This window comes from Cyprinus carpio, chromosome A23 (genome assembly GCF_018340385.1).
Source record: "Cyprinus carpio isolate SPL01 chromosome A23, ASM1834038v1, whole genome shotgun sequence".
Lineage (NCBI taxonomy): Eukaryota > Metazoa > Chordata > Actinopteri > Cypriniformes > Cyprinidae > Cyprinus > Cyprinus carpio.
The window spans coordinates 13098773-13312467 of NC_056594.1; the positions used below are offsets into that span (position 1 = coordinate 13098773).

The 213695-nt window shown below is 36.7% G+C and overlaps 13 protein-coding genes and 1 long non-coding RNA gene across 22 annotated transcripts in view; 8 read left to right on the plus strand and 6 right to left on the minus strand.

Annotated features, from left to right (window-relative positions):
* Positions 1 to 2103: 2103 nt before the first annotated feature.
* Positions 2104 to 3926, minus strand: LOC122135157. The gene is made up of 2 exons (XM_042713808.1): positions 3344 to 3926; positions 2104 to 3262 (listed from the first exon to the last, which is right to left on the minus strand). The coding sequence occupies exon 2, from the start codon at positions 3216 to 3218 to the stop codon at positions 2214 to 2216; it is 1005 nt and encodes a 334-aa protein (XP_042569742.1). The 5' UTR covers positions 3219 to 3262; positions 3344 to 3926; the 3' UTR covers positions 2104 to 2213.
* A 1288-nt stretch (positions 3927 to 5214) lies between these two features.
* Positions 5215 to 14202, plus strand: LOC109054128 (alpha-tocopherol transfer protein-like). The gene is made up of 5 exons (XM_042713810.1): positions 5215 to 5364; positions 11659 to 11770; positions 12400 to 12593; positions 12677 to 12787; positions 12875 to 14202. Exons 1-5 carry the CDS (start codon positions 5248 to 5250, stop codon positions 13151 to 13153), a joined length of 813 nt encoding a protein of 270 aa, XP_042569744.1. The 5' UTR covers positions 5215 to 5247; the 3' UTR covers positions 13154 to 14202.
* Positions 13984 to 14893, minus strand: LOC122135159. The gene is made up of 2 exons (XR_006153375.1): positions 14578 to 14893; positions 13984 to 14320 (listed from the first exon to the last, which is right to left on the minus strand). It is a non-coding gene; the product is annotated as an uncharacterized LOC122135159 (long non-coding RNA).
* A 4252-nt stretch (positions 14894 to 19145) lies between these two features.
* LOC109054129 (cAMP-dependent protein kinase inhibitor gamma-like) lies at positions 19146 to 36386 on the plus strand. The gene is made up of 3 exons (XM_019071440.2): positions 19146 to 19408; positions 34839 to 35017; positions 35603 to 36386. Exons 2-3 carry the CDS (start codon positions 34867 to 34869, stop codon positions 35683 to 35685), a joined length of 234 nt encoding a protein of 77 aa, XP_018926985.1. The 5' UTR covers positions 19146 to 19408; positions 34839 to 34866; the 3' UTR covers positions 35686 to 36386.
* Positions 36387 to 36544: 158 nt separating this feature from the next.
* LOC109054141 (adenosine deaminase) lies at positions 36545 to 55072 on the minus strand. Its single transcript, XM_042713802.1, has 11 exons — positions 54560 to 55072; positions 50554 to 50615; positions 49824 to 49946; positions 41740 to 41883; positions 41474 to 41589; positions 40582 to 40706; positions 39876 to 39947; positions 39430 to 39531; positions 38602 to 38669; positions 37849 to 37978; positions 36545 to 37746 (listed from the first exon to the last, which is right to left on the minus strand). The coding sequence occupies exons 1-11, from the start codon at positions 54599 to 54601 to the stop codon at positions 37642 to 37644; spliced, it is 1089 nt and encodes a 362-aa protein (XP_042569736.1). The 5' UTR covers positions 54602 to 55072; the 3' UTR covers positions 36545 to 37641.
* Positions 55073 to 61401: 6329 nt separating this feature from the next.
* Positions 61402 to 65563, plus strand: LOC109066788 (CCN family member 5-like). Its single transcript, XM_019083807.2, has 5 exons — positions 61402 to 61671; positions 62355 to 62571; positions 63593 to 63841; positions 64961 to 65181; positions 65264 to 65563. Exons 1-5 carry the CDS (start codon positions 61600 to 61602, stop codon positions 65561 to 65563), a joined length of 1059 nt encoding a protein of 352 aa, XP_018939352.2. The 5' UTR covers positions 61402 to 61599.
* A 2362-nt stretch (positions 65564 to 67925) lies between these two features.
* LOC109045247 (P2Y purinoceptor 1-like) lies at positions 67926 to 69112 on the plus strand. The gene has a single exon (XM_042713809.1). It carries the CDS (start codon positions 68018 to 68020, stop codon positions 69005 to 69007), a length of 990 nt encoding a protein of 329 aa, XP_042569743.1. The 5' UTR covers positions 67926 to 68017; the 3' UTR covers positions 69008 to 69112.
* A 1705-nt stretch (positions 69113 to 70817) lies between these two features.
* On the plus strand, positions 70818 to 99668 carry pfkfb1 (6-phosphofructo-2-kinase/fructose-2,6-biphosphatase 1). 5 transcript variants are annotated; one of them, XM_042713792.1, is made up of 14 exons: positions 70818 to 70965; positions 93105 to 93230; positions 93488 to 93584; positions 93708 to 93774; positions 93978 to 94052; positions 94835 to 94891; positions 95004 to 95125; positions 95208 to 95415; positions 95780 to 95926; positions 96014 to 96118; positions 96674 to 96803; positions 96910 to 96972; positions 97231 to 97295; positions 97375 to 99668. In XM_042713792.1, exons 1-14 carry the CDS (start codon positions 70914 to 70916, stop codon positions 97432 to 97434), a joined length of 1374 nt encoding a protein of 457 aa, XP_042569726.1. In that variant the 5' UTR covers positions 70818 to 70913; the 3' UTR covers positions 97435 to 99668. The 5 variants fall into 5 exon arrangements, with proteins under 5 accessions (XP_042569726.1, XP_042569725.1, XP_042569727.1 ...); XM_042713791.1 differs by lacking the exon at positions 70818 to 70965 and adding an exon at positions 92256 to 92470; XM_042713793.1 differs by lacking the exon at positions 70818 to 70965 and adding an exon at positions 92257 to 92480.
* On the plus strand, positions 98628 to 110157 carry LOC109048059 (inter-alpha-trypsin inhibitor heavy chain H6-like). Of its 2 annotated transcripts, none has more exons than XM_042713774.1 (18): positions 98628 to 98758; positions 99846 to 99881; positions 100619 to 100773; positions 103238 to 103348; positions 103675 to 103922; positions 104015 to 104184; positions 104283 to 104399; positions 104487 to 104658; positions 104899 to 105182; positions 105974 to 107159; positions 107331 to 107363; positions 108084 to 108101; positions 108221 to 108274; positions 108363 to 108383; positions 108515 to 108565; positions 108704 to 108817; positions 108946 to 109326; positions 109422 to 110157. In XM_042713774.1, the coding sequence occupies exons 1-18, from the start codon at positions 98654 to 98656 to the stop codon at positions 109685 to 109687; spliced, it is 3522 nt and encodes a 1173-aa protein (XP_042569708.1). In that variant the 5' UTR covers positions 98628 to 98653; the 3' UTR covers positions 109688 to 110157. The 2 variants fall into 2 exon arrangements, with proteins under 2 accessions (XP_042569708.1, XP_042569709.1); XM_042713775.1 differs by having other exon boundaries at positions 104018 to 104184.
* Positions 110158 to 110471: 314 nt separating this feature from the next.
* On the minus strand, positions 110472 to 118066 carry LOC109048056 (rab GDP dissociation inhibitor alpha). The gene is made up of 11 exons (XM_042713817.1): positions 117783 to 118066; positions 116367 to 116475; positions 116019 to 116117; positions 115741 to 115875; positions 115437 to 115635; positions 114626 to 114757; positions 114439 to 114538; positions 114021 to 114192; positions 113663 to 113807; positions 113096 to 113150; positions 110472 to 112650 (listed from the first exon to the last, which is right to left on the minus strand). The coding sequence occupies exons 1-11, from the start codon at positions 117825 to 117827 to the stop codon at positions 112498 to 112500; spliced, it is 1344 nt and encodes a 447-aa protein (XP_042569751.1). The 5' UTR covers positions 117828 to 118066; the 3' UTR covers positions 110472 to 112497.
* A 1138-nt stretch (positions 118067 to 119204) lies between these two features.
* Positions 119205 to 125558, plus strand: LOC109048058 (V-type proton ATPase subunit S1-like). Its single transcript, XM_042713797.1, has 10 exons — positions 119205 to 119359; positions 119599 to 119725; positions 120959 to 121033; positions 121136 to 121329; positions 122234 to 122265; positions 122431 to 122516; positions 122593 to 122834; positions 122924 to 122974; positions 124075 to 124312; positions 124430 to 125558. The coding sequence occupies exons 1-10, from the start codon at positions 119205 to 119207 to the stop codon at positions 124637 to 124639; spliced, it is 1410 nt and encodes a 469-aa protein (XP_042569731.1). The 3' UTR covers positions 124640 to 125558.
* Positions 125559 to 130481: 4923 nt separating this feature from the next.
* LOC109092490 (membrane cofactor protein-like) lies at positions 130482 to 148422 on the minus strand. The gene is made up of 11 exons (XM_042713801.1): positions 148272 to 148422; positions 143507 to 143590; positions 137150 to 137344; positions 136826 to 136922; positions 136621 to 136697; positions 136308 to 136490; positions 136009 to 136182; positions 135129 to 135209; positions 131999 to 132095; positions 131794 to 131870; positions 130482 to 130733 (listed from the first exon to the last, which is right to left on the minus strand). Exons 2-11 carry the CDS (start codon positions 143574 to 143576, stop codon positions 130519 to 130521), a joined length of 1266 nt encoding a protein of 421 aa, XP_042569735.1. The 5' UTR covers positions 143577 to 143590; positions 148272 to 148422; the 3' UTR covers positions 130482 to 130518.
* Positions 148423 to 197575: 49153 nt separating this feature from the next.
* Positions 197576 to 198492, plus strand: LOC109079762 (V-type proton ATPase subunit S1-like). The gene is made up of 2 exons (XM_042713973.1): positions 197576 to 197860; positions 198276 to 198492. Exons 1-2 carry the CDS (start codon positions 197576 to 197578, stop codon positions 198483 to 198485), a joined length of 495 nt encoding a protein of 164 aa, XP_042569907.1. The 3' UTR covers positions 198486 to 198492.
* A 2313-nt stretch (positions 198493 to 200805) lies between these two features.
* LOC109085386 (membrane cofactor protein-like) overlaps positions 200806 to 213695 on the minus strand; it is a 16027-nt gene continuing 3137 nt past the window's right edge. Inside the window, exons 3-13 of one of the 4 annotated variants that reach the window (XM_042713803.1) lie at positions 212265 to 212456; positions 211891 to 211987; positions 211686 to 211762; positions 211370 to 211552; positions 211061 to 211234; positions 210167 to 210247; positions 208753 to 208824; positions 204914 to 204961; positions 203597 to 203630; positions 202416 to 202489; positions 200806 to 201948 (exon numbers count right to left, since the gene is read on the minus strand). In XM_042713803.1, the coding sequence (XP_042569737.1) occupies positions 202432 to 202489; positions 203597 to 203630; positions 204914 to 204961; positions 208753 to 208824; positions 210167 to 210247; positions 211061 to 211234; positions 211370 to 211552; positions 211686 to 211762; positions 211891 to 211987; positions 212265 to 212456 (1016 nt within the window). In that variant the 3' untranslated portion in view covers positions 200806 to 201948; positions 202416 to 202431. Of the gene's footprint in view, positions 201949 to 202415; positions 202490 to 203596; positions 204544 to 204913; positions 204962 to 208752; positions 208825 to 210166; positions 210248 to 211060; positions 211235 to 211369; positions 211553 to 211685; positions 211763 to 211890; positions 211988 to 212264; positions 212457 to 213695 lie in introns of those variants that run through there. The other 3 variants (XM_042713804.1, XM_042713805.1, XM_042713806.1) reach the window with 3 other exon arrangements.

Below are 213695 nucleotides of genomic sequence, written 5' to 3' on the forward strand. Positions count from 1 at the left end.
ACCAATACCTAACACAATAAAACAGAAACATTGTTCCAATAAAATAAGTAAACATCATGAAACAAATTGTCTGATATATTACTGAACTGCAGCCAAAGTAAGTTGTTGTTATCAACAGATCTTCCACTCACAACGGCTGAATGACACACCACTCAAGCCCTGGGTCATCATCAGCTTATCAGGTGCCATAACTTCTGGTCACTGCACATGTATGGCAGGAATAGCCGAAACATGCACACATGTTGCAGCTTTGCTCTTCAAGTTGGAAGCAGTGGTTCAGATGCAGAGAGACAACAACAGTTACTGGCCAACCTGCATACTGGATGATACCAAGTAACATTACAAAAGGTGAGAGCGGAGGTAGGACACAGAATAGACTTTACTTCTGCAAAAGCAAAAAGAAAGTGTCTTAATAATCTCCTGGATGGTGAGGTAGCAAGCATACCTGCTTTAAGGACTTCATCGAACATGTGTAGGTTCAATACTGCAACACAGGAGCAGTGGGAATCATATCTTGCACAACTGCAGAAAGTATCTCCAAAAGCTGCAATTCTGTCAACTTTGCCTGTTTATTGTGATGCTTTTACAGACCCAGTACAGCCGTTCTCAGCACCAGATTCACTGCGAAGTCTACGCAATAAAAAAATGGATGGCAGTGAACTGTCTGTCTTGCGCCAGTACTGCAAAACCATTGCAAGTAAGGTAAATGTTACACCTGAGCAGGCTGAGTTCATTGAAAGACAGACCAGAAAGCAGCACAAATGCTCATCTTGGTTTCACTTGCGCACTGGAAGAATTACTGCATCCAAAAATGCATTCAGTCTTTGTGTCTGACTTTGACAACCCTGCGCTGTCTACAGTGAGAGCAGAAAATGTTACCCCAACAGTAGTTCTACAAACCAGTGTCCTGCTACTGCATGGGGAAGACAAAATGAGGAAAATGGGAGGACACAGTATAAACTGCAAACCATGAAACATCACTGTGACATGCAAGTTAGTGAGTGTGGTTTCATCATAAACCCCAAGTTTCCTCAGGTTGGAGCATCGCCAGATGGATTGGTGCAGTGTACCTGCTGTGGAAAAGGCTGCATCGAGATAAAGTGCCCGTATAAGTACCGTAACAGCACTGTGGAGGAAGCATGCAGCAGCTGTGACAAAGACTTCTGTTTATAAGTTGTGAGTGGTGAGCTAAAGCTAAAGGAGGGTAGTCCATACTACAAGCAAGTCCAGACACAAATTTTTGTGGCTGATGCAGAGTACTGCGATTTTATTTTGTGGACTTTAAAAGACTGCACTGTGTTGCGTGTTGCACCTGACCCACAGCTCTGGAATAATGTTCTTAAAAAGGCACAGCAATTTTTTGAGTTTGTGTGTCTCCCTGAACTTGTAAGTTGTTACTTCACTCAGATGCCACAAACAAATTCCTGTTCCAGATGGGGAGAAAACTCAAGAGACCTCTAAAATAGTACAGAAGAAGGGCAGGACCAGCAGAAGTGTTGAGAAGTTGTGGTGCATTTGCCGTGGGCCAGAAAGCAAGGACGACATGGTAGCCTGTGACAACCAAAACTGCACAATTGTGTGGTTTCATCTCACTTGTGTGGGGCTACAACATGCACCTGCCAAAGAAGACATTTGGATCTGTTCTCGTTGTTCCACATAAGCCCAAGCTGCTGTCTCGCATGTTAGATGTTTTCCTTCAAGCAAACACACTCAGATTTTTGTCAAAGTATTACTAGACACTTCTAGTAATAATAACTGTTCCCCTCTTGTTGACACAGTTCAGGTTACAAACACATTTTATCAAAAACACATTTACAAACACACAGGTTATCAAAAACGTGTGTTGTAGAACATAAAATGCTACAAAAAGGCATGACCTAAAGTGAGTGTCTGCACTTTAATGTTTAAAGTTTAAAAGTTAATTAATGTTAATTCATGTAATGATTACTTGCATTCACAAATATATAAAACTATATAATAAATATATAATATTCTGTTCATGTGCATCACTGATTTGCAGTTATCAATATTGTAATTGTCAGAATATGCAAGTATTGTTTTCATACTTCAATTAGCTGTAAAAGTGAATAACATAAAAACAAATTTATGAAAAATGTTGTCATACATGTTTTATTGTTAATGCATGGCTGGTCAAGCAGGATCAAGCATCAGCACATTGCAATAGATTGGAAAAAGGGTTGAAAAACACTGTACTACACTACAGTTGGACATTGGTTTGTCAGCGCACAACAGACAGTGACAATCTTATCTAAAAATGTGATATCCTCACCTTCACATGGGAGGATCATGTTGATGGGAATGGTTCCTGTTAAAATGTTATATTTTTGACAGATATTTCCAATCACTCTTTCAACATGGATTCTTAGGTGAGCTACTTTTCGTGTCTCCTCTACATCTCTTGCAGCTAGCTGACAGTAACCCTTTGTAAAGGCTGGGAGTTTGACCTCTGCACACAACATGCCAACACTTTCCTTTATATCAAAACCTCTATCAGCCAATACAATGTCCCCTGGCAACAATTTTTCAAGAAAACCACTATTTTCTGTAATGTGTTTGTCACTTGTACGGCCACCCCACCCTTTGGATATAAAACAAATAGATCCCTTGGGTGTAATACCTATCAAATACTTCATAGTGTGGTTGTGCTTGTAGCTGGAAAACATTTGAGCACGTGCTTTTAGATTTGATGGTTTCTCTGTGAAAATCTCAAAACAGTCAATGATCACCGCTACTCTGCGTCCAAAGGACTCCACAAATTGGTGAGGCATAATTTTTTGTAAAGTGTCTCTATCTGGCCATATGATGGAACAGCTCAGGTTTGCATACATAAATGACACAATTTCCTGAAATGTTCTGTATACTGTCTTTGGGGAAACACGAAAGAGATGGGCTAGATGTTGTGCAGGCAGATCCAGTCTGAGGCGCATAAAGGTTAAGAGAAGCATTTGAAATGGACTAAGAACTTTCCTCTTTTGGTCTGACATGAGAGGCACCAAAAAACTTAGCAAGGCCATAAAGGTTCCCATGTTTGGCAGCCCTGTGTAGTACTTTACTTTATCATCATTGTCTCCAAAAAAACTATCAGACATCCTGTGCTCATCAAGTTCACGTCGCAGCTGTCTGTTTTCTTCCAACAGGCGGTTTACTTCTGCACCTCTGTGCACACATAAGTTGCATTCTGTTTGTGTCACTGCCATCCCCTGAGTGTTGTGGGTCTCTTCCTCAGTGTGTCGCTCACCATCTCCAGTCGCTTGTCTCTCCTCAGCATATGGCACAGCATCTTCATCAGCCTTGTGTGTCTCCTCAGTGTGTCGCTCACCACCTCCATTCGCTTGTGTCTCCTCAGCATGTGGCACAGCATCTTCATCAGCCTTGTGTGTCTCCTCAGTGTGTCGCTCACCACCTCCTTCAGCTGGCTGCAGTGTGTTTTTTCTTTGCTCCCTCTTACTTCGTCTTGCAGAGCGTGTAGTGTTGGTGTGAGAGATTTCTGTGTGACCCAGATGGAGGGAGGGTGCCCAGTCTCCATCATCTCATATGCAGGGTGACCTGCAATAACATGAAAAAGGTTTTAACTTCATTACATGGGAAGAAAAGTGTTAACAATAATCTTAGATTATACTTAAGTATTAGTACAGACACTGAGCATAAGTAATTTAGCTAAAATGTAGAAAAATAATTAAAACAGTGCTGTACTTTTTTTAGACTGCAAGTCACACCGAAGTGAAATTAAATTTTTGTGCAAAAACACAGCAAGTAACTTTCAAGTCTTATAAATTGTAAAATTAACTTTTTTCCATTCTAAATAATGTATTTAGTTGAAATTGCAGTTGAGTAAATTAACGTTACAAAGTAAAGTACAAACCCCAAAAATAATAAAATGCTGTAGTGAAGTAAAATAATTATTTTATAGACTTGTATAAGACGATTGCATAACATTTTTACAGTATAAACAAATAAAATTGAGTAATGTTAACCCGTTTCTCCCATGATCGCGGTTACATCCGTGCGTTGTCTTGGAGCTATCTGTGCCAGAGAATTCATCCAAAACGACTCGTGGATAAAATGTTATATACTTCAAATTTGTCTTACCTTTATGAAAATGTCGAGAGCAGACATACATAAACGGAAATATTCCAAAAAAGATGTTTTTGCGTCGCACAGCTCCAACCCAGGCCATCCGACGCCTCTTTGTTACGTCCACTACAAGCTGTCCATGTCCTTTTTTTAAACAGGGAAAACTCTACTAAAAACCTTACCCCCGCTGTTCAGTTTTGTGACCCGTTCTGTCATGAGACTTACTATTGCATCGCCTATCACACAACAAGAAGCGTACCATTTTATACCACATTTAAGTGACCAAACCAAGCCTCCCAATTGAACACACTAGCAGTGATACCTTACAAATGGCGGCTATAAACCCATAATGCATTTCGTTTCCACGAGACGGTGTGACGTCACCTGACAATGAGCGATTGTCATAGGGCCCAAGTGGTTTTACATTTTACGGTAAATCAACTACAGGTGTATTATTTATAAATTGCACTGCATATTAAGTCGGGATATCTCTATAATTTTCTTTCGAAAAAATAACCACCCTTCAGCTTTAAGGTGAAACGCGCGGATTAAACGTGGTCCTCGCGTCATACCATCACATGATACAGAGTGACCAATGGTAGAAGGAATTGTAATCACTGTACACGGAACAGTACAAAACTTACCTGATGGCAGGTTGGTTATGTTCCGTTTGATTTCTGTTCATACTGTACATAAAGGCGCATCAACTTTTAAAACGTTTAAATATTGTAATCATTCATCATTTTTTAAAGTACCATGGCCTGGCTTCATAATAGTTTTAATTAACGAGTATTTCATGAACCCACAGTAGCGCCAGGAAGAATATGAGTCCTTTTACAGTTGTTCTTCATAAAAGATCCTTGCTGTATGTAGAAAATACTGTAGAAAATAATACTCATCATTACTTTCATTTAATAGTCATCGGGAAGCAGTGGACATTGTCATTGTATAAATATGACACATGATATCTGCACAAATCCAAATTTTTTCAACAAAACATTGATTTTCAACACTAGCTGCAGCAATTGAAACGTCATAGAAAATGAAAAATTAAAAATCTGAATCCAGATAATACAAAAATCAAAAAATAGTAAACTTAAATTTAAGGAGAAGCCCGAATGGAGGCTCCGGGATGTCCAGGCACTACGAGATATGATACTAAAAGACCACCCTAATCTGAGGACGCGGTTAGACGATGCATTTCTTCATCATGACCGGGCACTTCATCTGCTCTTGAATTATCATGCCAGCAGGAAAGCCTGGCCTGAGGTGTTTCAGGACCTGAAGCCCTCCACAGTGAAGCACGTCCTAGATCTGGACTGAAACAACCCGATTACAAAATAGAAGTAATATAGAATAAATAAACTAATATAACACTTATCTAACTATCTAGATAATAATTAACCTATAAGTTCAATAATACCTCGCAAACCTGGAGAAAAACAAGAAGAAGATTGAGAAAAGGCCACCGAAAAACTCAATAAAGATGCCCGGGACCGTTATTTTGGAGAAATGGTCATCCATTCATAACATAGATCCAAATAGCTGACTGCATTAGTTGAGTCTGGACCACCCCGCATTGCTAACCTTCATCCTCATACTTAGACCATTGTAAATTATCTTGGTTATGTAAGCGCATATCCAGTGAAACTTTAAAAACTATAATCGCTGGATGCCCCTGACTTCACCATGGCTGGGTACAGGATTTATTTACATCCGACCGAGGACTCGACAAGCACAGTAGTACGCAAAAGTATTTTGCCTGTAATGAGAGGATGATGATGTCATGTTCACTGTTTATGACTGAGTACGGATGGTTTGTTTAGTTTTAGTTTTGAAACGTGTCACTAAATTTTTGGGGTTACAATCAAATTGTTTAATAATACTATACTCTCTTTCTGAATTTTTTTTCCTTATTGTATAAATTACCAAACCAATCCTACCCAATAAAACAGAAACATTGTTCCATAATAAGTAACATCATGAAACCAAAGTTGTCTGATAGATTACTTAACTGCAGCCAAGTAAGTTGTTGGTCTCAACAGATTCTTGCACTCACAACGGCTGAATTACCACCATACACACGGCAAGGCCTTGGTCATCATAGCTTACTCAGGTGCCAAACTTCTGGTCACAGTGCACATGTATGGCAGGATACCGAAACTGTGCACCATGTTGCAGCTGTTGCTCTTCAAAGTTGGAAGCAGTGGTCATGATGCAGATAGACAACAACAAGTTACTGCCAACCTGCATACTGGATGATACCAAGTACATGTACAAAAGTGAGAGCGGAGGTAGGACACAGAATAGACTTTACTTCTGCAAAAGCAAAAAGAAAGTGTCTTATAATCTCCTGGATGGTGAGGTAGCAAGCATACCTGCTTTAAGGACTTTCATCGAACAATGTGTAGGTTCAATACTGCAACACGGGAGCAGTGGGGGAATCATATCTTTGCACAACGCAGAAAGTATTCTCCAAAAGGCTGCATTCTGTCACCTTTGCCTGTTTATTTGATGCTTTTTACAGACCCAGTACAGCCGTTCTCAGCACCATTTTTTGATTCAATTGCGAAAGTTTCTACGGCAATAAAAAAATGGATGGCAGTGAACTGCGGTCTGTCTTGCGCCAGTAACTGCAAAACCATTGCAAGTAAGGTAAATGTTACATTCCCTGAGCAGCTGGAGTTCATTGAAAGACTCGACCAGAAAATTAAAAACAGCACAAAATGCTGTCATCTTGGTTTCACTTGCGCAACTGGAAAATTACTGCATCCAAATGGAGCATTCACAGTCTTTGTGTCTGCTTTGCCAACCCTGCGCTGTCTACAGTGAGAGCGTTTTGTTACCCCAACAGTAGTTACTACAAACCAGTGTCCTGCTACTGCATGGGGAAGACAAAATGAGGAAAATGGCGCAGGACACAGTTAGTGTAACTGCTAAACCATGAAACATCACTGTGACATGCAAGTTAGTGAGTGTGGTTTCATCATAAAACCCCAAGTTTAAGCTCATTTGGAAGCATCGCCAGATGGATTGGTTGCAGTGTACCTGCGTGTGGAAAGGCTGGCTCGAGATAAAGTGCCCGGTATAAAGTACCGTAACAGCACTGTGGAGGAAGCATGCAGCAGCTGTGACACAAAGACTTCTGTTTAGAAGTTGTGAGTGGTGAGCTAAAGCTAAAGGAGGGTAGTCCATACCTACAAGCAAGTCCAAGACACAAATTTTTGTGGCTGATGCAAGAGGTACTGCGACTTTTATTTTTGGGACTTTAAAAGACTGCACACTGTGTGCGTGTTCCTGTGCACACCTGACCCACAGCGCTGGAATAATGTTCTTAAAAAGGCACAGCAACCTTTTTGAGTTTGTGTGTTCTCCTGAACTTGTAAAGGTTGTTACTTTCACATCAGATGCCACTTAAACAAATTCCTGTTCCAGATGGGGAGAAAGGTGATGTAAAAATCTCACGTGAGACCTCTAAAATATTAGGACAGAAGAAGGGCAGGACCAGCAGAAGTGGTTGAGAAGTTGTGGTGCATTTGCCGTGGGCCCAGAAAGCAAGGACGACATGGTACCTGTGACACCCAAAACTGCACCATTGTGTGGTTTCAAATCTCACTTTGTGTGGGGCTACAACATGCACCTGCCAAGCGAGGACATTTGGATCTGTTGTTACCTCGTTGTTCCACTATAAGCCCAAGCGTGCTGTCTCGCATGTTAGATGTTTTCCTTCAAGCAAACACACTCAGATTTTTGTCAAAGTATTACTAGGACACTATCTCCTTATGTAATCATAACTGTTCCCCTCTTGTTGGACAACAGTCAGGTTACAAACACATTTTAGCAAAACACATTTACCCAAACACACACAGGTTCATCAAAACGTGTGTTGTAGAACATAAATGCTTACAAAAATGTCATGACCTAAAAGTGAGTGTCTGCACTTTAATGTTTAAAGTTTAAACGGTAATTAATGTTAATTCATGTAATGATTACTTGCATTCCACAATATATAACTATAATAATAAATATATAAGATTCTGTTCATGTGCATCACTGATTTGCAGTTATCAATATGTAATTGTCAGAATATGCAAGTATTGTTTTCAATACTTACAAATTAGCTGTAAAGGAATAACTAAAACAAATTTTATGAAAACATGTTGGTCATACATGTTTTATTGTTAATGCATGGCTGTCAAGCAGGATCAAGCATCAAGCACATTGCAATAGATTGGAAAAAGGGTTGAAAAACACCTGTCACTAACACTTACAGTTGGACATTAGGTTTGTCCAGCGCCACAACAAGACAGTGACAATCTATCTAAAAATGTGATATCCTCACCTTCACAATGGGAGGATCATTTGATGGGAATGGTTCCCTGTTAAAATGTTATATTTTTGACAAATATTTCCAATCACTCTTTTCAACATGGATTCTTATGGTGAGCTACTTTTCGGTGTCTCCTCTACATCTCTTGCAGCTAGATGACAGTAACCCTTTGTAAAGGCTGGGGAGTTTGACCTCTGCAACACAACACTGCAACAAACTTTCCTTTATATCAAACCGCTATCAGCCAATACAATGTCCCCCCTGGCAACAATTTTTTCAAGAAAAAAACCACTATTTTCTGTAATGTGTTTGTCACTTGTACGGCCACCCCCAAACCCTTTGGATATAAAAAACAAATAGATCCCTTGGGTGTAAATACCTATTCAAATACTTCATAGTGTGGTTGTGCTTGTAGCTGGAAACATTTGAGCACGTTCTTTTGATTTGCTGGTTTCTCTGTGAAAATCTTCAAAACAGTCATGATCACCGCTACTCTGCGTCCAAGGACCTCCACAAAATTGGTGAGGCATAATTTTTTGTAAAGTGTCTCTATCGGGCCATATGGATGAAAAAATGGAACGGACTCAGGTTTGCATACATAAATGACACAATTGTCCTCGAAATGTTCTGTAACTGTCTTGGGAAACACGAAGACAGGTAGATTTTTTGGGCTAGATAAAGGTTAAGAGAATGCATTTGAAATGGACTAAGAACTTTCACTCTTTTGGTCCTGACATGAGAGGCACCAAAAACTTAGCAAGGCCATAAAGGTCCCCTGTTGGCATGCCCTGTGTGTATTACGTTAACTTTATCATCATTGTCTCCAAAAAAATTATCAGACAATCCTGTGCTCATCAAGTTCCCGTCGCAGCTGTCTGTTTTCCTTCCAACAGGCGGTTTACTTCTGCACACCTCTGTGCACACATAAGTTTGCATTCTGTTTGTGTCACTTACACTGCCATCCCCTGAGTGTTGGGGGGTCCTCTTCCTCAGTGTGTTGCGCTCACCATCTCCAGTCGCCTTGTGTCTCCTCATGCATTTATGGCACATCTGTCATCAGCCTCGTGTGTCTCCTCAGTGTGTCGCTCCACCATCTCCTGTCGCTTGTGTCTCCTCAGCATGTGGCATCAGCATCTTCAGATCAGCCTTGTGTGTCTCCGCAGTGTCGCTCACCACCTCCTTCGCTGGCTGCAGTGTGTTTTTTCTTTGCTCCCTCTTTACTTCGTCTTGCAGAGCGTGTGTAGTGGTTGGTGTGAGAGATTTCTGGGTGACCCAGATGGAGGGAGGGTGCCCAGTCTGGGGTCAGTCCTCCATCATCTCATATGCAGGGGTACCTGCATAAACATGAAAAAACGGTTTTAACTTTCATTACATGGGAAGAAAGTGTTAACAATAAATCTTAGATTATACTTTAAGTATTAGTACAGACACTGAGCATAAGTATTTAGCTAAAAATGTAGAAAAAATAATTAAAACATGTTGCACAAAGTACTTTTTTTAGACTGCAAGTCACACCTAAGTGAAAGAGGAGGTATTCCCCACCATACATTTTTTGTGCAAACACAGCAAGTAACTTTCAAGCCTTATAAATTGTAAAATATAACTTTTTTCTCCATTCTACATAGTAATGTGAATTTAGTTGAAATTGCCCCAAAAAAGTTGAGTAAAGTAACGTTACAAAGTAAAGTACAAACCCCAACAAAATAATAAAAATGCTGTAGTGAAGTAAAATAATTATTTTATAGACTGGTAATAAGACGATTGCATAACATTTTTACAGTATAAACAATAAAAGAGTAATGTTTTAACCCCGTTTCTCCCATGATCGCGGTTACATCCGTGCGTTGTTTGGAGCTATCTGTGCCAGAGAATTCATCCAAAACGACTCGTGGATAAAATGTTATTATACTTCAAATTGTCTTACCTTTATGAAAATGTCGAGAGGCAGACATACTAAACACGGAGATATGTTTCCAAAGGTGATGTTTTTTTTGCGTCGCACAGCTCCAACCCAGGCCCATCCGACGCCTCTTTGTTATACGTCCACTACAAGCTGTCCATGTCCCTTTTTTTTAAACAGGGAAAAACTAAAAAACCTTACCCCCCGCTGTTCAGTTTGTGACCCGTTCTGTCATGAGACTTACTATTGCAGCCTATCACACAACAAGAACGTACCATTTTACCACATTTAAGACCAACACAATCCCTCCCAATCTGAACACACTAGCATTGATACCTTACAAATGGCGGCTATACCCATAATGCATTTCGTGTTCCACGAGTGTGACGTCACCTGACAATGAGCGATTGTCATAGGGCCCAAGTGTTAACATTTCACGGTAAATCAGACTACAGGTTTATTATTTATAATTGCACCTGCATATTAAGTCGGGATATCTCTATATTTTCTTTCGAAAAAATAACACACTTCAGCTTTAAGTGAAACAGGCGGATTAAACGTGTCCCGCGTCATACATCACATGATACAGAGTGACCAATGGTAGAACGGCTTGTAATCACTGTACACGGAACTGATGGCAGGTTGGTTATGTTCCGTTTGATTTCTGTTCAACTGTACATAAAGGGCATCAACTTTTAAACGTTTAAATATTGTAATCATTCAGCATTTTAAAGTACCATGCCTGGCTTCATATATTTAATTACAGTATTTCATGAACACCACAGTAGCGCCAGGAAGAATATGAGTCCTTTTACAGTTGTTCTTCATAAAAGATCTTGCTGTATGTAGAAAATACTGTAGAAAATAATACCATCATTACTTTCATTTAATAGTCATCGGGAAGATGGACATTGTTATTGTATAAATATGAACATGATATCTGCAAAATCCACATTTTTTCAACAAAACATTGATTTTCACACTAGCTGCACCAATTGAACGGCATAGAAAATAGTTCTGAAATACCTTATGAGCTAATACAGGTTCCAAAAAGTAGTAAACTTAGAATTAAGGAGAAGCCCGAATGGAGGCTCCGGGATGTCCAGGCACTACGAGATATGATTCTAAAAGACCACCCTAATCTGCTCTATGTTGTCCATTGTACATGATTTTATAGAGGACGTGGTTAGACGATGCATTCCCTGCTGCTGCGCTTTCCTCAGGGCCAGAAAGTTTGATTATGAGGGCTCAAAGCCTGGCCTGAGGTGTTTCAGGACCTGAAGCCCTCCACAGTGAAGCACGTCATAATGCCAGCCGGAAAGCCTGGCCTGAGGTGTTTCAGGACCTGAAGCCCTCCACAGTGAAGCACGTCCTAGATCTGGGTTTTCTCACTGTCCAGCCCAGACCAGACCCTCATGGACGCTACATACTGTGTTTACGACCAGGTAATGCTTCTTATTGTCTTAACAAGACCTTAATCAGACACGAAACCTAAATCTTTGGGTAAGATTAATGAATAATAAAAAAATTAACTATGTAAAACCTGACATAAGAAATAATAGTAAAAAAAAAATAGAATCTTTTGAAAAGGAACAGTTTATAGGCTCGTATAGTATGATATAGTGATAATATGGAGCTCACACTCGAGAAGAAAAAAAAAACTCAATGTTATTCAGAGGCCCAAACTGGACAAAAATACTGTATGCAATTTGGTGCAGCTGATATTTACATGGCCAAAAAGTAATATGAAATTCTGTTAACTTGTAAATCAATGAGATCTTTATAACAGTATAACAGACTTACATAAAGTGCATATATACACTGACTGCCATTCAAAAGTTAATGTTTTTTAAGGAAGTCTCTTCTGCTCATCAAGGCTGTATTCATTTGATCAGAAATACAGAAAAAACTGTACCATTGTGAAATATTATTGCAGTTTAAAACAATATTATAATTGAGATGAAAAGATGATCACAGTTTCTCTTTCTTAATGATTTGATATCTATATTGTCCAAGTGTTACTGTTAACAATAAAGACAAAAAAACACAAAAAAATGTGTCTATTTTTTCCTAGGTAAATGGAAGCCTAATGATTACCCATTTGTGGACAACATTCGGGCAATTTATTTGACATTAGAGAAGCTGATTCAGCCTGAAGAAACCCAAGTGAATGGAATTGTAATCCTGGTGGATTATACAGGAGTTGGCTTCTCTCAAGCCTCTAATCCAGGACCGCTTTTGGCAAAGAAAGTTGTTGGTATCCTTCAGGTAAGACACTGCAACTGTAGCCCAGTGATTCATTACGATGAAGTCATCGATTTTTAGTACTGACCGTTGCTTTTGTGTTTCAGGATGGTTTTCCAATCAGAATAAAGGCTGTAAACATTATAAACGAGCCACGTATCTTCAAGGGTATTTTTGCAATAATTAAGCCATTTCTGAAAGAGAAAATGGCAGAGAGGGTAAGTAACTAGCTACTTACCCTGGTATTTACTCACAGACATTTCTAACACAATAATACTTGATACAAGTCTGTCTTCTCCCAACAGTATGTCCTGCATGGCTCAGACTTGGCCTCTCTCCATCGAGTCGTTCCTCATTCTGTACTGCCTCAAGAGTATGGAGGAGTGGCTGGAAGACTTGACATGTCTGCCTGGTCCAGAACGCTGCTGGAGGCTGAGGAAGAGTTCGTGGTGGAGTTCTGTCAGCCTGATCCTCTGGAGGGCGTCATTCTGCCAGATTCCATGCTGTTTGAGGGAGAGCAAGCTGGCGCACATGGAGAGGACTCCTTCAGACATCTACGTTCCCAGCTTTATTATTGTTACTGACCTCCTGGCAACATGCAACTGCTTCATTTGAAACATTTGTTTAGCTATGACTAACTATGTATCCACAGGTCACTGGAAGAGTCTTACTGTTTAAAATATGTAGTACAGACAGCCATTTAGATGCTGGATATTTACTTATTGCTTTGGCTTAATCTGGTTACCAAGTGTTATAAAAACTTGATTAAAAATAATTTTCAGAATACTCATAGCCATTCAAAAAACATTCTTTTAAGAAGGAGTCTAGGGTTTTAATCAGTGTCTGTATTTGTTACAATGAGTTTTTAAATGTCTAAAATAGATTTCAGCACTACTAATCATTCTGATTTTATCATTCTGTAAGATCTCAAATAATGCTTGCCTTAATTTACAGTGAAGGGAAAATTAGATATTTAGAAATATTAATTAAATAGAAGATTTAGATTAGCACATTGGAGATAGTGGCCCATGTCAGTTTAATCCAAAGCAATAACAATGTGCATTTTTAAATTGAATAGCCTCAGTACAGAGGATTATTTTATCCTGCAGAGAATTAAATAATGACCATGTTTCTTTCTGATTTGTGGACAGAACATCTCTAAAATATTTTGTTTTCCTTATCTATGTCTTTGACTGTTCACGAGTGTGTTACATTTTTGTTACATGATAAGCTTTAGAAATTGTTCGACATCAAGTAGTGGTACATTTACAGCATATTAAGCTGAGAAGAGTTAACTCAGCATACTTTACATCTGGACTACATAATATTTTTTAAAGTTAAGTGGACAATATAAAGTTCACGATTTGGGTTTGTATATTGTCATTTGCCAAAATAGTTTAGATGGACGTTAACATTTAATGTTGTATACATCTTGTATAGATAACTTTTTTTTTTCAAGTATTAAGGGATGTAATTACATTTTTGTCTTACTGAGCACATTTGTGCCTTATTTTCAAGCCTTCTGTTTATGTCAGAATGTGTCAGTATTGTAGCCATATCTTATTATTTAAATACTGTATTATTTCTGTTTGTGAAAACAGTCAATAAAGAGTATAATTTTTTAAATGTAAAAGATTCTGTTTGTGGCTGGCTGAAGAAGTGTTGTGTAGTGTGCAGTTCACCAGAAGATGGAGACATACACCATCTGACAGAAACTTTCATCTACTAGCACACTTCCTGTCTTCCTGCATCTGGAAAAAGGAATCAGTTCACAGGCACCACATACAATAAGATAAAATCCATACTTACAACCAATACAGTAAAACACCGTACGTTAATATCTTTAAAGTATAAAGCTTTCCGAAGTCATCATGCATAATTTGCTTGTTTTTACTGACAGTGGTGGGCAAGTTACCACAGTTTCATAATAAAAACAATCAGTCTAGGTTGGTATTTTGGCGGAAACTGTGGTTGCCATGGTAATTTTGTAAGGGTATTCAGCACTCACCTACATACTCCAGTCTGGAAACTTGCTTCCTTTTCATAAATCTCCCTTAAAACAAACATTTCAAGATGTTCAAGAACAGTACATTGTTATTGTTCAGCGCACGATTTTATCACGCAAGCAGCTCCGCGTGAACAAAGCGAAGTGCTGTTATTGGTAAGAAACAGACGGAGTGTGATTGGCTGTGGGATCACTCCATTTTGGAAACAGCTGTTTAAAGCCTTATCCCTCTTGGCTCTTTTTCATTGTGTTCAATAGACTGTCAGGGGGGCGTTGGAATTGACCAGGAATCTCTCAACAGATCAATTAAAATCAATTGAATCGGTGTATCGAATTCAGTAATAGCTAATGAAAATGAATCCCAACCAAGACAGAAAGTTAAATGCCTAAGTAACAATAACAAGAAAAAAAAAAGTAAAGAAGATAAAGCTTAGTTACTGTTTACAGTGATGATGGTTGATCACAGCCGGTATGGTTTCTGTAGTAAAACAACAGGCGTTACAAATGTAACAAAAACACATTGGCGCTTACTTTTTATGCTGAAAATATGCATATAGTTTGTGGTTACATTTTTACACGATGATTCGTGACGCTTCTTTGTATTAGACTTTGAGGAGTAGTGATGATGTAGGGCTTGTTTTGTTTTATTCGTGCTATTGTACGTCTGCAGAATATTCGAAATAAATTTAAATTCCCCTTAATCTAAATGTGTAGTTGGTATTGGTTTTATAAAATGGTCTGGATTGTTTATCCTAACTTGGCCACTGTTTACTAGTAGATTTCCCAACGTTAGCCAATGTATGTTCAGGAACCTTTAAGGGACAGTTCGCCCTAAAATTAAAATTTAGTTACCCTCGTTTTGTTCCAGCCCTGTTTGACTTTATTCTGTGGATCAAGGAGATGTTTGGTGAAATGCAAGGAATGGACAACCTCAGTCACCCTTTCAATGACTCCTTTTCCATATAATGCAAGTGAATGGTGACTGGGATTGTCCTTCTGCCTGACAACATGAAGATTAGTGAAAAATGACAGAATATTTTTATGGCCTTTATATACTATATAGAGGAGGGGATGTGAGTGCTCCCTTTACAAGTTTAGACATGCATGAAGATATTAAAGGGATACTCCACCCCAAAATGAAAATTTTGTCATTTATCACTTACCCCCATGTAATTCCAAACCCGTTAAAGCTTCGTTCGTCTTCGGAACACAATTTAAGATATTTTTGATGAAAACCGGGAGGCCTGTGACTATCACGTATGCTGTGTATGCTCTTCTGTGTCATCCGTGCCACAAGGATGCGCTGTTTTCTTTCAAATCAAAGCTAAATACACATAGAAACAGTGCATCCTTGTGGCACGGATGACACAGAAGAGAACACACAGCATACAGTGATATGGAGAGACCCAGAGGAGACCGTTGACAAAGTAATTATTGAATAAAGTCATTATTTTTGTTTTTGTCGCTTACAAAAAGTGTTCCCGTCACTTCATATAACCCAGATTGCACGTCTGATGGCAGATGGAGTATTCGGACAATGACTTTCATACCTTTTTTGGACCTTGACACTGTTATTTACTTGGCAGTCTATGGGACAGTCACAGGCCTCCAGGTTTTCATCCAAAATATCTTAAATTGTGTTCTGAAGACGAACAAAGCTTTTACGGGTTTGGAACGACATGGGGGTAAGTGATTAATGACAAAATTATCATTTTGGGGTGGAGTATCCCTTTAAGTTCAACCAAAAATTCTGTCATTATTTACTCTCACCCTCATGTTCTTCCAAATCCATACAACTTTAATTCTTCTTAGCAACACAAATTAAGATATATTTACTATTCTCTCATCAGTTTTATCTATCCATTTAAAGAACATCCAACCAAAATGTTCTCATCTAAGCAAGCACTTTTGACCTTCCATTGGCTATTTTTGATGTGTGTGTTGATCATATGAAGTAATCATATCTCTTCAGAACACTTTGATTAAACTGGAAAAATTCATAGGAATTTCTGTCTATTTGTACTTTTTGAAGAGTGCAAATTATGTTCCATCTCTTAATGGAAGGGTAAAAAATAGAGAGAGGATATTAAACATATTTTCTTTAGTTCCAAATGGTTTTGGAACTGCATTTTTGCTCTGAACTGTAACTTTAAGAGTATTTTCCATAAGTTCAACAGTAATGTAGTAACAATAAAGACATCAGCCATGCCACTTACAGTGGTTCAATCATGTATGGACATTTTTATTGTGAGGGAGTGCTCTGGCGACGCAATCCTGAAGATGTGCCAAAGACATTACAGAAATCAAATGTAGTCACTTTAAGTGTATGTGCGTGCGTGCAGGTGACCTGTTTGCTCTGATATGCATATTTAATATACAACATGGTCTGTTTTTAGTTCTTTCACTTGTGAGGAGTCAGTTGTTTAGGTCACTACATTCATGGGACTCTTGAGCTCAAAGACATCATGGACTTGATTCGCTGAAGCGTTTTGATGAGTTGCACATCAACAATGAACAAGCCGAAGAAGCGAAACGATCTCGAACAGTCAGTTCATTGTCGTCGGCTTTTTAGGTTTTCATAGTCACGTGAGCTGTGTAAATGTATCTAGACTATTTGTCTGAAGCTAATGCTGAAGCTATTTGTCTAAAGCTAGTGGATGTTAATATTTGATGTTACAATTGCCATATTAAACCGATCGATTGGTGTTGTAATGAACTTTATGATATGTGACTTAAACTGTCTGTCAGTTTGTTCTGGACAGCTGGTGTCTTTTGCTCTCATGAGCTTGGTTGCCCTACTTTCTATCTATGGCCCAACAACGTCTCTAGCAACTGCTGTTTTGGACCTCAGAGTCAAAAGATATTATTCCCGCAAGTCATCATCCACTAGGCTTTTTCTGCTATAGTAAGTTGATGAAATGGCAGGTAGTGGTACTCGATGTATTGTGACTATTATCATTTATAATAGTGATGTAGCAGAAGCATTATCCTCTGCTGGCAGCAGTTGCTTTGGTAAGTGCTCTCAGAATCTTTGCTTTAAGTGAAAAGTTCATTTGCATGACACATCCAGAGTTTTGCATCAGTGCTTGAGCCATTATCAAGCCACAGTATCCATTGAGGGCTTTGGTGGTTGTTTTTGTTTCGATTTGTTTTCCTCTATTTTTATAAAGGTTTTGCTAGTTTGTGCAGTGAATAGGCTACTTAACACTCTCGCATTTTGTTAATGCATGAATTTAAATTTATAAGTCACTCTGCTCAAAACAGAGGCTATTTGTGGGGTCTCCTACTGAGTGGTTTAGCTGGGAGCTTTTGACCTGTAAGCTTCACAAAATCATATTTGTTTTCCCAAAATAATTTTGTGTGCACGAATGCTTTGATTGAGTTTCAGTGCTACAGTGTCTTGAGGGCCTCATCAACACAGCTGTTGATATTATAATGTTATTGCAGGGAAGAAATTCTCCACTCCACTATAGCCTGCAAGGAGAGCTGTTCAGATTATTATTATAATTATTATTGCACATGATAATTGCAGCTTTATAGTATCGATAGAAATGCATATATACAACTCAATATATCTTAGTGAATTAGGCTTTGACATTTTCTCATATTCAACTTTTTTATCTATGTCCACAGGTATATACCAACCTATTGGTATATTTTCCACATGAAATAATATTTCACTTGAGGTCCATATCAGTCTTATATTAGTATTATATATATATATATACTATTAAAGTTTTATTCATATTGGGAAGTAGCTTTTATTTTTATGTTTTAATATTTATTTTAGTTTAATTGTTATGTGTGTTTATCTTTTTGTCAGTTTTTTTTTTTTTTTTAAATCTCACTATTTAGGTTGAAGTCATTTTTATTTCAGTTTTAGTTTTATTTATTATTTATATTTTAGTGCTTTTAACTGTTTGCCATATTTTACCCTTTGTTCTGAAAAACCTTTGTTTCCTGTATAAATGTAATCAGCATATTCGGAATAAATTTAAATTAAATGCATGCTCTTTTCTCAATATTGACTGTGCAGAATTAGTAAAAATAAGATGAAAATTTAAACTCATTCATTCTCATTCATGTCCTCAACAACAGCACAGAAGAGTGTATTGAATTGCAAAATGTCAGTGAAGAGACTCTTACAATGTTTTTGCCTGTATATTTATTCATTTATTTTAATGTATGAATAAAAGAATCAGTCTATATTCATATGCTCGCAATAATAATAATACTTGTTGTTGTTGTTGTTGTTATTATTATAAGCTCATTTATTTATTTAGTCAAGTTGCATTACACTTGATTTAAAAACTTGCATGGTGGTTCTGACTGGATTATTGACTAATTAACCTGTTTACATGGCACTTACATCATTGACATATGACAACAATCTGATATTATTCAGAATTTTCATGTCCATGTAAACATGGTCAGTGTGACTTTCATGCCCTTATGTAGGTTATGGCTAAAGCCATTGGTCAGATTCATTCAGGCTGTCATTCAAGATTTGAAAGCTTCTCTCAGGATATGTTTGGCTTTTTTTCCTCTCTTCACAACTCGGAGCAAATCAAATCACTTTTACGCCCACATCCTCCCTGATCTGTGGGAGAGAGGCGTGCTGCAGCTGTGTGGGATCTGTTTGCTGCGGAGAGAGACGGGAAGGAGAAAGAGAGAGGCAGACAGAAAGAAAGAGAATGAGAGGAGGCTCTCTCATAAACGCTCAGATCAGAGGATGCCGCTTTCTGTTTCTTGTGTGGACTAAAATAAAACTGTCTTTATTCAGGTCCTCAGAGAGCTTTGTAGCACCATGTCATTAGCGTTTGGAGTGCGTTTGGTAAGTGATTGAAGCTGTGTACTGTGACTATAAGTTTGGATAATGGTTGTTAGCTTGAAGTATTGATTACTGGAAGTGAGAAAAGGGTTAAGGATGGGGCAGCAAAAAGAGGAAATGTACAGTGACAGGTGGTCTTTAGGACTTAACAGCTGTTCAGCTTCGTTTGCTTGTCCAGGACATTTCTTTTTAATTGCTGTCTGGGTTTGTTGGCTGTGGGAACTGGGTGGAAAATCTCGCCTATATATGACTAAATCAGAAAACTGTCATAGATTAATATGCATTATAGCTAGAGGTGTTTTTACCACAAAGATGTTCAATATTTCTTGTTTAAGTTTATCTCCTATTATTTTGTTGGGCCTACATACAGTTTTGCCATACAGCTGTACTTTGTTTAAAGGGTATTTTCTGGCTCCATTTATGTTATTTAAGCTGTCAATGAGGACAAAACCTCCCACAAACCATGAGGTTGACTGCTCAATGAACAGTTGTGTCAGTGGTATTCAGGAGCTGTTAAGTTATGTGTCAAGTTCTCGTTCAAAAACCATTCTGTGTTCTGTAGATGGATATTAAAGAGAGAGTTCACTCAAAAATGAAAATATCATCATTTACTCACCCTCATGTCATTCCAAAAGCGTAGGACCTTCTATCCTGTGTGAAAACAATAGAAGATATTTTGAAGAATCGTTTTTGTTCAGGCAGTGAAAGTCATTGGGGTCCAAAACAACATTTTTTGGGGTGAACTTTCACTTTAAGCATAATAAATATGTCTGTATTCCATTTTTTTTCTGTCTGCACACCAGATGCTCACTGGTACAGTGTTTCTGGTTCTGTGTATCCTCCTCTCTCTCTCTCTCACAGTCAGACCTCGGGTGCAGGAGAAGGACATAAATGACAAGGACAGACGCCCCCACCTGCTTCCTGTTAAGGCCATGTGTTGTTTAATGCAAGAGCAGAACTGGATGTGTGTAACAAGGTTCTGTTAAAGAGACAATATTCTGCCCTTTAGTTCAGCCAAAAATGAACTTTCTGTCATTATTTTCTCTCCCTCATGTCATTCCAGTCCAGTATGTGCCTTTTACCATATACATTATGAGTGTTTTAAAAGATTTTCACATCTTTTTATTAAAATAACATTTCATACTGATAAGCGTAAGAAACCCTCCTGCAGCTGTCAAATCAAAAGTGACCAACGTCATAACGTCAAATTTGAGCCAAAAGAAATTCGAGACGTTTGACGTAAGATTTTATGATGTGAAACACTATTTGATTTGAGAGCTACAGCGGAAAAGATTTTCAGTGACTTATATTTTAGTTTGTTCCTCAAGCAAAGTTATATTATTTTGCTTTAGAAGTCTTGAAATATGTTACTTTTATTGTGTCCAGTATATGGAAAAGACTGTGTAAATTAATTGAAAATTGTATCTTTTATTGCTCTCATTATTTTATTGTAAAAATAATGTAATGGGTTTGAAACTACATGTTGGTGAGTAAATAGTGACAGAACATATAGATTTTTGTGTGAACTCTTCCTTTCCTGGTCCACTTTCTCACAACTTTGGTCTTGCTAGAAAAATGATTTGTTTGTTTCTTTACATTTGAGGATTTTGTTTATCGTTTACATTGTCTGTATGCCACTGTTTGTGCAGTATGTAATAGCAGGGTGCAGATGATGGTGAGCATATTTCAGTGTGTGACATTTGGCTTGGATAGGTACTGTAATTTGTGTGCAAACCATTCATTTTCCAAGCAGAATGATTATTTTCGGGAGGCATGTGACATTTTGACTGTTTGTAGGCAAAGAGTTTGCATGTGCATAAAAATGCTGTTAACCTCCGGTCATTAAACTTTTTGGGACCATTTTACAGGCATTAGTCTTGTATAGTGTTGTGCCTCACCTGTTCATTACAGTAGCCCACTACTGCACTATATTCCAAGCCTGCTGAAGACATGCTGTAGCATTGCTTGAAACAAACAGACTGAAATTAAGGCACTGAAAGTCTTCCCCTCTGCTATAGCAATTAAATCTTACTCATTTAAATAAATTTAAAGTTTGAATATGCATGAATATTCCAATCACAATTGGTCAGGAAATTCAATGAAAATGAAATCAGATCCTCTGGAGATTAAGGGAGTCTCACAAAGATCTGTGTTGGGACCATTATTATTCAGTATATATCTAAGCTGCCTTGATTTTAATATCGACAATGTAAGGTTACATTTTTATGCAGATGATACAATCGTTTATTGTCGAGCCCTCGCTAAACAACAATTTGTGGCTTTTTTTACAGTCTGCTTTTGATATTATCCAAAATAGGTTCTGTGCTTTGAAGCTGGTTTTAAATATTGAAAAAACTAAATGCATGTTATTTTCAAATTCTAAAACTTCTCCAGAAAATTCTATTGTTCTTTGGACTTCCCAGGGGAGCCAGGTTACTTCAGTGTCAAGAGTACAAATACCTGGGTATTATTATCGATAACACATTATGTTTTGGTTCACATAATAAGAATTTGAGACAAAAATGAAAGAAAAAGTTAGGGTTTTATTTTAGTAATAAGTCGTGCTTTTCGTTCAGTGTGAGGAAGAAATTGGTCTCCGCTACTTTTTTACTGGTTCTCGATTATAGGGATGTAGTGTATCAGCATGCTCCCATTACCTTCTTGCCTTCTTGGATGCTGTGTACCATGGTGCTCTGAGATTTATAACTGTTTTAGAATTTGTAAATTTTCAACACACCATTGTGAACAATACAAATAGTTGCAGGGCCTTCATTGAGTATTCGGAGAAAAATGCATTGATGCAGTATATAAAACCATATTGAGTTATTTGCCATTTTATCTCTGCCGATTCATTCAAAGGACTTTGTCTCTCATTACATTCTCAATCAAATTATAATCTTTGTGTGCCCCTTGTCAGAACTGAGTTTGGTAAAACTTCCTTAAACTATTCAGATTAGTATCTTCTCCAAAACGAGATGAAGTTACAAGACTTGGTGTCTCATATAATGATTTTAAAACTTTAGTACACAATCTAGAGAGAGAATTAATGGTGTGTAATTGTTTTTAGTTGGTTATTATAACATACAATTCTAAAACTGACATAAAAACATATAATCAATATGTTTTTATGTCAATTTAAGTATTATATGTTGTAACTTTTTGTTTATTTGTATATGCAAACTCGACTGCCTATCTTGGCCAGGACACTCCTGTAACAAAGATTTTTAATCTCAGTGAGTCTTTTTCCTGGTTAAATAAAGGTAATAAATAAAAAAAATTACTCATAGATCTTAAACTTAGTGTAACAGGTCTTGATAATTGGTAAATGACTTAAAATCCATTATTTAATTCACAAAGCTATTGAATGGTTTCAGAAGAAATTAAATATAACACGAGTCACTTTTATGATGTTTTTTGGAGCCTGAACTATGTTTTCCTTCATTTGTTTTATTCACAGAAGAAAGAGATCTAATTGACATGAGAATGAGTATATAATGAAAGAATTTTTAGGAGAACTTTTAATTTTTAATCCTTTTCCAACATTCCCAGTCAAATAAACTCCCGCTGTCTTCATCTGAACGACACCACCTGTTCATGACTCAGCAAAGATTCCTCCCCTCAGTCACTGTTGTCAGAGTCTGATGTGTGATGCATGGGGAAATCCTAAACTCTTTTAGCACGCTCCATCTCTCTCGCCTCCATGCTGTGAATTTAATTGGGGAAAGAGCCACATAAAAACAAAAAGTGGTAATTATGCCTCCAGATAAACAATGGATTGATTCAGACATCTGATACTCTTGGCTCAGACAGATATTTGAACTCTCTCACTCTCTCAGCAAACACTCATTTTCTGGACGGATGATTGAATGTGACGGGTGATTGCAAACTTCATCTTGTGGGCTTGCATGTCATCATAACTGTAGAAAAAATATATGCCATCTTGCAGTGACACATAGGAGTTTTGCTTCCTCTTTAGCAGACAGACCTTTTCTTTTTTTGCCTTCAGAAGTAAACATTTCAAAGTAAAACTCTTCTGTGTTTCATTAGGGAAAATAGATCTCTTCTTTTAACCTTGTGCATTTTCAGATGAGTTCAAGTTGGTATCCCTGCTTTTTATAGATATTAATTGTATTTGAAGTAGGAAGGAAGGAAGGCAAACCACAAGCTCTTTGCTCTTTATCTTTATGAAGTCTATCTAAGCTGCCGAGTTTGGTGTTTCTTTCATATAATAAGGCAAATATGATGAGGCGTCCACCCAGTGCCAGGCAAATAATGTTGAGTCCGTGTTGGATGTTGGTGCTGTGGAATTATTAAAGATGGATTTGTGTCTTTGTGTGTCAGCTCTGAAGTTCAGCAGGCTCGAACTGCCCTAACATTTGACTCGTTCTCCCTGCAGTGTCCTCATTATTATTTAATATTTGTTCTGATATCAAAAGGGCTGATAGGCCACACAGGGAAATGAAGCCCATCAACTCCTGCATTAGTAAAGAGGTGCGGTCGCACACCTTCATCTCCCCGAGCCTTTTTAAATGCTAACACTTTGTTTCATGAAATAACACCAAATACATGCCCTGTGAACTAAAAGCCTTCCGACATCAGTGCGAGAAAATGGCTTTAATCTCGATTCAGCTATCGCCTCCAAATCTTCAGTTAATTGCTTCTTAGTGGCTTTGAAAATCCTTCGATTATAAAGTAGCAGCTCAGCGCCCAGGGAGCTGAAAGGATCTCAGTGGCATGAGAATAACTTCCTCTTTCGCCTGACCGCAAACGGACTGCATTAGCTTTGCAATTCTCATGTTGATCCTCTGTAAAATCCTCATGGATGGAGTGGCTCCGGTCCAGTTAGGCATTAGAGGAGGACGAATGAGAGTGAGTCACGTGGGGGTGACACCATAATCTCATCCACAAGTAGCATGACTGCAGGCCTGGCAGATTCTCTTCGTGCTCTCCACAGTGTACATGCCACCTCCATGACCAATATGCCTATCACACATTTCAGAGCTATTTTGTTTTACATGCAATCTGTGTTTGGCATTAAAAAGGTGCTTATAGGACTTATCTGATCTATGCAAAGTTCCCTTGCGGTGGGCTTATAACCTTTTCCAGAAGATGCTGAATGTGGGCCGTAAAATGTTACAGTATGTTGATAAGCTGAAGTGCTTGAGGGACCGTATAGTTGGCATTTAAAAAGTCATGATAGCACGATATGCTTGGTTGGTGAAGAAGTTGACCATTTTTGGTCCTGAATAATATCACCAGTGTGGAAATTCATGCAGTGGCTCTTTTGATGTTACTTGAGAAAAATAGATGTGGACACACAAAGCAAGGCTCTTCAAAAATATGAAGGACAACAACAAAAAAACCAAAAAAACTTAGATTTCTTTTTTTTTAACCAGTGCCAAAAAAAACAATGCCTGCTTGATGGTCGTTTGGGTGTTTTTTCCCCATTCTTGAATGACCGGTCACTTATGTCATGTGAACACAAAGTGTGTGTTGGTTCAGTTGAGCTGTGGCTCATCTGAGTAAATAGGGCAGTGCCGGAGCTGGTGCACTTATCTAAAGAGCAGCTAAATGTGCTTGCTTCTTTAGACAAGCTGGAGTCTGATCAACTTGATTAGATGCAGCTCCACTGCGTCCAGAAATTAGTCCCTGATAAAGACAAAATGTGGGGTATTTTTCAAGCTTAAAACTTCATTTCTTGGGAGCTATTATATAAATTTTGTTCTCTTGCCCAAAACTGGAGCTTTAAATGTAGTATCAGCAGACTCCTTCCTCTTAAATTCCATTTTAAAAGGGCAGAAATTCCTGCAGTCAGCAGAGTGTGCATGTCTGTTGAATGAAAATATGAAAAGGAGGTTGTGTCATTTCTATGCATAAGCTTGTCCCATTTGGGTTTTCCTTGGATATTTTTTACACATAATAAACAAACAAATGCTAGCAGTAATATTTCAGTCTGGTTGTCGCATTTGTATCACAGATTGAGATGTACATTTTGTGGTGGTATATGATTCAACAGGGTGTCAAGAAAAAGCTTTTGAGAGGTACAGTATTACTGTAATCTCATTTTGTTTGTTTGTTTCATTATTGATTTCTTCAGTTGTTTTCATTTTTTGTGCTTTTATTTGTGAATTGAACTTATTGAACTTTTTTTTAACTAATTAGTTTGTTTGATCATTTATTTGTGCTTTCCTTTTTGTTCATTTGTTTCAGTAATTTATTCATGTGAGATTGTTTGTTTGTATTTGTTCATTCATTTGTTTACTCAGTAGCTCTATTCATTCATTCATTCATTCATTAGTTTATTTATTCATTTGTTAGGTCATTGGTTTGTTGAAGTGTTTGTTTTTGTTTATTCATTTGTTTTCTCCATTTATTTAGTCTTTCATGTTCATTTGTCTGTTTATTTGCTTTTTTCATTCAATTGTTTATTTGTTACTTTTTTTTCATTTGTTTGTTCATTCATTTGCTTGTTGGTTCATTCAGTAGTTTAACTTTATTACTTAATTTTTTTTAGTTTATTCACTTGTTCATTTATGTATTTGTTTGACAAAAGCCCTAATCACATTGACATTTATAGATTAGTTTTGTTTAGTTTTTTTGGTTAATTCATTCATTATCTTATTTGCTCATCCAGAATCTAAATGTTTGTTTTTGTTAGTTTATATACACTGTAGGGTCAAATAGTCTGAGCTCACATCGAAAACATTTTGATGGTTTCAAGGTTTACAACTGAACTTAAAACAGTAATCTAAACAAATAATGACATTAATTTGTGCTTATGAAGGGCTTATTGGCAGATTCTGCTGCTTTTTATGCAGGTTTATTCCTTTAGTAAATGTTAAATTACTTCATTAAGGCCACTGTTTGTGTGGGCATATTGCGTCCACCACCAGATAATATGTTTTCATTATGCTCAGAGGCACTGAGGGTCCCAGTAGAATTGTAGCAGTAGACTTGTATCCTTCTCTGGGCCACCGGGCCTTTGTTCATAATATCAGTAAGAGCTCCCATTACACTCTGTTGAGAAGATCCCCCAGTCATCGTTCGACAGCCACAAGGATGGATGACTAAAGGTGAAACCTGTTTGCTTTGCAGGTGTACGGATTCACACTGCATTCATAGCCACAAAAATAAGCTCCAACAACTGCACTCTGCCATTATATGATTAGAGCATCACAGTGACAGAGAACATTTTCATCCTCTCTGAGACTGTTATTGACCGTGCTCATGTTACAGCAGGTTTAATGAGATTAGTTTGATGCAATAGATGAAAACGGGATCCATTGGCGGCCTTTCAGTCCACAGCTGATTGGGGTGAAGATCAAGTGTCTAGAGTGAACTTTGAGTCTCTTGCTTTTACGGTTCATCTCCTCCTGCTGAGGTCAGATCTTCCTTTTCCAGTTCCGGCCTATACAGAAGAGGCTCTTTATTGACTGAACAGTTTGCTTAGAGTGGCCACTGGCCACATGCACTTTCAATCCAGGGTCTGATGGAGCAAGTCAAGCAGTTATGAGCAAAAATGTTTAAACCATGCATGTAATTGCTTAGCCTTAGGCAACACTGTGACCAGGTTTGATGGACTGGAGTGCCGGAGACTCACTCAATTTGTATTCATGTTGGTTTGTTTCTTGGAAGCCACAGGCATATTGGAGATAAGCATATTTGTCCATAGAACATATTAGCTTGTGGTGTGGTGTAATGATATTAACCTCAGAGCCATTTTATTTCCTTTAGAGTGTGCATTCCTGAGCTGCACCGCTGTCTCTCTGTCTGAGCACTTTGCTTTTCATGGAAGGGTCTTTCTCTCCTGAGGTTGTTGAATTGTGCCATTTGTGGTCTAGAATATCTTTCCATCACAGGCATAACGTTGATAATTAAGACAGATAATTTTACCTAAGGACCATATATGGTGTGGTTTAAATTTTTCTGGATTCTGGGAACAAGGCGGTGTGATGCAGGCTTCATAAACTGAGGGAAGTGACATCATTTCTGACGCACCTTTACAGAATTAAAGCTGGTAAAGGGATCATATTTGACTCTTTCAGGTGTTGTTTGACACTATTGTAAATTATTTGATGATGTTTGGACTGGGCAAACCTTTACCTTCATGTGCTGGAGTAGTTGTGCATGGACCATGTTGCTGAATACAGAAAATGTCTGCATTGCTCTTGGTTGTCATGTTAAAACCATGACAGGTGCTGAATGAGCCATTTTGATGGTTTTCATGATTGATCTGACTGGCCTAGGGAACCAGGAAAAAAACATAACTGATGTGTCCATTTTTCAAAGATTAGTTCACTCAAAAATGAACAGCTTATAAATGAATGACAAATTGAAAGTGAAAGTTTAGGGTTTATGAACTAGATCAGCCAATGAAATTTTTTTAAAAGATCTGACTCAAAAGAAGTTTTGTTAATTTTTATTTCCCTCATGAACTCCCATTAATAGGGCACTTGTTTTAACATTTCTCGACTCCTTTTTAATAGTTAAATTAAAAACAAAAATTTTCTGGATTCTGTTTTAACATTTCTCGACTCCTTTTTAATAGTTAAATTAAAGTTTATTAATCAAAAAGCATGTCTAATTAATTAAAACCATAAAACGTATACATTTTCACATCAATTTAATAAGTTTAACAAAAAATTACATGTTTAGGGCCCTATGAAATGTTTTATTTTTTTCTCACCATATTTTTTATTGTCACCAAGTTCTGTGTTTTAGCATGTCTAATTATTTGAATCCATAAAACAACTTAATTTATTCTTTATTTCTTCTTTTTCTTAAAGTAGACTTATGATCCCCCCCCCTTTTAAATTTTTCTGGTTATCAGATGAAGGCATAAAACATTACTTTCATTTATACTTAAATTATTGAAAATTAAGCAAACTTTATTTTTTGGCTTTTAGTAGTAGTAATATGGCAAACAAAGGGATTTACTATTAAAATGAAAAACTAATAGGCTATGTACATTCTACTGAAAAATAGACTTCAAATCAATCTTTTATTTTAGTAGTAGTAATAGGCTATGTACATTCTACTGAAAAATAGACTTCAAATCAATCTTTTATTTTGACGGGTTGCTGTGAATACCTTTACAGTTCTGTGTGTGATATGATGCTAGTTTTACTGAAATCAAATGGTCAAATGCTCATGAAGTGACTCTCAGAGCAGTTCTGGAGATGTTCTTCATGTGTTTACGTCCTCATTTAGTGAGAAAGCAAACGTGAAATCACCACGAGCGTCACGCTTGCTTCAGTATATGTATAGTAAATGAAACCGCGCGTCTGTGCCATTCATTAAAAGAGACACGCAGAATATGCAGGATTCATATCTAAATAGACTTTTGTGGTTTAATAGTTACAGATACTAGTCCATATCGTGATTTTGATTTAAGTGTAATGACCTACTTTTGATTAATTCATTCAAAATTTGACAAATTCTGTGACATTCCGCATTAAACTGTGAATTCCATTTTTATGACTGGATTCCATCTGCGTTTTCTGCATCACGGAAATCATAGGGCCCTTCATTAATGTGCCAAAGAGTTGGGGTAGATGTCAAGATTTAACTTAAATTTGATGAAAAAGTTGATGATACTTCACCATTTTTATGATATTTTAGTGGTGCTTTTGTTATTTCAGAGTTTGACATCCTCTAATGCTCATTCATCTTTATTACATTGAAAAAAAGAGACCAAGATATTCGTAAATTCATAAACATGAATTTGGCACAACATGTGGTTGAGTAAATAATGACAGATTTTTCATTTTTGAGAGAACTATCCCTTAATTGTCAAGAGATCAGTGACTGACTCTCATTTTGAGTAAAGATCTAGTCGGCTGGCCTTCATTCTCATGATGGGGCCTAATATCTCACGATTTGTCCAAATATGGACATGAGCAATGAGTTTATGTACCCAGTGGGCTGTCCGACTGTTTAGACACTGGACATATCCAGACATCTGCTGAGAGTGGAAGCAAGACTCCTTGGACTGGTTTGCTGTTTTTTTTGTTTTGTTTTTTTTTAATTAAAGGTTAAACCTGAGTTTGTCATTTGTTTAGGCCTGCTGGCGAAACAGAATGCATGCAAATGATGAATACGTCAGCACTCAAGTTGGTGTTTTTGTAAGGCCATCGCTCTTGGTCCCATGAGGACTGCATGCTAAGGGCAAGCTAGGCTGTTTTCCCTCTGGTATGTGAGATGTTTTGATGATATTGTGCGCACACCTGTGCCGTTTGTCCTCTGACGCTGCCTACAACTGCTGTTGACTCCCACTTCCTCCTACTTGTGACGCCATCAGCAAATAAAATATTTGTTTTAGTAAGATGGGCCATATTGAAAATATATCAAATAACCATTGGTCAGCCATAGTGTAACTTTATTGTAATGAAATTTGGGAGAGTAAATGGAAAGTAACCGAACACTGTACATTTGAGCCAAGCAAAGCAACAGCCCCCTGTTGCCTCAGATAAACTCACTAAAAATAGAAACTTTTACTTCAGGATTCCCAGGCTGGAGCGCTTTATATTGGCCACTTGATAACGGAGAAATGAAAAGGGATGGTACATAATCTAACTCATTGTTTTCCAACCTTATTTTAGCCACGGCACAGTTTTAATCAATAAAAAAAAAACCACGGCACACCACTAAGCACTGAAATATAGCAAAATTGCATGCTTATTACATAAATAACAACTTATTTACATATCATCACTCTCAGGTGGAAACCTTGTATGTCTAAATGCACTACCACTTTCAGGAAATGTAAAAACAAACAAAAAAAGTAGTTATTTTCCCAATAATTTAACACTGAGTCGTCCGAGTTGGTATTGTGGCTTTGTATATGAACAGACACTTGCTTGTGCCATTATAATATTAACATTTTATGAAAATCAAGCTCAAATGGAGTTTTTGACCAGCGAATGACCACAATGTGTTTTGTCTGTCATTAGAACAGCCACATCTGAGTGCATCGCATTAGGTTTTCATCAACTTACAGGTTCTAAAGCTTATTGTAGCAAAATGGGTGCTCAGTTTTTTGTTGAATACTTTTGGCCAAAACAATATAAAACAGTTACTAGACAGTAAATGCTAACACTCCTCTCCACTCTTCAAACACACGAAAACCATTAGCCTTATAGACATAGTGTTTCTTCAGTAAAGAAAATGCTGTACTTATTCAGACATCAGTTCTTTATTTACCCTTGCATTATAAACAAGCAGAGATTTATCTCCAGACTGCGTGTGGCACTTCATTCTGAATGGAGGCAGGGGCAGAGTTATGAGGTTCCACTGACAGTTTAAGGATCCAGTGGCATTACGAGGTTTAGTCACAAGCACTTTTAAATGCTTTTCATTGGTTAAATATTTGTAAAACCCACTAACAGACGTAAAGATGACCAATAGCAGTGATTTCAAATTATAATAATAATGAAATAAAATAGAGAAAGAAAGCTTTGATAATTTTCCAAGGCACATCTGACAACATATCACGGCATACTAGTGTTCCTTGTGCTATTGCACAGTGGTTGGGAAACACTGATCTAACATACTAACTATACTATTAAAAATATCTAATATATTAAATAATTTAAAAGATACATACATATACATACATACACACTACTGTTCAAAAGTTTGAGGTTGTTTTTTACAGAAGTCTCTGTAATTTAAAGTAACTGGTTTCCATGTTAAAATATTTTAAAATGTAATGTATTTCTGTGATGCAAAGCAGAATTTTCAGCAGCCTTTAATCCAATCTTCAGTGTCACATAATCCATGTCACATGATCTAATATGCTGATTTGGTGCTAAAAAAACATTTCTTATTATTGCACAATATATTGAAATGTTGAAAAAAGTTGTGCTGCTTGATAATTTTGTAAAAAACTAAAGAGAATTTTTTTTTTCATGATTTTCTGATGAATAAAAAGTTTAAAGGAAAAGCATTTGTTTTAAAAAGAATCATTACAAATGTTATTTACTGTCAATTGAAAAATGTAATGTGTCCTTGCGGAATAAAAATATTCATTTCTTTCTTTAAAAAAAAAAAAAACTTAACTGACCGCAAACTTTTGAATGATTGTGTGTGTGTGTGTGTGTGTGTGTTCTCATGCTTTTGGCCAAAACAAGTTTGTAAGGGTGGGGTGATATGCAAACTTATGCAATCCAGTTTGTCTCTCCGTAGCACAGAAGTTAAACACTGTGTTGTCAGAAATCAGCTTGGGATGTTAAGCTTTTTTTTTTTGTGCAAGCAAGACAGTATGTGCACTTTTCAATAGAGCACAGCTTGTGTTTTTTTGGCGGAAGAGTCTCTTAAAAGCCTTGTGCATTTTGTATGACACTTTCTTCACTTTGTGTCTTCTCTGGGAAGATGAGCTCTCCACAGGCCACTGTTCCAAATCTTCATCAGCCGCTGTGACCTGAGCCTGATGTTTGATGACTTGGGTCTCAGCAATAGAAAATAACCTCTCTGCCTGCATTACAGAGGACATGGGAGAACTAGTAATTAGATTCTGCGGAAACAGGTTGATATTTGGAGAACACGTCAGCAAAGTTTGCATGTAAGTGAAATTGGCTCACACTTCTCAAGGTCCTGGCCGACAATGAGGTTGGGCATATCGGGTAACTGACATGCTGGTGCTGGCAGACATAGTGTGTAATAAATACAACCTGATAAAACACAGTGGCCAGTGTTGAATGTGCAAGGCTGTGAGATGATAGCAGACAGCTGAGGAAAACACTGCAGATCCTCTTCAGTGTGATGCTAAATAATGTACTGTAAACCAATGCCATGTGGAGCTTCCTTGAATGTTGCTGAGTGCCTTGGGGTTTATGCTAAATTTCTGGATGCATCAGAATAGGGCTGCATATTTGAATAAACTGACATTGTGATATTTTGTTTTTCAGCTATATATATTATAAAAAGATACAGGAATTTTCTCTAGATGACTTGAAATAGCTATAGTCGTTCGTTCGTGAGTTGCATTTCTGAGATGCATTTCTTTCTTTATTTGTGTGAGTGCATCTGCATAAAAAACATTTTTAAAAAGCTGAAATATTGCTTTTTACCTTCCTTGTGAAAATAGTGGTAGTAATTATAATAACAAAATAACATTGTAATTCTACAGTAATAACAATAACGTATTTTTTTTCAAACAGTAAACCATCAGGCCTTTATTTTGACAGGTTGCCTTCAAATGAAAACATGCACTACTTGTTTTGAAATGAAGTGCAGCTGTAAACTGTAACTGAATGACGGGTAACAGAAAACAGTTTGCACACATATTTATTTAATTCGCAGCCTGCATGATTTGAGATTCACACTAAGCAATATTGCATTATTGATTTTATTTCAATATATTGTGCAGTCCTACATCATTACTTTTGAATGATTATCAGCGGAGAAATATGAAGGAATACTTTTTGGAACCAGATAATGTAGTTACATGTACTACTATGGAGTAGTACGTACTGTGTTTGAAAGCAAAACTAATTAAATTATATTAAAAAAGTCTTCTTAAGGCAGTTTTAACTACAAAAATAAAGTAAATTTGTACTCTGTACATGATGAAAACTGCACAAAGAAAAGCAAAGATTTACTAGCATTGCAGTTTTATCAATTTATTTTTGCAATCAAAACTGTCTTAAGAAGACTTTTTTTTTTTTAAATTACAACTAAGTTTTGCTCTCAATGACAGTGTTTATTTGATTAAAAAAGACACAAAAGTAACTCCACAATCTACTAGCACAGGCTTATTGAACCAGCCAAACTTTGACCCCTTGATTTGCAAGAATGATGTGTCCAAAATTAACCTCTGTCAGAACACATTCTAACATAGGCATCTATGGCTCTTGGAGATTGTTTGCAGAAATCTCTGCCCACATTTTGGGAGATAATCAGTACTATTCCAGTCAAATGCCCCTCCCACTTTCCAGATTGTTCTTACACCCCTGATTTGCTCTGCACTACTGGAGCGTTTGAAAATAATGGAAAGGAAGAGAGAACTATATAAAGGAGGAGAAAAAAAGAGGAGGGTTGGACAGAGAAAAGAGAAATACAGGGATGAAGAAAGGTGATATGAGGGGAAGGAGAGATGCAGATAGGAGGGATGAGCAGTGAAGACCAGCACTATGATTTATACCCTGTAATTTTCTCCCTCACTACCTCCCCCTCTGCTTCCAACACATAACATCACATTTATTTGTGTTTGCCTTCTTTCCCTTGCCCTCCCACATTCCTCTGGAACATCCCTTCTTCTTCTCTTCAGACGGACCAGCTGAACATATTCAGAGTGGCATTTAAGAGTCACAACTCACATAAAGTCAACACTTGCATTTGCAGCCCAATGTGACGCATCTCTACATGCATCACAATTCTGCATTAAGATGAAAATGAAAGATGGAACTTGATTTTATCCATCATGAAATGATTGAACTGACTAGTGATATCAGGCGAAAATAAATGACATTTCAGTGATAGAATTAATTGATACTATTTTATGAAAGACTTTGAGTAATATGCACTAAAAAATAAAACTGAGACCTGTTAACTAAGAACCCTGTTTTAAAATATTGCAACACTGAATTAGTTGTTTTTTTTTTTACCAGTTTTCAACACTGGTAATATTAAGAAATGTTTCTTGACCACCAATGCAAACTAAATTTCATAAGGATCATGTGACCCTGAAGACTCAGGAATAAATTACATTTTAAAATATATTCAAATAAAAAATAGTTATCTTTATGGTTATATTCTTAAGTAGTTATTTGAAAAGTATTTGGGATATTATGGTGTAAGAAGTAATATGAGCGTGTTACTTGAGACGTTATAGCCAGCATGGGTTAAAGTAAGTGGAGTTTTCATGTTGACTTAGGAGACACTTTGTGAGTGAGCAGCTAATGTGTTTTGGATGCGTTCTCTGGGAGGATTCCTCTCTCAGCATAATGCCCACCCATGACTCTTCTTCCTGAAAGCAGTTTGATGAGCTCCAAAAAGTGTCTAATCGATCGCTTTGGGTTTTATCTCTTCTTTTCATGCCAAGAAGACTCCATTTGCAAGCTTGCACTGATACTCATAAGAAACCCAGAGTGTAAACAAGCATGAAAAGAATGACGGATGCATCCAGAGTTGGATGAACGCGTTTGGATCTCTTATATAATTAGGCCATGAAATGAGTTCAGCGGCTGAATCTATTAACTTTAGCATTGAAATAGAGCCCCTGAAGTAATAATTACTCCAATTCATCAGACGGCATGTTCTGTCATGGGCATTACTGAACAGAGATTCACAGGTTTTCTGTGTGTTAGGATTTTCTTTTTAGAGCTCATTATATGGAGTTTTTCTAAAGAGATTTTAGTCAAACTGTTGGCTTGGTTTCTTTCTTAACAGAGAGTAAATGTTCTAGCTTTTTGTCTTCTTTTGTTTCTTTCAGGTGTAATGAGAGGGCAGTTTGTGAGCAGATGATGGACGTTGAGACGTCATATACAGAGTTCATAAACTGTGATCGTACAGGTCGCAGGAACGCAGTGCCAGACATTCAAGGAGAGGCAGTAGCGAAGGGGACCAGTGAACTAACCAAAGACATGGCTCAGATGGACCTGAAAGCTGCAGGTACGACACACGCCGCTTTCCAGTTCTTCTTGCAAGCCAGCACCTGTATTGATATTTCTCCCACATTCTCTTCTTCTCCTTCAGAGTTCTCCTCCTCCTCTTGCCCTCTTCCTTTCTTTATCATCTTCTTCTGCTTCTCCTCCTCCTTTCTTCATCTTCTTCTCTTCCTCCTTGTCCCTCCTCTGTTTTCCTCCACCTTCAAATACCCCTTAAAACATTTTGTGAATAACTTTATCCAGGACACGGCTCTGTAAGGTCAGTGTCCACACTGAACACAAATATCATCTACCCTCTCACCAATAACTGCTTCCTTGACCGTTTCCTCTATCTACCCTGGGAATAACTGCTTCCTCCTGAGACTTTCCCATGACCATGTGAACTCTTTCCTACTGAAATAAGAGCAGCATCTGTCTCTATTTGACCCAGTTTCCTTAGTTCACATTCTTGGCACCATTTTATCTCTGAAATAACCTGAGACTTTCCCATGACCATGTGGACTCTGTTAAGAATGTTTAGCTGGAGAATATACCGGGGCATGTGCGAATTTAATGTGGAAAAAAGGTTTGTCATATCTGTGTCTTATAGAGGGAGATGCTTCTGGATCTCCTGCCCCTGAAGCAGAGGCATCTGGGAGCCAGGATAAACAGGGGACAGAGGGACCGTCATAAAGATCAAGAATGACCTGGAGGAGAGAGGAAAGCTGGGGAGTGCTCTCCTTTTCTCATTAAAATTCTCCTCATCTTTGCTCATCAGGCAGCAGTGAAGAGCCCCTTTCATAGACTGCCATTAAGGTGGACGTCCACCCATTGCATGCTGTCGAGTGCCTAAGAGACAGATGGAGAAGACACTGCCTTTGCAAACACCACTAAATGGGACGAATCTGTCAAGGACTGTATTCATTCACAGCGCTGAGTGAGGGAAAAGATTGTTTTTTGTCTAACAGAGGTCGAACAGAAGCACAGGCGTTTTGATATTTTTCCATCCTAAACTTAAACTAAGCAGTTCAATCTTGTGTTGAGCTACTGTAAACTATAAAGTACCAAATATAGCCTTTTTGTTACAGCCTATGACAAGGATGGCTCAGTAGAATTTTTATTTTTTTTTTTAAACAATGACCACTACAGTTGAAGGATGTCTGATTATAGAACAGAATTCCCAGATATTGCCTGAGGTCAGAAAAGATTTGTTTCTACACTTCATTATATACTATTACACAAATGTAACATAATTAACCATATTTATGTAGTATCTGAGTTACTGTTTTCTGCTCCTGGCACTGTTTTGTGGTTTTTGTCAGATTCTCAGAAACACTGCATTTATATTGTGACCTATAAATATAAGTACCTCAAAATAAACAGGAATGACATTATTGCTTTCAATGTCTTTTTTATTTATTTATTTTTAAGTTGGGTGTTGATGCATTTAAATGAAAATATGTTCTGAGAGATGCTGCAAAAGACAAAGAGAACGGAACGGTGAAAGATGTCTATCTAGCATGCTTTTTTTTTTTTTAAAAATTAAACAAAACTACAATTAAAAATTTTAACGCAAGATGGCGACAGTTGCATTTGTATGTATGTATTTTCAGTTATGCGAATGAGCAGACAAAATTTGTACATCAGGTCGCAGAGTTCCACGATTGACCAATTTAAACCCTATCAATTAAAACATTAAAAACAGTTTTGTCATAAACAGGCCAAGAACCACAACCATTCTGATGCAAATTCATTTGTATTAATAGTTTATACAGTGACAAAGCTCTCAGGCCCTTCCTTCCCACATTTATAGTCCGTATGTTTTCCTATGCAGTTCACATGATACATCACAAAATGTAAAACCTGATAATTATTTTTCACTAGGCTGATTAACTCCATACCTGAGTTACAAGAATAGTCTTTTGGTAAGTGCCCTCTGGTGTTAGAACAAAGAAACGAAAATTTAAAGGGGTTTTGCACAAGATTTCATCATCAAACATCTAATAATAACTTTAATAGCAACAGACAACTGTTACCTAAAGGTTTGTATATTGCATATAATATATACATTAGATGAACACCAGACATAAGATCATATTCTGGTTTAATGTTTTGGATTTATATATTATTGTTATCATAAAATTGTAGAATCCAGCTGAGGTACCATTTAATTTCATTCTCATAGCACCATTCACATGTTACACAGCTTCATATAAAGACTTTTTTCTTTAACATTGCGGTCATATTCTGTGCGTATACTGAGAAGAGCATGACGTATAGTGACTTGAGTAAATATGAAATAAGACCAATATTTAATGTTTAGGCTACAGATACTTGTAATAAAAATGATGATGTAGATGAAAGGCAACAGCATTTGGTCAAAACCAGTATGCCGTAACAGCGGTTAATGAAATGACAAAAAATGACATTTGTAACATTTATTTTGATGAATGGCATGTAAGCTTCTAAAGTTGAATCTTTGTTGGAGATGTTTATATATGATCTTTATTATTTTTGTGTAAATATTTTGCTGAGAAACGTGTTTATGAGTTCTCCGGTTTCAAGGAATCAGGATCAGGATCGCGTGTGAAAAGGCAAATGTCCTGAAAGGCTGTGCTCGCTGCATACTCGTTTCTAACAGTGCTGGGCTCAAAAGCCTGTGCTGTTCAGCATGCCATAGGCCTTATAGAGTTGTGCAAGAAGCTCCTCTTTCTCCTTTGCGGGAAGGAAGCAGGACTTAGCTGCATTTATATTCTGTGAAAATAGAAGCAGACAGGATAATTCAGGTCACTTTTTGCCATGATATGATCTTATCACAGTCCATTCGAGAGCCTGTTTTGGCAAATTGTGTCTCACCAGACTCTTGAATTCCTCTTCAGTGAAGTCCATATATTTCTGCACCACCTGATAGTCCGAGTTCAAGGTGGAGTCAAAGATGGTAGGGTCATCTGTGTTTAAGGAGTAGTTAGCTTTGTCCTTCTTGAATCTGAAACACACAACAAGACTTTTCAAACTTGAACTAGTTAATTCTGGATCATTTTAAACCCCGGCTAAACTGAATTCTAGGTTATATTCTTTAACTCTCCCTGTGATTTTAGCCACCTTTGCCACCTATACTGCCAAAATGGCCAGAAACCGCACTGCTGCGGTTAACCATTAATCCTGGGTATTCATAAACTTACGTTTCAAACTGTACATTGCCAAAACCAGTTCTTATTTGCATATTTGCATTGTTTTGCCAGTGACACTGATTGGACAAATGGTGCTAACCCCACTTCAGGGGTTAAAAGCGGGTTTTAGACGAATGCTAACCCCGGGGTTAAGTGCAGTGTGAAAAGCCCTGTGTGAATTATCCAGTTTAATTCTGTAATGTACCATATTTCTGTGTGAAACATGATAGGCACACAATCGTACCTAATGCATTAGATGGTGAAATGCAACAGAAATGGAGTCAGAATGGGAGTTTGCTAAAGCAGTGCCAAAATTTGGCCACTTGTTAACATTATCGAATAGCCTAACTGTTGTTAATGAAAAAGTGGAATAACATTTACCAACAAATTGTTCACAATAATAAAAACTAAACATTAGAGTAAATAAAGCTATTCTCACGTGATGAGAGGATGTTTGGTGAAGTCTGGGTCACAGGCTCCTGTAAATCTGCTAGAGACAGGACACATCTAGAGAAACACACACACCATCAGGATCATAGTGACACGTAAATATCTCATAAATATTCTGGTAACAAAAATCTAAATATTAGTACACTGAGAGACTGTCCGGTGACACCATTTATAAACAGACATTTAAATAATGTCCACTAGAGGGCAGTGTGAGATTACAGTTTTATAAAATCCTGTCTCTCAGTCTTGTTTCTGGCTCAAATTCTGTGTCTCATTCTGACACAAGTCAAGTTCAGGTCATGGAGCACACACTTAATGAACTAATGAGCTGTTACATAAGAAAGATATCAATAATGTATGCAATAAGGTCTGGTTATCTGTGACAAATATTTTTAAAGATAATGTAAGTGTATATATATTTATATATATATTGAAAAGAGTTTTTTACTTTTTAAAAAAAGTATTTTACTTACTATTTTAAATATTTTTGAATCTTCATCCATTGACTAAATAACATCTTGAGACAAAAGTTGGTTAAAAGCCATTAAAAATGGCTCAGATAATTCAAATTAGTTCTAATAAAGCTCTATCGTTGTTTGCAGATGCACATTTTTTTTATTGACCCTAATATTGGGTTGTTACTGTATGTGAGCACTTTGACCAAGAATGGAGTCTGGTGCAATATGCAGATATGCATGATGCATTGTTAACTTATGCACAATAATGGCATTTTTATCAGACTAATGATGTAAATGTATGTGGGTGTGTATCTTAAATTGATTTCTGTAACTGTCAGGAAGCTGCCATCTAGTCTTACCTCAAAATGCATGTTTTGTTGGAGCAGTTGTTTATACAGAGCTTGATCTTCAAGTGTGTGGTATCCATGTCCAATGCGTTCTGCTTTCAGGACTTCCACAGCCTGCAAAGGGAACACACATTATGGGAAGAGCTAGCACATAGTTTCAGATCTGAGTATGTTTTCTTGTGTAGTGACATTTTGAAAACTGAGCTGAGCGGTAGTGGTGATTTCTGCAACATCTGTCTTTTTTGATTTAGTACTTGAGAAGGAAATGTACTTTCCAGACAGAATAACTGTAAAGCTGATAGTTAAGAACAGTCTCAGCACTGTTACACAATTTTCCATCTGTACAGCAGATAGCAGATGGCAATCATTCTGTTTTCATGAGAAGCACATTTTGAGTGGTCATTGTATTCTTGCTGAATACATTATAATAAATGCTGAGCAAAAGAGGAAACTCATACCTCCCTCACCACATCGGCACAGCCCACTTCTCCTGCGTGCACTGTTCTGTGCACCTCACTTCTGACTGCTTCCTGTCGAAAACAAAACTGTTTGAACTCACAGAACCAGCAAGATCTGTTTTTCTGCAGATGGGATAAAAGCACCAAGCAGCATCACAGCATCTGTAGTATGTACTCTGTTATTCTTGCCTCATTAGACAAAAGATATTGCTTTCAAACAGTTTTTGTTTTGGATCACGGGATGGAAAGGAACTTGTTTTGTTTCCTGAACATCTCCGCTGTGGCTCTTAGTACGTGAATGGTCTAAACAGATGTCTCTGTGTTATCTAAATTATGGATTATATAAGAGTTTCCAAGCCAACAAAGTACAATTAAATCTCTTAAAAGCTTTAAATACATCAACTAATCAAAGGTTTACTGTGATGTTAGACTTGTACATGTAAAGCACTTTGTATAGGCAAAGTGATTTGTTTTTGCTAGGAAGGGAACTCAAGGAAAAAGAAGACCTTGACAAAATGATATGTTGATAAGACATGCGATTATCATGTATGTTTGGTCAAATTCTGAGAATCCTGTGAAGGCAGTTTCGTAACAGACCTAATAAAGATAAATGTAATCTCTCACTAGATGATCCACTGAGAAAAATGCAATCAGAGACGTTTTTCAGGTTTCTTGCGGCTCAAATGAAGGATGTGTGGTTTCTTACCTCAAATGCTCTCTTGTGTCCTGGGTACGACTTGCAGTCCAGCGATTCATCTCCTGCTAGGTCTATTGCCACAACTCCATCTTTACTATACTTCTTGCACAGCTCGACCACTTCCATAGACCAATCTACAGCAGCAATAAACATTCGATTATAACAGTCAATGATTTGGGTGTGTTATCATTTCCTCATATATGCTGCATATATAAGCTGATAATTGCATGATTTGGACGATGCATTAATTCTATAATATGATTTAGAATATTATAGATTTATAGTGCACACAATAAATAATAATAATTAGGAATTATTAATAAATGCATATATAGAGAGAGAGAGAGAGAGAGAGAGAGAGATTTCTAAAGGATCATGTGACACTGAAGACTGGAGTAATGGCTGCTGAAAATTCAGCTATCATAGAAATAAATTACAAATTAAAAATTTTACATTTTAAAATATATTCAAAATATAAAATGGTTAATATTTTCACTGTATTTTTGATTAAATGATATAAATGCAGCCTTGGTGTGCAAAAGCTACTTCTTTCAAAAACACAACAAATCTTACAACCTCAAATTTTTTAACAGCAGTGTAGAAGACAAACCTCTTCAGTTTCAAGTGTTACATGAATTGTGGCTCTATTTACAAAACACATTGCACATGAATCACCAAGGCTTTCAAATTCACTAAAGCTAAAGAGTCCATCTTGACTGAATTTAAGAGGGGAACAAAGAAAAATCTGAGCCAGTCTGCAGGAGGTTCGGCCAGTGCTGTGATGATTAAACACCACTGGGCAATGAGTAGGGATGAATGGGTTTTAGATGAAGGGTGACAGTGAGATAACACCTCTCAAACACACAGAACACTGGGTGGGGAAGAGGTGAGAGTGTATTACTTGGCATGTGACGCATGCAGCACAGAATGGACCTGACTTTGGTTTTGAAGGCCTTCTCTCCCTCTTTGAACCCCTGGTTCACCAGGTCCACCACATCAGCGGGAGTGATGTCTCCTCTGGGAGGAAGAGGAGAGGACAGGCAAGAACAAAGACAAGAACAGGGTTATTGCGCAAGAGACAATGTAAACCACCATGATGTAACATAAGAACAATAAACAATACATGCTGTCAACAGCTTTTGATTAGAGCAAATATGGTACACATACGGTTTTTGGTTCCAAGGTAGAGGATCCACTCCCTTGTTGGCCAGCAGATGAGGGCTGTATCTGGCTTCAGCATAGATCACTCCCTCTTTGGCCTTTGTCTCTACAAACTCATAAGCTATTCTCTTGATGGCCTCTCTGTCCCCTCTGCAGATGAAAAATAAAACTGATAAGATACCATGACAACCCCAGCCCCTACCCTCGCTACCTTCAAGACCTACAGAGTTCCTCACTACCTTCAACAAACGTGTGTGTGTGTGTGTTTGTGTGTGTATGTGTATATATATATTAATACAGTCATGACCAAACTTTTGGCAGTGACAAATTTTTTGTTTTGCAAAGGTTACTGCTTCAGTATTCATAGATTGTATGGTTTTGTTCACCCTCAGCTGGGGGTGGGTGATATGAGAAAAAAGTCATGATTTTTATTTAGAAATATCATGATTTTATCACGATTCTTTGTCATGTTGGTTTTTCTATTTTACAAGCTGTTTGAGCAATACAGCCAAACTAATTTCCCTATTATAACGACAAAGCCTTTTAAGGTAACAAAATATGAAAAAGTATGACATATATTTAGGCCAAAGATACACATTACAAATACACATAATATACAAATAAAATAAGCAGTGTTTTATTTTCTGGTAGGTGTATTTAGCACGAGCATTCAAAAAGAATCGAATGAACAAATATAAAAATAAAACACTATATACAATGATTCCTATTAAAGCAATTGTATTAAAGTTTTTCAGTCAATAGTATTGAGTGATTTTTCTCTTTGTGTTTTATTAACATTAAAGGAATAGCCTAATTCACCCAAAAATTTAAATAATCATGTACTCACTCAAAAGTTGTTTTAAACCTGAATGAGTTTCCTTCTTCTGCTAAACGTAAATGCTATTTAGAAGAAGATGGAAAGCCAAACAGTTGCTGGTCCACAGTGACTTCCATAGTATTTAAAGTCAATGTGGACCAGCAACCGTTTGGTTATCATGATTCTTCAAAATATCTTCGTTTGTGTTCAGCACAAAAAAAGAAATTAATATAGGTTTGGGACAACTTGTGAGTGAATAAACAATGACAGAAATTAAATTTTAGGGTGAACTATCCCTTTAATTATAGTCGGCAGAATGTTTACTTTCATTTTAGACACAACCAACTGGGTCTATACATAAACCTTGTGTGTTTCGACAGTATTAGCACAAAGCATAACTTAGTTCAGTAATCAGGCACAGTTTCAACGTCTTTTTCATTTTCGTGCGCGCGCTTTGAGTGTGCTCAGAAAACTGCACGTCAGAACAGCACACAACTGAAACGTTTAAATAACCAGTAAGGCTTTAAAGCAGATGCAAAAAAATTACTTTTGTGAATAAGTGCAGTGTCCCGTGAGTCTAACTTTACCGCTGAGTAAACACTGATGTTAATGTGTATCGCAGTAAATTGATTCCGCGGCGCCAGAACTGCAGCTGACAGAATGTGCGCTTGTAGCACAATACAACGATATTTGTTTCGCCACAAAAGCGTTCAGCTTTTCTTCTCCGAACAATCAATTTTTCAAATGTCCCAAAGTCGGGAAGGGAGCTTCATCAGAGAAAATAACTTTGCACCAGTCTTATGCTGTCCAATCCTTGTACTTCCTGCAGAATTTTAGTCCTTGATGTGTTTCTTGGAGAGAAGTGGCTTCTTTGCTGCACTTCTTGACACCAGGCCGTTGTCCAAAAGTCTTGGCCTCACTATGCGTGCAGATGCTCTCACACCAACCTGCTGCCATCCCTGAGCAAGTTCTGCACTGCTGCTGACACGATTCCGTAGCTGACTCCTTAGGAGGAGACAGTCCTGGCACTTACTGGACACTCTGGGACGTCCTGAAGACTTCCTCACTGCAGTCAAACCTCTCTCCTTGAAGTTCTTGATGATCCGGTAAATGGTTCTTTCATGTGCAATATTCTTTGTAGCAATTTCCTTGCATGTGAGGCCATTTTGATGCAAAGCGGTGGAGGTAACCATTGCTAAGAAAAACACAATGATTGGAAGCACTTTTTCCCTCCTTTTATAGCAATCAGTATGCTCTTACAATCTAATTAGTATGACAGTGATGTTACCTGACTAGTACTCATTCACACTTTCACATAAACAACAGTTATATAAAATGCATCTGATCACTCTACACAATAATCTAGAAACAATGTGAATGAACACCACAACAGCTTAAGCAAAAACTTCAAAAAACAAAAAATATTACACCACCAAAAAAACTTTTCGACATTGACTGTATATATATTGTAGCTTATACTTTTTTTGAGAAATGTTGTAATGTGCGACACTTTTCATGTTACTGCTTCATTTGAATTGCTTTGTAAAAAAACAACAACTTATTTTAAATGAATAAATGTAAATGTAATGAGGCTATCAGACAACTCATTTTGTGTATATACACACTTGTTTGTGTGTGTGTGTGTGTGTGTGTGTGTGTGTGTGTGTGTGTGTGTGTGTGTGTGTGTGTGTAAAAAAACTTACATTAAAGCACTTCTGTTCCTAAACAAGAAATGAATTAATTCATGTGTTATTAATTAGAAGATGGTATTTTAATGTGTTATGTAGAAATACAAATCTTCTGTAACATATTAAATCTTTGAATTAATAACACATGAATAAATTAATTTCTTTTTTTAGGAACAGAAGTGCTTTTATGTATGTTTTTACACATACATACATAACACACACACACACACATAGTGGCCCAAATCCCAAATTACAACATCATCTAAAAATGTTCAAACAGATTGAAGCATAAATGCTGATGACATTTATGATGTCAAAAAATTATAGCATTTATGACTTCTTCATTTATAGATAGCATATCTTTAGAGATATCTTATGTGAATGATTGAATTAACTGAATGAACTAGATGTTACTTTCACTAACACACTCATAAAATCCATCTTTATTGCATAAGCATGCACTTGTTCCAAGAACACCCACTATTGGAGCAAGATACCAAAGGCCATAATCATTTTTACAACTCAGTTACACTTATGATACTTATTTTAAACGGCTCACTTGAACAGTTATTGCATTTTTATTAGATTTTTTTAATTCCCTCTCTGAGACACATTATGCTTGAAAGTGCTAAATAAAAAGGCTATTTGATTGCGGTAACAAAGCATGTTTTCAGGTTATACCACATGACATGCACTGAGCCTGTCTACAGCACTGGACAATAAAGAGCCCAGTGGGTGCCAAAAACAGCCAGTGAGTTCCCTATGTTGTTGTGGGGGAGGCGCATGCTGTAAACAAGGCCCTTTTAAAGCCTCTGAGGACTAGAGGTTCATTTTCAATGAAGCATGTCAGCTGACGGCCCACAAAACTACCGGCTGCACTGTCTTCATGTCAAAACATCTACCTCTCATGTTCGTAAATCTGAGTGGAAACATGTAGAAACTGCCACATTATCTGACTCTCGTTTAAAGGACTAAGTGCAAGGCAAAAGAAAAGCCTCTGAGGTTATATGTCTGTTGCTATAGTGACACATAGTGAAAGTGTGACATGAGCTGCATGTAAAGATGTCTGATGCAGGACATCAGAAAGGCTACCATGCCTTTGACGGTGTATCCACCACTAGCGATATAGTAAGGCTACTTATTAACCGCTTGAGCAATGCTTCAGATCTGTGTCAATAATTGAATTAACATCCAGGGAATTCATTATTTACTTTCATGTGGTGAAATTCATTATTTACTTTCATGTGTGTTACTTTCATCTCGATGGCGCCGCAGACGGCTGCTTCAGTGCTTGGCTCTCCAGTGTTTGTACTGTTTTTGTTCGTTTTTCCTGTTTTTTGTTTAACAAACACGATCAGTTTCACCAGAGAAGAACTGCTGAACATTCGGCAGAACACACCACAAGATCTTTTACCGGATTTCAATTATTCAGACGTTTTACTGAACGTTGTTGTCGGCGGAGCAGCGGCGCTGAACAAACGCTTCAGGACGCGCAAACGGGGGAAGCGAGCTGGTGCGCTCGTTAGACTCAGGAAGCGCGGATTTCGAACGCCGTTGCCTAGCATCCATCTGGCAAATCTCCGCTCTCTACCCAACAAAACGGACGAAATCCTTCTGCTCTCTCGGACAAATAAGGATTTCTCACACTCTGCTGCTCTGTGTTTCACGGAAACCTGGCTCAATAACGCCATACCGGACAGCGCGCTCCATCTACCGGGCTTTCAGCTGTTCAGAGCGGATCGCGACGCAGAATCAACGGGGAAATCGCGCGGCGGCGGGACATGCTTTTACATCAATGAACGGTGGTGTACAGATGTAACTTTGTTAAAGAAGATGTGCTGCTCAGATCTCGAAACACTCTTCATTAACTGCAAGCCATTCTATTCGCCGCGGGAGTTTCACTCGTTCATTCTGGTGAGTGTTTATATCCCTCCGCAAGCGCACGTAAGTCCGGCTTTACAGAAACTCGCTGACCAGATCACAGAGACAGAACAACAACACCCGGACTCTGTTTTAATCATTCTTGGGGACTTTAATAAAGCCAATCTCTCCCGTGAACTGCCAAAATACAGACAGCATGTTACATGTCCCACCAGAGACAGCAATATATTGGATCACTGTTACACCACTATAAAGGATGCATATCACCCTGTCCCACGAGCAGCTCTGGGATTGTCTGATCACTGTCTGGTCCATCTTATACCAACCTACAGGCAGAAACTTAAAATCTGCTAAACCTGTAGTAAAGACTGTAAAGAGATGGACCAACGAAACAGAGCAGGATTTACAAGCCTGTTTTGACCTCACTGATTGGAGGTGTTTTTGAAGCTGCTACCACCGATCTGGACGAACTCACAGAGACCGTAACATCATATATTAGTTTTTGTGAGGATATATGCATTCCTACCAGGACTTATTTAACATTCAACAATGATAAGCCATGGTTTTTACAGCAAAACTCAGACATCTTCGTCAGGCCAAAGAGGATGCCTACAGAAATGGGGACAGAGTCTTGTACAATCAGGCCAGGAACACACTGAACAAAGAGATTAGAGCGGCTAAAAAGACCTACGCTAAAAAGTTGGAAGACCAGCTTACTTCCAACGACTCAACTTCAGTGTGGAGTGGACTGAGAGCCATCACTAATTACAAGACACCATCCTCCTGCACTGAGGCTAATCAACGACTTGTTAACGACCTGAATGAGTTTTATTGTAGATTTGAAACCCCCAACACCCATTCTGACCATCTCTCTACACAACCGTTAACACCTCCTGCAATCCCCCTCTCCACACCTCCTGCTCTTCAAATCTGTGAAGATGATGTGCGCCAGGTCTTCAGGAAGAACAAAAGAAGAAAAGCACCAGGCCCAGATGGCGTTACACCAGCCTGTTTGAAAACCTGTGCTGACCAGCTGGCCCCCATCTTTTCACAGATCTTCAACAGATCTCTGGAGTTGTGTGAAGTGCCTCCCTGCTTCAAACGCTCCACCATCATCCCCATTCCAAAGAAACCCAAGATTACAGGACTTAACGACTACAGACCTGTGGCTCTAACATCTGTCGTCATGAAGTCGTTTGAAAAAAACTGGTTCTGGCTTATCTGAAGGACATCACTGGACCCTTACTGGACCCCCTGCAGTTTGCTTACCGAGCAAACAGGTCTGTGGATGATGCAATCAACATGGGATTGCACTTCATCCTGCAACATCTGGACAAAACAGGGACTTATGTGAGGATCCTGTTTGTGGACTTCAGTTCGGCTTTCAACACCATCATCCCAACAGTCCTCCAGACCAAACTGACCCAGCTCTCTGTTCCTAGTTCTATCTGTCAGTGGATCACCAGCTTTCTGACAGATAGGCAACAGCTAGTGAGACTGGGGAAATTCATGTCCAACAGCTGCTCCACCAACACTGGTGCCCCTCAGGGATGTGTTCTCTCCCCCCTGCTCTTCTCGCTGTACACCAACGACTGCACCTCAAAAGACCCCTTTGTCAAGCTCCTGAAGTTTGCAGACGACACCACACTCATCGGTCTCATCCAGGACGGTGACGAGTCTGCTTACAGACAAGAGGTTTAGCAGCTGGCTGTCTTGTGCAGTTTTAACAACCTGGAGCTGAACACGCTCAAAACAGTGGAGATGATCGTGGACTTCAGAAGAAACCCCCCTGCACTCCCTCCACTCACCATCATGAACAGCACTGTGGCTGCAGTGGAGTCATTCAGATTCCTGGGAACCACCATCTCTCAGGACCTGAAGTGGGACAATCACATTGACTCCATTGTTAAAAAGGCCCAACAAAGGCTGTACTTCCTTCGCCAGCTGAGGAAGTTTAACCTGCCACAGGAGCTGCTGAAACAGTTCTACTCAGCCGTCATTGAGTCTGTCCTGTGCACTTCAATAACTGTGTGGTTTGGTTCAGCTACAAAATCAGACATCAGAAAACTACAGAGAACGGTTAGGACTGCTGAAAGGATTATTGGTGCTCCCCTGCCCACCCTTCAAGAACCGTATACATCCAGAGTGAGGAAAAGGGCTCAGAAAATCACTCTGGATCCCTCACACCCAAGTTACCCCATCTTTGAACTCTTGCCATCTGGCCGGCGCTTCAGAGCCGCAAATACCAGGACAGTCAGGCACAAGAACAGTTTCTTCCCCCAGGCAATCTACCTCATGAACAGTTAAATGTTCCCCCACTTATGCAATATCTTATGCATAAAAATGTGCAATATCCTTATATTTATTTGTTACCCCTCCATCCTAGTACATCTCTGCATCTTACTCAATCCAATTCAATTATCATTTATAGCACAATTGTTTATACACTTATTTATCAGCAAAGGTTATTTATATTTTTTTTATTTATTTATTTATTTTTGACTGTGTGTTGTCGTCTTTTGTGTACTGGAAGCTTATGTCACTAAAACAAATTCCTTGTATGCGCAAGCATACTTGGCAATAAAGCTCTTTCTGATCTTCTGATCTTCTGATTCTGATTCTGATTCTGATTCTGATATGGTGGCCTTGAATCATTTGATTCATGAGGAATCAAATTTTCCCAGATCTAAAGGGGTTAATATACTATGAAATCATAAACTTTAAGTAAAAAGAATTTAAAAAAAAAAGCTGTGACTGGGCAGTATCTTTTTAAAAAGGTATACTAAGTATCATATTTAACCCTAAGAGGTGCATAATAGCACCTTAAAGGTACATATTATTTCCTAAAGTGTACGTATTAGTACCTAAATGGTACATTTTAGTATGAAATATTGGTAGCACTTTATTTTACAGTCCTGTTCCTCATGTACATACCATGTACTTATTATAGTAATTACAATAATGTAATAACTAGGTACTAATCCTGAACCTACCCCTAAACCTAACCCTACCCCATGTAGTTACCTTGTATTACCAGAACTTTCTTAGATAAATACACTGCAAGTACACTATAAGTACATGTAAGTACACGTACTGTAAAATAAAATGCAACCGAAATATTTGAAAGGGTACTGTTCCATTGACAACTTTTATAACTTTTTTTTTTTAAAGTGTAGTGTTACTTTTAAAACTCCTCTCCTGGAAAAAAGTAACAGTGTTAGCAGGTGACAACTTATTATGAATTCATACCATATCATTTGTACAAAAACATATGATTTTTAGAAAAACAATACACATGAAGGTCCACACATGAACCTAATGGTCAATGGCAGATTATATGAAAAGGTAAAAATGAGCCAACAGTTCGCCAAAAATAGTTGCAAACTGCCACAAGATTGTGTTGCAAAATCACCTCAATCTGAAAACCAGCATCTTTGTGATGATCGTGCACAATTACTTTGCTGTTCAGAAGCCTTTTTTGTCTGGGAAGGGAGAATAGTCCTGAGAAACTAAAATGTACTGTAACTGTTGTTGGTGTAACATATTCAGGGAAAATTGTAATAATGTCATAAAATCATTAGAAAAAACATCATATTTTGTTTCTTCATGCAGTTTCAATGACAAGGCTTCCATGCAATCTTCAAGCAAATCAGCAACACAATTTATTTAGAGCCAGCAGACCTTTTCTCGGCACAACTACTTACGCAATGACATGCATGTAGTGATTGAACTTGCCAAGGAATTCTGTGAGTGTGCCCGGCTCATGCATTACGCACAGGTTTCTCATTTCATCCTCGCTGCTTGCAGGTAGATTGATTCCCCGCCGCCTGAGACACAGTTACACCCAGAGGTCAGTGGTTAGAGCTTTGAAAGTTTTGATGGAATGATGACAGAATTGTCAAGAATTAGATCTTATCTGTTTACCTAAGAACATATGGTGCTGTTGATTCATTATAAACAAACATAAAAAAATATATTTGATGCTTATCTGATAACTTGGAATAGCCTAAGCATAACAAAATATTTAATTTTCAGCCAAAAACAGCCTTAAGCAGATCACAACATTATTACTGACCATTGGTTGTCAAGATAAAAAAATAAATCATTGTATAAATATATAAAATCATTTATAATAAGTAGTTATAGTAATATCATTTATTATAGTTATAGTATATTTGATTTGCAGTGAAAATGAGCTTAGGATTTAAAATCGACTTAAATTTTGGATGGTTCCTTTGGCCTCAGAACGCTTGAAATATACCACGCAAAATGCAATTAAAATAAAATTAATAATAGACACAATAATTATACTCAATATTATAAATGTTAATATAAATAATTACTAAGTATATAAATAATTATTAAAATAGTCTTTTCCATAGAAAATATATAAAGTAAATATCACGATATGTAATTGAAATACATGTTACTTACTTTGCTACTTCTATAATGGTCTTTATTCGAATAGCACCATCAAGATGCACATGTAGCTCAATCTGCAAAGATAAAAGAGCAGCGATAAAGTACATCTGCAAATCAACGGCCACATTTGCGCACACTGAACCACATGACAAATTCTGAAAGAGACACTTGTTGATGATGGCACAGAGCAAAACCACATCCGTCAAAACTCTGAGCTTAGCTTTCAGCCTGTTGTATTCAGATAGTTAGAAGAGTCTCCTTCCCATGTAGCTGTGAAATGCTCCTTGTGGAGTGCATCTAGAATGCGGAATGCACGACTGGGTGAAACGAGTTCAGTGGAAAGGCGAGGAATGCCAGGGAGGGCTGTGAGAGAAGTGAATGTAATGGCACCGTCTACTGAGATGTACTGAGAGTTGTCCTGACAGATGACTAAATTAAATTATGACCCCACTACACCAGCAGCTGTGAAACAAACAGCAAGGAGGACAGAGACAAAAACCCTCCATGTGACATCAACTGTTCTCATACTATGTTTAATCAGTGGCTAAAGAATTTGGTATGTGCCTTCTTTTTCACGTTGTATTATTTGGGTACAAGAGTTGTACATTTGCTTGTTGTCATACCACCGTGAGTAATATACTCTTCTAAAAATAAAATTTTTACCACTAGTTAGAAGAATGCACAGAAAAGATGCCAACTGATCTGTTTCGTAAGTATTTTATTGTGTTTATATGGTGACTGAAAGTTGTGATTCATTTCGGTTTATTTAAATTAACTTCTTTTTATGCCTTTGCATACTTCTGAAATGAAACTTTGACTTAGAATAGCTTGCAAGAGCATGAATATAAACACTGTGTACTAGTGAGTAGATAAGATTTCTTGTTTGGCATGAAGATATTTGACGTCTCCAACAACCTTATTAGTCCAATTTAGCTACTTGTTAGGAACTGCATTTTTCAAGACAAGTAAAATGTTTTTACAAAATCACAAGTTGGTATTACTGATGTATTTATGTCGCAGAATAAATTGTGAAAATATACTGAGTTTGTGTCAAACAATGAACTTAACCAAACCAAAAATCTATTTAAAAAGCCCATTGACTTCACAAAATGGTAAATGCTAAAATGACTTGTTTCCATGATACAATAACATAACACGATAATGAAGTGTGAGCATACAAATATTAAAACTATGTCATCATCATTAGCTCTTCACTTCAATCTTGCTGAAAATGTTTTTAACCGAAGAGTGTTTCATCAACTATAGTGAAGACAAAAATTCACACCTTGACAATAGCTTAATATGCTTTTAATTAAAATACTGTTAATAAAAATATGATGGGAAAAAGCTAAATATTGTAAATTTTCTAATGTTGTGAATACACTCTTTCAATAACAAGTCAAAACACAGACATAAACCATAAAGAATTCACAACATTGTATTACAGTAGTGTTCTAATTACAATGCTATTTCAGGAGATTCGATTTTTTTTCTTGTGTAACCAGAGACCAATTCTGGGAAATTCTTAGGCAAAAAAAAGGGTTCCAGGATCATTGTGCATGTGTGCTAACAGCTGTACCACATCTTTGACACAACCTAAGTAATGGCTGTTCAGTGGATCGTATTTCCTCTAAGCTCTCATATACAGTTAACACAGAAGATAAAGACGCTTTCAAACAAAACTGACCCTCGTGAGTATGATAGGAACCAGATACTGAAAGAAGTCAACACTGATTATGCAGTGTGATCTCCAGAGACCAGCCAGACACGAGAAAGGACACTGCAGAGTATTAAGTCCCTTCCCCCACCCCCAGAGGAAAATGTGCAAGCAGTCTTTTATATCAAATGATATCAATCCCTTCAGCACAGTTCAATGACGGAAATGCACACGCTTTGTAAAGGCTTTACTTGAGGCGCCTGGTAAATCTACACAATCAGAAAGCACTCAAATGAAACTGGCGTTGATACAGGACAAATAAAACTATTCTTTACATTCTTCTGCAGTACAAAAAACAAATGTGAAGCACACTCTTCTCATTATAAAAAGACTAAAGTGAGGCTTTGGGGTCTAAAAACATTTAAAACATACATATCTAATGTTTCAATACAATTTAATATCAAACATTAATGAATAATTTAATCAATTTTCAGGATTATTCAGTGTCTTTGGCAGAACTAAACAAGGATGATGTCATCTCTAGTACTTTCAATTCATTGGTCTTTAGCTCTCAGTTACTCGGATCAGGTTAACAGAGCATGAGGCCCAATGACACTACTGTCCTCAAGCACTCTCTGCATGGCTCTTCTTGCAGTCTATTTAATTACTAAATTAAACAACTCACTGAATATAAAAGTTCTGAAAATGATGCATTTATAATGCAAAAGCATTCTGTATGTACAATATTATGATGAATAGGTTCACATGCTCTACCACCGTTGTTTTCCTTGCCATGCATGTCAATGTGCTCATATATCGAAAGGAAGATGTTCAAGTGCAAAACTGTCTTGTCTGTACAAGCCTAGGCTGCCTTCCTCTTCATGCTTGAATAGGTTCATATGTGCATTATGAACGACTACTGTAGTTGGTCTAATATTAATGTTACTAGATAAGAGGGTGCGGTTGAATATACATGTCATTTAAATATTAATTATGTTGACTTACTTGCAACTGCTCACATTATTGAATCAAATGACTCTTAAAAGCTGCAAAGTTTGTTATGAAAATACTGCATTGCTGTTAAAGTGTTTTGTGTATAGATTGTGATCCATTGTTGTTCTTGCATTACAACTAAAGCTATATCCTAGAATGTCACTGGATTTACTGGATTGTCAGTCGGCAAACAAAAAACAAGCTATGTGACCTTTCTGTATTGTTTCACTGTGAATATCATGTTATCATGAGGTGTGGAACAAAGTCCCGGGCAGCTGATAAAATATGGAAGTTACTGCCTATTAAGTGTCACTTAATCTATTGAATTTCTGATATAGCAAATTTTATAAAGGGTGTGATTTAGTCAAGGAATGGTAAATTGTTTAACGCCTATAATGATTGTAGCTCTTTGTTAGATCTATTACAAATACACCACTAATTTGCTCTCTTAAACACAAATTAAACAGCAGAGTAAGGCCTTTTGAATGAGTGTTTACAATGAGGAATCCAAAGAGAATGTTGTACTGTGAGGGCAGCCTCTCACACTATACTGCTGCTAACAATGGTGTAGAATCACACTGTAATTATTATTCAGTTCTCAACGAAACATTGAGAAGGGTATTGCATAAGTATGAATATGCTGAATGCTACTTTCAGTGATGCTGATGTCAGTCCACCACCTGCAAATGGTCAGTGTAATACAAGAGGAGTACTGGAGAGAGATTGTGTCGACTCTCATATTGGTTATTGACACTTCCACAAATGATTTGCTTATCGGCATTTTTTCTGGTATCAGTTCTTCAAGCTGACTTCTGCTCGCTGAGTCAGTACAATAACTCCAAAGGGCAGATACAATGCCCTGTATCTCCCTGCAATGCCAAGAAGTATGAATATGATCCTGGAGTGTTATCTCCTTCATCGCTACTGTGTCACTGTATGGGGCCAGCACATTATGTGCCATAAGTTAACATGCATCATAAATATTAAATTAACTATGAACATAAATCAACATATTCCATTTGAATCACTGGTAGAATACTGATGCATCAGTTGCAATCACCAAAATGTCTTTAGCTTAAAAATGTGTATTTTTTATGTTTCAATTATATTATGATAATGATCATGTTTCTTCTCCTTATTTAACTTAAAACATTTTTTACACTGAAAATACTTTTAACATTAAGTCTCCTCCTCCTTATTAAGCATCGGATTTAAGATGGCTTTAGGTCTTAAGCCTTTATATCTACATTAATCATGAAATTTTAATATGTGCTGAGTATGCTGTATTATCACTTTATTAAAACAGCATTCCACTTGAATGTATGTCTGTATGTTAAGAAGATGATGAACAACAACAACACTACTAACCTTAGGTTGATCAAATTCTGGTTTTCCATTCTTTTCTGCCATTGTCTTGACTCGAAGTGTATATCTGTCGTGATAACTTGAACACGCGCTCACCGGAAAACCTGTCAGCTTAAGCAGCGAAGTTCAGCTTCCTCATGCGCGTTACTATTATACACTCGGACAAAGAACACGCCTTATGAACAGATATGAGCGATGAACCCCGCCTCAACATCAGCGTGCAATAAGCCAACTAAATAACAGTTGAACACATTCAACAGAGTGACAACAATAACAGAGCAAACTAAACTGAGCTGATCTACGAGATTAAACCGGAATCCTATTAGAAGCTTTTTAGAAACACAGTAATGTCCCATCTACACTACTATAGACTCTACGCGAGATCGTCGAATGCTGCTGTCAGCACTGCAGGCGAGTGTGTCGGGAGCGTTCTATTTGCGTCGCGCTTTGAAGATAGATTTAGGCAAAAGTTTACTTTTAAAAAGGCTTACTTTCTATTAACTACACGAGGTTCGGCTTAAGGTTAGTTTATTGTCAGTTTGTGACATAAGTCTGGTTAGTTTCATGACTTGCGGTTTCTGTTTCTTAAAGAACGAGACCGGAAGTTACTTTTTAAAGGATTGTGAAACTCAGCATGCATTCTTAATGTTTGAATACAACGTTAAATACTACAATAGGACCTAAAAATCCGTGACAAAATTAATGTTGATACACACTGTTATGTGTGTGAGATCGCATTGCTCTGATCTTTCCAGTGGGACTGAATCAACCTGCCATCGAGCAGTTCGGACTTTCGGGCAATTAGCTGAAAACACTCTATGAGTGACAGGTGGAGCTAAAAGTGAATAGAAGAAAATCAGAAAAGTTACAAACTGAACATATGCTTACGTTTCGAGTGTATGGTAATTTGTCAACGATATATGAACGGAATATTAAGTGAATCATGCCTAGCTTCAACAAACTGAACTAGGCCAATTAAATTACAATATTAATCCTTCAAAATAATACTTTTAGAACATGCCAAATGACAATGCCCCACTCGATGACATAATTGACGCATAATTGTTTTTCTTAAACTAGTTTTTTTAAAAATAATTAAATCGATTCGCAGAAAATGATTCGCACTTCCCATCGCCCTCTCGTGTGGATCAGTGCAATTCAATAGGCCTACTTCTAAACAGACAAACGTTTAAGATATTTTGGATTTAGAACCGTGATTTTATTTAAGAAATAATTTTCTATGACTGTGATTTGTTGTTAAAGATGATTTATTTCCTTACTTGGACGGAAATTTTAGACATGTAAACTGCGTAGTTTACAGTAGTTGGCCACTAGATGTCAGCAGAACGTCATAAGTGTATTCATTTCTGTGGCGGTGGACGGTGAGCCGTGAAAATTTTTCACCAAGTTCAACAGGTTCCTGGATCAACATCCTTGTTGATCCTGGAACAACATTCCAATCAACCAGTCAGAACTGAGGGATACATTTTCAGAAAATATCTGTTTTAGGCTTATGATCAAGTTAGGTGCTTCTACACCCTTGTTATTCATCATTTCACACTGATTTCAGGAATAAATTATGGGTAGGGTTAGGTTTTGGGGTAGGGATTGGATTAAGTCAACAATTAACAACACTAACTTTGCAAAATCACAGCAACCGGAGGGGGACTGCACCTGTATGCAGAAATATGCATCACCTGAATACAGAAAAATTCATTAAGAGAAAAAAAAAAAATTTCACATACACAGCAAAAAAAAAAGAAGTACATACGCTGCCGGAAGGAACACGGAGCCTAGGATAATCAAACTAGTCTTTATTAATCCAACACGGTGTAAATCCAGACTGAAGAACAGGAGGACAACACACACATGGAACTAGTAGACCCGGTAGAAATGAGCTGAAAGGACTGGGGCTTATAAAGACAGGATAATGAGGGAACTAAGGAGACACACCTGGGAACTAATCAACAATCAAGGAGAGACAGAAACTGGGTCACAGGGGGAAAAAACACACAGACAAGTCCATAGTTCTGACAATATATATATATGTGTGTGTGTGTGTGTGTGTGTGTGTGTGTGTGTGTGTGTGTTTGTTGTTTTTTTTTTACCAAAACCCGACATGTCTAGTATATCGTGTTTAGCAAATGGCAACTGCATACAGTATGCACATCTCTCATCAAACTAAGAATGTTTGTGTGTTTATCTATGTTGAATATTTGAATGCACTGACAATTTTCTTGCTTCGTGTTTGTACTTGAATAGAACACATCATAAACCATGTACAAAATTAATTGCTAAATAAGAGACATTGCAAGTAGTAGGCAACATAACTGTTACTGCATGCCTAAAACATTACATTTTAACACAGTTCTTTCTATACCCCTGCTGTTAGAACAGTTCCTAAACAACAACCCTTATTTAACTTGGCCTAATCCTGCAACTCTAACCCTGCGTGGAGCCACATGGACCTTATTCTGTTTCAGCAAAAACATCCCATTAAATGTGTCATACATAAGTCTGCTGGAACAGTGCTTAGGAATGTGGTAGCACCACACTTTCTATAAACCCCTCAGTGTTTTCTATGCTATTAAGACATGGATAGAGATGTAAAGCTTTTGAGCAGATGTCAAAACATTATTTTTTTCCATTTACCATTTATTTGCGTCTCTTTCCAGTCATTTGCGGTTCCTTACATGACACCCTTGTGTAACAGAATAAAGCACCACTGTCTGTTGTTCATGCATCTGTGACGTCTTATTAAGCCAACCATTTTCTATCACTCTAAACTGTCATCAGATATGACAGATATGCTGACCAAATATGGTTTACACATGTTGTTAGATCACAACACTGTTAGATTCTGTTAGAATGTTGGAAGTTGTGGAGATCTTGTCCTAGCTAAAGAGCAGAATATCTGTTAAAAATATTGACTCTGCTGGCCACATGTTAGGAAGTACTGTAGCTACTACAGTGAATCTTTCCTTTGTCCTGTATTTATTTGCTCTTGCTTATTTTAAGGCATGAACTTAAAAAGTACTGGAAAATGGTCATCAATTTTTGTGTATTTTATTTAATTATTTATTTTTTTGACTATGGGGATGCTTTAAGTATTTAAATTCAGCTAATATTATATCATTCAAATTTTGATAAAGTAACACCCATATTCCCAAATAATGACTTGGGATTTTCATGAGCTGTGATGGTAACTTGATAATCATTAGCACATATGCATCGATCAACATTTGTGTAATGTAACTGGATATGGTAAAATGTGTTCATTGAGCTAAGAGAACTACATTTTTACTGACAGCTAAATGCAGTGTGAACTTTTTCAACTTATATTCAAGAAATGTGATGTTTTGTGTTTTGTGAATGATGGTATATTAAAAATAAAGGTTCCAAGAGATTTTTTAAATTTTTTTATTTTTTTTTGGTCGATGTCTTAGAAAATAAAAACATTTTGGGATCTCCAAAGAACCTTTCTGTGATCAGTTCTTAAAGGGATACTTCACCACAAAATGAAAATTAATCACTTACCCCCATGTCATTACAAATGTTTGATGGCAGATGGAGTATTCTGACGACGACTTTCATACCTTTTATGGACCTTGACACTGTTATTTACTTGGCAGTCTATGGGACAGTCACAGGCCTCCCAGTTTTCATCCAAAATATCTTAAATTGTGTTCTGAAGATGAACAGAGATTATACAGGTTTAGAACGAGTGTAAGTGATTAATAACATTTTCTTTTTGGTGTGGAGTATCCCTTTAAAAGAACATTTTTTTTCTTAGTGTGCTGAACATGATTTCTACCGAGGGAGGTCCCACCAGCACTTCCCCTTTCAGTACATCAGTACATCACTGTTCGGCAGAATGCCTCATCTTTCATACTGTAAATTTTAATATGACTTCTGAAGTTTACATTGAAAGATTTCACAGATTCAGTTGAAATATTTATAATATTCCCTTCTAGACAGTAACTGGGCTCTTCCCATAAAGCTGTTACTGCATGTGGTTGAGTGTGTTGTCTGACATCTTTCCTGTGACTGTCAGATTTGCTTTCTCTCAAACATCATTACTTGACCCTTGCTTATCAGAAATCAAAGGCTTTTTCTGTTTCGACTCATGCAGTTTCACACATCTAGTTAGAATGCTTGGAACTTAGGTATCATTTCCTCCCCTCAAAAACAGTTAGTCAGATTCAGGTTCTTCTTTTTAGAGGATGATTCATCTACATCGCTGCACATTTGGGCTGCAGCTGCGATTAATGTGTAAGAGGTCGGTTCAAATAACAAGAAAAAAAAGCAACCTGGAAATTTTTATGATTAACTTTGCATGCTATGATTTTGATGGTGGACGAACAAAACACTGATAACATCAAGAGAATATAAAAATGATAAGTCAGTCTGTCCTGACAAATTAATAATTTGTTACACGGCTCTCAAGAATCATCTGTTTTGATTGTTCAATCTGGCTAATCAGTGATTTTAGTGGTAGTGTTAATATACTATACGAGTAATTTTTAGCTAATATAAATATTTCATGTATTTATTTATTTTGTGACTAGCCCTGTAAATATCTGCTCTGCCTCTGGGATTTTAACCGACAATGACTGGCTGGCTGTACATTATCCCTATTATTTAGATGTTTTTGTTAGTAAAAAATTTTTGGTCTCAGTGTCAGGTTAGATTTAAGATTCATATGAAAGGAAATGAAATATTGTCAAGGGAAAAAAAGGTTTCCAGTTTTCAAATTATTAGCTATGCCTCCAACTGCTTAACTATGACACATATTGCAGTTGGGGCCAAAGTCTTCAAACCTCAAAGGCAAATCAAAGACTTTTTAACATTAAGACAATAAATGTTAGAATTATGTTTGGTTTGTCTGGTCAAGCATATTGATTCATCAAGTATTTTTTATTCCTGGGTGTGCAGTAACTGAGGGGCTAACAGGAAGAATATCACATGTGCACTGAATATCACATGTGCAGTGCACAGGAATTGATGTGAATGAAGAACACAAAAACAGCCTATTTCCATTACCTAAAGCATAATGAGGTCCGGAGAATATTTCTTGAATGAAACCAATTACACCACACTGAGAGAGGTTACCTGTTAGGGCTGTTGTACGTACATTGATTCTAGAATTGCACTGCACTGTTATTTAGTATTCAGGGTTTTACTCTGCTGTACCAAAACAGGTGTTAAATGAAAGCACTCCTGCCCACAGCTTAGTGTATGAATATGAGCCTGCCTTTCCAATATCCTGTATTCCTGGGAACTTAAGTAAGTTCCTGGGCACTCAGCAAGCGAAGTTCAATGTGTGTACTTCATTTTAAGTGAAAACTTTTCCATGAGACATTATTGGACTAGTTTTTAACCACAACTGGCTGTATTTTAGACATGAAAGAGGGAGTCTTTGTCCCACATCTGCTTTTCTTGCTCAGTTAATCTCTAAATATTTAAACAATATTTTTGTGGATCATCCTTCCAGAACAAATTTACACATTCCTGACACCCTATAACATGTTTCCACTGGACTTTGAATGTTTATTTAATACCATTTATAGGATAATAATATTTAGATTACTCTATCCTCCACTGTTAAACTGAATCAAAATCATTCAAGAATAAGACAATATTTTTCATTCTGAATACTATACTGTCTTTTGCATGAAGAGATGTGTGCCCTGTACCCTTTACGGTGATTTTGTACATTCCAATCATTTGTGATTTTTGGAAAGGATGTCAAAATAAATATAAGAGTGGCTGGACAGAATTTTTAGACAGAACTAATATCCACTTCACTTTTGCTGTATCTGGCAGGCCACATGTGTTCCAGCTGAATTATCAAGAGCTGTGGTATTTGTAAAAGTGAATTTCCCGTCTAGGTCTATATTTAAACCGTCATTCCCAGTGGGTCATCCTGCATTTCAATAGGATTGTTTTGTCTGAGCACTTGACATGAAAAATTTATAATCCCCTTTTGAAGGCTAAAAGAAGCAAAAAACTCTTTTTCGGTGCCACCCACAGTTTAAATGGAAGCAAATTCTCTATTTTAAATGCTATTACAATTCAAAGATCAATTAGTTCCGGTCCTCGAACTTGGCAACTGCGCAAGGTTTCAAAAATTCTGATCACTGAGGCTTTTCACTGTTTGTATTACTTGCCAAACAAACTGTCAGTATGTATTAGTAATGGGGATTTTCAATGATTCTTTCTACAAGATACACTGTTACGCATAGTGACGATCTTTAGGAGTGAGTCATTGAATCATTTACTCAACCAATTAATTTAAATCATTCAGGAACTAAATGAAGACTGCATCCAAAATCATATACTTCCCTACTACATAATAGGGAAAACAAACAAACAAACAAAAAAAGAATAGTGTTATACAACTGGTTGTGATAATCACACAAAGATGAAGGTACACGCAAACAGTCAATTCAGCACTACTCATACATTCATGATCACCATGACTGTGTGTTTCTTGAAGATTCTATTCTATTTTATTCAATTCTGTTTTTACTTCATGTGGAATTATGGGCGGATCAAAAATACACAAAGTTAGTGGCAATTGTGTCTAATATGTAAGTTATACAATATAAACTGTTTGTTTTCCTGAACTAATATGCAATATCATACTCCCAACCATGCTTATCAGTCTGTTTTAATATTCAAATATATTTGTTGTGGCAATTTAATAAACAACAGCTATTAGACATTAGATGTAAACAGAAAAATTGGATGTGGTCAAGAGCAAGCCTTTATATGCTGTCTTCTCTTCCAAAAGTCCATGTTTCACCTCTGCACACCAGAGTAGACGAGCAGAGGGAGAAAATAATTCCTGGTTGTGGAAATGGGCAACGGAGATGTGGAATTTGAAACATTTCTGATCCAGGTCCAGCCACTGTTTACCCTGCAGTCAGGCTATGACATCAGAGCAAGGACTTTATAAAAGTGCATGTGCACAGAGCCAGGCAGTGAGAAAACAGTAACACAAGTAGAAAATCTCATTGTGGTGGAACACATAGCAGAACATGATGGACAAGGTACAGAGAGACAGAAACAGCCTGATGGCATGGGCACTGCTGTTTTACCTAGGATCACAGGTGAGAATCACACACTTTATTTGCTTGCATGGATTTTGCCAGTGGAACTATTTCTGATGTGTGTGTTCAGCTTTGTGTGCAACAGATGTGAGATTAGATCTGGTTACTTTTGTAAACTATCATGCTCAGAGTTTAGGGGAAGAGGTTACATTAGTGTTTTTTATCAGGGACTTTTTGAGGGACGATTTGTTGTCTCTGAGAACTCATTATTAAACAGGGTTTTCCAGTATAAACTGAATGCAATGGAGAATTAAAGCTTAATTAAAGTGTCAATGTTCTGTACAAATGGATGATTTCATTTTAAGCTTATTGGCTCTAACACTAGCTTATAATTGAAAGCATGTTTTATGAATTCAAAGCCTGGGAATACTTACCGTCAGTGATTCGCATGAGGGATTTCTTCTTTCCCTTTTGCTTCTCCATATGCATATTATCAATTTTTTAACAAAGCTGCATGTTTTAAAAACCAGCAGTGATATTATTAGAGGCATTCATGAAAAATAAAGCATTAATGTAAAACTTGAAAGGAATGCAATGTATATTACAGTAATGTTTGATTATTGAAACTGCATTCAAGCATTGGACACATGGTATTTTTGAGCAGATGTACAGATTTTGTGTAGATTTTACCCAAACTCTGATGCTCTGTTGCATTTATTAAGTCTTCCTGTATCCTGTCTTAGGTGTGCTGTCAGCAGTGTGGCATCCCTTGTCAGTGCCAAAGCTCTGTACCAGACTGCCCAGAAGGCATTCCTCTCATTCTCGATGGGTGTCAGTGCTGTCAGGTGTGTGCGCGTCAGCAGGGTGAGGCCTGCAGTAAGCTGTTTCCGTGTGACATTCAGCGCGGCCTGCAATGTGACTATAGCGCCAGCTTCCCTGGAGACCCAGGAGAGTGTGTCAGTGAGTTTCAACCACCAAATACACAGCATTACCACTATAAAACATGGTTACTACCATAAGCTCCGCCCATAGCTCTTGACTGACACGACTCACATGGTGAGTTCAGTTATTATCATAATTTTGGGATGACATTTAATTCGTCATTTGTGAAGTTGGTTTGAGAATTTGATTTATCTTTTGAGATGTCATTTGAGTATTTCATCATTTGACTATCAAATTAAAATTTTAATTTTGCCAGGGTTGTACTGAATTTATAATGAAATGAAATATCAAACACAAATTGTATATATAATAATATATTAAATATGATATTAATTATATTTGTTTCTACAGTTTATGCTACTTCAGATATTTGAGAATTTGATTTATCAGGTTTGATTTACCAGGGTTGTACTGGATTTATAATGAAAATATATTTTCTTTTCATTATCAATTTTAAAAATATCTAGTTATAAATCAAAATCTCAAATGCAATTTCATTTCCTCACAAATTATATATAATGGAAAAAAAATTAATTCATCAAACAGAAATTCTCTATATAATAATATAATATATATATTATATAAATATTTATAGTTCATGACTACATACAATTGTATGTGTGTTTTGGTTTATCATTTGAGCAGCTATTTTGAGAATTTGATTTATCATGCTATCATTTGAAAATTTGATTAATAATTAAAAATTGTAATTTTAATATGAACAATTTCAATAAAACCTTAATTTATAATCTAAATAAATAAGTGATATAATTATGGCAGAATTAAAGTAACTACAACCTACAATTTTAACCTGACATTCATTTAAAATATTAAAATTAATTAATTCAACTCATGAACTCAAAAAGTTTTAAGACAATATTTTTAACAGTGAGGGCACATGAAATACAAAGCCAGTAAGGCCTGTCTAGCAGAGTTTACAGCTTCTGTGCTAAACCTTTAACAGTCACAATAAACCTTTATGAGAACAGTTAGACCTTCTGAATTGCATCAGTGTAATCTTCTGAACCACTGTTTTTAGGTCAGAAGGAGCTGGGCTGTGAACATAATGGAGTCTCTTACCAGGAAGGCCAGGTATTTCAGCCCTCCTGTGCTCTTCATTGTCGTTGTTCGGGTGGAGGGGTGACCTGTGTGCCCCGGTGCAGTGAAGATGTTCTCCTGCCCACCCCAGACTGCCCTCATCCTCGAAGGGTTCAACAACCAGGAAAATGCTGTAAAGAGTGGGTGTGTGAAAATATGGACAACACAGTGCTTCAGGACGCTCACATAGGTACTTTCTTAACAGTTTTTGTGTCCAGCAAACAAATCAAGCCATAAAACTGACACAAAGGCTGTTGTTGTTCATGTAATAGTAGGCCTACTCCATGAGCTGGAATGAAAACCGTGTCTCTTCTTTTGGGATTTTGCATAAATCTTTTTACATGTTTCTTATTCGAATCCCTATCTGAGAACTCTCAATTACATTCCCGTCTGTGGGATTTTGACCATTTAATTGAAAATGTCTTGCCAAGATGGAACCCAAAAGCACAAATTCTAGCTTCTTCCCAGAGCCAACTTTCCATGATTCATAACAGGACTCATGTCTGTGTAATGCAACAATTAAATTTCAAAAAGCCAGACAGAGCATGGAACTCAGGTCAGGAGGGTGTTCAAAAGCACTGCCACCCAAGTTAAATCACCTGGAATGGTACATTTTGTTCCGAATGTGTTAACAGTGAAGACGTAAACAGATCCATGCACACAAAACACTGCCAATAAATGGCTGATTATCATCTCATAGGGATAGAAGTATTCGGTATTGCTTCTTTTCTTTAACAATTATTGTAAGATGATAAGAGCTGATTACAAATTAATACAGCTCTATAAGGTTTATTGAGATTAGAATTAATATTTTAAATTCAACATGAAATCAAAATTGATACTATGAACTGTACTTTCTAAATGCACATTTCATGACGTCTTGTGAACATTTCTTTGTGTTATTTTAACCCTTGTACTTTCAAAAATGAGTCAGTCAAAGATGACCATTGCTTGTAAATCTGCCATTATGCTATATTATCACCAAATATTGGACTCAATCTTTTTGTTAACATGTTTTCTTTCGATTAGCATAGATTTTATATTTCTTTTTGGAACTGATTGGTCAAAGGCCTCATTCATCTGAGCTTATGCACCTCAGTTTCTGAGTGAAAAAAAGGAATAATTTGTGGTTAATTTTGGCAATGTTCACTCAGAAACAGTGCATAAGCTCAGATCAATTAATCAGTTCCAACCAGTTCTAAAAGAGAAATACAAAACCTGTGCTAATTGAAAGAATGTTGATAAAAAGATTGAACCTAATATTTGGTATTAATATAGCATAACAAGAGATTTGTTTTTGGGATGGCAGCTTCAGGAAGTGAACAGACATTGCTTGCAGACTCTGCATACCAAACCAGACCTGGTTCAAACTGCATAGACCAGAGCTCAGAGTGGAGTGCTTGCTCACACATCTGCGGGCCTGGAATATCTACACGGGTTTCCAATCAAAACCCGGCCTGTCGCCTGGAGATGCAGATGCGCTTGTGTATGATACGACCCTGTCAGCCTGTACTCCAGAGAAACCCACAGGTATGTCTCCGATCTGCTATAGGATGCTTCAGTTTTGACCATTCAAAACATTCTCTAATCAGTCCCTACTTCTGTGTTTCAGTGGTCAAGGAGGAAATGTCAACCCTCTTACAGGTCAGTAACCCCGGTGCGGCTTTTCCACCAGGGCTGCTATAGTACGCAGTTCTACAGGCCCCGTTATTGTGGCTCATGTAAAGACAACCGTTGTTGCACTCCTTACCACACTGGCACGGCACTGGTCACTTTCCGCTGCCCTGGAGGAAGACTGCTTAATCATGCTGTCATGACCATCAACTCCTGCATCTGCCATTACAACTGCCCCTATTCATCTAGAGGGGCATATAGAGGGACTCCCTTCTCTTATAAAACAACTACCCTTTAAAAGCCTAACTTTGAACCAATAATTTCAAAATTGAGGACGATCTGAGTTTTACATGTCTTTTTGCGTGTTAGTTACATAGACTCAAGATTTGAGGTTTCATTTTACTGACTGACAAAAACCCTCTTCGACTTAAAGTGCTAAAGAGCACATAAGTCATTTGAGATGTGACTTTTTTTTTCAGGACAATGTCTTAAGACGACAGGTGGTGTAATTCAAATAGTTTATTAGCTTAAGATGTGCCAGAAATGTTTTATTTTCTTTTTTTTTTTTTTTTTTTACCAATTTGGTTTACACAGTGACAGTTGTTTTAGCTCACAATAGATGAAAATTATGTAAATGTAAATGAGATCAAATGTTTTCTCCTCTTCAAGAAACAGGACCTAAGCAAAGAAATTTTGTTTTCAGTTAAATTGAAACAGGGGTAGCTACAGGTCGGAGCAATGTGAGTGGCAAAAGGTGGCGTGCTGAAAGGTGAATGCTACATCAGAAACTAACCCCTAACTCTAACCAATTAGAAAACCCTTTATCCACACCCCCTACCTTTCCGCAAGCCCCAATCTTTCACCTCACCCACTGCTCCCGCCTGCAGTTATCCCTACTTGGTTAAATGTGGCCTCTTCACCTGTATTTACTGCAGGATTTTATTTGAAGACTGACACTAGCCATACTTTAGTGTTTACAAAGTTCTTGCAAGAAGATTGACTGTGTATATATGTAAATACTTGTTTATGTCTGTATGTTTCTTTCATTAGTACTAGAACCTTTAACATTTGTGTTCATTTAGAATATTTCAAGTTTCATTGCACTTGTCATTTGTCACCTCACAACCTTGCAGTCAAAAGTTAACAGCATTTGTCAGACCTTATGCAAACTATTTTTTTATTATTATTATTATTATTTTTTTAATCTCATCATAAATTCTCAATAATAAATGTTTTGTGCTGTGTGCCTGTCTCCTTTTCTTGGGGTTTCTTGGAGAAACTTGTTCATGCCTTTCTAGTGGCTCTATTTACTTTTGACATTCACTTATCGAAAGGAAATTGTACTTTATTGATCTGTTCTTCTATTTGCTAAATTTAGCATACATAAACGTAAATACAGGGGAAATAAACCTTTTATGTTTATTTTTTAAAGGGGAAGTTCAACAACACCTAAAACAATGTTAAGGTAATCAAATCAAATCTAGTAACTTCATATAGAATCCCATCATGAGTCCTCTCACTCTACAGTTTAGAGTTTAGTTTCAGTAGCCATGTCAAAGCAGCAACTAAATCAGCATACTAAAAAAAATATTGCAAGAATTAGATGTTTTGTTTCCAACTGGCTCTTGGAGAAACTTGTTCATGCCTTTATCACCAGCAGGGTGGACTAGAAACCAGAAAATCTGAGCATATCACACCAGTCCTCAGGTCCTTACACTGGCTTCCAGTTATATTTAGAATTGATTTTTAAAGTACTTTTACTCGTTTATAAATCACTCAATGGCCTAGGACTTAAATACATAGCAGATATGCTCACTGAATATAAACCTGACAGACCACTCAGATCATTAGGATCGAGTCAGTTAGAAATACCAAGGGTTCACACAAAACAAGGGGAGTCTGCTTTTAGTTATTATGCCGTCGGCAGTTGGAATCAGCTTCCAGAAGAGGTCTGATGTGCTAAAACAATAGTCACATTTAATCTGTTTAGCTGTGCATTTATTGAATGAGCACTGTGCAATGTCCGAACTAATTGCACTATATTTTATGTATAATCATTATCTATTCTTAACTGTTTTAAACTCATTTTAAACCTCTTAAATCATTTTCAGTTTTTAAATTCCTTGGTTTATTGTTGTGATTATGTTTTTATTATTGTTATTTTCTTTCCTTTATTGTAAAGCACTTTGAATTACCATTGTGTATGAAATGTGCTATAAATAAACTTCCCTTACCTTGCCTTTGAGCGCTTCAGAAGTGTAAGGCTGCCCTCTCTTGTTTTTACGAGGAAAGGCAAGCAAGAATTAGATGCTCTAATTTGCATTTGGTGGAATTTGTGCCATTTTGTAATGGATTACTGTATGTACAAGAATGGAAAATACAATAGAAATAAAGAGGATATTAAGTGGAATGATAATGAGTGAGTTTTTTTTTTTTTTTTTTTTTATTACATGGACCCCGGGTATAAATAAATAACGATATATAGGCTATATATAATATTATATAATATTATTTAATTATATAATATAATTATTTTATTATGTATAAATGCATATAATTTATAAATGCTGGTTTTCTACAAATTAGTTCAAGCTCATAGTTCAGAGTTCGAAGGTTTTTTTTACGCACATGTGCCTTTCTCAGTCAAGACATCTCAACGTGCTCACACTTCCTGTGACATATTTTCATGTGCGGGAATGTCAAGCATCTCCATCCTCCAGCAAGAAAGTCTGATGATCGTTTTTAATGAACGATGGAGTCCAATTCAACCTGTAAATTAGTCAATTTTGATTTTACTCACAAATTTTTGCCCTCGGTCTACGTGACTGTTTTCATTCTTGGAGTAATTGGCAACTGTTTGGGGCTGAAATCTATGTATGATAACTGGAAGAAAATTGGTAATGTAAATATCTTTGTGCTCAACCTTTGCCTGGCGGACATTTTATATCTTTTAACCTTACCCTGTTTGGTGGTTTACTACGCTTCCAAAAGCAATTGGACATTTGGAGATGTTTTCTGCAAGCTTTTAAGATTGTGTTTCTGCATCAACCTGTACGGCAGCATTGGGTTCCTCACATGCATCAGCGTTTACAGGTATCTCGGCATCGTTCACACTTTGAGAGTTAAAGGCAGAATTGCAGCGAGACACTCTGTGGTGATTGTTACGCTGGTTTGGTTTTTAGTGTTTCTTCAGTGTCTGCCTGATATGTTCTTTGACAAAACCTCAAACAACGAAACATCATGTTTTGATACAACTTCGGACAACTACATCAGGGAATACCTGAAGTACAGCATCGGAAGGACGGTTCTTGGATTTGGGATCCCGTTGTTAATATTGTTATGCTGCTACGGACATGTGGCGTTTTTTCTGATGACAAAGAAAGACATCGATGTCATCTTGAAGCTGAGGTGTCTCAGGCTGGTTGCCATCCTGACCCTGCTCTTCTCTGTTTGTTTTATTCCTTACCACATTTTTAGAAATTTAAACCTGGCAACTCGAGTGTCCAAACTGGACGGCACGTGTCAGAAATGGTATTCTGATGTGTACATTGCAAACCAAGTTGGTAATGGATTGGCATGCATGAATAGTGCGATCAACCCACTGGTTTACCTCTTTAACAGTGATGAATTGCTGATGAAGTGTTTTATAAAGTGCGGACGAGCCCGCCAGTCTGCTGCCGTTTCTCTTGCGGAGGACACTCCCTTACAGGAGCAAACTCCCGGCAGCGTGGTCAAGAAATAGAGATGAATGGAGATTCTTTGTTGTGTGGTGACTTCTTCTCGCCCTGAGAACGTTTCTGTTCATCGAGAGTATGCACATTGAATGAAACTATTCTTATCTCATCAATCTTGATGTTACTGTGGTTATTTGGGGCCCCACTCTATATAAATCTTGTGACAGGATGTTCTCATGCTGCACTGTATTCTGAAAAACAGAACTGATTTTGGTTCCACTTTCAAGGTCATCTTTAAGGGATAATCTTTGCTAAATGTGTTGTCTTGCAATGCTTTACACACTGAGTGATTGAAAATACATTTTTGCTTTTTATGTTTGCAAACAAATCTTTAGGTATAGCCTAAATTTAGAAGTATTTCAAAACAGATTTTTGAGTTGTGTAATGTAGGCCTACATTCACCACTATCACAGTAATGCTGTAGTTTCTAAGCAATAGAACACTACTGCTGCTACTGAAACAAACACAAAGTGATCTATTTTGAGTTTTTATTACATAGGCTAGTGCAGATGAACAGTGTTATAATGTCCACATTAAGATATGACACACAGCAAACAATCTTATATGACTGCCATGTGGCAAAGTAAAAGCAAAACTGAAGGTTCTGAAATTTCCTCAAGGTTGACCAGACAGACAGACAGACAGACAGATAGATAGATAGATAGATAGATAGATAGACAGACAGATAGACAGATAGATAGATAGATAGATAGATAGACAGACAGACAGGCCGATGGATAGATAGATAGATAGATAGATAGATAGATAGATAGATAGATAGACAGATAGACTTGCATCCAAACACATGAACAAAATTATGCAAGGTAAAGATATATTAAATATAAAAATATTGGTTCTCATCAACAAAATTTAAATATATACAATTTTAAAGAAAATTCACCTTTGTATGATTAACAATTTTGTTATTGTGTTGTGTCACCACATCCAACATAAAAACTGCACTATTTTATAAGTAATTCTTTATTATCCCCATTACTTTAACACAGATTGTAAATATATGTTGTGTTTTGTATATTTTTGTTTATATTCTTTTTTTTTTGTTTAAACATTGATCATTGATAATCTAAGATCAAGTTAATTGTCAAAGCAATAAATATTGAGGAAATGCTCATTGTTGTCACTGTTGTTGTTTACTTATGAAGAAACAATTTTAACAGTTCTCAATGATGTTCATGACTATCAGTTACATCTTGCTTTAGAGGGTTTTAGCAGATACTATTGTCAGGCTGTTGAGCTGATAATAAAATTCACTATGCTGTCAATATATATAAAAAAAAAAATATATATATATATATATATATATATATATATATATATATATATATATATATATAATCTTTATGAAAATGGTGGAAATATACACAATTAAATATTCAGTTTTTGCTGGTATATATCCAGTATGAACAGATACCAATAAAAAAATGAGTTATGGCAGTGATATATTATGCATCCCTAGTCCTGCTGGCTAACTCTGGATTTTCTAACCATTAATAAGTTATTGTTCTTATTAAAATAACTCGAGATCGAACCTAACAATATCTAATATTGATAAACCTAACCATGAAATTGACATAGGCTATTGGTTGATACTGCATGAAAGCTAAATGTCTTTGGTTAGTGGAAAGCATAAAGGTTAAAAGTCAGAAACATAACCTTTGCTGCTGCTGTGAGTAGCCTGTGCTTGCTGAGCATGTAAACCCTTGGTCTGGCAGACATTAAAGGACAAGGCCAGGCGGCACAGATCATATGTCTACGTGTCATCAGGGTGGGGGATGATAGGGGAGAGAACGCACAAGCTTCTCTCGTTTAGTTACATTAAAATGAGCATCTGAAATACATCACACCGCACAAGTTAGGGATCGATATTTACAGTTATCTGTGTTTTCCCTGAAGATGGACACATTTCCGAAGGAGTTCCACAGACGAACACGCTGTGACAGTGCCGGTGAGTTCAAAGTGTGACAACCAGGGATTGAAATGAACATTTTCACTCACCAGCCAATTTGGCTTCTAAATTTTTTTAAATTACCGGCAATTCATAAATTCTATTAGCCAAAAAAAAAAAAAAAATGTGTCAGTACTAGGGGTGTGTGATATTGACAAAAATATCTCAATATTTTCTGGAATTTCATCGATAAAGATAATTAGAGTGTTATTGTGCTGATATCTTAAGGACTACAGTGGACAGCTGACTCCTAAAGGTTTTGATATTCTTCATATTCTGTGTGGTCAGTCAAAGACTAGCCTATAGAATACCCTTATTCTTAAGGGAACTTTGGGTCAGTTCACAGCAGCAGTGATAGAAATTCATATTTTCCAATAAGTTTAAATTGATTTCTACTTTTTATGGGCATTTTTTACCTTTATAAAGCCATTTTTTCTAAAAGTCTGCATCATCTTTTGAGTCAAATTCTTACATTTAATCAATCAATTATAATAATAATACATTCAGGCTGTTACTAAACCAATGAATCACAAATCAGTATCAACAAAATTAATTAATTTTTGCAGAAGTTGCATATATCATTCAGATGTATGTTAATGCAGCTTAGAGGGACATGAAATGCTTTAACCTGCAGTTACAAATGCAAAATAATGTTTTGATATTTTAAACATGAAATGTTGAATAGCCTACTGATATTTGAAATTATTTAAAAAATGAAAAGATACTTTAAATGCAAAATTAAAACAATTAAAACCGCCAGTAGGTGACAGCAAGTTACTGTTAAGTGAGTCATTGCGACTGAACCGAATCATTTAAATGGTTGATTCATTCAGGAACGAAACACCATCATGTTGCTCAGAGACGGAAAACAGCGTTGTGGCTGTTTGGAATTGTTTTTTTTGTTTTTGTTTTTTTGGCGAAATAGAGCAATTTGGCTATTATGAGCTATTATGGTATCTGAAACGTAAGTCTCTTGATATTAACTTATTGTTTATTGTTGTATAAAATCAATATTACATTTGTAACCATGCTGATTTAAAAAAACAGCAAAAAAAAAAAAAATCGTCACTCTTCGTGTGATATTAACTATATGAAATGATATAAATATATAGCCTACATTTTCTGCCCCCTTATCTTGAATTATGTGAACATTCATAATGCATATTAATAGATTGAATCATGCAGTGAAAGAACGCACTCTAACTGTGCGTTCACACCAGACGCGACTTGCGCGAATAAATCGCGCTATTCGCGCGTAGTTGGACGCTTGAACATTTTGAGTTCATTCGCTTCATTCGCGCGTGAAATACTCTCCACACTCGCGCGAAAAACTCTCCACACTCGCGCGAAAAAAAAACAACAACAACAGACGCGAATTCGCGTCATGGGAGGGACTTCTGCCAGTTGAGTTCACGCAGCATTGTGATTTCAACCACCATTTTTATTCGGATAGTTTTCAAAATATTATTGTTATCGTGTCATGAAAATTAGTTTTAAAAAGTATTTCAGGCGAGAATGTAGTTGTTTTAAACTCAAATATGCGGTTTATTTATAAAAACAGCGTCCATTTAAAAAATGTGTTTCGCCGATTTCGGAGACGAGCTCCATGCGATCAGCGGGAGCTCCAGTGATCATGTATCCGCCTAGAGCAGTCTCAACTCGGCTAGTCCTTCTGACATTTGCCGCTGGCTCTGATGTCTCTTTACTGGTTCAAGATAAAATATAATTCACTTTCTTCCAAGCAAGATCCTTTTTATTCCTGTTTCTGTAGAAGTATGAAGAAGTATCATATAGCTCCGGGTATCCACATACAGCGATGATGACTTTGTCCTCCATTGTTGTTTCGGATTTTCCCTCCGCTCGCTACGTCGTATCACGTCACTACTAGAGCAAGCTCCTGATTGGTTAACACGCGGCGCGAAATTTCGCCAAAGTTCAGATTTTTCAACTAGCGCGTTTCGCGCGAATCGCGAGAATCGCACCTCAGTATGTCTTATCACGTCTTTACCTCACTATTCATTATCACGAATCTCGTCATTCGCGCCGCCTCATTCGCGCGAAACGCGCCGCAGGTTGTCTATTCGCGTCTTTGCATTGACTTAACATTGAAATCACTCGCGCCAGACGCTCATTTCGCGTCTGGTGTGAACGCACCATAATGCTGCGTTCACACCAAACGCGAATAGAGCGTCTGGCGCGAATGATTTCAATGTTAAGTCAATGTAAAGACGCGTTTACGCGCGTCTGGAGGTCTCGCGGCGCGAATGAGGCGTTTAGCGCGGCGCGGTAGACGCGAATTCGCCTCATTCGTGCATCAAGTTCGCGCGAATGGCGCGAATTGAGCGTCTGGTGCGATACGCGCGTTACGCGCGAATGGTGCTTTTGTGCATTTATGTGTTTGACGCGAATTCGCGTCTGCCGCCCGAGTTGAAAAATTTGAACTTTGGCGTCAATTCGCGCCGCGTTAACCAATCAGGAGCCTGCTCAGGAGTCATTCAACATGGAGGAACGACTGATGTTGTCAGTGAGCAGTCACCCGGAGCTATATGACAAAAGTTCATATTTCTATAGAGACAGGAATAAAAATGACCTATATATATATATATATATATATATATATAAAACATATTAATAGATTAATTGAATAAAGGCCAAAGATAAGATTTACCCCAAACGAATTATATTTTATCTTGAAACACTGAAGAGACATCAGAGCCAGCGGCAAATGTCAGAAGGTCTAGCCGAGGTGAGGCTGCTCTCGGCGGATACATGATCACTGAGCTCCCGCTGATCGCATGGAGCTCGTCTCCGAAAATCGGCGAAACACATTTTTAAATAGACGCTGTCTTTATAAATAAACCGCATATTTCAGTTTAAAACAACTACATTCTCGCCTGAAATACTTTTAAAACTACATTTCATGACACGATAACAGTAATATTTTGAAAATTATCCGAATAAAAATGGTGGTTGAAAATGCTGCGTGAAGCCCCCCCATGACGCGAATTCGCGTCTGTTGTGAAGTTAATTTCACGCGCGAATGAAGCGCATTTCACGCGCGAATGAAGCGAATGGTCTCAAAATGTTCAAGCGGCAAACTAGACGCGGTAGACGCGAATTTGACGCTCTATTCGCGTTTGGTGTGAACACAGCATAAATGCGTATCTTACGCGCACTAAGTTAGTGTAGTCGATTATGCGTGCACTCCGTAGGTAGGTGTGTTTTGTTTGGTTTTTGCAATATATTCGATAATGTCTCACGAGTTCAGTTTTTGCGCTAAGTCTGCGCTGATTTGGCTTGCATGAACTTCCCCCAGAAATTAATGAGTGAACATAACTTACGAAAAAGTAACCCGCCAAATTGGCTCGTGATTTGACAGCGTTACTCGCCGCAGCTGATTTTTGGTGTTGTGGCGATGGATGAGCTTGAAACAGGCAACAGATAGATAGCTACTGAGATTACACGCGGCATAAGCTGTCAGAATCAGGCAAAGCTTTTTTAATGTTGATGATTTGTATTTTGGCTGGTGTATTAGAGCCATTTGGTTTAACAGTTTGCCATGTGGAGCTAAAATTTGCAATAGAACCAGGAGATAAAAATGATTAACTTGTTTATTTTAGTTCATATGATGCACAAACAGTACATGTGTGGTGTGTGACATCCAGGAAGTTTTAGGGCGAGACTGTCTGACATAATATTCACAGAGGAACAGCAGTGAGTGCACACTACACGTGTTTGCTTGTACGAAAACTTCCTGATTACTGTTTGAACTATTCTTAGCAAGAAACACACAAAACAGAACATGAAGACCTTTAATCTTTCTACAAAGAAAAATAAATACGTGAAAACGTCAAAGTACACTTTATACAAAAATATAAAAAATAAGTTTTAATGACAAAACAACAGATATTTTGCTCACCGTTAAGCTATAGATGGTGCAGTTGCACCTGTTCGCCTCTACATAGTTACTTTAAATATATCTGTGACTGTGTGAACTTAAGGGGAACTGACTTCATATAAGAAATGACTGACAAAAGATGCTTAAAAAAAGAATTCTGAGAAAAGTTCTAGTAGGCTATTATTTGCTTGCAGATGCGCCACCTTCTTTAATATATCTCATGCAACAACATTGAGGCTTTTAAAAAAAATTAAATAAAAAATTATACATTTTTGTGAGTCTTCGCATTTATTGTGACATATAAGTTTAACTAACCCGCTAGCGCTTAGAAATAAAAGTGCATGCGTCTCGCGGAAGAACATTGTTTTGGTTGTGCTTCGTCTGTGCTTGTCTGCGCGGATGAACGTGGTCACACGCACACAAATCCGCCGCAAACTCTATGGGCGCCGCCATCTTGCCTGCCGCCATTACTGCGTGCCTGCGAGGTGTGACCTTTACTGTCTATGGGTGTGACGGTGTGACACTTGCCGGTGCCCTCTAATGACATTTCAATGAAAGCGGATCCTGCTCATTAAAGAAAATGTCTGGTGAAAGGGAAAATTGGGTAGATGATGTCAGGCAGTGGCCAAAACTTACTGATAAAGGTATATATTGACAACATAATGTAATAATGTATAAATATGTAATGTATTGTAATTAAGAAGTGTATTAATTGATGACAACAAAAATAAAACCGAACGCTGTCATTACTAGCTGTGTTGTTAATATGTTCACAAGCTTCACAAGTTTCAAATAACTATTAGGCCATCCTTAAAAATATTCTTGTTTGCCATAACTGACCGACCCTGTCAGTTTGGACTGACCCAATTAATTATTTTTTTCCCCTTTTTTGTCCGACCGACTTGCCGATTGTAATTGCGTTAAGACCCACAGATTTTTTTTTACTCTTCAAACTAATACAAATGCAATAAAATGTGAGACACGCAATTGACGCTTTTCACACGCTCTCACGCCACACATCCATTTTCTCACGCACAGAAAAATCGCGAAGCAAAGAGGACACGGACAAAGATAATCTCAGCTCTCAGATTCTGTCAATTTTATTATGAAATTCAAACAATGAATACCGTTTTGGTGCTTGTAAACGTGACGCGACAGATCCCTAGCGGCACCTGAACTGATCATCTCTAGCTAATAGTAAAGAACTCTGTGTAATCCGTATGGCCGTAAACATGGGCAGTCAATGTGCAACAAAGGTTCGTGGATTTCACAAACGGGTTTATTCCATGCCTGTAGTTTTGTGCTGTTGTTAAAACAGCCAACCACACACAACGCTCTTCCCGGCAATCACTGGACAGCATATGTACTAAAAAAAAAACTAAATAAAAATAACTTTTCGTACAGCTATATTCTGCTACAGCCGCCTACGGGACTAACGCTACTTCTGCTACTTCCTTAGCAGCAAGGCACGCAGTAATGGCGGCGCTGCTTTACTTCCGTGTTTCGCCGGATAGACATCTTATCAGAGCAGTTGTTTTTACAAAGGGCGATTTCCCGATATCAATAATCTGTTTTATTCTTTTATTTGGAAAAATAAATCTCAAAGACTGAAGAAAAGGGTTCTTACTAATAAGAAAGCTGAAGGGGGTCTGGAAATACTTTTATTTTGAAGACGTTAATAGAACTTTTAAAACCAATTGGATTAAAAAATGTTTGATTAATCTTTACTCCCTTTGGAACCACATCCCACACAGTCTCTTTAACCAAATAGGTGGTTTAGAATTTTCTGTTAATTTGTGACTTTAATATTTCTAAACTCCCTCTTAAATTGTCAAAAAATTCCACCAGCAAGTGCTTTTAGCTTGGAAAATTTGCTAATTCACACAATTTCTCTCCTCACACTGCCTTCATTTGGAATAATAGCAATATAACAATTGCCAATAGATCTTTATTTTTAAGGAATTGGTTTAACAGGGATATTAATCATCTTATGAATATGTTTGATAATTCTGGGAATCTTTTAACTTATGAATTTCCCTGTGCATTTTAAGGAATTTAATTTGGTCATTAAAGCTATTCCTCCTACTCTTGTTCATCTGGTTAAAAAGTCATATTCACTACAACTCTATAGTAATGACAAAACCAAAATTAATTTTAAACGGTCTTGAACTGATTGGTAAAAAATGCAATAACAAACATATTTATACTGTTTTTCCAAAAAACAAAATAAAATAACACCTAGAGGAAAATTCTTTTTGGAACTCTATTATTGATAATATTATTTGGAAGACTGCTTGGTTAATCCCTTTTTAAATATTGTATCAATAACAAAACTAAAGAAATACATTTTAAAATTTTGCATACCATCTACCCTGTTAAATCAATAATTTCAAGATACTCTGATATTGATGATTTATGTACTTTTTGTAAAAATGAGAAAGAGGTGTTAACACATTTGTTTTTTGATTGTAAAATTACCCAAAAATTTTGGAAGGAATTGGCAGATTTCATTTTTTCTCTTGTAAAGGATAAATACTGTTTTTCTTTAAAGGATATTATTGTGTACTATGAAATAATGTTAACAAAGGGTCTTGAATACATTGTTAATTTATTCATATTGCTGTCAAAATTTTATATACATAAACAAAAAATGTTTAAACTCATCCCCAATATTTAAAGTATTTTTAGTTGAATTTGATTGTTTTTATATCTTCATTGAAATTGATAAAAACACAAAAAGTCATTAACCTGTTTAAAATATATGAGATTATTTTTAGATCCCTGTTACTAATTATGTCACATTTTATATTACACTGACTGTCTTATGCTGTGCTCTGTATGTTATTTGTTCTGTGTTCAATAAAAAAAAAAAAAAAAAAAAAAAAAAAAAAAAAAAAAAAAAAAAAAAAAAAAAAAAAAAAAAAAAAAAAAAAAAAAAAGGGCGATTTCCCAGTCAGGGTTTTGCCGTTTTGAATGATCCACGGTAAATTTCTCTTGGTTTGATTTGGGATTTTTCTCTTGGCTTAATTTGAGTTCAACTTGGAATGAGAATTCCCAGTTTTTTTATTTATTTATTTATTTTTTTTTTTAATTCACTTTGGTACTATTTTCACAAGTAAGGTGTACATTTTCAAAATTACAGTACAATAATTACAGTAGCACAAACTACAGATGATACATCAGAAAACAGATAACTATTTAACTAAAATCTTTTTGTATGTAATAATAGCAATGCACAGTGAGAGAATTACTTCTATAAATAATTGCAAAAACATTTTGATATTAAAATTCTAATATTTTTCTATTAATATTAGTCTGCATTTACATTTCATAATTCACATGCTCTGACAAATTATATTTTTCTCCTGTCCATTGCTATAGTTATTACGTCACTCACTTCACTTCATCGCAATCTCAACAAGTTCCGTTAAAATCGACAAAGCTCTCTACACAATGTATCTCTTATTTACATTGTGTCTACCATTCATTACAATAAGAGGATTCGCAAGCGTGCAGAAAAAGTGTGGTGTGAGAATGGTTTCAATTGCATGTGTCTCAAACTTACTGCTTGCAGCTGGCAGCCCTGCAACATCTATTGTGCATGCTGCACCGAATTATGATATCACTACATCACAGCGCTCCATCTTAAACCATGTGCACTATTCCCCTCTAGCAACTGTACAGCACAGGCCTTCTACAGAGGATATGTTAGATTATTAAGGCCGTGATATCAAATGACACCTGGATCAGGGAGCAATCTGAAATTCAGCACATGCAGAATCAGACAGTACGTAAGTCTGTCTGCAGTCTTGCTAATCTTATTTACAATCCTGATCAAGCTGCTTTTGAACTTGGCCTCATTGTGCTCTAATACACCACATTTGTGGGATGCTAAATGGGTCATGAACCTCAATACTGTTTTTTTCCCTGTTGATCTGAAGATAATCTGAGTTTATTTACTGTATAGGGTCTCCAACCCTGCTCCTGAGAGCTTCCTTCCTGCAGTCTTCAGTTCAGACCCTGCTTCAACACACCTGTCGGTTATTTTCAAGTAATCCTTAAGACCCTGATTAGCTGGTTCAGGTGTGTTTGATTAGAACTGGGGCTGAACTCTGCTGGATGGTAGGAGCATGGCTGGAGACCCCTGTTGTAGGGGGTGTTTACACAACACCATTTTTAGCTAAAAAATGAAAATTTTAAAAGCATGTTGGGTGCATATTTACAGTGTTGGGAAGGTTACTTTGGAAATGTAATAGGTTACAGATTACAAGTTACCCTATTTAAAATGCAATAAGTAGTGAAACTATTTCAATTACTTTATTCATGTAATTGATTACATTTGATTACTTTTCTAAATTTCATGAATGTTTTTAAAATGTTAATCATTTTGAAACATTTAAAGCAGGCAGTGTTAACCTTACAGTAGGACTCAACACTGATTACTGTCAACTTGGGTAAAGTTGGTTTTATATTCAGACATTCGGACTTCCGCGATCAATAACTTTGTTAACATGCACTTAAAAAAGCCACTTTCGGTCAATTTATCATTACCGACCATGATGAGCACAATCAGAACACATTATTATGTCGAACTCGACGTTTTAAAGAAGTGATAACACACGCTTACATCTATGGAGTTTTCGTGACGCTCATCGCTTATCTGAGGGACTATCTACAAATTACGTGTTTCTATAAAAATAAATAAAAACACAACTGTTTTTCATTTATTTGCCTCCAGATGAAACAAGAACTGTGTTGACTTGTCGGTTTTAAACAATGACATGATTTATTTCAATAGGTTTTTTGAAAGCATGGGCCAACTTCTCTGCAGCAAGTGGAGCCATGTAGTCGAGTGACCCTACAGAACATACTACAGCCCTCTGTCTTGCTGGTTTTATTCCCTGATGTTTTCTGATTTTCTGAGTAGATATCAATAAAGAGACTAACAGTGTAACAGTGTTCTTAGGTGTTGAATGAAAAGAGTATGGCTAAAAACTATCTTTTATGGTTTTCTGTTTATGTGTCATCTTTGTTTAACATTAAACACAATTCATGTGCATTGATTTGTTACATTCCTGCAGAAATACACTTGAGCATGGTACTGAATCTATCAGATTAGTGACAACGTACTCAGAACTCATGACAGCAAACACAATGTTGATTTTGGGTGAACATTTCTAAAAACTATGGCAAAACTTTCTCAAGATGGTTTATAAATAAGAATTGTGCTTCAAATATATATTAAATTGTACCATCATCTGTTTTTATGGTTACCGCAATGACTTTTCCACAATCCACTTCCACAGCTTTTTGAAAGAAGGAACCTAATGCTAAGTTGGCAAAATATTTATTTGACCATAACTGACATACATCAAGTGTTTAATGTACAAGTATTAGTGTTAAAGATGTTCAAAATTACAGTACCAATCACGGTATTCAATTTGTCTATTTGACACACCTTCAGTTATAACTTTTTAAAAGAGTCTCACAACAAAACAAGTTGCTAAATAATTATCTGACCCGCGTCATTCAATCAGGAGTACTGAAAGTACAAGCTATTGCTCTAAAAGATACATTTGCAGCATCCCTGTATTATACTGTATGTTTTTTTTTTCATAGAGACACACCCCTTCAGTTCAATACTTTTTAAAAAAAAGGCTCACACTGTTCCAAAACATAAATCATTATAAATATCTATCCTCTATAACATATCAGAAGTCTTGAAATTACAAAGTATTTGCGCTAAAAGATACATTTAAAGCATCTGTATTATACAGGTGCATCAATAAATTATAATTTTGTGGGAAAAGTTCATTATTTCAGTAATTCAACTCAAATAAATTCAATGCACATAGACTAAAAGCAAGTCTTTGGTTCTTTTAATTGTGTATGATTTTGGCTCACATTAACAAAAACCCACCAATTTACTATCGCAACAAATTAGAATACTTCATAAGATCAATAAAAATAAATAAATTAAAAACGTTTTTAGGAATTGTTGGCCTTCTGGAAAGTATGTTCATTTAATGAACATGTAATCATACTGGTAGGGGGCTCCTTTTGCTTTAAATTACTGCCTCAATTCGGCGTGGGCATGTGAGGTGATCAGTTTGTGGCACTGCTGAGGTGATATGGAAGCCCAGGTTTCTTTGACAGTGGCCTTCAGCTCATCTGCAATATATGGTGTCTTGTTTCATCTCAACAAATTAGAATATGGTGGACATGCCAATTATTTTAGTCTAAGAATTCTAAATTTGTTGAGATGAATTGGTGGGTTTTTTTGTTAAATGTTTTCCACAACATTCTAATTTATTGAGATGCACCTGCATGTTTTTTCTTCATAGAGACACCTTACAGTTCAATAACTTTTTACAAGAGGCTTTACACCATTACAAAACAAGTTGCTAAATAATTATGTGACCTTGTAGAACATATCAGAAGTGTTGCAATACAAGTATTGGCCATAAAACATTGATTTTCAGCATCCCTGTGTTCTTCATAGACACACCATAACTTCACTTCAAGTTCAATACCTTTCCATAGAAGGCTCACACGGTTACAAAACAAGCTGCTAAATAATCATGTGACCTTGTAGAAACATATCAGAAGTTCTTGAAATCAAGTATTTGCACTAAATTATATTATCATTTATAGCCATCCCTGTATTCAATGGGTTTTCTTCATAGAGACATCTTCCAGTTCAATAACTTTCCAAAGGAGGCTCACACAAAAGTTACAAAACAAACTGCTAAATAATTATCTGACCCTCTACATCATATCAGAAGTCTTGAAATACAAGTATTGGCCATAAAACATACATTTGCAGCATCCCTGTATTTCTTCATAGACACACCATAACTTCACTTCCAGTTCAATACCTTTCCAAAGAAGGTCCAGGCTCACACGGTACAAAAACAAGCTGCTAAATAATCATGTGACCTTGTAGAACATATCAGAAGTGTTGAAATACAAGTATTTGGCCATAAACATTATTTTTCAGCATTCCCTGTGTTTCTTCATAGACACACCTAACTTCACTTCAAGTTCAATACCTTTCCATAGAAGGCTCACACCGGTTACAAAAAACAAGCTGCTAAATAATCATGTGACCTTGTAGAAAACATATCAGAAGTGTTAAAAAGTACAAGTATTGTGCCCCTAAATTATACATTTACAGCATATCTTTATTCTATTGGTTTCTTCATAGAGACACCTTCCAGTTTAATAAAAACTTTCCAAAGGAGGCTCCACACCGTTACAAAACAAATTGCTAAATAATGTATCTGACCCTCTACATCATATCAGAAGTCTTGAAATACAAGTATTGGCCATAAAACATACATTTGCGCATCCCCTGTATTTCTCTCATAGACCACCACCATAACTTCAACTTCCAGTTCAATACCTTGATTCCAAAGAAAGGAGCTCACACGGTTACAAACAAGCTGCTAAATCATGTGACCTTGTAGAACATATCAGAAGTGTTGAAATACAAGTATTGGCCATAAAACATTCATTTTCAGCATCCCTGTGTTTCTTCATCAGAACACCATACTTCACTTCAAGTTCAATACCTTTCCATAGAAGGCTCACACGGGTTACAAAACAAGCTGCTAAATAATCATGTGACCTTGTAGAACATATCAGAAGTGTTAAAAGTACAAGTATTTGCCCGAAATTATACATTTACAGCATATCTTTATTCTATTGGTTTCTTCATAGAGACACCTTCCAGTTTAATAACTTTCCAATGGAGGCTCACAACGTTACAAAACAAGTTGCTAAATAATTATCTGACCCTCTACATCATATCAGAAGTCTTGAAATACAAGTATTTGCTATAAAAGATACATTTACAACATGCATGTATTATATATAGAAACCCGATTCCAAAAAAGTTGGGACACTGTACAAATTGTGAGTAAAAAAGGAATGGAATAATTACAAATCTCATAAACTTATATTTTTATTCACAATAGAATATAGATAACATATCAAATGTTTGAAAGTGAGACATTTTGAAATGTCATGCCAAATATTGGCTCATTTTGGATTTCATGAGAGCTACACATTCCAAAAAAGTTGGGACAGGTAACAATAAGAGGCCGGAAAAGTTAAATGTACATATAAGGAACAGCTGGAGGACCATTTTGCAACTTATTAGGTCAATTGGCAACCATGATTGGGTATAAAAAGAGCCTATCAGAGTGGCAGTGTCTCTCAGAAGTCAAGATGGGCAGAGGATCACCAATTCCCCCAATGCTGCGGCCAAAAATAGTGGAGCAATATCAGAAAGGAGTTTTCTCAGAGAAAAACTGGCAAAGATTTTGAAGTTATCATCATCTACAGTGCATATATCATCCAAAGATTCAGAAAAATCTGGAACAATCTCAGTGGGCGTAAGGGTCAAGACCGGAAAACCATACTGGATGCCCCTGATCTTCGGGCCTTTAGACGGCACTGCATCACATACAGGAATGCTACAGTAATGGAAATCACAACCATGGGCTCAGGAATACTTCCAGAAAACATTGTCGGTGAAAAACAAATCCCACCGTGCCATTTAGCCGTTGCTGGCCTAAAACTCTATAGGTCAAAAAAAGAAGCCATATCTAACACATGATCCAGAAGCACAGGCGTTTTCTCTGGGCCAAGGCTCATTTAAAAATGGACACTGTGGCAAAGTGGAAAAACTGTTCTGTGGTCAGACAAATCACAATTTGAAAGTTCTGTTTGGAAAACTGGGACACCATGTCATCCGGACTAAAGAGGACAAGGACAAACCCAAGTTGTTATCAGCGCTCAGTTCAGAAGCCTGCATCTCTGATGTATGGGGGTTTCATGAGTGCGTGTGGCATGGGCAGCACATCTGGAAGGGCACCATCCAATGCTGAAAGGTATATCCAAGTTCTAGAACAACATATGCTCCCATCCAGACATTGTCTCTTTCAGGGAAGATCTTGCATTTTCCAACATGACAATGCCAGACCACATACTGCATCAATTACAACATCATGGCTGCGTAGAAGAAGGATCTGGGTACTGAAATGGCCAAGCTGCAGTCCAGATCTTTCACCCATAGAAAAACATTTGGCGCATCATAAAGAGGAAGATGCGACAAAGAAGACCTAAGACAGTTGAGCAAACTAGAAGCCTGTATTACACACAGAATGGGACAACATTCCTATTCCTAAACTTGAGCAACTTGTCTCCTCAGTCCCCCAGACTTTGCAGACTGTTATAAAAAGAAGAGGGAATGCCACACAGTGGTAAACATGGGCTTGTCCCAACTTTTTTTGATATGTGTTGATGCCATGAAATTTAAAATCAACCTTATTTTCCCCTTAAAATTATACATTTGCTAGTTTCTCAGTTTAAACCATTTGATATGTCATCTATTTTGTATTCTGAATAAAAATATGAAATTTGAAACTTCCACATCATTGCATTCTGTTTTTATTCACAATTTGTACAGTGTCCCAACTTTTTTGGAATCGGGTTTGTATATATATATTTATATATATATATATATAGATAGATAGATAGATAGGTAATATTATATTTATGAACCGTACAGAATATTGTACTAAGCATTAAACCTGAAATGAACTTGGAATTTTTTAATTTCAAAGGAAAACTAGGCTATGTTTGTATTTCATGGCACTGTCCAGTGGTCCTGAGGTTACCTGCACCTTAACATTTCATAATTTTTCAGTGTCAAATGTCTTTGGCCAAACTTTTCCAGTAGTAGTGGCACATCATCTCCGTGCAATACAGGACACACATACAGTACACATACACTCACTGGCCACTTTATGAGGTGCACCTTGCTAGAGGGCTGGACCCCCTTTTGTCTTCAGAACTGCCTTAATTCTTTGTTGCATAGATTCAAAAAAGGTGTTGGAAACATTCCTCAGAGATTTTGGTCCCATATGACATGACAGCATCATGCAGTTGCTGCAGATTTTGCTGGCCATCAGGTATAAAGCACTTTGAACAAACAGTTTTTATTTTCCATGTTAGACACACAGAGATTACTTATAATCCCATCTACATTCTAATAACTGCAGTGTCAAAACAGGTGTACTGCTCTGTATGTGGAAAATCAGAAAAAGGCCAAACAGAGGACCAAAGCACCTGGGTATTCACTATGCCATTTCTGCCTGTTGACTACATATATGTAAATTGAAAACAAGCGTTTTCACACACTACTTTTTAACTATTTCTACAATTTCTAAATATATCTAACAACATGTCATATTTCTCTTCCAGATTCAATGTGATTGGAAGTGTTTTCATGTTCGGTGCCTCAACAGTAATGTGCCACCAGAAGAACAAGCATGGATTTGTGATTTTTGTTGGTAAGCTCTTATAGGAGCTTATGCTGAAAGTGTGTTTAAACAGCAAGAAACTGTGTCTTGCGTATTTGATATGTTATGGAATTACTTTTGTAGTGTTTGGTTTATGTTTGATATGGGTCTATTGGTGTATGAAAATTTCCAATGTGCTTATGTGTTGTTCCTTTTTCATATTCATTAATACAACATATTCCTTTAGGCAGTACAGTATAATAATTCCAAGTCATTTTTTTTATATGTATTTTTTTTGTTGTTGCACATTGTATTCATATTACTGATAATTGTTGTTAATACATTTTAGGGAAAGACTTTGTCTGCCTGGATCTCTCTCTGCATCACATATTGTTGTAGTGCATGATGTCTTCTGCTGGCCTTTTAAGTGAATGCAGTTTGTAAGAACTTACGTGCATTTGTGAAGGAGAAATTATTGTGACATTACATATGTTGATAGTTCACTCTTTATTCATTATCTACAAAATACTTAAAACACCTAAATGTTTTAGGTCTTTATTTTTTATTTTTTTTGTGTTAGCTTTATGTATAGCTGCTTTTCAAGTCAACTAAATGTAATAAATGAGCCAATCCCCATGGTGTAGTCTGCCCTTTGGAGTGTGCTTAATAACAAAGTGATTTGGGGTTAACTTGGGGCAAACACTGAAAAAGTATGGCAATGTTAAGGTGCAGGTAGCATCAGGACCACGGACAGTGCCATATATATATAATATGATACATGGATGTTGTAAATGTATCTTTTAGAGCAAATACTTGTACTTTCAAGACTTCTGATATGATGTAGAGGGTCACATAATTTATGTAGCAGCTTGTTTTGCAACATTGTGAGCCTCTTTTAAAATGTTATTGAACTGGAAGTAAAGGTAGGTGTCTCTATGAAGAAATACAGAGATGCTGTAAATGTATAATTTAGAGCAATTACTTGTACTTTCAAGACTTCTGATATGATGTAGAGGGTCAGATAATTATTTAGCAACTTGTTTTGTAACGGGGTGTGAGCCTCCTTTGGAAAGTTATTGAACTGGAAGATGTCTCTATGAAGAAACCCCATTGAATACAGGGATGCTATAAATGTATGTGTAATTTAGTGCAAATACTTGTATTTCAAGACTTCTGATATGTTCTACAAGGTCACATGATTATTTAGCAGCTTGTTCTGTAACCGTGTGAGCCTCCTTTGGAAAGTTATTAAACTGGAAGGAGTATCTATGAAGAAACCAATAGAATAAAGATATGCTGTAAATGTATAATTTCGGGCAAATACTTGTACTTTTAACACTTCTGATATGTTCTACAAGGTCACATGATTATTTAGCAGCTTGTTTTGTAACCGTGTGAGCCTTCTATGGAAAGGTATTGAACTTGAAGTGAAGTTAAGGTGTGTCTATGAAGAAACACAGGGATGCTGAAAATGAATGTTTTATGGCCAATACTTGTATTTCAAGACTTCTGATATGTTCTACAAGGTCACATGATTATTTAGCAGCTTGTTCTGTAATGGTGTGAGCCTCCTTTGGAAAGTTATTAAACTGGAAGGTGTCTCTATGAAGAAACCCATAGAAAAAAGAGATGCTATAAATGTATAACTTAGGGCAAATACTTGTACTTTTAAGACTTCTGATATGTTCTACAAGGTCACATGATTATTTAGCGGCTGGTTTTGTAACCGTGTGAGCCTTCTATGGAAAGGTATTGAACTGGAAGTGAAGTTATGGTGTGTCTATGAAGAAATACAGGGATGCTGCAAATGTATGTTTTATGGCCAATACTTGTATTTCAAGACTTCTGATATGATGTAGTGGGTCAGATAATTATTTAGCAACTTGTTCTGTAACGGTGTGAGCCTCCTTTGGAAAGTTATTAAACTGGAAGATGTCTCTATTAAAAGGTTGAAACTATGAAGAAACCCATAGAATAAAGAGATGCTTTAAATGTATAACTCATGGCAAATACTTTGTACTTTTAAGACTTCTGATATGTTCTACAAGGTCACATAATTATTTAGCCAGCTTGTTTTGTAACGGTGTGAGCCTCTTTTAAAAAGGTATTGAACTGGAAGTGAAGTTATGGTGTGTCTATGAAGAAACTCTGGGATGCTGCAAATGAATGTTTTATGGCCAATACTTGTATTTCAATACTTCTGATATGCTCTACAAGGTCACATAATTATTTAGCAGCTTGTTTTGTAACCGTGTGAGCCTCTTGTAAAAAGGTATTGAACTGGAAGTGAAGTCATGGTGTGTCTATGAAGAAATACAGGGATGCCGCAAATGTCTGTTTTATGGCCGATACTCATATTTCAGGGCTTCTGATCTGTTCTGCAAGGTCACACAAACATGTCGAAACTTGTTTTGTAGCGGTCTGTGCCACTTGTAAAAAGCTATTGAACTGGAAGCGCAGTCATGGTGTGTCTATGAAGAAACTTTGGGATGCTGCAGATGTCTGTTTGATGGCCGATACTCGTATTTCAGGACTTCTGATCTGTTCTACAAGGTCACATGATTATGTAGCAGCTTGTTCTGTAACCGTGTGAGCCTCTTGTAAAAAGCTATTGAACTGGAAGCGCAGTCATGGTGTGTCTATGAAGATACTGTGGGATGCTGCAAATGTCTGTTTTACGGCCGATACTCGTATTTCAGGGCTTCTGATCTGTTCTGCAAGGTCACATAAACATGTTGACACTTGTTTTGTAGCGGTGTGAGCCTCTTTTAAAAAAGCTATTGAACTGGAAGCGCAGTCATGATGTGTCTATGAAGAAATACAGGGATGCCGCAAATGTCTGTTTTATGGCCGATACTCATATTTCAGGGCTTCTGATCTGTTCTGCAAGGTCACATAAACATGTCGACACTTGTTTTGTAGCGGTCTGTGCCACTTGTAAAAAGGTATTGAACTGGAAGCGCAGTCATGGTGTGTCTATGAAGAAACTTTGGGATGCTGCAGATGTCTGTTTGACGGCCGATACTCGTATTTCAGGGCTTCTGATCTGTTCTGCAAGGTCACATAAACATGTTGACACTTATTTTGTAGCGGTGTGAGCCTCTTTTAAAAAGCTATTGAACTGGAAGCGCAGTCATGGTGTGTCTATGAAGAAATACAGGGATGCTGCAGATGTCTGTCTGATGGCCGATACTCGTACTTCAGGGCTTCTGATCTGTTCTGCAAGCTCACATAAACATGTCGTCACTGTTTTTGTAGCGGTGTGTGCCACTTGTGAAATGGTATTGAACTGGGAGCCCCGTAATGGTGTGTCTATGAAGCAACTTTGGGATGCTGCAGATGTCTGTTTGACGGCCCGATACTCATATTTCAGGACTTCTGATCTGTTCTACAAGGTCACATGATTATGTAGCAGCTTGTTCTGTAACCGTGTGAGCCTCTTTTAAAAAGCTATTGAACTGGAAACGCAGTCATGGTGTGTCTATGAAGAAACTCTGGGATGCTGCAAATGTCTGTTTTACGGCCGATACTCATATTTCAGGACTTCTGATCTGTTCTACAAGGTCACATAATTATTTAGCAGATTGTTTTGTAATCGTGTGAGCCTCTTTTAAAAAGGTATTGAACTGGAAGTGAAGTTATGTTGTGTCTATGAAGAAATACAGGGATGCTGCAGATGTCTGTTTGAAGGCCGATACTCATATTTCAGGACTTCTGCTCTGTTCTGCAAGGTCACCTAATTATTTAGCAGCTTGTTTTGCTACAATATGAGACTATTTTGAAAAGTTATTGCACTGGAATTTGTGTCAATGGACAAATACATAGTGATGGTTCTTTTTGAACATCTACACTAAATACTTGTACATTACAGACTTGATGTATGTTATTTTTTGTCAGATACATATATTGCTACTTAGTACCTGTTCCCTTCTTTCAAAAGCTACTAAAGTGGATGACGTGACATTGAGGAATCCCATAAAATCAGTGATGGTCCAAATTAAATATATATGTGAGGCACAAAATTCTTTATAAACCATCTTAAAGACAGTTTTGCCATAGTTTTCTAAATGTTCACCCAAAAATGAACATCCTGTTTTGCTGTCAGGAGTTCTGAGTACTTGTCAATAATCTGATGGATTCAGTACCATGCAAAGCGATATTTTTGCAGGACTGCAAACATTAATCAATGCACGTGAATTGTGAGAGTTTCATGTTAAACAAAGATGTCATACAATAGAAAACCATAAAAGATAGTTTAGACATTATTTTTATTCAACACCTGGAGACCACTGTTAAGTCTTTATTATACCTAAAATCAGAAAGGAGAAAAAAAAGTGAATAAAACAAGATGTGGGTTGTAGTATGTTCTGTAGGGTCCAGACAAGATTTTCCAACTTGCTTCAGAGAAGGTAAGCCATGCTTTCAAAACCTATTGAAATAAATCATATGTCATTGTTACAAGCAATACATCAACACAGTTCTTGTTCATTTTGAGGGCAAATACATAAATAAAAAAGTTGTTTTAACTGTCATTAACTATGTTCAGGAGATTACACGTGATTTCCCACTTGTCTGAATTGTTACTACATTACAGTTCATTCTTCTTAAATTCCTAAACATCTTTTCAAACACCATCATTATAATGCCATTTTTATTGTGGCTAAAATAAATTCTACAGCATTACAAGTAAGTAAGTGTAAGTGATAACAATGTAAGTGATACTTGCTGGTACATCTGTAGTTGGCTACAGAATACTTGTCTGTTCGCACACAATGAAAAAAACTCGAAATTTTTTAGACGGTCCCTAACGAATTTCCAGCACTACATTGGACATTCAGCAGACATTCGCTTCTAAATATGCCATACAAAACAATATTTGGCCATTTTGATCGATTTTGAAACCAATGAATTTGGTTCACAATGATGTCGCTGATTAGAATATGCCAAAAAAACCTTTATTGCACATATAATTTTAAAGTTATTGAACGCGGAAATGTGGGAAAAGTTGCGAATGTGCGAATATAAAACCAACTTTACCCAAGTATTACTGTCAGACTTTCAGAGTCCTTCATCATTTGAATTAAGATTATAATTTATTTTTAAAGCACATCCACCTTTTAGAGCAGTCACTGCTATTTGGGAAAGAAATCAATTCAATCTGTGTGTGTGTGTGTGTGTGTGTGTGTGTGTGTGTGTGTGTGTGTGTGTGTGTGTGTGTGTGTGTGAAAATATTCAGATGTAACCTCCTTTGTAATCTTTAACATTTTCATAAGTAACATGTAATTTAATTACACATTTATTCTCAGTAACTGTAACTGATTACAGTTACATTTATTTTATAAAGAAATATTAGTAATTCCGTTACATGTAACTAGTTATTCCCTAAAACTGTTCATTTACATGTCAACAGTGTTTTAGTGGGCCTGAAAATAGTGCAAGTTTTTTAAAACGATTCTGTTATTTTCACCGTGTTATCTACAAAATCTGTAGACATCTGCTGACATCATACACGTGCATATTAAGACTTACCCTGCGTCTCAATGTTCATCCGTCCTAAATAGTATGTGAGATTAGAATAAGTGTGTCCCAAAGCATAGTATGTTGAAAAGAAGTCCCCGGATGGTCTACTATTTCAGGTCGATTTTTGAAGTGTGGATCCATGCACAATCCATTGCGCTTTGGCGAAGGATTCGGTCCAGAACTACAAACACCAATAAAACACGTTAGAAAAACTACAAATGTGGCGGATGCGCGCGATCGACAGTTAGGTAGAGAGGTTTACAAAAAGGGGTTTGAGTTACTAATAATCAACATTTAACCTGGTAAAAAAAAATATTTATTGTTATCCGTCTTATATTTCATCTGCAACAGCAATGTAAACTTTTATAAACATCCATTTGGTCGTTAACTTTTAAATGCATCATTATACAGAAAATATGAGCAGAGTTCTCGCATGAAAGACCCGCCACTGGCAGATCAACGAGCTACTTCTTTTCTCTCCAGTACGGTAGGAAGTTAAATTAAATGAAATGTGGAGGATGTTAACTGTGACGAAATGATTGACAGGACAGTTTACAGTGACAGGGTGCGTGTAACAGGTGCGACAGAGTGGTCCTTTAAAAACACAATTGTGTGAAGTGATAATATGTCCCAAAGCTTGCCTACTCTTTTATACACACTCAAAGTCTGTACTTTTTTTTTTCACCAAAAGAGTACATACTTTAAGGGCGTAGTATAAGTAGGCACATTGAGACGCAGGGGATGTCTATACATGTGCAGACTACACTGTTTCTTTACAAAGTGACATGCCGACTACTGGCCTGGAATGTTTTATTTACAAAAAAAAAAAAAATTGTTTCAGTTTTTCTAATTCAAAATATCATGTTTAATTCAAAGTTTTATTTGCTGTTTAATTTTAATTTGCTTATTTGTGAAAATTATTCCTACACCAAAGTTTTTAGTGCATAAATAATAACTATTAGCATGTAACACATGATAATATTCTGTTTATTATATGTGCATTCTGCAGTCATGTCGTCTGACACTCTAGCTCTTCACAGTCTGGTGGATTTTGATTGACTGTCAATATTTGTTTCGTTTAGCTTGAAAAAATTGTTCTGAAAGTGATTTATATGACAACGTTCCTCTGTGTGCTTATCGTTATTGCTGTGGTTTGGACTTAACTATTTTCATATAATTATATAGGCTAGTTATCGTCTTTGCTGTAAGTAGAACAGAATAAATACTGTAGATCAAAACCAGTATAAAGTGAGCTAGTTGCAAAAAAAAGAAAGAAAGAAAGAAAAAAATTCTATAAAATGTATAGGCCAATTTAAAAAATCTATTTCATTGTATTTTACAAATTTGCAAATAAACACACTTTGTACAATCTAATTAGGATGCTGCTTGTCTAAAATATATACATGAAGTAACATATTTGTACATAATGTTTTAAATGTTTTCTTTTTGTATAAGAAATGGTATAGTTTTGAGATGAAGCCACAATGAAGCTCAAGCCTCCAAAGGGTTAACTAAGTCAATTACCCATTGGCAGCCTCGATAATTTCTCTCCACCAACCCTGTCTCTCCTCCCAACTCTTCCCGCCTCAGTCAGGTGACCTGAGCAGGAACAGGGTTGATGGGATCCCAGCCATGTGTTCTCAGTTCCTAAACACACAATCAGCCGTGCAGGCAGGGTCTAACGACATGTCCACAGAGCAGAAGGAGCTCACACAGACACCACTGCTCAAGATATGGGTGCCAGGAATGGGCAGTTCTCTAGGCCAGAGGAGAGGCTGTAAGTGAGGGTATAACTTAATTCACCTGCATTTCCTTTCTCTATATTTGCTTATTCCCTCTCCTCTAAAATTCTTGGTGCATTAGGAGGGTTAATCTCTTGTAGATGATCAACCCGGGTGTTGTGAACTCCAGCCCTGCCTGCTTCTTTTGTCTACATTTCATTGCCTCTTGAAGTTGCACCAATTTGTGTTTTTGAGAGTTTTGTTTCTTCAGTTGTGGCAACGGAATGATCAAGAATATTAAGTGCTGGAGTTGGCTTCAAGACTCTTGTGATTCTTTGGTTACTGTGGGATGTTCTTTCAGTAGTTTTCATACTCTTTGCAATCCAAGTCATTTGAGTAACCCTGCTGTCTCATTAGAATTCAGTATAGAATGAATAACAGACTGATGATAAAGATGTGCTGTTTTCAGTGCAGAAGTCAGTGGGTTCCTGTATGTTCTTAGAAGTTAATCCGGCAGCCGCCACCTTGTACCGCTTAGGTTTTTCTCATTTCTCTCAAATGAAACGGACTATTAGATTAATTTTGCATAGGCATTATCTTGTGAATGCATATGTAATTTCCTACTCCAACATCTTCAAGCGATTAGACATTGTTAAAACTTTAATGTCAATGTTTTCTACTGGTCCACAGCCTCACGACCCCAGTTTACAAACTGTCCCACAATGATTGTGATGGTTGGTCTGCCAGCCAGGGGAAAAACTTACATCTCCAAAAAGTTAACCCGATATCTAAATTGGATTGGAGTCCCAACTCAAGGTGAGTGTGTATATTATGAAGTCAATGATCATCTCTTAAAGGCAAGTATTTGGATTTGTGTTTATGATTGTGGTATATATGCAGAAATATGTCCATGTGTGTATGTATAAAACAAACCTATAAAATTTGTTGCTAAATGTAATATATTTCAGCATTATTTAATTTTAAATAAAAATCTATAAATTCAGTGTATAAATACACTAATAAATATTTGCTAACAAACCTTTTTTTGTTTTTGCTTTTTTTAAAATGTAAAGTCTTTAATTTGGGTCAGTATCGAAGAGAAGTTGTGCAGACATACAAGAACTATGAGTTTTTTCGTCCAGACAATGAAGATGCCATGAAAATCCGCAGGTACAATACATTTAGCATAATTGCATAATAAATAGTGTTATTTGATTATGAAATCTGTCTTGTGTGCATATCTATGTATTATGTGTAATTTGTTCAATGCATATCTGCATATTATGTGTTCAGAGCCTGTGCCTCAAGTGCTCTTAAGGACATTGCCAATTACTTCACTAAGGAGCAGGGACAAGTTGCAGTGAGTCAAGAATGTAATGGATAACGGTTCTTCTTGTCTGTCCAAGCTATGAATTAAAATGGTCAAGCTACTATATGAATCTGTCTGACTTTACATCCAATACAACTGAGAATTTACCAGTTTAGTCTGGGACTCTTTCAGCATTCTTATTGAGGAGTCAACCAGTCACTGAGGCAAATCAGTCTGACACATACACTTCACAGGTATTTGATGCCACCAATACCACAAGGGAGAGAAGAGGAGTCATCATCAGTTTTGCCAAGGAGAGGGGCTATAAGGCAGGTGCAGGTTTTTGCTTTTTCAACAGACCGCTTATTGTAAGTCTGCCTCACATCTTCTTTGCATCGTATTCAATGTGATGATTGATGGGATGTTATTTCAAGACTATAGCTTTCCAAGTTATTTAATCAAAAATATTATAAGTACTAGAAGACATTGTTGTGCTCTAAGATTAAAAATGAAATTGCTTCAGGTGCATAGAACCAAAAGAAAATCCAAACAAACAGAGATTGCTAGCTGCACACTGAATTAGATCCAGACTGGAGAAGGTCAAGCAAAAATATAATATAAATTAATGTATTAATTAATGTAAAACACCTAAACCAGAGCCATTCCTCCAGGGGGATCTATCTGGATTACCCCAGAAATCTTTTTTATAAGTATGGTAATGGACAGTGTTGCATAAGGTATATAATTTGTTTTCACCACCTATTTATTTCCATCATAACCATGAATGGTGATAGACAGTGGTAAAGCTCTGACTTTGACTTTTTCTATCTCATTAAAATATTTAATTGACAGCCAATTGATTTGTTGCAATGAACTGGACTCTCAACGCTAAATATAATCTGAATATGAATCATTTTTGAACCGAACAAACGGATTCAGAGTTTGATTGAGATATTGAATTGATTGTCAGCGTGCTTGGCTGCAGGGTAACAACAGCAATGTAGTGTTTTGTGACGCATTGGAAAAAAGTTTTCATTTTGAAAACACTTAAACTCCTGTTATTTAATATTTTATAAAATTATGTTCTTTCATAAAAAATGTTTATGTCCAGGTATTTTTCATTGAGTCGGTTTGTGATGACCCAGAAATCATTGAGGCAAATATAATGGTAAGATTGTATGATGTTAAACTATTTGGAATGTTACACTATTAAAATTGTTTTGAAAAATTTTTAGAATGTGATAGCTTTTGTTTAATATTATTTCCGTGTTTTTTGACAGCAAGTAAAGCTGAGCAGCCCAGATTATGAAAACTATGACAAAGAAGAAGCACTGGTGGACTTTTTGAAACGTATTGATTGTTACAAATTGTCCTATGTCCCCCTGGATGAGGAAAAGGACAGGTACCCTGCTGCTGAAGTCTCAAATGTAAGATGATGTTCTGTGCATCAATTCCAACCCTCTGCCTCTCCATCTGTTTCATAGGCACCTCTCCTTCATTAAGATCTTTAACGTGGGATCCAGGTACCTCGTAAACCGTGTCCAGGATCACATTCAGAGTCGTATAGTGTATTACCTCATGAACATCCACGTCACACCACGATCCATCTATCTGAGCCGCCATGGAGAAAGTGAGCTCAACCTGCTGGGAAGAATCGGTGGAGACTCAGCCCTCTCTTCACAGGGACTAAAGGTGATTCAGATCATAAACTAAACATAAAATCTTTATCAAAGTGGGATAGTTTAAACTTGTTGAGAGTGAACACTGTTTTTCGAACACCTCCGTTTTCACAGTCCACATTACAAAGCAAAAACAGTGTTTTCACATTCACCACTTGGGAGAGCATCTTCAAAAGCTTGATCTTTTCTTAACAAAAATGCTGTCTCAGTATAGATGAAAGGCCAAAACATTTTAAAAAAATGAGACGCTTTGAGATTTATCTGGATTAATGTGGATGTAGCTTTAATTCTAGCGTAAAAAGCTATGCATTTCTGTGATTTGAATCTTCCTTAAACACATAGATATAGACTAGACTTGTGTCTGTCTTGTTGCTTAGTACGCTAAGGCCCTTGCAGAGTTCATCAGGGGTCAGTCCATCAAGGACCTGAAGGTGTGGACCAGCCACATGAAGAGGACCATACAGACAGCAGAGGCACTGGGCGTACCGTATGAACAGTGGAAGGCATTGAATGAAATCGACGCGGTAAGCTAGTCATGCTCTGTATTAAAGGTGTATGCATGTGAAATGCAGATGTCAAGAAAAACAGTTGAACTCAGTTGCACATTTTAAGGTGTATGTGAGGAGATGATGTACGAGGAGATTCAGGCAACCCATCCAGAAGAGTTTGCCCTAAGAGACCAGGACAAGTACCGCTACCGATATCCAAAGGGTGAAGTGAGTCATGTACACAACACAACAGTGTTAAAATGAGTTTGTGTGGAAAAAGTACACTACCAGTCAAGAGTTTGGGATAATAAAAGAAGTCTCTTATACTTACCAAGTAAATTTGATCGAAAAATCCATGAAAATGTCTTTAGTGTCACACAATCCTTTAGAAATCAATTTAACATGCTAGTATTGTTGATCAATTTAAAGATTTAAATAAAATATATCAATTAATACGTTTATTCAGCAATGATGCACTAAATGATCAAAAGTGACAGTAAAGACCTTTACAGTGTTACAAAAGATTTCTATTTCAAATAAATGCTTTTTATTAATCAAAGAATCCTAAAAAAAAAATTTTTAACATTGGATAAGAACCATTACTTATAATTGAGCACCAACAGTAATTAGTAGTACAGTATCAAATCAAAATATTAGGATCACGTGAAGACTGGAGTAATAGCTTGTTTAAAACGGTTATACTAAATTGTAATTATTTCACAAAATTACTGTTTTTACAAACTTTTGACCTTTTTGAGTTTTGCCCTTTTCTGTGTTCTGCAGTCGTATGAAGACCTGGTGCACCGTCTAGAGCCGGTCATAATGGAGCTTGAGAGACAAGAGAATGTGCTGGTCATCTGCCACCAGGCAGTCATGCGTTGTCTACTGGCCTACTTTCTGGACAAGAGTGCAGGTCAAAACCAAAAACAGCCAGCAATTGCTGTCACTGACTATGCAATGTACTTTGTCACTGTGATAGCATCTTTCATGTAATTTATACATATCTGATTTCTCTGCAGATGATCTGCCATATCTAAAGTGTCCTCTGCATACTGTTCTCAAACTGACTCCATTAGCTTATGGTGAGTAGGCATTGCTATGGTTTTATTTCAAACATGGCTCTTTCCATGATTAGGGTATAATGTGGGGTACTGTTATCTTTTAAAAGTATGGAAATCTCTTATTGTTTTCAGTCTGAGAGAACTACTCTGTAAATATGTTAGAGAAACAATCATGATCAAATGAACCCAGCATGAAAAGTAGCTAGCAGCATTTAGGCCAATGAAATGTGCTACATATAATATGTGAGTGTGTCGTGTTCTTTTATGCTCTCCTTGCAGGATGCAAAGTGGAGTCCTTCTATTTAAACATCCAAGCAGTGAACACGCACAGGGACAGACCCACAGTAAGTCATAGAATCCTATGGAATGATGAATTCTAATCGCCGATCAGTGTCTAAAAGGGATTTCTTGTTTGCATTCCAGAATGTGAATATTGCAAGAAAGACAGAAGAAGCACTACAGACTGTACCTGAACATCAGTAATCACACAAAAAAAATCTTAAATTTGCCGTTTTTGCACAGTTGATCTACACACAGATTGTGTAAATGAATAACAAGGTGGGAGGAAGGAATTTAAGAAGACATAAGCATGTGTTTCCATTAAGATTATGGATAAGGCTTACAAACACAAAAGTGGGATCCAAAAGTCTGAGACCACATCTGGGAAAAACTAACAAGTTTTATTTATTTTTTTTCTCATTCAAATTTTGTGGATATGAATGTTATTCATTTTGTATTAAATTAGAAAATGCAGAACAATTTTTGCTTTTTCACTATAGGGCTCTCAGACTTTTGGATTGTACATTAGTTTTTAAAACTAAACGGTGAAAATCAAGTAGCCCATGTTTTGACTTTGATAAGATGGTTGCATTGGCATAATGTTATAAGTTGAAATGGATATTGCAACTTAAGATTAATTTGACCCTTTTCCTAATTTAAAATGTTTAGTTAGAACAGGGGAAATCCCCATTGTGTGAAAGTGAATATAAAAATAATGTCTTTATTGTATTAATTTTAATATTGTGGTAAAAGAGCTGGGCAATAATACCATTTATGAATTGATAAAGTAGAGTAATCAGAAGATGATTCAGTTAACAGCACCATGGACAGCAACCAAATAAATCAATCTATAGGAGTCATCACAATATCACACATAAGAATTCTCAAGCCACTTTACAATATTCGTTAGTTATTAATATGTTCATTAGAGCCTGTCCAAAAATCTTCTCCAACGTAACTGAGATTTCTAGAATAAAAATTCAGTATCCAAATACATTTTAGATTGAATTATGTAACGACTGAAAGGCTTCTGGCAACAGTGTTCAGAATTGTAGGCATTCACGGGTTAATGGTTAGTGGTTTTTCATACCCCCCAAAATCGTAGCGACACTGCGAAATGTCCAGTATGCACACGTGAAAAGAGCTCCCTTTGGAACCCACAAATCCCTGCGCATGATCGAAACTCGTTTCTCATTATAACCTATTGGAAAGTCACTTTTCCAATCTAAATGAGCGTCCATCTCTCTCATGGCATTACCGTGGCTTCAGTATCATTTTTAGGATCTTTTTTTGGCAGGGAGGGGGCAATAATGCCCCTTTTATAAACAACTTCGTACCGTAAAATGCGAAGTTAGTGGAAGACCTTACGCACTCGCCTTACAGGCTAAACAGTGGTTTTGGCTTTCCCACACAATCTGAAAGCATGGATGTTAAACTGGATTTGACTATCCACGCTGTCGTTTTCATCCTTCTAACTGTTGTTCCTTTTGGATGTGCGCATTTCGACGCGCACTCACTCCCTCTCCAGGTACGTGTACTTGTTATAGCATTATTATTCATAATTTTACACTTAGTCATTATTTGCCCGGTTGCTCGGTGACATTTTTCTCTGATAAGTAAAATGTGAAGATTATTTTGAGTGACCGATGGTCATTTGCGCGAAAAAAAAACACTAAAAATTCGCCTCGTCACATTACGCGCGAAAACGCACAAACTGAAGAATCGCACAACATTTAAGAATTTCTGTACCAGTGGAATGGTATTTCATTTTTAGAAATGTATGTATTGTTTATCTACTTACAGAATGTTTTTATATTGTATTTGGATGCATTAGGAATAAGTTAAACCGAAGGGAGGTATATAACATCGGTTTTCAATCCTTTTAGGCTAATCATAATTCTTTGTATGTAGAGATGTAGTTTTTATTGTTACGCTGGAATCTTAAAAAGTTGTAATAAAGATCGATTTGGAAATTATATGAACAATTCAAATTATTCTGGATGAATTTCTTATTGCATTCCTTCTGGGCTTTTGATAAACCTATGTCACACAGCAGTTTTGTTTAAAAAGTGTGCTGGAAAGTTATAGTAGCAGAGACGCATTCTTTTCCATATTTAGATTTTGTTTGTATTTACAGATGTGGTAATATATTGGCACAGCAGTAAATTGTGTAAAGCTAACATCTAAAATCCTCTAGTGGCCTTGTGTGTACAGTACTGACATTTAGTTCCATTTCCACCCCTTTCATCATGAATAACTTTGATTCAGTCTTTTTCAATGTAAGATCTAGACCAGAGACCACTGGCATCTGAGAATATGGAGAGTATTTCACGCTATTTTTACAATTATACCTCTGATTTCAAATGTAGTTTTGTGATTGTTAATACAGTGGTTAATAGAGATTATATGAATAATAAAAGTTTGTATGAATATTTAAAGGTGAGTGGCACTAAGGAATGAGTGAATCAGATTTGTTTTTGTGATGCATACATTGTGACATTTAAAACACCTAGCTGAAATGAATTCTTTGTAGACACTTTTATGTGACGCATACTGAATGTAATGTACAAGAACACTCTGGATAAGAGAAATCAATACTTATCCATTCTTTTTAGAGACTGAGACGTCAGACCTCAACCTCAAAACCAGCAGTAAGTATGACAGAAAAAGTTAAGTTTTTGCTTTGTGCTAAACTGTAAATATTAAGATAAATGCCTTGGTTTTTTTGTTTTACTTTGGTTTATTGTGAAATTCTATAAAGCACCAAATAGACGCCTTAGAAACCAGATGTTTATAAAACACATGAGAATGTTTGCATGAGTTAGAAGCAATATGACCAGAAAAATCCAATACCCTCACTGGAGACAGAAAGCAAAGCAGAAGCAGACATTATTATTACAAGACATTCTATAATCTTAAATATTTACTGTAACATGCTCAGACCCAGGGTAATATCTTTTAGCCTTCATAGTTTTTCATTTGTAGATCTAGCTTATTGTGATAATATTTGTTTCTGTCAGTTGCAGCACCAGCAGTTGCATGCAGTGCATGAAAGAGTGCTCAGATATAGACTGGCTTTTCTGTAGCCAGACCAATGTGGTCTGAATCAGATTCAAGTAAACAGATTGAGGTGTTCTATGTACTCAGATCAAAGTTCAAAAAGTCCTGAGAAATCAAAATTAGCATGCTAATCATATGAATTGTTCAATAAAGTCATGTTTTTAAATTGATGCATTTTTCAGGATGTGTTCCCTAGCTAACTTTAAAACGTATACGTTCACGTATACAGCTTTCTTATAGCCAAGATTTTAATGAAATTGAAAGAATTCAAACATAAATAATTTGGCTTAGCATATTAATGTTATTTTGGTGTTTGTTGTGCCCTTAGCTCAAGGTGACAGATTACCATGTGCGATGTTCTGTAGTGTCTCGCTATGCTGTAACCACAGTGGAGAGCACCACGTGGAACCAACTCCACATTACTAAGGAGGCAGCCTTTGAGGTGGATTTATCTTCATCTGCATTTATTTCCAACTTTACCATGTGAGTCAAACTTATTCTGGCTGTCAAATCGGTTTAAAAGATTTCTCTGAATAGACACAGCAGGGTTATATTTGTACTAAAGATTTGTTCATTTCGAAAAAGTGTTTTGCGATTAAAATTGATTTTTTTTTTTTTTTTATGCTCGATCTGATTTACAGAAATTATTTAAAGATTACTTCACTTAAATATTAAAGATCTGACATCATTACTTACATTTCAAAAATGACTTCTTTCTCTGTTCATCTGTTATCCATGTAAAGAAATTTTCACCAGTTTCTCCAGCAAACATGAATGTTTTCAAGGCATTTCAGTACCTGGCCTCTTTGGCACATTCATGAGAAAAGTAGCAATGTCTAATGTGTGAACAATTCATTCTTTTGAGTTAAAGTCAAGGAGTTAGATGATCTAGTTTATAAAACTTGAATGATTAATTCATAAATTGGACAGATCTGTTCATCCCACTGACTCACTGATCCGGATTCAGTGGTTCTTGAGTTAAGATCTCACTGAAGGGGAAGATATCAAGTGAATAGTGACATAAATTAAGTATGATTGTCACACAAAGCTTTTGTATGGCTTGTGAAGACTTGAAATATAGTCATATAGACTTCTATTTTATTATACTTTAAGGTGCTTTTTCATCCTTTTTGAAGCTTGAAAGCTTCAGTCCCCACGGATTGTAATTGCACGGAATAGAGGGACCAAGACATTATTCTGAATTTCTACTTTTGTGTTCCACGGTCATACCGGTTTGGGACCCTCCTAAGAGTGAATAAATGAAGAATTGTCTTTTTTGTTTGAGCTGTCCCTTTAAGTTTCTCTTAATTTTATTCTATTAATTGTAATAATAATAATAAAAAAAACTGTACAAATTAAGAAACATAGAAAAGAACACTCAAATGTAGCAAACTGACAAAAGAAAAGGATATAGTGAAGAAAGCATATTTGTTCACTAGAGTAAAAGTCATGTAAACATCTTTTCCAAAAACAAATGCTAAATTTAAATAATTTCCAACAAATAAGGCACCATAACAGTTTGATAAAGTACACAGGGGCTGGATTTGGAAGCGGACGTTGGTCAAAAGTAAAGAACGTTCAGGCCAGATGAATAGCAGGCTTTGTCAAAAAAAAAACCTCCGAAAGCTAATAGAGAAAATGACGAGGACTGGCTCTGTTCACTCTCCCTTTTACCCAGCAGAGTTTACCAAGGCACATGGCCAAGGTACACACACTCACACATTTACCTGCACATAAATACATACATGTGCGTGAAGAATGCACTCGTGTGCATCAACAAAGCAGGGCTTCAAGTTTCAATGTACATTACAGACGTATGCACACCCTCAAAAAAATCACACAAATACAAACCGACACTTTCATCAGGCTCTGTACTTTTTCAGATAGCTGCAGCAAATGTATTTCTTTCATGCGGCAGCATTTGTTTACTGGGACTGAGAGTTCTGTGTTCAGTGTCACATGCACAGCCATCCCAGACCTCTCAGTGCCACACATATACATACAGGCGCCTCATTTTCCACTGTGCCTTAAACTGTCCATTCACTCTGCTCTTATTCAAACAAGCTCTTTTTCAAGGCTGTTGGTTTATTTTAGTTGGTTCTTGTTGACTTTTATTTAAATATATTTGCTTATAGGGGCTGACCTTGCTTTAGCATTTTCTCTCCTTGACCCTCATGTAAAGACACAAAGAGAGTATGGATAGCTTCGTGCGGGTGAACTCCTGAGCGTTCATGCAGGGGAAATGCTCCTGAACCAAGATTTAAGGGGATTTTGGAATTGCTATGATTGCGAGAGTTTCTCAGTAATTATGGTTTGTGAGGGGAAATGACATTTTCTTTATGTCATGAGCCATTTCCTCTTGTTTTTGGGAGATAAAGTTTAAAATAAGAAATTTAGTAATGTTGCAATTATGAGGAAGAAGTTGCAATTAATAAAATCAAGGTTGTAGTTCTAGTGCAGTTATAGTATCACAGTTAGCATAATAGTTACAACTACGAAAAATTAATTCATAACTGTGATAGTAAATCACACTGTGAGACGAATGTAAGATATAACTAAGAAAAAAGTCACAATTGTGAGAAGAAAGTCACAATTTTGTGTTATAAAATCGCAATTACAAGAAATAGTCTAGGAGTATAGGAAATAGTATAGGAGAGATAAAGTCACAGTTGTGAGAGTCACAATTGCAATAAAGTCTCTATGAAAACTGAAGTCAAAATTTTGAGAGATAAATGTTGCAACTATGAGGAAAAAGACACAATTGTGAAAATGAAGTTGGAATATTTAGTTATAAAGTCACAATTATGAGAAATAGTTGCAACTACTGTAAGAGAAATAAAGTCACAGTTGTGAGTTTTGCCACCAGTATATCACAGATAAACACTGCTTGTATGATCATTTTCAAAATATGTATGCTTTCTGCTCTGATTTGTCTGTTGATTTCCAGCACCTCAAATGGGAAGGTGTATGTGGCTCAGGTGAAGAGGAGATCTGATGCAAGGAAGATCTATGACAACGCTAAGAAGCAAGGGAAAACAGCAGGACTTGTTGCTACTAAGTCAGTCCAAAATCTATTTAATACCTTCTCCACTGGGACTTGCTTTTGGCAGAATCCCAGTGTGCAGGCATCCACTAAAAATTGCAATAGGCTGTGTTTCATTTACTTTTCAGGTTTGGCCCGACAAACATGCTGTTTACAAAATGAACGTGTTAACAAAAATCCTTACAGTTTTTCTTATACAGTTGCAGATGTTTTAAACAATAAATCTTTTTTGTTGAATCGTCATTAAATTAAATCCAAATAATTTTTCAGGTGAAATGTTATCTCATGATACAGACAAACAATATACCATGAACCTGATCAGCTTCTGTTGTTTTCCAAAGGGAACGTGAGATAGAGAAGTTCCGTTTAGCAGTCAACGTGCCTCCTGGGACTCGCGTCTCCTTCTCGCTGACGTATGAGGAGCTCTTATCACGACGGCTTGGCCGCTATGAGCTGTCTCTGGGTCTACGGCCTGGACAACCTGTGCAGAACATCTCCCTGGACGTCAGCATATCAGAGCGGACAGGCATCAGCTTTGTCAAAGCTCTGCCATTGCGAACTAGCCGACTGCTTACCAACAATGTTCAAGGTACCCTAAAAGAACCACTTCTGTCATGTCAGTGCTTCAGACAAAAAAAATCACAAAATGTATGGTTTCTCTCTTTCTCACTGATCTTTCAGCAGATGCAGATCCTCCTCCATCAACTAAAGTTGAGCAGAATCCCTACTGTGCACATGTGCGCTACACTCCCAGCATACAGCAACAGAAGAACATCTCCCCCAGAGGTCTCAATGCAGACTTCATCATTCAGTATGATGTGGAGCTCAAAGACCCCATGGGGGACATCCAGGTCTTCACACTTACGTATCTGATTGATGGTACCAGAATAGCGGTGGTCCTGGTGTAGCATTGTAATGTTTTCACTTGTTGTTGTTTTTTTTTCTCCAGGTGGATAATGGCTACTTTGTTCATTACTTTGCACCTCGAGGACTTCCTGTAGTTCCTAAAGATGTCATCTTTGTCATTGATATCAGCGGCTCTATGATTGGCACCAAAATCAAGCAGGTAGCATCTCTGCAGACTCAAAACCACAGCTTGTGGAGAATGAGATGAACACTGAATCATGTATTTCTCCACTGTGTTTTACATCAGACTAAGGCAGCCATGACCACCATTCTGAGTGACCTACGAGAGGGAGATTACTTCAATCTCATCACTTTCTCAGATAAGGTCCACATCTGGAAAAAAGGCCGCACTGTGCGGGCCACTCGGCAAAATGTGCGGGATGCCAAGGAATTTGTCAGGAAGATATTTGCAGAGGGCTGTAGGTGTTTTTTCTGTATCTTAAGTACATTTAAGTACATTTCATTTTCTTTTTATCATATGATAAAAACCTTGCTATGTGTACTGCATTAAGCTAACTGGGACTTGTTATAGCACTTGCATATCATTGCTCTTTTGTTCATTTTGATTGCTTCCATTGTCCTCATTTGTAAGTCACTTTGGATAAAAGCGTCTGCTAAAGGACTAAATGCAATGTAAATATTTTCCCTTTTGACACCAGGGACAAACATCAATGCAGCTCTACTGTCTGCAGCCCAGTTGCTAAATCCATCCTCACACTCATCTTCATCCAGTGGTCATGCACCTTCATCTCACCGTGTTCCCATGATCATCTTCCTCACTGATGGAGAAGCCACTATTGGGGAGACAGAACTAGATGTGATTCTGCGCAATGCACAGAATGCTTTGGGTTTAACTTCGTTATTTGGCCTGGCCTTTGGAGATGATGCTGATTTTCCAATGATGAGAAGGCTGGCATTGGAGAATCGTGGTGTGGCTCGGATGGTAAGTACAAACAGTGAAAAGTCCCAGTGCTGTTGGACTGTATATCAGTGCTCTTGGATCGACATTCAGCCAATCAGATTCGAGGACTGGAACTAAATAATCATAATAAATAATTTATATGAAATTATGTGTAAATGAAATTGTAACCTGTCCTCCAACTAATACGCTCGTATAGGTCGTTTGTCCAAATCCCTGAAATACGACCCATCAGAGCGATACTACAATTGCGCCCCTACCGGCAAAAGGTCGTTTTCATATTAATGTTTTGTACTCTTTTATTTGCACTGTGATTTGCGTTTCGTGTAGGCTCAGTTGGTAGATTATTGCGTTATACCTTGATATGCAATCATGCTATCATGGGTTCGATCCCAGAGAACGGACGTGCACGTAAAATGAATATGCTCAATAAATCATAATTTAGCATGATTTCTGTGAGGGTTAGGTTTAGGGGGTGGGGTTAGGTGTGGTCATTCGAACGAATAAGCCATCTAGTAAAATACGTACGAATTACTGTGAGATCGGTGTAAAAAGTCCACACATTGCATTTAAATAAACGTGCGTTTTGATTGGTAATGACGTTATACGTCATTTCATGACGACAGACGCAACGCGATACTGTCATTATTTTTACGCCCGCTAGAGACCGCTTAATTTTAAAACGTAAATATAGGTCGTAATAAGGTGCTTGCACAAACGACCGCATTTATGTTTTATTGAACATCAGCCCATAACAATTTATGTGTAAATGAAATTGTAATAATTCATATTTTCATTTATTTGTTGTCTTTCAGGTATATGAGGATGATGATGCAGCTGTCCAGTTGAAAGGTTTCTATGATGAAGTCGCCAGCCCTCTGCTTTCAGATATCCAGCTGTCCTATCTAGACGATCAGGTGTACGATATCACTCGCTCTCTGTTTCCCAACTACTTCCAGGGCTCTGAATTGGTAGTCACGGGTCGACTTAAGCCAGGTGTACAGGATCTAAAGGTTATGCTAACAGCAAATGATTCGAAGCAGAAAGTCAAAGTGGAGAATGAGCTACCATTGGCCAAAGCAGTTATAAATAGCACAGAACCGTCTCTGGGCTGTGCACAGGCACTGGATGACATTCCTAGCTTTGTGCATCGGCTCTGGGCTTATTTCACAATCAAAGAGTTGCTCTTGGCTAAAATTAACACCTCGGATGTGTTCACACAGCGTCTTCTTGTAGATAAAGCCACTAATCTTTCACTGAAGTACAATTTTGTAACACCAGTCACATCATTGGTTGTGATCAAACCAGATATTGATGAACCAGAACCTACTATTAGCTCTTCTGTTTTGGCTACTACTAGCAAGACAACAACTAGTACCATTGCAGGTTCTACAAACATGACGAATCAGTCCTCACATGCTGCACCTAAAATATCTACAACAGGAAACAAAAAATCCAGCTCGGTCTCCCCTCCAAAAACAAGCAAACCTCCTGTCACCAAATCTGTACGAGTACATCCACCACCCTCAGGGCTTCACACCACAGGTCGACCGCCTAACACCTCTGTCTCCCTTAACAAAACAATCCCTCCTTCATCACCTAAGAAGACCACTACTGGACCACTTTCCAGCAAGCCATCCTCCTCGCCTCCCAGTACCATCAAAACCACAGCAGCCATGGCTAAGATTTCAAGCACACCTCCTAGTACAGTAAAAACCACTTCTTCCTCTCCGCCAGTCAAAAGCACAACGCTAGCCTCCTTAGTCAAATCTGCACCATCTGTGGTGAAAGACTCTTCCTCAGACATTGAGAACTCTACTACCTCAGGACTTACAACGCTTGAGCAGGGCCCACAAACATTAAACTCCACAGCATCTACCACAGATGCTAATTCAGACATTCAGGTTGAACTGGAAGTGGCCACACTGATGGCTCCTTCGTTTCTGCCTATGCCAGGAATGACAGATGCACCGAAGTTGTGGGAAGCCTCGCGTTTTCTTGGTGAGTTCCTCCTAAGGAGCAGAAGCTGACATTTTTAGCCACAATTTTGCAAATAGTTGGTAGTTTTGTGTTATTTGAATGTCACATACATTTCAAACGAATAACCAAAGTGCTACTGAATGTAATAGTTGCTTTTGCGTCCTCTCTTTTCCATTCTTCTCTGTCCATCAGATGTGTCCTCATCCATCCAGATCCAGAGGAAAGGTAACACAGTCCATATTATTTTCATTCTACTTCTTTGGTTTAGACACCGTATGTGTCCACTAGGGCAGATTGAGACTAGAGCTGAACATGCATCTACAATTCATTCTCTATAGCTGCGTACCGATTGACAGGAACCCTACACAGTGAGCACTGCTCTTCCAAGGGTATCTTTTGAAGTTCACTTCACTTGACAAAATGTGCATTTTGTCTGTCATGTCTTGCACACTTTATACCTGCAAACAACTGTGTACAAACCATACCTGGGACTAATTAAACTGAATAATAATGCTGGAAACTCCTTTTCAAATTATTTTATTCAGACTTTAAGTATTGGAGTGTTGTGCAGTGATTACACTTCCCCTTCAAGTGATGTATCGATGTTCCTGTAATTCCTATGTTGTTTGCGGTGCCCTTCAAACTGAACATGTACGCTCTCCTAGTATTAGAATCTCACTTAAGATGGCAATATACACTATGAAGTCCACATACGGTCAAAGGAACCACATTTTATGTGAGCTAAGCTTCAAGTTTGTGCTGGGGATTGTGGGATTGAAAGCGGAGCAAATACTGAGAGTGCCAAAAATTTGGCAAACGTTTGCGTTTGTGCTACTGACGGGGAAAACAAAGAGGCAGCCATAAAGCAGAGTGGACACATACAGTCAAGGTGACATTAGGGTAAAATTGTAGCACCTGATCATGTGTTTTTAATCTTTTATACAGATATTGAACTTGTTAAAGGTAGGTAATTCATTTCCTAGTGCTAAATCAGTTTGACACTGATTCCAAATATAAACAATAACTGCCTAAACATGGATCAAATAAAGCCAAAGCTGCATCATTATGATGTTATTTTGCAGATTATGATACAGCGCATGACTACGACTATGACTACAACATCCATTATGAGTCATGTGAGTTAAAAATTGTTTGCATGGTATACTTTTTCAACTATTAGGAATTACTTATGTCAGTTTTTGGATTTGTTCATTTTTCTTTCAGATTCCGATGCTGAGGTGTCTGGTAAGCACTTCATTTATCAATCCATAACCTCTATATGTGCAGTAATAAGCCTTTAGAAATGTAGCGCAACTACATTTATTAACTTGTAATAAGCAGCACATTTTACTGCAGTATGTCTTCAATTTCAACAGACCCAGATAACCAACCCAGTTTAAGTTCAGTTAGAGTGTTCTCCTCCTCAGGTATGACTAAAGGACAGAATTTCACAAAATACAAATTTTCCCTTACTCCTTTAGCCATTTTTGCACATTTAAAGTTGAATGCAAATAATAATCTCATAGAAGTTATTTATTAACAAGAGTATTTTGTGTCTCTGAAAGTGGATGGAGACCCACATTTTGTTGTTCAGCTCCCAAATCTCCATCAGAACTTGTGTTTCACCGTTGATGGCAGGGCTGATGATGTACTACGGCTTCTTGAGGAACCAGACAAAGGTGGTTTTATGTTTTTACAATCCACTATATAGCTTATATATCTTTCAGGAATCTAAACAAAATGCGTGATATGTTTAGATATTCTTTTAACATGACTGATGTCTCTTATTCCTGTTTTATACTGGTAGGCATTATTGTGAATGGGCATTTAATGCTGGCTCCTTCAAAGGAGGGGCTGGAGAATCGTACTCGTACCTTCTTCGACAGGATTTCCCTCTTTGCTGCCAAAGATGGCATTACGATCACCGTAACACTGGACTCAGTACAAGCAGAAGTGGATGGGAAAGAAATCGAGATGCTGCCCACCAATCAGAGAGGATCTGTGGAGCTACACGGCATGAGAATCACGGTTGAAGAGCACCACAGCTGTTGGATTGAGCTCAGGGTTGGTGTGCAGTTCCTCATTCTCTTCCATCGCTACAACCATCCCAACTCCTTTCAAATGGATCACCTGGGCTTCTATATTGCCGATGGAAAGGGGCTTTCTCATCTCACCCAAGGGCTGTTGGGTAGGTAACAGCATTTCTATCTGTTTTAATCTTATTCAGTGAGATGTCAGACTTATTCGCCATTTTTGAGGATTTGTATGGGTATTTATTTCCAGGCCAGTTTCAGCATACCCATATGGAGGTCATAAGGGTTTCAAGGGATCAAGCTGGTTTCCATCATGCACAAACAAAAAAGAACACTTCACTGGCCATGGGCTTTCTAAAGAAAGGAGATGAGCATTTTCCTGTCACTCTACAAGACAAGAATCTGAAGGACTCACCCAGGAAGCGACACTCAGCTCAATGTTGGGTAGTGCCAAAGGTGGATGTAGAGAGACTTCTGGGCCAGTCCTATGAGAGCTATGTTGTGGATCGCCAGTAGAAAACCTTCACATCATGTCTCCACTTCTACAGAGTTACAAAAGGTACAGAAAAGACACTGGAACTTGAATCTTTTGCTATTTGACAGTGAAAAAACATCTGATGGGGGAGAGACTAAGAATAAACACAAGTTGTGATGAACTGAAGGATGTTTCAGAAGCATTGACTGATCCAAATATTTGCATTTTAATATAATCGTACACTACCATTCAAGGGGTTGTGGTCAGTGAGATTTGTTTTTGAAAGAACTCAACTCTTATATTCTTCAAGTACGCATTCAACTGACCAAAAGTAATGGTCAAGACATTTACAATGTTATAAAATATTTATATTTCAGTAAATGAAATTGAACTACTTATTCATCCAAGAATCCTGTAAAAAAAAGTCCCTGAAGACTGGAGTAATGGCCTTGCCATCACAGGAATAAATGACATTTTAAAATGTATTAAAATAGAAAACGGTTATTTTAAATTCCAACTTTATTCAAATATTTTTATTAAAAATCAATTTTTTATTAAAACTGGACTTTTAATAAAATTCATTTATTTCTCTTTGGGAAAAAAAAAAAAAAAAATCAATTCTATAATTTTCTAATCTGCCAGTTAGTTTGCATAAATATGAATGTGTATATATATATGCCTCCATTTAAAATATATTTACGAGAATTGTGTAAAGTGATTCTATAATATTGTATATTAGTAATGAGTATTGAATACTTCACTTTCTCCTGTTAAGAAAGGAAATCCTTCTTCATGTGCCAATAATCAAACGTAACCCAAGAAAGATTGAGTTTCATTTTATCCATTTTTATTTTTGTTGCACAAGACTGCTCAAACACGAGATGAAATTCACAACTTAAAATTGTCGAATTTGTGTGTCAGTTTTTTTTTTAAAGATGTTTAGTTGTTTCAACATTGAAAATGAAAGACAAAATGAAAATAAATACAGTACAAAACAGTTAATCCAAACATATGCAACAATATGCTGGAGAGGTGCAAAAGATAACAAATATAGCAATGCAGCGTAATTCTACTTGATTCCAGTTATCATTAATCCATCTAATTTGTGCACTAAGGAAGAGAGTTCAAGATCTGTATGCTTCTACGTGAATCTATAAGGCCATAAGTGACTTTGGCCCAATAAATTTCAAGAATGTAATGAAACTGTCACACTCCTTGTTTTCCATTAAAAAATAAAAAGGGAGGGAACTCGAGTCAAAGGCTTTTTTCTCAGCAAAGGCGAGTATGGAAAACATGACAATGCTTGTATATTCTACACTGAAAGCTGTACAGTAAGAGTTCAAACAGCACACCGTTATCATCTGGTCCAGACAAAAGTCCACTATAACTATTGATGGCAGTTCAAATCATTCGAAAACAAAAACAAGCATGATTAGAGATATAAGCAATGGTGAAAATGACCAGTCATAGTTCAATACTAAGTTTGTCTTGCGGTTTCTAACAGCCAAGTGTAAATGCAGAGACTGTATGTGTCAATCACTGATAAAATAGAAATCAAAGATGCAGTGAGAATCTTTACAGTACACAGGGAGAGGCATAGTGTTCATCACAATTCAAAGTTAGAGCATGTGTGTATTTAGTAGACTGGAGTCAGCCTGGTTTACAAAATCCAGAATACCAACAGATATGGCTACTATTGAATACCAAAGGATCTGATACTCATTAAATTCACATTATCATTTTCTTTTGCAGCTGTGGGAGTGAAAATTGCTTCCACATTCTTATTAAGACTCATTTCCCATAACAGACTAAGCGATCGACTCATTATGCATTTTTGCTCACATTTGCATTCAATACCAGCTGTCTGTATTGGTTTTCACTACAAACAAAATGAATAATAGCAGGAGGATGAGGAATGTAGAATAAGGTCAATAAGTCATTGTGAGGCCATACAATGTTTTTAAGTTAGCACAAAGACTGTAATGTTAGCTACAAGTTAATGGCTTACAATTCACTTCTATACTGCATATTATACATCTCATTCAATTTAATTGTCCTCAATAATATTCATAAAAAGAACTAAATGCCTTTAAAGACCAGTGAGTGGTAGAGCAGAATTTCATGATTAGGAAATGCAATGATATGAGACTTATGAGACCGGCAGTTCAGGTTTTGATTGCTGGGTCTAGCAAAGTCAGATTTATTTTTGTACAACTTTGTGTTTTAAATATTATAATAGCATATTACATCCTTTTCCAGTTGACTTTTTATTGGAGAGCATTTCATGATCTTACTATATGTTTGTAAGTGACACTTTCCTAAAGTACAGGAAAGCTGCTGTAGTGTTCACATGAAAAGTGACGGCAGTATGCTAAACTGTCTGAGGACAGTTGGGGATACTTCACGAAAGTTGATGAGAAATTGTTTCAATATTCGAGGAATCGTTCACATGTATGGGCTTCAGTCAAAGATGATTTTCAGAGAACAGAAAGACACGCGTTTCACTTCAACAGGATATTTTGCACAAACGATGCATACTGCTTGTGTATGAACCTAAAATAGCATGTTGGTGTGAGCCCACTTTGTAGTGCAGAGTTGTGGAATGTGAGCAATAGAGCATTTGTGTGTCTGTGTGCTGAACTGTAAGTATCCGAACAGAGACACCGGAGGGGTGTGGAGACAATGAGCAAAGAGCACTCTGGGAAAGATAAGGCCGGCTGAAAGAGATTTGGCATTGGCGATTCTTTTCTGCATTACTTCTGAACCCAGCCCAGTAAATCCCGTTCAGCCCACCTCATCTCTCCCTCCACCTGATCATTGCCTCCCCACTCCTCCGTCACTTCTCCACCCCTCACTGCTCGTCCTCGCCGAAGACGTCGTTCTGTTTACGCTTCATGTTCTCAAAGTCGAAGTCACTGCCTGTCATGCGCTTGTAGATGTCCTTGATGTCGTTACATGTTGTTTCGAAATGAGTGGTGGCATCGTAGGACCGTGATGCAAAAATCTGGAAACATGACAATGATAGTGGTTATGTTTTGTGATTGATGCCCAGCAGTGCCTTGTTGAAAGAAATTACTGTGAAGCCAGTGTTGTTATTGTTAACTAAAACTATTAAAATAGTTTTTAACTGAAATAAATAAAATAAATATTAGATAAAAAACAAAAACTTAAAAAAAACAAAACAATGTTTCTTTAGAAACTAACCAAAACGAAACTTTAAGTACTAAAATTACTAAATCAATATTACTAAACCTAAAACTGAAATAAAAATAGTTAAATAGAAATATTTAAAAAAATCTAATAAAAATGAAAAAAAAAAAAAAAAACCTTGGTAAAATTACTACAACTAAAATAAAACTGAATGAAAGCTAAAAGTATAGAAGCTGTTTCAAAATATTAATATATACTACAGTAATATATAAATATTAAAATAACTGAGGGAAGCTGACCTGGCTCTCTGTACCATCATCTCTGGGATCATACATATCACTGATGGCCACAAACCTGTAAAAATGGCAAAATAATAATAAAAAAACTGCGTTCCATTTATGATTGGTGTTTTTATATAATAATTAGCAATAGTACAAGAATTTAGCTGGCAAAGCAGCATTCCAGACCAAAGTATGTGTGGTGAGTGGTATGGCATTTGTCTGGAGTGAAGAGTGTGTGTGTGTATATATGTGTATATATATGTGTATATGTATATATATATATTATCACAATATATTATACACACACACACACACACACACACACACACACACACACACACACACACACACAACCACACATATATATATATACACACACACCTAATACATAACATACCTTTATCTTTCTTGATATTGACAATTATTAACTATTATTTCAAATACTGTTTCATAAAAGCAGTATTACACTCGCAGTTGTGCAGTTGAAGTGAATATTAGTGCTTCTATTTAAGTTACTAACATTCTGCACTAAAAAAGACCCAAAAAACAGAGTATAGAAGGCATAGAAAAAGAGAGTAAACTGACTTTTGGTCAATGGGCTCAAGGAGTTCCAGAGCAGGTTCAATTTCAGCTTCAGGATCAGAGGTTTCCACAGTGGTGCTTGCAATGGCAATGTATTTCCCTTGAGCCGCCACATTATGGGCGTAGGAGATCATGCAAACATAGATATCTACAGGCAAAAAAACAAAAACAACAACAGAATGAACTTTTCATTACTTCAGCGCAGCTCCTTTTTGAAATGAAATCAAGCAGCGCCCTCTAGAGGTGACTGCATACAAGTACCGACGCACACATGCTAACATGTATACTTTAATACAAATACACACAGTTATAGTGTAGGTTTATCCTGCAAATATTCCTTAGTTTATATATTGTCACTAACCTGATTTGCGGTTAACCTGGTTCTGAGGGATGATGATCTGGCAGGAATTGGCATCATTAGTGTTTTTAATGGGATGGCTGAGGACGCAGATGACCCGAATCACCTGGCCGACTTTGTGCACACGGTCCGGGATGTAGCTAGGGTCACAGATGAGCTGCTTGCAGCGGGCAACCTGGATGATTGCACCAAATCAGAAGACAACACCAGATCTTATGCATAAACCTATGCATGAAAGCCAATTTAAAGCACGGTTTATGAGATAACCAAATATAAATGTAAATTTTGTCTCAAACTTTTCTATGGAAAATCCATGCATTGTTACTTTGAAATAAATCAGTTTAATTTATTATCATTATGAATATTGAATTATTAATTTTAAGTTATCACACTGCAAACAGCACTTGTGTAAAGAATTCACCTCTCCCTCTGACTTCACGCCCACCACGTGTCCTCCTTCCATCACTATCTCATCCACTGGTTTGTTCAGCATGTAGGTTCCTCCATAAATCGCACTTAACCTGTAAGTTCACAAAGAAAAAGGACCATATTTATGACACAAGGACTTTACAATGACACTCAACACATGGGTAGGAGGAGCGGCTGACCTAGCAAACCCTTGAGGCAGCTCCCCCAATCCGTACAGAGGGTAAAGGTATGGGCTCTTCCCGTAGCGTGCCAGGGACTCACTGTAGAGTTTGATCCTATTGATGGTCTCCAGACAAGGCTGCTCTAGGTAACTAGGAGGAATTAAATTCAATTCATTCCATTTATTGGCATTAAGGCAAGCAAGCGTACAGTACTTTTCCCAGCTGATTAATCACAACACATTTAGATGATTGTTTTGTATTACAAGGTTTCTAAAATGTTGTTTAAATATGCAAATGAGGCATTATCTAATTAAAATATGCATTGATTTGCATACATTTCCACAACAAATTTCTGAAAGTTGGATAAAGCCAGTTTCAAAATTCTTGTTTCATTTTGTTGACATATTAAAGTTAAAAAGAGATGTATCTTTTCATCACTCCATAAATCAGACAAAAATAAATAAATAAAAATAAAAAATTCACCATGCTTGTCGGAATAAAATGTTATATAAATCAGGCAAATGATATGTGAATGAACCCCTCTGTAAAAACCTTCAGAATATGAATAGGAACAAAATCAGAAAGTTTGATGTAAGTGCTACTGAAGTGGAGATTTCAGGCTTGATCCATAAGAAAAAAACTCATTTTGACAAAAGCTTTAAAGATACGTGTTGTAATTGATATCTATATATACTTAAACACTTAAATGTGTAAAACAGTGATTTTTCCTGTAGTGTATTGCCTTACATTATATTAATTAGTTTTATGATGAGAGCAATGATAAGACTTTTATGGACATTATGGGTTTTGTAACACTAGCAACACTTACTCGTCTGTCCTGTAGAGGGCCAGGGCATGTCCCGTGAAGTCGATGACGTCCTGTCCTAAGTCAAACTTCTTGTACACTTCTCCCATTGTTGTGAGTTTGGGATCGACACCCTCAAAAGTCTTAGGGTCGTTCTCATCAAAGTTGGCCACAAAAACTAGGAACTTGCGGAAACGTCTCTTCTCAAACATTCCCATTAGGTCTAAGCAACACATGTCACATATCAACTAAATAAATCTGCATTTTTATCAAAAACTAATATTCTTGATTTAGTCCTAGAGACAATTATAATGCTAGCTGGACTTACTTGAAGCCAGTGCCTCTGTCTCAGTAGAGGGCACTTTGTAGATTTTTCCTCCTTTATACACAAAGCTTCCCTCAACCACTTTGAAGTCAAGGTACCTGGTCACTTCAGTGTATAGAAGCATCTTAACTAACTGACCTTAAAGAAGATAATGACAAAATGATGTGGTACATCATTATTTGGAAAAATTACATGGAGAACAGTCTAATCCAAAAACATGATTTGAGCAATATTATCACACACAATCATGTGTTTGATTGATCAACAAACAGTATTTTTACCATTAGCCATTAAGAATTTAGGAATAAGGTCCACATTCCAGTCTCTTCCCCGGCCCATTGACTCTGGGGATCCCAAATAAATCACAAATCTCATATAAAAATCAGATAAAATCAGATAAAATCATAAAAAAGATGATAATCTCAATTGATTTAAAAATATATATTTTGCATTAATAGAAACATTGATATTAAAATATTAATTTGTTAAATACATGGCAACAAATGGCAACATTTTTTTTTAATTAAGATTTTATTATTAATTGCAATTATATAATTATAGTAAACATGTGGACTATCAAGCAGACATGAGATTGGAGTAGTGAGAGTGGGAAATGTGAATTATCCTCACCTCCTCCAGGGGTGTGATGGAGGAACTTTCACCACCGTAGTACGGATTTCTGTCCATATGCAAAACTTTCTTCCCATTCACAGACATGATCCCAGAGAGAATACATTCCTACACAAACAAAGAGCGTTTAGTTGAAATAATCCGTCATGGACATACATTTCAATGTTTTTTTTTTTTCATTCATCTGTTGACACGGCAGCGGGTATCTATCCATTGCCTTGATTTCCGTGTTAAACACTGGGATGGATGCGAGTCACCCCACCCAACTAGTGATGGAGAGTCCGAATCATTTCCGCGAATCGGTTCTTTTGAACAGGTCTAATTATAATGAAGCGCTTCGAAAAACGAATCCTTCTGATTCGTTTACGTCATTCTGACATCCTGGCGTGGCCTATTTAGTGTTTTGAAGTTTGATTAACAATTGTGTTTATTGTAATTTTTGTGTGTTCAAATTCCGTTTGTTGCAGACGTGACATTAAAAAAATAATAATGTAGAACCTAAATATAATTTAGCTACATTTAGACGAAACAATACTATAATTTGTTTACATATTGACTGAAGTTCTACATCCAACTGTTTGTGTTTTAAAACTTCCATATAATCAAGTCGTAAATACATTTCCCGGAGGTATTTCTAAAATTTCTACTATTCGATTGATTCACTGAAAAGATCCGACTCACAAGAACAATTCTTCACGATTCGGACATCGCTACACCCAGCCCACATCACGAGCCGCAGCCCAGATCACCCACTATCCTCCATGAGGAAAAATAGAGGAAACGTTTGATAAAAACACTTCTGCTTTTTACGTTTTTATTATTATTATTATTACTATTAACAATACAGTTTTTTGCACGTATTTACGCAATGTTAAACTCCCACGTCTATTAAATTGGGCTCTTTAGATTATAACAATAACAAAAATAAATACCCACTAAACCCACAATAACAGGCAAACAATGAGCTAAACATCACTTAAGTACAATACAGCTTTTACGTTGGCAAACCATAAAAGGCCAAATAAATAAAAATGTTCGCCTATTTCGATGCACGGGATACCTGATGCCACTCCTTAGAACCAGACACTGAGGGAAGAATCTCTCATTACTTTTTAATAACCACTTTCATGTCGATATATAATGACGCAGCCTCGACGGCTGTGAACATTCGGGGGAAGGTAGATTTAGGATGGACTGCGCTCGTATTCAAGCAGACTTTGCAAGAAATGCTGGCTCACTCCACACACATACAGAACTGGTCCAAAGGATGCGTCAGCAATAGGCCCTCGGGTTCAATCTAACGCAAAGCATCTATTCGTACAGCCACATCTATAACGCATCCGAGCATCCATCGGCAACATCTTAATCTGTTTCCAAAGCGAGCGAGTCATCAGTGACCCGAATGCGCTACTCACTGTGAGTCCGGTGCCCAATACGATAACATCATATTCCTCATCCATGTTGTATTACGGTGGATCTTCCGTCTTTAGCCAAATTTCAGTTGCAAAAAAAATCTGCAAACCGGTGTTGATGCAACAAAATATTTATGCAGAACCAGTCTATTATCCTATGAGCGACAAAAACCACCTCTTTGCAAACAATTATCGCTCAAATAATTTGATACGTATCACAATTGATCACTGACTGTGGTGAGACCGGCGAGAACAACCAAAGATGGCCCTGACCGCAGCACGAGCTCCAGCGGTGCGGAGACATTCGCGAAATAATATAGTGCACCTCCCTAATCGGAGATGATCGATATTGCTATGAATGTCATCAACCCAGAGTTACAATTCAGCCGTAAATATAGATGCTTTTAAAACATCAATGCTAATTCACGCCCTGGGTAATCTTATTGAATACATTTGAATACGCTCGGTGGCACTTTCATTTCCCAATCTTCCAGCTGAATGACACAGGGCGCAGTCACAGTACCAGATATCCCTCCGCCAACAACACTGTGGATGAAGCCTCTGCCAGTGCGTGAATTAACGCGGTGATGATTAAGAAAAGAGCTGTTTTAGTGTTCTGCAAACGCAAAGGATTTTTCTACTTGTATATCAACATGCTCAGAATAATAGGCTATGTGATCTGTTAGTAATTAAAATAAGCTTGATTAAAATGCGATCATATTACATACACTGTCAGTCAATATTTAAACCCAATAAAGTGGTCCTGAAATTACAGCGTCCTCCCAATGCATTCCAGGTGTTTAGAGATAAATGCAACTTTACACTGAGTATTGAGAAACAGATTATCTCTATGTAGTCTCACAAAACAAAGATGTTTTGGAAGAACTGTATATACATACACACACACACACACACACACACACACACACACACACACACACACACACACATAGATATATATATCGATATATATATATATATATATATATATATATATATATATATTATAGCGACTGATATGCATTGGATGCATTTAGCATAAAGGAGACAAACGACAGTTAAATTATTAAATTGAACTTAAAATTAAAAGATATTTTATCAAATGTTTCTGTTTCTAAATGATAATGTGAGAACCCTTATTAATTTAACTGTGGTAAAAATTTATTTTACAATGTGCAACGGACCATTGCAGCGTTTCTCTCTGAAGACAGACAGTTCCAAATTGAACTTAAATCTAAAAGTTCATTTTTAAATATTTGTAATCATTATGACTGAGTTTTAAACTGAGGATGTTTTACAGCGGCTAGATGTTCTTTTTCTTGCTGGCCTACCGAAAAATTCAAATGTAGTTTATTCATTTGATGTTCAGCGACGCTGGATCTCGCGCCAGCGCACTGCTCACGAATCGAGTCAGAAGAGCATCACATGATTGAAGGAAAAATCAGTCACATGATCATCACGGAAGTAGGAATGCGATGTAGGAGCATTTCAACAATGGCCTTCACCTCGGTTTTATTATTTATCTGCTCGATTTATAGCTGTTATGCTCAAGTGCCTCTGCTCATGTGGACCAGTGGTGGGTACGTCACACGTTTGTCTCTTAAATATTGTTTTCTGATTGATTTCTATTAGCTGCAGAACACTGCTATGCTTTTCTTTTATAAGTTCAGGCAGACAGTGACATTGGAAAGCGTTTGGTAGAGGTTCATTTAAAGTGGACAAGGTTTCAAGTCAAGCCTGATTATGTTGAGGGGGGTTGCAAACTGAATGATGTCAATGATGATACCTGTTTGTCAATGATACCTGTTTGTCAACACAGGTCCAACATGCCACACCTGGCCCAACCAGCAGCTGGTCAGACAGTGTCTGGAGGGCAGCTGGCATCTTATCTGAAATCTGCCTTGTCCGGTGCTCCACACAATGTGCTGCTCTTCCTGCAGGATAAGGTATAATGCCCTATATGTTTATTTTAAAATGTGGGGTGAAATAATGCCTCCCACAGTGCATTGCATTCTTGTGTTTTTATCTGCTATTTAGCATTTAAGACATTTGATTAGTCTTATAATACAATATTATTTAGTTATATGACCATTTATATTGTTTGAAATATATGAAACAATGAACAATATGCTGTATGTTAGAAAAATGTCCTTTATAAAGGTAATAATGCCCTATAAAATCAATTCCACATATTATCCTTTAATGAAAAAGTTCATTTCCGAACTTGGTGAAAAGCTTTACATTTAACTTTCAGTTACATTTTGTGTTTAGCAGACACTTTTATCCAAAGCGACTTGCATTCAGTGCATTCAGACTATTCTTTTTTTTTTTAATCAGTATGTGTGTTCCCTGGGAATTGAACCCACAACCTTTTGCACTGCTAGGAACTACTTTACAATGTGATCAGTGCAGTAGGAATGTATTTTACAATGTGGAACTATTAGTGAAATAGTTTCCTCCTCTCACAGATATTTTTACTCTCACATTTACTGGACTTGTCAGTATAGTGTGACTTTGAGCCACAGTCTTACTTCCCCATCCATCTTCCCTTGGACAAACCAGTATTACATTACACTTTGTATAATTTTGATCATCTGCAAACTGATATGACAAGATTTATTTTGCTTTATTGCAATATTAAACATCAGATTTGTGAAACATTGACTAACACGTGTGATTGGTAGATATTAACAATGTATATCTGATCAGAATCAGTGTTTTTAAAACTAAAACCACATAAACCATTTTCAGCAACTGAGATAAAACTAAACTTGTTTCAGTTTGTTGCTATGCCAGCATTTTTTAATTTTTAAGTATTAAATATCAAATATCAAAATAAAATCTAATTCAAAATATTAATAAATAGTGTAATAGTATAAAAATAATACTAAGATAACATTGAGCTGTGTTATGTCACACATTATAAAGGCTTATTATAATTAACCGAAAGTAAAACTAAAATCATAAAAACATTTTTAGTTGCTGGAATAAAAAGTTAACAAAAAGAAAATGTACTAAAATAACAAAAATAAAAAAACTCAATATTAAACCTTAAAATAAAGTTAAAATGAAAACAGAAAATATAAAAATAAAAACTAATTAAAAATATTAATACAAACTTGAATAGTATCAAGGATACTAAAATAACTGACTTTTTGCCTGCTCTCCCCACTTTATAGCTAAGTATGGAAGACTTCACTATGTACGGTGGAGTGTTTGGCAACAAGCAGGACAGTGCCTTTTTGACTGTAGAGGTGGGTGTGTGCGTTCTGTTTTGTTTTGTTTTTAAGTTCTGGAGGGATAGCACAACTAGATTTCTCTCAACATTCTCATCAACAATTCTCTCTCTGTATTCATCAGCACTTCAGGCGTCCTCCAGTCCCCTGGTATTGCCAGCCCTGGACTGGTCTGCATCACATTCCATCCTGGAACTCTTCCAGGGCGAGCTGGGTATCCCAGCAGTCCACATCGACCCCAACACCCTGAAGGAAATCAAGCTGAACACCTCACAGCCTTCACTGCTGGCTGTTCATCTCCCTTACACTGCTGGGTAAGATGTTCTGTAATGTTATTGACTTTTATATATACAATATCTTAGAAAATGTTTTCAGGTTCTTAACCATTGTATTAGTTATAAGGCACTTTCATGTTTTTCATCTCGGTAACTTTCTGTAGCACAGGGACTAAAATTTAGCATTAAATATAAAACAATGTGATGCCAAAATGATTAATTTTGCATTCCAAAGTTTTGAAAGAAACACAACACAGCACAAAATTCCAGTAAAATGAAGCAATTGGTTAATGTCTGAATGCTTTTGCAAGGCACTCTGGATTTCAGTAATAATGTTAACTTCCCTTTTTTGTTCTGTTTGTAGTGTTGATATTAATTTGAGTTGGTATTCAAAACTTAAATTCATATTGTTATTTAAATAAAGCTGAAATTAAGTAAAAATATTAGATGAAAACCAAAGCATAAAAACTTAAATGAAAATTAAAAATATTTCCTTGAACACTACTTTAACAAAATAAGTTTAAGCTATTTGAAATACAAAATAAGTTGAAGTACTAAAACTATTAAAACTAAAAATCACTGGAAGCTAAATATATAAATGTATAAATAATAAATAAATAAAAAAACTAATGAAAATGACAAACACACAACAAAATTACTAAAAAATAAAATCGAAAATGTAAAAATAAAATGTAATTTAAATGTTAATAAATGCTATAATAGTGTATGTATGTATGTGTGTATGTATGTATGTATGTGTATATATATATATATATATATATAGTATATATATATATATATGTATGTATGTGTGTGTGTGTCTGTGTATATATATATATATATATATATATATATCAGTTAACATATATATATATATGTATATATATATATATATATATATATATATATATAAAACACTGTTTTTGCTTTGCTTGAATGTCAGGGTTCAGACAAAGGAATCGCTTTTGAAAAATGGTGAGTAGTTACAATTTATTTAATTTTTTTGATCAGGTTTGATAATTATTTTAATATAATGATTGTTTATTGCTTTTTATGGTGTAATTCATTTTAAATTGATGCCATGTGTTTGTCAGTATTGTTGTACTATACTATAGGATGTAAGATTTCTTTTTTGATTAGATGCGATCATTGGAGAGGTCCTTAACGTATTCAAATCTCAGGATGTGCCTTACACTGCTGTATACACCGGTCTGAAGCCCTCTAGAGTAAGTCCTCACATTTACCTTGACATTTATTCATTTTGCAGATGCTTTTATCCAAATATGGAAAATCATTTTGTAGGTCATTGAGGAGACCCCAGTAATGGCAGGACGTTCTGTGGGCCGATCGCTACTTCAGGCACCACCACAGTCGTCTGTGAAACCTCCACTCGTCGTCAACAACACAGCGGGCCGGCCCTGCATCCTGCTTTGGGCAGACACTCTCCTCGCTAGTTACTCTGGGAAGCAGGATGATCTGGCAGTACACATTTTTAATGGTTCTGCTGACACGGCTGGTTCAGTTTGCAATGAAACACTGTCAAGGTCAGAATAACAATCAAGAAGAAACCAGTATACATTTCAGTATTTTTCAATGTTTTCCTTTTGAAAGTATAAAATATTTTGTTTTACAGACTCGTCATTAATTACCAAAACGTTCTGGATTTGCGATCCCTCCGGCTTATGTGAGTATTCAACACATGATCCATCACTGATATGTATTATTTGTGATTTTGAATGTAACACTACACTCATGTCACGATTCAGATCAATACACAAATCTGATCTCACAACACAATATTCTCACAACACTTTGAACAGATGGTACTTTTTTTTTTTTTTTTTTTTTTTTAAACATTGGACCCCCATGTACAGGCCAGTACATTCACATTTTTATTTAGTAATTTAGCAGACGCTTTTATCCAAAGTGACTTACAAATGAGGACAATGGAAGCAATCAAAATCAGCAAAAGAGCAATGATATACAAGTGCTATAACAAGTCTCAGTTAGCTTAACACAGTACACGTAGCAAGGTTTTTTATTTTATTTATATATAATAAAAAGAAAACAGATATAACAGAAAAAGAATAGAGCAAGCTTTTTTTTTTTTTAAAGAAAACAATTAGTTACTGTAGTAAATGTCAAAAGCGACACCAAAAATAGAAATATTCATGATTCTGTTTATCTTTAAAAAAAAAAAAAAAAAAGTGTTACACATGTATACTTGCTCGATGTCCCTGACTATATACACATTTAAAAAGTTTAAAATATTGTATTTTAGTAAATAATGTATTGTATGACTTTATTACGAATGATTAATAAACATGGAAGCTCAGTTGTGTTGTGTGACCTTTTGAATTTACCATATTTAATGCTAGATTAAATCTTTCTAAATTTGCATTTTGGGTGAAGTTCAGCAGCAGTCAAAAGTTAGGATTAAGATTTTTTTTGAAAGGCGTTCACCAAGGTATTTATTTGTTCAGATCAGAAATGATTAAAATGATTTCTGAAGGATCATGTGACACTGAAGACTGGAGTAATGGCTGCTGAAAATTCCGCTTTGCCATTACATGAATAAATTACATTTTAAAATATAATAAAATATCAAAAAAGGTCTTTTTAACTGTAATAATTTTACAGTTTTTATCGTATTTTTAAAGAAAAAAATAAGCTTTGTTGAACATAAGAGACTTTTGTAATTATATAAAACCTTTGGCCAATAATGTATTCATGATATATATTGTTGTATTGCGATACCCTTGAATTTGTGATACTTCCCCAAAGCTTCTCTATGCGCAAGATCTTCTTTCCCGTGTCTGCTCGCAACTGGTCGGTGGTGGAGCAGGTGGTGCTGGAGTATGACGGGCAGAGGGCCATCTTTAACGCCAGTGGCGGGATCTACTCTCCTGCAGAGTATTCTTTCCATTGCCAGAGTGTGAGCAGCATTCAGAGCCCCCTGCTGGTGCCTCGCAGTGCTACGGACAACGCTAACCAATGGAAGCTGTCCTTCACTGATTTTCAGGTGCTATTACAGTGCGCTGTTTTAAACTGGTAGTATTAAATGATTCAGCTTCATTTACAAACCTCATATACAGTATACCAAATACTGCAGCTGATTGATGCACCATGTTTCCCAAAGATTCAAGGCTTCAACGTTACTGGTGAAGACTTCTCGTATGCCAGCGACTGTGCAGGATTTTTCACTCCAGGGATTTGGATGGGCCTGCTGACCTCTCTGCTCATGGTGTTCATTCTTACCTACGGCCTGCACATGATCATGCAGCTTCGCACCATGGACCGCTTTGATGATCCAAAAGGCCCAGCGATTTCAGTGCCTCAGAGTGAGTGATTTGAGCCAACAACCAAAAACTGTCATGTTGTCAAAATTGTACAAAAAAAAAAAAAACCTTGATTTTGTATGTATGTCAAAAATGATTTATGAATTTATGGATCTAGTATGAGTATTTGAGGGTTTTTGAGAGTATGTATATTCAAAGGCAAATAATATTTTTCATTTTTTTTTTATTTTGATGTCTTGTAGAAAGTGGTGAAATTATTTCCATCTCTCCCTTATTACATTCATTATTTGATTAACTTTGATAAAGCTTTACAATAAGGTTCTGTACAAATAAATGCAATAGCTAACATGAAATAACAATGAACAATTCTTTTACAGCATTTTTAATGATTAAGTTGTATAAATGAACATTGTTATATACTGTACATATATATGAAGGAACATGGGTTAACATTGAATATGATACAGATTTTAGATTTGTAAATTAACATTGGTCTAGAGATTAATAAATGCTGCAAAAAAGTTGTTTATTGACATTAGTTTATGATTCCTTATGCATTGAATTGAACCTACACATTTCAGTACACATGCATGTTTCTTATGAATGCAATAACTTTTCACATGTTTTGTATTAGACAATCTTATGCTGTTATTTTTTGGGCTCCTGTTATTTATCTTGTCATTTAAATCTGGTGGTTTGTTTTTCATATTGTACTAGGTTTGTATATGTTTTTTTGTAGATGTACATTAAGAGTTGCCAATATTTATGTTTTTTGACCATGGAGCTTTTATTTTGAGACCACCTACAGATCTCAGTGATATACACAATTGCAAGAGGTGGATTTATATATGATCAACTTTGTTGCAATTTAGCATTTGCACTGTCAAAGTAGTGGTTCAAAACCATTATTACAAATAACAGCTAATTGCTACAATAAAACAGTATGATACATATTTGAAAGTGCAAGCTGAAAAAAACAGTTAAGCAGTCAAATTCAATGCACACACACACACAAAAAACATTTATTTTGGTAAATATTTTGCAGTTAAAATTGAATTACTACTTGACAAATTTAACAGAAATGGTTGAAAATATGAGCTGAACTAAACCACAGATAATTTTACATGACTAAAATTTAGCAAAAACATTAAATGAATTACAGCATTTTAAAGCAAATCATTACAAAAGAATATATATATCACAGGAAAGAACAGTTTCTTTTTCTTCATTAGATCCAAGTCTGTAATCAATAGCAAAGCGTTTGTAATGTAATTATGCATAGAGCAGAATTTGAATAGGCTCAAGAGCTAGACAATACTGAACAAAAACCCTAGGAGAATGAAAAGGCACTTTAAGTAGCAGGATTAGACAAAACTTCCCATTTAAAATCTGCACTGCAAATCATATTCTGCTGAATATTTACTGGAAGTTTAATATACACATCCTGTTTTATCCAAAGTAATAGGCAAAATTAAAATAAAGCTTTAAGCACTGTACAACATTTGGTTTTGTTCAAACATTGTGACTTATGAATTCAAACATTAATCTCTTTTAAATCGAATTTGATCAGACGTTCTCCATAAATATTCATGCTATATTTAGGTATCAACCAAACCAGTGAGGTATGAGACAGTGCACTTCTTTTGGTGTGAATCTTCAGACATTCTCAGGAAGAGGAACAGCAACATCATTAACAGAAGAGTGAACACTCTGTCAACAGTGTTGAAAATTAAGTTCGAGAGCACAGAATAGGGTGAAGTTAGCGACTGCTAGAAAAGAGTTTGTTCAAATTAAGCAGAGCTTTTCAAAGCAACAGTGGTTCTGATTATGGAGGAATTTGCTGCGGGAAATTAGTCAGCCTCTTTTTAATTCTGGGAAGTGCTTATTTAAATGATATATATTTGCAAGATGTTTCACAGATTTTCTCCATGGCAACTTTATGAAAACTTGTAATTAGAAGTTCAAATAGTCATTCACAAAAAAATATAATGCATGCTGTTATTTAAAAAATAAGAATGAATTATATAAATGTTATAGAATTATACTATATACTAAATTTTTTTAAGGTATGAAAACTGGCAGGTCCCAATAACAGCAGGCTCAGGTAAAAAGAAAGAACAATTTAAGTGTCTAGAAAACACTCAGGGCTGTTGATGCATAAATGAGATATCACAATCCTAAACTCAATACTTATATTTTGGGAATGAAGGGTTTCTGACATTAGAAATCGAACTGGCCACATTTAAATGTCAGAATGTTCAGAAACTCTGCCTGTCTGCTCATGGTGAGGTAAGGAGGAAGTAAGAGAAGTCTGTGTCTTAGAGAAAGTTGCAGAGATTCATAGTTCCCATTGTCCTTACCACGTATGTGAGGGTGTCATAATCGATCTTCTTGATTATCAGTTGCCACCTTGTCAGAATACAAGTGTTTTGAGCTGCAATCCAAAAATCCAAGTGATGGTCAGCATATGCATGACTTAATAACTGGGTATATTTAACCTCAATCCAGCACACATGTATAAGACCTCATCCCATAGCTAAACACAGAACCCCAGCATTAATGGTTGCAGAAGTGTAGAATTTTCCATGGGAACTTCTTTCTTGAGAATTTTTATGCACAATGAAGCATTTTGTGGTTTGATACATTACATATACAGGTGCTGGTCATATAATTAGAATATCATCAAAAAGTTGATTTATTTCACTAATTCCATTCAAAAAGTGAAACTTTTATATTATATTCATTCATTACACACAGACTGATATATTTCAAATGTTTATTTCTTTTAATTTTGATGATTATAACTGACAACCCAAATTCAGTATCTCAGAAATTCAGGTTCAATATTGAAGACACCTGGTGCCACAATCTAATCAGCTAATTAACTCAAAACACCTGCAAAGGCCTTTAAATTGTCTCTCAGTCTAGTTCTGTAGGCTACACAATTAAGGGGAAGACTGCTGACTTGACAGTTGTCCCAAAGACGACCATTGACACCTTGCACAAGGAGGGCAAGACACAAAAGGTCATTGCAAAAGAGGCTAGCTGTTCACAGAGCTCTGTGTCCAAGCACATTTATATAGAGACGAAGGGAAGGAAAAGATGTGGTAGAAAAAAAGTGTACAAGCAATAGGGATAACTGCACCCTGGAGAGGATTGTGAAACAAAACCCATTCAAAAATGTGGGGGAGATTCACCAAAGAGTGGACTGCAGCTGGAGTCAGTGCTTCAAGAACCACTACGCACAGATGTATGCAAGACATGGGTTTCAGCTGTCGCATTCCTTGTGTCAAGCCACTCTTGAACAACAGACAGAGTCAGAATGGGCTAAAGACAAAAAGGACTGGACTGCTGCTGAGTGGTCAAAAGTTATGTTCCCTGATGAAAGTAAATTTTGCATTTCCTTTGGAAATCAGGGTCCCAGAGTCTGGAGGAAGAGAGGAGAGGCACACAATCCACGTTGCTTGAGGTCCAGTGTAAAGTTTCCACCGCCAGTGATGGTTTGGGGTGCCATGTCATCCGCTGGTGTTGGTCCACTGTGTTTTCTGAGGACCAAGGTCAACGCAGCCGTATACCAGGAAGTTTTAGAGCACTTCATGCTTCCTGTTGCTGACCAACTTTATGGAGATGCAGATTTAATTTTCCAACAGGACTTGGCACCTGCACACAGTGCCAAAGCTACCAGTACCTGGTTTAAGGACCATAGTATCCCTGTTCTTAATTGGCCAGCAAACTCGCCTGATCTTAACCCCATAGAAAATCTGTGGGGTATTGTGAAGAGGAAGATGTGATATGCCAGACCCAAGAATGCAGAAGAGCTGAAGGTCACTATCAGAGCAACCTGGGCTCTCGTAACACCTGAGCAGTGCCACACACTGATTGACTCCGTGCCACGCCGCATTGCTGCAGTAATTCAGGCAAAAGGAGCCCCAACTAAGTATTGAGTGCTGTACATGCTCATAGTTTTCATGTTCATACTTTTCAGTTGGCCAAGATTTCTAAAAATCCTTTCTTTGTACTGGTCTTAAGTAATATTCAAATTTTCTGAGATAATGAATTTGGGATTTTCCTTAGTTGTCAGTTATAATCATCAAAATTAAAAGAAATAAACATTTGAAATATATCAGTCTGTGTGTAATGAATGAATATAATATACAAGTTTCACTTTTTGAATGGAATTAGTGTAATAAATCAACTTTCTGATGATATTCTATATATATATATATATATATATATGTAAATTGGAGATCACGATTCTCTCACTATTCTGAAGAAAAAAAGATTAGAAAACTAAACCAAAAAACATAATTTATTAGTGGTTCTGATAAAATGTTCAAATGTTCAATGTATCAAAAAGATATATTCATTTTAACAAAAAATAAATAAATAAATAAAGGAGTCAGTGTCTCAATCGGTCTCAATACATAAAGACCTGTTTCACAATTGGATCAATGATTCAGTGACATACTTTTTTTAAACGGGCAGTTGTCGCCACCTCCTGGCGGAAGAGGATAAGCGTTACAAAACATACAAGTGTTAAGATACTTTCATTTTGATCGCTACTGTAAAGAATAAGTGTTTATACCCAAACTATAAACTTTATCCCAGTACTTATTTTATTTAAATGTCTGTAACCCAGAAATGATGTGTGGTTGAAAAGACTGTTTGTGTTACTCTTTCTGGATCAGCAGCATTAACATGGGCAGCGACAAAACGTGCTTCTCACACTGACACTCGCGATGTGACACAGTCGTAATAGACATAGCTGAATTATTGTCATTCAGGAATAAGATGGCGTGGGTGTTTGAATCGAGATCGCGATCTTTAAACGATTAATCGTGCAGCTCTAATGTAAATACTGCAAATTGTTTTGCGAGGATATCGTCACATTCTCACGAGACCAGTCGGATCTCCTGCCACGAGATCTCGTCACATCCCTATGAAATATCCATGTATTAATTTAACGTTTATAAATCCACCCAGATTATGTGATTTAAGTACGTGTGGTTTCAGCTGTTCCTACTGTTTTTTTGTAAAATCATAATAAAATTTAGTATGTTATGGGAATGTTACTGGTAAATCTGGTCATGAAAACATTTTAACACAGACTTCACGCACAAATCTGGCCTATATATGGTTAGTGAATGTGCTGTGAAAAGTGTAATACAAATGAATTGAGTTATACCAACTATCAAATTGTGACTAGGGTATTATATCAGATTATTTCTACATATATTAGCTCTTTTATGAATTTAGAGCATATGCATAGCCACTTTAATTCCCAAAAGATTTGAGTTATTATTATTATTTTTTTTTTTGAAAGTGTTGTGATTTGTGTAATCATGTCCTTGAATCAAAAAAAATTATGTTCGTTTGGTGGCTAAAAATTTCCAGCCCTATACTGAAGACCATCATTTTCTTTCAATCGTTAATAAATATCTGAACATCACTACAAAAAGTTTCTGAGCTCTCTCCTTTTGAATCTTAATGTTGTTAACTCTTTAAAGCAGGGCCATTATGAGAACATTAATGTGTATCTAATATTTTTTTTTTATAATAAAATATAGATTCATAAGACAATGCCATTCTCTTTAAGAGGCTTGGATGTTGTGGAAATCGCAGGAGTTGTGGTAATCATGGTAGTTGTGGTAGTTGTCAAGTCAAGTCACCTTTATTAATATAGCGCTTTAAACAAAAAAGATTGCAGCAAAGCAACTGAACAACATTAATTAGGAAAACAGTGTGTCAATAATGCAAAATGACAGTTAAAGGCAGTTCATCACTGAATTCAATGATGTCATCATGCAGCTCAGTTCAGTTTAAATCGTATCTGTCCAATAATTTGCAATCAAGTCAACGACATCACTGTAAATAAAGTGTCCCCAACTAAGCAAGCCAGAGGCGACAGCGGCAAGGAGCCAAAACTCCATCAGTGACAGAATGGAGAAAAAGCCTTGGGGGAACCAGGCTCAGTCAGGGGGCCAGTTCTCCTCTGACCAGATGAAACCAGCAGTTCATTTCCAGTTGTGGGAGTTGTGGTAGTCGTGGGAGTTGTGGTAGTCGTGGTAGTTGTGGGAGTTGTGGTAGTCGTGGTAGTTGTGGGAGTTGTGGGAGTTGTGGTAGTCGTGGGAGGTGTAGGTAGGGCTGAGAATCAACATATGCTTTGGGTTAGGAAACTATAAAAATATGAGTACAAGAAGTCCAGATAATCCCAGAAATAGTTACACTCTTAAATGGGTCATGAACTGAATTTTTTTTATCATTTTGTACTGTTCTCTGAGGTCCACATATAATGTTAACAAGATTTTTACATAATTTTTTTTTTTTTTAAATCATAATTTGGCAGTAATAGGCTATTTTCTGTCCTGTTTTGACCTCCCTCATTGGCATGCTCTGTTTGAATAGACGTGGCAGATTGTAGACTCGGAAGTAAACACTGACTGCTATGATTGGCTAACAGTTGTGTATGTTTGTCAGCCTACATCCTTCATAGATAGACGGTGCTGTGATTTAGGTTAAAAATGCATAAATACTCAGTCAGTACATATCAAACAATCTGTAATAACAGACAAAGCAATAGTGTTACACACACACTCACACTTGTGTGGTGCAACATTACTGTCGAATCCAATATAAAATCGCACAGCATCGTCTTTTAAAACGACTTCAGCCTTTTTACAGAAAATCTGGCATTGAATTGTGCGTTGTTTGTAAACGAACTTCGCAGAGAAACTATAGCTCACTAAGTTTTACTAAATACTATTTAAATACTACTGAATAAAATTATTTTAGTTATTATACATATTATTACTTATTTCCATCTTCTGAACTACTAATGTGATGGTTTTAGCTTACCAAAAAAAAGGAAAGAAAAAATTTTATGAGGATCTTAAGTATTTTATTAAAGGTTCCATCCTCAGAACCATAACAATGAAGGTGTTTTGACGCTCCTATAAGATTAATTCCTTTGTTACATCTATAGGAGACTGCTTCTAAATAATTGTAACTTTCCAAAGACTCATCTACAAGTTGCCCATTTTCTATGGCTGGAGGTGCTGAACATTTCACCGCTAAAGAGAAAAATATATCCAGGTGAATAGGTATTTGTTTCCAGGAGAAAAAAAAAAAGTCTTTTAATAAAAAAACGGGAATGGTTTTGTGCTCTTCAATATTATATTTAATTCAAATGTAAGAACTAACATACGTTCACAGAGAGGATCTCGGCCATCCCATCCCTGATCTCGGCATGTTCTTGTTGTTTCCTTACCCGCTAACATGTATCTGAAAGCAATGATTCTCCTCTTACCAAATACTCAACAAACACAGCAAACAATCTAAATTACACATGTTTTAAAACAGACTTAAAACAGCATATATATATATAAAATGAACTTAATTGTTTCACTTACCCTTTGTCACAAACTGGTTTAGCCGTGTCGCCAAATAAATTCCCAGTCATGTCATATCTCCCATGAAGGAAATCTGCAAGACTTCCACAGGATTTTCCTGTAATGTATTAAAGATATTGACTGATTTAGAATTGGTGCTCTTCAAATACTGTCAAAAATGATGAATAATAATCTTTAGTGTTGCTTTATTAAATGATACGCCTCTGGAAATTTTGAGTCAAGAGATGGTTTGCTGATAAAATGACATTTTTTGATGCAAAAGAAGGCTGTGTACATTCCGCTGTGGAAATAAACAATATATGAATAAAAAATATAATCATAACAATTGGTAAAAAAAAAAAAATAAAAAATCTGACGCCGTACTTTTTTTTGGATCATCACCATTATTATTATTATAAGTATAACTTCTTCATTCTATTCTTATATTTGGTAAAAAAAAAAAAATAAAAAAAAGTAAATTAGTATGATTTACTCACTCGAGTAAGACATGCAGTTAAAATTAAATTACAATGCTTGAATGGGATCAGCTAATTAAAGTTTATTAACAGTTTATTAACAGTTATTAACCTTAAGTGGCTTAATATGGGTTTGATTTTCTAGTGAGATCTGGCAACCCTGTTTATGTGTCATGAATTACCGTATCCCATGCTTCTTTTTTACCTGTGCCCGTTTACGTTAGTGGATACACTTTTAAATAGCACTTTTTTTTTGGCTTCCACCTCCGACAGCAAAACCTCACGCTCATTATCGGTAAAGTTCTTTTTCTTTGTCTTTTTTGTTTTTGGTGCCATAATTGTCTTTCTCTGGATGAGTGCTGCTTTGCGGAAAGCCCTTATGGAGCTGGTTTGGGCGTGTATTATGCTAATTACTAACCTCGTGCATGGGGGCGCTTATTTAGAAGACTCCAAATTCACTAACAGAAGAATGAGTTAAACAAGCTCATGTCCGTACGCACGTGTTGTGAATACGCAATTATTAGTGAATGAGACCCATTGTGCTTAAATAAAAGGACACAAACAGGATGCCACTTTCTCAAGAGCGCATAACAAAAATGAAATGAAAGTCTACATATAGGCTGCTACTTGATGCAGTTTTTTTTCTTTCGTTTTATTAATTTGTTAATTATTTATAAAAAATATATTTCACATATAGGCCTATTTATTTATTTTATATATAGCTTTATGGTTTTCTTTGTTCACAGAAGCTCTGCGTGTGATGTGATCATGTGAATCCTCACATTCTGTTGTTTATGCTGCTTTTTGTGTGTATAAAAATAATTGAACTGAACTGGTTATCTGGTAACCCAAACTGTGGTACAAATAGTATGATATATTTTAGGCTCACATAGTGTACATAATTGTTTGGGGAATAAAAAGAAGATAATTTTGATACCAAGGACAACATATGTCGAAGATCTTAAAGCAGAGATCCACTCATATACCTGAATATAAGCATTGAGAGTCTAACTAATACAAATAAAGAATTGTAACTAGGCTACTACAATAGTGAAACATACAAACAATACATGCATATACCAGATACATTTGTAACTGATTAATTATAGTCTAAATGAATAAAAGTGTGTGTGTTGTGTATTGTGAGAATGTGAGTTGGCTGCTCAGCCAGGCCCCTTTGGTGTCTGGCATCGAGGGTTATCTAGTTATCTTGGAATGTGTTTGAAGTCAGATGGGGAGACCTGTTCAGTATCTTTCAGATAATGGGGGTAAACATTGCCATTAAGCACTCATATAAATGTATACCATGGGGCCAGATTCTGTAATTTATATGCAAATGTCAAAAGGCTAAAGGAATCCCTACAACATAAAGCCCAAATGATTGTACATGATCCTAAGCAGATGCTACATACATAGAAGGCAGTGGTTCCCAAACTTTTTCTGCCAGGCCACCCTTTTGTAGAGAAAAATAATTTCAAGCCCCCACCCATTTTTTTTTTTTTTTTTGGAAAGTCTCTTCTCACCAAGGCTTCATTTATTTATTAAAAATACAGTTAACACTGCAATATTGTGAAATAGTGTCAATTTAAAATATCTATTTGAATGTTTTAACATATAGGCTACTGTATTCCTATTTTCAAAGCTGAATTTTCAGCATCATTACTTCAGTCTTCAGTGTCATATGATCCTTCAGAAAACATTCTAATATGCTGGTTTGCAGGGCAGTAACCAATTTTGATTATTTTAATGCTGAAAACAGTAGTGCTGTCCAAAATTTTTGAAGAAACTATTTTTTCACTATTCTCTTATAAATATATGAAATGGTACTTTGAAACGGCATTACGTCACGAAAGTGTGGACTCAGAGGAAGACCGCGAGGGTTTAGGGTGCCATTTGGGACAGGGCCTCTGATTCTTCAATCGCGCCATCTAGTGGTCTGTTTTTGATACTACCACAAATGCTACAACTGATAACATAGCGCTCATGCTCAAATCTTAGCAAACATTAGAAACTATGAAATATCCATGTATAAATTTAACATGTTTATAAATCCACCCAGATTATGTGATTTAATTATGCGTGGTTTCAGCTGTTCCTACCTATTTTTTAAAAAAATGTAAAATCATAATAAAATTTAGTATGTTATGGGAATGTTACTGGCAAATCATGATTTGGTCGTGAAACATTTGAACACAGACTTCACGCACAAATCTGGCCTATATATGGTTAGTGAATGTGCTGTGAAAAGTGTAATACAAATTAATTGAGTTATACCAACTAACTTTGCGACTAGGGTATTATATCAGATTATTTCTACATATATTAGCGCTTTTATGAATTTAGAGCATATGCATAGCCACTTTAATTCCCAAAAGATTTGAGTTATTATTATTATTATTATTTTTTTTGAAAGTGTTGTGATTTTTGTAATCCCATCCCTGAATCAAAAAAATTATTATATTCGTTTGGTGGCTAAAAATTTCCAGCCCTATACTGAAGACCATCATTTTCTTTCAATCGTTAATAAATATCTGAACATCACTACAAAAAGTTTCTGAGCTCTCTCCCTTTTGAATCTTAATGTTTTTTAACTCTTTAAAGCAGGGCCATTATGAGAACATTAATGTGTATCTAATTTTTTTTTTATAATAAAATATAGATTCATAAGACAATACCATTCCCTTTAGGAGGCTTGGATATTGTGGAAATCGCAGGAGTTGTGGGAGTTGTGGTAGTCGTGGGAGGTGTAGGTAGGGCTGAGAATTAACATATGCACTGGGTTAGGAAACTATAAAAATGTGAGTACAAGAAGTCCAGATAATCCCAGAAACAGTCACACTCTTAAATTGGTCATGAACGGAATTTTTGTATCATTTTGTACTGTTCTCTGAGGTCAACTTATAATGTTATCAAGATTTTTACATAAAAACATCATAATTTAGCAGTAATAGGCTATTTTCTGTCCTGTTTTGATCCCCTTCACAGAACGCTGTGTTTGAATAGACGTGGCAGACTGTAGACTCTGAAGTAAACACTGACTGCTATGATTGGCTAACAGTTGTGTATGTTTGTCAACCAACATCATTCATAGATGGATGGTGCTGTGATTTAGGTTAAAAATGCATAAATACTCAGTCAGTACATATCAAACAATCTGTAATAACAGACAAAGCAATAGTGTTACACACACACTCACACTTGTGTGGTGCAACATTACTGTCGAATCCAATATAGTCACACAGCATCGTCTTTTAATTTCAGCCTTTCAGAAAATCTGGCATTGAATTGTGCGTTGTTTGTAAACGACTTCGCAGAGAATACTATTTTACTAAATACTATTTAAATACTACTGAATATTATTTTAGTATATCCATTATTACTTATTTCCATCTTCTGAACTACTAATGTGATGGTTAGCTAGACTCACTATAGCTCACTAAGTCTTCCTCAACAAACAACACAGTAAGTACAGTATATGACAACTTTCATTCTGGGTGAACTGTTCCTTTACAAAAAGCAGTCATACATTAATAAAATAAATAATTTCAGTCTTACCAATGCATTGTGGTGGTTCAGGGCTCCATCCATTTTCTCTACACTCAATAATAGCATCTCCTTCCAGTCTATAGCCATCTCCACATTTGTATTTTATAAAGTTACCCAGTTTGTAGGGGGGTGCTTTTCCATCGATTCTTTTTGCATTAGGAATTTTAAGTGTTGGACACCCATCTGGGGAAAAAAAGGAAAGAAAAAATGTTTATGTAAAGGAACAGTATTAATCATTAAGTATTTTATTTATTAAAAGGCAGATTTTTTTTCTTCATCTCATGACTGGCATTTTAACCATAACTTACCAGAACATTTTGGTGGATCTGGTTTAAAGGTTCCATCCTCAGAACAACGAAGTGTTGACTTTCCTATAAGATTAATTCCTTTGTTACATCTATAGGAGACTTCTTCTAAATAATCGTAACTTTCCAAAGACTCATCTACAAGTTGCCCATTTTCTATGGCTGGAGGTGCTGAACATTTCACCGCTAAAGAGAAAAATATATCCAGGTGAATAGGTATTTGTTTCCAGGACAAAATTATTTTTTTTAATACAAATCGGGAATGGTTTTGTGCTCTTCAATATTATATTTAATTCAAATGTAAGAACTAACATACGTTCACAGAGAGGATCTCGGCCATCCCATCCCTGATCTCGGCATGTTCTTGTTGTTTCCTTACCCGCTAACATGTATCTGAAAGCAATGATTCTCCTCTTACCAAATACTCAACAAACACAGCAAACAATCTAAATTACACATGTTTTAAAACAGACTTAAAACAGCATATATATATGTAAAATGAACTTAATAGTTTCACTTACCCTTGGTTACAAACTGGTTTAGCCGTGTCGCCAAATAAATTCCCAGTCATGTCATATCTCCCATCAAAGAAATCTGCAAGACTTCCACAGGATTTTCCTGTAATGTATTCAAGATATTGACTGATTTAGAATTGGTGCTCTTTAAATACTGTCAAAAATTATGAATAATAATCTTTAGTGTTGCTTTATTACAAAAATGACTTCTTGACCTATACCATACATCCTTTCACATATCTAAATTAGACCTTTTAAAATACAACTTTCAAATGCATTTTAAAGGGCTTTACAAATGTATGTAACTTAATATTTAATGATAGTACATACTTGTGCAACTGAGTTCCAGACTTGTCCACTGGTTTCCCTCACAGGTAACTGATCTAGATGCTTTTCGGTCAACTGGCTTGTGTCCAATCACACACTCAAATGTTACAGTGGATCCATTTGGGAAATTTTGAGTCAAGAGATGGTTTGCTGATAAAACGACATTTTTTGATGCAAAAGAAGGCTGTGTACATTCCGCTGTGGAAATAAACAATATATGCATTACTGTAATCTGACGCCGTACTTTTTTTTGGATCATCACCATTAACAATAATAAAAATAAAACATAACCACTCCATACATATATTAAAAAAAAAAAAACAAAACAAAACAAAAAAACAAAAAGTAAATTAGTATGATTTACTCACTCGAGTAAGACATGCAGTTAAAATTAAATTACAATGCCTGAATGGGATCACTAATTAAAGTTTATTAACAGTTATTAACCTTAAGTGGCTTAATATGGGTTTGATTTTCTAGTGAAATCTGTTTATGTGTCATGAATATTTTGGTATTGCAGGAAGACAAAGATACTGTAAATGTTAAATCCATATATCTGATGAAGGTTAATTTTCTACACTAGCATTTAGATTATCTTAATGCTAACACACATACATCAAAAGCCACAAAGCTTTAAAAGGGTTAGTTCACTCAAATATGAAAATTCTGTCATTAATTACTCATTCTCGTGTCGTTTTGAACCTATAAGACCTTCGTTCATCTTCAGAACACAAATGAACACATAGCTGTCTGACCCTGCATAGACAGCAATGCAACTGAAATGTTCTCAAGTCCAGAAACGTAGCAAGGAGATCTGTGAATTAATCCATGTGACATCAGTGGTTCATCTTCAATTATAAGAAGCAACGAGAATACTTTTTGTGCGCAGAAGAAAAACGGAAAAAATAACGGCTTTATTCAACAATTTGTCTCCCACGCATCACCCTGGTGCCATTTTGGAGATATCTCAGCTGTGTCACGCCGATATGCTGTTTCAAAGTGATTAAAGATTGGCAAGTTAAGTGGAACAATGGGGAAAAGGGTAGATTCCTTTATAGTTTAATAAACAAAGTAAGTCATAATATAAGGTGTATAGGTAAGTCAAGGAAATAAGAGGTTATCTTTAACAGAATATAGGGCACTCAAATTTAAATAGCACTCTTAAAATAATAAGGAAACATCCAAATGGGTTATGTGAACAATGTCATGTTGAAGAAACAATACCTCATGTATTTCTTGAATGTAGTAAGTATGAATGAGAAAGAGGACACAAAAAAATGGAATTCAGGATCTTAATTTTAAGGTTTTAATAAAATGGACAAGTGAAATAAATAATAAAGTATTCTTTGATTTTATAAGAGAGATGGGGTTGTTATATAGAATTTAAAACTCTGTTCCACACTCCGGAGCAGAAGGTGGCGGTAATGCACCTATTTGTGTTGGTGCCAGCCGCCGTTAAAAACCAAGAAGAAGAAGATACGCTGTTTCCGTTCGACGAACGTAGGAAACAGTTCTGGCGTGATGATTTTTTATTTTTTTTTATTGCTTGAAAAACATAAAAAAAATACCAAATAAACAACAGAAGAAAGAATTTTTAATTCAAAGAAGTCCAAATAGCAGCATATCAAAAAATACATAGATATACAAAATAAGCACAATAGGAAAAGTAAGAAAGAAAGAACAAGAAAATAATAAATAAATAAATAAATAAATAAATAAATAAATAAATACAGAAAAAAAATGCTACAACAAGGGGCTTAATCATCAAAAAATACATTAAAAAGACTACATAGTTTAAGAGCTTTTTTGTGACGCATGAGCTTTAGGGATTTGAAGAAGACCATTAAATCTTGCTGGAAAAATAATAAAGTGGAGGGGTTATTAAAGAAAATACATTTATGAATGAAGTAATTGGCCAAAAACACAATATTATTAATCAAACATTCAACATCACAATTTCGACAAAAGGACAAATATTTTACAGTTTTAAAATCAAAGTCAGGTATTACATACTTCAAACTTAACCAAGCAGAGAGGTCATCCCAGAATTTTTTTTGAGAATTTGCATAAATAAAACAAATGTTCCAATGGCTCTATGTCTGCTTCACAAAAGGTGCATTCATTACATCAAAATTAAACCCGTGTCTGAGGAACTCATTACAGGGATAAATATCGTAAGTAATTTTAAACTGAACTTCTTTTGCCTTTGGTAGAAGGGGAAAAGAGAGAAATCTTGTTCTAATTTGAACCACTTCATCTTCAGGAATATCGAAAACAAGGAGTCTCTTCTTTACTTTAGAAGGGAAAATCTGTGTATTTACAAATGTTCTTAAAACCTTATTATTACAGCTTTGCTCTGTAAAATTAATACCAGAGATAATTAGATTACCTAATCTTGGTACCACCGGTAAATAACACAATGCACCTTTAATTAGCTAAATCAAACCAGCAGGAACAGCTTTCAACAAAGACACATATAATTCCTGAGTATAAATAATATTATATTTTTCACAAAAATCACCATAATCAAGAAAATTTCCATCCCCATCCATAATGTGTACAATGGACCAGACACCTTTGTCCATCCAGTCCTGAAAAAACACAGATCTCCCTTTAATAAGAATACACTTATTATTCCATAAAGAACAACTATGTGGCGAAAAGTTGTGTTTGTATATTAATTTCCAATATAATAATACCTGACTATGAAAAGATGATAATTTACATTTTAATTTTAATGGCTCAAAATCACATCTTAAAAGGAAATCAATGCCCCCAAGAGAATCAAAGTTTTTAGAAGAAAAGCTAAACCAAACAGAATGTTTATTCCTAAGAAATGCTTGGAGCCACCTCAACTTAAGAGTACCATGCATAACATCAAAATCAATTACATTCAACCCTCCCTCTCTGATCGGCTTCACTGCATCTGATTTTCTTATAAAATGGTGCTTGTTTTTCCAAATACATTTATACTGAATTTGATTAATGTCTTTTATCCATCTATCAGATATACTCAAGAAAAAAAATGCTGGGTAAATAAACCTGGAAAGTTCTTCTGACTTTTGTATGAGAATTCTGCCAAATATAGAGATATCCCTTTGAACCCACATATTCAAAATATTTTGACTTTTTTTCATATTATCAATCAAATTACTTCTTATTTCTCTAATTTTAGGGTCTTTAGTAATAACAATTCCTAAATATTTTACCTCATTTTTTAATGGAATATTGAACAAGTGAGATTCAGCAAGTGCCATCAGCTCACACTTTTTTAAATTCAATTGCAGACCAGAAGCTTTTGAAAAATGAGACACCAGATTAATGGCTACTGGAATCTGCTCTGCATCACTAAGAAACAGGGTGGTATCGTCTGCTAGTTGACTTATCAATAACTGACTCCCTAAAACATTCAAAGGCCTGACATCTTTAATATTTTTCATATAAATTGCTAACAGTTCAGCTACTAAAATAAATAAATACAGACTTGTCGGATCCCCTTGTCTAATACCTCTATTAATGTAAAACCTCTTAGAAGTCCCAAATGTTAATGATACTGAACTATTTATGTCTTTGTACAACATCTCTATTAATTTAACAAATTTATGACCAAAACCAAAAAACTTTAATGTATCTAAAATGAATTTATGTTCTACAGTATCGAATGCCTTATAGAAATCAAGAAACAAAAGAAATCCATCATCGTTAATTAAATGTCCATAGTCAATTAAATCTAAGACAAGTCTAATATTGTTGTGTATTAACCTTCCTTCAATAAAACCAGACTGAATTTCACTTATAACTTGACTCAATCTAAATTTTAACCTATTAGCAATTGCAGAAGTAAGAATTTTATAATCAACATTAAGTAGGGTAATCGGTCTCAGATTCTCAATAATTCTTTTATCTTTGTTTGACTTTGGAATGAAAATGATTAACCCCTGTCTCATAGCTGAAAGTAAAGAATTAGAATCAAAACACTCCTTTAAAGCTTTAAATAATCCTCCCAGAAGAATTTATAAAAATTAGAAGTCAAACCATCCTGACCAGGAGATTTACCCAAACACATTTTTTTAATAGCAGATTCCAGCTCCTCTAACCTCAGGTCTCCATCACACAAGTCTTTAAATTCAATATCAATCTGTGGGATAAAATCTTTTACCTTTTCAAGAAATTCCTTAGCATTATTCTCAGAGTATGATGAAGAGTAAATATTACTATAAAATGAGTATATCTCCTCGGATATTCATTTTGGATCTGTGATTACCTCATCATTAATAATTAAACTACGAACTGCATTACTTTCTTGTCTCCTCTTTTCTAACCAACAAAAATAAGCTGTATTCTCACTCCTTCTTCCATCCATTTTGCACGAGATCTTACAAAAGCTCCTTGTGCTTTTCTTAGATACATACTGTTTAATTTAGCTTGAAGAGAGAGTAACTTTTCAACATCTTGAATCATTTCATGTATATTACAACATGCATTCATTTCGTGAATTAACATCAACTCCCTTTGCTTCAGATCTCTGCTTTTTTGTTTAGCAACCCAAATTGAGATTTCCCTAGTTTTAAATTGAACAATGAACAAAAAGATAAACAAGATTTTAGTAAGAACATACTCCTCTGGAACTCACAGTGAACTAACCATAAATTGTTCATTCTCATAAAATGAAAATGTCACTGATCAGTCATAAAAGAGATCTGAAGAATAAACTTGCAACACAAAAAGAGCTTCTCAGAAATAAACATTTCCCTTTTTTCATTTTCATCATCACTGAAAAATTTGCTTTCCCTCAATGAAAGCAAAAGGACCCACACATTAATGCGTGGCCTCTCTGTCCTCTTTGTTTAAGACCTCAGCAAAATGACAGCCTGCCTCCTTGCACACGGTTGATCCCTTGGACAGAGCCCAGATTTGCTCTCTGTAGATTCTCTTTGAAAACTGCAAGATGATCTGACGAGTGCGATTTCCTTCTCTTCTACAAATTCAATGGACCGTGTCAACCGCTTCTTCCGTTTCCCAGGACACACCAGGAGCAATCTTGGAAAGCAAGGCTATCACCTCCTCTCTAATGTTCTCGTTGTGTTTCTCTGGCAGTCCTTTTATGCGTAAATTCCACCGTCTTTTGTAGTGGTCCTACCCTAGATCTCAGCTCTTTATTCTCTTTTTTTGAGATTAGAATGTTCCAACTCCATTTCAACTGCCTTCTGTTTGTGAACTTTCATCTCTGCCTTGACTTCGGAGATGATGCTACAGTTCTCTTCCATTTTTCTTGTCAGCTCCTCCAACTTCTCTTCCTGCTTGTCAAATCTTTTATTTGGGGAAGTTGTGGCCTAGTGGTTAGAGAGTTTGTCTCCAAACCCTAGGGTTGTGGGTTCGAGTCTTTGGCTGGCAATACCACGACTGAGGTGCTCTGAGCAAGGTACCGAACCCCCAACTGCTCCCCGGGCGCAGCAGCATAAATGGCTGCCCACTTCTCTGGGTGTGTGTTCACGGTGTGTGTGTGTTCACTGCTGTGTGTGTGCACTTTGGATGGATTAAATGCAGAGCATGAATTCTGAGTATGGGTCACCATACTTGGCTGTATGTCACGTCACTGTCACTTTACAGAGGGAGTAAATAGCCTCGAGGATATCCGCATTAGAAATGTCTTCCTTTTAATCAGGACGCACTTTCTTCATAATATGCACTTTGCTGGGAGTAACAGGTAGATTCTCAGCGCTACAAAGAGACGGTTATTAGCTTCAACACACACTTCCATCGTGTTAGCATAATCATGATCAATTCTGTTACTGATCACGACCTTATCTTCAGCTTTTCTTCCTCTACCTGCCATCTTTAGATGATGAAAATCAAGTTCATTAAATAACAATTAGGGAAAAGTCTAATAAGTCGAAAATAACCTTTGAGACTCGGCTAGCTGTAACATAATGCTGCTACCTAGTATGCCATCTTGGCCCCCTCTGTTCATAATCGGCACCAGGGTGATGCAGAGGAGACAAATTGTTGAATAAAGTCGTTATTTTTTTTCTTTTGTGCACAAAAAGTATTCTCGTAGCATCGTATAATTGCGGATGAACCACTGATGGATTAATTCACAGATCTCCTTACTACGTTTCTGGACTTGGGAACATTTCAGTTGCATTGCTGTCTATGCAGGGTCAGACAGCTCCAGATTCCATTGAAAATAATCTTAATTTGTGTTCCAAAAATGATCGAAGGTCTTATTGGTTTGAAACGACAGGAGGGTGAGTAATTAATGACAGAATTTTCATATTTGGGTGAACTAACCCTTTAAGTGTCATAGTAATCGTAGTTAAAATTCATTAAAGATAGATAGATAGATAGACAGACACTCACCTTGGACATGGTCACAGATCATAAGATAAGCAAGGAGATACACACTGGGACACAACACCTTACAGCCCATCTTGCACCTTGTTCCTGTGGCTCAGTGGTAGAGCATTGAATTAGTAGTGCAAAAGGTTGTGGGTTCCATTCCCAGGGAACACGTTAGGTCAAAAAATGTTAGCCTGAATTAACTGTAAGTTGCTTTAGATAAAAGCATCTGCTAATTGCATAAATGTAAATGTTTAACTAATAAATATAAAGACATCTTAGCGTAAGGAAATGCGCTTTTAAAATGTGTAATTTTTTTAAATAATTAAACATCAACACATTCAGTACAACAACAACAAATATACGAGAGATTCACATGAGAAAAGCCTGTTAGCCGCGAGCATAACAATCAAGATGGGGTTTAAATTAACATGCCATATTATTAGACAACTTACACATGTTTTGAATGAATGCAAAATAATAGGCTTAGTTAATCAACCAAGCTTCATTTAATTTTCTTATAAGGCTAACGTTATTCGTTACACCAAAATAACGTGATAACTGATACGCAGCGCACAGGAAGGGCATAAATGCCATTACCGATATGAAGTTGGTTTGACGTTTGACATTTTGTCAGAGATTCAGCCTCGGAAATCTTCAATAATTCTTTAACGATTTAGCACAATGACATATAAGATACTGCGTTGTAATTGTTTTCAAATGTAGAAGAGAACACACATTGTGTTTTATTGGTTTTAATCTGCCTTAAGGAATTATAACTAATAGACCTTATAATGTAAAAGTGCAGGAAAGGGACTGTCTGCAAAGTGCAAAACGAAGAGAAAAAAAGCACAATTATTCCATCTAAATGCTTCACTTGTGAAATGTATAAATAATAAATCTCAAATCAAATGGCTGTGTCTTATTATTTGTTCATAAAAGAACATTTAGCTGTTGGTTTTATTAAAAGAACTGTAGCACAACAAAAGTTATTGAAATGTACCGACTGAGAAAAAGCTTGCAAAGCATTACAAAGATTGTGCAGTTTACCGCCCCCTAGAGGAAGATATTGAACTAGTTTTGACCAAGTTTGACATTCAGAAGTTTAAATAAATTAATTTAGAATGCATACAGTTTGATATGTAAATTTAAATGGGTGTGTCTTGTTACTTGTACAAAGAACAATACTTACAGCCATCTTTTACTATCATATGTAAATCAGGATGTATATTGAATTAAATTTTAATCCGTTAACACACTTATTTTTAAAAAATACAGTATTCCATCTCAACTTCTAAGGGCGTGTCTTGTTACTGGTTTCTAGAAGAACATTTTGATGGTGGTTTTAGCCACAGAACTATAATAGAACACACACTATTGAAAATGAAACCAATATATCATTTAGTTTCAAATAAATACAATCTTCTATCTCAGCTACAAAGGCTGTGTCTTGTTACAGATTTCTTATCGAACATTTTGCAGTAGTTTTCATTGTCAAAAGTGATGCAGAAGTCACGCTATTGACTTTAAAAAATCAATAGCGTGAAGCCGTCCAAAGAGTCTCCAGTGTTACTGCCCCCTAGAGGAAAGTGCTGCAGTTGTTTTGACTGAGTTTGACATTCAAACGTATACAGTACATTAATTTCAAATCAATAAAGTCTTTTATCTCAATTTTAAAAAAGTGTGTCTTGTTGCCTGGGCCTAAAAGAACATTTCCGTGCAGGTTTTACTCTCATTTGTAATTCAGGATACATGCTATTGAACTAAATTCAAATCTGTTAATAAATTCATGTAAAATGCATGCAGTGTTCTTTCTCAAATCTGAAGGGTGTGTCTTGTTAGTGGTTCCTGGCAGAACATTTTGATGGTGGTTTTAGCCACAGAACTAAAATAGAACACACACTATTAAAAATGAAACCAATACATCATTTAGTTTCAAATAAAGATTTCCGTCTGACAGCAGGCAGTGCTCCACACAGAGATCTGATCTGATCATCATCAGTCTGTCTGGAATGATATACAAACTGAGAGAGAATAAATCCAGAAGAACTGTGACAACGAGATGCTTCAAGAAACCTACTGTTTAATTCAATAGCATGTGTCCTGATTTACATATGAGTGTAAAACCTAAATTGAAATGTTCACTTAGAAATCAGAAACAAGACACACCTTTTGAAGCTGAAATAGAAGACTTTATTGATTTAAAAATAATTTATAACTTGAATGTCATACTCGTTCAGAACAACTGCAGCACATTCCTCTAGGGGGCAGTAATACTTGAGACTCTATGGAAGGCTGCGCAAGAGATTTTTGGATGTCAATAGCATGACTTCGGAATCACTTTTGACAATGAAAACTGCTGCAAAATATCATTTATTAAATCTGTAACAAGACACAGCCTTTGTAGCTTAGATAGAAGATTGTATTTATTTGAAATTAATTGATGTATTTGTTTAATTTTCAATAGTGTGTGTTCTATTTTAGTTCTGTGGCTAAAACCACCATCAAAATGTTCTTCTAGAAACCACTAACAAGACACAAACTTCAGATCTGAGAAAGAACACTGCATGCATTTATCATTAATTTATTAATAGATTTTAATTTAGTTCAATAGCATGTATACTGAATTACAAATGAGAGTAAAAGCTGCATGAAAATGCTCTTTTAGGCCCAGGTAACAAGACACACCCTTTGAAGATGAGATGGAAAACTGTATACATTTGAAATGAATTTATTAAAATATTTTGAATGTCAAACTCAGTCAAAACACCTGCAGTATCTTCCTCTAGGTGGCAGTAAAACTGGAGACTCTATGGAAGGCTTTGCAAGCTTTTATTGAACGTTAATATCATAACTTCTCCATCGCTTTTGACAATGAAAACTATTGGAAAATGTTTGTCTAGGAATCTCTAAGAATACACAGCCTATGGATTTGAGAAAGAAAGCTGCATTCAATTTAAATGAATTTATTAACAGATTTGAATTTAATTCAATAACATGTATCCTGATTTATATATGACAGTAAAACTTGCATAGAAATGGTCTTCTAGGATAAAGTAACAAGACACCCTTTGAAGCTGAGATAGAAGACTGTATTGAATTTAAATGAATTTATTAAAATATTTTGAATGTCAAATTCACTCAAAACATCTTCCTCTAGGGGGCAGTAACACTGGAGACTCTTTGGACGGCTTCAAAATAGATTTTTGAAAGTCAAAAGTGTCACTTCTGCATCACTTTTGACAATGAAAACTACTGCAAAAGGTTCTAAACGAAATCCGTAACAAGACACAGCCTTTGAAGCTAAAATAGAAGACTGTATTTATTTTGAACTAAATGATGTATTGGTTTCATTTTCAATAGTGTGTGTTCTATTATAGTTCTGTGGCTAAAAACACCATCAAAATGTTTGTCTAATCTGTAACAAGACACACCATTTGAAGCTGTGTAATAAAACTGTGTGTGTTATAAATACATTTATTAAAATGAATATTTTCATATTCAAGTCAAAACAACTGCAAAACAACTCTTTGCCAGCATTGTCTTATTTGTTGAATTTCAATAGCATGTTTTCTGTTATAGTTCTGCGACTAGAACAAATATAAAAAATCTTATGAAAACAATAACAAGACACACACCATTAGGTTGATACAGGAGAGGGTATTATTTTAAATTAATTTCTTTATTGGTTTTAATTTCAATAGCGTGTACTTATTTGGTGTCATACTTCCGTTAATATAGGCCTAATGAAAAAAAAAAATTCTCACAAGGACCTGGAATTAGCCTACTGCATAACCATTGGATTATGAAATACTAATGTTTTTAATGTTGTTTTTCTTTTATTAATATATTTATTAATAGTAATAATATAATAACCACTATCACATATCTTGTTTACAGTATTTCTTATTTAAATTCAAGTGAACATTCAAGTGTTTGTCTTTATATCGTTCAAAGACCTTGGGTGCACAAATTGCTTGTTTTGTTAATTATAAAAAACATTCCGGTGGGGAAAATTATCGTTTTATCATTTTCATGTACTTTCTAGACGGTCCCTAGCTGGCCTAAACGCTAGCGCGCCGCTGCTAGATTCTTTATGTTTCGCAACAAATCGAGGAGAATTAAAACAATTAAACTGCGATGTGTGTTCAGTTCGTTCTATTCGTTCATTTTATAATGGCGAGGACCTTATGGTAGATATGCTACTCTAGGGACATTCTAAAACGCTTAACGTGAAAAACGCTTAACGTGGTTTAATGTAGGCTACTACTAATACAGTGATATTAACAGACCAAACTCACTAAACATGATACTAATAAAGTATATTATCCACATAAAATCAGATGATCCTGAATATGAATTGCAACGCGTTTAATAACACGTTAAGCCTTTTCCTTTCATAGAAAACCATCATAAGGCTTAATTTGTTTTTAAATGAGTTGCATTCATATTCAGGGATCAACTGATTTTTTGTACATAGTATACTTTATAAGTATGATGTTTAGTGAGTTTGATTTTTTTTTAATCATTGTCTTAGTAGGCTACATTAAGCCACGTTAAGCGTTTTCTTATAACGGTTTTCTATGGGAAAAGGCTAAACGTGTTATTAAACGCGTTGCATTCATATTCAGGGATTTTTTGAAGATAGAATACTTTATTAGTATAATGTTTAGTGATTTTGGTCTGTTAATATCACTGTATTAGTAGCCTACATTAAGCGTTTACAATGTCCCCTACTCGACACACAGAGAAGCGAAAATTAAATCGTTGTTTTAAGCAACCTTACCTTCGGGTGTTTTTAGAAGATTTCTCTTTTTTCTGTGCTGGATTCAGACTGACGTACACCAAGTCGAGATGAACTAAAAGGAAGTGGATGACTGCGGTCATGCCAGCCTCCACTTTGAAAAACACGCTCATTCTAGCCGCCACGTTGTTTTTTCGTGCACGCAGATACTAGGCTTTACGGTAATAGCGTGTAAAAGTCAGATCAAGGGAAAAGAGATCTCTGGCATTCCTTTATTGAGCAGTTTCTCTTTTATTCAATTAATAAATTGATTAATGAATACATACATACATACATGCATACATACATAAATACATTTAAAAATAATACAAATGTTTGAAAACGGACTGATAAAAATGAAAATTACTTCAAATGTTGAGTAATATTAAATGTAGAATTTTCAAAAAAACTGTCTGGTCAGAAATGACAAAATAAAACCCCTCCAAAACCTCATATTCTAGCTGCTCTGCCTGTGATTTTGGATAGCGCCACAGACCCGTTTCAATTTAGATTGACAGTGCATGTATGCGGCTCTTTCCCTGCTGAGACAGACGGAAATCCACATTCTGAATTACATCAATGACTGGCTCATTCTGGTCCAGTCAGAGGACGAGCTACTATTTCACAGATCCCTCCTCCTCAGCCACCTAGAATGCCTGGGACTAAGGGTCAATTTTGCCAAGAGCGCACTGTTCCCCAGCTAACGGATATCGTTCCTGGGAACAGTTTTAGACTCAGCCCAAATGATGGTGAAGGTCCCCTGACGCCAGAACGTGCACTGGCCATTCAGCAGCTTGTAGCCTCATTCAAAGTTGGAGCCTCTTGCCGTCTCAAGGCGTTTCAGAGTATGCTGGGCCTCATGGCCTCTGTGTCTCCGGTACTTCAGTTGGGCCTGCTCCACATGCGGCCCGTTCAGTACTGGCTGAAACCACAAGTTCCATCCTACACCTGGCATCTCGGACACTTTCGTTTCAAGGTGGACCGGGCCTGTGTAACAGCCCTGGACCTTTGGAAAGATCCTCGGTGGATGGAACGGGACGTGCCCCTTGGAATGGTCTACAGAAGGAAGGTGATCTTGACAGCCGCCCGCAACATAGGTTGAGGAGAGCTGTGTGGTGGCAAACCAGCTTTCTGCCACTAGTCGAAAGAGGAAGGTTGGCTTCACATCATCAGCCTGGAAATTCTGGCAGTGTGTCTGGGCCTTCGCACCTTTCTGCTAGACCTAAGGGGACATTACATTTTAGTACATTCGGAAAGCATGACAGTGGTGTCCTATATAAATTGCCAGAGCGGTCTTCTCAAAGTGCCTCTTCACACTGCTGGAGCGCCTGTTGGAATGGGCTCAGCTCAACTTGCGCTCACTGAGAGCAGCACATGTACTGGGCAGGTTGAACCATGGCCCATGGGAGTAAGAGCCCACTCAACCAGAGGCGTTGCCTCTTCCTGGGCCTGGTCTAGCGGTGTGTCCATTGCAAAAATTTGTGCGGCTTTTGTGACACTTTGGCGTAATGGAAACTTAATCTGAATTGAAATAAGTCTGTGGAAACAGGGAGTTTCCGTTTAAGAGCTATTCAAATTCACAGGCAGAACAGGTAGAATATGAGTTTTGGAGGGCTTTTATTATGTAATGCAAATTCAGACCATCCTAAAACTGGCTGAGGAACACCCTGGCATACTGGACTATTAATCTGAATTTAAATTAGTCTGTGTAAACAGGGAGTTTCCATTTTGGAGTAATTCAAAATCACAGGTAGAATATGAGGTTTTCGAGGGCTTTAATTATGTAATGCAAAATCAGATCGTGCTGAAACTGGCTGAGGATCACCCTGGCGTACTGGACTATTAATGTGATTTTAAATTAGTCTGTGTAAACAGGGAGTTTACATTTTGGAGCTATTCAAATCACAGGCAGAACAGGTAGAATATGAGTTTTTGAGGGCTTTTATTATGTAATGCAAAATCAGACCATCCTAAAACTGGCTATGTGACACCTTGGGGTACTGGACAGTTAATCTGAATTAAAATTAGTCTGTGGAAACAGGGAGTTTCCTTTTTAGAGACATCCAAAATCAAAGACAAAACTGGTCATATATGAGTTTTGGGGGGCTTTTATTTTGTAATGCAACATCAGATCATCCTGAAACTGGCTGAGTGACACCCTGGGTTTCTGGACACTTAATCTGAATTGAAATTAGTCTGTGGAAACAGGGCGTTTCCATTTTAGAGCTATTCAAATTCACAGGCAGAACAGGTTGAATATGATTTTTTGGAGGACGTTTATTATGTAATACAAAATCAGTTCGTCCTGAAACTGGCTGAGTAACACCCTGGGGTACTGGACTATTAATCTGAATTGGAATTAGTGTGTGGAAACAGTGAGTTTCCATTTTGGAGCTATTCAAAATCACAGGCAGAACAGATAGAATATGAGGTTTTTTTTTTGGGGGGGGGGGGGGGCCTTTTATTATGAAATGAAAAATCAGAGTGTCCTGAAACTGGCTGAGTGACACCCTGGGTTTCTGGACACTTAATCTGAAATTAAATTAGTCTGTGGAAACAGGGAGTTTCCATTTTAGAGCTATTAAAATTCACAGGCAGAACAGGTACAATATGAGCTTTTGGATGGCTTTTATTATGTAATGCAACATCAGATCGTCCTGAAACTGACCGAGGGACACCCTGGGGTACTGTACAATTATTCTCGGGGGCTTTTGGGGCCCTTAACATGCTCAGAAACTCTTGAAAATTGGCACACACCTTGGAATTTGCGGCCATTAGGGCCGGGCAGAGACTGATACACAGCGTGGCACAGGGGCTCTACAGCGCCCCCAGAATACTGAGGGCCATATATCATACATACTTGCACGTATAGATATGAAACTTGGTACACATATAGATCTCATCAAACCAAACAACTTTCTCACTGCATGTCATAAGCTCCGCCCAACAGGAAGTTGGCTATTTAGGGTTTTGTGAAAAACACATGCACTTATAATTTGATATACTCCTCTGAGGATTTCCACTCGTTTACCACAATACTCGGTGAACATGATCTCAAGACATTGGGGATGCTAAATGCGAAGATATTTTTGATATCTCGAACGGTTTGGCCGTGGCGAGGCGTTGAAATTATGGTGAGAAATGAGAAACAGGAAATGTCTAATAACATCCACATACATTGCCTGAGTTTGATCAAACTTCATCGGTTTGTTCGTTGTATGATGCCGATCGCATATGTGACTATTAGAAGTCAAAGTTATAGCGCCACCAACTGGCAGCAGGGAGTGTGTCATTTTTTTAAATGCTTTGAATTCAGCATCTTATTTTTACTCGATTTGCTTCAAACTTCATCAGAATAATGACAAAACACGGCCGATGTAAATCTGTTGTGAGGATATTGATATCTAATATAGTGTTGCCATGGCAACGTGTCAAACTTGAATATTCTGTTCTGGTGATTTTGAGGCAGATAACATGCTCAGAATTGCATGAAACTCAAAACACATATCAGTATTAATGATAGATAGACAATGGCAAAAGCTCATAAAAGAGTGTGGAAGAGGCACTCTATAGCGCCACCTTTTGTCAAATAATCATTATTGACTTAAGTCTGAGGTAAAAACTCTTTTTTGGCTCATTTCATCTGTAAAAGAAAATTGCCTAATAATTCTGCATACCTGAATATAAGAAGTTTTTCTCTTCCAGCCTTCATAGACAATTATATATCACTCATAAATGATTAAATACAAAATTAAGGCTAGTTATTAAGATTGATGTCGTTTGGAATTGGTAAAATGTACTTGGAAAAAAAAATCTGAATATCAACATGCCTAATAAAATCAATAAAGGTTTTAGTAACAGTTTATAATAAGGTCTAATTTGTTAACATTAGTAAATGCATTGACTAAAATGAATAATATATTTCCACAGAATTTATTAATGTTTGTTGATTTTAGTTCACAGTGCATTAACTAATATTAACAGATTAAACTTTTTTTTTAATTAAGGTTTGAATATTAACTGACATTGACATGCTATATAATTATTGTTCATGTTAATTAATATAGTTAATGTTAATGTAAAAGTGTTACTAACGTTTTATATATTGTTCTGTGTGTGTGTCTTTCACAGTCTTGATGGTTTGGATTAACCCTTTAATTGCCGAATCCTTTAAAACCAGACTGCCAGAGAGTTACTGTAAATGCATGCGCCCGCTGGGCACAGTTTTCCTGATGCCACCGGGTTGGCGTTTGTACTGATGGCTTGAGCCCGCCATCGCTGCTTGCAGCTATATTTTTAATTGAATTTAGTCTGTGGAAACAGGGATTTCCTTTATGGAGCTATTCAAAATCAAAGACAAATCCAGTCATTTGAGTTTTTGGAGGGCTTTTATTTTGTTATGGGAAATCAGACAGTCCTGACATTGGGGAAATGGCATTTTGGACTGGTGTACTGTTAATCAAAAGTGAAACTTTTTTTTTAATAACTATGTGAATTTACAGAAAAATATGGTTATATGCCAGTGCATTAAAGGGTTTTATTTTGTAATTTCTCACCATTTTTTTTTCTTTTTGAAAATACTACATTTATTATTACTCAACATTTGAAGTCATTTTCATTTTTATCAAAAACGTTTTTCAAACATGTGTATTATTTTGAATTTATATATTTATGTATGTATGGATGTATTCATTAATTCACTGATTGATATTCAAATTCAAATTTGTTTATTGTTGAGGATAACCGCTTGAGATGAAACATCTCGTTTTCGAGGGGGTCATTGAGACATAGACAATGTTGTATTTCTATCCCGAGGGAAATCCACTAAATATCTAATGCACATTCCCTAATCTAATTGACAGTCATAATTAATCTATTCTTATCACTGAGGTCCAGATCTGCGATGAGAAGATGTGGAATCCTCCCCGGCACCCGCAACTGCTCAGCTGAGTTCAGTCTACTTGAAGCCCGTAAGATTATTCAGTTTATAATAATTTATTATTCATAAATGAATTACTCAGAGACTTTATTGTTTAATAAAAATTTTCGCATCACCATTTGTCATGGTTTCGTTTTATTAATGGAAAATAACTCACGAGTAATCAAAAAAGAAAAATAAAAAGCGAGTAAGTCTTCACCATCGAAGTGTGGCCCCCCGCACTCAGATTTTCTCTCCCTTTTATAGCGTTGCATACCCTTTGTATACCTCCCCTACATTCTCCCTTATTTGGTAATCACGTGTATTCATACACAAGCATAGTACCTGACTTTTATCAGAATGGCAGGGGTGCTCAGCAACACACACATTAGTACAAAAATATCTGTAACACCTTTTTCTGCATAGGTACAAATGTGCTCGGTTCAACCACAGAAGTCACACCTTCATGCATTGCAAAATCAACACTGCTCGGTTGCGGTTTCATCTCCCAAGCACATTGGAAAATGCAACCACGTCCTTTTACACTTTTTAAACAAACAAAGCATACATCAACTCTTAAACCACAAAGATTAATACCTCCAAAGGTTAGAAAAATAAAAGAGAAATAAAAAAGAAATAAAAATAAAATAAATATTTGAAACATGATCATGTTTCCCCCCCAAAAGAAACTCTTACATCTTAAACATTGGAGCTTTGAGCTTCAAAGACTCTAAACCATTTGTCAGTGCTTGCAGCTCGAGATGGATCTTACTCAGCCATGTCTCTTACCAACTTCATGATTTTTTTATTCAAAGTCTCCTGCTTGTGCACCAACTTTGTCATCGCTTTCAGCTTGAAATGCATGTCCTGCTGGTATTCCAGATTTCTTTGTTGCTCGGCGACGCTTCTCAACTTTCACTTGCTTTTTGGCTTTTTTCGGCTTTATTCCACTTGCAGTCCTTTAATGATGAGATCACCAAAGTCAACATTCACATTTGCTTTATAGTCTCTGTTCCCTAAGGTAATGGGCCCAGCAGGAGATTGGTCAAAATATTCCACTCCTATATTATCTCCAAATATTACAACAAAGATAATACAACACATATACATTCACACTCACAAGAGCTCTCCCTCATCCCGCCTCACCCACCCCACCAAGTAATTATTGGAAACAAATCCATATATAAAACACATTATAATATTAGTATGCATGACAACATTAAGCCCTTACTTTCACATATGTATATATCACATACTCGCATATATACACATAAATAAGAAGAAAGGACAAAAAGTATCCCATATATTAGGTATAGAAAACAAAAATCCAGTCAAACATGAGGAAAACATTTTTACAACAGCAGTTTGCTTGCAAGTAAACAAAAAGAGATATTTTGAAGGAACACAAGGAAGTGACAGATCTTAGAGACCCAGGCAGACTATTCCATTCTGAGGGGGCTTTAAATTTAAATGCACGTCTTCCACTCTCTTTAGAGATATTTGGCACAATGAAAGAGAGATAGTCAGTGTGTCTCAATCTATAGCTGGGTCTATATGGGATTAAGTATTCCTTCAGGTAAGAAGGATAATAATAGTACATACATTTAAAAATGACCTGATACCAGTGATACTGTCTTCTGGCTTTTGATGATAATAGCTTCAGTGAGTCATACATTACACAGTGATGAGTGGTAAATGGACATCTCAGCACAAATCTACATATATTGTTGAAAGCAACATTTAATGCTTTCAGGTTTGCTTCTAAAACATTTTGATAGACAACATCCGCATAATCTAGTATGGGAAATATTAGCTGACACAATTCTTAACCTAATCAATTGAGTAAAACAATTAATAGAAGGATATAATATTTGTAAATAACAATTTATCTTTTTTACAATAGAATTAATATGACACCTAAATGAGAGTTATGAGTCAAGCCAAAGGCCCAGATATTTAAATTCAATAACTTGTACAAGTGGAGTATCAGCTAAAAATTTGAGTGAAAGATTATTATCTTGCTTCGTGTAGCTGATCTGGTGGAGAACAATATACTATTTTTTTTATTTCTTATTCAATAAAAGATGGTTGGATTGGAACCAAAACTGAATAGCATTAAAGTTAGATAGCAATGAGGAGTGAATCTTAAGAGACAGACACATTAGATGTGTAAATCACTGTGTCATCTGCATATAGATGGATACAACAGTCTGAGCAAATTAGAGGTATATCATTAATAAATATAGAAAATAAAAGAGGCCCTAAGGAAGAGCCTTGAGGAACACCTTTCTCCATTATTAAGGACTGTGATATACAACCATTAACATAGACACACTGACGTCTACAGTGGAGATAAGAATTAAACCATATCAAAGGCCTTAGTAAGATCTATAAATATTGCAGCAGTTGACAAGTTATTGTCTAGAGAAAGTGAAACATCATTGATAAATTTTAGAAGAGCAGTAGTTGTAGAGAAATTTGGTCTGAAACCAGATTGATTTGAAGACAAAATAGAAATTCATTAATATATTTAAATAATTGTTTAAATATTAGTTTTTCAAATACTTTTGCTATGCTACTAATGATAGAAATAGGTCTGTAGTTGTTGAGATCGAGTGCATCGCCACCCTTATGTATTGGTGTAACTCTGGCAAATTTACACATTAATGGAACCACTGAGGTGGATAAAGATAGATTAAATAAATCTGATAAAGGAAATGCCAGTACATGAGACGCGAGTTTGATAAACTTAATCTACAGACCATCAGGATCAATACCATTACCTGACTTTAATTCAGAGATTATCTGCTGAACATCAGTAGGATTTATTGTAACAAATGAAAAGGAACTGTTAGGCTCATCTGCGAAACTAGAGAAGGGAAAATTTGAAAATTGCGAGCTACAAATAGAGGAAAAGTGTTGGTCGAAGGCATTGGCAACCGCGGAAGGATCACTGATAACATCATTAATTTTAATTTTGGTAGCAATGCTTTTAGTAGAATTGTGTAATAAAGAATTAAGACTTTTCCAGAACTTCTTAGGATTATTGAAGCTATTAGACAAAGAATTTTTTTATAATAATTTGATTTAGCATTTCTTGTTTTAGTCGTACACGTATTTCTTAATTGTTTTTATACAGCCCAATCTACTAAATCCTTTGACTGGCGGTACTTTTCCCATGCCTTATCTCTTTGTTTAAAAAGATGTATTAAGTCAGCATCAATCCATGGTAAATGTCGGCCCTTAACCTTTACTGATATCCATGGGGCATGTTTATCAATTACTTTAAGACCTTCCGTATAGAAAAAATTCCACGCATCCTCAAAAAAAGGGATTAGATGAAACCTATTCCAATTTATATATAATAAGTCTTGGATAAAAGAATCGTTGTTAAAATGTTTGCTCTGTCTTACCCTGATCACCTTGGGTGGCAGGCGAGGTAAACTAATTTTCCATACACAAAAGACCATAGAATGATCACTAAAGCAATCGGGTAGAACACCAGATTCAGTAATTCTGTTAGAGTGGGTGACCAAAATCCAGACAAACAAAGATTTGGATCTGTGGTCAACCCAAGTAGGTTCTCTAATTAATTGGGTCAGATTTAAGCTTTCAAAATAATTTCTATCATTTAAAGATGACCGATCTAACCAGTTAATGTTAAAATCACCAAGGATGATCATCTTGTTTGAGTTACCCACAGATTTTATAGTAGTGCCTATGCAGTGTAAGTAGTTAATATCCGCCAGCAAATGTCATATTTGATGATTTGATTCATTTTCCCTCCCCCACATAGCCCACCCACGTTGTGTTGACCCCGTGACCTATCCAGATGTGACCCTGTGACCTGTTAATGATATCCAGATGTGAAAACCGGCATATGTGAAATTCTGACGTCAACCTTTGACCTCCTGGGATGACATACAATGTTTATTCAGATGTTTGACTGTTTCAGATCGGTGACAGGTGATGAATGAACTGTTGTGGAATGTTTTTGAAGATTTTATGGTCTGTCCTGAGGAATGTTTTTGAAGATTTTAATGGTCTGTTCCGCCCCATCGGGGGACCGTGTGTCCCGTTGCATTCCAAGTCAGGTTTTTTTTTTGCTGTCTCTCTCACTCTATGGGAGATGTGAGAAAGATATTGGCTTTAGGGTTGATAATTAATAAACAAATCTATCAGATCATGAGATCACAATATGTGTGTGCTCGCATATATAATCTGATGGTTGTATAAAAGAATTTAAATAAAATATGTAACATGACTATTAATAAATTGGGGATAAAAGAATAAATAAATAAATAAAATTACCCTTACATTTTTCAGGAGAAAGTCTTCCTCCTAACACAGGTATGACGATTCTTCAAATACAATGTTTAAGTTGGAAAAGCTCTCTTTCTCCTCCCTCTCTCACCCTCTCTCTCTTTCATGCATGCATCATGCGTGCGCAATCGCCCCCGAGTCTTATTCTCTTCTTTTAAATGAAAATAAATAAAAAAATTATGTGATCGCACATGATTTAAAACAAATCAAAACATTTACGCTAGTTTTTGTCATCACTAAAAATATAAAAACGTTGTACATTTTACCAGGATCGGGAAAAAATATATATATTTTAACAGGCCAAAACAATCAGGGCTATTCGGGGGGCACCGACATGTCCGGACATGTCAAATGTCCATGTTTTATTGAGGCTTTACACTGACATAATGCAATTCACATACATTTTTTTTTATAACTTTTTCACAAGTTTTCATTTTAAAATACCTAGGTACTGCTCAGTACTTAAATTAGTTATATATTGCAATTATATATCATTATAGAAATGAGAAACAGGAAATGTCTAATAACATCCACATACATTGCCTGAGTTTGATCAAACTTCATCGGTTTGTTCGTTGTATGATGCCGATCGCATATGTGACTATTAGAAGTCAAAGTTATAGCGCCACCAACTGGCAGCAGGGAGTGTGTCATTTTTTTAAATGCTTTGAATTCAGCATCTTATTTTTACTCGATTTGCTTCAAACTTCATCAGAATAATGACAAAACACGGCCGATGTAAATCTGTTGTGAGGATATTGATATCTAATATAGTGTTGCCATGGCAACGTGTCAAACTTGAATATTCTGTTCTGGTGATTTTGAGGCAGATAACATGCTCAGAATTGCATGAAACTCAAAACACATATCAGTATTAATGATAGATAGACAATGGCAAAAGCTCATAAAAGAGTGTGGAAGAGGCACTCTATAGCGCCACCTTTTGTCAAATAATCATTATTGACTTAAGTCTGAGTTAAAACTCTTTTTTGGCTCATTTCATCTGTAAAAGAAAATTGCCTAATAATTCTGCATACCTGAATATAAGAAGTTTTTCTCTTCCAGCCTTCATAGACAATTATATATCACTCATAAATGATTAAATACAAAATTAATGCTAGTTATTAAGATTGATGTCGTTTGGAATTGGTAAAATGTACTTGGAAAAAAAAATCTGAATATCAACATGCCTAATAAAATCAATAAAGGTTTTAGTAACACTTTATAATAAGGTCTAATTTGTTAACATTAGTAAATGCATTGACTAAAATGAATAATATATTTCCACAGAATTTATTAATGTTTGCTGATTTTAGCTCACAGTGCATTAACTAATATTAACAGATTAAACTTTTTTTTTTAAGGTTTGAATATTAACTGACATTGACATGCTATATAATTATTGTTCATGTTAATTAATATAGTTAATGTTAATGTAAAAGTGTTACTAACGTTTTATATATTGTTCTGTGTGTGTGTCTTTCACAGTCTTGATGGTTTGGATTAACCCTTTAATTGCCGAATCCTTTAAAACCAGACTGCCAGAGAGTTACTGTAAATGCATGCGCCCGCTGGGCACAGTTTTCCTGATGCCACCGGGTTGGCGTTTGCACTGATGGCTTGAGCCCGCCATCGCTGCTTGCAGCTATATTTTTAATTGAATTTAGTCTGTGGAAACAGGGATTTCCTTTATGGAGCTATTCAAAATCAAAGACAAATCCAGTCATTTGAGTTTTTGGAGGGCTTTTATTTTGTTATGGGAAATCAGACAGTCCTGACATTGGGGAAATGGCATTTTGGACTGGTGTACTGTTAATCAAAAGTGAAACTTTTTTTTAATAACTATGTGAATTTACAGAAAAATATGGTTATATGCCAGTGCATTAAAGGGTTTTATTTTGTAATTTCTCACCATTTTTTTTTCCTTTTTTTGAAAATACTACATTTATTATTACTCAACATTTGAAGTCATTTTCATTTTTATCAAAAACGTTTTTCAAATGTGTATTATTTTGAATTTATGTATTTATGTATGTATGGATGTATTCATTAATTCACTGATTGATATTCAAATTCAAATTTGTTTATTGTTGAGGATAACCGCTTGAGATGAAACATCTCGTTTTCGAGGGGGTCATTGAGACATAGACAATGTTGTATTTCTATCCCGAGGGAAATCCACTAAATATCTGATGCACATTCCCTAATCTAATTGACAGTCATAATTAATCTGTTCTTACCACTGAGGTCCAGATCTGCGATGAGAAGATGTGGAATCCTCCCCGGCACCCGCAACTGCTCAGCTGAGTTCAGTCTACTTGAAGCCCGTAAGATTATTCAGTTTATAATAATTTATTATTCATAAATGAATTACTCAGAGACTTTATTGTTTAATAAAAATTTTCGCATCACCATTTGTCATGGTTTCGTTTTATTAATGGAAAATAACTCACGAGTAATCAAAAAAAAAAAAAATAAAAGCGAGTAAGTCTTCACCATCGAAGTGTGGCCCCACACTCAGATTTTCTCTCCCTTTTATAGCTTTGCATACCCTTTGTATACCTCCCCTACATTCTCCCTTATTTGGTAATCACGTGTATTCATACACAAGCATAGTACCTGACTTTTATCAGAATGGCAGGGGTGGTCAGCAACACACATTAGTACAAAAATATCTGTAACACCTTTTTCTGCATAGGTACAAGTGTGCTCGGTTCAACCACAGAAGTCACACCTTCATGCACTGCAAAATCAACACTGCTCGGTTGCGGTTTCATCTCCCAAGCACGCTGGAAAATGCAACCGCGTCCTTTTACACTCTTTAAACAAACAAAGCATACATCAACTCTTAAACCACAAAGATTAATACCTTCAAAGGTTAGAAAAATAAAAGAGAAATAAAAAAGAAATAAAATAAATATTTGAAACATGATCATGTTTCCCCCCAAAAGAAACTCTTACATCTTAAACATTGGAGCTTTGAGCTTCAAAGACTCTAAACCATTTGTCAGTGCTTGCAGCTCGAGATGGATCTTACTCAGCCATGTCTCTTACCAACTTCATGATTTTTTTATTCAAAGTCTCCTGCTTGTGCACCAACTTTGTCATCGCTTTCAGCTTGAAATGCATGTCCTGCTGGTATTCCAGATTTCTTTGTTGCTCGGCGACGCTTCTCAACTTTCACTTGCTTTTTGGCTTTTTGGCTTTATTCCACTTGCAGTCCTTTAATGATGAGATCACCAAAGTCAACATTCACATTTGCTTTATAGTCTCTGTTCCCTAAGGTAATGGGCCCAGCAGGAGATTGGTCAAAATACTCCACTCCTATATTATCTCCAAATATTACAACAAAGATAATACAACACATATACATTCACACTCACAAGAGCTCTCCCTCATCCCGCCTCACCCACCCCATCATGTCATTATTGGAAACAAATCCATATATAAAACACATTTTAATATTAGTATGCATGACAACATTAAGCCCTTACTTTCACATATGTATATATCACATACTCACATATATACACATAAATAAGAAGAAAGGACAAAAAGTATCCCATATATTAGGTATAGAAAACAAAAATCCAGTCAAACATGAGGAAAACATTTACAACAGCAGTTTGCTTGCAAGTAAACAAAAAGAGATATTTTGAAGGAACACAAGGAAGTGACAGATCTTAGAGACCCAGGCAGACTATTCCATTCTGAGGGGGCTTTAAATTTAAATGCACGTCTTCCACTCTCTTTAGAGATATTTGGCACAATGAAAGAGAGATAGTCAGTGTGTCTCAATCTATAGCTGGGTCTATATGGGATTAAGTATTCCTTCAGGTAAGAAGGATAATATAGTACATACATTTAAAAATGACCTGATACCAGTGATACTGTCTTCTGGCTTTTGATGATAATAGCTTCAGTGAGTCATACATTACACAGTGATGAGTGGTAAATGGACATCTCAGCACAAATCTACATATATTGTTGAAAGCAACATTTAATGCTTTCAGGTTTGCTTCTCTAAAACATTTTGATAGACAACATCCGCATAATCTAGTATGGGAAATATTAACTGACACAATTCTTAACCTAATCAATTGAGTAAAACAATTAATAGAAGGATATAATATTTGTAAATAACAATTTATCTTTTTTTACAATAGAATTAATATGACACCTAAATGAGAGTTATGAGTCAAGCCAAAGGCCCAGATATTTAAATTCAATAACTTGTACAAGTGGAGTATCAGCTAAAAATTTGAGTGAAAGATTATTATCTTGCTTCCGTGTAGCTGATCTGGTGGAGAAATATATACTATTTTTTATTTTTTTTTCTTATTCAATAAAAGATGGTTGGATTGGAACCAAAACTGAATAGCATTAAAGTTAGATAGCAATGAGGAGTGAATCTTAGAGACAGACACATTAGATATGCAAAAAACAATTTCATCTGCATATAGATGGATACAACAGTCTGAGCAAATTAGAGGTAGATCATTAATAAATACATAAAAAAAAACATTCACTAACAAATATCAACAAGTAAAAACTTTCTCCATTATTAAGGACTGTGATATACAACCATTAACATAGACACACTGACGTCTACAGTGGAGATAAGAATTAAACCATATCAAAGGCCTTAGTAAGATCTATAAATATTGCAGCAGTTTGACAAGTTATTGACTAGAGAAAGTGAAACATCATTGATAAATTTTAGAAGAGCAGTAGTTGTAGAGAAATTTGGTCTGAAACCAGATTGATTTGAAGACAAAATAGAAAATTCATTAATATATTTAAATAATTGTTTAAATATTAGTTTTTCAAATACTTTTGCTATGCTACTAATGATAGAAATAGGTCTGTAGTTGTTGAAATCGAGTGCATCGCCACCCTTATGTATTGGTGTAACTCTGGCAAATTTACACATTAATGGAACCACTGAGGTGGATAAAGATAGATTAAATAAATCTGATAAAGGAAATGCCAGTACATGAGACGCGAGTTTTGATAAACTTAATCTACAGACCATCAGGATCAATACCATTACCTGACTTTAATTCAGAGATTATCTGCTGAACATCAGTAGGATTTATTGAAACAAATGAAAAGGAACTGTTAGGCTCATCTGCGAAACTAGAGAAGGGAAAATTTGAAAATTGCGAGCTACAAATAGAGGAAAAGTGTTGGTTGAAGGCATTGGCAACCGCGGAAGGATCACTGATAACATCATTATTAACTTTATTTTTGGTAGCAATGCTTTTAGTAGAATTGTGTAATAAAGAATTAAGACTTTTCCAGAACTTCTTAGGATTATTGAAGCTATTAGACAAAGAGTTTTTATAATAATTAGATTTAGCATTTCTTGTTTTAGTCGTACACTTTCACTGTTTAGTCGTATTTCTTAATTGTTTATATACAGCCCAATCTACTGAGTCCTTTGACTAGCGGTACTTTTCCCATGCCTTATCTCTTTGTTTAAAAAGATGTATTAAGTCGGCATCAATCCATGGTAAATGTCGGCCCTTAACCTTTACTGATATCCATGGGGCATGTTTATCAATTATTTTAAGAACTTCCGTATAGAAAAAATTCCACGCATCCTCAAAAAAGGGGATTAGATGAAACCTATTCCAATTTATATATAATAAGTCTTGGATAAAAGAATCGTTGTTAAAATGTTTGCTCTGTCTTACCCTGATCACCTTGGGTGGCAGGCGAGGTAAACTAATTTTCCATACACAAAAGACCATAGAATGATCACTAAAGCAATCGGGTAGAACACCAGATTCAGAGTGGGTGACCAAAATCCAGACAAACAAAGATTTGGATCTGTGGTCAACCCAAGTAGGTTCTCTAATTAATTGGGTCAGATTTAAGCTTTCAAAATAATTTCTATCATTTAAAGATGACCGATCTAACCAGTTAATGTTAAAATCACTAAGGATGATCATCTTGTTTGAGTTACCCACAGATTTTATAGTAGTGCCTATGCAGTGTAAGTAGTTAATATCCGCCAGCAAATGTCATATTTGATGATTTGATTCATTTTCCCTCCCCCCACATAGCCCACCCACGTTGTGTTGACCCCGTGACCTATCCAGATGTGACCCTGTGACCTGTTAATGATATCCAGATGTGAAAACCGGCATATGTGAAATTCTGACGTCAACCTTTGACCTCCTGGGATGACATACAATGTTTATTCAGATGTTTGACTGTTTCAGATCGGTGACAGGTGATGAATGAACTGTTGTGGAATGTTTTTGAAGATTTTATGGTCTGTCCTGAGGAATGTTTTTGAAGATTTTAATGGTCTGTTCCGCCCCATCGGGGGACCGTGTGTCCCGTTGCATTCCAAGTCAGGTTTTTTTTTTTGCTGTCTCTCTCAATCTACGGGAGATGTGAGAAAGATATTGGCTTTAAGGTCAATAATAAATAAACAATTCTATCAGATCATGAGATCACAATATGTGTGTGCTCGCATATAATCTAATGGTTGTATAAAATAATTTAAATAAAATATGTAACATGACTATTAATAAATTGGGGATAAAAGAATAAATAAATAAATAAAATTACCCTTACATTTTTCAGGAGAAAGTCTTCCTCCTAACACAGGTATGACGATTCTTCAAATACAATGTTTAAGTTGGAAAAGCTCTCTTTCTCCTCCCTCTCTCACCCTCTCTCTCTTTCATGCATGCATCATGCGTGCGCAATCGCCCCGAGTCTTATTCTCTTCTTTTAAATGAAAATAAATAAAAAAATTATGTGATCGCACATGATTTAAAAACAAATCAAAACATTTACGCTAGTTTTTGTCATCACTAAAAATATAAAAACGTTGTACATTTTACCAGGATCGGGAAAAAACATATATTTTAACAGGCCAAACAATCAGGGCTATTCGGGGGCCACTGACATGTCCGGACATGTCAAATGTCCATGTTTTATTGAGGCTTTACATTGACATAATGCAATTCACATACATTTTTTTTTATAACTTTTTCACAAGTTTTCATTTTAAAATACCTAGGTACTGCTCAGTACTTAAATTAGTTATATATTGCAATTATATATCATTATAGAAATGAGAAACAGGAAATGTCTAATAACATCCACATACATTGCCTGAGTTTGATCAAACTTCATCGGTTTGTTCGTTGTATGATGCCGATCGCATATGTGACTATTAGAAGTCAAAGTTATAGCGCCACCAACTGGCAGCAGGGAGTGTGTCATTTTTTTAAATGCTTTGAATTCAGCATCTTATTTTTACTCGATTTGCTTCAAACTTCATCAGAATAATGACAAAACACGGCCGATGTAAATCTGTTGTGAGGATATTGATATCTAATATAGTGTTGCCATGGCAACGTGTCAAACTTGAATATTCTGTTCTGGTGATTTTGAGGCAGATAACATGCTCAGAATTGCATGAAACTCAAAACACATATCAGTATTAATGATAGATAGACAATGGCAAAAGCTCATAAAAGAGTGTGGAAGAGGCACTCTATAGCGCCACCTTTTGTCAAATAATCATTATTGACTTAAGTCTGAGTTAAAACTCTTTTTTTGGCTCATTTCATCTGTAAAAGAAAATTGCCTAATAATTCTGCATACCTGAATATAAGAAGTTTTTCTCTTCCAGCCTTCATAGACAATTATATATCACTCATAAAATGATTAAATACAAAATTAATGCTAGTTATTAAGATTGATGTCGTTTGGAATTGGTAAAATGTACTTGGAAAAAAAATCTGAATATCAACATGCCTAATAAAATCAATAAAGGTTTTAGTAACACTTTATAATAAGGTCTAATTTGTTAACATTAGTAAATGCATTGACTAAAATGAATAATATATTTCCACAGAATTTATTAATGTTTGTTGATTTTAGTTCACAGTGCATTAACTAATATTAACAGATTAAACTTTTTTTTTTTAAGGTTTGAATATTAACTGACATTGACATGCTATATAATTATTGTTCATGTTAATTAATATAGTTAATGTTAATGTAAAAGTGTTACTAACGTTTTATATATTGTTCTGTGTGTGTGTCTTTCACAGTCTTGATGGTTTGGATTAACCCTTTAATTGCCGAATCCTTTAAAACCAGACTGCCAGAGAGTTACTGTAAATGCATGCGCCCGCTGGGCACAGTTTTCCTGATGCCACCGGGTTGGCGTTTGCACTGATGGCTTGAGCCCGCCATCGCTGCTTGCAGCTATATTTTTAATTGAATTTAGTCTGTGGAAACAGGGATTTCCTTTATGGAGCTATTCAAAATCAAAGACAAATCCAGTCATTTGAGTTTTTGGAGGGCTTTTATTTTGTTATGGGAAATCAGACAGTCCTGACATTGGGGAAATGGCATTTTGGACTGGTGTACTGTTAATCAAAAGTGAAACTTTTTTTTTAATAACTATGTGAATTTACAGAAAAATATGGTTATATGCCAGTGCATTAAAGGGTTTTATTTTGTAATTTCTCACCATTTTTTTTTCTTTTTGAAAATACTACATTTATTATTACTCAACATTTGAAGTCATTTTCATTTTTATCAAAAACGTTTTTCAAATGTGTATTATTTTGAATTTATATATTTATGTATGTATGGATGTATTCATTAATTCACTGATTGATATTCAAATTCAAATTTGTTTATTGTTGAGGATAACCGCTTGAGATGAAACATCTCGTTTTCGAGGGGGTCATTGAGACATAGACAATGTTGTATTTCTATCCCGAGGGAAATCCACTAAATATCTGATGCACATTCCCTAATCTAATTGACAGTCATAATTAATCTGTTCTTACCACTGAGGTCCAGATCTGCGATGAGAAGATGTGGAATCCTCCCCGGCACCCGCAACTGCTCAGCTGAGTTCAGTCTACTTGAAGCCCGTAAGATTATTCAGTTTATAATAATTTATTATTCATAAATGAATTACTCAGAGACTTTATTGTTTAATAAAATTTTTCGCATCACCATTTGTCATGGTTTCGTTTTTATTAATGGAAAATAACTCACGAGTAATCAAAAAAATGAAAAAATAAAAACGAGTAAGTCTTCACCATCGAAGTGTGGCCCCGCACTCAGATTTTCTCTCCCTTTTATAGCTTTGCATACCCTTTGTATACCTCCCCTACATTCTCCCTTATTTGGTAATCACGTGTATTCATACACAAGCATAGTACCTGACTTTTATCAGAATGGCAGGGGTGGTCAGCAACACACATTAGTACAAAAATATCTGTAACACCTTTTTCTGCATAGGTACAAGTGTGCTCGGTTCAACCACAGAAGTCACACCTTCATGCATTGCAAAATCAACACTGCTCGGTTGCGGTTTCATCTCCCAAGCACATTGGAAAATGCAACCGCGTCCTTTTACACTCTTTAAACAAACAAAGCATACATCAACTCTTAAACCACAAAGATTAATACCTCCAAAGGTTAGAAAAATAAAAGAGAAATAAAAAAGAAATAAAAAGAAATATTTGAAACATGATCATGTTTCCCCCCAAAAGAAACTCTTACATCTTAAACATTGGAGCTTTGAGCTTCAAAGACTCTAAACCATTTGTCAGTGCTTGCAGCTTGAGATGGATCTTACTCAGCCATGTCTCTTACCAACTTCATGATTTTTTTATTCAAAGTCTCCTGCTTGTGCACCAACTTTGTCATCGCTTTCAGCTTGAAATGCATGTCCTGCTGGTATTCCAGATTTCTTTGTTGCTCGGCGACGCTTCTCAACTTTCACTTGCTTTTTGGCTTTTTCGGCTTTATTCCACTTGCAGTCCTTTAATGATGAGATCACCAAAGTCAACATTCACATTTGCTTTATAGTCTCTGTTCCCTAAGGTAATGGGCCCAGCAGGAGATTGGTCAAAATACTCCACTCCTATATTATCTCCAAATATTACAACAAAGATAATACAACACATATACATTCACACTCACAAGAGCTCTCCCCTCATCCCGCCTCACCCACCCCCATCATGTCATTATTGGAAACAAATCCATATATAAAACACATTTTAATATTAGTATGCATGACAACATTAAGCCCTTACTTTCACATATGTATATATCACATACTCGCATATATACACATAAATAAGAAGAAAGGACAAAAAGTATCCCATATATTAGGTATAGAAAACAAAAATCCAGTCAAACATGAGGAAAACATTTACAACAGCAGTTTGCTTGCAAGTAAACAAAAAGAGATATTTTGAAGGAACACAAGGAAGTGACAGATCTTAGAGACCCAGGCAGACTATTCCATTCTGAGGGGGCTTTAAATTTAAATGCACGTCTTCCACTCTCTTTAGAGATATTTGGCACAATGAAAGAGAGATAGTCAGTGTGTCTCAATCTATAGCTGGGTCTATATGGGATTAAGTATTCCTTCAGGTAAGAAGGATAATAATAGTACATACATTTAAAAAATGACCTGATACCAGTGATACTGTCTTCTGGCTTTTGATGATAATAGCTTCAGTGAGTCATACATTACACAGTGATGAGTGGTAAATGGACATCTCAGCACAAATCTACATATATTGTTGAAAGCAACATTTAATGCTTTCAGGTTTGCTTCTAAAACATTTTGATAGACAACATCCGCATAATCTAGTATGGGAAATATTAGCTGACACAATTCTTAACCTAATCAATTGAGTAAAACAATTAATAGAAGGATATAATATTTGTAAATAACAATTTATCTTTTTTTACAATATGAATTAATATGACACCTAAATGAGAGTTATGAGTCAAGCCAAAGGCCCAGATATTTAAATTCAATAACTTGTACAAGTGGAGTATCAGCTAAAAATTTGAGTGAAAGATTATTATCTTGCTTCCGTGTAGCTGATCTGGTGGAGAACAATATACTATTTTTTTTATTTCTTATTCAATAAAAGATGGTTGGATTGGAACCAAAACTGAATAGCATTAAAGTTAGATAGCAATGAGGAGTGAATCTTAGAGACAGACACATTAGATGTGTAAATCACTGTGTCATCTGCATATAGATGGATACAACAGTCTGAGCAAATTAGAGGTAGATCATTAATAAATATAGAAAATAAAAGAGGCCCTAAGGAAGAGCCTTGAGGAACACCTTTCTCCATTATTAAGGACTGTGATATACAACCATTAACATAGACACACTGACGTCTACAGTGGAGATAAGAATTAAACCAAATCAAAGGCCTTAGTAAGATCTATAAATATTGCAGCAGTTGACAAGTTATTGACTAGAGAAAGTGAAACATCATTGATAAATTTTAGAAGAGCAGTAGTTGTAGAGAAATTTGGTCTGAAACCAGATTGATTTGAAGACAAAATAGAAAATTCATTAATATATTTAAATAATTGTTTAAATATTAGTTTTTAAATACTTTTGCTATGCTACTAATGATAGAAATAGGTCTGTAGTTGTTGAGATCGAGTGCATCGCCACCCTTATGTATTGGTGTAACTCTGGCAAATTTACACATTAATGGAACCAATGAGGTGGATAAAGATAGATTAAATAAATCTGATAAAGGAAATGCCAGTACATGAGACGCGAGTTTGATAAACTTAATCTACAGACCATCAGGATCAATACCATTACCTGACTTTAATTCAGAGATTATCTGCTGAACATCAGTAGGATTTATTGTAACAAATGAAAAGGAACTGTTAGGCTCATCTGCGAAACTAGAGAAGGGAAAATTTGAAAATTGCGAGCTACAAATAGAGGAAAAGTGTTGGTTGAAGGCATTGGCAACCGCGGAAGGATCACTGATAACATCATTAATTTTAATTTTGGTAGCAATGCTTTTAGTAGAATTGTGTAATAAAGAATTAAGACTTTTCCAGAACTTCTTAGGATTATTGAAGCTATTAGACAAAGAATTTTTTTATAATAATTTGATTTAGCATTTCTTGTTTTAGTCGTACACGTATTTTCTTAATTGTTTTTATACAGCCCAATCTACTAAATCCTTTGACTGGTGGTACTTTTCCCATGCCTTATCTCTTTGTTTAAAAAGATGTATTAAGTCAGCATCAATCCATGGTAAATGTCGGCCCTTAACCTTTACTGATATCCATGGGGCATGTTTATCAATTATTTTAAGAACTTCCGTACAGAAAAAATTCCACGCATCCTCAAAAAAGGGGATTAGATGAAACCTATTCCAATTTATATATAATAAGTCTTGGATAAAAGAATCGTTGTTAAAATGTTTGCTCTGTCTTACCCCTGATCATCTTGGGTGGCAGGCGAGGTAATCTAATTTTCCATACACAAAAGACCATAGAATGATCACTAAAGCAATCGGGTAGAACACCAGATTCAGTAATTCTGTTAGAGTGGGTGACCAAAATCCAGACAAACAAAGATTTGGATCTGTGGTCAACCCAAGTAGGTTCTCTAATTAATTGGGTCAGATTTAAGCTTTCAAAATAATTTCTATCATTTAAAGATGACCGATCTAACCAGTTAATGTTAAAATCACTAAGGATGATCATCTTGTTTGAGTTACCCACAGATTTTATAGTAGTGCCTATGCAGTGTAAGTAGTTAATATCCGCCAGCAAATGTCATATTTGATGATTTGATTCATTTCCCCTCCCCCCACATAGCCCACCCATGTTGTGTTGACCCCGTGACCTATCCAGATGTGACCCTGTGACCTGCTAATGATATCCAGATGTGAAAACCGGCATATGTGAAATTCTGACGTCAACCTTTGACCTCCTGGGATGACATACAATGTTTATTCAGATGTGTGACTGTTTCAGATTGGTAAAAGGTGATGAATGAACTCTTGAGGAATGTTTTTGAAGATTTTATGGTCCGTCCTGAGGAATGTTTTTGAAGATTTTAATGGTCTGTTCTGCCCCATCGGGGGACCGTGTGTCCCGTTGCATTCCAAGTCAGGGTTTTTTTTTGCTATCTCTCTCACTCTATGGGAGATGTGAGAAAGGTATTGGCTTTAGGGTTGATAATTAATAAACAAATCTATCAGATCATGAGATCACAATATGTGTGGGTGCTCGCATATATAATCTGATGGTTGTATAAAATAATTTAAATAAAATATGTAACATGACTATTAATAAATTGGGGATAAAAGAATAAATAAATAAATAAAATTACTCTTACATTTTTCAGGAGAAAGTCTTCCTCCTAACACAGGTATGACGATTCTTCAAATACAATGTTTAAGTTGGAAAAGCTCTCTTTCTCCTCCCTCTCTCACCCTCTCTCTCTTTCATGCATGCATCTTATTCTCTTCTTTTAAATGAAAATAAATAAAAAAATTATGTGATCGCACATGATTTAAAACAAATCAAAACATTTACGCTAGTTTTTGTCATCACTAAAAATATAAAAACGTTGTACATTTTACCAGGATCGGGAAAAAACATATATTTTAACAGGCCAAACAATCAGGGCTATTCGGGGGCCACCGACATGTCCGGACATGTCAAATGTCCATGTTTTATTGAGGCTTTACATTGACATAATGCAATTCACATACATTTTTTTTATAACTTTTTCACAAGTTTTCATTTTAAAATACCTAGGTACTGCTCAGTACTTAAATTAGTTATATATTGCAATTATATATCATTATAGAAATGAGAAACAGGAAATGTCTAATAACATCCACATACATTGCCTGAGTTTGATAAAACTTCATCGGTTTGTTCGTTGTATGATGCCGATCGCATATGTGACTATTAGAAGTCAAAGTTATAGCGCCACCAAACTGGCAGCAGGGAGTGTGTCATTTTTTTAAAATGCTTTGAATTCAGCATCTTATGTTTTACTCGATTTGCTTAAAACTTCATCAGAATAATGACAAAACACGGCCGATGTAAATCTGTTGTGAGGATATTGATATCTAATATAGTGTTGCCCAATGGCGCGGGAAGGGGGGTGCTGCGGGGGCTGCAGCCCCCCCCGTCATAGCATCAGCCCCCCCTGGTGGGGGGCTGTGGACTAACCTAATATTGTACTTAAAAACGTGAAAAAAAAAATAAATAAAATAAATAAAAAACAGACATAACAATGTGTTTAATGTGGGATTAAGATATAGTGTATAAGATATAAACTAATGATTAATTATTTTAATATTTCGTTGATAAAAAGACTAACCTAGCCTCCTCAGGAATGCTTCCGTCACCGTCAGAATAATTGGCTTCCGTCAGAATAATGGGCGTTTACTAGCCGCTCTCAAGCGCACGACCGCATGCATAATTTTGCCACAAAGAACCGGCTGAAGAAATGATTATGAATTTGTCAAAAATAGCAAGGAGACATTTAATTGTTTATTAATAAAATGGTATTTTCTGTGTCGCTGCAAAGACGATGCGGACTCGCCATGAACGCCAGAGAGAAATGCACATTTCATATGGATTAGGCCTACATATTCAGAGAGTAGCCTATTTATTTTCGTTTTGAATATTTTCGTTTAAAAGTAGACATTTTTAAGCTTTCTATAATAGATAGCCTATATTTCTCAAAACTGTCTGTGAGGCACAAGCTGAGTTTCTGCGCCCTCCAGTTCACGTGCAATACAAGTGATGTGCCGGCACCTTATTTCATTGTCTGCTAATATATTTGCTTGTTTATTAAATACAGGCAATGGGTTGATAAAATATTGATCAAAATTAAGATACAATTTATACAAAACGAAAATCTTTTAAACAGAGTCTTTCTACAGCACAAAACTCAATAAAGTGGTCAAAATCATGTCTTACCCACTCCATGTCTCATAGGCTATTGCGCATGATGTATCATATCTTTCTCATGCTGCATGCTCACTTTCATAATAAACATTGATTAAATAAATAAAAAAATTACATTAGCCTATAATATTTAAACAAATATGAAACCAAATATGTTTTCTTTAATGGCTACAACACATAGCCTAAACAGTACAGAGATTTTTTTTTATTATTATTTTTTATTTATTTATTTTTATTAAACATCAAAGTACAAGTACATCAAGTACAATTTTTGTGTATAAAACAGTAACAATCACGCCAGGGGAGAAGACTAGTAGAGAAATTTCATGTCGTCAGTCACAACATAATGACGTCACATATTTTCCAAACCAGCCCTCAGCCCCCCCCCAGCATGAAAAAGCTTCCAGCGCGCCTGGTGTTGCCATGGCAACGTGTCAAACTTGAATATTCTGTTCTGGTGATTTTGAGGCATGCTCAGAATTGCATGAAACTCAAAACACATATCAGTATTAATGATAGATAGACAATGGCAAAAGCTCATAAAAGAGTGTGGAAGAGGCACAAAATTGAAGAAAATTGCCTAATAATTCTGCATACCTGAATATAAGAAGTTTTTCTCTTCCAGCCTTCATAGACAATTATATATCACTCATAAATGATTAAATACAAAATTAATGCTAGTTATTAAGATTGATGTCGTTTGGAATTGGTAAAATGTACTTGGAAAAAAAATCTGAATATCAACATGCCTAATAAAATCAATAAAGGTTTTAGTAACACTTTATAATAAGGTCTAATTTGTTAACATTAGTAAATGCATTGACTAAAATGAATAATATATTTCCACAGAATTTATTAATGTTTGTTGATTTTAGTTCACAGTGCATTAACTAATATTAAAAGATTAAACTTTTTTTTTTAAGGTTTGAATATTAACTGACATTGACATGCTATATAATTATTGTTCATGTTAATTAATATAGTTAATGTTAATGTAAAAGTGTCACTAACGTTTTATATATTGTTCTGTGTGTGTGTCTTTCACAGTCTTGATGGTTTGGATTAACCCTTTAATTGCCGAATCCTTTAAAACCAGACTGCCAGAGAGTTACTGTAAATGCATGCGCCCGCTGGGCACAGTTTTCCTGATGCCACCGGTTTTTTTTAAACGTTTAAAGGGTCCAGTTATTTTAACATTTTATTCTATCATTTTGACAATTGAATTTAGTCTGTGGAAACAGGGATTTCCTTTATGGAGCTATTCAAAATCAAAGACAAATCCAGTCATTTGAGTTTTTGGAGGGCTTTTATTTTGTTATGGGAAATCAGACAGTCCTGACATTGGGGAAATGGCATTTTTGGACTGGTGTACTGTTAATCAAAAGTGAAACTTTTTTTTTTAATAACTATGTGAATTTACAGAAAAATATGGTTATATGCCAGTGCATTAAAGGGTTTTATTTTGTAATTTCTCACCATTTTTTTTTTTCTTTTTGAAAATACTACATTTATTATTACTCAACATTTGAAGTCATTTTCATTTTTATCAAAAACGTTTTTCAAACGTGTATTATTTTGAATTTATGTATTTATGTATGTATGGATGTATTCATTAATTCACTGATTGATATTCAAATTCAAATTTGTTTATTGTTGAGGATAACCACACCATATAAAACATCTCAATCACAAACTTACCACACACACACACATTCCCAATCACAAGCAACCCCAAGTCACAGCCACACCATCTACACTCTCTGAATCAGACACTTACGCCACGCCCACTCGTTCCCAATCACCAGCATTCTGAACACCTGTGCATCATCACCAGTGCCACACATAAAGCCCTCAGTCACCATCACTCATTGTCTGGTCTTGCACCGATCTCCCTACTTACCTGAACACCCTTCGTCAAAACCTACCTGAACTGTAGAACCCTCTTCATCCTCCTCTGCCTACCTGTTCCCATCGTCTTCGTCGGAGTCACCATCTGTGTCACCATCACCTCAAAGGAAAGTCGTGTTACCACTGTTTGTCTACGTGTCAAGATTCACCTGTGTCTGAAACCTCTGATTAACATTAAACACCTTTGCACTGAATCCTCTGTGTCCTCGTCTGTGTCTGACAGAAGACCAGACCTCATGCAGAGCTCTTCAGACACAGGCGAGGACCGCACCGCGGATCCCTTCACTGAATTGGTTCACGCTGTACGGTCCTCACTCATGCAACTTCCCTCACCTGCTGTCAACTGCTCATCGCCATCCAACACCGCTACAACTCTGGTCACTTCTTTCAGTTGCCCCTGCGAGTCCCATGGCCAAACCAGCGACATACAGCGGCGCGGCGGAGGATTGCAGCGGGTTTCTGCTACAGTGTTCACTCTACCTGGAGTCCAACGCTCACCTCTTCACCACCGAACGCAGTCGAGTTGCCTTTATCATCAATCTGCTCACAGGTAAAGCTCTCCAATGGGCCCAATCTCTCTGGGAATCGAATTCCTCTGCTACTGGATCTGTTACTGATTTCTGTTCCCAGTTAAAGTCTGTCTTTGGTCAACAAGCGTCTGAATTATCTGTCCATGATCAACTGTTTACAATTCGCCAACAGCGAAATGAGTCCGTGAGTGATTATGCGGTTCGCTTCCGTACCCTCGCTTACATCAGCGGTTGGAATGAAACGGCCTTAATCACCGCCTATCGCCACGGTCTATGTGAGAAAATACAAAGTTTGATTGTTGTATATGAAGATTCACTGGGACTGGAATCTCTAATCCAGAAATCCATCAGAGTCGCCCAGAGACTCACTGCATGTAGACAACTCACTCCCGCTGTATGTCCTCCGCCCGCTCTCTACCATCTGTCGCTCCTCCAGCACCTGAACCCATGCAAATAGATTCACACCATCTATCTACATCAGAACGTCAGCGGAGGATTAACACCGGGCTGTGTCTCTACTGTGGGGGAGAAGGACACCTATTACCATCATGTCCCGTCCGACCTCCACGCCCAGCGGTGAGTACCATCCATCTACCACCTCAAACTGCTCAATTGATTCAAACCTGGGTTACTCTAAGACATCTCCACTCTTCTATTTCAGTACAAGCCCTCATCGACTCCGGCTCAGCGGGGAACTTCATCAACCAGCAAACATTAAATCGTCTAAGTGTCAAGCGTCATCGAAGCCCCGTCGAACTCAGAATCACGACCATTCAAGGAAAGCCGCTGGGCCGAGGTCATATCCGCTATTTCTCCCCCACAGTCATCCTCCGCGTGGGTTCCCCTGCATGAGGAAGAAATCACGTTCATGGTGCTGGAGGAATCCACCGCAGACATTATCCTGGGACGCCCCTGGCTTAACCAACATCAACCACACATCCATTGGCCCACAGGTGAGATCCTGAAATGGGGAAAATCCTGCCATTCTACCTGCATCACTCCACCAGTTAAAGTTCCCAAGGTCAGTCAATCCATCAAGAAGTCATCCCTACCGGTCCAGTCCACATCAGTGGAAAGCCCCGAAACTCAGGTGAAACATACCATCCCTCCAGAATATCGGGCGTTCCAGGATGTGTTCAGCAAGCGGTTGGCAACGAAACTTCCACCTCATCGGCCATGGGACTGCGCTATCAACCTCCTGCCTGGAGCAACCCTTCCCAAGGGACGAGTCTATCCTCTGTCCATCCCGGAGCAGAAGGCCATGGAGGAGTACGTACAGGAAGCTCTCGCTCAAGGATTCATCCGACCATCTACTTCCCCTGCCGCTTCCAGCTTTTTCTTCGTGGCCAAGAAGGACGGAGGCTTTAGGCCGTGCATTGATTATCGCCATCTCAATTCTCAAACCGTCAAATTCAGCTATCCTCTTCCCCTGGTCCCAGCTGCCTTGGAACAACTACGTGGAGCAAAGATCTTCACAAAACTGGACTTGAGGAGCGCCTACAATTTAATCCGTATCCGGAAGGGGGACGAGTGGAAGACAGCTTTCCTCACTCCTTCCGGACACTATGAATACAGGGTCATGCCGTATGGGTTATCCAACAGTCCTTCAGTCTTTCAGAATTACATGAACGAAATCTTCAGAGAATACCTTAACCAGTTCGTAATTGTCTACATCGATGATATCCTCATTTACTCCACATCCCAGGAAGAACACATCCAACATGTCATCCTTGTACTCCGAAAACTCCGAGAACACCATCTGTACCTCAAATTAGAAAAATGTGAGTTCCACACGCCCTCAGTCCAGTTCCTGGGATACATCATCGGCCCACGTGGCGTGAAGATGGACCAGGGGAAGGTGGAAGCCATCACACACTGGCCCCAACCTGGCTCCATAAAAGAACTCCAACGCTTTCTGGGCTTTGCCAACTTTTATAGGAGATTCATCAAGAACTACAGTTTACTCAGCTCACCTATAACCTCACTCCTCCGGAACCGGCCCAAGTCTCTGTCCTGGACCCCCATGGCCACTGAAGCTTTCCACCAGCTCAAACAAGCCTTCAAGACCGCTCCGATCCTAGCTCATCCTGATCCCAACCGACAGTTCATAGTGGAAGTGGATGCTTCATCGACCGGGGTCGGAGCGGTACTCTCCCAGCGGCAGGGGGATCCTCCACGACTCCATCCATGTGCCTTCTTCTCGAAGAAGCTATCCCCGGCGGAGCAGAATTACGACATAGGAAATCGTGAACTACTGGCTATCAAGCTGGCTCTGGAAGAGTGGCGTCATTGGCTGGAGGGAGCCAAGGTCCCTTTCGAGGTGATCACTGACCACCGGAACCTTGAATACCTCCGTGAAGCTAAGAGACTGAATCATCACCAAGCTAGATGGGCCTTATTCTTCACGAGATTCGACTTTAAAGTCACATATCGCCCTGGCTCCCAGAACAATAGAGCTGATGCTCTATCCCGCCTTCATCAGGCAGACCCAGAACCAGAAACTCCTGAACCAATCCTCCCTCCAGCCGTGATTGTAAGTCCCATTCAATGGGACCTTAATCGTCTGATTGAACAAGAAAACCTTCAACACCCTGCTCCGCCGGGAGGTCCAGAAGGGAAACTCTTCGTCCCTCCTCAACATCGGATTACCCTTCTGGACTTAGCTCACACCTCTCCGGGATCTGGACATCCAGGCAGGAGGCGGACCCTCTCGCTCCTGCAACAACGTTACTGGTGGCCCTCGATGAGTCAGGATACCTCCCGTTACCTTAAAGGATGCTCAGTCTGCGCCATAGCGAACACCCCTAGGAGACTCCCGGAAGGTAAACTGGTGCCTCTGCCCATTCCTGAACGTCCATGGACCCATATAGGTGTAGATTTCATGACTGACCTCCCCCTTTCTCAAGGCAATACCTGTGTGCTGGTAGTAGTCGACAGGTTTTCAAAATCATGCAAACTCATACCTCTCAAAGGACTTCCCCACGGCGTTTGAAGCGGCAGAGGCACTATTCCACAATGTGTTCCGTCACTTTGGCATTCCAGAAGACATCATCTCCGACAGGGGTCCCCAATTCATCTCCAGAGTCTGGTCAGCTTTCTTCCGCCTCCTAGGGGTATCCGTCAGCCTCTCTTCAGGATACCATCCACAGACTAACGGCCAGACTGAGCGGAAGATCCAAGAGATCGGGAGGTTCCTGAGGGTCTACTGCCACCGGAATCAGGACTGTTGGAGCCAGTACCTACCCTGGGCAGAATATGCACAGAACTCCCTCCAGCAATCTACCACCGGGCTCACCCCCTTCCAATGTGTCCTCGGATACCAGCCTCCCCTCTTCCCATGGTCGGGTGAGCCCTCGGAGGTCCCAGCGGTAGATCACTGGTTCCGACAGAGCGAGAGGGTCTGGGACTCGGCTCACGTGCATCTCCAGCGGGCAGTTCGGAGGCATAAAGAGCAAGCGGACGCTCGTCGAAGACCTACGCCACAATACCAACCTGGACAGCTGGTCTGGCTCTCGACGAGGGACATCCGCCTCCGGCTGCCCTGCCGTAAGCTGAGTCCTCGATACATCGGACCATTCAAGATCGAACGGCAACTGAACGAAGTGACCTATAGACTCCAGCTACCAGCACAGTACCGTATCTCACCTTCATTCCATGTCTCACTCCTCAAACCATTCACTGAACCTTTGTCTCCTCCTCCATCCACAGAGCCTGGTGATGATGCCGTACCTCCTCCTCCCGCCATCGAAGAAGACAACAACATCTTTCGGGTGAGAGCTATCCTCGACTCTCGACGACGGGGTCCTCAACTGGAGTACCTCGTAGACTGGGAGAACTACGGCCCGGAGGAGCGTTGCTGGGTAAATCGTAATGACATCCTGGACCCTAGCCTGCTCACCGACTTTCACCGAGACCATCCAGACCGCCCCGCTCCCCGTGGCCGTGGTAGACCCCGTCGTCGTTCAAGATCCCAGCCGTCAGGAGCCGCCCGTGGGGGAGGGGGTACTGTCACAGCCACACCATCTACACTCTCTGAATCAGACACTTACGCCACGCCCACTCGTTCCCAATCACCAGCATTCTGAACACCTGTGCATCATCACCAGTGCCACACATAAAGCCCTCAGTCACCATCACTCATTGTCTGGTCTTGCACCGATCTCCCTACTTACCTGAACACCCTTCGTCAAAACCTACCTGAACTGTAGAACCCTCTTCATCCTCCTCTGCCTACCTGTTCCCATCGTCTTCGTCGGAGTCACCATCTGTGTCACCATCACCTCAAAGGAAAGTTGTGTTACCACTGTTTGTCTACGTGTCAAGATTCACCTGTGTCTGAAAACCTCTGATTAACATTAAACACCTTTGCACTGAATCCTCTGTGTCCTCGTCTGTGTCTGACACCCGAGGGAAATCCACTAAATATCTGATGCACATTCCCTAATCTAATTGACAGTCATAATTAATCTGTTCTTACCACTGAGGTCCAGATCTGCGATGAGAAGATGTGGAATCCTCCCCGGCACCCGCAACTGCTCAGCTGAGTTCAGTCTACTTGAAGCCCGTAAGATTATTCAGTTTATAATAATTTATTATTCATAAATGAATTACTCAGAGACTTTATTGTTTAATAAAAATTTTCGCATCACCATTTGTCATGGTTTCGTTTTATTAATGGAAAATAACTCACGAGTAATCAAAAAAGAAAAATAAAAGCGAGTAAGTCTTCACCATCGAAGTGTGGCCCCGCACTCAGATTTTCTCTCCCTTTTATAGCGTTGCATACCCTTTGTATACCTCCCCTACATTCTCCCTTATTTGGTAATCACGTGTATTCATACACAAGCATAGTACCTGACTTTTATCAGAATGGCAGGGGTGGTCAGCAACACACACATTAGTACAAAAATATCTGTAACACCTTTTTCTGCATAGGTACAAGTGTGCTCGGTTCAACCACAGAAGTCACACCTTCATGCATTGCAAAATCAACACTGCTCGGTTGCGGTTTCATCTCCCAAGCACATTGGAAAATGCAACCGCGTCCTTTTACACTCTTTAAACAAACAAAGCATACATCAACTCTTAAACCACAAAGATTAATACCTTCAAAGGTTAGAAAAATAAAAGAGAAATAAAAAAGAAATAAAATAAAATAAATATTTGAAACATGATCATGTTTCCCCCCAAAAAGAAACTCTTACATCTTAAACATTGGAGCTTTGAGCTTCAAAGACTCTAAAACATTTGTCAGTGCTTGCAGCTCGAGATGGATCTTACTCAGCCATGTCTCTTACCAACTTCATGATTTTTTTATTCAAAGTCTCCTGCTTGTGCACCAACTTTGTCATCGCTTTCAGCTTGAAATGCATGTCCTGCTGGTATTCCAGATTTCTTTGTTGCTCGGCGACGCTTCTCAACTTTCACTTGCTTTTTGGCTTTTCGGCTTTATTCCACTTGCAGTCCTTTAATGATGAGATCACCAAAGTCAACATTCACATTTGCTTTATAGTCTCTGTTCCCTAAGGTAATGGGCCCAGCAGGAGATTGGTCAAAATACTCCACTCCTATATTATCTCCAAATATTACAACAAAGATAATACAACACATATACATTCACACTCACAAGAGCTCTCCCTCATCCCGCCTCACCCCCCCCATCATGTCATTATGGAAACAAATCCATACATAAAACACATTTTAATATTAGTATGCATGACAACATTAAGCCCTTAGTTTCACATATGTATATATCACATGTATATATCACATACTCACATATATACACATAAATAAGAAGAAAGGACAAAAAGTATCCCATATATTAGGTATAGAAAACAAAAATCCAGTCAAACATGAGGAAAACATTTACAACAGCAGTTTGCTTGCAAGTAAACAAAAAGAGATTTTGAAGGAATTTTGAAGGAACACAAGGAAGTGACAGATCTTAGAGACCCAGGCAGACTATTCCATTCTGAGGGGGCTTTAAATTTAAATGCACGTCTTCCACTCTCTTTAGAGATATTTGGCACAATGAAAGAGAGATATTCAGTGTGTCTCAATCTATAGCTGGGTCTATATGGGATTAAGTATTCCTTCAGGTAAGAAGGATAATTATAGTACATACATTTAAAAAATACTTTAAAAATTACTGATACCAGTGATACTGTCTTCTGGCTTTTTGATGATAATAGCTTCAGTGAGTCATACATTACACAGTGATGAGATGGTAAATGGACATCTCAGCACAAATCTACATATATTGTTGAAAGCAACATTTAATGCTTTCAGGTTTGCTTCTAAAACATTTTGATAGACAACATCCGCATAATCTAGTATGGGAAATATTAACTGACACAATTCTAACCTAATCAATTGAGTAAAACAATTAATAGAAGGATAATATTTTTGTAAATAAACAAGTTATCTTTTTTACAATAGAATTAATATGACACCTAAATGAGAGTTATGAGTCAAGTCAGCCAAAGGCCCAGATATTTTAAATTCAATAACTTGTACAAGTGGAAGTATCAGCTAAAAATTTGAGTGAAAGATTATTATCTTGCTTCCGTGTAGCTGATCTGGTGGAGAAATATATACTATTTTTTATTTTTTATTTTTTATTTCTTATTCAATAAAAGATGGTTGGATTGGAACCAAAACTGAATAGCATTAAAGTTAGATAGCAATGAGGAGTGAATCTTAGAGACAGACACATTAGATGTGTAAATCACTGTGTCATCTGCATATAGATGGATATAACAGTCTGAGCAAATTAGAGGTAGATCATTAATAAATATAGAAAATAAAGAGGCCCTAAGGAAGAGCCTTGAGGAACACCTTTCTCCATTATTAGGACTGTGATATACACCATTATACAACCATGACGTCTACAGTGGAGATAAGAATTGAAACCATAATCAAAGGCCTTGGTAAGGAAGTAACACTGACGTCTACAGTGGAGATAAGAATTAAACCATATCAAAGGCCATGGTAAGATCTATAAATATTGTGATGTCCTTACATTAATGCACCACTAGATGACACTCAAGCTTCTTGATTTAGATATATGCATAGGAAGTAAGTGAGAAGAGTAAGAAAGAATGCTGAGCATGTGCATGCATGTTATCCTGCTTGTTCATGATAGTAATTAAAGTTTAGCTAAGATAAATACACAGTATTGGCATCTTGTCTACATGAAGACATAACAAATTGGCGACGAGGAAGGTTTTTTTTTTAACAAGATTTCCTGAGGATGGCATCAGTAAAGTGCACCATTTCCCAGTCCTTTTTGCCCTTGTCCCGGTTGAGCCTGCTATACCACTAGTAACATGGCTGAAGATGTTTCAGAACTACATGCTCGTCATCAATGCTACTGGAGATTCCTGGCCAGAAGCCAGAAAACGGGCTTTGCTTCTTCACTGCCTCGGAACTGAAGGTCAGAGACTGTTTTATACATTGCCCAATACCGGTGACAATCTGGCAGATGCTATTAAAGCTTGGAAGAGCACTTCACTCCAAAAAGAAATGTGGTCGTGGAAAGACATGCCTTCAGGAAACGAGTGCAGAGGACAGATGAAACGGTAGTGCAATATATATTGCTGCATTAAGAGATTTGGCGACTACTTGTGAATTTGCTTACAATCTTGATGATTGCTGCGTGACCAGCTTTGTAGAAACATTGCTAACCCTCGCATTCGTGAAAGATTATTAGTGGAATCTAAATTGACACTGGAGATTGCAATTACAATTGCCACACAGCTAGAGGCTGCTGATGCTCAAAAAGGTTCATCAGTGTCCATCCTGCCAAAACAATTATATGAGCAGCATTTTCACACTGTGCCGTTACATGCTCCTTGCTAGTTTAGTTACTTACTTACAAGAGCCAGTTTCAGTACTAGGATGTTTACCTGCAACGGTATCTAAATATGGCCTTACCTGTCCTGCACACTTCTTCATCGTTGACAATGGCACAGCTTTGCTAGGCATGGACCTGATTAAGGGACTCCAGCTTCGATTTGATGGAAACACTGTGCTGCCGCCACCACAATCTGCTTCAGTCTGTGAACTCTCCACTCCTCCATCACAGCGTACTACATTGGGCTGTGTGAAAAATTTTACACACAAGGTTAACATTTCTGACTCTGTACCTCCTGTCAGACACAAACTGCGGCGCTTACCTTTCTCTGTGAGAGATGCTGTTTCCGCAGAACTGCAACGACTCTTGCATGCAGGTGTAATTGAAAGGATTGACTCCTCTCCATGGGTTTCTCCAATTGTTGTGGTCCAAAAGAAAACAGGGGGGATCCGCATGTGTGTGGATCTGCGAGGGCCCAACAAGGCAGTTATAGTAGATAGCTACCCATTGCCACACATGGAGGAGATGATGACATTATTGAAAGGTGCAACTGTATTTTCGACTATTGACTTGGAAAGTGCATACCATCAGGTACCTCTTCATGAAGACAGCCGGGACCTCACTGCATTCATTACACACGAAGGCCTCTTCAGGTTTTGCAGGGTACCTTATGGCTTGGCATCTGCTCCATCTGCATTCCAAAAGATGATGGTTGTCATTCTAAAAGGACTCCAGAATGTAGCAAATTATCTGGACGACATCATCGTGTGGGGACGCACGCTACAAGAGCATGATCAAGCACTACAGAATGTGCTGCAACGTCTCAAAGATGCTGAATGAGTCTAAATGTCAATTCAGAAAGCAGAGCTTGAAGTTTTTAGGACACATGGTGACGTCACAGGGTATTCAGCTGGATCAGGAACATCTCTCTGCAATAATCGATGCACCTGCACCATCGGATGCTGTTCAGTTGCGTTCTCTGCTAGGCCTCCTCTCATGGTACAACAAATTTATTCCCAATTCTGCTTCTGTAGTGATGCCTCTGTGTGCATGCCTGAGAGATGAGAGTGGATTTCACTGGTCTGATGAAGCTCAACAAAGCTTAGCTCATGTAAAAAAGCTACTGGCACACAGTCCTGCTCTATTTGACCCGGGGCTACCAGTGGTCATTTCTACTGACGCATCTGCTTACGGACTAGGTGCTGTCTTCGCACAAATATGCACAGATGGTCATGAAACGTACTGTCTCTTTCGCATCCAGAACACTCACCTCAGCTGAACAGAAATATCCCACTGTTGAAAAGGAGGCTCTGGCATGCGTTTGGGCAGTGGAAAGATGGAGGACATACTTGTGGGGCCGCAGATTTACTCTGCGTACTGACCATCAAGCCTTAACAACGCTGCTGACCACAAAAGGGACTGATAGAGCTGGTATGCGCATAGCCCGGTGGGCTGCTCGGTTGCTCTCTTTCAACTATACGGTTGAGTATCGTGCTGGATCTGAAAACCACACTGCAGATTGTTTGTCCCGCTTGCCCCTGCCTCTTACTTCGGATACTGAGTCGGATACAGAGCCTGAGTTTGTTGCTTTACTGTCCACTGGTCCGACTGCTATATCTCAGGATGAGTTTGCTGCTGCCTCTGCTCACTGTTCTGAACTCTCTGCACTGCGCACACAAATTGCGATTGGATGGCCTCCATCTGCTGCTGCTTTGGATCCTGTTCTTCGCCCGTACTACAAACTCAGACATGAGTTCAGTGTGCAAGCTGATTTTGTGTTTAGAGGGTCTCGATTAGTGGTACCTGGGGAACTGCGTGAGTACGCATTGCACATGAGGGCCATCAGGGGATTGTAAGAACAAAGCAACGCCTGCGTGAAATGTATTGGTGGCCCAAAATGGACACACTCGTGGCAGAGAAAATTACTGCCTGTCAGTTATGCCTTTCTCTGGATAAAACTGCGAAAGCCTCTGCTGTTCCACTCCAGCCTGTTCCTTTACCTTCTGCACCTTGGGAAAAACTGGCGATAGACATAGTGGGCCCTTTCGAGACTGCCGTTTGGGACTGTCGATATGCTCTGACACTCACTGATTATTATAGTAAATGGCCCGAGGTAGCCTTTACTGCATCTGTTGCAACAAAACAGGTGACTGCATTTCTTACCTCTGTCTTCAGTAGACACGGCAACCCGACCACTCTGGTCAGTGATAATGGGCCTCAGTTCACTTCCCCAGAGTTTGCTGCGTTCCTGAAAGAAAGAAACATTAAGCACATTCGCATCAGTGTATCATCCAGCTGCAAATGGAGCTATTGAACGCTTCCATAGAGTTCTTAAAAGTACAATTCAATCAGCAATCCTACAATCAGCACCATGGAAAACAACAGTGACTGACTTCCTGCAGATCTATCGTGCTACACCTCATGCTGTGACAGGCGTTTCCCCCTTCGAATTACTTCATGGAAGGAAAATGCGTACCCGCCTCAATGTCCTGAAACCCTGGTCATGAACCTAAACAATTGCAGAAGCGTGTTTCATCACATCAGGATGTCATGAAATCTCGCTTTGACCACAAGCATCATGTGCATCACTTTTCTTTCCGAAAAGGGGATAAAGTGCGCGTTAAAAAGTCTGCACATGTACCAAAAGCCCATCCAAAATTCACTCCTCCAGTTGAGGTTAGGAAAAAAGTTGGCCCTTACACCTACCTCTTGGATGATGGAAGGAAGTGGCATGCATCGTGTCTCGCACCCGTGCCGACTAATGCGCTGGATAATGGACTGACCACCAATGCTGAAAACTTGATTCCCTCTCATGTTCCATTGTCTGGAAATTCAGTGTCTTCTGATGCTTGTCCACGGGAGAAACGTCAAAGACGTGAGCCAGGTTGGCTAAAGGACTATGTATGTTAGTCACAGAAACTGACATGGACTTTTGCAACATACATTACACACACTCACATGGAAAGTACTGAATAGTAGTTGAGTAGTTTGGTTCATGTTGCTCATTATTGTTAATGCTCGTTTGCATTCAGTTAATGTGTTTTAATGTATAATTCGTATACATGTGAAATTGTTGATACATTACAGATCTGATGTTCTTTATTTCTGTTTCATGCCAATTGTTAGTTACAGAAAGAATTCATTTAACTGAGAGGGGAATATGTGATGTCCTTACATTAATGCACCACTAGATGGCACTCAAGCTTCTTGATTTAGATATATGCATAGGAAGTAAGTGAGAAGAGTAAGAAAGAATGCTGAGCATGTGCATGCATGTTATCCTGCTTGTTCATGATAGTAATTAAAGTTTACTAAGATAAATACACAGTATTGTGCATCTTGTCTACATGAAGACATAACAAATATTGCACCAGTTGACAAGTTATTGACTAGAGAAAGTGAAACATCATTGATAAATTTTAGAAGAGCAGTAGTTGTAGAGAAATTTGGTCTGAACCAGATTTGTTTGAAGACAAAATAGAAAATTCATTAATATATTTAAATAATTGTTTAAATATTAGTTTTTCAAATACTTTTTCTATGCTACTAATGATAGAAATAGGTCTGTAGTTGTTGAAATCGAGTGCATCGCCACCCTTTTGTATTGGTGTAACTCTGGCAGATTTCCACATTAATGGAACCACTGAGGTGAATACAGATAAATTAAATAGATCTGATAAAGGAAATTCCAGTACATGAGACGCGAGTTTGATAAACTTAATCTCCAGACCATCAGGATCAGTACCATTACCTGACTTTAGTTTAGAGATTACCTGCTGAACATCAGTAGGATTTATTGTAACAAATGAAAAGGAACTGTTAGGCTCATCTGCGAAACTAGAGAAGGGAAAATTTGAAAATTGCGAGCTACAAATAGAGGAAAAGTGTTGGTTGAAGGCATTGGCAACCGCGGAAGGATCACTGATAACATCATTAATTTTAATTTTGGTAGCAATGCTTTTAGTAGAATTGTGTAATAAAGAATTAAGACTTTTCCAGAACTTCTTAGGATTATTGAAGCTATTAGACAAAGAATTTTTTTATAATAATTTGATTTAGCATTTCTTGTTTTAGTCGTACACGTATTTCTTAATTGTTTTTATACAGCCCAATCTACTAAATCCTTTGACTGGTGGTACTTTTCCCATGCCTTATCTCTTTGTTTAAAAAGATGTATTAAGTCAGCATCAATCCATGGAAATGTCGGCCCTTAACCTTTACTGATATCCATGGGGCATGTTTATCAATTATTTTAAGAACTTCCGTATAGAAAAAATTCCACGCATCCTCAAAAAAGGGGATTAGATGAAACCTATTCCAATTTATATATAATAAGTCTTGGATAAAAGAATCGGTGTTAAAATGTTTGCTCTGTCTTACCCTGATCACCTTGGGTGGCAGGCGAGGTAAACTAATTTTCCATACACAAAAGACCATAGAATGATCACTAAAGCAATCAGGTAGAACACCAGATTCAGTAATTCTGTTAGAGTGGGTGACCAAAATCCAGTCCAACAAAGATTTGGATCTGTGGTCAACCCGAGTAGGTTCTCTAATTAATTGGGTCAGATTTAAGCTTTCAAAATAATTTCTATCATTTAAAGATGACCGATCTAACCAGTTAATGTTAAAATCACCAAGGATGATCATCTCGTTTGAGTTACCCACAGATTTAATAGTAGTGCCTATGCAGTGTAAGTAGTTAATATCCGCCAGCAAATGTCATATTTGATGATTTGATTCATTTTCCCTCCCCCCACATAGCCCACCCACGTTGTGTTGACCCCGTGACCTATCCAGATGTGACCCTGTGACCTGTTAATGATATCCAGATGTGAAAAACCGGCATATGTGAAATTCTGACGTCAACCTTTGACCTCCTGGGATGACATACAATGTTTATTCAGATGTTTGACTGTTTCAGATCGGTGACAGGTGATGAATGAACTGTTGTGGAATGTTTTTGAAGATTTTATGGTCTGTCCTGAGGAATGTTTTTGAAGATTTTAATGGTCTGTTCCGCCCCATCGGGGGACCGTGTGTCCCGTTGCATTCCAAGTCAGGGTTTTTTTTGCTGTCTCTCTCACTCTATGGGAGATGTGAGAAAGATATTGGCTTTAGGGTTGATAATTAATAAACAAATCTATCAGATCATGAGATCACAATATGTGTGTGCTCGCATATATAATCTGATGGTTGTATAAAATAATTTAAATAAAATATGTAACATGACTATTAATAAATTGGGGATAAAACAATAAATAAATAAATAAAATTACCCTTACATTTTTCAGGAGAAAGTCTTCCTCCTAACACAGGTATGACGATTCTTCAAATACAATGTTTAAGTTGGAAAAGCTCTCTTTCTCCTCCCTCTCTCACCCTCTCTCTCTCTTCATGCATGCATCATGCGTGCGCAATCGCCCCCGAGTCTTATTCTCTTCTTTTAAATGAAAATAAATAAATAAATTATGTGATCGCACATGATATAAAACAAATCAAAACATTTACGCTAGTTTTTGTCATCACTAAAAATATAAAAACATTGTACATTTTACCAGGATCGGGAAAAAATATATATTTTAACAGGCCAAACAATCAGGGCTATTCGGGGGCCACCGACATGTCCGGACATGTCAAATGTCCATGTTTTATTGAGGCTTTACATTGACATAATGCAATTCACATACATTTTTTTTTATAACTTTTTCACAAGTTTTTGCATTTTAAAATACCTAGGTACTGCTCAATACTTAAATTAGTTATATATTGCAATGAGTAGAAGACATGACAGACAACTGGTGAATATTAAATTACTTCTTTATTTTTTACAAATGCAACTTAAAATCTCTTTACACATTTTTTAAAATGACAATACAGATACAGTAAAAATACAAATTACTGAACAGTTAGTATCAACATGCTTTATATTGGTGGTGTTGTATGTTTCTGTGTGTGTGTGTGTGGTATGAAGTGGAGTATGTTGTTTACACAATGTTTGTGGTGTTGTATGCGTGTGTGTTTGAGTGCAGTGAAGTGCTGAGTATGTGTGGTATTGTATGCTTGTTGACTTGCATGTGTGAGTTTTGTAATGTTCTGTGGCATTAAAAATGCATTACAGTTTGTATCGACTGCTAACACACAATTCATGAAACAATTCACCATTTTCTCACAACTATATACACAATCTCAAAACTACACACCAACTCGTGCAAACTTCAAACGTCCGGTCAAAATCAAACATTTTAGACAAAAACTTGTTCTCTTTTGTCAGATTCAAACTTTGGCCTCAGATGATTTCGCAACATGTTTCATTTTGTGTGTGTGTGTGTGTGTGTGTGTGTGTGTGTGAGAGAGAGAGAGAGAGAGAGAGAGATGGTATTAAAACTTTGAAGATCATGCTTAAAATAAGAACTAAAGAATCTAAAGTGTTTCATGCGTAATAAATATGATATAATATAATAATATATATAATATTATATAAAATATTATATATTATATAATATAATATAAATATTATACATAATATAAATGATCATTTTGTTGAAATTTAAGAATCACGGATATCAGATGTAGTAGGGGGTACTGTTTATTTAAACTTTACATTAATGTTATGCTTTGAAATAAATGTACCCCATTTACTTGGATCATGAGGTCTGGAACTCCACTCTCGTCACGAGTGGTCTGTGAAGCAGTCCCTCAGTTTCACATACAGGAGAATACCCCTACGAAGACCTGTGAGATTTTGTTTATGATTCAACTTAAACATGTTTTATTTTATTTTTTCAATTTTATTATTTAATTTTGCGGACATTTCATTCATGTTTGGACATACTTTGCATAACTCTGTCTATCTCTTAGCAGTCTAAAAAATGTAAGGCACCATTTTTTATATTTATCTTTAGAAATGTTTATTTTATATAATATGTTATATATAATCACATTTTATTTACATTTATGCATTTTAGTAGAAGCGACTTACAGTGCATTCAGGCTAACATTATTTTTAACAGTATGTGTGTTCCCTGGGAATCGAACCCATGACCTTTTGCGCTGCTAACGCAATGCTCTACCAATGCCACAGGAACACTATTTTATGTATTACCATCCTTTTTTAAAAGAAGAGAATGGTGTGTTTTATAAGTTCGATAAACTTAAATGTCGAATACTTTTTTAAAATGAATGAATTTCTTTAGTAACTTGATAGTAACATGATGTTGTATATAATTATTTATTTCCATATTCTTTAACCCCCTGGAGTCTGAGTGGGTTTTGGGGCACTGGAGATATTTTAGCATGCCCTGACATTTGTGTTTTTCAGTATCTTAAAACATATTACTGGCTAAAGTCTGAATATACTGTATTCAACATGAACGGGGCTACAAGAATATGTGAGCAGCATGAATGTACATATCTGTGTTTTTGAGAAAGCAACGTTTATGCGTGGTTAGTGAAAAACTACAGTTAAATGTGTTTAAAATGTGTTTTATAAGTTCAATAAACATAAATAAATGTTGAATACATGATTAAAATGTATGATAAATGAATTGCTTTGCTTTAGTAACATGTTTGTTACTATGATGTGTTTTATAAGTTCAATAAACTTGGTAAATACTTGTAAATACTAAAATGGTAAATACTTGTTTAAAATGAATGTTTTTCTTTAGTAGCATGAAAGTAACATGCTGGCATATATAATTATATATTTTATTTATTTTTTTTATTTTCATATTCTTTAAAATGGGTATAAGTCTCTCTAAGCCTGTAATGTTTATGTGCGTGCTTGTTTATATGATTTATCAGAATGCAAATTTGTATACTGGAATGGATATTACACTGATATAACTATACAAATTCAATTCAATTCAATTCAATTCAAGTTTATTTGTATAGCGCTTTTTACGATACAAATCATTACAAAGCAACTTTACAGAAAATTAAGTTTCTACAGTATTTAGTAGTAGCTTATCAGTGGTAACTGTCAGTTCATGTGCATATAGCAGAAATGTTCAGAAAAATCAATAAAAAGACGTAAACAAACAGACGATTAACACTATTAACAGCAATTATGCAATCAAACTTATAGCAAAATGTGGTAGTTCTGTATGTTGTCTCTGGGTTAGCATCATCTGAGGTCCTCTGAGGGGCTGGCATCATCTCTTCTCAGGTGTTCTGGATCCAGACTGGAGCTTGTGTAAATCCTAGTTACCACGGGATGTAAATCCCGTGGCAAAGCAGAGAAACAAATAGAGACATAATGTCTCTATAAACACAAATGTGTTTATGATGAAATTTCTTGAGTCGTCATAATTCAGATCGCTTAAAAACAAAATTTAATTAAAAATGTAAGCACATGCAGAATTTTTTTGTGTGTGATGGTAGGTGTACAATAAAAAAATAAATAATTATACAGCTTTTTAAAATGATAAATTATACTACATGATATTTAGAATGTTTACTGTGATGATACTGTATAAAAATCATTAATATAATGTAATTATGAATACAAAAGGTTCTAAATATAATGTAGAAAATACGTTAATGTAGAAATTAATGTTAATTGAACTGAATTGAATTGTGCCTATAGAAAGTCTGCATAAAACATGTCAATGACATGTCGGGGTCCCAATAGCCCATATCGTTCGGCCTGTTAAATTATATATTTTTTCCCGATTCTGGTAAAATGTACAACATTTTTATATTTTTAGTGATGATTAAAACTAGTGTAAATGTTTTGCTTTGTTTTATATGGTGTGAGATCACATAATTTATTTATTTTCATTTAAAAGAAGAAAATAAGACTTGGAGACGATTGAATGTATACACACACGTGAGAGAGACAGAGAGAGCGCGAGAGAGGGGTGAAAAGAGACATAAATGCAACAGGATACCTTAATATTGATGAATAACCAGCACAGATTCTTGGAAATATTCGTATGGAATCCTCAGATTCTTTGAACACAAAGGTATAGTGTAAAGAGGAACAAATTGACTCTCCCTAAAAACGACAAGAGCGGCTGGGTCTAAGACAGGCACACACACACACACACACACACACACACAGAGAGAGAGAGGCAGAGAGAGCCCTTGTTCCTATAGTCTGGTATCATCTGTCTGAGTGTGTGTCTGTGTGCGTGTGTGGGAGAGAGAGAGAGACCCTGGTTCCAATATATATTACAAAACAGATGACAGATCACATCGCGGGGTCAAAAGGTCAAAGTCATCAATCAAAAATTTTGGCAGGTGGTGCATTATACATACTACTCAAGTTATTTATTTGTAGCACACACAATGCAATGCCATCTTAAAAATATTGCTGTTGCATAAACAACTGTTGCAGACTGCTTCTGACATCAGAACAGACATCACCAACATTACAAGGTGGGCGTTCAGCACCTTCATCACGGCCACCACCCCACTCTGGCACAAATCTATCCATGTATAATTAACACAGGTTGTGCAGTGTACAACATGTCTCTACCATATCAACAACAACATTTACATTGCAGTCATTTCTTTTACTGAGACACTTCCACCGTCCTTTCAACCTCCAGAATGCTTGGGTTGGGGGTTGTGACGTTTGACCCAAGGAGGTGTGTAAAGGGTGGGCTTTAGTTTTGTGCTGCAGGGGTTCCTGGCTCGACAGTGGAAACGCAGCTTGCTTTTGGTCTTGGTGCTTGCGGCTCTAGGCCATTGGCCCCGCCCGGCACGCTCTTAGCCCTGGCTCGCACTGACCTGACAGTGGAAAAGCGGCTATTCTCAGATGGCCCAGAGGCAGGGCATAGACAGCCGAAGCTATAAGACCCTGAGACGTGCGAATCTCCGCACTTGCTCCTTCCTTGAAATGCAAGAGACAATTCATGAAGAAGAGAAAGCGTTCTTGCGACAGGTGCACGCATGTTGTACTGGAATTCAGCTCCGGACACAGAAATATCACATTCTGGGCAGGAGTGAAATCGCTCGGGCTCACATTCACTCGTTAGCCGAGGGCTGTGACGTGAGTGAGCACACGGGCCATGTTTTGCATCACTTTATCAAGAGCGTGCAAGCACTGTAATGCAGTTTAACTCCAGATACAGAAAAATCACATTCTAGGCAGGAGTGAAATCGCCCTGGCTCACATTCACTCTTTAGCCGAGGGCTGTGATGTGAGCGAGCACATGGGCCATGTTTTGCAACACTTTCTCTCTTGAATTGGCTTTAATCAGCCAATCGTCTATATATGTCAGGATCTTGAGACCCGCTATTCTCAGCTTAGTCTGCTCACACACACAGACAGATCATCCTAGGCTTGAGCGAGCCCAAACGGGAGAACTGAACTGTGAATTCTTATCACACGCCTTGGTTGGCGAAACAAAAGAATTTCCTGTTCGGAGGATACATGTTTATGTGGAAAAAAAGCTTCTTTTTAGATCGATTGATGTGAACTGAATGTAAGAGAGAGCCATGTGTTAACATTCTGAAATTGTATTTCCTCAAATATTTGTTCAACACTGAGATCCAGAGTAGGACGGAGAGAACCGTCATTCTTTGGAACCGGGAAATAACGGGAGTCTGCTTAAGTGCGGGGAGACACTCGAACCAACCCCTTTCTCGAGGAGGAAGGGGATTTCGTCTTTCAGAATCTGAGCAGAGATCGCTTCCGTATGAGAAGAGAGGACTCAGTTGAAACGTAGGGTGGTCTGGGTGCTGGCAGGAGTTGATGGTGGGAGGGAGTGAATAAACAGTGCTCTCTTCCTCCCTCAATACCCATGGCTGAAGTACCCTTGAGCAAGGCACTAAACCCCCAGTTGCTCCCCGGGTGCTGGATATAGCTGCCCACTGCTCCGGCTGTGTGTTCAATTCTCACTGCTGTGTGTGTGCACTCAGATGGGTTAAATGCAGAGCACCAATTCTGTATGGGTTACTAAACTTGGCAAAATGTCACCACTTTCACTTTCTATTTTGCAAACTTAAGTCTGAACCCCTTCGTTATTGTGATAATCACCCATTCGGGAGCTGACAAAGACAGTGATTCATGAGCATCCCGACACATACCGGAGAATCGATTAGAGGTGCCAGTACACTCATTTGTGGTACAATGGCGCAAATCTCGTGGGAAACGAATGAGCGACATGTGGGGCTGTAAAGAGATGTTCTCTCTTATCAATGAATTAATGTGATTCGTTTGATTTTTATCTTTTTTTGTGTGTGTGTTGTGCAACACTGAGGCCAAAGCCTTTATTAAATTTGTGAGAGAAGTGTGAAGGAAGCTGTGTGGTGACACTGCTTGTGCACTATTTCCTCACTGTATTCCCCTCTGAAAACCGGGAAACACCCCGGGCTACACCGGGAACAGTGAAGCCCGTGCAAACACCCCTGACTCTGCCAACAGATAAACTCCATTGTTTAAACTAGAAAATGTGAGATTCACTGTGAGTACCTCCTTCCATAGAACGCGGGTGATAGTGACCTTTTCTGTTGTTATCCCATGTCAACCAGCAGTTCGCTGGTAAGCGGATGGCAGGGAGGAAACACTGAGGCATTAATGTTCAGGACCTCATGAGGGAGTTTATCAGCAGCACTCCAGAGCGCAAAGCCACGTTTGGAGTGCCAAAATCCTCATAAGGTTAGATGCTGTTTTTTTCACATATATGACACCGTGTGCTTGTTGTTAACTCCTGTCTCTGCCATGCAGAATATTTGTATAATATTTATTAGACTTTTTTGGTTGTTATTTGTGCTATAATCTTAAAAACAGCAGAGGGGTTTGCAGAATGTGGCCCATTCTTTAAAGTCTGCTTTAGTGGTTTGCCTGGTTTAGCCTGTCAACCATTGCTGTATCTGTCACTTGCATTGAACCGGTTGTAGAGTAAAACTTTAGCGTTCTTGTAGTCCATCTGCTCTCTCTCCCTCTCTCTCTGGTGGACTGTTAACCACAGTTTGTAGAAATTTGAGGCATTAATGAGTTATTGTGCACTTTATATGAGAACAATGAAATTGTGTTTTCTCTATTAAATATGTAAAAAAAAAGTGTTTTGAATGAAGTGTGAATAATTGTGTAACTTAAGAGAAAATTGTTATAATAAAGATACATTTAAACATGGTGTTTATAATATTTAGTTTACCTTGGCTATTTTTCTATCTATTTCTATCTGCTCTTTGAAATATTTACCCATTGCCCATTAATTTAACACTTGTAAGAATGAAAGTTATTAAACAAATGCATACTTAATGTGCGCGTTGTGCGCATTCTTTCATGCCAAATCATGCACGCAGCACTATGCTTGCGTTTATGTTTGTGAATGTTATGCTTGTTTTCATCCATCGTTTCTAGCTAATACATACTAAAAAAAAAACAAACAAATAAAACTCATGTACTTAAAAAAAAAAAAATCATAATATATTACTTTTTGCTTAGGCTAATGTATTTCCCGTGCGCAGTCAAATGTCCTGGTGTATGGGCTATGCAGTGTTCTCAGCAATTTATTTATTTATTTAAAAAATTGTCTCAACAAGTTTTTTTTTTTTTTTGTTCTCAGCGACACCCTGCTACACTCATAGTTTCAATTACCTGAATACACAATTAGCGTTGCATTCGGAGGAAAAAGTGGATGATAGAGATGGATCATCTTTAGCCGTTCTTGGCATATTTATTTTTCTCTATATTTATCAGGGTCCCTATTTCTGGTTTGGGCAAACTTTCCCTGAATACACACCTCACACTCTTGTTCGAGTGGGCCTGTTTTACCCTTTATCTGCATACCTTCGACAACATCCTACAACTTAAGAACATCGTCATAGTTACAGTGGCCTAAAATCTCATGCCATGTTTGTATGCATGCATTACACTTATCATTAGATTCAGCTCCGGTATGCAAATAATACAATTTGCCATATACGGGCATGTTAAATCTGGTACCGTTTCTGGTTATCAGGGTGTCTTTATCTTCTTTAAAGACAACCGTAGCCCCACTTGTGGTCGCTGCCTTTACTGAAAAGATGCTTTGGGGGTATGACGGTACAAACAAAGCGTCTTTCAGCACCGCCTTGCGTTGCTGTCCTTTGCTGTCAATGAGGGAAAACTCAGCATTTCCCCTCTGCTGAGCGACTCCATTGCACCGAGTGCCGTCTGCCAGCTCGACACTATGCGTTTCTGGCCAGAACGCGCTGTCGAAACTCTTGAACATGGTTATGTCCGTGATGATATGAGAGGTAGCCCCCGTGTCCAACCTTAGACCCTTCTCCTGGATGCTGCATGTCGGCTGCCGCTGGACACCTCCGTCTCTCATCTTGAACACGTAGTCCTCGACATCTTCTGAAGTTTTACTCGCACCATCCTTTTTGTCTTTAATGTCCTCGTCCTTACGCGTACACGTTGCGTCTTTGTGTGTGTCACTTCTGCAGATGCTACACCACACTTTCTGTCGACATCCTCTAGCTCGATGGCCTTTGGTACCACACTTGAAGCACACTATGTCTGTGTCGTCTTTGATCCAGCCACGTGCGCTCGTCTTTGCAGGCCGCCGTCCGGCTTCCCCTTGAGTCTTCATCACACTGTCACTCGACTCAGCTGCTTTTATCTTTTCTGTTTCTCAAAACTACGTAGTTTAATCTTGAACTCTGCAAACGTGATTTTATCATCTGTATGCGCCACATGTATTGTGAATGGCTTAAAACTCTCAGGCAGTCCCTTTAAGACCATAGCCACTAACAGTCCATCTCCTAACATTTCACCTGCGTTTCGCAGTGCTGTGATGGCGGTCTCTGCTCTGATTATATAGTCCATTACACTTTCATCGTTTGCCTTTTGAAGCGATGTCAACATGATGTACAAGCTTTCCCCTCCCTGCATAATATTCTCTCAATATTTTCAGAGCTTTTCTTCCATTGTTGGGCGCATCTCTCATAACTAATGAGAGGCTTTTGTCATCTAACAGTAAAAACAATTCAGCATATGCGTCAGCATTTTTCTTTGCATCCGCTGCTATCTCAGCTTCCGACTGCGGTTCTTTTAGCACCTTGTCCTTCAGCCTTGATAAATGAAAATGTCCCAACATTTTGGTCTCCCAGAGTTCATACTTAGTCTCATCTCCGTCGAACGTCAATCAAGGCAAACTGTACGTCCTCCGTTGTTCCGCCATGTCAGCACGCGGTCCGTCGCGACTTTTAAAATGGTGGAAAACAACAAATTTATCCTCCGAACAACTCCTGGGCCCATAACCTGTTGAGTTGTGCTACACTCATAGTTTCAATTAGCCTTGCATCCGGAGGAAAAAGTGGACGATAGAGATGGATCATCTTTAGCCATTCTTGGCATATTTATTTTTCTAGCTGCCGACACATCAGTCTCACGGTCAGACAGCCTTCAGTAAGAGAGAACCGTAAATCAACTGGGACAAACAGTATAACGCAAACGTGTCTTCTGTAGCTTACACTTTAGTGCCCACTTGTGGCATACACATATACATAACACAGAACAGTACAGCATTACATTAACATACAACTGAGGACATAATGAACATATTTTAACAAGAAGATATGGCATTCTTTCAGTCTCCACAAGGACTTGTACCACCACGGCAGATCAACGTTGTTTGTCGCGGTCAACTATGTATAATGCTATGTAGTATAATAAATGATAAGACACTTGTTCCTTGCTTATATATATATATATACTTATATTTTATATAAGAAGGTGTAACATTAAAATATATTAAAGTGCACATTATAAACACACACCAAACTCAAGTACATACGGAGGAAGGGGTTCTAGCAGACCAATCACAGCACTTGCAGTCCGCGCAGAATTGACGCACTGTTAGATTTTTGGAGAGGTGCACGTCAGGCTTCGGCATAGGCTGGAGCGCGTTTTTTTTTTTGACGGTGTCCTGATTGTGTTGAAGACCAATGCAAACAACACAAAGGGATGGTGATCCCCAACAGCGATAAGGCAGGTTGTCCACGGTAGTAGCCGGACTTGCTTTGGAAAGAGCCAATAACATGTGTAAGCATGATATATATTGTTGTATTGTCCATTAATTTGAAACTTCCCCAAAGCCTCTCTATGCGCAAGATCTTCTTTCCTGTATCTGCTCGCAACTGGTCGGTGGTGGAGCAGGTGGTGCTGGAGTATGACGGGCAGAGGGCCATCTTTAACGCCAGTGGCGGGATCTACTCTCCTGCAGAGTATTCTTTCCATTGCCAGAGTGTGAGCAGCATTCAGAGCCCCCTGCTGGTGCCTCGCAGTGCTACGGACAACGCTAACCAATGGAAGCTGTCCTTCACTGATTTTCAGGTGCTATTACAGTGCGCTGTTTTAAACTGGTAGTGTTAAACGATTCAGCTTCATTTACAAAACTTAGGGGTGTGCCGGTACTAGCAGGGGGTGACGTAATTTCCTTATTATCTTCAGCCGGGATGTTCCCGTGACAATGCAGCACGTGTCCGTCAGCAGATTCGCTGATGGACACCGACTCAGCTGAAGATAATGAGGAAATGATGTCGCTCTTTTTGCAAAGTGCATTCCTAACGACTACTTAATGGCACGCACGTGCCCTGCTAACTCCAAAGTCCCCACTCCAAGGCGATAGGGATGACCACTTCCATTTGGAATTTGCCCAGGAACCGTTCGGTACAGATACTAGTACCAGCACACCCCTAATACAGTATACCAAATACTGCAGCTGATTGATGCACCATGTTTCCCACAGATCCAAGGCTTCAACGTTACTGGTGAAGACTTCTCGTATGCCAGCGACTGTGCAGGATTTTTCACTCCAGGGATTTGGATGGGCCTGCTGACCTCTCTGCTCATGGTGTTCATTCTTACCTACGGCCTGCACATGATCATGCAGCTTCGCACCATGGACCGCTTTGATGATCCAAAAGGCCCAGCGATTTCAGTGCCTCAGAGTGAGTGATTTGAGCCAACAACCAAAAACTGTCATGTTGTCAAAATTGTAAAAAAAAATAAAAATAATTATATATATATATATATATATATATATATATATATATATATATATATATATATATATATATACTTGATTTTGTATGTGTCAAAAATGAATTAATATTTTATGGATCTAGCATGATTATATGTATATTCACAGGCACATTTTATATTTATATATATATATATATATATATCATATATATATATATATATATATATATATATATATATATATAGGGTGCGATTTGTGAAAAAAAAAACAGAGGGGGGATGCTTTTGAAAATTTTCTGAAATGTTTTTAATACGACGGAAATTTGTATTTAGTGTGATCTCAGTTTATAAAAACATTGTAAGCCTACGTTAGGCCTATTAATTGTAATGATTTAATGTCCACGGTTATTCAAACACCAAATTACATAGAGAAAGCGAGCAAAGAACACAACGGAGCTTTTTTAAACTCCGAATCAGTTTAACCTTTGCGTCGCAAAATGATTCACTGTTTCGAAGCACTCCAATCGGATCGCGTATCGCGAATCATTTGATTCAGATCTGGACGTCAGAGCGTGTATCGCGAATCATTTGATTCAGATCGGGACTTCAAAGCGTGTATCGCGAATCATTTGATTCAGATCGGGACTTCAAAGCGTGTATCGCGAATCATTTGATTCAGATCGGGACTTCAAAGCGCGTCTCGCGAATCATTTTATTCAGATCGGGACTTCAAAGCGCGTATCGCGAATCATTTTATTCAGATCGAGACTTCAGAGCGGGTTTACATGATGTTTTTATCCCCACCGGAGATTAAAGTTATTCAGCAGAGGAAAATCCCCCCCATCCCCCCCGGCAAATCGCACCCTATATATATATATATATACCCTTTTATTTTGATGTCTTGTAGAAATTGGTGAAATTTCCATCTCTCCCATTATTATTACTATTATCTTTTTTTTTTTTATTATGATTAACTTTGATTAAAGCTTTACAATAAGGTTCTATACAACTAAATGCAATAGCTAACATGAAATAACAATGAACAATTCTTTTACAGCACTTTTAATGATTATTGAAGTTGTATAAAATGAAATTGTTATATACTGTGTGTGTATATATATGTGTGTATATATATATATATATATATAGAAATATATATATATATATATATATATATATATATATATATATATATATGAATGAACATGGATTAACATTAAATATGATACAAATTTTATATTTGTAAATGAACATTGGTCTAGACTCTAGAGATTAATAAATGCTGCAAAAAAGTTATTGATGTTAGTTTATGATTCCTAGTGCATTGAATTAAACCTACACATTTCAGTACACATGCATGTTTCTTATAGCCTTTTTCATGAATGCAGTAACTTTTGACATGTTTTGTATAAGAAAATCTTGTGCTGTTATTTTTTGGGCTCCTGTTATTTATCTTACTATTTAAATCTGGTGGTTTGTCTCTCATATTTTACTAGATTAGGGGGTGTGTGTGTGTGTACATTAAGAGTTGCCAAAATAATGCCAAATGTACAATTTAAGTGCCTAAGATGGACCAGTCACTGCATGGAAAATGAAAAGGGGCCATTAGGCTAAATTATTATTTATTGGTTATTAGACAAACATGCCACAAGTACCCAGTATTCATGTATTTTCAGTGGACAATTGTTTGAATGAATTTGAGATGGCCAAAATTGTAAAAAATTTAATGATCTATAGTAGACTTAAATTTAATTGAAAATAGCTTTTCAGAATTTTGCTGTTGGCTGTACAACAGGATGCAATGTGAATTAAAGTGAATATTGTATATCTGTTAAGGTCATTGGAGCAATATTCCATTCAAAATATGCCTTCAAAATACCATGTCCAGTAGGATTCATGTTCAGTATGTCTTCATTTTCTGATGTGTTTTGTTGGGCACTGTTGTAAAACATACATTGTATATGCTAGATTCAAATGAGCAGTTCATGTCACTAGATTTGCAATCATTTTATGAACATTCTTCTTTCTAGTTGAATGATTAAACTACCACTAAATATCTCAATTGATAGCTCCGATGTTGACTGAACCTGGTTTATTGGTAGCTTTGTGATACAGAAAGCAGCTATGCATGTTTAATTTTGCAATATGACATGTATCTGCTGATGATGGAGCAACTGGTCTTGCAAAATCAAATTTTACATTAGACTCTTATCAAACTGAATCAATGCTCAAGTCTGCGATGACTAACTAAAAACAAACAAAAGGAAAATATTTGCCAGTTAAGAACCCAAGTGTTATGTTTTTTGACCATGGAGCTTTTATTTTGAGACCACCTACAGATCTCAGTGATATACACAATTGCAAGAGGTGGATTTATATATCAACTTTGTTGCATTTTAGCATTTGCACTGTCAAAGTAGTGGTTCAAAACCATTATTACAAATAACAGCTAATTGCTACAATAAAACAGTATGATACATATTTGAAAGTGCAAGCTAAAAAAACAGTTAAGCAGTCAAATTCAATGCGCACACACACACACAAAACACTTGATTGAAATTTTGCAAAAACAAATTAAATAAATTACAGCATTTTAAAGCAAACCTTTACAAATGAATATATATATCACAGAAAATAACAGTTTCTTTTTCTTCATTACATCCAAGTCTGTAATCAATAGCAAAGCGTTTGTAATGTAATTATGTGTAGAGCAGAATTTGAATAGGCTCAAGAGCTAGACAATACTGAACAAAAACCCTAGGAGAATGAAAAGGCACTTTAAGTAGCAGGATTAGACAAAACTTCCCATTTAATATCTGCACTGCAAATCACATTCTGCTGAATATTTACTGGAAGTTTAATATACACATCCTGTTTTATCCAAAGTAATAGGCAAAATTAAAACAAAGCTTTAAGCACTGTACAACATTTGGTTTTGTTCAAACATTGTGACTTATGACTTATCAAACATTAATCTTTTAAATCGAATTTGATCAGACATTCTCCATAAATATTCATGCTATATTTAGGTCTCAACCAAACCAGTGAGGTATGAGACAGTGCACTTCTTTTGGTGTGAATCTTCAGACATTCTCAGGAAGAGGAACAGCAACATCATTAACAGAAGATTGAACACTATCATCAGTGTTGAAAATTAAGTTAGAAATCACAATTAAACACTTTATAAAAGTGAAATCAACCTGACTTATGTGTAGACAGATCTGTTTCAGAGCAAAGAATGGGGTGAAGTCAGCGACTGCTAGAAAGGAGTTTGTTCAATTTAAGCAGAACTTTTCAAAGCAACAGTGGTTCTGATTATGGAGGAATTTGCTGCGGGAAATTAGTCAGCCTCTTTTTAATTCTGGGAAGTGCTTATTTAAATGATATATATTTGCAAGATGCTTCACAGATTTTCTCCATGGCAACTTTATGAAAACCTGTAATTAGAAGTGCAAATAGTCATTCACAAAAAATAGAATGCATGCTGTTATTTAAAAACTAAGAATGAATTGTATAAATGTTAAAAAATTATACTATATACTACATTTTTTTAAGGTATGAAAACTGGCAGGTCCCAATAACAGCAGGCTCAGGTAAAAAGAAAGAACAATTTAAGTGTCTAGAAAACACTCAGGGCTGTTGATGCATAAATGAGAGAGTGTACATATGTATGTATAGATTTGAACTCAAAATGTCCTTCACAATCCTAAACTCAATACTTATATTTTGGGAATGAAGGGTTTCTGACATTAGAAATCGAACTGGCCACATTTAATTTATGTCAGTGATGCTTGTACGATGTTCAGAAACTCTGCCTGTCTGCTCATGGTGAGGTAAGGAGGAAGTAAGAGAAGCCTGTGTCTTAGAGAAAGTTGCAGAGATTCATAGTTCCCATTGTCCTTACCACGTATGTGAGGGTGTCATAATCGATCTTCTTGATTATCAGTTGCCACCTTGTCAGAATACAAGTGTTTTGAGCTGCAATCCAAAAATCCAAGTGATGGTCAGCATGTGCATGACTAAATAACTGGGTATATTTAACCTCAATCCAGCACACATGTATAAGACCTCATCCCATAGCTAAACACAGAGCCCCAGCATTAATGGTTGCAGAAGTGTAGAATTTTCCATGGGAACTTCTTTCCTGAGAATTTTTATGCACAATGAAGCATTTTGTGGTTTGATACATTATATATATCAATGCAAAATACACCTGCTCAAAAAAGTGACTTGTCTACTTTTTCAGCATTCTCTGCTGAAAAAAGCAAGATGAATCTCAACATAATATACAGTATTTTGATTTGAAGCAAAAAGCAGAATAAAAATGGGCAGTTAAATGCTCAAGAGAGAATGAACTGCTTGTGGAGCATTATGAATGACATATATATATATAAAAAAATGATACAACTAATAAAAAAAAAAAAAAAGGATTACGGCTTGAGAGGGGTAACTGGGATACTGACTCAATGTCATTTGCAGTGATTCATGGGAGCAGAGATTTCTTTGAAAGACAGCGTTCTCTGCAGGATTATGGGTATTCTAGTTCTACACCAAGGAAAAGTCACCACCTTTTCAAAATACTCATGCTTTGAGCTGCAATCCAACAGTCAGCATGTGCATGACTAAACGGTTGGTATACTAAACCTTCACCTCAAAGGAATCTTCATTTCCCATGGAAAATGTGTGGAAATCTTACCCAAACCTTCCTTCTGTTTTGCAACCACTAAATGCAAAGTATTCATTTACATTTAATCATTTAGCAGACGCTTTTATCCAAAGTGACTTACAAATGAGAACAGTAGAAACAATCAGATCAACGAGAGAACAACAACGGTATACAAGTGCTATGACAAGTCTCAGTTAGTCTAGTACAGAACACGTAGCCAGGTTTTTTTTTTTTTTTTTTTTTTTTTGAATATGATAGAAAAAGAAAAAGGTAAGTACTAGTATTAGTTGGTTAAGTGCAGGCGAAAAAGATGAGTCTTTAGATGTTTTTTGAAAATGAGTTTTTACCCAATATAAGTGTACAAGAACAACAGTCTAGAAATCACATAAGGAGCAACTGAGACAGTGCAGATAACTTACCGTTTCCTTTTGACAATCAGACATATAATCACACCTATTAAACAAAGGAATTGTGTTACAAAAAAATAACCTTGATTGTAATAAAAAGGATCAAATTCTTATTTTAAGAACATCAGAATTCCACATAACTAATATATTTAAGTTATATTTAATAACAAAAATAATTTTCTTGAACATTTCACAAATAAAAACAACACTGATAATTTGTGACAGTGTATATATTTAGCACATTTCTCACAAACCAGTAGATTCAGTTATGATTTAAATAGATTTCTTTAGGCTTGCTTTTATTTATAATAAATGTTGTTAATAATAAATTATACTACAATACATATTAAGTTTACTTTAAATTTAACAGTATTCAGAACAGAATTGCAAAATATAAAAGTTTAAATGATTTGTTGTGGAGTGACGAGAACTAAAAAAAAAAAAAAAAATTTTATATGTTAACTTTTCTTTTTCTCCTCTCTCTGTCTCTCTCTCAACAATGCAATTTTGGCCTGGTGTGACAATCAGGTAAGACTTATTTTACAGAATTTGAAGTCATTATCTTTTTTTTTAAAAAAACTGTTTATTTTCATATTTTCTTCTTACTCATATACAGAAAAAAGAACTTGTAAAAAATTAAAAAAAAAAACCTTCAATCCATATTAATACATGTTATTGCTTGCCAATCACATCCAAAATAATCTTTAAGGGGAAACCAATCATTTACAAAAGCATCCAGAGTTCCATCCAGTACATTATGCTGTCTTTCATATGGTAACAGTGCCAGAGTTTTTCACGCCAAAGAGTTACAGTAGGAAGGTGTTCTTTAATCCAAACGAAAGGCGACCAGCATAAAGCATTATAGACGTTGTTTTTGTTTCCGGTACACAATTGTTTACACCAAGGATACACAATCTGGGATCCAGTGGTACTTTAATCCCAAAAGATCTTTCAATTTCCTGAACAACCGAAGACCAGAATGATGCAATTAAAGGACAGGTCCATATTAAATGGAAATAAGTTCCAGTTTCCCTTTTACACTTCAAACAAAATTTTGTACAAGTGTCATATTTACTTAGAGTTAAAGGAGTCACATGCAGCTTGAAGTCATTATCAAAAAGGAAAAATTAAAACATTTTCTGTTTCTTTGCATTTTGTTCATTATAAAAATTAGCTGACTTATTTTTTTTTTTTTTTTTAAATATAATAACTTGCCCCCCTGGAACCCAAACTCAGCCATTTTTAATGCATAACACTGCTACAACTTAACAAAAGATTTGGTGAGTGTATTGCATAAAAAGAAGGTATAGGACATGTAGACTGACTTACCCACAGCAATCAAAACAATCACAACAATCAGTGCAACAACCCATGGTGCTGCAAAAAAAATAAAAAATAAAAGACAAAATGTTAAAATCACTTTTTAACACTTGCAACAAAATTAAACAGAACCCACAAGTAAATATTCATTTAAAACAATCTACAATGCCCAACTAGAAATATGAAATGACCAGCAGAATGCTCAGAAACCAGCCTATTATAGGATACTCTGAATCTCTGGGCTGTCAGAGAGTTTATTCTTAGAGTTAACAGATGTTAATGTAAAGTTAATGTTTTATTGGCAATGATACAGAGAGTACTGACAAGAGCTCATTTATCATTTTAGCAGAGGTGGGGGTGGGCGCTATAACGGTATGAAAGTGACTACCGGTTATGTTGTTCCCTGTTCACTGTATAATCATGTGACTACTTGCCTGATAAGTAAATAATTGAGCGTGAAATATTAATTTTACATTTTAATTAACTCAATATAACTCTGCTTGAGTGCTCTGTTATCAGTTGTAGCAGTTGTGGTTGTATCAATAACAGACCACTAGATGGCGCGATTGAAGAATCAGAGTTGTATTGCAGGGAGTCATGTAGAAATATAAATGAATGATGCATAGTGCTGCTCTAAGAGTCAATACCAGATGCAAGTGGCGGGATTTGACAAAAGCAAATAGAACCCAGTGGTGCTCTCTGCTATGAATGCGGTGCAACAAATCCATGACAGTAAACTGATGCCTCGTTCTATTACTGAAGAACTCCAGCACTTTGACAAAGAACAATTTCAAATATTCATAACTAAGAGAATCTTGAAAAAAAAATAGTTTCCGCAAAAATATTAAGCAGCACAAATGTTTTCAACATTGATAATTAGAAATGGTTACTGAGCAGCAAATCAGCATATTAGAACGATTTCTAAAGGATCATGTGACACTGAAAACTGGAGTAGTGATGCTGAAATTTTTTTCAGCTTTGATAACAGGAATACCGTTACTGCCTATATGTTGAAACATTTAAAATAGATAATTTAAATTGTCAATATTTCACAATATTACAGTGTTTACTGTATTTTTAATAAATAAATGTTGCCTTGGTGAGCATTAGAGACTTTCCAAAAAAAAGAAGGGGGGTGGGGGGCCTTGAAAATATTTTTCTCTACAAAAGGGAGGCCCGGCAGAAGAAGTTTGGGAATCACTGGCCAACTCAAACACACAATATTTAATTTAATTATATTTCATTTAATTAATACAGGCCTACCTCATGTTGCACGTTTGCACTTTTTAAGAAAAACAATGCCACAATAATAAAAAAAAAGGTCTATGTCCAATTCCTCACTTTTTCTGGTTATATAAGATTAAAATATTTTGCCTGTAATTTTTCTCATATCGCAATATAATATTGATATCGCCTGGACAGTGTAAAATATTGTGATATGAATTTTAGCTCATATCACCCACCCATAGGTGGGGGAACATTTTTTATGATGAAATGATTCACTCACTCAAAACAAAAATAAAACAACCACCCCCCCGCAAACTGCAACTGTGTGCCTGAGGTTATTAATTTGCATGAAATGCATCCAATCCATACAACCTTTCCTTTACAGCCTTTTGTTAATCTTAGCAAACATTAGAAACTATGAAATATTAGGGGTGTGACGAGACACTTATCCCACGAGACAGGAGACTAGGTTGATGAGAACGAGATGAGACACGAGACTTGGTTCACAAGAACGAGACGAGACACTAAACTGGGTTCACGAGAACGAGATACGAGACACTAAACTGGGTTCACGAGAACGAGATACGAGACTGGGTTCACGAGAACGAGATACGAGACTGGGTTCACGAGAACGAGATACAAAACAGACTTCACTCATGAGAACAAGGTTCACGAGAATGAGACGAGAGGAGACTGGGTTCATGAGAACGAGAAGACATGAGACTGATGACACACAAGACTGAGACTGGGTTCACGAGAATGAGACGAGACACGAGACTGGGTTCACGAGAACGAGACGAGACATGAGACTGGGTTCATGAGAACAAGAAGAGACACAAGACTGGGTTCACGAGAATGAGACGAGACACGAGACTGGGTTCACGAGAACGAGAAAAGATTTTTAGACCTTTTTTTTTTAAAAGAAATCCTCGATGAAATATATAGGGAAAAACAGTTTAAAAAAGTATTTCACTTAAGTAATTCACAGGTCTGGCAGAGTATGGAAAAATATTTAGACTATTTGCCCTATTCAGTGTTCTAATATATAAAATTAAGAATTTCTACAAATAAATTTATCATACAAGTAGGAAGATTTCATGAAAAACATTTAGTGAATGAATTAATTCAAGGCTAACATTTTATTATGCAGAACTATTTAAACAAGTCTTTTTTGAACTTCACTAAACAAATGTGCATGTGCCACGCAAGCCAGCAAAAGTTAAGGAAGCAAACATGAAGGCCTAGTAGAAAATGTATCTGTATTTAAGTTGATTATTAGCCTATACTCTTAACAGAGAGCTGGTTTGTTTTTTGAGAGACGGAGACGTGCAGAGACGGCAACGCAGCTGTTTGATTGGCAATCGCGCTGTGCTTATTCATTCGTGTATCATATTGTAGCCTATAAAGTTTAAATCATTGCCTTTTATATATACACAAATAGTAGAACATGTATGATGTAATATTTTAGGTAATATTAGGCCTGCTCTTGCCAAGCTCTGATTTCTGAGAGATGCGTGGCAACAGCAATGCGGTGTATGATTTGCGCTCTTTTAATTCACGTTCATTCACTTCACACACTCACTGAGTGAATTTAGAGGTCTGTGTAAAATATTGCGCTGATCCCCTGGGTCACCTGTGAATCTAGCAAACACCAGACTGTGCTGCAGCCTCAGCCGAATATTCAGGCAGAATTATTCATTATCCGCTATTCGTTTTTGAAGCCATTATCCGTGCCTTTTAAGGTATTCGGCTTCGGGTACACTCCTAATATATATATGTATGTATGTATGTATATATATATATATATATATATATTATATATATATATAATGTAATGTAATGTAATGTAATCTACTAGTGGTTCTGACAAAATGTTCATTGCTTAAGTCTTTTTAAAAATATATATTAATTTGAACAAAATAAAAAAAAAATACAAATCCATGAAGAAGTCAGTGTCTCAATACATAAAGACCTGTTTCACAATTGTAATCTCCTGAATCAGTGATTTAATGACATACTATGTAATTTGACAGACTATGTAATTTAAGTATGTGTGGTTTCAGCTGTTCATACTTTTTCTTTTTTGTAAAATCAGAATAAAATATAGTATGTTATGGGAATGTTACGGGCAAATCATGATTTGGTCGTGAAAACATTTGAACACAGACTTCACGCACAAATCTGGCCTATATATGGTTAGTGAATGTGCTGTGAAAAGTGCAATACAAATTAATTGAGTTATACCAACTACCTTTGCAACTAGGGTATTATATCAGATTATTTCTACATATATTAGCACGTTAATGAATTTAGAGCATACACATAGCCACTTTAATTCCCAAAATATTTGAATTTTTTTTTTTTTTTTGGATGGATTTTTAAAAATCACATCCCTGAATCAAAAATGTATTCTATTCGTGTGGTGGCTTAAAATGTCCAGCCCTAAATTGTAGGCCATCATTTTCTTTCAATTGTTAATAAATATCTGAACATCACTACAGAAAGTTTCTGAGCTTTCTCCTTTTGGATCTTAATGTTAACTCTTTAAAGCAGGGCCATTATGAGAATATTAATGTGTATCTAATATTTTTATAGCAAAATATAGATTCATAAAACAATACCAGTTCTTTCAGAAGGCTTGGGTGTTGTGGAAGTCACAGGAGTTGTGGTAGTTGTAGGAGGTGTAGGTAGGGCTGAAAATCAACATATGCATTGGGTTAGGAAACTACAGAAATGTGAGTACAAGAAGTCCATATAATCCCAGAAATAGTCACACTCTTTAAGGGGTCATGAACTGCCTTTTTTATTATTTTGTACCATTCTTTGAGGTCCACTTATTATGTTATCAAGATTTTTTACATCAAAAAACATAATTTAGCAGTAATAGGCTATTTTCTGTCCTGTTTTGATCCCCTGCATCAGAACGCTCTGTTTGAATAGACGTGACGGATTGTAGACTTGGAAGTAAACGCTAACTGCTATGATTGGCTAACGGTTGTGTATGTTTGACAGCCTACATCCTTCATAGATGGATGGTGCTGTGATTTAGGTTAAAAACGCATAAATACTCAGTCAGTACACATCAAACGATCTGTAATAATGCAATAGTGATCATGTAATAAAAACAGTTACTCACACTTGTGTGGTGCAACATTACTGTAAGATCCAATTTAGTCGGCTCAACATGGTCTTTTAATTTCTGTCTTTCTGAAAATCCTGTGTTAAATTGTGCTTTGTTTGCAAACAAATCCGCAATAAAATGACAGACTGTGTTTTTCCACAACTTGGCACCTTACAACGTCTTGTCTTCAGAGCATCTTTATCATTTGGTTTCTGCATAGACCTGTGTTTGCCTCTCTTATTTACAGTACATGCACGAATCAGTTGGCCGAGCTAAACAGGCAGTGATGTAAAAGAAGGCATTGATGATCTTCTGCGGAGGCGGGGTTTAGCAACACTACTACATCATGAAGTGGCAGAATCCACAACCTGTTGATTTGGCAGATTTTCTTTAATATAAGCTGTTTTTGGACTAATGAGAAAATTTTTGAGTTCTGAAACTTACAGGATATTTTTATAGTACAATTACCTCTAATATGGTCAACAGATCAAGGGAATTTTGATTTTTCAGTTTATGACCCCTTTAAGCAAAACAAGAATTTTTCTGCAGAAGAATTGACATTTATGTAAACTGATAAAATAATGGGCAATTTAAAAAAGCCAAAAAGGTATCAAGTTGTCAGTACAGGTGCCGGTATCACAAAATGCTACAGAGTGTTATTTATTCTTAGAATTAGTAGATGTTAATGTAGAGTTAGTGTTTTACTGGCAATAGCCAGGTTTCCATCAAAATTTTTACCAATATAGCTAATGGAAATGCCATTTATCGATACAATTTCTCATGTGTCGACAATCTTTTTCTGTTTAACTTTAGCGCATAAATTCTATATCTATACTTCAAATGTCACAAAAATTAGTTTGGAAAAAACTTTTTGTTGAGAAAAGGGGCTTTAATGCAAATAAATGAGACAATACCAGTCCTTTTAGGAGGCTTGGGTGTTGTGGGAGTCGCAGGAGTTGTGGTAGTTGTGGTAGTCGTGGTAGTTGTAGGTAGGACTGAGAATCAACATATGCACTGGGTTAGGAAACTACAGAAATGTGAGTACAAAAAGTCTATATAATCCCAGAAATAATAACACTCTTACAGGGGTCATAGTGTCCTTTTATTACTTTGTACTTGTACTATTCTCTGTGGTCCCCTTATAATATTACCAAGATCTTTACATCAAAGAACACCATAATTTAGCAGTAATAATATATTTTCCGTCCTGTTTTGACCTCCCTCATCGGCACGCTGTGTTTGAATAGACGTGGCAGATTGTAGACTCGGAAGTAAACACCGACTGCTATGATTGGCTAACAGTTGTGTATGTTTGTCAGCCTACGTCCTTCATAGATGGACGGTGCTGTGATTTAGGTTAAAAATGCATAAATACTCAGTCAGTACACATCAAACAATCTGTAATAACAATGCAATAGTGATCACGTAATAAAAACAGTTACTCACACTTGTGTGGTGCAACATTACTGTTGAATCCAATATAGTCGCACAGCATCGTTTTTTTATTTCAGCTTTTCTGAAAATCTGGCTTCGAATTGTGCGTTGTTTGTAAACGACTTCGCAGAGAATACTATTTTACTAAATACTATTTAAATACTACTGAATATTATTTTAGTTATTATACTATTATTACTTATTTCCATCTTCTGAACTACTAATGTGATGGTTAGCTAGACTCACTATAGCTCACTAAGACTTCCTCAACAAACAACACAGTAAGTACAGTATATGACAACTTTCATTCTGGGTGAACTGTTACTTTACAAAAATGAGTCATACATTAATAAAATAAATAATTTCAGCCTTACCAATGCATTGTGGTGGTTCAGGGCTCCATCCATTTGCTTTACACACAATATAACCATCTCCTTCCAGTCTATAGCCATCTCCACATTGGTATTCAATAAAGTTACCCAGTTTGTAGGGGGGTGATTTTCCACCGATTCTTTTTGCATTAGGAATTATAGGTGTTGGACACCCATCTGTGAAAAAAAGGAAAGAAAAAAAGTTTATGTAAAGAAACAATATTGATCATTAAATATTTTATTCATTAACAGGAAGAAACTCACAAGATTTTTTTTCTTCATCTCATGACTGGCATTTTAACCATAACTTACCAAAACATTTTGGAGGATCTGGTTTAAAGGTTCCATCCTCAGAACAATGAAGTGTTGACGCTCCTATAAGATTAATTCCTTTGTTACATCTATAGGAGACTGCTTCTAAATAATTGTAACTTTCCAAAGGCTCATCTACAAGTTGCCCATTTTCTATGGCTGGAGGTGCTGAACATTTTACCGCTAAAGAGAAAAATATATCCAGGTGAATAGGTATTTATTTCCAGGACAAAAAATATATATATTTTAATACAAATCGGGAATGGTTTTGTGCGCTTCAATATTATATTTAATTCTAATGTAAGAACTAACATACATTCACAGAGAGGATCTCGGCCATCCCATCCCTGATCTCGGCATGTTCTTGTTGTTTCCTTACCCGCTAACATGTATCTGAAAGCAATGATTCTCCTCTTACCAAATAGTCAACAAACACAGCAAACAATCTAAATTACACGTGTTTTAAAACAGACTTAAAACAGCATATATATATATAAAATGAACTTAATAGTTTCACTTACCCTTTGTCACAAACTGGTTTAGCCGTGTCGCCAAATAAATTCCCAGTCATGTCATATCTCCCATGAGAAAAATCTGCAAGACTTCCACAGGATTTTCCTGTAATGTATTAAAGATATTGACTGATTTAGAGTTGGTGCTCTTTAAATACTGTCAAAAATTATGAATAATAATCTTTAGTGTTGCTTTATTAAATGATACAGGGATTTATTCCTGCCATCAGTGGCAAAACCACTATGAGCTATTTGATGACTTCTTGACCTATACCATACATCCTTTCACATATCTAAATTAGACCTTTCAAAATACAACGTTCAAAGGCATTTTAAAGGGCTTTACAAATGTATGTAACTTAATATTTAATGACAGTACATACTTGTGCAACTGAGTTCCAGACTTGTCCACTGGTTTCCCTCACAGGTAACTGATCTAGAAGCTTTTGAGTCAACTGGCTTGTGTCCAATCACACACTCAAATGTTACAGTGGACCCATTTGTGAAATTTTGAGTCGAGAGATGGTTTGATAAAACAACATTTCTTGATGCAAAAGAAGGCTGTGTACATTCCGCTGTGGAAATAAACAACATATGTTACTGTAATCTGACACAGTACTATTTTGATCATCATTATTAGTACAACTTCATTCTATTCTTATATTTGTAAAAAGAAAAAAAAAAGTAAATTAGTATGATTTACTCACTCGAGTAAGACGTGCAGTTGAAATTAAATTACAATGCTTGAATGGGATCAGGGTCCGTGTAACGCTTCACAATTCAATTTTCAGATCATATGGTGCAAATGCAAAATACAATATGAAAGCAAATTGCGCTAAATTGCACGTTAAGTGTCAGAATATGAACGAAACGCTTAAAGTTTCAGATTAAGCGATTTTCTCCCATAGAAAACTATGCCATAGCCTACACACACATAACCACCGGAGATGTAAGCTAAAGATTTATTCATGAACATCAGCCTCAAAAATGTATTATAAATGTCTATATAATATTTGCATATAGGTTTTTTCAGCAGGCTACAACATTACAACGAATTTTGTAACTCGGCAGCAGCTGATGCCACTGCCACCTCCAAAGTCCCGCAAAGTCTGTGGCAGCAGGCAGCAACAACCGCAAATTACTGTATAATGTTTTTCAAATATAGCCTTTAATAGTTCAAACCCTGAGATATATGTAGACAGATTTTCACGGCTGGTGTTTATGAATAAAGCTTTAGCCTATGTTAATAATGTTTATTGAGTTTGGTCATTTAAAAACTGTTTTAATGCATTAAGCCACGTTAAACATTTTCCTTGGGAGGAAAACGCTTAATTATGCATAATTAAACAGGTTGCATTCTAATTCTGGACTCACCTGCTTGTCTGTACATGATATGCTTTATTAATAATGTGTTTACTGGTCCTTTAAAAATACAGTGTTAATGCATTAAGCCACATTACGCATTTTAAAGGCCCAGGTATACTTCCAACGAAGTTCGTTTACGCTCTTCGTTTGCTGAGTGACGGTATACTGTTTTCAAACATTCCAACCCCAAATTTGTCTCGGATGTTTCCCTGCGTCACTTTTTGCATAACTCCGGATCGTCGACACCAAGCTTCGTTGCAATTTCTTTCTAGGAATTAAATGCTTTCTCTGAATCTTTTAAGTATGTCCGAGAGCGATCGTACAGGTGCGGATATATCTGTGCCAGCTCAACTATTCGACACATTGTATTTATGTTGCTAGTGATAGGAGATGTTGTTCTCTTGCCTGACCTCCGGTGAATGAGATATGAACTGAAAAAAAAAAATAAT

Coding starts and splice junctions, on each gene's coding strand:
- LOC109048059 (XM_042713774.1), top strand. CDS start 98,654: ATGGATGTTAAACTGGATTTGACTATCCACGCTGTCGTTTTCATCCTT. Junction 103,923..104,014: donor GCTTACCAACAATGTTCAAG/GTACCCTAAAAG, acceptor CTGATCTTTCAG/CAGATGCAGATCCTCCTCCA. Junction 108,384..108,514: donor TTCCGATGCTGAGGTGTCTG/GTAAGCACTTCA, acceptor CAATTTCAACAG/ACCCAGATAACCAACCCAGT.
- LOC109045247 (XM_042713809.1), top strand. CDS start 68,018: ATGGAGTCCAATTCAACCTGTAAATTAGTCAATTTTGATTTTACTCAC.
- LOC109054128 (XM_042713810.1), top strand. CDS start 5,248: ATGATACTAAAAGACCACCCTAATCTGAGGACGCGGTTAGACGATGCA. Junction 5,365..11,658: donor GCAGGAAAGCCTGGCCTGAG/GTGTTTCAGGAC, acceptor GCCTGGCCTGAG/GTGTTTCAGGACCTGAAGCC. Junction 12,788..12,874: donor AAGAGAAAATGGCAGAGAGG/GTAAGTAACTAG, acceptor TTCTCCCAACAG/TATGTCCTGCATGGCTCAGA.
- LOC122135157 (XM_042713808.1), bottom strand. CDS start 3,218: ATGGCAGTGACACAAACAGAATGCAACTTATGTGTGCACAGAGGTGCA.
- LOC109054129 (XM_019071440.2), top strand. CDS start 34,867: ATGATGGACGTTGAGACGTCATATACAGAGTTCATAAACTGTGATCGT. Junction 35,018..35,602: donor GATGGACCTGAAAGCTGCAG/GTACGACACACG, acceptor TGTGTCTTATAG/AGGGAGATGCTTCTGGATCT.
- pfkfb1 (XM_042713791.1), top strand. CDS start 92,326: ATGTGTTCTCAGTTCCTAAACACACAATCAGCCGTGCAGGCAGGGTCT. Junction 93,775..93,977: donor AGGAGCAGGGACAAGTTGCA/GTGAGTCAAGAA, acceptor TACACTTCACAG/GTATTTGATGCCACCAATAC. Junction 96,973..97,230: donor ACTGACTCCATTAGCTTATG/GTGAGTAGGCAT, acceptor CTCTCCTTGCAG/GATGCAAAGTGGAGTCCTTC.
- LOC109079762 (XM_042713973.1), top strand. CDS start 197,576: ATGATATATATTGTTGTATTGTCCATTAATTTGAAACTTCCCCAAAGC. Junction 197,861..198,275: donor TGTCCTTCACTGATTTTCAG/GTGCTATTACAG, acceptor TGTTTCCCACAG/ATCCAAGGCTTCAACGTTAC.
- LOC109048056 (XM_042713817.1), bottom strand. CDS start 117,827: ATGGATGAGGAATATGATGTTATCGTATTGGGCACCGGACTCACA. Junction 116,476..117,782: donor TATTGGGCACCGGACTCACA/GTGAGTAGCGCA, acceptor TTGTTTGTGTAG/GAATGTATTCTCTCTGGGAT. Junction 112,651..113,095: donor ATGATGGTACAGAGAGCCAG/GTCAGCTTCCCT, acceptor TCATGTTTCCAG/ATTTTTGCATCACGGTCCTA.
- LOC109048058 (XM_042713797.1), top strand. CDS start 119,205: ATGATTGAAGGAAAAATCAGTCACATGATCATCACGGAAGTAGGAATG. Junction 119,726..120,958: donor TGCTCTTCCTGCAGGATAAG/GTATAATGCCCT, acceptor CCCACTTTATAG/CTAAGTATGGAAGACTTCAC. Junction 121,034..121,135: donor GTGCCTTTTTGACTGTAGAG/GTGGGTGTGTGC, acceptor TCTCTGTATTCA/TCAGCACTTCAGGCGTCCTC.
- LOC109054141 (XM_042713802.1), bottom strand. CDS start 54,601: ATGGCAGAAAAGAATGGAAAACCAGAATTTGATCAACCTAAG. Junction 40,707..41,473: donor CTGCATGCGTCACATGCCAA/GTAATACACTCT, acceptor TTGCTGCTGTAG/ATTGGTCTATGGAAGTGGTC. Junction 39,532..39,875: donor GTGCCGATGTGGTGAGGGAG/GTATGAGTTTCC, acceptor TTCCCTTTGCAG/GCTGTGGAAGTCCTGAAAGC.
- LOC109092490 (XM_042713801.1), bottom strand. CDS start 143,576: ATGGGCTGTAAGGTGTTGTGTCCCAGTGTGTATCTCCTTGCTTATCTT. Junction 136,491..136,620: donor CCGAGATCCTCTCTGTGAAC/GTATGTTAGTTC, acceptor TTTTCTCTTTAG/CGGTGAAATGTTCAGCACCT. Junction 132,096..135,128: donor CAAGCCTCCTAAAGGGAATG/GTATTGTCTTAT, acceptor AATACATTACAG/GAAAATCCTGTGGAAGTCTT.
- LOC109066788 (XM_019083807.2), top strand. CDS start 61,600: ATGATGGACAAGGTACAGAGAGACAGAAACAGCCTGATGGCATGGGCA. Junction 62,572..63,592: donor AGACCCAGGAGAGTGTGTCA/GTGAGTTTCAAC, acceptor CACTGTTTTTAG/GTCAGAAGGAGCTGGGCTGT. Junction 65,182..65,263: donor TACTCCAGAGAAACCCACAG/GTATGTCTCCGA, acceptor TCTGTGTTTCAG/TGGTCAAGGAGGAAATGTCA.